This window comes from Apodemus sylvaticus, chromosome 13 (genome assembly GCF_947179515.1).
Source record: "Apodemus sylvaticus chromosome 13, mApoSyl1.1, whole genome shotgun sequence".
Lineage (NCBI taxonomy): Eukaryota > Metazoa > Chordata > Mammalia > Rodentia > Muridae > Apodemus > Apodemus sylvaticus.
In genome coordinates this window covers 81856477-82144834 of record NC_067484.1, presented here as the reverse complement: position 1 = coordinate 82144834, position 288358 = coordinate 81856477, and the positions used below count along the sequence as shown (strand labels likewise).

The 288358-nt window shown below is 44.3% G+C and overlaps 4 protein-coding genes and 1 pseudogene across 12 annotated transcripts; 4 read left to right on the top strand and 1 right to left on the bottom strand.

Annotated features, from left to right (window-relative positions):
- Positions 1-52244: 52244 nt before the first annotated feature.
- Mapre2 (microtubule associated protein RP/EB family member 2) lies at positions 52245-186283 on the top strand. Of its 2 annotated transcripts, XM_052201504.1 has the most exons (8): positions 52245-52293; positions 70939-71000; positions 126095-126222; positions 146106-146251; positions 150071-150284; positions 170704-170843; positions 176228-176386; positions 183287-186283. In XM_052201504.1, exons 3-8 carry the CDS (start codon positions 126102-126104, stop codon positions 183359-183361), a joined length of 855 nt encoding a protein of 284 aa, XP_052057464.1. In that variant the 5' UTR covers positions 52245-52293; positions 70939-71000; positions 126095-126101; the 3' UTR covers positions 183362-186283. The 2 variants fall into 2 exon arrangements, with proteins under 2 accessions (XP_052057464.1, XP_052057463.1); XM_052201503.1 differs by lacking the exons at positions 52245-52293; positions 70939-71000 and adding an exon at positions 97476-97722.
- Positions 186284-195165: 8882 nt separating this feature from the next.
- On the top strand, positions 195166-201424 carry LOC127663670 (heterogeneous nuclear ribonucleoproteins A2/B1-like; annotated as a pseudogene).
- A 40984-nt stretch (positions 201425-242408) lies between these two features.
- On the top strand, positions 242409-250692 carry Znf397 (zinc finger protein 397). Of its 4 annotated transcripts, none has more exons than XM_052155692.1 (4): positions 242409-242506; positions 244188-244682; positions 244879-245020; positions 247368-250692. In XM_052155692.1, the coding sequence occupies exons 2-4, from the start codon at positions 244269-244271 to the stop codon at positions 248384-248386; spliced, it is 1575 nt and encodes a 524-aa protein (XP_052011652.1). In that variant the 5' UTR covers positions 242409-242506; positions 244188-244268; the 3' UTR covers positions 248387-250692. The 4 variants fall into 4 exon arrangements, with proteins under 4 accessions (XP_052011652.1, XP_052011649.1, XP_052011650.1 ...); XM_052155689.1 differs by lacking the exon at positions 242409-242506 and adding an exon at positions 242719-242816; XM_052155690.1 differs by lacking the exon at positions 242409-242506 and adding an exon at positions 242796-242891.
- Positions 250693-253424: 2732 nt separating this feature from the next.
- Positions 253425-270987, bottom strand: Zscan30 (zinc finger and SCAN domain containing 30). Its single transcript, XM_052155700.1, is given in 5 exon segments — positions 253425-254512; positions 263228-263372; positions 263670-263694; positions 263696-264181; positions 270906-270987. Coding segments are annotated over 4 exon segments (1566 nt in total). The 5' UTR covers positions 264076-264181; positions 270906-270987; the 3' UTR covers positions 253425-253496.
- A 1838-nt stretch (positions 270988-272825) lies between these two features.
- LOC127663890 (zinc finger protein 271) lies at positions 272826-286684 on the top strand. 5 transcript variants are annotated; one of them, XM_052155687.1, is made up of 5 exons: positions 272826-272961; positions 274012-274224; positions 276489-276612; positions 282891-283039; positions 284616-286684. In XM_052155687.1, exon 5 carries the CDS (start codon positions 284663-284665, stop codon positions 286307-286309), a length of 1647 nt encoding a protein of 548 aa, XP_052011647.1. In that variant the 5' UTR covers positions 272826-272961; positions 274012-274224; positions 276489-276612; positions 282891-283039; positions 284616-284662; the 3' UTR covers positions 286310-286684. The 5 variants fall into 5 exon arrangements, with proteins under 5 accessions (XP_052011647.1, XP_052011646.1, XP_052011648.1 ...); XM_052155686.1 differs by lacking the exon at positions 276489-276612; XM_052155688.1 differs by lacking the exon at positions 282891-283039.
- The last annotated feature ends 1674 nt before the right edge of the window (positions 286685-288358 follow it).

The following is a 288358-nucleotide window of genomic DNA, read 5'->3' as shown; positions in this document are numbered from 1 at the left end:
GGGAATCTAGGCGACTCTTTTGGCCAATAATTTAGCAAGATGCAACCCATTCCTCATACTGAGATTTTGACTTGGTGGTATTAAATGTCTAGTTGGGGCATTGTGGTAGTCTTAATAAAAATGGCTACCATAGGTCCACAGGGAGTGGCACTATTAGGAGGAGGTGTGGCCTGGCTGGAGAAGGTGTGGCTTTGTTGGAGGAAATGTGTCTCAGTTCTCTTCCTGCTGCCTGTGGATCAGATGTGGAACTCTCAGCGCCATCCCCAGCACCACGTCAGTGTGCACGCCATGCTTCCTACAATGACAATAAAGGACACAACCTACGGAATGGAAGCCAGCCCGAGTTAAATGTTTCCCTTTTTAAGAGTTACCATAGTCATGATGTCTGTTCATAGCAATAAAAACCATAACTGAAACAGGCGTTTTCTACCCTATTATGGGGAAATTCCATTAAAATTCCTTTTACATGTTTTAGGCAACTTGTAAAGTAATAGGTTTCTCATTTCTCCACTGGAGAAAAACAAAAGCTGACACTTTCCATACCCTGTCCCCCTTTGCCAATGTCACTTCTGTCATCCTAACCACAGCTTTATACCATCAAAGCATCGCCTTCACTGACCAAGAAAACAATCCCTGAGCTGTTACTAGCATATCCTCTCAGTGATGCACAGGTCCTAACTCTAAAGCTCTAGAAATGGTACTCAACCAGAGCTCCCAGAAAACCCTGGTTGAAATATAGTCATTATTCTAATCCATTATTTATCAAATTGTAGTCCCAGATGAGTCACCAGCACCTCCACTGAAAAATAAGAAATGATTTAAAGTCCTAATGCAAAAGGATGTATTGATTTCAAAATTCCATCAAGAACACTTATCTCAGAAACATAATCAATTGTGCTGCTTGATGAACAGCTCAATCCAATAAAGTCTGCATGTTGCAATTACGTAAGGTCCTATGATGCCACTTTTATGGCTAACAGCAAATTTCTGATAACTCGTTATACTTTGGCATTTAGCACAGCCAGGGTCCTCTAGACCAGCAGTCATTAAGTATGTTACCAGAACAGGTCTATATTTAGTAAGTAAGTACGACTTGCTGCAGTGCTGCAGGCAGTAAAGTACCAGGGATATTTTTTTTAATTTGCTTACATTTTTTACAATAGAAAATGACTTCAAACATGTCCCAATATAATCTACATGAATTAGCTTTGGCTATGTGAGTCATTTATAGAAACACAACTTGTCCCAAATGCAGGCCATAGTGTGACACATCCACTACAATGTATAAAAATTCCTGAGAATCTTTCCAGCTTGAATTTTTCAATGAAAGCCTATCATGTATGTGAATGTAAGGGTTAGGAATCATTCCAGGGAAGCCTTATTTTCCACCCACTTTCTAGCACTTTCAGGCTAAGGCAAATATGTTTTCTGACTTACCTCCAGCCATATGTTATCCGTTTAGTTAATTTCTACTTCTGGAAATGTTTAATTCATATTAAAAGAAGTAGTAGTTCTTTAGGAAAAATATTTTTCCATTTAGAATATTTTCTCTTCTGCATTTCTAGGGCTTTGTCGTTATTAAGTTTGTGTTGTTTGTTTTCGTTTGTTCTAAAGACAAGGTCTCCTTCTGCAGTCCAACACTTAACTCACATCTGTAATGCCAAATTAATAAAGTGGTAGTTTGTCTTCTCTCCTGCTCCTAAAACCTACTTAAAATGATTTCCTTCACTAATCTTACATTCCATTCTCTTCATAAAACTATACAGCTCAATATTTTCAATCAACAATCCACACTGAAGAGCAAATGAAAAAATGGGGAAAAAAGGACAGCAATTCAGTTCAAATTATCAATCAAATGACTTTAAGAAATGTTATCCCAGATACCCATTTATGACAATATGAGGTATCTGTTTAGGCTGGGCCCTGCAGCAGCAGCAAAGAGACATTCTGACATAAATACATTTCTTAGGAAATCCAGCACTTGCTCATGTCATTAACACGTGCACACAGGTGCTCCTTTAGCCAATAACAGACCTTCAAAGACCATTCGTGTTGCACATTAGTCTTCAACAGGTCTGATGACATCATAATTAGACCATACATTTTCTATATTGTTTTCCCAGCAACATATTCCCATTCTATTAGAGTTAGAATATTAGAAATTATTAGAATTTTATAGAATTATATATTAGAATATTAGAAAATATTACAAATAGTAGAAGTATCAATTAAAATATTAGAACATGACTATTTTGTTTCACAACATACATCCACAGAGCTCAGGGGCATATCTCTCGAGACCCCACATTGCTTTTAAACAATAAGACCAGGTGTGGGAAATTTTAAAGGCATTTAGGCAATTGTAAACTGCCTTAGACAGATGAGTCTGGCAGCAAAGGCATGTTCTATAGGCAGTATTTTAACACAAGCCGAAGAAGAAGAAGAAAAAAATCCCAACACATCTGAAAGCATTTATACCTCCCACACCACAATCAAAAGACCAATGTAAAATTTACTTGAGTTGAAATACACGTTTCCAAAAAGAGCATTCATGAGGGAGTATTTATAGAAATGCACAAGCCCTCAAAAAATATCTGTGCTTGTAACATCAAACTTTGCCGGGCTCCTTAACATTGAGACTTGTCAGTTGACGGTTTGTCACAGCCTTCCTTGGGAGAGAAATATTGGCTTATAAAAAGTGCTCAAGGATACTAAAGACCACTTTGGAAAAGCTGGTTGGTAAGGAGGCCAAGGAAAGGGCTCACCTCAAATCCGTTCCATATGGCAGACAGATTCTCAAACCAGCTTTGTAAGGGAGTCTCAAACAGTGTGGTAATAGATGAATGAATGATAATGAAAAAGCATTCACAGCAAATGCTCGTTCCCTTTCTGTATAGCATCCATACATTTGTCATAGTCCATTATGATTTATAACCAATTTTTAAAAAATTACAATAAAGGGTAGGGAGATAATTCAGTGGGTACAAGAACTTGCTGCACAGACAGGAGGGCCTGATTTCAAATCCCCACCACACACATAAAAGCCAGGCAGAGTCATGTGACCACATGTGCTCCTGTAACCCCAGTGCTATACAAGGCAAAGGCAAGTTGCTGGCGGAGGCTGGCCAATGGATTAACTCTAGATTCGATGAAAGACCCTGCTTCAGAGGAATAAGGTAGAGAGTGACAGAGTCGCACACTGAACAACGCACACACAAAACACACAGGCCTCGTGCTCGCAAGAGAATGGATGGTACACATACAAATTAAGATAATAAAATGGGAGACTCTGTCAAGTTTAAAAGAGTAACAATGTCATTCCTAAGACATTATGATTAATACCCATGCAGTTCCCAAGAATTTTGTTCTGGTCGCCTACCCCTCATGCTCCCCTACAACCAGCCGGGGACCCAGGATATGCTGCCCCAAACTTCCTATATCAGCCTGTAAAAGCAGCTCTCAGAAAGTAGCCGTACCATCAAACTCAACTTTCAAGTGATATTTGACTTCTATGATTATAGAAAACTTGGAATGTTGCGAGTCCAGAGCCACATTATCTTGTGTCACCTTTAGCCCTAAGAACCACTTTTTGCCCTCCTCTATACCTGACTTGATAGTATTGTGGCCACCAGGTAAATCATCTGGAATGTCCAAACAGAGTACTTTGCTCACCCACACAGAGGCTAAAAATGTCATCGGACAGGGTCCGAGATTCACTAGTGCCTTGATTTATGATTTTCCTAGTTCTGCTACTATAAAACAACAACAACAACAGGGGTAACAGAAATTCCAGGACCACAGCCACACTTACTTGGTTCCAGAATAAAGTGCTTCTTATCACGTCTGAGGTGAGAGGTTTTGCCTCTCTGTGCCTCGCAGAAGAAAATGCACATCTCTATTTTACTAAGACGTAGTTCTTTCCTGAATGTGGCTAACATTTCCACTGAAAGAAGAAAGACAACTTGAACAAGAAAGAAAGCAACCATGGTCGGGAGTGGGGAGGGGGAGGGGAAGGGGTCAAGCTCAGTTAGCAAAGGGCAGCCCAGCATAGAAACAGGAAGAGCAGGAAAACCAGGACAGCATATGTCCTCCGCAAATCACTAATCCTGTAACAATGGCACCTAATGAAAATGACCTGGAAGAAGGACCAGACAAAGAGTGCACGAGAATGATCTGAAGTGTGTTCAAACAACTCCAAGAAGACAAAAGCAAGGAGAGGAATGAAATAAGGAAATCCACCCAGATGTGAAGCCAGAAGACACAGACAGAATGTCTGAAAAGAGCCAAATGCTGAAAATTGAAAACTCAATAAACCAAATAAAAAAGCAATATGACATAGGATAAAGCAGGTATTTCGACATTGGTTTAGACAGTTCTATATGGTTTGTGTCTTTGGATCATTGTTTCGGCCAGAACACTCTTCTTTCCCAACCTGTATCTCAGCTCAGAACTCTTATCTCTGAACTTCTAGCCTGAGTGTGGTCCACTTAACTGCCCTGTGCACCTGTGTCCATCCCAATGCAGCACACACCACTCTGAAACACAACTGTCCCCTCGGTAATATACTCCAGCAGCAGGAAGGCTCTTGACGGCTGAAGTTGTATCTCATAGGACCATTTCTCTGTATTCTTGGTCCTAGCCTCTTGTAGGTAGTCAATAAATGTCAATTACTATTCAATGGGAGCTGCCAAAAATCATTAAATTTCTATAACAGCATACGGGCTGGCACCTGAAAACACGTAACTTAATTTAGCATCAAGAGCATATACTTTTGACCTGAAAATTATAGTTCTGTCACTACTAATAAAATTTAGAAGCAGGTTAAAGGCTTGGGGAAAATGTCATTTCTGGTGTCTTAAGCACTCCACAAAGGTTTCCACAAATCTTGTTGACAAACTTTGCTTTTCTGCATTAGCATGGAGAAACCCAGCCAGAAGGAAAGCTGGTGTTTCTGACTCTTCCACAGTAGACACCTGTGGAAGCTTGGTTTTCAACCTGAGCTTTTCTGGGTGGCTCAGCTGCTTTCTGACTTCTTGTCATCCATCCTGTCACCCTCAGGAGGTGACCTCGGCTCCTTGAACGTGGCTTTGCTCGGCTATGCCATTCCCAGCTTGTCTTACCATGATACTCCCTTATTCCTTTCTCCACAATCTAAGGCAAAAAATGCGTCTGCCTTGCTAGTTTGTATTGTGTAAGTGACCGAGTATCCAACAGGAGGCATCTTAAAGGAGAAAAGGATGCTTTGGCTTGCAGTTTGAGGGCTTCCTGGAAGGGAGAGGGTGTGTTGGCAGGTGACTCCATAGCAGCCAAGCGTGCATCTTGGGCTCCTCACCTGCCACATCTTGGTAGAACAAAAAGCAAAGAGAAGCCAGGAACTGGGGCCATCTATAGAAGCTCAAAGTCCGCTCCAGTGACCCACTTCCTCCTGCAAGGCTTCCTGTCCTAAAGTCTTCACAGGCTTCTAAATAATGTCAGCGCCCAGAGGCCTATCAGGTACATTTCACATTCAGATCACAATACATCCCATCTCCTATATTTTGGACTGCTTTTTTATTTTATTTTCTGGCCCCTCTCCATCAGTTAATATGCCTGGTGTTACTCTTAATGGCTTACATGTGTTCTTAGTTATCTTTTCATTAAATCTTTATTTCCCCCTGAATTATGAATTCATGATAGAACACTGACTTAACCAACAAAGGACTGTTTCGCTTTGTGAAAAATGCGGGAGTCAGAGGCTGGAAGCTCTCAATCACATTTCTGTGAATGGATCAATACACTTGTCAGTTCCATGTGCATCTCTGTTTAAACACCCCCTTTAATGTATTTTGCTAAGTTACTTGTAAGGAGCTCAAGGCCAGTAGCAGTGACTCAAACCTGAACTAAGTTTGTCTAAGACATATGCTTTCTGCATAAGACACATTCATGCTTTCTTGAGTCTTGAGAACTCTTGCACTGTCTTGGTTGGCTCTTCTAAAAAGGAAACTGTGATGATTAATTGTCAACTTGATACAACCTAGAATTATCTGGGGAAAAGAACTTTTAATGAAGGATTGTATACATGGAGTTGGCTTGTGACTATGTCTGTGGGAGGTTATCTTAACTGGGTTAATTTATGTGAGAGAAACCAGCCTACTATGGGCAACACCATTCCCTAGTTAGGGCGTTCTATACTGTATAATAGAAGAGAACCAAGCTAAGCACAGGTAATACATGTGCATTAGCTCATCTACCTCTGTTCTTTACTGTGCATAGGATGAGACTAGTTGGCTAAAGTTTCTGCCTTGACTTTCTCACAACCATGGGCTGCAACCTGTAACTGTAAGTCAAAATAAATTCTATAAGTACATGTTTTTATTTTATCATAATAGGCATGAAACTAGGACAGGCACTTACCTACACTGTGACTGCTTAAAGAAAGAAGACAGGGATTTGCCTTGGTTGTTCCTCTGGGGACATCATGCCAAGTAACAGACTTTTCTATCAGTCAGCACATGTCCACAATGATGGTGAAAACACAAAAATTATTCACCTGAGGATTAAGAATAAAGTTTTAAAAGTCATACAACATTTTATCAATATTAAAAAATGTTGAGAATAGAGAAATGGCTCAATGGTTAATAGCATTTACTGCTTTGCAGAGGACCCTGGTTCAGTTCCCAGTACCCACATGCCAGTTCAAAACCGCCAGTTCCGGGAGATCTAGTGCCCTCTACTCTGCATGCTCCTCTGCACGCAGGTAGTACACATACTTCCACATAGGCACAAGCATACATATAAATCAAAAATAAATGTTTTTTATTACAGATGTCGATGACTAGCTAAAACACATGCTTATACATATAAATCAAAAATAAATCTTTTCTATTACAGATGTCAATGACTAGCTGAAACACATGCTTATAATAATAATAATAATAATAATAAAAAGTTCACCTGGATCTTGGATACTTGGAGTTTCTACTGAGATCAAGGAAGCTCAAGAATGCTGCAGATTGGGAAAGATATTAGGTTGACACTGAAGCTAGAAGTCTGGCATAAGCAGGTAAAAATCATGCCAACAGTAGTGATTGGACTGTTCGCCACATAAGTTCATTTGCACCCACAGACTAGTGATAGCTAGAAAAATCTAGTTCAGAAAGAAAAACATATATAAATAAAGAAGGAAACACACTTAGAATTTTACGTGCTTAACAGTAATTTTCTGAATGTTTTTTGTCATGAGCTATGAAGTTCGTATTTAAAATTGTGTCCTGTGCTTTTGCTTCCTAATAAAACTCAACATAGTATGTTCATTTGTGTGTGCATGTGTGTGTGTATGTGTACTGTATACATGTGTGGGTGGTGTATACACGTGTGTGGAGTGTACATGTGTGTGGAGATGTGTGCACCTAAGCATGCATGGAGGCAAGAGGAGGATGTTGAGAGACCTCTATCATTTTCGGCCCAATTCTCCTAAGTCTCTCATTGAACCTGACTGAGGCTGACAGCCAGCGAGCCCCAGCTATTCTCCTATGCCTCCCTCCCTTCCAACCTCCTGACCAGGGCTAGGGTTCCCTGCACAGGTGACTGTTCTTGAGGTTTTACATGGGCTCTAGGGATTTGAACTTGTGTCCTCATGCCTATGCAGCAAGAGCTATTACCCAGTCAGTTGTGTATCTCTGTTTTTAGGACTTAATAATATTTATAAGGCAGTGTTATGTCTTCATAGCCTAATCAGGTGGCTGACAGGTTCCAAGACACCTAGAGGAGGGTGTCACAGGCCTGTATGCAAGCTAAACCTAGAATTTCTATGAACCTTGCGAATTGGCTGTGGAGGACAAATTTAACTTGCTGGACAAAGACTTCCCAGCTCACTTACCTCCTCTTTTGACCTTAACATATCTCCAAACTCTTCAAAGTTGCCATAAAGAACAATTACATTTCCTTTCATGCATGCCAAATAATAGCTTACCTATGAAGAGACCAGAGAGAATAATGCCATCATTCCCACGAATTGCCTTCCCAAACATCTGTGGTGGATCCTGCTTAGTTTTACTGCTCTTGTGCACTTTTGGATAGTCAAGTTGCATCCACTCATCTCTGGGGTGTTGGGACACTAGGACTCTGACCTGACTCAGTAGTATTCAATAACAGAGACTCTAAATGTTTAGTCTCTTCAACTGAGAATAAATGCCTAAGAGGGTCTTATCCATTTTTAATTTATTTTATTTTATTTTATTTTATTTTATTTTATTTTATTTTATTTTATTGGAACATTGCACAGATGAGAATAGAATAGAACAGAACAGGAGAGAGAGAGAGAGAGAGAGAGAGAGAGAGAGAGAGAGAGAATCTCAAGTCTACACCTCACAGTCACCAATAATGTGTCAATGTGGCATTAAGGAAACTCACCCATGTGTTTCCCCTTGGTGTCATTTGTTCAACCTAGATGTGGCATCTCCATTTGCTCTCTCGTGTCATCTATTGTCCCACTCTGTCCCTTGTATAAGTGTGAATCATGCCTGTTGGGATGCTATGCTGTGTCTGTATGTCTAATGTGTCTGTCTGTGTTTGGGTATCTTACTGAACAGCACAAACATCATCACATGGGGAAGAGATGAGGGAAACTTTGCAGAAATCCTTTTTAAATTTTTTTTAAGATTTGTTTTAATGTATGTATGTGAGGATACTATAACTATCTTCAGACATGCCAGAAGAGGGCATCGGATCCCATTACAGATGGTTGTGAGCCACCATGTGGTTGCTGGGAATTGAACTCAGGACCTCTAGAAGAACATCCTGTGCTCTTAACCACTGAGCCATCTCTCTAGGCCCTGCAGAAATCCTTAACAGAGTTTTACAAGAGATCAGTTCATAGACTGCTGCTGACTCAACACAAACAGCAAGTACCATAGCTTATCAAGAAATACCCATGTGTCGTTTCCAATGTCCATGGTGGATACCCATAGAATCCAGAAATAGGGGTCAGATACTCCGGACCTGGAGTTACAGATGGTTGCAAGCAAGCTCAGGTCCTCTGCACGAGCAGCCAGTGCGCTGAACTGCTGAGCCACCTCTCCAGCAAAGTTACACAGAAATGATGCTCACAATTCCATCTTATATAACTTCCTTGCTTCATGAAAGACTTCCTAGATCTTTTCATGTAGACAAACATCTGTGATGAATTACTTTAGGTTTTCTATGTTTAACGTAATCATATATTTCAAAACTATTCTCACCAAATAAACAATCCAGTTTTACTTTTTTCCCATTTAACCCCATACATATTGCTTTTCTATATTTAGCGTTCATTGCAATCTTTTTTGGGTCTCACAGTTGCAAAAGCGTCAATTGTCTTATTGTTTTGGTTTTTAAAAATAATTCTAAGTTTCCATAAATTCAAAGTTAGTATGCTGGAGTTACGGATGTTCACGTGAACATTGTCATAGGGTATCATGCGATGTTTCTGTACATTTAGACCTTGTAGAATGTTCAAACCAAAATAGCACACAAAGAATTCAAAGAGTCACAAATAAATGCCTGGATGAAATTGAAGAGGAAAGGAATAAATGGAGTGGAGTCGAGAACAGGAACTGGATGGAGGAATGAAGCTGTGTGGGGCACGACATTTGGATTCAATAAAGAGGTGGAAATACTGAATAAACCCCAATAACTCAAAAATAAAAGCCTCACCAACAGAATGGCGCATAAGAGACAGAGAATCAAGGCTTGATGACAAAGGAGCGAATGGAATCGTGGAGTCAACACACATCGCCAATCTTTCACTCTTAGTAACTAGCAGCGTGCCTTCCACCCCCTGCCCCTGAACAATCTTTATGATTTAAAGTGACAGAGAATTAATCCAGTCTTCTCGCCAATAAATGCTTCGTGTTTTTCTCCTCTAGCACTGGCTGATGGGATTTATAGGAAGATGGAAGCTCTTACGCTTGGCAGGGATTGACCTCAGAGGAGAGAGAGCACACACTCTTCAACATTCACCATGGGCTGCATGAAAAAGGAAGCAGATGAGAGCCAAGGGAGAAATCATCCAAATTCAGGAAGTGCGTGATGTGAGCTTCTAACTTTTAGTTAATACAATGTTTTTATATTAACTAAAATAGACACACAGGGATGTCTAATCTATGTCTTATATTTATAAAGTACAGTTGTTTACTCAGCTGACATTAACAGCCATGAGTACATAGGTACCAGGTCACTATACAATATTTAAGTCTTTCTTTCTCCCCTCTTCAACTGAGAAGACAGCACATTCCATGTGACAATTTCATTGAAACACACAGAGCATGAAAAGATGGCATTGTGTTGTCGTGTTACACTTTGCCTGATAGCTGCTCCGAAGCAAAAATAGCCAGCTGTTACAAAACATGGTCTGGCTTTATAAAAAGACCTTTCATCACTTCCAAGAAGTCTGCCAATGAGCTCAGCTCCCGAGGCAAGCTACCACACACTGCAGCGGTGGGAGAGCTGGCCGTGCTAACAGGCCACCTTCTGAGGAATGTAAAAGCAGAGCTTGGATGATGGGTCTCAATTCCTTTATGAAAGTGACTTCACCATTTTCATAGTTCTGAGGGGCATTAGTAACCGGAAGGCCCACCACTGGTATCTGGCAAGCGAGTACAATGTATTAAAGAACGTCTAAATGTGTCTATCATCAGATTATCTTGTAAATCAATTGCTTTCCAACAAAAATATTGTGTTATTGGGACATGGAAAGTAAATCTGAGGTTGAGAACTGGCCTAGCATGTGCAAGGCCCTGGGTTTTATCCTAGCACCACTAAAAATATCTGTACATGTATGCATCTGTGTACATGTGTAAATGCATGTGTGTCTGTGTGTCTGTGTGATATGTATAGAAATGATGTGTGTGTGTCTGTGTGTTACATGTGTTTATACATATGTATGCACATGCACATATGTGTGCGTGTCTATGTGCGTATGTGTATGTGTGCACATGACTGTGCAGCATTGCTAGGTGAAAAAAATCCACAAGTTAAAGGCTTTTCTTTAAGAAACGCTCGTGTAGTTTATGAGCAACACAGACTTAAGCTGATAGTTTATTTTTAAAATAGGAAAGAATATATGAAAAAGTAGGAAGATAAAGGGGGTCTGGGAGGAACTTGAATGACTTTGATCAAAACAAATCAAATGAAATTCTCGAAGAATAAAAATATTTTAAAATTATATATTCAGCTAGGGTTGGAGAGATATAGCTCAGCACTTAAGAGCACTGATTGCTCTTCCAAAGGTCCTGAGTTCAATCCCCAGCAACCACGTGGTGGTTCGCAGCCATCTGTAATGGGATCGGATGCCCTCTTCCGACATGCGGGGTGGGGGTGGGGTGGGGGTGGTACATGCATCAGAACATTCATACATTAAATGAATAAAAGAAAAAGAAAGGTTTGTGTAAAATAAAATACTGTAAAAAATAAGCAATTGTATCAATCCTCTGTATGAGACCAACAGCTCTGCAGTTGGGCTTTCTTTAGCTGCCTGACATTTTCGGTGCTATGATATGGTCAGTGCCAAGACAGCCGAAACTACCACTATTTCCAATTGTTTGGTGAAAGTAAACTTTTGTAAATTTATTTCTTTTGCATGTGAGTGTTTCTTCTGCATGTATGTGTGTGCACCACATGCATTACTAGCGCCCATGGAAGTTAAAAGGTCCTGCCTGGAACTGTAGTCACGTGGTTGTGAAGTGGCATGTGGGTGCTAGGAGAAACCAAGGTCCTCTGCAAAAGTGGCAAGTGCCTTCAATCTGAGCTGTCTCTCTAGCTTCAAAATAACACTCCAGTCAATAGGTCTAAAAAGAGGACCATGGTCCTTTAAATTATACTGAAGTAAAAGTCAAATAATACTCAAAAGAAAACACAATTAAAATGTGGAGAAAAATATGATGTATATCCTTGTGCCAATACTTTGCCAAAGTTTTATGAAGTTTATGCATCCATTGGATGTCTCTTCAAATCAGATTCCAATGCTATAGGCTTAGTGTACTGCTTGAAAGCCTGTGTTCTCAGGAAACTCCCAATGGCAGTCAGAGGACATTGTTGGGGCAGTGATGTTTTATCGCGCTGAAAGCTGACTTTTCATGGTGAAAATAAAAATAAAATAAAATAAAATAAAATAAACAATCCATCTAGAAGAATCTTTTCTTCGAAGACGCCGCATACCTAACCCGTCTTGAAGGGGCTCTAACCAGCCCAAGCGTGGCAAACATGCCTGTGGCAGGCTTTGCCCTGCCCCTCCCCATTCCCTCTCCTTGCTAAAACCTGTTACCTTAGGATCCTAAACCTAGACACCAAGGTCCATTCCCTTTATTTGGCCACTTCTTCCTCCTGAGGCTGACTACCAAGGCCCAGCTATCAAAACATTGAAGTCCAACAATCAAAAATCCCCTTGTAAATGAACCACATTTTCTGTATCCATTCTTCAGTTAACAGACATCTGGGTTGCTTCTGTACCGGTAAATGATTCGCCAAAGAATGACACCCAACCCTAAACTAGTATGTAAAATGCAAGGAGTGCTTTATTCTGAGAAGTCCAGCATGCTGGGGGACTTCCTTTACTAAGATAGACCCTGAAGTGAGCTCACAGGGGAATCTCTGGGTAGGTGGGCTTTGTCTTACTCTGGGGTGTCAGAGCTGGCTGGAAACTGCTGGCCAATATTCCTTGCTTCAGTCCAGACGGTGGGGCAGTTTCTGATGGCGGGGCAGTTTCTGACTAGCTGTGGGAAGCCTGGGTCTGATCTCCTGAACTGCCCATTCAAAGCCTATCATGGAATCAGCCTGTCTCATCACTTCCATTACACAATGGAATATTATTCTGCAGTTAAAAACAAGGACATCATGAATTTTGCAGGCAAATGAATGGAGCTAGAAAATAGCATTCTGAGTGAGGTAACCCAGACCCAAAAGGACATGCATGACAGGAGCTGAGCATGGCTGTCCTCTGAGAGGCTTTACCAGCAGATGACTGAGACAGATGCAGATTTTCACAACCAAGCATTGGGTAGAAGTGAGGGACCTCTAGGGAAGAGTTAGGGGAAGGATTGAAGAAACAGAAGGGGATGGCAAACCCATAGGAAGACCAACAGTGTCAACTAATCTGGACTCCTGGGAGCTCCCAGAGACTGAGCCACAAACCAAAGAGCATAGGCAAGTTGCACCCCCCATCCCCACCCCACCCCCAATCCCATCCCACCCCCATCCCCCCACCCCCAATCCCATCCCCATCCCCCCACCCCACCCCCAACCCCACCCCCCAATCCCATCCTACCCCATCCCCCAAACAACCCCCCAATCCCATCCCCCCACCACTACCCCCACCCTCACCCCCACCCGCTACCCCCCAGCACATTTGTAGCAGAGAATTGCATTGTCTGGCCTCAGTGGGAGAAGATGCACCTAGTCCTGTAGAGACTTGATGCCCCACTCCAGTGAGGGGCAACATGGAGAGGGCTGTCCTCTCAGAGGTGAAGGGGAGGGGGAGGGGGGAAGAAGTCTCCAAGGGGGACCAAAGGAGAGGCAACATTTGGGATATAAGCAAACAAAATAATTAATTTTTTAAAAGTCCCCTTGTGGCTGCCCGAATTAGCATGCCCAATCAAAATTAAATACTTCATCCTAACACTGATTCCTCTTTACCTCTATAAATGGCCATTTGCCAAGGACTATGCCTCTTGCCTACTGATTCTCTATCCAGGGGGAGTCCTTTGTTGTAGTCATTGCGCGTGTCCTGTCACCCTCCCCCACACCTCCCCCTTCCCATGGGGTCCTTTGTGTTCCCATCCTTCCCCCCACCCCCAACCCAGACAAATATCCCTTCCCTGCCTCTCTTGTTTTTCCTTCTCCTCCTCCTCTATCCCTGCCTTTTGTCCCTCTCAGGCAAATCAATCTCCTTTGCCTGAGAACTTGGTCTTGGGGTGTTCTAAGCCTACACCACTGGTTCTTTCACATCTTCTAGTAATTTCTATAAACCTTCAGATGGATATCGCTACTTCTAAAGCAGCTGTTTCAACTTGTATAGATATCCTATATATCAGATATTTACAGTGCTACTTATAACAGTAGCCAAATTACACTTAGCAACAAAACTAATTTTATGGTTGGGAGTTACCACATGAGGTATATTAAAGGGCTGCAGCATTAGAAAGCTTAGGAGCCTCTGGAAAGGGAATCTCTACTCAGTAGAAACTGACGCTGAACAGTCATAGGCTGGAAGAGGAAGAGAAATTATGAGTATAAAAATCTAAATTAACATTTAGCATGTGGTATGAAAATAAGTTGTTTCCGGGAAGAAGGTGGTAAGGATAAAGTTTTTCACTTCTTAGCTTTTAAATGTGCAACATGGCTTATGTTGCCCAGAACACACTTTTAAATGGCAAATACAACCATCTTTTAAAGATTAATTAAAGCAGGACACAGCTGATTGCCAACTCATTTATTTAGTGGCATCTGTTACCATTCACTGAGCCAGGGAAATGTAATGACTGACCAGGTCCTTTCCACAGAGGGGAAGGAGTTTTGGTCAGAAGCCCCTTAAATGCACACACACACACACACACACATTTACTGACTTGAAATTAAAAGATGTGATGGCAACTTTCACCCTTGGCCCTTTTGGTAGAAAGGTAGCTTTGCCTTGCTTTCCTGGTGAGTATCCTTGTCTCTCTAGAAGTGTTCCTGGATTTCTCTGAAGATTCTTGACTACTGCTAGAATTATTTCTAGAAGTTCAGTCTCTGTTTCAGAAATGAATTTGTTTTCACTCTGAATTCTCCATGACCAGAATGTATATACTAAATACATCCAGTGCTACCAGTTGGTGGAAATGCTTAATCAAGACAAATATGAATATCATAGACTTGGGGACCTTTACACTGTTTCTGTGGACAATATCTATCATTCTAAAAGTTAAAAATGAAAAAAAAACCACTAAGTATCTATTTTAAAATTAAACTAATAAGTCCAAAATATATTAATCATATAACACTCAAATAATTATATTTTTAAAAATCAAAGAGGAGAGTAGCATTGTCCTATAATTTTGCAAACCTGCCTAAGGCCTAAGTTGACAGACGACGGCTGGACTCAGTTCTGGCCCCTTCTGCGATGTGCCTTTTCAGATATGTAGTCGGAATGTGGAAGGCTTCAAGAGTCTTCTCAGGTAATTGCGAGTATTCGTCGTGCTGTGCTTAAACTCAGAAAATGACTTGTTTCTTAAAGGTTAGTCACCATGTGGGATCTGAAATCCACCAGTGAATCTCCCCTTTAGTTAAGAAGAACCTGTCAAACTAGCCCATTGATTTAGAATAGAACTTCATGATCTCATGCACTTGGAGAATGTTGGTCATAAAATAACCAGACCTTCTGTAGTGGTTATTTTCTTATTGCTATGATAGGTGAGAAATGGGTGTATTCAGCTGACCATAGTTCAACACTGAGGGAATCCAAGGCAGAAATTGAAGCAGAGGTCACGAAGCGGCATCGCTTCCTGGCTTACTCCCCCCTCCCCGCCTTGTTCAGCCTGTGTCTTCATACCATCCAGAAAAACCTGCCCAGGGCAGGCACTAGCTGGGCCCTCCCAAATCAATTATTAATCAAGAGACTGCCCACAGGCTTGCCTGCAGGCCAACCTGACAGAGACAATTTCTCAGCTGAGGTTCCTCTTTCCAGATAACTCTAGCTTGTGTCTAATTGACAAACAAATCAAGTCACCTTCCAAATATCAATACATTTCTTACATGCTTTTAAGGTAGTGTTTATAAATATCGTTCTTATCAGAAAAGTATCAGAAAGCTGCATTTCATTTCATTTCCGCAAATTTAAGATTCCCGAAGTTCTAATTCACATCTGAAGTGTTTTTATTGTTGGTGCCTGTGCTGCTGGCTATTTCCTCAGAATACCCAGCACCATTCACTCATTTATTAAACATCCAAAGCCAAAGGCCCAAGGCTAAATCTTAATATTCCTCTCAGAGCATTCTTGAAGCAAAATAGTGTAGGTCACAGATAAAACTTCTACCTCAGCTCACAGTATAGCTCATAGAAGCATTCTTCACCTTAAGTCAACAAGCTGACCAACCCATAACTCCTGCATGTGGGAGGCTGAGGCAGGTGGATTGTCTTGAGTTTGAGGCAGGCCTAATAGTGAGTTGCAAGCCAGCCTCTGCTATAGAATGAAACCCTGTCTGACAAAGACAGCAGCAACCTCAGGATACAATAATGGTCCTCAGGAGGATTTCTCTTTTTGCCATGTTCTCATGGATCAACAGTTAATATCACAAAACTAATTAACTTTTGCTTTGGGCTAGTGGGAAGTAGATTACAGGTAAGGGATACCATGTCCAGGTTTATGTGGGTGCTGGAGATCTGAACTCAGGTCCCCAGGGTTAACACAGCAAGCAATTTACCAGCTGAGATATCTCTCCTGCCTCAATTCTATCAATGTTGGGCCCTCTATTTCTTGTGCAGTTATGTATACCAGCGGCTTGTGGCCTAAGACCTTTCAGGGATCTATGAAATCAACATTATTTTCACAATAATGTGAGACATTATTTGCTAATAATACTGTGTGGACATTTATGCTGATGATATAAAAAAAATGTCGTCAAAACAAAATATGTCCTTAATGAGCCAGGATATGTTGTCAGTAACAATCATCAAGCCCTTTATCCACTGTTCGCTGGCCGTCAAACAAATGGGCCACAACCGTTGACTGCAGTCGTGTCTAGTGGCTCCTGTACACAGCTTCACATATGCCAAGGACCCAGCAGAGACTCACCCATTTCATGGAGTTTATATTTGCTTAAAAAAAAAAAATGGGCCCAGTGCTACTAGAATTCGTAGGCATCACCGTGTACCGCTTCATGGTCCACTTAACACACATCTGTAGCCTCTCAGAGAGGCTACAAAGGTAAAACGAGCTTCTTCTCCTAATGGGAAGCACTGTCTGCCTAAGAGAATTTCCCTTAGGGGTGGATCTACCATACTTTAAAAGATAGTTCAGAAACTCTCAATCACTTCACTAACTATGCATGGCCAATCACTTTTTTCATAGCTGCCTGGGTATGTTAGACATACTAATTTTATGGCGGAGTCTCTGAGCCGTCCTGCAAAGTGAAATGTTGTATAGTTGCTGTTTCCTCCACAGTCAACTATTCTCTCGTGGAAGGAGGCTTCTAAAGTCTCCAGAAGTGAAGCAAACTAACAAGTCTTGAAGCTCGATTCTCAAAGACAGCTCCACAAAGCTATCTAGGCAGTAGGTAATTGCTAGAGTGAAAGGCTCCTGACTGGCCTGGCTGCCCGGAGGTCCTGTGGGGAGCTCCAGGGTGGGGGGTGAGGGGGAGCTATCATGGGTCATCACACATGATGTTGATGTAGTTGTCTTTGAGTTCCACTTGCTGCTGTAAGTCACCCCTCCCCTTACCCTCTTTTGTAACCCCAGTAAACACACAAACTCACTAAGGTAAGCATAAATGAAATTGCCTCTTTGGTCTGTAATCAGGGCCCTAGCTGGATGAGCAGAAATTTATTTCTATTTCTCCAGATAACAGCACACAATATAATAATTCTCTATAGAAGTCTGAGCCTCCTGTGTTTTCAATAACTAAGTTGGGATTTTCTCTCTTCTTGGTCACTAATTACCCACAAGCTTTCACCACTGAACTTGATTTTATATTCCATGGAGTCTAGTAGAACACTTGGCATATAAAACATTTTTAACAGCAGTATTGATTGCGATAAATAGAAACCAAATGTTTCATGTGTGAGGGCATAAGCCACCCAGTGTGTAGGAAATCAGAAAACTGATTCTACCATTGCGTACACACAACACAAATTATTTGTCACCACAACTTAGTCTATAGTTAGAGCACTTTTTTGTAAGGAGTTGTGCTTCCTCAGTATATCACGATGTGTGTTCTGGTCACTGAGCTCTGTCAGCCTAGGCAGCAAGCTTAACTCCTTTACCCAGTGAGCCATCTCTCCGGCCTTACAGTTTATGTTATGTGGGCTGTTTCAATGTGGCCATCACACTAATGTAAGCCCAACAGTTGCTCCTGTAGCATCAGTAACATCCCCCCAGATCTCTACCAAATCCTCTCCTTTCAACTATTTCTATCTAGGATATACTATATGAAAGAAGAATAAATATATGAATATTTTTAAAGAGAAAAAGAAAGATCCATGACATTAGGGAAACACATATTTGGGCAGTAAAGGGAAGACTCGTCCAGAGAGAATTAATGAATGGAAGATGATGTTTGCTAGATATGGAAGACCCACCCAACATGCTGGGTCTCAGACTGAATAAACAAAGCAAGGGGAAAAGCAACCAAAACATCAGTATGCCCCCGTCTCTGCCTCCTGATCTAATAAGATATTAAACAGCCTCCTGCCACCACACACAGGAGCTGGTCCTTGCACCGTGCCTTCCGAATACGGTGGACTGTATCTCCTAACCCGGGAGCCAAAATAAACCTTTCCTCCCTTAAAAAAAGGAGATATTTCCATTATGTTAAATATTAAAGTAAAGCATTTCTAATTTCTCTAATGTTGTCTTATGCTACCAAAGGGTTCTAGGCCCCAAGGCTGGTTTATTTATTTGTCCTAAAATAGATACATTTCTACTCAGCTGTACTAATGCCTCTCTAAACAAATCTCTGCCTGTCTACATAAGCGTGATTCATATTCTTTCCTTGTTCTAGTGAGCCAAGAAACATGTTTATTCTCCCTCACATCTACCTCTCTCAGGCAGGCTTATTTAGCAGAAGCAAACTAAATAACTTAGCTTAAATAGAGCAGCTGAACAAATCTGTTTTTCTTAACAAAGTCATCCTAGGTGTGAGCGTTTTGAAGATGCTTTTGTTTGAAGGGTTTTGACAATGTGGGGAATTCTAATTTACTAAGTTCCGTTTTAAGCATTTTCATTTTATCTAAACACCTACTGTTCTAGTAGAGTAAAACCCTCTAGGGCAGCCAAGTAAGCCTGTGGGCTTCTGAATATCCTCCCACTCCTAACATTTCAGTCCACCAGCGTCTGGCGTCCTACGTCTAGCACCTGAATTTCTTCTCCCTGAGAGATCTTTCTAGCTACTTCATTGCCGGTTCAGAGTAGATCTAAGTAGCATCCTTCCTGCCCATCAAAGCAGAAGGAAGTTAGTAAGTAAACATCTCTCTGTGTCTCTCTATCTCTGTCGCTCTGTCTCTGTCTCTCTCTCTCTCTCTCTCTCTGTCTCTCTCTCTCTCTCTGTCTCTGTCTCTCTCTCTCTCTCTCTCTCTCTCTCTCTCTCTTTCCCCTCTCTACCCCTCTCCTGGAGGCTGAAAATAAACAATGCAGTGTGCATATATAAGCTCCTGAGGACCCTACCCTCACTCTTACTATGTCTAGATCCCAACAGCTCACAGTGCTAACTGGTGAGATAATGCACCTCTGTATGAAACCCAGTTCTCCTCCAGATGTTTCTTTCATCTCCCATATTCCTTCTCCATACTTACATCTTTCTCCTAAGGGTGATATTAGGAAGGCTGGAAGATAGCAAGCCCTGAGAAGCAGATCCGGACTCTAGACCTGAAAGTGCAATTGTTAGAAAGAAGCAAACAACCAAGAGACTGGTGATCACAGCTCCACAGCTCCTTCCTTTCTTTGCCCCCGGCTGCCAAGTCCACTCTGCCCCCACCTCCGTGCAGTAGGTTGAAAGCACTGGGAGTTCAGGAGCTTCTGCATAAATAACCCTCAACCCTTGGATGACACTGAAACGTGTTCTACTCTGGCTCCAAGAATTTCCCCCTTGGTACTAATCTCCAATTCCCAATAATGACCTCGTAAACAATTACTGTCTAGCTTCTCCTGCCTCATTTCAATGTCTGTTTCCCACAAAAACCCCATTTCTGTCTTAGGGCCTTCTACTGGGGAACATGCAAATAATCAGATTGTCTTAGTTAACAATGTGTGCTAGTTAACAAAGTGGTTGGTAAAGAACGAGGCAGTTCCATAGTATTATGCAGAATCCAATCAGATGTTGTTTAAACATTTATAAGATTTGGACCCTATTATGTAAGAAAACTATGAAATTGATTTAAAATAGATAAACTAGGAATTAAGAAAATTAGAGTAAATAAATAATTTTCATGTTGTCAACTGTTAGAACGATTATAAGGAAGAAATGACTTTTGTATTAAAAGAATGTGTAAGTCTTGAGTTGTCTGTAAGACTCTTTGTAAATAGAAAAGGGCCCATTCATGGCACAGAAGGCTCACACTACTGAGGGACTCACCGGAGCTTAAAAACATGCTACTCTATGAGTCAAATATGTAACTCAGATATACAGACTCTCTATGTGGTCTTAATAGGGCACACTTACCCTGGGGATAGATCACCCCTTGCTGAGATTTGAATATGAAATGACTCCTATTGGTTCATGGTGTGATGACTTGATCCCTAGCTGGTGTTGCTGTTTGGAAGGTTGGGGACCCTGTACAAAGTGGGAAATGAGCCAGTGGTGACAGGTCTTGAGATTTTATGTCCTGTCCTCTTCCCAACTGTGGACACAGTGTAACCAGTCATCTCTGCCACCGTCTGAGGTCCTGGTAGACCACATAAGGGTCCATGTTGAAGGGGTGAGGAGATGAGAGACTGGTGCCTACGGTTAATGGCAGACACGGGAAGGATCAGGCTGCCATGCTGGCTGGCTTCCTCAGCCCCGAGATTTTGTCCCCTCTTGGTCAGGCTTATCGATGATGCCATTATCGTCAGGGGCATCCTTCCCCAAGCCTCCCTCGTGACATTCATCTCTGGGAATGCCCTTGCAAGCCATTGTTAAATATTTTATCAGAAAATGGAGAAAAGCTAATGCAACCCCCTTTTCCTCTACTCAAAGAAATTTCAATTTGAGAAATAATATGAAAATGTAAATACATGTTCCTTCTGTATTGCATGATAGAAAATATATCCTAGTTGGAACTGAGAGTAATAATCAAGGGACTAGTGGATCTGCTTGATAAATTTTGTGACTCAATATTAAATGTGAAATTGAGTAATTACTTCAGGCTTGTTATCTTTAAAAACTGCATAAACAATTTAAACAATTTTTAACTCACAAATAGAAAAACTTTAGAAAAACTAGAATTTACATATTCTTAGTGCTTATAAACATAACAGATTCCAGGAATGATGTAAATGCTTATGAAGGTACCGTTTGCTCAAATAAGGTTATTACTTTAAAATGTCTGATTTGGTACATTTATATTTGCCCTCATTAATTTTTTAAATATTAGATAGATATGTAAACTGAACAATTATATTTTTATGTCTGAATACTAAGCTCATGGAAAATTAGAGCTTAGATTCATAGCATTAATACAATTACTTTAAAAAAAAAAATGAGAACAATGGTAAGTAGCCTTATGGAAAATTTTGGTTTTAAGGGCAACGAAAAGACTCATCCTTAATTAGGCTGGGATACAGAGAGTCCATGCTTGTACCCATTTTGACTGCCATGTTTTATAGGGGGCAATCTCATCACCAAATATTGTCTTGGATTTCCAGTTCTCGTGGGTGTGTATTTTGAGTCCCTCAAAGATGTATCTGGGTCATTCATTGTCTATATGCCTTGTCTGACTCATTGGGAAATCATTTTCCTGTTTGTCCTGTAAGGGTAACTCCCTCAGAGATACTGAGATGAACCCTGCTGCATGTAGTTTTGTGCTCCCTGCCTTTGCTCTGGGAAGGCGCCACCCTACCAGCCCCCACCCAGCTTCCCTTGAATCCACAGATAAGAGACACACACAGTTATTCATTTTCAACTTGCCTTCTTGGCACAATTGCTGGGCATTACTATCTCCCACCTGGGAAAAGGGCCCTTATCATAACTCTTAACCCCTGCTTCTCCCACCTGCCCTTAGTTGCTCAGTTGAATCTAGTCCCTGGTAAACATCTCTGACTGCCTGCCTGGTCACAGCCACCTCTCTTCCTGAGGCCTCCCATGGTTGCTTGTTTCTCTTCTCTCCAAAGCACGGGGAACTCCCGTCTCTCCTTCCTTGCATCTCCCTTTTCTTCCAGGGACCCAGAAGACCCATCTGTAACATCAGCCCAACAATTAGCCCATGACTTTCTTTATTGACAGATCAAGAACAAATTGGAGAACAGGACTTTAACAGCACAGGATCGACGGAACCCAGTTGGACTTTGCAGCTGCAAGATATAATGTTACTAAACTTCAATGATTAAGTTGAGGTTGTATTAGTGAGACATACTTCTGACTGTGTCTACAAAAGCATTTCCAGAAATAAACGTCATGAGGGAGGGATGGGGAAAGATGTCCCTGAACATAGAGGCATCATCCGATATCTTGGCCCCTGTGTTTGTCATGGGCATCAGTCTCTCACCTCTTCACCTTTTCTGTGTGGGCTTGCACAGCGGCTCTCCCTGGAGATTCCGGGCTGTAAACCTCAAGCCTTTAAGCTGGTGTCACTGGTCCCTCTTGCATCCACGGCTTCCAGCTTCTTGAGCCTGTGGCTGTCCAACCTGCAGTCAGCCACCGAGGACTGCCCGGCCTCTAATCATGTAAGTCAACCCAACAAACTGTGTGTGTGTGTGTGTGTGTGTGTGTGTGTGTGTGTGTGTGTACATGTATACTATTGGCCTTTCTTCTAGAGAGTCTTGGACTAATACACCTATGCTGAGGGTCTTCTCTGTGTCTCCCCACACAGACTTTATAGTAGGAAAGACATTTCATATCTTCATTGCTTTTCTCCTGTCCCCAAACTCAGATTATCATCTCTCCGTCTCTCTGTTACCCCAATCAACTAAATCTTCATAACTGTAATCAGAGAAATATCGATATCTTTAAAGAGTAGAGTGACTTGATGCTTAGTATCTGGGGTGAACACAGGGATTTTTCTTTCTTTCTTTCTTTCTTTCTTTCTTTCTTTCTTTCTTTCTTTCCTTTTTCTTTTCTTTTCTTTTTTTTTTTTTACTTTACTTACCTACGACATTTTGTAACCTCATGAGATGAGTCTTTGTTTCTGTGAATCTTCTGGCTGACTGCAGCCAAGCTAATAAAGCAGGGCACAGCAGCTATCCTGTGCCTTAGTCACACTGAATAGTTATATTTAATTCACATAAATAGGTTTCTAAAGAAAATAAATAAAATGCCCAAACTTTTTTTTTTTTTTTGGATTTGATTTTTTTCAAGACAGGGTTTCTCTGTATAGCCCTGGCTGTCCTGGAACTCACTCTGTAGACCAGGTTGGCCTCGAACTCAGAAATCTGCCTGCCTCTGCCTCCCAGAGTACTGGGATTACAGGAGTGCACCACCACCGCCCGGCTAAATGCCCAAACTTTTAAAAGTTATTATACTGTTGACAGCAATAAGCCAGCAAGAAGTTTAAAAACAAATATATTTCATCTATCTAGTTCATTGACACTTTATGTAAATCAAAACACCAGACAGTTGGCTTTTCTGCTACATAGGATGCTAGGGTTCCCCCTTTGTAGACTTCGCTAGATTGGAACATTCTAGGCATCTGTTTCTATGTCTACTGTTTAGGGGGTGCTTGGGAGATGGTGTTCAATATGGAAATTGGAGAAGGTGACTCCCCAACATATTACAGATGTAACAAAATGATTACCAATTGCTTTCCTATTCTAGACACTGATTGAAATATTTATTATGCCACAATAGTCAAAATAGAAAAATCTTTATGTTTTGTGAGTTTGCTATGATCAGGAGAAACATAAACTATAAATAGTTACAAATACTCTGAAGAATGATATATAATATATAACATAAATAACAGACACTACAAAATGAGTGTGTCATGTGTAAAGAATGCTTCTTGGATTCATGAATGCATGATTATCTGTTTTTAAGTCTTTTTCAGAAAAGTAGCACTATTACCAAATTAAATAAAAATAAAAAAAAGTGAAGATAGCTCAGTGGCTTGGAGCACTTGCTGCCCTCGGAAAGGACCCGAGTTTAGTTCCCAGCATCCACATAGTGGCTCACAATTGCATGTAACTTCAGTTCCAGGAGATCTGAGGCCCTCCTCTGACCTCTGAAGAACCTTCTCTCACATGGTGCACACACATATGTGCGTAAACATAAAAATATAACTTAAAGACCAGGAAAACTATTTCACATTAACATCTTAATGCAATTAACACATTAGGCAACATATCTCAAAATGAAGTCTCTATGAACATAACAGTTCTTTTTAATTCACTGACTTGAGAATTGAAATTGACAATAACTATTAGAAAGGACAGATTTTATTACAGATGCTGGTTGAGTTTGTTGGCATAAAAATGCACATAAATCTTTGAAACAAATTTCATATATTATTATTTTTATATATTTTTATAATTTAAAATTATAAAATTATAATTTATAATGACAAAATAATATAATAGACATGGTTGATCAATTTTCATCAATGTAACATAGTCTTAACCATTTTAAAACCTAACTTAATCTAAAAATTTATAATAGCACTGAAGACCTCAGCTTTCATGGACTGGAGAGACAGCTCAATGGTAGAGCATTTGTCTAACAAGCTCCTAGATTCAATCAGTCCCCGGTACTGCAAAATAGAGAGACAGACACAGAGAGAGACTTTAGTTCTTGAAGTAGTACACCATTGAATTACTTATATTGTAGTGTGTACTGTCCGAAAATAAATGGGCCTTTAAAAATTAGGGAATCACAGTAACCTTAGCCCACCAATGGTCATTTTTAGTGGAAGGAACATATGTGTGAGCAAAAAGGCTGTCATGAATCAGTAATAGACATAACCTTGAACCAGGGTCAAAGACTCCAAAGCTGCGTTGAGTCTTTGCTGATGACACTTGTCCTAAATTCACACTACAAAGCTTCATTTGTCAGCAGTTCTTTCTAGTCCCACCTCCACTACTAACTACTCTAACCGTAGACAAGTCTCCTGAATACAAAAGGAGCATGGTAGCCTGCGTAACTCATGAATATCATGAGAATCAGCTTGAGTTCTTTAATATTAGGTATGTATCTATTCAATGTATGAATTGCCATTATTAATACTTTTTTATTCATTTTTATGTATATGAGTATACTGTTGCTGTCTTCAGACACACCAGAAGAGGGCATTGGATCCCATTACAGATGGTTGTGAACCACCATGTGGTTGCTGGGACTCGAACTCCAGACCTCTAGAAGAGCAATCAGGGTTCTCTCTCCAGCCCTCTCTCCAGCCCTCCCCCTTTTAAATAATTTTTATTATCATTATTAAATATTTGTGTATAAATTAAATAATTATGTATAAAACAACTTGAAATTATACTAGTAGGAGAGCTGATTTTGGAATCATTTGAATTCAAAGTACTACAAAACCATAAATCCAGGAAAAGAAAATAGATATTAAAAATACTACCACTTCTAAACTAGTTAAGCACTATTTTTATAAGGACACTATGAAAGATACTTCTATGAAATTAAGACAATGACATTGTCATTGACATGTCCAGACAATTGGCATTGTATGACATATAATTGCAAGGGTTTCTAGATGTAAAAAGTTCTTGACATTGACATGTCAAGACAATTGGCATTGTATGACATATAATTGCAAGGGTTTCTAGAGGTAAAAAGTTCTTGTTATAGGATCAATGCATATGCTAGCTATTTTCAAATTATAGTAATAAAATATATCTTTTAAAAATCTAGAAAATACTTGACATTTGCAGAAGTGTGGCAGCAAATAACAAAAAAGTAGATACACCGAAAGGAAGTTTGAGACTCAGGGTGCATGGCAGAAGAGTCGATGAGAAAAAGACAAGAGGGGAAGAGGGCAGCGGTGAAACATCTTCTCTGACTAGAACATGGACTCTGTGCCCTGGATTCACAGTATCTATGGCTGCCTGTACAAGAGCCTGTCAACATTCTAGCATGGGTAGTGGAGGGGCTCCTTAGACATGAGGAGCCCGGGTATTTAATGGCTGCTGGAGCAGGAGAGTATTTTTTCCTTACATGGTGTAGCCACTGGCACGGTGTTATTTATTCCACACCTATGCTCATGCAGGCAACTCTAATTCGATGCAGTGGTGCACACACAAAGAAAAAAATACAGGAAAGTAGGAGGGCAACCTGGTGGGAGGATAAGGGGTCCAGGGTCAACGGGAAGGGGCTAGAGAGGGTAACGGAGGAGACGCCATCTGAATACAATATTCACGAGAAGAATAAAAGGCATGTGTGAAACTGTCAAGAAGCAGAGAAGAAAGAAAAAGGAGTTTGCATAACTGAACATCGAGCTGTTAGAGTTGATTTTTAGGTGTCGTGCCTGCTCTGCGTGCACCTCACTACCACCTAGCCCCACATCAGTTACATTTCTCCTCTGCGGGGGGCTTTTCCTGTAACATTTCAAGCAGGAATTTAAAACTCATCTCCAAACCAAGTGTGACAAAGTTGCCTCAAGTAGGTGGCACAGAGGTCTTTGTGCTCACGGACATGCTGTAGGGGAATCTGGACTGTTAAACACACAGGGTTCTTCCCTCAAGGGAAGGAATGCAAAAGAAAGCTGGAGGGTATACGCTTCCTAGTCTGGTGACCTTTGCACAAGCTGTGTGGCCAAAGATTTCCGTCACTGAATCCTCCTCAGGCCTATCTCAAAATATTGTTTCTCTTAGTCAGTCTATTGAACCTATGTTTATGGAAGGTCTCATGTATATGTAAAGAATTTCAATGCAGTTACATCTAATCTGTATTTAGCTATTTCATTCTTTGAAGAGATTTAGGTATGCATGTGTGGTTGTGTTAATCAACACAAGAATAGTTTTCACCAGATTATAGCGCTTCTAGATATGTTTAAAATAAACAATTCTATGTCAAACTCCTAATAGTTTGACCCCACATTGGCCACTGAGTTACATAGCACAGACTGTCTTCTTCACTCCCTCTGCTAGTCACCTTACTGACCCTGTACATCACAAAGACTCCCGTGTTCACCTCTCACCTGAATTGTAACTGTTGGTGAGAAAATGAACAGTATGTACGAAAAGCACGCGGACCCCTGAGAGAACTGGGAGTGGTGGCTGAGAGAGACTACAAGCGGAATTAAAAGAAAGGGAGACTGAGTGCTTGAACCTTGTGACGCTTAGCCTTTCTTTAACAAAACAGGGAAAATAAACAACCAAAAATAAAGAAATAAAAAGACAAAGAATCAAAAAAGACAAATGATTTTTAAAATGAGAGACCAAAACAAAACAGAAAATGCACAAAAGGAAGGAAGGAAGGAAGGAAGGAAGGAAGGAAGGAGGATGGAAGGAAAGAAAAAAAGAAAGAAAGAAGGAAGGAAGGAAGGAAGGAAAGAGGGAGGGAGGGAAGGAAGGAAGGAAGGAAGGAAGGAAGGAAGGAAGGAAGGAAGGAAGGAAGGAAGGAAGGAAGGAAGGAAGGAAGGAGGGAAGAAGGGAAGGAAGGAAGGAAAGAAGCTAGCTGCAGGCTCTCCCCAGAGCTCCATTATCTGGCTGCTGCTCTGCTGGCCTCCATCAATCCTGCCAAACAAGGAACATCCAGGCCAGCAGAACAAAGAACTAACAGGTTCCTTTCACACACACACACACACACACAACCCTCCCACCACACCCACCCCCTACCCCCCCATCCCCCACCCCCCCACCAGATCCCTTGCCCATCCCCTGGGACAGGCCCAGCTGCCCTGAGATAGCTGAGGTCTCTCCCTGGAGCTCCATTATCTGGCCACTGCTCTGTCAGCCTCCATCAGGCCTGCTACACTGAGAACACCCAGTCCAAGACAGCCCACCGGAGACTTGCTGCACAGGAAACATTTATATTAGTCCTGCCTTTCTGAAATCTGCGACACCAGGAACATCCAGGGACAACCAGATAGCTAATGGCCCCAGTAAGAACACAAACAACAAGAGTCAGGTCAGCGTGGCATCTTCAGAGCAGGGATGTCCCACTGCAGCAAGCCTTGGTACCCTACACAAGTGAAGCCCAAGAAAATGGCCTTAAACCCAGCCTTACAAAGATAATAGATGCCTTTAAATGAGAAATGAATGAATCCCTCAAAGAATTACAAGAAAATACAATCAAACAAGTAGATGCCTTTAAAGAAGAAACTAATAATTCTTTAAATAAATACAGGAAAGTATAATTAAACAGGTAAAAGAAATGAATAAAGCTGTTCAAGACCTGAAAACGGAAATAGAATCAATAAAAACACACACACACACAATCTAAGGGAATCCTGGAGATAGAAAACCTAGAAAAGAGAACAGGAAAAACACACACATGTATCAGCAACAAAATACAAGAGACGAAAGAGAAAATTCTCAGGAGTAGAAGATAAGATAGAAGAAACTAATATATTAGTCAAAAAATGTAAATCTAAAAAAAAAATCCCTCTACAAAGCATTCAGGAAATCCGGGATACCATGAAGAGACCAAACCTAAGAATAATAGGAGTATAACAAAGTGAAGAGTCCCATCTCCAAGGACCAGAAAATATTTTCAACAAAATCATAGAAAAAATTTTCTCCCAATCTAAAGAGAGAGAGGGCTATAAACACACACGACGCTTACAGAACATCAGTCAGATTGGACCAGAAAATAAAATCCTTCTGCCACATAGTAATCAAAACACAAAATCTACAGAATGAAAGGGAAGCTTAGGGGTTCTTTAAGTTAAAAACTGGAAAGCATGAAATCCCAGCAATCCAGGAATGTTACCATTCTAAAATACTTTCTTCAATCTCATTTATCTAGTTACTTATTTCTTTATGCCTAGAATATAGAGGAACTTATTTTGCCCAAATTGTACCATGCCAGATATGCAAGGTTCAAAACTTCTGAATCTTGTTTATGTCCCTTATATAGTAATGTGTCTGTAAATATTAGCATGGTTCTTCAGAGCAGTCACACAATAGATGATACCGCTGAACTACAATCTGCCCAACTGTTGACTGTATCTGGGAGTTTTGATGGCTTCTCTCTAACCTTTAAATGCGTTGCCCTCTCTTGGGGTTGGAGAAGCCAAGCAGGCCCTGAGTCTATAATCTGAAGTCTCTAGAGGTCAGGTCATACATGCCATACTTGGTCCCACCTGTGCAGGCTGCAGCTCATTATTATTAAACAACATGTTGCCAACTTGGCCTTTGCCTAGAATAAGTCTGACCTGGCTTCAGAACTAACACTAAACCATGAAGATGAGCACCCGGCAGGACCGTCTTTGCGATAGTGATGCCCCTGAGTGGCTGCTGTGAACATGCGTCTCTCTTCAAGTAACAAATCAGTGTTGTGGCACGACCAAAATCTCTAACCTTAAGACAAAGAAAATCAGCATACGCAATAAGGAGTTCTAAATGAGACTTCGGGGAATCTCAATACAAACATTTTCCATGCATTCTGAAGTCACTTGTTTCCCTTCTTAATTAGGATACAAAATTGCATGTGCACTCATAAGCAATGAACAGAATAGACAGTCTGAAGGACAGGAAACACATGGCGGTGAGGCAATCAGGTTGGTGTACCTGTAATGTCAGGCCAGACTCCCACCACCACAGGGCTCACTCTCCAACCTTTGTTCCTATTTCAGGGAGCTCAGCCAAATCCCCAGAGCCATATGTAGCCTCTGGATTTCCCAGAAGGTCGGGGGCATTGTTTCTAATTACTCGTCTCAGACTTAGAGAGAGATAAACATTTTTTAAATGGTATTGGTAAAGGCAAGACTTTGTCTGAGGGTGTGGATTAGGTATGATTTAAGCAGTGCTTTAAGAGGAGCGTGAGTACTGTTTCTCTGGGATAGTCATGGTTTCCAGAAGCTTCCTTCAAGGCTGTCAGTTCGGGTATTCTCATATATGCTACATTTTTTTCTCTTATCACTTACATTCCATATTCTAAATAAAACTGTTACTTATTCATTCTGAATTATAATTTGGGGGTTAATCTTAATCTTCCTACCTCAATGCTGCAGTAGACACACTACTACATCTGTGGTCTCCAATGTGTTCATTAGCTGAAACAAAGTAAGTTTGTATTTTTAAAAACTCTTATCATAGACGTTGGCAGGGCGGCTCAGCTGGCAAAGTGCTTGCCGTGTAATCCCAGAACCTGAGTTTTTCTGAAGCCACATAAAGATGGAAGGCGAGAGCCAAATCCATAAAGCCTCTAGCTTCACCAGGAGCATCCAGCGCACACCAATCCATACCCACACACCACACACGCACGACCATGATAATTTTATTAAAGAAAATTACTATTTTAAACGTAAAGAAGACAAAGCAGTAGAAAGGGAGAAAGAAGAGAGGATAATGAAATCTATACATTATGAAAGTAGAGTGGGTGGGGCAGGAACTGTAGGACAAGAGGAAGGGAACCAGTAAAGGAGTCTTTTACACCATCAACCCCTCACACTTCTGGTGGTTAAGTTTAGTGGTGGGAGAGTTTCTGTGCATCAAGAAGACTACAATTGTGTGTCCTACAATCTAAGTCAGCTCAGCATATTTGAAGGTAGCAGTATCAGGTCCCACAGGTTAAAGGCAGAGTCTCAAAAGACTATCTCCTGCTTCAGATCCAACTGTGAATAAAAGCAAGTCTAATGATGTGTATAGAAATGTCACAATGAAGCCATTTCTTTATACGCTAACCAAAAATTACTTTTAAAATATGTGAGCAATGGTAGCTTGAAAACTTGATGACATACAAATGTCATGTCTATGTGCATCTAATAAGCCTACAAAAATTACTTTTAATAAGCTTATACTAAGGTCGTTTTAATAATTAAATGTAGCTGTTAAGTTATGAAATAAAATACATCAAAGAAGATTTGGTTAGAAAATGCATAGGATGCCCTCTCTCCCTGGTTTGATGTCTGAGAGCTAAGTTGTAGCCTGATAACTGGCCTGTGTCGTGGTCTCTGTCCATGTTCATGTCCGTGGGCCAGGCAGCCCCAGGGAGCAATACTATTGTGAGTGCCCTGCACTGTCACCTGAGACTGTAGTGGTAACCAGGGTCATGTCTGGGTCCATGGCCTTAAAGTGTCTGGGTCTGTGTTGATGGCCATGGCCTGAGCTACCATTGAGGGCCATACGGATGTCTGTGGTGCAACGTGTGGTGCAACTGTGCTGCAACGTGAATCCATGCTGGGTACCTCACGATGTGGGTGGCCTGCCCTGCCGCTTAGGTCCATGGTGATATCCTGGCCTGCCTGTGCTGCCTCTGAGGGACATGCCTGGGGCTGTGGTCTTATTCTGGCTGGATCTGTGTTGATATTTGTGGCCTACGTTGCTACTGAATGCCGGTTGGAGGTCCGTGGTTTATGCTGCTGCCGGAAGCTACATTGATGTCTGTGATCCCAGCTTCATCGGAAGCCCTTGACCCGGTCCTTGGCTCTACGGCAACCACAAGCCCTGTTTGTGATCTTGCTAGGGCCAGAAACCGTGTGAAAGTTCATAATCCACATTCCTCTGATGCATAAGGAGAAAATAAGCTACTTTCATGGTGATATCAATAACTGCAGATGCACAGTTGAGAAAGAGGAAGACGTCTGTAACAACCCGTACCTCCACCACCCCCCACCCCCAAAATAGTAACAGCATAGACAGGAAGCCACCAAAGAGAACTCCTTAAAACTAAGATAGGATACTGGAGTGCTGTCCTCCACGGTAGACTACTTCCAGGGGCAATGCGGGAGGGGAGGGACTCAGTTCTATTTAGGGAGCAGGCTGCCCCAGTGAGTGCACAGACAAAACACATTGGATGGTCCCCCACCCCCAGAGTTATTAAGCGTTTGGGGGTGGGGACATGAAAGAACTAGGAATTGAATGTGATAGGGGTAAATGCTATGGAATCCCCAAAAGAATCAATACAAATATTATGTTGGGGGGAGAGAGGCACAGAAAGGAAAATAATTCAAATCGAGACATTTATGTCCCCTTTTTATGGATTCGTCTGTTTATTCAAAAGTGCTTATTTGGCATCTGTCATACTCAGACAGAGCTCTGCACTCTATGATGGAGCAGGGGTCACAATCACAGAAATCCTTGTCCCTAGCAGCCTTGCACTCCAGGGCAGTCACGTGAGGCTCAATGAAATAAACTCCAATAAGGGAAAACTGCGTGAGGTAGTAAAGGACAGCTGGCCCCACACACGGCTTAAATACTTTTTTTTAAAGATCTACTGTATGTGCACTGGTTTTTTGCTTGCATGCATGTCTGTGTGAGGATACCAGATCCCCTGGAACTGGAGTTACAGGCAGCTGTGAGCTGCCATGTGGGTCCTGGGCATTGAACCTGGGTCCTCTGGAAGAGTAACCAGTGCTCTTATCCACTGGGCCATCTCTCCAGCTTGAAATCCCAAATTTTAAATAACCGCGTTTCTCATTACTTAATCACAAAACTGTATAAGTGGTTAAGAAAGGGATTGTATGAAACCTGAAAAACTCATCTGCAAGTTTCCTGCCTGGTTGGTGCCTAGTTAGCAGGAGGTGATGCAGGATCACAAGCCCTTCTCCTCCTTTACACAGTCAACACCCTCACACTTCTAGTCAGCTAAGTTCGAGAGTGGGAATTTCTACGTAAATCTCCAATGCTTCTGTCTCTCGACCTGGGGGAAGTCTTAGTTTATGTTCACGGCTCCATCTTTCTGTTCAGTCCTAAGCCATCCTCTAAGGAGATCAGCTCATGCCTCCCTCCCGTCAAAGTCAGTTCTTACCCGTTTGGAAACACCATCAAATCTCAGCACTAACTGTGCATCCTAGAAGACCCCTCCCACTTCAGACCCCAAACTCAAATCCAGGCTTCCAAACTGTCTGAACAACCATTACGAATCTGGAAAGTGAGTTCCTACCATCTCTTCCCTGGGTTTGACTAGGTTCTAAAATGGCTAACAGAGTTTAGGAAAAACAAAACAGTTTCCTTACAGTTACTAGTTCACTGCAAAGGCTACAGGCGGAAAGTCAGATAGATGGGCACAGATCAAAGAACAGCGGGAGGAGCTGAAGGTCCCCTGCTCTCCCTGGCTCGGCCACCATCTTGGCATTCCCGTCCACTCTGGTATCTTTATGGAGGCTCCATAACAAAGACAGAAACTTTTATGAACACAAGTCATAACCCTTCTCTCGCTCCTGAAGATGGGGATGTCGCTGAAAGCCGCCATTTACATTCATGGCTTGGTCTTTCTTTTCACCTGTGTCATCCAGGAGGCCACCTCACTAGAACAAGAGATGCTCCTGTCTTCAAGGGATAGACGCTCTGTTAATCAGTGTGTGTCAAAGAGTGACTATTAGGACAAGTGCAATTGGAGGCTTTGCCCACTCCAGTCACTGGGGAATTAGGAGGGTTTTAGGGGCTTTCTGCTGGGAGGCACGGGTAGAGAGAGACCAGATAGACATTTGCAATCATATCAAGTAAAGAACGGGAAAAGTGGCATAGTGTGGTGTCTTAGGGTTTCCATCACTATGGAGATATACCATGACCAAGGCAACTCTTGCGAAAGACAGCATTAAATTTAATTTGGAACTGTCTTACAGTTTCAGAGGTTTAGTCCATTATCATCACAGTGGAAAGCATAGCAGCTTGCAGACAGACATGTGGCTGGAGGAGACAGAGTTCTACATCTTGATCCAAAGGCAGCCAGGAAGAAACTGGCTTACACACTGAACGTAGCTTGACCATATATACATGAGACCTCAAAGTCCACTTCCACAATGGCATACTTCCTCCAATAAGGCCAGATCTACCCAACAAGGCCACACGGCCTAATGCTACTTCCTGTGGGCCAAGCATTCAAACGCAGGAGTTTATGGGGGCCATTCCTATTCAAAGAACCACACATGACATGGACTCGTAGTCACAACTTCTCAAGAACAAGTTCTCACGAGCAATGTGGAGAAGACTGTAGGTTAACGCAGACATCGTGGTGCTTTGGTTTTCTAACAGACTAGGAAAATGTCTGCAGTCTCTATAATTTCTACTTTATATTTGTTTAAAAGTTGACTTGAATAACAAGATTATAGTGGGGGGAAGGGAATAGGACAAAGTATGAGAGTCTATCTTGCAAAAACAGAAAAAACACCAGAGGAACAAGTAGTCACATGGACATGCAGCATTCCAGAGATGGGTCAACTGTAACCCGTCCCGCGGGTCAGTTATTCCAGGGTTCCGAAGGGGTGCTACCTGCGGGTCAAAAGGGGGGGAGAGAGACGGAGGCCAAGCACGAAGAATGACATGCCAATCTGAGTTGTGTCAAAGCCTCGTTTAATGTTCTGGGGTACCCACGTTATAAGGCTTTCAGGAGGGGCGTACCCCAAGGTAGGGACAAAGGAAGGAAGGGCAATTAGCAGTTTCAGCAGGAGGAGATAAGGGTCCTCCGGTGGAGACAACAGGTGTTTGCACAGGCCGGAGCCTGCCGCAGTTATCTCAGGACTTCCTTCCATCGCAATTACCGGAGTCGGTGGGTGATGGTGCAGGCAGGATCATTCTGTAGTTATCTTCGAGACAATGACTAAACCAATGCCCACGGGAGAGGCTCTAGTTAATTGTTCTTATATTTTAGCAGCCACCACCTTAGGGCCATGAGTAAGCAATAGTCCGAATAGCTCAGGATGGCTTCCCACAACTCCTCCTTTTTCCTTTCTTAAGTTGAGGGGTGGCTATGGAAAGAGGGTCGGTGGAGAGCCTGTCTTAGGCTATGTGGTTTTGCCCCCACGTCCAGCACCGCAGTAACTAGGCCTTTTTAGATCCTAGTAGGGCAGGGCCTCTGTCTTAGGCTATGTAAGTTGCATCCACTCCTGGCATCACATCCCACTCCAATGGCTTAATCAGGACCTTGGTGGGTGTGAAGGGGATCCAGGTAGCGGACTCACAATAATCCCGTCATGGAGTCACCCTGCAGCCAATAGGCGGTGTGCATCTGGCTTGTGGCACCACAATATTTCCCGTCATTGGCTACTCCACAGCTTATGGCCCTCAGCCACTATTAGGAGCCAGAGGTCAGCCTCTCTGGCATTGACGTTTCTACTGCTTAGGAACCAAGAAAGCTCTGTGCCTGCAGCAAGGGTAGAGAACTGAAGGCTGATGGTTGCTACCTCCACGTCTGTCAAGGCAGAATCAATCTGTGATTTAACAAAACTTGTTAATCTGTTAAAGGCCCAGGGGCCAAATGACAAAAGAAACAAAAGACCCAGGAGGGGCCCCAAAAGGCTGGAGAGCAAGGTGGAAAGCCAGGGTGAAATCTCAGCATCAGCATACTCTGGCAGCTGGCATGTTCCTTCAGCATCCTGTAGAAAGAACACAAACATACCTCTTCTCTACACTTAGAGTTCCCTAGCATTAAAATTTAAAATTTTTTATGGTATATAGAGATGTTATTCTCCCCTCTTTTATTATAAAAATATTGCAAAGTTCTATGGGCTTGTTCTATGATATCTTGTCTTTGCTAATTATGAGGAATCTCAGTAATATGACTAATATTAAATTGTTAATAAGACATCTCAAATGACTGATTATAATAATCAGTTATAATATTTGTCTTAATCTGATTTGGAACATTTAGTATTAATAAATAACATATGTAATGACTAATTTTATTTTTTATTTTGTTTCTTATGTTAAAACAGTTATAACTAGAAAGCTTGAAAAGCTGTCAATAGTTGTATGTATATTTTTGATTAATTTTTTGAATTGTATTTGTATAAACAATTGTAAAAGTTAAGAATTAGTATCATTAAAAAGAAACAACTTTAAGCAATTGCAAGCCATGAGCTATATATGTATATTATTAATAATAAAATCAAAAGTTTGATTTTTAACATTTTAAAAGAACAGCTACAGCACCTAGTTCAATTATCTGTGCTGAAGCAAGAGGACACTCAAAAGAATAAACATGTGATCTAATTATATGAGCTTTACTCCCATAGTAGATGCACTTTTATAGGATGCATGTATAAATCTATAACAATATAAAAACATGTATAGAGGCAAATTTTTAACAATTTATCTTTTAGATAACAATTATTAATTTTGTCAAAAAGGCTTGTCATGTAATAGATTAACAATTAATAATAATCAATTTGATTGTTGTTTAAAATAATGAACAAACATTTTATCACGCTCTTAAAACATTCTTTTTAAAAATATTTTTATGATTTTATTTTGTAACATTTTATTATTATATCAAATCTTTATTGGAGGATGTCAAAACCTTATTTGGAGAGATTTTATATTAATGTTCTCTTTGTTAAGGAATGGAAGTGAACATATATCATAAACTGTTGACAAATACTTATGGTAGCTTTCTCCAAGTTTTGTCTCTCAGTATTTGTTTTGTATCTATCTTGAGAACATCAGAAGCTTAAATGACAAACTTAAAGCAGTGTCTTAGGCAAAATATTTATCTTAACATCTTTTGAAAATCATTTTCTTAAAAATTTTAAAAGCCCAATGTTAAGAGCAAGCCATTTCTTGAGGAATAACTTTCTAACGAAATTATTTTATTGGTTTTTTAAAGTTAGCTTATGCTCCTTTAAAGTTAGAAGTGAATGTTTTTATAATTATCAGAATGTAAAGCAAAAAACTACCCTCTATACCTATAATAATTTTCTATGGAGTAGACAGGCCAAATTTTAATGCCTTTATAATTTCTACATAGCCTTATTATCTTTTACAGATCTAAGTGTGAACTTTATTTTGAACCATATCTGTATGAATCAGTTAAAAATGTTCTTTTGGCCAGAAACTCTCTAAGTGAGGCCTGCAAGACAAAACTGCATCTCTCAGTCCTCTGCAGCTTTGAGCGGCTTTGAGGAAGCTCTGAGCATTGTATTAACTCAAATGTAAATCTCCTGATCTGAGTTTGTTATCTCTAAGGCCAGACCTACACCTACCGGTCCTGTAAAGAGTAACCAGACCCCATTGTATGAAGGTCAAATAACAAAAGGAACCTGTAATATCAAAGCATAACTACAATTTGTTGAAAGCAAAACTCAGTTTTAAACAATCTTTTCTCCTTAAAATTAATGGTAAACACATTTTTACATTGTAAAGTTTGTCCATCATCTTGTGTTTGAATGTATGACTTTGTAACTTCTTGAAGAGACATTATTTTAAATCGTATTTCTTATAAATCCAATCTCCAGGCCAATATTCACACAAAATACCATGTCAATTTAAAAGCATCTTAGAGGCCTGTATTTCCTGGGTTGCGTCATGTCACGTGTAGCTAGTTAAGATGGCTCTGACACTAAATCACCAGTTTTAAACTAACCTTTTCTTAAAAACACTATACCTTTTAAATTATAACCAATTAATTTATAACTCTATAGCCAAGATATGTAAAACATTTATAACTTTAAGACTAATTAGAAATAAAAATGAAGCGATCATACAAATCTCATAAATTTAAACCAAATATATATTTTTTTCTAGCTGTAACTTCAGAGGAATAAAGCACTTTGAACCCAATCATCATCATGGTAGAAATTTTTCTAGGAGAATTAACCATTTCCACTTGTCCGGCACCTGGCCCTTTAAGAAGCAGCTTTTTTTTCCCAGCTGTCTTAGACTCTTACCTTAGAATGTGAGGCACCTCAAATTAGCCTCTTCTGTGTAAACCACAATTGGCAGGACTGCCAGCAAGATAAAGCCTTTTTACCTTTTTTTTTTTTTTTTTTTTACATAAAACATAAAAACAACCAATCATTCAGCCAAACAAAACAACAGACAACATGAATTGACACACATATAGACAAGTTTTGGTGCACCAAAGACGTACAATAGACAACGAGGGAACTTCATGTCCCAAAAGATCCAAATATCTTAACCTGAACTAAGGAGATCTCCAGTAGGTTTCAGAGAGAAAACAGGACGTCTCCCGTTTTCTTCTCCTTTCCAGGAGAGTTTTGAAATAGCTTCTAACCATTATTTATTTATTTATTTATTTATTTATTTATTTTTGATACCGTATCCTACACATGGAAAAACTGCTTTTCTGTAACCTGCTTTTTCTCTTGTTTAAGATTTAACAAGGGGGAAGGAGGATGCCTAGTCGAACACACACACCTGTGGAGAGGGGTGGGAGGAGAGCCCAGGAATTTCTCTGCAGTCCAGGTCTTACATGCTGCCCATGAGCAGTTTTTCTCTGGCTGCCTCAGCAGCAGTCTCTGACTTCTACCTGCATGGGTCTCCCCTGTCCATTTTTGCCTAGTCCCTGTCCAGGGAGATAGCCCTGGGAGAGCATTTGTTGAGCAATAACCTCATTGGGACCACACATAAGGACTTTCATTTGAGAGTGAATGTCTCTTCCCCAGAGGTTAACAGGCAGACCAGGAACCACGGAGGGCTGAGTAGAGCCAGTATTTCCCTCTGTCCTCCCAAGTCAGCAACTTTGAGCTCTGGAGAGTGTTTTTTTTTTTTTTTTTTTTTTTTTTTTTTTTTTTTTTTGATTGTCCAATCCCCTGCAGATGGGTCAGAGAGGCTTGCAATGGCCAAGCAGGGGGCCAAGCACATTGCGAGATCACAGTAGAATCGGCACCTGAGTCTAAGATGCCCTCAAAGCTTTTACCATTTATTTTAAGGCTGAGTATAGGACGATCTCTAGTGATTGCCTGGACCCAGTAAAGGTCCGAGGAATCTGGCTGAGAGGACCCGCGCTGCATGCCTATCGCCGGGTATAGGGTGATGGGCCACGTGGAGGGGCTTGTTTTGGCTCTGGCTTTTTCTAGGCATTTGACTTTGAAATAAATCTTGAAGTTAGAATGACCATTTGTCCTTCGTAGCTCCTTTAAGAGGACTGCTTGCTCTCTGCAACTTTTCTCCTCTAAGTTGGCTTTCTCCCCGGGGGTCTCTTAACTTAATGACATATCAGCAAGGAATGGGTCCCTCAGGAGCGGAGGATAAAGAGAAGTTACAGGAGCGGATGGCGGGGACTCAGACCTGTCTATAACGACCAAGGAAGGTTTTGGAGAGTTCTTTTTAGGGGAAAGTGAGGTCACAGAAGCTGCCCGCGACAAAGGGCGGAGGCAATATTCAGCAGGGTCCTCGTTCGCACTCTGAATGAGCCTCCAGTAACTAAAGAATGTATCAAACATTGGTTCACCTGTACCTGTTTTTAAAATCTTATTAATTTCTTTACCAACCTTATCTCAAGTTAGCGGGTGAATATCAGGTCCGCTTAAAATTAACCAAGAACATTTCTCATGACAAAACAAAAGAACTTAATTAAATCTTTTTCCTTAACTCTTACTCCTCTCTCCCTGAATGATTGCTTGATTTCTCCTATGAATCAAGCCTCTTTAGCCTCTTTTTTTTTTCTTTCCCCAATGACAATCAGACGACAATGTTTGGCCACTCACCTGCCCCTCCAGCGACGCACGAGCGATGCGGTCTGTGGGGTCCTTCATTCCTTTTCCCGGGATTTCTCCTCCGTCGTCCGGTAGTTGACCGTACTTCGGGTCCCTGTTCAGGCGCCACTGTAACCCGTCCCGCGGGTCAGTTATTCCAGGGTTCCGAAGGGGTGCTACCTGCGGGTCAAAAGGGGGGGAGAGAGACGGAGGCCAAGCACGAAGAATGACATGCCAATCTGAGTTGTGTCAAAGCCTCGTTTAATGTTCTGGGGTACCCATGTTATAAGGCTTTCAGGAGGGGCGTACCCCAAGGTAGGGACAAAGGAAGGAAGGGCAATTAGCAGTTTCAGCAGGAGGAGATAAGGGTCCTCCGGTGGAGACAACAGGTGTTTGCACAGGCCGGAGCCTGCCGCAGTTATCTCAGGACTTCCTTCCATCGCAATTACCGGAGTCGGTGGGTGATGGTGCAGGCAGGATCATTCTGTAGTTATCTTCGAGACAATGACTAAACCAATGCCCACGGGAGAGGCTCTAGTTAATTGTTCTTATATTTTAGCAGCCACCACCTTAGGGCCATGAGTAAGCAATAGTCCGAATAGCTCAGGATGGCTTCCCACAGTCAACTTCACCCAAGAGTCACTTGTTGGCAATGGGCTGTGACCAGTGGGGCAGTGGAGGCACTAGGAGTCCCCAAAATCATTGTCTCATTACAGATGGCAGTGAATGAACATAACATAAACTGTTATGTTCATTTAACTTTAAAGGAATAGGTTGTTTTAGTAAAAAAAAAAAATGTATATATTTTAACCATGTTTCCCTCCCCATTTCCTCTCAGCTCTTTCCCCACTTCCCTAGCCACCCAACTTTATGTCTTTTCACTTTCATCCTCAAAGAGTGAGAGAAACAGAGAGCTGTTTTGTCCCTCACCTATTCCCGGACACAGGGACTTCCTGGAACTGTGCTTAATCTACCCACTGAGACTTCATTGGAGAAAAGCTGACTCTCTTTGCCAGAGGGTCTGGGTTGAAGTCTACTATAGCTAGGATAGCTAGTTCTTGAGGCAGCTCTAATCTCATCTTCCTGAGGGACCGTCACAGCGATGTGCACAGCGGCTGCACAAGTTGGCAAGGTTGAACTCCAACCCCCAGCACCAGATTGGTGTTCCCTTTCCCCAGCATCCTTGCCAGCACGAACTGTCATTTGTGTTTGTTTGTTTGTTTGTTTGTTTGTTTAGGATCTTAGCCATTCTGATAGGTGTAAGGCAAATCTCAAAGTACTCTTTTATTTCCTACATGTATTCCATGTGAAATTCTTCAGTGAGTATGACAGGAACCACCGTGACCGTTTAAGGTTTTCCACATGATTACACAGGCAGAGCTTGTCTCCAGGGTGAGCGCTTTCTTGAACATCCTGGCGACTGGAAGTGGGGAAGGCTTCCGCACAATGCTAACACTGATAAGATTCCTCGCCAGTGTGAGATCTTTTATGCTTGATAAAATGACAAAAACAAAGAAAGTTGTCCAGTGTTTTCCAAAGGGAGGTGGGGGGAGTTCTGCAACAATGTAAATGTTCTCATCCCAATGTATTTTTATGAATTATCTAAGAATTTCATACAATGCACCGCGACCAGGGTTTCTCATTCCTCCAGTGTCCATCCTCTGACTCGTGTGCTCTCCCCCCTCAAAAAAACAAAACAAAACGAAACCAACAAAACCCATTAAGTACGATTTGTGTTGTCTATATACTTGCTGGAGCATGGTCAAACTCTCAGTGAGCAGACCTTAAAGAAAATTGAATCCTTCCCCCACACCCACACCCCACACCCCTTACCCCACACCCCACCAGAAGCCACCAACTATGAAGAGCTACACTTCAGCACCTTTATCACCGATTTTAAGGATGAATAGCTTCCTATCCTGATTCTTGGGGGGAGCAGGCAGGGCTGGGTGGGGATTGCAGTCACAGAAGCCTTCAACATCTCTCATTGCCAATTTTGAGTCTGGAGCCATCAATAACACTGCAAAAGAAGTTTCCTTGACCATAGCAAGCTGTGGCTGGATCGTGGACTTCTGCATGGTTTGGGGCAGCAGCATGGATTGCTGACTTCAACATGGTTTGTGATGGTAGTTTGGATCATGGACAGAGACATGGTCTCTGGAGGCAGCACTGATCACAGACATCAACACAGCCCCCAGCAGCCGCGCAAAGCACAGAAGTCTTTCAAGGAGACCTTTTTCTTTAGTTGTTCCAGTTTTACCATGCCTCTGCAGGACCATCCTCTGTTGCCGAGTCTCCCTGAGAAGCCTCATGTGTTTCCAAGGCTCCTTGGAGTGGCCCCACAATCCTAACAAGAGTGCTGGCGGCCGTTGCCATCTTGAATTTCTGAGAATGTTTTTATCGATCTTGTGCTAAGTGGAACTTTGTGGAAAGCTTGAAGCTACTGACTGGTGTGACACCTGCAACCAGCGGAGAGGCTGAAGGCTTTCGGCATGCTAACGTGCGTGAGGCACCCCTCCTGAGGGAACTTGTCCGTGCCTGGTAAGATCACTAGATGGAATGAACAGTTTCCCACACGATTTATACGCAAATCATTACTCTCCAGTATGAACTTTTTCATGAAAGATGTCACAGGGGAACTGGTGAGGCCTTTCCGAGACGTTTACATGCATGAGGCTTCTTTTAGCTGTTCCAATTTAGTGGAGTACGGATTTTTAAAGTATGTCCATATGATTCTCTGGATTTCCTTTACATCTAGTGTAATGTCCTCTATCCTTATTAGTTTGTCTAAGCATTTGTCAATCTTATTGATTTTCCCAAAGAACCATTCATTTCATTTATTCTTTCTATAGTTTTTCATTTGTTTCTATCTCTTTGCTTTTGGCTGAACTGGATTGCTTCTTACTATCTACTCGTTTAGTGGTGTTATTTCTTCTTGTGTCCTAGAGCTTTCAGGAGAGTCGCTCACTTATTAGGATGAGGTCTCTCCAATTTTATATGTAGGCAGTGAGAACTCCTTAACTGATTTGGGGATGATATGCTTTTATCTTCATCCAACTCTAAAATGGTTTTAATTTTCTGATTGAGCCATTTTTCGCGCAGTGGTAAATTGTTCGGTTTCCATGAGTTTCTTGTGTACTTTCTGTGGTTGCTGATAGCCAACTTTTTTTTTTAATTTTTTTGTTAGATATCTTCTTTATTTACATTTCAAATGTTATCCCTTTTCCTTGCTTCTCCTCCAAAAACTCCCTATTCCGTGCCCCCTCCCTCTGCCCACTCCCACTTCCCTGACCTGGCATTCCCCTACACTGGGGCATCAAGCCTTCACAGGACCCAGGGCCTCTCCTCCTGCTGATGTCCAACAAGGCCATCCTCTGCTACATATGTGGCTAGAGCCATAGGTCCCTCCATATGTACCCTTTGGTTGGCGGTTTAGTCCCTGGAAGTTCTGGGGGTACTGGTTGTGTCATATTGTTATTCCTCCTAAGGGGCTGCAAACCCCTTCAGCTCCTTGGTCCTTTCTCTAGCTCCTCCATTGGGGACCCTGTGCTCAGTCCAATGGTTGACTGTGAGCATCCACCTCTGTACTTGTCAGGCACTGGCAGAGCCTCTCAGGAGACAGCTATCAGTCTCCTGTCAGCAAGCACTTGTTGGCATCCACAATAGTATCTGGGTTTGGTAACTGCATATGGGATGGATTCCCAGGTGGGGCAGTCTCTTGATGGCCTCTCCTTCAGTCTCTGCTCCACATTTTGTCTTTGTATTTCTTCCCATAGGTATTTTGTTCCCACTTCTAAGAAGAACTGAAGTATCCACACTTTTGTCTTCCATCTTCTTGAGCTTCATGTGGCCTGCGCATTGTTTGGTTTCCATGAGTTTGTATACTTCCTGTGGTTGCTGATTGCCAGCTTTTTTAAAATTTCTTATTAGATATTTTCTTTATTTACATTTCAAATGTTATCCCCTTTCCTTGTTTCTCTTGGGTAATTCCAAGCTCCTGGGCTAATATCTACTTATGAGTGAGAGCATATCATCTGTGTTCTTTTGTTTATGACAGTCAGATAGGCTGTAGGGTGTTATTTCAATTGCCTTCTACCTCTTAAGAATTGATTTGTGGGGCTGGAGAGAAGACTCAGTGGTTAAGAGCACTGTCTTCTCTTCCAAATGTCCTGAGTTCAAATCCCAACAACCCCATGGTGGCTCACAACCATCTGAAATGAGATCTGATGTCCTCTTCTGTGGTGTCTGAAGACAGCTACAGTGTACTTACATATAATAAATAAATAAATCTTTTTTAAAAAAAAAAGAATTGCTTTGTGTCCTTATAAAATTGGTCTTTGTGGCTAATTTTGGAGAAATTTCCACTAGTTGCTGAGAAGAAAGTATATTTTTTTTCTGTGTTTGGGTGAAATATTCTCTGGATGTCTACTAGGTTTGTTTGATTAGTGATGTTATTTAACCCCAACATTTATCTGTTTAGTTTTTGTCTGAATGACCTGTCTGTTGGGGAGAGTGGGGTATTGAAGGTACCCATTATTGCTATGAGAAGATCAGTCAATATGTGAGTCTAGCTACAGTAGTGATTCTTTTATGAACTTGGATCACTTTGTATTTAGTACATATTTCTAGAACTGCAATATCCTCTTGGTGTATTTTTTCTTTAATGAGTGTATAGTATCTTTCCATATCTCCTCTGATTAGTTTGATTTGAAGTATATTTTGATATATATTAAAATGACCACACTTGCTTACTTCTTTGATCCATTTATTTGAACTATGTTTTTCCATCCTTTTACCCTGAGGTGATGTCTATTCTTGATGGTGGCATGTGTTTCTTGGATGCAGCAGAAAGATTAATCGTTTTCTAATCCTGCTAACCTGTGTCATTTCATTGGGGAATTGAGACCACTGATAATGAGAGTTATCAATAAACAGTATTTATTGATTCCTGGGGTTTTTATTATTATAGTGTGGATTTTTCCCCATCTTTCAATTTACTGGGCTAGAATTATCTATTCATTTAATTTTCTGGAGTGTGATTAGTCTCTTTAGACTGAAGTTCTTTCTAGTGCCTTCTATGGAGCTGGATTGGTAGATAGAAATGTCTTAAATTTGGTTTTATTATGGAATGTGTTTCTTCCTCTGTCAATTGTGATTGAATGATAGGTTCACAGACCTTAACAAAACTGACACCATGTTGGAGTCAGCGTTAAAACAGCGTAAAGGCCCCAACACCTAATAACATGGGAATAAATACTGTAGTAGTGCTTTGAATAAGAACAGCCCACATAGGCTCAGAGATTTGAATGCTTGGTCACCAGGGTGTGGCTCTATCAGAAAGGATTAGGAAGTGTGGCCTTGTTGGAGGAAGTGTGTACTGGGAGTGGGTTTTGAGGTTTCAAAATGCCAATCCCATACTCTCTCCCTTTCTCTCTCCCTCTCTCTCAACTTCCCTCCCTCCCCCATTCTTCCATCCCTCCCTCCCCATCCCTCCATCCTTCCCTCCCTCCTCCATCCCCCATGCCCCCCCCCAGCCTGGGGGTCCAGATATAGAACTCTCAGCTCCTTCTCCAGTTCCATGTCTGCTTGTGTGCCTCTCCCTATGGACTAAACCTCTGAAACTGTAGCAAACCTCCAACTAAATGCTTTCTTTCATAGGAGTTGCCTTGGTCATGGTGTTTGTTCCTACTAAGACAAAGATCTAATCCATCAAAGACTTCGTTGTTTTAAAATCCCGGAAAGATCCTAGATGTACAAATATTGATTTTTGGCTTCTGTAGTTTTGCTTCTCACTAACTGTTCTTGCTAACTGAAGTGCATCAACCAGGATGTAGCTTTTGGACATAAACGACAAAGAATCAGGCTTGGGGCTGCATGATTTGGGCAAGTACCCCATGCAACCAACAGCAGCAATACAGAATTTCTATTCCTCTATAAGAGTGTGTGTTTTCTGGTGGATTAACATAGCAACAGTTGATAGTTTTGCTTGGTATCGTAGTCTGGACTGATATCTGTGGTTTCTCAGAGTTTGTAGAACACCTATCTAGGCCCTTTTATCTTTTAGGGTCTCTATTAAGAAGTCAGGTGTAATTCTAATAGGTCTGCCTCCATATGTTACTTGGGCTTTTAATATTCTTTCTTCTGTACATTTAGTGTGTTGGGTTCCATAGCTGCCTGCAGCTATTACGAAGCGGGTAGCTGGAACAGAAGCTGAGGGATGAATAGAGAAGGGGTGAAAAGAATGGCTAAGACAATATTCACTGATCAAAGCCTGAAACTTTAATGGCGCCAGACCTTTTAACAGTTTGGGCAAACCCTTCCCCCCAGACTCCGGGCTGAGTTCCAGTGGAAGTTGTCTAGCTTCTCTTGGAGGTCCTCGTCTAGACTGCGCCCGGCAGCTGAGTGGGTCACCTGCTTAATTCATGAATTCCTAGACCTGGAGGAACATTGAACTTAACCTCCACCTCCAACTTAGCACTCCACCCTAGGTGGAGCAGGATCCTGGCTATCTGGGAGAAGTTAACCTTGACCATAGTCAAGTACACTCTTAGTTCTCCACCTAAGGATAAAAATTCCTGCTTTAACCTACTTCCCTATTATGTCCTAATGGCAGATTCCTGCCCGAAGCCAGGGATTGTCTTTGACCAAAGTCAAACTCTGACCTTGTGCATGACTGCCCCAATATGGCTCTGTACATTAATGTTTTGGTTATTTTGTGCAGAAGGGATGTTCTTTTCTGATTCAGCCTGTCTGCTGCTCTGTATACTTCATATTTCTAGATTTCTTCCTGGACTCCCTTAGGCACCTATGACTTAGCATGTCCTGAACTGAACTCTGATTCTTGCCTAATATCCCATTTCATCATCTCCATTTCCACTGCCCATTCAGATGAGCAGGTTGTAAACCTGCGAATAACTACACAGTCACACTCACACATACACACACGTGTATACACACATACACACACATGTATATACACATACAGACACATATACAGACACACATGCATACACACATACATATACACATGCACCCACATACACACACATACACACATGTGTGTATACACATACACATGTATACACACATACACACACATACATATACACATACAGACACATATACAGACACACATGCATACACACATACATATACACATACACACACATACACACATGTGTGTATACACATACGCATGTATACACACATACACACACATACATATACACATACAGACACATATACAGACACACATGCATACACACATACATATACACATGCACCCACATACACACACATACACACATGTGTATATATACACACATACACAGGACACACACACATAAACTGCAGACCTATGCTCTCATGGTGCCACGGTTTGAAGCCAGGTAATCGTGTAATCCTTAGGACTCTGCTCTTCCAGACTTCACTCCATACTGTTGAAGCCATCTTCCTGAAAGACCAGATCCAAGATGCCTTTCCTCTAATACTGTCTTTTCTTTCTTTTTTTGCCTACATATTCCTTAAGTAAAAATTTTTATCTCACACATATATATTCATTTGTAAATAATACAAACACGTAGAACAGTATAGTCACATATTAGGCACATAAAAATATTACAAAATGTAAAATTGGAAGCCTGGCATGAAAATGGAGCAAGTCCTATTTTGTATGCTTTTTCTTGGTATGAAGACAAAATCTGTTGCTATCACCTAAACATTGTTTGATGAGATTAATGTAGGTAAATAGGTTTCATAATCTTGGAAGTTTTTATTTCCTTGTTTGAGACAGTGTCTTCCTGAGCAGTCAGAGTTGTCATCAAATTCATTACATTGCCTCCAAGTTGAGATTCTCCAGCCTCAGGCTCCTGAGGACTGGGGTGACAGGCAGGCTTCACCGTGCCTAGCTAACTTGGGGAAATTGTACTGTGAGAAAGTCACTGAACAAATATGAGTTGAGTAAGTGTGCTTAATCTCAACGCTTAGCATGATGGCTCCAAGAACCTCTACATATGCGTCCCACGGAGCCACGGATGCAAAGGAAGGGAGGATGATATTGGATGAAATTATATTTTTTTCAATTTTCTAAGGCACTCCCCAGGTTCAAAGGTCTTTTGTGGGAATTTCCTAATGTTTATAATGTTTCCAGCTTCTTCAGTCAGTTTAAATTATCAATCTTTACAGGTTGAGTTGGTCAAACTAGACAATGTAACTCATAGCTCTTTTTAAGTACATTTACATAGCTGGTGAGTGGGAGTTTCCTTTAAGAATTAGCAGAGAACTGGGGACACTCCTTTGATACTGTGGGTCCCAATGTTCCCTTTGGAATTCCTTGAGCTTGCTAAGTTCCTCTGTGGAGCTGCACACCAACAAGTCGGGGTCAGTGTCAGTCTATGCTACTTACTTGTAAAGCTTAAGTTCTCTTAAAAAAATTAATGAATTAACTGAACCTCTGCCTTTAATGTGCACTATGATAAGACAGTTCTGGTCATTCAGGTCTGGGGTCCCTGCTGCTCCACAGGCTATGGCAGGAGGATGTTGAGTTCGAGGCCTGCTTAAGCTACACTGGGGACTTAAAGTCAAATCAAGTGACTTAGCAAGACCTGTCTCAAAACAAGACAAGCAAAAGGACAAGGACCAGGGCTGGAGTTAGGCGGTAGAACGCATGTGCAGGGTTCTGACTATTATTCTAGAACTGGAAACAAAATGGAGGCAGGGAAAGGTAAAAAGAAAAAAAAATCAAACAGGATCAATGGATTGCTTTTGGCTATATCTGTTCTATACAGCACTAAAAATTATGCACCACCTTAATTCTCTGTATGTGAATTATTTCCGGCGTGTCATGAAATGATGAACACTTCTGGCACAGAATGACTTTTGATCTGTTGGTATACTTTAAACAAAGCCCATGTTTCATAAACACATTATGTAATGAGCATATTCCTCTTCTACCGTTTCTTTATGGAGGCTGCACGGTTGGCTAATGAGGAAAGCTAGAAGCTGGGGAGACATTTAACCTGGACTTCACAACCCTCTTTGGGCAACTCACAAATATCGCTACCAGGGAGCCACATGTGTGTTGGAGTTGGTGGCTTTTATTGTAACTCGCAGGGACTAGGTGCTTCACACATCACCAGACAGTGATTCCTACAAGCTGTCATCCCTCTTGGCACTGTTACCATCCATCTTAATAAACACCATCAGAGCTTGGTAATGAGCCCTTCCATCTTGGGTTTACATGCTATTAGCCATGTATTTATAAGTGGTTCTCTGTGGCATTATCTCCTGAGGTTACAAATCATATCTAAGGCAACATTATAACTCAGCATAGACTGAAGAGGGTGAGGATTAGTCAGCCAGGGACTGGGAAAAAAGTTCACAACTTAATTAATAACTGTGTCTCCTTTAAAGTCCTGTGTGTGAGATATTTGTAGAAATATGCAGTAGAAACTGTCAATATCAGGGATGATTATTTTTTACAAAAACATTTGTAGGGAAATAGTTTTATAGAGTGCAGTCACTGACATATGTGTTTAGAGACATCACAAGATTGAAATAAAAACCGTGACTCAGTAACCAGCAGCATATATTATCTTATATCTGCACTGTTTTGTAGAGTTTATAGCAGACATTAGTGGTTATCTCTTATGATGTATGAAGTACAGAAAGATAAATGTGGCTAATGTAGCTGATTCAATCTTAGCCCTTTAGCAAAAACTCCAAAGCTTTCTGAACACCATTTCATTTCATTGTTACCAGAAATTTTCCTCATTTGTGAAAGGCTCTGGTATAATGTTCCCATGAACAAGAGCAAAAAGTCTTGATCAAAGGCCTAGTTCAAACAATCATATGGGTGACCTGGGATAATTTTATCCTGATTACCTCCCCCCTTTTTAAGACTTCATTCTTTACACACATACATTCATCCAAGTTTTTTAAAAAAAAATCACGAACATCATCAAAATTAGAGAACCGTCTGTGTTGCCGTAACCTGGAATGTTTACACAGTTGAGGTAGACATGCTATCTGGGGAACTACCATGACAGTATGTCACAGATGACCACATGACCAATGCCTGAAGTAGACAGATCTGACAGGCCTCCATTAGACTCACAGTGTTTTTCTTGCTAATGCTGTTTTTACAACAGCGCTTCATTAACAGACTCCCTGCCCTGCCCACCTCTGAAAAAAAAAGGGTACCCAGTACTACATTCATGCAACTGGTAATTTCTGTTAACCTCGGTCATCATAGTTAAACTATTTCCAGTTTAATTTTATCCCTAACTTTCTCTAAGTAGACCACTGTGGGTGATATTTTCACAAATCTTCTATGTTCCTATTCCTTCCGTGTGCATAGTTCCTTAAAGTTTGAACTTAAGATAACTTCCTTTAAGCAAAGAAACGTGAGAAAAGACTTGTATCGTTTAAAGGAAAGCCCTCGAGTCTGCTTCCTGCTCCCTTTCCTGTGGTGTGCTCGTGGAGATGGCGAAGGGACGAAGCAGGCTGGGAAGACGTGATTTTGTTACAGCAGCTGAGTCTGCCCTGTCCAGTTCTGTTCACCCTGACCAGACTTCACTTCAAAGCTGCTCATGGGGCTATGACACCTGTAAGTCACATTCACAAGGAAGTTGTTGGTGTCACTGTTGAAGACAAAGGCTAGAGGAAAGATCAAGGAACAGCTGGAAGATAATGGAGATAAATCATGCTGTCTGTTCCATAGGCTTGCCAGATCTCTAGCTCACTAGTGGAAGGTTGCCCAACACAGGCCGCCATCTTGATTCAAAACATGGAAGATATCTGTTCTATGAGAGGAAGGAAATGAATTTAGAGCACACTAAAGGCTCCTGGGAAACTCAGTGAAAATGCATAGCAAGTATTTGGAGAGGGGAAGAATTAATCTTAGAAACACCTACTTTTGATGCACAGAGAGGAGGACAGGCAAGGAATGGGAAGTCTGATGACATACCCATTCATCCTGAGAACTGAGAATATCGGATCTTCATTAATAAAGCCATTTACATTTAAATTTCAAGGTTTTTAATGAGGAGGGAAAATGTACATCTTCTTAACAATCCATTTATTTGCCCGGTATTAAAATAGATGACCCATCCAACAGGCAGCTGGGCATTATCTGTAATGAAAAGCAAAACGATTTTTTAATTCAATGTCTGAGAACCAATAAATCACAATTTAAAGCAGAAAATGAACTTTTGGAAGAAGTGTAATTTCCTCTGCCCTGTGGCCACTTTTTGTTCATTTCACTAACATCTACTCCCCTGCAAGTCTGGCGTACTGTGGGAATGGTCATTGTTTGTGGGGTGGTTGCCTTATTCTTACACCCCTTGTGATTCTACATTCCTTCTGAAAGTGTACTGGCTTTCATCTGCTATGATGACCCCACCAGTTAATTACTCATACTTTCTAAATTTTGGTATATCGGCCACTAGGATAGATCCTGGTTTGTTCTCACTGGACCTGCAATGAACTAGCTGACTGTGTATGCTGTGGTGATTAATATCGACTCGACAAGATCTAGAATCACCTAGGAGGCAAATCTCTGAGCATGTCTGTGGGGCTGAATTAACCCAGCTAGGAAGATCCACCCTTCACTTCACGTGGGTAGCACCATTCCGTGGCTGTGATTCCAGGAGGAGCAAGCGTCTGCCGGGCTCTGCCTCACCTCCAGCAGCCTCGCGCTCCTGTGCTCAGTCTTTCCCTGTCACTATGGAAAATAAGACCCCTCCCTTGAGTTGCCTTTGCTGGCATTTTCTCAACACAACATGGAGAATAATTAATGCCAGTCCCGTCTTATAGCTTGAGAGTTGGGCAGCAAAGACATAACAAAGGTTAGCCAGGGTCCAAGAGTGTGCTGTAAACCTTGTACTTAAAGCCTGAACCTCGAATAAGCATTTACATTACACAGGAGTTCACTAGACGCTCAGAATCTCAGTTCAGTGCTGGATCACCACTGAAAACAGCATTGGTTCCTAACAAGATCCCCAGAGAATCCTTCTGCGGAAGAAGCTGGATGGGTGTTGTGCAAAGTCAACTCCTACAAAGACTCCATTTGATGAACACTGGGGGAGATGCATCCCCCCCCCAAGTTAGCAGGAAAGGGTGGGGGTCACAGGATAACACTGACCCTGCTCTGGGGGGGGGGGGGGAACTAAAGGAAGGAGTCCCACAATTTGTTTCCATGTCAGACACTGGAGAGTATTGTGAACAGCAGGGGTCGGGACCACTTCCAAGAGCGGCGGATACTGAGCCCGGTATTGAGTCCAGAACATTTTCTCAGTTCTTTCATTAAAACCAGCTGCTGCTGTTCCAGATGGACAAGTGCCCGCACCAATCAGCGTCCAGAATGAGCTTCCCCAGTCCGGAATCTATTTTCCAGCTAGAACCCGAACATCAACAGAATCAGAAGGTAGATTTGGAACCTCCATGTAGTTATGTCATTAATCGCGCTATCGGACTAAGGGACGCTTCTTTTAATTAATATTCGTGGAAAAAAAACTAGTTTGTCTCTCGTTATCCACCAGATCCTAGGAATGAATGCAAATAGTTTCGGGGTGCTGTGCAGACCCCAGGCGGGGCACTTCAGGGTGGGGCATCACCTTTGAATGCTTTCTGCAAGCCTCGCCCTCCTTCTTGCCCCTGACTGGATACAGCCATCAGCCATCTCCATTTCCCTCCAGTCACTTTTCCTTCGGCCACTAGTTTAGAGGGTCTGACCCGGAGTTCCTCGACGAACCACCTGGTACCTGAGGGTCCCCTCCCCAACTGGGGTCTCTACGTGCACCCTGCACCCGGGGAAGAGGCGGCGCCAAGGGGGCTCTCCCTAGTGGACTCTGACGGTGGCAGACGGCGAGTCACGTGAGTCTGTGGAGGCGGAGCGTGGCCGGCTGAGGGGGTGGAGAAAACAAAGCCCCCAGCTGTCAGCAGAAGAAGGAGGCGACAACGCCGGAGCAGGTGAGTCAAGTACGTTCAAAGCTGTACAGCCCTGGCGTGCTCCTACACCCTTTGCCCTGGGTCGGTCCCTCCCAGGCGGGGCGTTGGCCGCGCCTCTCCCACCCACGCCTGGGTCTGCTGTCTGCAGATCGCGGAGCAAGCGGATCCCGGGGTCTCCAAGCCCATCAAGAAGTTATCCAGCCCAGGGTGTGCGCGCAGCCCCGCTCCTATGGGTCGCCCCTCTCTTTGGGTGGTGGGGGCTAGAGCGGTAAACCCGTGGAAGAGTGAGCAAGTGAGGGCTGCCACGCTGGCAGACACAGTGCCCTGGCCGAAGAGTGAAGGCTGGGGACACCTAGGAGAAGGGGACTTGGAGGTGGGCGCCTCCTGTGCTCGACCACTTCTGCTGAAGGACTGGGACACCACCCGGACTGAGAGCCTTCTGAGCTGCTAGAAGCTGCGCACTTTGGGGGACAGACCTAGAAGTGCCGCGAGCGCCCACCGTCTGGAGTGTATTCCCGAACCCCCAAACTCTGGGGCCGCCTCCGGTGTGCCCTGTGCAGAGACAGGGGTCTCACGACTGGGACCGATCACTCCTGGATCTGAGGCTTGGAATCCAGATGTGTGGCAAGGAAAAGTGGGTTGCTAGTCTGCTCCTGAGTTGTTTGGCAAGCAGCGCGTGCAGAACGATAGCTACTAGGAGACCACTTCACTGGTTTAGAGGCGCATTCTTCAGTCTACCCTTCCGAGTGCAGCGCCGAAGCCAGAAGTGATGCTACAAAGGCCTAGAAAGAGGGGTGGGCTCAAAAAGACCCTCCCTCTGAACCTGAGCCTTAGGCAACGCGGACTTCTGAAGGAGCGAAAGGGTCTGATTACCCCTAGAGTAACTTTCGCAAACCAGTGTCAAAGGCGCAGCTGCAGCCTTGGAGGAAAGGGACAGCAGCCATTGGACCAGGAGCCTTTGTCTTAACCTCCAGTCCCCTTCTGGTAGTCCTCCTTGGCCAATGGCCTGCTGAGTAATTAATATTCTGAACATTAGTTGTCCCTTCACCTCGGCACACAGACGGTCCTGCTGCCCCTCCCCTCCGCCCCCTCCTCCCCCTCCTCACAGCGGGTGTTTACCACCTCCTCACGTCCAAGCCTTCCCTGGAGGGGGTTGGGAGTGTATAATAAAAGAAAAGAAAGGAAGTGATCCTGACCCACTAAGCAAAAAGATAATGCCAAAAGTACTACAGAGGGGTCAGGGCAAAAATCAAGGGTTAAGTGAATGCTCACACAGCGCATGCCCGCGTGCAAGGAGGGAAGGAGTCGCTGGAACTTTCTTGATTAGCATAAGTATCTGCCCCGGGGCCGCGCGGTGCGAGGCGGAGGCTCTGCCCTAGCTTAGGTGCAAGAGAAGTCCAGTCTTGAGTGAGATCTGAAGGACCTGCTTCTAATCTGAGGGGACCGCGGGGGTGCGACTTGGCGGAACAGGACGCTAGGATGAAACAGATCAGAGATCTACGGGTAATCAGAAAGGTAAAGTGGGGTGCTTCTTTTGAACACTAGATTTTGGCAAGCAAAGATGGGGGGGGGGCGGTGCTCGCCCAGGCAGCGTCCCACTTGAAACGACTCGCTTCGCTGTCACTTTTGTCTACCAAGCTAAACATCCGTTGATCTCTGAAACAGGGTGGTCTTTGGGTAGGCTTCACAAGAAATTTTCCTTTACATGGGCAAAAGATGCTGCTTCGAAGCTCTGGTTTCCAAATTTGGCTTCGTCATGGAATCACCTGTGGAGATTTTGGGACTCCTGGTCTCTATATTCCATTTTAAACCATTTAAGCCGGATTGTTACTGGGGACTTGGGGGGAGGGGACTCAGCATTATTGATATTAAACAAAACTGCCAGGTGATTCCACTGCACAGCAGTTTAAGAAGCCACTTTACTTGAGTGGGTGGGAGAGAAAGAAGACACTGAAACTGGGGTGTCAGTGACTCACTCTGTAGGGCAGGTGACTGTCATCTGGAGGCCTGGCAAGTTGTGTCATCTCCCTGCAACAATATTTTCCCCTTCCCTGCCTTGGGTCTGGTTGTTGCTGGATATTTGTGAGTTCGCTGCCCATGCCTAGTGTGTGCACCGTTGTTAAGGGAGACGGATAGAAACTTTCATTCTGGCCACGGCGCGCGTGTGTAGCAGGCAGCAGGGAAACCCAGCAGAAATAAAACATGGGCAGCCTGGTGAGTCAGCCGGCTGCGCTCCAACGCCTGCCTGCCCAGTGAATAGGAAGTAATTATGGCCTGTCTTTATTGACTGGCGCACACTCCACTCCTTTGAAAGCACAGCTCAGTATCTGACCAGGATGTTTGCCTGTCACTGCCTCTCCCTCTTCCAGCCCTCCTCCCTACCTGCTTTGAATAGTGCTAGCTGCTGTGAACAGGAGCACTGAAGACTGCTAGGCAGCCTGGCCTTCCTTTCCTCTGTGGAGGGCACATTTTAAAAGGCTCTTGGGAAAGTGTTAAGTAGTTTGGGTTATCTCAGAAATAAGAAATCTAGAGGAGGAATTTGAAGTGTTTACAATTTTTTTTTAAAGTGCCCTACTATTTGACGCGTTCAGGGCTGAATTCAATAAGCTGTTTACATAGAGATGACTATCCCTAACATTTCATATGAAATTTTGCTTGCTTTTGATCAAACCTGTCTCCCTCTGTGTGTGTGTGTGTGTGTGTGTGTGTGTGTGACTCGAGTGCTCCTGTGTACATTGGGAGTTGAACCTAGAGTGTGCTGAGCCTCACACATTCCAACCTCACAGGCATTTAACCTATACAGTTCAGATTTAGAAAGCCAAAAAAAACAAAAAAAAACAAAAAAAAACGACGTTTCACATTTTTCTCTCATATGCAGATCCTAGACTTTAATTTTTATATGTTTGTAGGTATATGGGGGATCATCAAAATAGAAAGGTGACCATGAGAGTGTAAGAAGATATGTGAAGAGAGGAAGGGAAAGTTTAGCAGCCTACATGGGGCATGAGGACAGGGGTCTTCCCGGAGATGTAGAGGATGCTACGGGACGACGGGAGGGGGGGGGGGGAGGGGTTAGAGGAGCAGACAGAACGAGGTATGTATGAAAATGCCACAAAGGACCACGACTTTGTAGGCTAACTTTAATAAAAATTATACGCTAATTTTTTAAAAGATGGCAAAAAAAAAGTCATAAGCCAAGCTCACATCTGAAATTCATTTCACAGACATCCACTCTCACAGGAAGGGAGCAGGTCCACCTGTAAGTGCCGCAGGAATTCATTAATCAAGGAGTGGGTTCAGAATAGCTTAATAGTTAACCTGCTTCTATTCTCATCTGCCTACCGACCTTCTTAAAATAGAACATGAATGTAGCTTAGTGTGGAACACTGCTTAGCATATTCAAAGACCTACGTTCAATGACCAGTAAGTATATACGCACAAGAACAAGTGTGCTTCCATATATTTAAAAGTAGGAATTCCGTTTTATTTCGACTGGTACAACCCCTACCCTGAGTAAATAAAGGCTTATAGGATTTTCCAAAGGCTGATAGAGTGTAATAGATCCATTTGAACTTTCTGAAATTTTGACTGTCTTTTGGGGAGCTGTTAGAAATTAGGGGGTTGCAATGCTTAGGGATCTAATCAGAAGACGAGGTGGGAAGATTATAAGAGCTAGAAGTGGGGACTGTTTAAGGAAACAGCATCTTCCAGACACAAAAGGGTAGATGGACATATGAACTTACAGAGACTGTGACAGTGCCCACAAGACCACATAAGGTCCCACCAGACACGAATCCCAGCACCAAGGAGAGGGAGGGGACCTAAAGCCCCACCCCAGCCACAACGCATTTGGGAAGAAGTCAGTTTTTTTCAGGTGACACTGGTTGTACTAACCAGAGTCTAGGGCAGGCCTCATGCTCGGGAGCAGTTGGCCAACACAAAATAGTTCTAGTTGCTTTCTTCTTTTGAGTTCTGTTTGTTTGGTTAGTTTTTATTTTGGTTTGGTTTGGTTTTCAAAACAGGGTTTCTCTGTGTAGCCCTGACTGTCCTGGAACTCCATCTGTAGAGCAAGCTGACTTTGAACTCAGCCTGTCTCTGCCTCTGGGTTGGTGGAAATAAAGGAGTATGCCCCCACCCAGGCAGTTGTTTGTTTGTTTGTTTGTTTGTTTGTTTTTAAGAGCAAGAGATAACATGAAGTTCGATGGGGGCGATGAGGAAATCTAGGAGGAGATGGGAGAAGGGAAAGAATATGATAAAAACATTGTGTGAAACTCTCAAAGCACAAATTCTATTTAAAAAAAAATCACGTAATTACTGCTGGCCAACTCTATGCCTTGGCATAGAGATAGAAATAAACTTAAATTCACAGCTTCATATCATTCAGGGATCCACAGATTATGGCCCACCATCTGTTTTATAAGATTAATCTTTATAGCTTCTCATAATCAAAAAAAATCTAACAAAAAGAATCTAGAGACCCTTGAAAATACCATGAAACTCAAAATTTTGGATCCAAACTCAAGTTTCATTGGACTGTGTATTTCCATATTCCCAGCAGCTTCATTTCCACTGCTATGTATAGTGGGAGAGTGGTATGGAGGCTGTGTTATTTACAAAGCCCAGAACACTTACTGAACTTTAACATCAAAATTTTCAGGCAGGCATCTAGTTTGTTCCAACTCTGTCTTTTCCAATCGAAATAAGCACTTAACACATAAACCCTTGCTATTTAATTTTAAACAAAACCTACTAAACCCAGGTCAGATAATCACTAAAGGCAGAAGACAGTATTTTTTTCATGTTTTCTTGTATCTATATTTACTTTGTAAGAATGGTTTATTCTTGAATAATGTAGACTCTGCTAACACAGTTAAACACAGACACTCAAATAATACAAGCTAAGTAAGCCCAGATGATACAAAATTAACTTGTCATTGTTTTATAAAAGCAAGCTCCCTAGTAATCTCATGCTCTTTAGTAATGGGGACGTCCTCTCTCACAGTGCAGCTCCCTTCTGGTCTCTGCCTCCCAGCTCCTAGATTCCAGGCATGCACCTGGACATGTATACTTACTGCTCCAGCATATGAAGACCTAACTTTGAGATTCTTTTTTTTCAGCTATAGACATTTATGCAGCAGTAATTTATACACTTAAAGTGTAGAGGGGAAGCTTGGGGAAATGGCTTTTCTGAAGTCAAAAATAGAGAAAATAATATCTATATAGCATTATAACTCTGCTGAGGCTGACATTAAATACATCATTACATCATGCCATGTGCAATTGCTTTAGACTTTGCGAATTCAAAAATATAATAATATAATGATCCAGGAATTCCTATGAGTCCCTCCAATGGGGCTGGACTGATTACAGCTGACTAGGATTCTAGAAGGCATATTGAAAAGAGTAACTTCATTGATCAGAACTTGTCTTGGCATCTTGTTTCCTGATGTCCTTCTGTCAGGGGACTTCCTCCTCTGGATGACTTGTTACTGCCACAAATAAAGAGTTTACAAAATGAGTTTCACTTCAAATAGAGCCACCATCTGGATGGCTGGAGTCCTCCTCATCCCTTGCAGATCTGTCCACCTATGGTTTAGGAAACAGAGTGACCTTTCCTTCGCTAAATTCAACCAAGTGTTATGGTAAAAATTTGGGGTAACTGACATAAGTCCTTTTTTTTTTTTTTTTTTTTTGGATTTGGTTTTTTTGAGAGAGGGTTTCTCTGTATAGCCCTGGCTGTCCTGGAACTCACTCTGTAGACCGGGCTGGCCTTGAACTCAGAAATCCGCCTGCCTCTGCCTCCCAGAGTGCTGGGATTACAGGCGTAAGCCTGGCTGTAAAAACAAAACTCAAGGTCATAAATGCACTTACACGGTCTAGGATTGCTAATAGAGCTGCTGTGTGAACCACTGACTTCAAAGCAGATTTCCCCACTAGTCTTCCTGTGGTAACTGAGAATCTGTCCTTCAGTAACATTTGCGGTGGGCCATTAGAGACATAAACCTTTGTGGGATTGGGTTCCAAGAAGCACATTCGAGTCCCTAACCATTGCCTCCACCCACTGATCCTGACCCACCCATCACAACTTTCAAAGAGCCTCATGCTAGGTTGTCAGAACTAATTTTACACCAGTGTTTCTAAATATGCCTTAAATATATATAACTTGGTTTTTGGTTGTAGCATGAGTGCTCTGTGGACTTGGGGACAGACAATTTGATGGAGCCAGGGAAGATCAGCCCTTAGCCCCTGTTTTGAGCAGTGAGGGGCCAGTTAGGGCTCTGGACTCAGCGCCCCAAACAAGAGGCATCTGTTAGACAGCGCTATTGTTTATGTTATTTGAAAGGAACCCGAGCCTCCTGGTACTACTTACCAACTTCACTCACAATCAGCCACACAGACGGAAAAGTAGTGTAATGTATTCGAGTATCTGTGGCCTTTTCTCCTTCAGAGTCTATTGCTATCCCTGTCTATCACTATGAACACCAGCTGCTGCCCACTCTCGCCTCTGAGTCGGGCTCCGCAACCTCTGGAGAAGAGTGCTTTAGGGTTTTTTTCCTAGCTTCAACTTTATCCTATCAGTGTGTGTGGTGACACTCTAGAGGGTAATTCGCTCAGACCCGGAACTTTGGGTGGAGCTGGGAAGAGTCATCTTGACACCTTTTGAGTGTGGCATGTTAGGCAATCCGATGCAGGTGAGCCAGCCAGCAGCTGGAGTAGAACAATGATTGTGTTCTGTGTCTGGAAACAGCAAGCCCAGATCACCTGAGTCATATTTTCCCATGGGGTTAAGAGCCCATCCCAAGGGAAAGAAATTCTTAACTGGCCGCTTTGTGGGGGTTGGCTTTGTTGTGGAGTTTGCTGTTGGAATCTGAAAGCTCCTTGAATGTTTTCCCTTTTTGTTTATTTTTTTTTGTTGTTGTTTTTTTACATTTGGGGGGTTGGTTCCTTTTTAAATATAATAATGTTGGGGGTTTTGTCTCTAAGATGTTGATAGTAATTTTTTCTGCCTTTGCCTGAGACTTTGTACCTTCATTTCTCTGCAAATTATGTTTGTTGCCCTAAACGGAGGTGCTAGAGATTTTTAAAATTAAAACAACTACTGATGACAAAGAGAATTATAGAAGTGATTGGCAACGAGGCAAAGGGAGCATCTACTAACGTGCCCTAAGGAAAGCAGGAATTAGGATCAGAAAGGATCCTCTCTAACCCCCACCCCCACCCCCACCCCCACCCCACACCCTTTGCTCAAATGTTAGCTCAAAACAATGATCTTGATTCAGAACTTACTCAAGTCAGATAGACCATTCCATCTGTTTTTCTTAGTCAATGTAAGGCATTTTGACCTGGTGGTCAGGAGACATGGTTCTTGTTATAGCTGTGCATACCCTGCAACTCCAGACAGCTCAGTGCACCATTGTGGGTTCTAGTCTTATCAAGAAATGATAGCATCATGCCTTTACTGGTACTCTGTCCACAAAAAAAAAAAAAAAATCTCTGTGCTCTAAAACATGGTTAGTAATTCATTTTTATAGTAAAATATAATAAGTAATATATTCTTTCCTTTGAAGTGTCCATAAATTAATTTCTAAGCGCAAGGAAAACATGTAGCTTTAATAATCTGCCAGTGTGTTGAATTATTTAGTTATACTGGAATATGAAGCAGTAAGTTCAACTATCTAATAATTTAATAGATATACAGTGACTTACCAGCTTCTTAAAAGCTAAGGCAGTATGATTTCTAGCAGGGCATGTACATTAATACTAAAATCATCCACTTACAGGCAGATGTGGTAGCATACACCTTAACCCCAAGTGGGGAGGATGAAGGAATATTGTGGGTTCTCAGCCAGCCTTACTACATAGTAAATTCCAGGCCAACCTCGGTTATACAATGAGACTCCATTTAAAAAAATAATAATAATCAGCAATAAAGCAAAAACATCTTAGAAACTTCCCAGCTGTTCCCACATTCCTGCCCATGCAACGGGTTTCCATGAAAGGTCACCGCTGGCTCCTCCCTCATCAATCAACTGGGCCTAGAAATAAAGACGCCATGTTTAATAGCCCGCCGAGGGTGAGAGAAGATAAGGAAAAGTTGGAACTAGTGACCAGATCGAGCTCCGTGCCTTTCATCCCTCAAGATACAAAGAAAGCAAGCAGGGTTGCGTCTCTTGGTCTCCTGTTACTGCTGCGTTCCCAGATACTAATATGCCACCTGCCGCAAGGCACCAGTGCATGCAAGGACACGAAGAGACTTTAAACACAGGAGTAAACCAAGCTTGGTAAAGCATTTCCTTTAGCCTAATTTAAATTTTAAAAAAATAGAGGCCGGGAAGTGGTGGCGCACGCCTTTAATCCCAGCACTTGGGAGGCAGAGGCAGGCAGATTTCTGAGCTGGAGGCCAGCCAGGTCTACAACGTGAGTTCCAGGACAGCCAGGGCTACACAGAGAAACCCTGTCTTGAAAAAAACCAAAAAAAAAGAAAAGCAAAAAAATAGAGTTTCCTCTTTCGAAGGCTGGAATTGAGTTGTCCTGAGTATGTGGAAGTCCTGAATCAACAATTGTGACCAGACAGCTAAGTGGTTGCCTTTTCTGTGGTCCAGGAGCCTAGCCAGGGACACAGAACAAGCTATCCTCTCCTTTCCGGGGCCACGGTGTCTGCACTCTGTCAGCTTACCCGGGACATTTGCCACTTCTGCTGGGCTTGATCAGGTCTAGTTGTGATGCACCTGTCCCGGATGAACAGCATAATCAGAGTGCTAAGCAGAGGGTCTCAGGTCAGCACACAGCTCTTGGAATCATGGACCTGCATTGTTCACGCTAAGTTGAAGCGGTTGGTGACTTAGAGGATCATCTAGGTATCCTCGTCTTGTAGATAGAAACAGCCATGGAGAATTTTCTACTATAATCACCTAGAAGTTCCTGTGGTTTTGCACTTTTAGTTTATACCTTGCTGTTGAAGGTGCCTGGTAAGTCATCTTAGCTCCCATGCACCTTGAGAAAAGCCAGTAAGGATTCTTGTCCAGGAATTTATTAGGGCTCCTTCGGTCAAGCTGTCTTAGATCCCTTAAGAGTCGATGTTGTGGGGCTAGAGATATAGCTTAGCTTCCCTGGTCTGTGGGAAATTTGGGGTTTCCTCTGAAGGAAAAGTTTTTAAAGGGATTCCCTCTATCTGCTCTGGGCTTTTCTATAGGTGATTTTTATTGACTGCTTCTGACTCTACAACACTCTGATCCAGTGTTCAAGAACAGCGTTCCAATTCAGGAATTTTTATATGCAGCAGCAATTTTTTATGTGTGTGCACATACATGTGCATGCATGCTTGTGTGCATGCATGGTTTGTGTGTGTGTGTGTGTGTGTGTGTGTGTGTGTGTGTGTAGGTGCAATTATGATATGAGTTCATATTGAGGCCAAAAGACAACCTGTCATTCCTCAGGCGACATCCACTTTGCTTGTGGCTGTTGACTGGAGGGTTTGTTTGTTTGCTTGCTTGTTTGTTTGTTTGAAACAAGGTCTCTCTTGGTGGCCAAGAGGCTAGGCTCCAGCAAGCCTGGGGTCGTGACTGTCTCAACCCCTTCAGCACTGGGATTACAGGCACGCAGGAACACACCCAGCTTCCTCTGTGGGCTCTGCAGATGGTTCTCAGCTCTTCAGTCTTTCAAAGCAAGTACTCTACCAACTGAGCTATCTTTCCAGCATGCCAATTGTCTAATAATGATCATAGAGTTGTCTTCTCTACTTATGTAAATATTTATGGTAGCTCAGGAATTTTTATATACAGCAGCAATTTTTTATGTAGACAAATTTTATAGAAAATTATAAACACAAGAGCCCAGAACATAAATGGCATGCCTAAAGTCACATAATTGGGGAAAAGTTGAAGCCAAGGATCTTTACAGTGGTTCCAATGATTCTATCAGACAGGATTATTTACCATAGCTGGGTTCTCAGGGATTCAGAAGTCTTCTTAATCCATCAAGTTACTGAACTGTAGCAGTGACGCAACCTCCAATGACCTCATGTTTCTCTCAGAAAACTCCATAACATTTCACACTGAAGAGATGAAGATGATTTGAGTTTCCATAGGCAGGGCCCCGTAGCCTTCTGGAACTCATAGCTATTTCTTTGTTGCAAATTCCCAGTACATCCAGAGGGTGTGATCAGCAGTTCAGGAATCTGGCTGAAAGTGCAGCCCATCTCAGAAGGTGTTTGGAATCAGGTCTTTGGGGCAGACTGATGGTACAAGCGTGTCATCTCAGGGCGGGCACGAGGACAACCTCAGTACAACTGGTTTGGAAACAACAGTGAAAAGGTTTTAGTTTACTGCGTGCTTCTGACAGAGCATCAAAGCCCCTGATCCTGCTCCCATCTCTCAAATACAGTGAGTGTTTATGTGGTGGTTTACAGTCTCCACTGTCCACACAAATAAAAATAATAGGGCCAAAGAAATTACTCAGTGGCAAGTGTTTACCTCACAAGCATTAGGACCAGAGTTTAAATCCCCTTACCCTAAAAACAAAACAAAAACAAAAAACAGGACCCAAGACCCCACACACCTATAAGCCTAGCACTGGAGATGAGGTCAGGGAGGGGTGTCCCAGGGCTTATTGGCTAGCCAGTATAAATAAGTTAGTTCAATAATAAACCTTGTCTTAAGAATAAATAAATAAGGTAAAGCATGTAGGAAGGCACACATGACAGTCTCTACCCTCCGCAGATGCATGCACATGGGCATACATATGCATGCACACAGACATGCCCAAGGAAAATAGTTATTTCACTGAAGGTACTATAGTGAGATCCAGAGCTATCCATTCTGGTCAGCAGAAGAGAAACAATAGAAGTTAATTATAGACAATCTCTGTGTTTGCAGAATAATTAACTAATTGCGGTCGTATCATTAGAGAGTGGAGGACTTTCCCTGAGGACCTGCAAGCTGGACATACCCTGAAGGATCAGAGGTGCGGCAGAGCACTAATGCCCCAGGAAGGACTTTCCACCTTAGTTTTGCTTTGGTCCATTGCAGAGACTCAACTATGAATGGATGTGCTTGGCCAAGGACGTTAGGTTACCATAGTAGCAGGTTTTGGAACGAGCCCTGCGAGAAGTCATGTACCTTGCAGTTCAAGGGGTGGTCCTCAGGCCAACACATCAGAGTCACATGGAAGTGTTTTACAGGGGGGTAAATGCTAGCCTCCTCCACCCACCCATTGCTACTGACTCACAACCCGCATCTTTTAACAAGATTGCCCAGTGAATCATAAAGTCTGAAAAACACCGCCTTAGCCAACACTGAGAGGCAAGATGCTTACTTCCAGAGTGAAAAACACAAATGACTTACACACCCTACCCACGAGTCAAGACAGTAGCAGTCACACCCTGCACACTAGTCAAGACAGTAGCAATGATAAATCTTCCCCTTTAATGTGCCCACCCTCTCTGTCAGTAACAATGCATTCATAGGCCCTCAATTACAACTGTATATTTCTGTGTTTGCCACCTAACCAGCCTATAAGTCTTCTGGCCACGCCGTGTAGATCTTTGTCTAGCACAGTGCCTGGCATCTGACAGGTGTGTATGGTGGTAGAAAAACGTGCAATGTCATAGGCTGATAAACATTGGCTCGGGGTTCAACCCTGCCACAGCCTCAGTTCTTGCATGCATAAGGCATGGAGAAGCACACCCCTCTCCTGGGATTTGAAAAGAAAAGATCTTAATGATGCAGTGTACTAACACAGCACCCTGTGCGCTGAAGCTGTTCTTAAGTGGTACCGATTCATGTGTGCTCGGTGATTACTGGACAAATGGAAAACTAGGAACCTCGTATGAAAGTGCTAAAGCTGAGAAATTGGTGTCCTGTTAACTGCTACCATACGTAAAACTGAGTTTTAAATTATAACGGACAACGGAACTGTAACACAAGAAAGGTGAAGGGTAAGCAGGTTCAGGATGAACTTGTAGGAAGCATGTGTGTGCTTTGGAACCAGGAGACCAACCTTTGCACAGCCGCATCAGCATCAGCTGGTCCCTCTCTCTGGGTCTTGGTTTCTCCTCCTGAAGAGAAAAAAAATCAACAAAGCCCTCTTTCTGTTGCAGAAAGAAACATCCTGCAGCTTGCAGTGTAGGGAATCAGACCTTATTCGTGCCTGTATCCCTACCTACTTCTTAACGTAGTACCAAGCTCAGAGGAGATGGCCACAGTGCAGGATTGACCAGTGGGGCTCAAGCATGTGCTCTCTGTGGGGATGAAAATCTCACCCCAACAGACAAAATCTTATTCCTTAAAGCAGGGAGTTCTCAACCTCCCTGAAGCTGGAACCCTTTAATGCAGTTCCTCATGTCGTGGTGACCCCAACTATTTCATTGCTGCTTCATTACCATAATTTTATTACTGTTATGTATTGTAATGTAAATATCTTATATGCAGGATATCTGATATGTCTCCCCCCCCCCCCTCTCTCTCTCTCTCTCTCTCTCTCTCTCTCTCTCTCTCTCTCTCTCTCTCGCATGCACACACACACACACACACACACAAGGATTGAAACCCACTGTTTGAGAACCCCTAGCCTAACACAGTATCCTGGAGGTATGAAAGAAATGGCCAGAGGACTAGTGTCTAAAGGGGCTTCTTGAAAGTGGGGGCAGGGTGGGTGAGAGAGAAGATGATGACGAAAGTGAAGAAACACTGAGTCAGAAGTTTATTTCTACAAGTCAGAGCCCTAGAGAGTTCCCACAGGAATGCCATCAAGGAGAGAAAAACTCCTACCAAAAGACATCCCAGAGGACCTCCGAGAGAGGCAGTGGGGGAGCTATAATTTGGAAGTTGATATTTAACATTTTGCAAATGTTTTTCAGTAGCCAGATGTAGGAGCACTTGCCTATAATCCCAGCATTCAGGAGGCAGAGGCAGGAAGACCACTACAAGTTTGAAGGCAGCCTGGTCTAGGTATGGCAACTTCCAGGCCAACACAGGCTACACATCAACGCCCAGCCTCACAAAAGGTGACTGGCATCCGCCTTTTGGATCACAACACCTATAGCTCTAGTTCTAAAGATGCAGTAGTTGCTTCTGCCTCCGCAGGCATGCCAGGCACATGATAAGCATTTATGCATGCAGACAACATACTCATACACATAAAAATATGAAGGAAAAATTATAGAAAAATAAATATAATGGGAGAAAATTTCTTTAAAAAAAAACAAAAAACTCCAAGTAGGTCTGGTGAGATGCTCAATCCCATATAGACCTGGATTCAATCCCCAGAAACTACGTAAGAACCCCAAAAATGGTAATGTTCAGGTTTTCAAGAATCTACTAGATTCAACCTACTCAGTGACTTTCAGGCTAAAGAGAGCTGTCCCCATCTCAAAGAAATAAGAGAGATGGTACCTGAAATATGACAACACTTCAGGGTGACTTCTATGTTCCACATACACGTGAACATACAAGTGCACCCACGTGTGAACATACACGCAGATGCAAGTATTTCCACGCTAGACTTCCTCCTTTAAACAGCTTCTCCCTGGGAGTGTTATTGGCTTCACCTCTGGCACAGCCTGGAGTATTTCCTAGTCAGATGGAGTTCAGCATGCATCTTCCATTCTAGGACTTACTTATAGAACTCTCAAACGTTTGGAAGTGCATTCCTCTACAAGGGAAAGCCCACAGCAGAGGCTCCAAGAGCAGTCCCAGGCTCTTCACATGGGCTTGACGTGGACAAGAAACTTGTGTCTAGACCCTGTGCCAACATTTCCACAATTCCAGTCACTTACTAACATGTTTCACAGACTCTGAAAATATTATGGATTAAAATGAGAGTATTAAAAGATTTTCACAAAGCACAGAGTGGAAGGTGAAGGTCCATGTGTTAGGGGAGGTCATGCCCGCCTCAGCACCAGTGTCCTAAGATCTCTGTTACCCCGTCAAAGCCCTGGAATACTTTAAATATGCGGCTTCCTTGGTGGGCCAGGAGAATGACAGACTACAAAGACAGGACACGTGGAAAGCATGTCTTAAGTTTCTACCATGTCTCAAACACAGTTTGTATCATAAGCTCTGCTAGAAAACATGAAACTGAAGCTCTCCGGGTATCACTCCTGCTTTGCTCTACTTTGTTATCAGTCACACAGGGGGAAGGGCTATCCTCTACTTACTGTTTTTCCAGTGACATATGATTAAAAATGGATAAAGGCTTGGCTTCAATGGTGCAATTATAAAAAGCATTTTAGGGGGTTACATACACTGCATGCTATATTTCTTATGGGTGTAGTTTGCCTTGGTGTTTTGGGGGGGTTGTTTTTTGTTTTGGGGGAGTTTTTGTTGTTTTGTTTTAAGAATTTTACTTTCACAGTACCACTCTTTTAAAAAATATCTAAAACAGAAAGGGCAATCTTAAAAATTAGTTTTGTTCTAGTTCACATGGGAAGCAACAGATGGAGAAGTGAGGATTCCAAGAAGAGATGGTTACGCTGTGCTTGGAGGGGAAGGAGCCAATTTTGTAGCTATCACTTGGGATTGTCCTTTCAGTGTATGGAAACCAACGCATGTGACCCTGAGAAATTTATACCACCATTACCGCCTCCAGTGTATGCCACCCAAATCCCTTTATCATCAAGCAATACTTTTAAAGTCCTTAAATACACAGCATGGATCATTTGTCAATTTGTCTTTCTTAAGGAGCATGAGTCATACCAGACTTGATGTCCACGCCCCGTGTAACCTGACCTCCTTTGCCAGTACATACCCCCCTCCACCAATGGTTTTGGTTACTCTGGTGCGTGCTGAGCCCTGTGTTTCCCGGCAGTGAGCAGCCTTGGGCTGCCCCTGGAGAGGCCACAATCCCAGCTCAAGACCACTAATTGATGTGGTGCTTGCTGGAAGTTGGTATCAAGCAAGATCAGTCCCAGGATTAATAGCATGTGCCTCTCTGCTAATGTTTATAAGATACCCTGTTCCTAGAAAGCAATGGACCTCCCAGTGGATAGAACATGATCTGCAGCTGGAGCCACGCAGTATGTCAGAATGCAATAGAACGTTTGAAAATTCGGGCTACGACTCTTCCTGAAGACCTTGGAAGGCTGTGTCAAACCCTGGGAGGAAACCCAGCCTCAGGCCCCAGCCATGACACCTTCTTGAAAAAGCTGGGGGCAGCTGGGGAGGCCTGATGCTGTCTCTTAGAACAGAATGATCTGATCTGACCTTATGTAGGCCAGAAGCTATATTGGCCAGCTACAGAACAGAAACAGACAAATTGATATCTGGTGACATCCATGCTTGGAGATACTTTTAGATCCGTGCTTCCTCCTGATGTGCCTCTCATACTCCCACCGTTTTATGGCCAGGCATAAAGACAGCAGTTGTTTGAGTTCAGAGGTGGGAAATCTTCCCAGGTGAAATAGATATTCCGTAGGCATACCTTGGACATAAGATGCTGGAATTCTGAGTTTGTTGAAAAAAAAAGATTGGAAACTTCTAGAAAGTGGACTTCTATGAAACAGAAAATGTGATTTACTTGATCCTGCCATGATTTGTATCCTAACAAGTTTTTTTTTTAATTTAAAAAAAATCATAGAGAGCAGAGGTGGCTTGTTGCTGTTTGTTTCTGGAGAAGAGTTACCTGGTGCTTAAAATAACAGAAGACCACAGTCTGTATGATAGGATAAAATGAGGGACATAGTGTAGTCAAGTTTAGAAATAGACCACCTGCTTTGTCCACAAAATCCCGGCAAGAATGAAATTCTATTCTTCCGTAGATAGATGCGGAATGCAGAGGCAATACTGCTCCGTGTGAACTTCGGAGAATATAGATTCATTAAAATGCATGAAGTATCAAACTGGTGTTTAGAACAAACTTTCAGTCTTCACTGTATGCATTTGTGTCAATGTTTAGAAGAATTGGACAGACTGGAGGCTAGAGAGGAAACTCCAAGGTTAGGGCACTTGCTATTCTTGCAGAGGACCTGGGTCGGGTTCCCAGCACCCCACCCCTTTCCTGACCTTCATGGGAACCAGAGATTCCTATGCTGCCCAAACATGCCCGAGAGCAAAATATTCATACACATAAGAAGTGGAAAATGGAAATTTAGAAGGATTACATCAGAGAAAACCTTAAATTCTCTGTCAAGGAAATTCCTGCATGGTTCATGTAGGTCACCTTTATCAAAGGCTGTGCCTTTCAGACTGGAGAGAAGGCTCGGCAGTTAAGAGTACTGGGTGTTCTTCCAGGGGTTCTGAGTTTAATCCCCAGCACCCACATAGCAGCTCACGATATAACGGGGCCCAGTGCTCTCTTTTGGTGTGCATATGGACATGCAGTCAAAGCACTTATATATACATTAAATAAATAAAATTGTTAAAGGAAGGAAGGGAGGAAGGAAGGAGCTAAGAAATTAAAGTAAATTAGATAGTGAACTGTCTAGCACACACAGGGGTCCATAGATGAGCTCACGATTCTCCAATCTGCTCTGTCACAGCTTCTGAGAAATTAGCAACTGGCTGTTTTGAGTAAACAGAAAAAGGTCACATTGTATAGATGAGACAGAAACTTCTAAGGGCAAGCTACCTAGTTTGTAGATAAGCTTATGCTCCTGCCTCTGAGCTTAGTACCAAACCTCTTGTTTGGTAACAAAGCTACCAAGAAGTAGTTTAATAAAGAAGGTAAATGAAAATTTTATTCTGATGCTGTTAAGATTTCTGAAAAATTGGAAGACTTTAAGAATCAAAATTGATGAGAACTGGATTTTTAAATCTGAATTTTGGTTTACGAAACTAGTATTAAATTACAGAAACATGTAAAATACCCCCACAGATGAAAATTCTATTATAAAACATATATATACATTTCATTCCACTTGTTCTATATAAAATTATGTGTGTGTATAAAATAGTTTATTTGAATCTAATTCTTAAAAGCACTATTATGAAATTTTTTGCCTTTTAAATATGATGAAGATTAAGTTTTTATCTGAACTTTGAACCCTACAGGTAAGTTTTTCTTATCTGCTTGGCACCAGATATGAGATTTTAAACAGTTTTGAATATTTTTTAATATTTATATACACATAATGAGTTTTCTTAAGGCTAGGCCCCATGTTCAACACACAATTTATTGTGTTTCATATATGCCTTGGGCATATATCCCAGAGGCCATTTTATATTTTAAATAGTTGTCTACATAAAACAGTTTCAGGATGTGACATGCTGTGCTTGTGGCATCTTGTTGCCATTCAAAGGGTGTTCAGATTTGGGCCTTTTCAGCCTCCTAGACTGGGGGATGTGCTCCCTGTAACATTAACAATCTAACTCTGGCTCTGTGGTAATGGCCCACGCCTTCGATCTCTGCACTCCAGAGGCAGAGGTAGGCAGCGAATCTCTGAGTTCAAGGCTAGCCTGGTCCCCAGAGTGAGTTCTAGGACAGACAGGGAAAACAAAAGTGAACAAAACTCCAGTTGCATGTGTAGCAGAGGATGGCCTTATCTGGCATCAATGGGAGGGGAGGCCCTTGGTCCTGTGAAGACTCTATGCCCCAGTGGAGGGGAATGCTAGGGTGGTGAGGCAGGACTGGAGGGGGGTCCCTCATAGAAGCAGGGGAGGGGATAGGGGGTTTGCAGAGGGAAACAGAGAAGGGGATAACATTTGAAATGTAAATAAATAAAATAAACAAAACAACAACAACAAAACCAAACAATAACATCCAGCAGCTGTCTTTACCCATGCTTTTGTCATTCAGCTGTTAGCATTTTGTTCTTCTTTTTTACCACCCTTATATGAAAACTGTAAAATTCCTACCGAGTCCCCCTTTAAAACCCAGCAGTAGTAACTTTAGAACTTTGTCCAGGATCGACCACATCGTGTTAGATTTGCTGCAGATAAGTTGATTTTTGTGTGGTGGGTTCTAGATAAATATCAGAAGCATTTCTGAGTTGGCCAAGGAAACATAGCAGAGGATTGATCAGGGCATCCGGGTGGGTAGAAGGTAGGAAGGGTCTTCTCTCACTTGTTGCTGGGTGTGATGGGAAAGACATGCCTAGCAGGTCACCTGCAGCAGAATCTAGTGGGACCATTAGCAGTCTCCCCAATAGCCACAGATGTCCCCGTGGTGGGCCTCGAACCCAGAACCCCCCACATCACTCATTCTCTAGAACTGGCTACTCATCAACTGGTCAACCAGGTGGTGTTTTAGAGGGAATAGTGAACAGAAAGCAAATAAGTTTCTGTTTGTTGTATCACTTCAAGTTTGGCTTGACATTGCTTATAATGCTTATATTGTCCAAATTAGCCAAAATTGGTTTTCATACATTAAGCCCATATTGATACTAAGTTAAAACAAATATTTTTAAAATAAATTTGAAACCTGTGAATCACGCCAAGTTTGAGCAAGTCTGAACTCTGATACAGTCACATCATGCCCTGGAGGGGCTGCGTTTGGGTCATCTGATGTCACAGGACTGTTATCTCATTGCACAGTGCTAGGGAGGTTGCGAGATGAAAATAGTTCTTTTCATAGATCTGCCATTATACTAAAATTTCAAATACTCAAAGCAAAATCAGTCAGTTTGGGGTATTTGTGGAATGTGCTTTCTTTAAGTTGCTTTTCCATTGTTCTACAATGTTTCCATGACGCTACTTTGCTCATTTCTTTTCCTTGTTTTTGTCCCATTTCCAGGGTCCCATTTCCCAGAAGAACCATTCACTTCAACAGCCAGGGAGAGCGCCTGGATGTTCAAAGTAAGGTTTCACTGTGACCATCGGGTAGACTCCGTCTGTGAGTTACGTTGGACTGACTGATGTTACGGCCTAAATGGCCAGTGTGCTTTTAGAAACCATTGCGTGGTAAAGGCCAGTGTTTGAGTAAATGTTCTCCACAAAGGCACTGCTCTTGAAATGGTGCCCTCCTTCCCAAGTGTGACTGCTAACAAACAGTCCTCTGAAACATGGGCAAGTCAGTGAAAGTTTGATTTGGGAGACCTTATTAGTGGCCATTGGAGGGAGAAATATCAAGATATGGTCAAAATAATCCTGCAACATTTCTAGTTATTTTTAAATAAACGGGGTGTTATTTGTTATTGTTATGAATATGAGGTGAATCTTAGGGAGGGAGGGAGAGAGAAAGAGGAAGGGAGGGAGGGAAGGGGAGAGGGAGGAAAGAGGGAGAAAGAGAAGGGGAGGGAGAGAAGAGAGGAACATGGGATAAATGCACATATTAGGACACCGGCAAAGCCCCTGAAAGCCCCTCTGTGTTTTCAGATTCCGGTTTGTTTGGATCATGCTGATCTTTAGCTGTTTCCCACAGGTACCCTAAATCTCTGCCTGATAATGCCTTCAAAGCTTACCTCCAGGGGCTCCCTAGAACAAAGGAACAATTACCTAAAATTCCACCAGATGGCAATATTTGGAAAGCCATTCTGAGAAGCTTTCAGAGCTCTGTGCTGTAATTGTTCCTGTGGGGACAGGTCGCAGGAAGCACCCGCCCCAGATTTCATCAGAAGGGTTTGCGTCCATCATATTTTTTTTTTTTAAAAAGAAATGTATAGAAAAACGTGTGTGCAATTGTAGATGTTGCTTTCTCCTTTTCTCTTAACTTCTGGAATGCTAAAATCAGAAACCCCATCTTCAAATCGTCCTTGAAAAGGTATCAGCTTGGGTTAAACGCTCAGATTTGTGACTAATTCTCCCAGCAGGCATTGGTGCGCTTCCAAACTCTACTCTGTGGGTGTGGGGTGCTTGCTCTTTTCTGTCATTGTGAGAAATGCTAGGGGTGATGGATATTGTTAGGAGAAAAGGACCCTGAAGCTCCTCCCCGACGGAGACTTGTTAGCAAGCCACCTTGATATGAAAGCAAGAGAAACAAACGTGCGCATACGGAATTGTCATCTGAATTGGCTTGGTTATCCGAGGGAATGAACACAGCCTTCGCGTTCACTCTAGCCACGCAGACCACTGGACGCTGACGGTTATCCTGGGGTCCAGAGCAGGCTTTAGGACGAGTAGAATCAGAGAGAAGAAAGGCAGGTGTGGGCCAAGAGGAGAAACCCTGTGAATAGGACTTGCCCTGTAGCTGTTGGAAACCATTGCTAGGAAGGTATGGGAGCCTTGTGGAAATGAATCTCATGTTATTAGCCCCTCTGGTAGGACCCCATCCGCTGGTTTGTCTGGGATTATTCTGATTAACTGATTAATTTACCACCAACAGATGCAACAAAAATGCATCTGTTGGTGGTAAATCTTGTCATCACCCCACATCCCTAACTGGACGGTTGAAGAGGTAATAGAAACAGGTGAACCATTATCTAAGCAGACTGTATGGCTTGAACATCATCAATCTGTTTTAAAAAAATTAAGTGTAGTGGGCATGCTTGTTGTCCCAGCACTGAGGAGGCGGAGACAGTCTACTTGGCAAGCTCTGGACCAATGAGATAGCGTGTCTGGAAGATAGACAGAAGATGGACAGCTTCTGAGGAACACTTCTAAAGTTGACCTATGACCCCGCCAGATGCAGGCATCCCCTTGCACACAACATGTACGTGCTCCTGCTGCCGCCCCTGTCTCCCATCTCTCCTGTTGCTCTTTTTTGTTCCCTTAAGTTTCATTTCTGCTTTTTATGTCAGGCACACATAAATGGTTCAATGTGTCCATATAAAATCTAGGAAGCGCCAATGATGAAATGAAAAACATGGTATTTGGTTTTGGGCAATGGACCTAATTTGCTTAGTAAGATTACCTTCAGCCCCATTAATTTCCCCGCAAATGCCATAGCTTTGCCTTTCTTTATGGCTGAAAGAATTCCATTGTGTATATCAACCACATCTCCTTCCTCAGTTCTGCTGTCATTGGACAACTAGTTTAGTTCTGTAGCTTCACTGTGGTGGATCCTGCTGCAGCAAGCATTGGAGTGCAGGCATCCCTGTGCTCCGTGGACTTGAATCTTCTGGTAAATGCCCAGGAGTAAGAACAGCTCTGCCCATAGCAGGTTTAAGTTTTGGGAAGCCCCCAGCTTGTGTAGTAGTAGCTGCACGAGTTTACCATCCAACCAGCAGTGTGCTAAGGGTTCCCGGTCCACGTTCTCAGCAGCAGTATTCATTATCAGTGTTATTAGCGACTGGGCGTGCTGACTGGGGCGAGGTAGAATCTCCGGGTAGTTGCATTTGCATTTCTCTGATGGCTAGCTTTGTTGAAAGTGTTTTTCATATGCTTATCAGCTTATGGACTAAGCCTCTGAAAGTGTAAGTCAGTTTCAATTAACTGTTTGAAATACACATCTTGTATATGTGTCTTTCATCTTTTAGCAACTGCTTATTTTATTAGCTCATTATTGTCTGTGTCACCTGCTTTCTGGTTTTTTAGTTTTTCAGTCAGTGTGTGTGTGTGTGTGTGTGTGTGTGTGTGTGTGTGTTGTGTGTTGGTTTCCCTTTGTTTCTGAGATGATATTATCTCACTCACTCTTTCTGCATAGGCTAAGCTGGCCAGGAATTCACCTGTCTCCAAGACCTGAAATCATAAGCATGCATTGCCACAAGGCTTTAAGTGGGTTTTAGGGATCAAACTCAGGCCCTTATATTTCTGCAGCAAGAACCTTATTGACTAAGCTCCCTCTCTGAACACAGAAACAAGTTTAGGTAGGACTGGGATTTTGAATATGGATTGTCAATAGTGCCAACCCAAGCAGCTCAGTCTAGTGATGCCACACAAGTCTGGTCTGGTCCTACCATTAGCAAGAGACTGGTAGCAAAGGGATCCTGCTTGGTATAAAAGTGTGTGTCCGGGATAGAGATCTGAGATCTGGTAGCTACAGTGGGCACATCTTCATTTCTGCCAGAGTCTTTTGTACAAAGGGCAAAATATGGGAGAACAAATTTTATTTGATACCTACTGTGTACCAGCGTTCTGTTAGCGGCTGGACATATGCCGTCTCATTGGTTCATTAACCCGTATATATCCTATATGAAACTTATTTTAATACCTTTTAAGTACAGAAATTGATCTTCAAATGGGGTAGTGACTCTGCTGTTCATGACTGGTCATTTATATAGTATGTTCTATTTAAACCAAGACTAGACCCAAGCAGAGAGAAATCTATACCCTGTTGTCTCTAACACATACAGGCAGACAGCGTCCTCAGCATGATGCTCACGCTTAGAAATATGGCCTCTAGCCTGGGGCTGGAGCAGAGTAGAGTGCAATCCTGAGAGCCTTTGTTGACCTCTGATCTGCCTCTTCTGCCTCCAATCTCCCCTGGCTCCTGTTCTCACGCCTTTCTCTACCACTTCAGTTGTTACATGTTAGCAATTATTTGCTGTAATAGAGGATGCACAATTGATCATTTCATTGAGACTATTCAAGAAACAAAGTCATATTACATCACCGTAATTTACATCTAGCTGCCTACATGTACTTATATAATAAATATATAGTATCATCTGTAATCATTTAATTGTCACAAAGGATCTACTGGTTCCTGTGTGTCTTCTCAATGTCTCTTACATATTCTTCTTCTTTTGTAGTACCTTCAAAGTTTTTATTAATAAAAATAATATGGAAATGGAAGGTTGAAAAGATGCCTCAAAGGTTAAAAGCACTGGCTTCTCTCTTCCAGAGGACCTGAGTTCTAGTCCCAGCACCCTCATGGCAGCCCACAACATTCATATATATATATATGCAAAACACACAATAAAATAATGATAAAAGTCAAGAGTTTGGTGGTGGTGGTTGGTTTTTTGTTTGGTTGGTTTGGTAGGATTGCTTTTGGTTTGGTTTTGTTTTTATTGTGAGACAGGATTTTTGTATGTAGCCCTGGGTGTCCCAGAACTCACTCTTAAACCAGACTGGCTTCAAACTCATAGAGATCTGCCTGCCTCTGCCTCCCAAGTGCTAGGATTAAAGGTGTGTGCCACCACACCCAGTTAATGATAGTTTGGTTTGGTTTGGTTTGGTTTGGTTTTTTGTTTCTTGATTTTTTTTTTTAAGGACACATTCATTATGTTAAAATTGATCATTTGTTGCTCTTTTGTCAAAATAGCCATGAAAGTTTACTTAGTTACCATTACTTCCTACATAATACAATTGTAACCATGGACTCCTGTAATAAGCCACATTTCTAGAGCTTCTATCCCATGCTTCTGATATTGTTGTGCATGACCTGTCTTGAGCCCCCGCATCCCATTTGTCTACCTACTTGGCTGTATGTCTCTAGAGCTCTCCACCCCTGTATCTGCCCTCTATCTTCTACTGTCTAGAGCTGTCCCTCTAGTGTGTCTGCTACTGCTGCACATCACAGCTCTAGAGCTGTCCCTCCTGTGTGCCTGGCACTACTGTACAACACAGCTCTAGAGCTGTCCCTCCTGTGTGCCTGGCACTACTGTACAACACAGCTCAAGCGCTGTTGTCCCTCCTGTGTGCCTGGCACTACTGTACAACACAGCTCTAGAGTTATCCCTCTAGTGTGTCTGCTACTGCTGCACATCACAGCTCTAGCGCTGTCGCCCCTCCTGCCTGGCACTGTCTCATACATCCCAGCTCTTGAGCCACCCGTCCTGTGTCTCCTGCTTGTAGCCTCCATTCTGTTTGTCTTTTCCTTCCAGTCCTCGCTCAGCTGTTGTCAGACCTTGTGCACGTTTGTTTTCTGTTGTATCATGAGCAGTTTTGTGAGCTGTGGTGCACAGTGACAACTGTAGTTTTAATGTTTCCAACACAGTTTATAGTGTCACAAACCACCATTGAACCCTCCTAGCAGAGCCCATTTCAAAGTTAACATGTATGTATTGTAAGTGTATGGGTGTAAATAGTTATATAATACCCCTGAGTGGGTCCAGAACCATCTGTCCCCACATCCCCTGTAAATTCCCTGTTTATTATACTGTGGACTTCCTGATTGGATATTACCTCTGATTTTAGAAACTCTTTCAGATTCTCTGTTGTATTCTGTAGCTGCCTGCAGCTACTATGAACTGGGTTGCTGGAACAGAAGCTGAGGGATAGATGGGGAAGGGACGAAAAGAATGAAGCCAGGATGATACTTTACCGATCGAGGCCCCAACTTTAATGGCGGTCAGACCTTTTAACAATTTGGGACTTATGGGACTTTCGGGAGTGGGGAGCCAGAAAAGGGGAAATCATTTGAAATGTAAATAAAGAATATATCAAATAAAAAAATGTATACATCAAAAAAAAAAAAAAAAAAAAAAACCAGTTTGGGGAGGTCCCTCCTCCCAGACTCCTGGCTGAGTCTGGGGAAGTCTTCTGGCCATCCTTGGCTCTAATGCTCAGGCAGCTGGGTGGGTCACCTGCTTAATTCAGGAATTCATAGACCTGGGGGAACAATGAACTTAACCTTCACTCTGAGCTTCTCCACCCTCGGATAAAAATTCCTGCTGTAACCTACTTCCCTATTATGCCCTAACGTCAGATTCCTGCCCGAAGCCAGGAATTGTCCTTGGCCAATGTCAAGTTCCTACCTTGTGGCATGATACCCCAATATGGCTCTGTACAATTCTCCATAGTAACAGATGACACATGCTAATCATTCTGCAGACACTGGGCATTGACATTTGCTTTCTGTGTTCTGCAGTCTATACACGGGCTCATGTCAGGTTGCCTGGCTCTGTGTACTGTAGATGACACAGACTGTCAGCGTCCCTTACCTCATATCACTCAGCTTCGAACGAGCACATTCCTGTGTTTGTCTGTGCTCTGACATTAGCTGTGCCTCTGCGTTAAGACAGTACTTCCAAAGACTCCCAGACTGTCCGGTTAAGGTCCAGCTGCTCTAGAGGACTTAAACAGTAAATGTTAAAAAAGGAGGCTAGAGAGCACGCTGGGAGAGCCTTGATTCTCTCTCGGCAGTCAGGACTTGCTGTCAGCCAGCTGGATTCTTAACTCTGCTTTGCATGCTGACTTATTATTCTATTATGACTCCAACGGGGCTTGTTAACATTGTCTCATGAAATTCTGGTGTCTTTGTTGTTAGCTATATTCCAGGGGAGTGATACCTCTCAGGCCCATGTAGCATTTGGCTGATAAAGTAGACTGGGCTATTAATGTCCCCCTCTGTACTCAGTCTAATGACATGCTAACTTGGTTTGCATAAAATATGAGTTGAAGCCAGGCTGTGGTGGCGCACACCTTTAATCCCAGTACTTGGGAGGCAGAGGCAGGCAAATTTCTAAGTTCAAAGCCAGCCTGGTCTACAGAGTGAGTTCCAGGTCAGCCAGGCTACACAGAGAAACCCTGTCTCAAAAAACCAAAGAAAAAAGAAAAAGGGGGGGAGGGTCTTCCCACTTCAAAAACAATATGAGTTGAGTGCTCACAACATTCTGTAATGACAATTATAACTTCCAGTGAGGAACCACAAATGTTTCTAATGGGATCATGAGAAGAGACTGTGCAGTCACTTTGGGTTCCTTCTCAAGGCAACATAGTCCCTACATTAAAAAAAAAAAAAAAATACGGAGCTACACAGAGAAACCCTGTCTTGAAAAACAAAACAAAAAACAAAACAAACAAAAAAAAAGCCACTTACTGGATTTGATGACATTTATTTAAAAGAATTACCTCAAAAGTTGATATTTTCATTGTGCATTAAGATATCAAGATTTAAAACATTATTCTAAATTTTAATCCCATTAAGAAAGATTATTTTGGATTACATTGTCATAAAGAGAGAGAAGAAAATGGTGTTTGGGAAAACTGGTGTGACTCGAACGAAGAATGGAACCGTTTGCCTAACTGTTGCTTCACTGCATTTTTAACTGTTAGGGAATTGGGTTGTTTTATTATGGTCACAAAAAGCTCTGAGGATAGACTTGAGTTCAGGCTGCCTTTGTAAACTAGCAGGTAACAAGGAGAAATGGCATTCTAGTCATAAGTCATCTTATGAGGTTGGGAAAGTGTGTAAATAATGCAGGATTAAGAGAGATGAAGAGGGGCTGCAGAGATGGCTCAGTGGTTAAGAGCACTGACTGTTCTTCAAGAGGTCCTGAGTTCAATTCCCAGCAACCACATGGTGGCTCATAACTATCTGTAATGGGATTCTGTTGCCCTCTTCTGGTGTGTCTGAAGACAGTGTATAGTGTATTCACATATATAAAATAAATAAATCTTAAAAAACAAAAAAGGAATTATAAGAGAGATGGAGAAGCTGGGCCAGGTCTAAGTGTATAGAGTCCCATATATCAGACTTCTAATGATTTTATTTCAGGGCATGGAGTAAATATCAAACAAAAAGCAAGTGGCCCGCTAAAACTAACAGATCCTACCACAATCTAGCCAAGTGTGTTGACTCCTACATATAATCCCAACACTCAGGAGGCAGCAGCAGGCAGAGCCCTCCAAGTCTGAAGCCAGCCTGAGCTACAGTAAGACCCTGTCATAAAAGACCAAAGCAAAGCCAAAACTACAGATGCTCCATTCAAATACCAGTTTTGCTTCTGCCTTCTGTAGCTCTTCCGTGGGTTTGATCTTTCACAGGACTGTGTGGATGTATAGGAATGCCACGCTGATCCACATTAGTGGGTGTAGCTGGAACATGTTAATAAATGTAAGGTGGTTACTAAAAAATAATGGGGCCAGGCATCATGGTATACATCATACCAACTATAAAGACAAAGAAACATAAGGAGTATGAGACCAGTCACATACAAAAGCCTGTCTCAAAAGAACAACAAAAGCATCAAATAGAAACAGGAGCAAATCCATCATGGTTTTGAAACCATGGACAGTAGTTGGCAAAGTTCTCAAAGATGGAAAGGCTACTGCTTTGTATTTCTGGGTAAATAAAAAGAGCATAGAGTTAGGGAGATGCCTTAAGGAATAAGAACACTTGTACTCCTCTCTTGCATGGGACTGGAATGCAGTTCCTATAACCCACATCAGGTATAGTATTATATATATATATATTATAATTTACCGAGAACTTCCTGTAAATTCAGTTCCAGGAAATCTGTTGTTCTCTCTAGACTTCACAGGGTCCACACTCACCACAGTACACACATGCACACACAATAAAGCAGACACAAGATATCCAACACACACATACACACACACACACACATGAGCATGCACACATGCATGCATGCATGCACACACATGGCATAAAAACCACCAAGTGGGGGAAGAGAAGTAGAGACTGAAAAGAAGAAAGAAGGGACTTTAAATATGGCCGCAGTATATGATATGCTTGAACTAAATTGTCTGTACAAAGTCCAACGCTAGATCCAATGAATATATATTGATACTACTTAAACATTAAAAGTAATTCTAACAATAACATTGGAAAGACAGGCAAAAAGTGGTAGAAGCATATTGAATTTACTTCAAAAGAACATAAATATTCTGTTTAAGAAAACAGGAATACATGGTATATGAAATTTTAGAGAGGCAGTTTGGGGTATTTATTTGTTTCCAAGACAGGGTTTCTCTGTGTCTCCCTGGCCATCCTGGAACAATAGGCTGGCTTGACCTCATACTCTATCTATCTTGTTGATTTTCCCAAAGAACCAGCTCCTGGTTTTGTTGATTCTTTGTATAGATCTTTTTGTTTCTACTTGGTTGATTTCCACCCTGAGTCCATTGATGTTAAGAGATATCAAGGAAAAGTTATCATTGCTCCCTGCTAATGTTGATGTTATTTTTGTTTGTGTGGTTATCTTCTTTGAGGTTTGTTGAAAGATTACTTTCTTGCTTTTCTAGGGTAGTTTCCCTCCTTGTGTTGGTGTTTTCCATCTATTATCCTTTGTAGGGCTAGATTTGTGGAGAGATATTGTGTAAATTTGGTTTTGTTATGGAATATCTTGGTTTTGCCATCTATGTTACTTGAGAGCTTTGCTGGGTATAGTAGCCTGGGCTGGCATTTGTGTTCTCTTAGGGCCTGTATGACATCTACCCAGAATCTTCTAGCTTTCATAGTTTCTGGTGAGAAGTCTGGTGTAATTCTGATAGGTCTGTCTTTAAATGTTACTTGACTCTTTTCTTTTACTGTTTTTAATATTCTTTCTTTGTTTTGTGCATTTGGCATTTTAACTATTATGTGATAGGAGGAATTTCTTTTCTGGTCCAATCTATTTGGAGTTCTGAAGGCCTCTTATATGTTTATGGGTATCTCTTTCTTTAGGTTAGGGAACTTTTCTTCTATAATTTTGTTGAAGATATTTACTGGCCTTTTAAGTTGGGAATCTTCACTGTCTTCTATACCTGTTATCCTTAGGTGCGGTCTTCTCATTGTGCCCTGGAGTTTCTGGATATTTGAGTTAGGAGCTTTTTGCATTTTGCATTTTCTTTGACTATGGTATCTTCTGCACCTGAGATTCTCTCTTCTATCTCTTGTATTCTGTTGGTGATGCTTGCATCTATGACTCCTGATCTCTTTGCTAGGTTTTCTATCTCCAGAGTTGTCTCCCTTTGTGCTTCTTTATTATTTCTATTATCATTTTTAGATCCTGGATGGTTTTGTTCAATATCTGCACCTGTTGTGTTTTTCTGCAATTCTTTAAGGGATTTTTGTGTTTCTTCTTTAAGTGCTTTCAACTGCTACCTGTGTTCTTCTGTATTTCTTTCAGGGAATTATGCATGTCCTTCCTAAAGTCCTCTATCATCATCATGAGATATGATTTTTAAATCAGAGTCTTGCTGTTCTGGTATGCTGGGGTATTCAGGGCTCACTGTGTGAGAGAACTGGGTTCTGATGATACCAAGCAGCCTTGGTTTCTGTTGCTTATGTTCTTGCTCTTGCCTCTCACCATGGTTATCTCTGGTGTTAGCTGGTCTTGCTGTCTCTGACTGGTGCTTGTCCCTCCTGCAAGCCTGTGTTTCAAAACTCCTGGGAGACCAATTCTCTCCGGGAGGAATTTGGGTATGGAGAGCTATGGCATAGGGTCAGGTCTAGGGTGCAGATGGAAACTGGAAGGATCCTGTCCCTGACTGTTCCTTGGTTCCTGTATCCTGATGGCTCAGGGCGGGTCCCTCTTGGGCCAGGAATTTGAGCAGAAGTAGTGGTCTTACCTGTGCTCACAGGTGAGTCAGTACTCCTGGGAAACCAGGCCTCTCCAGACTGTATTTTGGTATGGAACCCTGTGGCACGGGATCAGTTCTGGGAGCAGACAGAAACAGAAGAAGCTTCTCCCAGGCTGCTCCTTGGTTCCTGTGACCTGAGGGCTCCAGTTGGGTCCCTCTGAGCAGAAGTGGTGGTCTTTCCTACGTTCACAGGTTCGTCTGCACTCCTGGGAGATCCACTCTCTCCGAGCAGTATTTGGGTAGGAAGTGCTATTGCACAGGATCTTAAAGAGGCAATTTTAACCACAAAATATTAAATCACAGAAAGAGTTAAAAGCTACGAGTTCTTGAAAATGGGTCCAGATAAGATGCAATAGTATGAGAGAAGTTTTCCATCATGTTTTAACGTGTGCATGTTACTTTTACAAGTCACGAAGACAAGGTTACTTACGAAAGGGAGCAGGTTGGAAAGAAGGGGCGCACACAGACTTTTCAGTTGTTTTACTTGTCTACATGTCAGACGTGAATGTAGGGGAAACCAAGAGACCATTGGGAAAGAACTTGATAGATTGGCCGGGTAGATCTCTAAACTGGATAATTTTCTAAGGAGGGAACAGAACTAAGATGCATAGTATCTTCAGTTACTGAGGACAAAACTGGAATCAAAGCTGTGGATAAAAAGATGCCACAGATAATAGACTTATTTTACAGTTTACTGATATCTCGCAGCTTCTTTACCAATAGTATTTTACTACGGCAACTGGAAAATCAAAATACAAACAATAATGACTTTGTTAGGTAATATTTGTAACATTGGCAAATGTTTATTACAGGAATGTGATAACCCAAATATGTCTTACTTAAGTTACATATTACACTACTGCATAACATAGTATCCATATCATATCAAAGGTCCACGGGAGGCCATAGTAAAGATTATATTAAATAATGTATTTGTTTTGGGACCAGTCTCATGCAGCCCAGGCTGGCCTTGAATTCACTTCTCTCCTAACTCTTTGGAATGCTAGGATTACAGAGGAGTACAGCCATGCAAGGGGTAACATCATTTTTAGTGAAAATCTTCCAGTAACAGAGCATTGGTTTTTCAGGTGGGCAACATTCATTACTCAATCAAGTGGCCTTCATAGACTTAACTTGTGATTTGGAATAGTAACCTGTATCCCTGGCACACAGGCTAGTGATAGCCCTCCTCCTCCTCCTCCCTGGAGCACAGGCTAGTGATAGCCCTCCTCTTCCTCCTCCCTGGAGCACAGGCTAGTGATAGCCCCCCTCCTCCTCCTCCCTGGAGCAGAGGCTAGTGATAGCCCTCCTCCTCCTCCTCCCTGGAGCACAGGCTAGTGATAGCCCTCCTCCTCTTCCTCCTCCTCCTCCCTGGAGCACAGGCTAGAGATAGCCTTCCCCCTCCTCCTCCTCCTCCTCCTGATCCTTCCTAAGATTGCAGAGATGTGTTTCCATCCCTGGCTCTGGCTGATTTTTGAACTTGGTTCATTGTTAGGTCTTCTTTCCATGTTATAATGAGTGAGATAGAATTGGAATGCAGAAGTGAATGACTCCTTCACTTGTAAGAAGGGAAGGGAAGCAGGGTGGTGGTAGAGCATGCCTCTAATCCCAGCACTCAGGAGGCAGAGACAGGCAGATGTGGGGCCAGCCTGGTCTGCAGAAAGAGTTCCAGGACAGCCAGGACTATTTAGAGAAACCCTGCCTCAAAAGAGGAGGAGGAGGAGGAAGAGGAGGAGGAGAAAGGGGAGGGGGCGACACTCGGACATTGGTCTTATATCTTTTTTAGGTACACTCAGCTTCTCACCTTGGTATTATTAGCAAAGCTGTTATTTCTTCTCACAACCGGAATGTATTCTCTGTGGAGTATTTGTACAGGGCATGGCATAAGCACGGATCTGCAGCTGTTTCGTAACCGCTGTGAAGTCGCTTGGCTGCGCCTCACAGCACCATGTCCAAACATCAGGAACAGTTTTCAAGGGAAGCAAATGGGGTGGAGCTGAGCCTGCTTTGCAGCCGCTGCTTCCCAGAGTTGAGCGTGTTCTGTACAGAATGTGAGGCTGCCGTTCTGTTTGTCTAAAGCGACCAGCCAAAGCAACTTGTCTCGTTTTCTGTTTAACTTTTCATCTAGCCTCAGCGCTTACTCTCTGTGGAACTCTAAGCGTTCCAGCCATCAGCAGGAAATAGCAACATTTTGAGTCCTTATGTCTCCCAATCATTAGTTCCCTGTGAATTTTAGAGCTGTGTTAGGCTGCTGAAAACATGGTGATTCTGCCTTTAATGATGCAATCTGATTATAGTCAAAGCATTTGTAAAGATGCAGCTATGGGGGCTGAAGAGTCCAGGTTCTCTCTACCTCTCTCTGGAGGAAACTGCTGCTGTACTGTTACTGTACATCACTGTAATTCATGTGATTAATTTACTGTCATCTCCTTTGCTTCTTAATGAAGCAACTAACGCTCTTTACAAATGGTACTTAGCAGACGGGGCCCAGCAGAGAAGTGAAGAACAATTTCTACCCAAACACTGGTGAAAGATTCAAACAGAAGAGCTTTGCTGACACTGATGATACCCAGAAGTAGATCTAATGGATGCTTCACACTCAGAGGTTACCAAGAGGAATGTCACTCTGCTCCTATATAGTTGGACAGGAATACATTCTAAGGCATGCTGCTTAAGGCCAGAAGTACTAAGTTAAGACTTGGAAAGATGATCTTGAAGTGACGGGAGACCGCAGAAGATTTCGTAAAAAGAAGAAGAGGCATGTGGTGGTGATGTGGAGTTTCATTGAGAAAAGAAAGGAAGAAACTCTCCAGAGACTCAGGAGCTGCGGGAGGTTGCAAAGTAGCCTGTGCCACCGGTGTGGGAGACAGAAGGTGACATGAAGAAACAGCTACAGTGGTGACTCAGAGAGACACAGGCAGTTGGGGGGGGGGGGTGGCACAAAGGGCCCAAGGGATCAAAACTGAGCACTGGTTGTGAGTCCAGCTCAGAACGTCTGGAAATAGCATTCTTGTTAACTGTGGTAGAAACCAGCATTTCTGAGCTAACTTGGCCTCTTCCCTCTGTCTTAGTAGGAGGTGAGACAGTGGTTAGGAATACAAAAGCTGTAGCACCGGCCCATGTTTGTACAAGGTGCCTCTGGAAAGGCCCGTGGAGCCATGATTTCCCCCTCGCTGTTGGGGTGAGTTTCTTCCTTGGACAATGCACAGAACCAGCAGAGGCCTGTTTTCTGCTGACTTTTCTGTCCTCACCACCAGAGCATTCGGCAGCACTGCAGAAAACCCGGCAGTGCCCGCAGCCCTTCCCCTGAACCTGGGCCCTCTCACCTCCTGAGGTGGCTCAGCAACCTCCCAGGGCTTTGGCATCCAGACAGTAAGCAGAAAACAGTGTCTCTCTGATCTTAGATTCCAGACCTGTGAGGTGCGGCTGGAGAGAAGGAGAGGCAGAGCCACGTTCTACCTCCTCGGGGGCACACACCACCTCAAATAGCAATCTTTGACCAGTCATGGAGTCTTGTGACTCATGCTGGGAACTTTCAGGTCTAAGTTATGTTAATGATTTTAAGCTTTGGATACTTGAAGCTGACCCTTCCACAGGTTATTCAGCCTAGTTTGAGCTTATACATCAGTCCCAGAACTCAATCCTCAAGTGTTTGATTTCTTTCCTCCTTGATAGTTCTACTTTAATAGTCCCATGTGCTGTGGACATAGAAATAGAAAAGGCAAGTCAGAGTGTGTGTGGTCTGTCAGAATGCTCTTCCAAAGATGGCCACCAGAGTTTCCTTCAACCCACGCTTCTCTTACAGTATGGGAATGGTATTCCTCCTCCTGAGGGTATCTAGGCCTTTCCTCTTAGGTCCAAGTAGACCTTGCTGACTGCCTGGACCAGGTGTTGTGGAAATGATGTATGTACTGTGATTTCTAGAATGCCCCTGCACCTGTTCTCTATCCCTTGGACCTCAATTACTGTGCTATGAGGGAGTTCATGCAACGTAGAAAGGCCTAACCTAGGTGTTCTCGCTGTAGCTACTGCTAAATTCCTAACTGGTCACACAACTGAGGAACGGTCAGCTGAGCTCAGCAGTCAGCTATCTTTTTTACTAGAGCTGGGTGAGGAACCACGACAACCTCCTCACTGAGCCCAGTCAACCTCAAAATTTACAGGCAACAACGAAAGCCTGGCTTTCTTTTAACCCAGTAAACGTGGAACTGGCTTGTTCTACTGTAGAGAACCAACAGGGTAGTTCTGCATGAGAGAACACCTCAAAATTTGCTAACTTGAAATAACCATTTTGTTATTCTCCTGGTTTGTAAATCATGTATTAAGGTAGGCCACTGCTAGGCAATTGTCCTATTTCATGTCCACATAGCTTAGACTTTGTGACAGCGTTCTTCTTCAGTCACAGCTTTGGATCCGTGCCACTCTGGGTAGCCTCTCCCCTCTTCTTATCTCCATCTCTTCATGGAGTCTCACCCTCAGGGCCCTGCACATAGCTTATAGTCTCACACCACGGTAATCTATGTACGTAATCTATCCTAGGCTATAGTATTATATTTTAATAAATCCTGGCACGGGGTTGCTTCCCGTCTCAGTGGTGTATGTTTCTGAATGAGACACACACACACAACCTTTGTTGTGGGAAATATTGAAAAGCAATCCATGCTACTGCCAGCATGGCACCAGCAGACAGGCCGACCTGCTCTGAGGCTAGCGGACTCTCTGACTCAGGGCACCCAAATCTCTCCACCCAACTCACCCATGGCAGGCTGCTGCCACGCACACCCCACGCTTCCAAATTCCCATGGCTGGAGTGCCCTGCCACCCTGGAACCCAGTTGAGATGCAGCGTGAAGGATAACACCACACAATCTTAGTTTACAATCAACAGGTAAAACAATCTCTGGGTGCATCAACTGGCATCCTAATTTGTAAGCTATTCTAAGTTATAAATCCTTCTGTAGCAGATCCCAGTGGGATCCACCACCTGAACTGGGGGGCTTCCCCCACCTACATTGTATCCTCCACGATCTCCAGTTGAAAAAGAAGTCTCCCTTCTCCTGCCTCCCTTTTCCTCTCTCCAACCCGGAAATCCTGCCTACTCCTCGCCAAGTGATTGGTCCCTTGAAATCTTTATTCATTAGGTGAATGTTCTGGCACAAGCCTTTACATTTTAATATGCCTTAAACAGCACAGTAACTAAATAACTGCCTAACCTCTGTGCGGTTAGCGTCTACCTCCCACTGATAACGCTGAGTTACTACTTTCTAATTTCTATAGTCCATCTTGGCTGCTCTTAACTCCAACTGAGCAGCCCTCTGCGCTGTACTCCCTTGGCCCTTTCACAAGTGGGCCCCACTCTGTCCTGCACACCTAAGGCACGGGCATCTCTCTCCTCCCTTCCTTCACAGTCCCAAGCCTGGCAACCCTAAATCCCACCTCTGTCTCTCCTCCCCAGCTACAGGCTGTTGGCATCTTTATTAACCAACCAGAATTAACTGGTGACAGGTTCCCAGAAGCTATGTGCAGACTCTCTTTTGCAAACAGTTTTGGGGGACCCAATTAACATTAGAATACAAGCGGCTACACTAGTTAATCTGGTTTCTTTTTTTTTTTTTAAGTATAGAATAGAGTTTATTCAGGGCATGGGGGAGGGGAGCTGAGAGGGTAGGAGAGAGAGAGAGAGAGAGAGAGCGAGCATGGGAAAGAGAGGGGGGAGGGAGGCAGGCCAGCCATAAGCACTTGGAGAGGGGTGGAGAATGGAGAGAGGGGGAAGAGAGGAGAGAGCTAGAGCAAGAAGACAAGAGCATAATCTGGCTTCTTGTGGAACCAATGACTGCCAAGATACTGAAGCAAAAGCTACCACCAGGTCTTGGTGTAGGCAAGTATAGGTTGGAATTATATCTACCAAATTCTATTGATCAAAACTGTGTAAGGCCCTTCCATAACCCAAGGAGAGAGAAATAAATCCAATCTTTTGAAGGGACAAGCGACAAGAATAAAACCAATTATGAACACAGAGGATAAAGTAGAAACTGAGCTTATATGTCGACACATCTCATTAGAAATCGATTTTATGACTGAGGATGCTAAAGCTAAGAGAAGTTAAATAATTTGTCCAGGGTTGCCTCACTTGCAAGCACCAGCACCTAAATTCAAATGCAAACCTGAAATTCAACCATGAATTCTTTCTACTTTGCTATTCTTTCCATCAGCAATGTGACAGACATAGGATTTACACTGGTTTTTAAATTCTGTAGTGCTGTCATTAATTAACACACACACACACACTACAGCTCTATACATCTTGGCCCATAGGTCTATCAACTCTGCTAAACCACCAGATTAGAAGAACTTTATTTCCCAGAAGAGTGCAGAGATAATATTCACTGCCTCTGCACACAGCTCCGTTTCTCATTTGTGCTGATTCTGTTGTGTCCTTGAACGCTGATGGGAGGACTCTGGACAGGCTGGAACTTAGTCTGGAGGGCACTGAGAAGCCGGCTGAGTACCAGAGTTAATCCTGAGAAGTGATTGTGGATGCTCAGCTAACTGATGAGTCACGGTATCTCCCTGTGAGTGGCTAAGACTGAAGAAGACTGAGATCCTGGGCTGGAGAGATTGCTCTGGGGTTAAGAGCACTGGCTGCTCTTCCAAAGGGCATGGGCTCTGTTTCTACCACACAGAGGGTGGCTCACAACCAACTGTAACTCCAGTTCCGGTGAGTCTGGCACCTGGTTTGACCTCTCTGGCACCAGGCATGCAGACAGACAATGCATAGGAAAGCATACAGGCCAAATACTCAGGTACACAGAATAAAAGAAAACAAAATTTTAAGTTAAAAAAAAAAACTGAGATCCTTTCAGATTTCTAGGTCTGATTCCTTTAGATCGATATTAAATGGAAGATTCTTTCGGTGACCCACCGTGCATCTGTGTGCTACCCTCTGTGAGGGACCCCTCACATCCAAGCTCACAATTCCCATTCGTGTTCTGCAGATGTTGAACCAATACAGAGTAAGAACGTGAAGATACTGGGTTCTCTACATTCTAATTAAAGCCATTTCTGATGAAATAAACTATGAATCCTAATTAAAACAGTTCTCTGGAAATTTAGTCTTAGTTCATAATTTCCAGTTGCATTCTCTCTCTTTTTTTTTTTCCATAATGAAATAAGCTGCTTTAATTTTCTTTTTGCAAATTTTATTTGGATGAGGTCAGAAATTGGGGATTCCTCTCCCATTACTCGTTTTCCAGCTGCTGGCCTCTTCTTCCCTTGACGCACTGTAGGGGAGACATTCCAGAGTCCCATCTCCGCAGTGGTGCACACCATGCTTGGCAGAGGAGCCCCAGACTCATAAAGACCCTCCCTCCTGTTTGCATTCTGTGGCCTAGGCTCTGAGTGACTGAAAGATACTCAGTACTAGTACTTGATAGAGCAATTGTCCCCCCACTTTTGTCTTTGAGGCTGTGGTAAGGAGTCTCTTTGCTTGGTTTCAGCTTTGCAGTGTCAGATTCTGCTACTAAAGCTCAATAGGTTGGCTGACATTTGAGAACCCCCGAGGAGATCTTCTCTTGAAAGCCCTGGAATCTTCTGGAAGGTTATTGATTTGTTGGAAGTACTTAGAGTCTCTTCTCTCCCTATCGAACTGAGCCCGCAAGCCTCCCACCCCTTTTAAGATGTCCCATCCAGTCACACCACGAGGGTATGTTCCTATTTTAGCATGGAAATAAAGCAGGGGAAGGAAATAAAGGAATTTCATAAATTCAGGCACAGGCACATTTCAGTGAAAGCATTCAAACAACCATGTCTGGAGCTGGATGGGTGAATTACAAAACGTTGAATGAAAACAGATTCTAGCTTTGAATACAAATACCAAAAAGTGCCTGTGGTCTCCTCTCCTTCCAGAAGGCATCCAAAAAATGGACACTGCTAGTTGAGGCTCATACAGAAATAAAATCACCAATTGCCATAAATCAGGATAGAAAATTCTCTCTTTTTCTGGTAACCCAAAATCTTAGTATGTCTTCCCCCACCCAACCCCTTAGTGTATTCTGAAGTTTCATTCCCATGAGCATGGGTCTCCTGCATAGCCTCTGATCTCACTCCCACCTCTCAGCCTGGGGCTCATTCCTGCTTCCGACATTCCTTTGACACTAAGCTGACTTCTTTTGCCTCTGACCTGCCTCCTCCCCAGCTCCTTTCAGTCCTGGATTCTGCATTCCTCTTCTCAGGTTAACCAGATCCCAGTGAAAGGTGAGCAGAAATGACATGCCTGTTACACATGACAGGCACCTTCGTGCCCAGCTCTGCCACGTCCTGGCTGTAGATCTCACAAAGTCATCTAGCTAGTCACCTCCTTGACAAATGGGACTTAAAATAGCCCCCTTCCTTGACATTTCTTTGAGGATTAAAATGCTGACACCTTGTAAAGCGTAACATTTGGCCCATAAAAGGCAATGAAATATTAGGTGCTGTTCTTACTACAATTAGGGCGCATTCCACATGTGTGCCCACGCTGCTAACACTACTGCCTATGAATGGTTTCTGACATTGGCTTCAAACCAAAGGCTTTTACAATGAATTTTCAAAGCCCTGCACATTCTTGCCTCTCTGTGATCCTTCTGCCCTCATTTCCAACAGCGCTCTCTCTCTCTCTCTCTCTCTCTCTCTCTCTCTCTCTCTCTCTCTGCAGTGCACATGCAGGCGCACACTCTGCTGCAGATACCTGCTTCTCCTGGTCATTAGCCCACCTCAGAGCCTTTGCCCTTGTCCATGCCCGTGACCCTTCCTTCCAAGATGCAGGGTAAATGCCGTCCTGACAGCAATGCTCACACTGGCCAGTCTGTTGAAAATTAAGCCATCCCTTTTCTGAACCCCTTTCCCCAGCTTTATTTTTTCCCGTGCAATTTACCACCATCTGACAGGCTGTCCATTGTCTCTCTTTATCCCCACCAAATGTGCATCTTCACACTTAGGTGTAGGCTTGTGAGGGAAAGGGATTTTGTCTGTAAATGTGTTTCATCAGTGCCTAAACTAGCCCTGGCACAAAGTAAATGCTCAACAAATACCCATCAAAGAGAGGCTAAACCCTAAGGCGAACATTGCTACCACAGTGGGCTCCCTTGGTTTCTGCAAGCACGGTTGCTTAGTTTCCTGTATTCATGTGATGCTAAAATTTTCATTATGTTTATTACTCTGTATTTCTCTGGAGAATGTGTTTAACACTCTGAGATTTAACCAGATGCTATAGTTCAAAAAACACATTTTATTTAATGGACTGGAACCTGACATTGTGGATTTGATTGAATGACTGCAAAAATCATAATGTTCTGTAAGTGTTTTAAAACTGCATCCACACCATATTCCATAAGTTATTCCAAAAAGTAAAACCTAAGCTTTTAAAAATTTAAGGAAAAGTAAATTAGATAAAGCTCAACACTGAACTCTTACTGTATATGGTAGACTGACTAGTCTAAGTTTTAGCATCATGCAAATCTTATTTTGCTGGCATACTAGGAGACCTGCCAAACCCTGCCTTCTGAACAAATCCACTATGCTATCAGCTTGTCTCATAAACAATATGCAATGACAAATGATCTCAAAAGCCAGCATTAGGGGCTGGAAAGATTACTCAGGTGTTAAGAGTGCTTGCTGCTCTTCCAGAAGACCCAGAGTTTGGGCTGAGAGAGAAGTATTTTGTATTGGTCTAAATAAATAAATAAATAAATAAATAAATAAATAAATAAATAAAATCCAGTACTCCAGTACTTGTGGGACAGAGGCAGTGGATCTCTGTGAGTTTGAGGCCAGACTGGTCTATATAGTGAGTTCTAGGATAGCTAGAGCTACAGAGTGAGACCCTGTCTCAAGCAAAACAAAACTCTGTAAGTTGATTCTACAGATACCTTTCTGAATCTGGGAGAGAACAGTTATCAGATTCAGATAACTGGTATTATCTAAAGCCCAGAGCCAAGCCTATATCACAAAATTCTTATCAGACCAGAGGAAACACTAATCAAATCCAAAGTCGTTTCTATATCCCTGATGTGATTTCAGGGACATCGCCACTAGCCAACAGACTGTACTTTCTATTCCCTGATGTAACGTGGGGTTTATAGAATATTTTAAGTCATTAGTAAACAGAACCTCCCATTTCCCATTCAAAAATACAATAGAGCACAAGCGCGTGAGAAATAGTCTGTCCTGGGGCAGCAGATGTGACTGCCAAGTGGAATCCCATCTGTATCTGGAGGTGATAATGATGCCGAGAAGCCCCCATCAGAGGTGGTGCAACAGCTGTGAATGCCTTTGACAGCGATGGAGATCAGCGTCCATAAACACATTTTAACCTGCGAAGGCCTGCCGATGACAAGGAGCTTCTGGGATGGAGTCAGATTCATACCCAGTCCTGGCCCATGAGTTGCTAGAGGCAGCTCTGCTCTTACATTTTGGCTCTGCCATGATATTTTTGTTATTTACCATATCTAAGGCAGGGCAGAGAGAGGAGAGGGAGAGCGGGGAGTTTCTGACAATATGCAACCATTGATGCTCTCTGTCCTACATCCTGAGAGAACGCTTATCTGTGCTTCATCCAGTCTTCTTTGCCAGGGCCTGGTTGGTGAAAAGACATCTGATGGTGTCCCCTCCCCTTTGGCTGTTATTATCCTGCCTCTGATTCTCTGTCCTCTGGGCATGCCCTAGAAACCCTGCTTGCCAAACATAAAATTCGAATACCTCCGTTTTACTTGTTGTTGTTTTTGCTCTTTTGTGTGTAGCACACAGACTCCATTAGAGTTGAGAAGGGGTGTCAATCCAGCTGTGTGCGGTATAGAAGGCATATTCATCAATTAGTGCATTGTTCTAAGATGGCAAGGAGTATTTTAGGGCAGATGCTCACAGAGCCCCATTAGTTATCATAATAATATCTTCCCTTTCCTTTACAATTGTGGTTTAGTTGGAAAACTCATGTCCTCGGCAAGAATTGCAGCTTTTCCTCCTCCTTGGAAGGTGCCTTTCTTTCTGTCAGCAATCATTGGCAGGTCTGATCTGAAATCTACCCCTTAAAAATAACTTGAGAACTTATCAAACTGAGTAAACGCTTCTGTTTCTTTCTTGGTTCTTGAATAAATGCTTCTCCCTCAGTTTTAGAGTAAATACTCCTTTTGGTTCTTATCTGATTCAGACTTTGATGACATTTGGCTGAGAGCCCTGCCCCTCCCTGGGAAGTCTCTCTCCTGAGACTTGGAGCCCTAGGCAAACTCCTTGTGCACATGTTGTTTTTCAGCCTCAGCCTTTACAGAATTCCTAAGGGTCTTATCTTGCTGCCTGGGTGAGAAAGAGCAGGGGGCCACAGCTTCAGCAATTGCTTGGGAGACAGTTATCCACTAATTAGTGTCTATCCACATCAAACACATCTGATAGGATTGAGACCCACAACAAATATTAAAGGACTATGTGTTGTATATGAAGCCCACTGTAGGTTTTCTCTATGACTAAAACACATTTTAAAAAAAACTTTCTTCCAAAAGAACAGTTTAATCTGTATTTCTAAGCTTGCTAACTTACATCATTATCTACTTGATCACCTGGCTGGTTCCAATCTTCTTCAATATAGAGTCATATGCTCTGCCCACCACAACGCGGTATGCAGATGTCATCCTTGGCAGCCCTTTCTGTACCCCCTGTTTGCGGATCACCTCAGATCCAGGCCAGGCTCTCCAGCATGGCCATAGGCCGCTCCTCACGCTGGCTCTGCTACTGTGCACTCTGCTTCCCTTCCATGCAAAAACAGTCTGCAGTGCTCTGCAGAGAGCACAGCCTTTCCTGTCTCTGCGAAGGCCTTCCTACTCCATCCTTGCTGTCCGTCCCATCCCTCTTTATAATGACAGCGCCTCCTACTGGATAAGCATCTCACCTGATGGGCAAGAAACGATATCCAACTACTAACAAATTGCTCCACTCCTAAATCATTCATTGAATGAATGAATGAATGAATGAATGACTACATTTATTTAGTGCCTACTGCCTACAGACACAGTGAACGCCACAGTGGAAGGCCCTTCCCTAAGAGAAGTGCCACACAGGAAGTGATCAAAAGAGGTTGCCGTTTCTCATCCTAGACAGATATCAGCTGCCCAGAGAACTCAGACCCTCCTTCCCAGTTCAACTGCATGAGTTTGGTACAGATCTTAGCATGTGTACTGCAACTACGTTATACCTCTCCCTTACCCTCAGCCTTAGAAATGTCTTGAGGTCAGAGGTGAGGGGATTTTCTTCTCTCTTCCTTTCTTTTCTTTTCTTTTCTTTCTTCTCTCTTGCTTTATCGACTGCTAGGACACAAGAAAGGAAATTGTGTTAGGTAAAAATAAAAATACTAATACTTCCTCTAGCACTTGATATATGCCTGTCTCAGTGGCAGGTGTTTCCAGGGCATTATGTAATTTAACCCCAGTATTATTGTGACTGCTTTATAGATCAGAGATCAAGATCTTAAAGATACGAAGCAAGTTATTAAAATTGCATAACAGTGAGTGGCCAAGCCAAGCCTAGCACCCACAGCTGCCTGAGTCCAGGAGCCCCAACTTTAATATACTGCTTGGTAAGAGGAATGGTGTATACCCCAAATGTGTGCATGTGTGCGCGCAGGCAGGCACACACACACACACACACACACACACACACACACACATAGGGTACCTAGAGCTACAGGACTGTGGTCTTCATTTTTAGGTCTGCAATTTTAGGTAACCCTCTGGGTGCAGAGCAAAAATGTCATCTGTAATCAGATGTACATAGGTCTCTCCTCTCTCCTCTCTTCTTTCTTTCATCTATGTGATTTCCCTTAGCCAGCTAGGCACTACAGAACCAGAAAGTTGCCAGGTGAGTTGCCAGCTCAGAGTACTACAGCACCTTCCAGTTGAGGCACCTTTGAGCCCCATCTCTCGGACAAATGATCAAATGTTAAGAGCCTCTACCCTTTCCCTGCTGTCTGGAGGACTGGATGGATGAGAAGGGCTTGTAGAAAGCCAGAATGTGAGGGCGGTGGGGCTCTGGGTCCCATGCCAGTCCTCGAGTTTGCAGTGCATTCTGGTCTGACACTGGGGCATTCTGGTCAGATGCATCCAGGCCTCCAGTTGGTGCTCCACGCTGAACTCTTAGCAGCACTTTCTCCCTACAGACTTGGCTCTGATATCGCGCCCCTCTTCTCTCAGCTAGTTATGTCTCCTATTTGAGTTCCTGTGAACTGTAATGTTCCTTTCCACCTGATGTGGTAACACCCTTGCCATCACCACTACCATAAACTCAGCTCCCTGAAGCATCCACCATTCACCCTCCGGCTTATTTCCTTGAGGGCAAATGGAAACTTCTAGAACTTTCTTCTCTTCTGGCATCTGATCAGACTTTGCCTTGATGGGGCTGTGGTAGGACATACCTTGTTGGGGAAGTGGATCCTACTGTGATGAAGCCATAGCTTGTGAAACAAAAGAGATCTTCACTGGAGTGATGGGCTGGATCATCGAGCAAGGAGGTCCTCACTGGGATGCACCTCCTTTTGGGATGGAAAGGATTGCTGAGACATTCTTTCAAGAGGAGCCCTTTTAGATTTTTCGGTGTGAAATGCGACAAAGAAGGTCTCCTAGTTTTGGCTGTGCCTTCAGCCTATTGGATGTCTGTCTTCTAGGACACAGACCTAGACACCAGTTGGCTGGTTTTTTATTGTTTTTGTTTGTTTTAATCTTCATTACATTCTACTGGGCCTTGAAAAGATGGCCCTTTCCACCTTTCTGGGTGGAAATCCCAGGACCAATTTCCCCAGCCTGTATTAGTCCCTCCCCAAAGTGGAATTTGCCTTCCTCTTTCCTCCAAGGCCAAATGGGAGAATAGGTGCCAGGTAACCTGATTTATGGGGAGAAGAATGAAAACACATCTGTTTAATGTTTTCAAATTATTACCCCTGTTACTCCTGCATCTTACAGGGTAATGGCTGGTCTCAGGGGCTCTCTGAGTCCCTTTATAGTAACATGGCTCAGAGAAGCCATAGAAGAAGATTTATAAGAGCTTGAGAGCCCCTCTCCTGCTGGACTCACTATCCCTCCCTTTTTAGCCTACCAACTAAATGTTTGGCCATTGTCCCCGCCTTGAGCAACTGGACAGGGCTGAGTGGGTAGAAGTGTTTACTCTGCAAACTACTGATGGAAAGGAGTTTAAATTAATGAACTATGCATTCAAGTTTTGACCAAGTTAGTCCTCACCGTAGCACCAATATGTCTAGCACATTTAAATAAGCAGAGGTGAGCTCCATCAAGAGCTCCCACTGAGAGAGCACAGTTGAGAACAGAACATTTGAGCTGTGGGTAGCGTCTCTCAAGTTTAGACTGGCTGCCTTTCCGGCAGGGAAAGCGGTCGTGAAAGGAAGCAACTCAGAGAAATAGACAAGTGGGTCAAGCAACAGAAATAGCAGGAGGAAGTGTGAACGGAATCGCCAGGCCCCTTGAGCTAGTTGCTGGATGTGAATGAAACCTGGTGTGTTTCTCAGACTTAAGCATCTCCTCGTGGGCCTTCGTGAGCCTCAGGTCAGACCTGGATCCCGACCGACCGGCTGAGAAATGCAATTGTCATAAGAGGGATTCAGATGAAGGGACCAGTTTTTGTCCTGTGGAAGTAACTGAATTAGCAGAAAAATAAAATTATTAAAATAACCAGCCAAAATGGAGTATGAAATAAAAAGGAAACGGAGAGGGGCTTGTTTGAGATTATCATTACCATCTGGCCTGTGAAACGTTTGATTCCAATCCCAGAAGCTTGACACAGAAATAACTTATAAGCGGGGACACATGCTGTTGAATTTTCAGGAATGACAGAATTTTTGTTATTAATATCTGTATCACAAAATGGGGAAGCTGACAGGCTATGTAGTGGCCAATGGCGGAATAGTCATAGCTGACCACTCTTTGCTATTTATTGTCATTCATGTGGTACCTTTACACCTCCGATGTTTCTTTCTCTCTCCTATGGGAGAGGCCAATGTTCTAAAGAGTAGAGAATCCTTTAGATCCTTTTCTCTCCGAAAGAGAAAATACTGATTTCATACAGGGACTGTTTGGAGTCTGTTACTGGATCCTCATAGGTTTTGCAATTCCGTACACAGCCATCTCTTCACACTATTTTGGACATGTACCTAAAATACCCACTTATTACTTAGGTTTATAATACCAAAGATCATAGTGTGTGGTCACACTGGTTAGAAATAACACGTCTTTTGCAAGCCTGGCTTTACCATTTCCTGTGTGATCTTCTCTAGTTTACTGGTTTTTAAATTGGGGACAATGGTTCCTGACTTACTGTCAAATTACTTGATAACAACAATTGCACTGCTGAAACAGCCTGAGTGTTGAGCTTCCCAGTGTTAAATGTGGTGGTCACTTGTTTAGTTCACATGGTAATAAAGGACAGAATCAGCGATACGAATCAGGGGGCAAAGAATTAAACGGCAGCTGAGCTTTGAGGCATGTATAATGCGAGCACTCTATGTTCAAGACCAGCCTAGAACCACTAAGAGCCTGCTTTAAAAAAAAAAAAAAAGATAAAAAGGTCTCCTGTAATGGTAATACTGTAAACCGGTGGTTACATAAATAATTTTTTAGGCCCTCTTGGGGAATTCTTTTGCACAGTCATTTAATTTGCAACGGTCGTCCTCACAGTATGGTCTCAGAAGATGCAGCTTCCTCACAGGTTTCATTTTTCTGCTCCTTTTAAGCAGAAGGCAGCTGCTTTGGAGCGTAGAGGACGCGGGAAAACTTAACCCCTTTAGTCCCCCACCTTTTTCTAGAAGCTAGCCACCAGGTCTTTGTGGGTTTGTCCTGCAACCTGACCACGTTTCCTGTCCGGGGCCTTGGAGCTTCCCCAGGCCTGGGTATGGGTCCTTTTGTGTGTTCAGCTGCAGGGACAGAGAGGTCCAAGAGGAAGCAGCTAGAGGAAGAGCCATTCGCATTCGGGCGCAGGGCGGGTCCATGCCAGATGCCGGCCAGCCCCTGGCTCTGCAGCCTGCAGCCCGGGGCGCTCGTGCTGCGCAGCTCTGCATGAACCTAGGCAAGCTGACGAGTTAGCGGGTTGCTATGGCGACAGATGGCCACGTGATCAGTCACAGCCGCTGCTGCAGGCGCCCTGACGTGGGAGGGCGTGGCCTTCGAGGGCGGGGCCTTTGGAGGGCGGGGCCGGGCGCGGAGCTGGAGCAGAGCGCGGCTGCAGGGTGAGCAGCAAGCAGCGGGGAGACACAGCCCTCCGCCCCAGTCAGCCTCCGCGTGTGTTCCCTCTGTCGGGAGAGCGCCAATGCCCGGGCCGACCCAAACCTTGTCCCCAAATGGCGAGAACAACAACGACATCATCCAGGATAACGGGACTATCATTCCTTTCCGGAAGCACACAGTGCGCGGGGAGCGGTCCTACAGGTACTGGCACGGGAGGCTGCGGACGGTCTGTCCCGTTACGTAACGCTGAGGCCGGGATTGCTTGGTTGCAGGGTCTCGTGTCGGTAGCGTGAGCATGGAGGCTTTAGCGGGTGGATAGGCTTGCTGCCTGCAAGGGGTCTCCCTCCGTCTCTTTCCTGCATGCCGTCTTCCCGCATCCTCGAAGGGACACAAGCTCTGCACTTCCTCCCCTCTTTCCCTTTTAGCATTTAAAGGAACCATTAGGTGGCGGGCACTAAAGGAGCAAACAAACGGGAGAATGGCGAGAAAGGGAGGATGGTGAGGAGCGCGCTTGCGCTTAACCTGGGGAGCATGCAGGAAAAGATGGAATCCTCTAGATGAAGCTGCAGTGTGTGATGTTAAACCGCCAGATTGATGGAGCTTTGTAAGAATTCTGCGCGCTGATTGGTGCAAGGATTGACAGCAGAGGTCACAGTGTCAGACATTCACCAAAATTCTCTCCATAGAAGCCTAGACTGATTAGAAAGAGACTGGACTGTTTCAGATCTAGAAGAAACAAAAAACAAAAACCTGGTGCCGCTACGCATTTTCTGAAGAGTTTTATGGCTCTGCATGGGTGGGGGAGCCCTTCTTTCTTATTTACTGTAGAAAGGTGATGCCTGATGTTTTGCTGAGGTCTAATTTGAGGATGAGAATACTATCTATCGGTCATTGTATTGTGAGCTTTTTGATTAATGAGTTGCCTGTGCTGTTGGCGTCTATTTTGCATTAACATATCTGGCAATATGTCCCCATAGATAAGCTCTTTAAAATTGTTTGCATTGTTTGATAAGGATAACAATGTGAAGCAGAACCTAGCGTGGGTCTTAGGCAGCTCAAGGCCAGACTTACAGGGAGACAGATAGCTTAGGTTGTATTTCCTCTCAAGTTCTTTTGTACTAAGGTGGCTATTTTTAAATGTAACCTTCATAGCCATCAACAATGCTTTTGCTTTGAAGTGAAGCACACATACCTGTAAGATGCATCCTCTCAGCCAGTGAGCAACAGGAAATAACTCTTTTTATAAAAAAAAAAAAAATTAAGTCTTCCATCTGAATTCCCAAATTGTATTATGGGCAGAATATTCTATGTTCAAATTCTATACATAGCATATCATAGAGTCCAAAGAACCCCACTTCCTTTTCTTTGAGCAGAGATGCCATTTGTTGACTCAAAAAGGGAGGGGGGAGTTAAAAGCGACCCTTTGCCCTGTCACTCTGGCAGTTATGTAAATACTTAGTGTTCATTTTGGCTGCACCCATTAGGTCACCAAATCTCATGTCTCATGGTGCCAATGAATAGAGTCACACAGCATCCTTACAGATTTCATGCGATTGTTTTTCTCCTAATGTAAGCCACGGTTCCTCCTCAACTTCTGAGACTCGCCCTTTTGGGGATCTTGCAGTTTGAAAGTCTGTCTCCTCCTTAACCTTCCTCCACTGGGAGCATCCACCTCAAAACCTAAAAAGAGAATTTGGAAATGAACAAAACAGGTCGCCGGGCTAACTCACTTAGAACTGTTCTGAGAGGCGATGTATCGGAGGCCGTCGTTTCCTAAGTGACTCAGTCCCTGCCCTGTCAGTCGCTGCTGCTCCTAGGATGGAGTACACACTGTACCACGTGGGCCACAGGAAGTTGCCTAGTTGGGTTTTATTACTCATGTGAACAACTCAGCGTGGTGATGGAAAACTATTTGACAGAAAGGTCGAATGGGCCTGCCTTGTGAAAGAAAAAGCAAAAAAAGGCATTGCTTTAAAATGAAACTGAATTTGTGTTTTTAATTCAAGTTATTCCTCCCAGTTAAGTGATTTTTGCTTTGCGTTTTGATTTCTTATAGAGGTGCCTGAAATTAAATAAAATTAAAAAGAGAAAAGTCTGAGCTTCAGTGCAGGTCTGACTAAGCAAGCGCTTTCTTGGCAGCATCCTTGTGTTTGGATTTTGTAGAGCAAGATTGCTGGGCACTGTAGGGAGAGACAGATGCCGTGGACCCAACCAAGAGAGCCGTCTTCACGGTTCCATTTGTGCCGAATGGTGGACAGGCCACGATCTTTAAAATGAATGAGCAGTAGAGTACAACTACTGCATGTTTTTTAGAGAGACCTGAGGGAAGGGAAGAATGTGACACATTTTTCTGCCCAGGACGCATTCCATCATTCTTTTGGCATCCTAAGACTGGAGTGATGTAGCCATCCAAAGGCCGAGGAAACTTGGAAGGCAGTTTGAAAGCCACAAAAGAGATTTGACCAAAGTAAAAGTTTGACCTTGGCTGTAGACAGCAAGATATGCCTGCTCGTTTTCTGTGCAGCCCCTGGGGATCCTTATGGACTGAAGGTCCTAGCAAGACCAGAAGCAGTTCTGTTCCCAGCCACATCCCTGGTACCTAGGGAGACTCCAGTGGCTCTTACTGCAAGCTTTCTGTCCTGACATTGCTTCTTACAATGAAGGATTTGTAGTCCTTTTTTTCTTCTTTTGTCCCCCCCCCCCCCCCCCGATTTTGTGTCTATTTTGCGTGCATGTATGTCTATGTACCACATTCATGAACACCCTCCAAGGCCAGAGGAGCTTGTCAGATTATAGGCAGTTATAGACAGTTGTGATTGCAGGGAATTGCACCTAGGTCCTCTGTAAGAGCAGCCAGTGCCCTTAACTGTTAAGCCACCACTCTGGATTATGTCACCTTATTTTTAAAGAGAAGTGAGGTTGGCTGCTAAAGCAGTGGCTTTCATCCTCAGCAGAGAACACATGCAGGCACGTGGGTTTGTAAACCAATGCTTTGTTACCAAAGAGGGTCCGCTCTCAGGAGTCTAGACTGGAACACACCTGACCTTTCTGGCCTTTCAGACAAGAGATGTGTGAGCACCTAGGAAGGACCATGGCTTCCCACACGACGTGAGGCTTGTATTCATTTAGGGTGGGTGAGTGCACACGCCATAGATGACACCCTTGCCTGAGTGTGTTCTCTCCATCCACTGTCTATACAGTATTCTAGGGATCGAACTCGGTCTCCAAGCTTGGAGGTTAGCACCTTTACCAACTGAGCCATCCCATCCCTCGGGGCCAAAATACCATGTGTTCACCATAAAATGGCATGATGTTCTGCTGTAGCCATCATAAGTCAGATATTGGTGCCTGGAGTCGAATAGGTAACAAATTGTTATCAAAACCCCCCCCCCCCCCCCCCCCGTGCACTTCAGTTACAACAGCAAGCTTCCCTTCCCCAAAAAAACCCAGCCTTGTGTTGGAAATTACATTAATTACATTTAAAGCAATGAAGTACCAAAGTGGCCCAGTAAAGCCAGCTGCACACATTTCTACAACTTATTATACAGGAGAGCATCTCCAGCCCCAGCCTCCCCCCCTCCCGCCCCCGCCCTGCAGTTACGGATCCATATATTTTAAGAGCTGCTTAAAAAATAAATGTGGCGAGGGCCATTGGGGGGTGACGCTCTTTAATTCAGAGAGCGAATGAGTCGTGGTCTGGGTCTCCCTGGAGAGGGTACTCCCTACAGCTCTGCTCTACACAGATGCCGGCCGGCCGGTCGGAAATGAGATTTATTAACTGGCCTTCTGCCCGACGCATCCTTGTTTGCACGGTCCAGGCTTTTGAGAAGGAGTGTATAGAGGGGACTTTCTGAGAACGGGTGTTCCGGCGTGCAGCTACGGGAGCACATGTGTTCTGAACGCTTTAAAACATTTAGCTCGGCCCCAGGAAGTGAACTGTGGAGAAAAGCAGAAGTATGGGCCCAAAATATTCACTTAGAAGAACATCCGGCTTTGGCCACTTTGTTTTGTTTTTCTAAAGCAAGCTGTTATTTAGGAACATAGAGAAGGATCCCCTGTGCACATCTAGAAAATATCCAACTGAAGTGTGTCCCAGTCAGCAGGAGCTATGGTAATATGCCTCACATTACCACCTCAGGTTGTACATTTCAGATGATACTTCTAGAACAGCACTTACAAACAGCGAAGGTCTCCCCATGGGTCTCCATTATCTGCCTGTTGATTAGTGTCAAAGGAGACTTTTACAAATACTGGTTTTTGTCTTTAATATTTGACTTAGGGGCTGGAGAGATGGCTCAGCCCAAGATCCTGAGTTCAAATCCCAGCAACCACATGGTGGCTCACAACCATTTGTAATAAGATCTGATGCCCTCTTCTTAAGACTTGGTTTGGGGGCCTTCCTCAGAGCCTCTATGAAAGGCATGTGGACGTTGTGCCTTCTGGGAGAAGCTGGCCTGCTCTGTGGTGGTGTTTGTGGTCCAGGATCTCAGCAGAGTGGGAGCATGAACTCCCCCTCTGGATTCAGGCCTATCTTCCAAAGGCAGCATCTTTTCTGTCCTTAGGGACCATGTGATACTGAAACAAATCATCCCTCAGATTCAACTACTGGGAAAGATCCAAATATCCCATTTGGGTGGGAAAATTCAGTCCATACTCTATTGTCCTCTCTGGTCAGCTTCTGAGCTAGATGCCCCTTGAAGAATCTTGAGTGCTCATTAAGCCAGGGATAGAAACAGCTCCCTCTGTATCAGATGGACTTGCTGTCAATATTTTGCTTAGTCGGCTAGCAGAAGTGGTTTGCATTTCCTGAGCCCACAGTGACTCAAAGTAAGAAAAGATATCTTCAGTTTACAGTGAGAAAACTCAAGACACAGTCAGCAGCGAGCAGGACAAGGGAAGGCCTTTGCCTGGCTCGGGGCATCTCTCCTGTGGAGGAGGGAGGGAAAGCAGCAAGCCTTGTAAAGGGACAGGAGCCGCGGTCTCTTCCTGGCTGGCAGACTGATGACAGAGCTAATGTACCTGAGCCCTTCTGTCTCCTTCAATTGTCAAAAACTTAGAACAGGGTCCCTGGTCTGTCATCAGTGTGAGAGATGTAGAAGGAGGGAGAGGTGTGGCCTGGGAAGGGTCTCAGGCAGCCCCAGCACACCATCTTGATGGAGGTCATAAAAGTGGCCTGAAAGTTTACCCTGTGTCATCTGATCACGGCTTACATCTTGTTGATTTCACTTTCAAGGACAAATAGATTTGCAACCCTTTTATGAAAAATAACAATTCCCACAATGGAGTATATTAGACTTTTCAGAAGCTGGATCTGGCTGCGTGGGCCTGTAATCCCAATACCCAAGACAGGAGGATCAGGAGTTCAAGACTGGCCTAGGCTATGTGAGCCCCTATCTCAACACAGAAAGAGAAGAAATTGCTTTTGGGCTGTCCTTCAGCTGTGTGACTATGAAACTCTAATGCGCTCAGTGGGTATGGGATGCTCTGACCTCTTACAACACTGCATACGTCCAACTGGCCCATGCTACATATTACTATTTGGAGAGAATTCTTCTCAAGAGGAAATACCCAATCCACATATGCAACGAGTAAATAAATGTCACACACAACTTTTACTTAATGAAACAAAATTTTTGCTAATTGCATCTCCAAAGATAGACTGTTGATTTTAATGAAAATAATCAGTAAGGTAAAACTGAGCAAGCTTTTATAGACCAGGGCAGAAGTATTCTTTTGATCAGTTACTAAAAAAAAAAAAAAAGAAAAGAAAAAAGAAAAAGATACATGTATATATCTTCCAAATCAAGTCGCCCCATGTTAGTTAGGATTTTACTCACTTGAACCAGGTTGGATTTTCTTAAAGGTCTTTTCTTTCTTCTGAAATAGGAGGAGCTGGCAACACAACAGATATATAGGGCGATCAAATTGATGGCAGCTTTTAGAGGTGGTGCCCCCTCAGTGTTAACTAGTTAAGAAAATAGGGTTCAAACTTAGTCTTCCTGATGTGTCTACATCTAGCATGGTTCCATCGGGCTCAGTAACTGTACCACAAAAATCTGATTTTGGTCATGACTTTGGAATAGAAAAGAGGGTTTCAAGGAGGAAAAATAATTTGTATGCACTGTGCACATTCATATGGGCATGTAGCACATGTACAGATACACCCTGGTGGAACTCTGTGTTTTCAGTTCTGAAGTCATTTTGGTATCTATGACATTCTATGGTACAGAACTTGTGGAAAGCTAAATTTTAATTGTGTACAGGGGTGGGGCATAGGAGGAAGTGTTGTCTGTAATCTTGGCACTAGGAATGCAGAGAAAAGAAGGTCTTAAATTTGAGGCCTGGGCGGTGGTGGCACACGCCTTTAATCCCTGCACTCTGGGAGGCAGAGGCAGGCGGATTTCTTAGTTCAAGGCCAGCCTGGTCTACAGAGTGAATTCCAGGACAGCCAGAGCTATACAGAGAAACCCTGTCTCAAAAAACCAAATCCAAAAAAACAAAACGAAACAAAAAAAAATTGAGGTCAGGCTGAGCAACATAGCTCTCTCTGTCACTGTCTGTCTGTCTGCCTCTCTCTCTCTCTCTCTCTCTCTCTCTCTCTCTAAAACACGGAATTGACTTTGATCCAGTCAATCAGTCGATGCTTGCTTTTGCCTGACCCCAACTGACAGAGCATCTCCTGAGATGCCTGGGATAGTCTGTGGTACTTCTTATTTTGAGTTGTTTCACTTTAAGGCTGTCTATTGCTTGTTCTTTATTTAGTGCCAGCCTGCCCTGGCAGAGCTCTGAGAGGCAGTTCTTCAGAGATGTCAGAGGCATTGCGAAGACTATCTTGGGCTCACTCTTCACTCTGAATATGAACGCCCGTGTCTTTTCTTACAAGCCCACCACAATAACTGCAAGGTTTTTAGTTGGTGCCGCACGAATCACAAGAGAGTGGTATCCCTGAAATCGGCTCCTCCCTGCTGCCGTCCTTGTCACCCTCCTCTCATCATTCTAGGGCGGCCAGATACGTTCCCAGCCTTAAGTTGCCCTCACTGAACTTTACACAGGTGCCATTGTGTTAATATTTAAGCCAAATTTTCCCTTTAGCAAACAAACTTCTTTCTATCTGCCAGTCTGCTTATGGGGTCCTTAGAATCCAGGGTCAGTGATGCCCGCCTCACTACAAGAGGGAGATCAAAAGCCTAGGCAGCAGCAGGGAACAGTCCTGGTGGGGAGACCCCCACACGTGGCCCCAGAGAAGGCCCGTGTGTCTGTTTCTTTCTGGGCTGTGGTTGACACTGGTTCACTGGATTCAACCAGACCTAGCCAGCAAGGCTAGGGAGCCTCCTGGTCTCCACTTCCTTAGCACAGAGGCTACCACACCCTACTTTTTTGTGGGGTACTGTAGATCAAACTCAGGTTTTTATCCTTTTGTGACAAGCACTTCACCAACTGAGCTGTTTCTTGGCCTCCCTGTCTCCCCCTCCCCCCCACTCCCCCTCCCATTTTGAACCAAGGTCTCATGTAGCCCAGGCTGGCCTGAAATTCTCCATATATCCAAGTCTGGTCTTGAATTCCTTGACTTTCTATTTCCCAAGCATGTTTCATTCTGGTCCAGCTGCAAGGTCCACTTAAAACACAATATTTGCTAGTTTGTTTTTTTTGTTTTTGTTATTTTTGAGATAGGGTTTCTCTGTGTAGCCCTGGCTGTCCTGAAATTCTCTGTGTAGACCAGGCTGGCCTGGAACTCAGAGACCTACCCGCCTCTGCCTCCTTAGTGTGAGGGTTAAAGGTATGGGCCACTATTGCCCAGCTAAGATTTAAAATTTGTTATTATGTGTCTAGTGTCTGTGTGTCTGTGTATGCATGTGCTTGTGTGTACACGCACACTTGTGGAAGTCAAAGGACCATTTTGTGTGGCCTGTTCTCTCTTTCCACCTTTAACTGGGTTGCAGGGATGAGCTTAGGATGCTTGGTTCGCACAGCTAGTATTTCCCCAACCAAGCCATCACACCAGCTGCATAAGTACTGTTCTATGTTAGAGCACCCTAAGTCACAGATGTGCAGTGTCCCACCCCTCTGCCTTGAGGTCTGAGACTGAGGGAGCCACCATCGTCCTGACTTCATTTGGCTTTCTCTGGGGCACACTGCTGTGTTTAGGGGTGAGTCCAGCCTGCTTAGTATGCTCAGTGAATCTCAGCCTAACTGCACAGTAATCCTCCGTGAGGATTATTTTTCAATATCCTCTTTGCAGTTTCATTTTCTTCTTGTTTATTGAGCACCTGCTGTTTGTCGGGTGTGGGGGGTCCTGACATTGTTCAAGGACAAGGAACTGCTATGTTCCTGTCACTCTGACTTCTCATCCACCTAATCTCCCACTTTAGGGCAGTTACACTCACACACACACACACACACACACACACACAGAATGAGAGAGAATCTCAGTATCTGACCTTAGAGTCACCCGTAGATCCCGTGATGATGATGGCCAGCCGGCCAGCCATCCACCCAGCCTGCCTTCCCACACAGGCAGCCTCCTCACCCAGCAGGCTGAAGTCTGAGAGCATCCCCAGGGACACTGCCAGTTAAGAAACAAAGGACGGCTTTGCGTGCAATGACTGCGCTGTGGACCTGCCCACTGTCTGTATTGAAATCAACAGACCTTGGAGCGAGTAACCAGAAGAGCTCTGCTGGAAAGGAGGAAGCGGACAGATGTAGGGGGTGGGGGAATCCTGGGAAGGCCGGGTTTCCAGAGGTGGGGTGAGGTGTGAAGAGGACTGAGGGTTTCTAGGTGAGTGTGTCCGGCTTCCCTCACTGCTCCTGCACTCTCTCTCTCTCTCTCTCTCTCTCTCTCTCTCTCTCTCTCTCTCTCTCACACACACACACACATACACACACTCACACACATACACACACACTCTGGGGCAGAATGAATCTGCTCCTCCAGCAGTTCTAGAGTGGTGAGCAGTATGTGACCTAGGCCGGCATGGCCCAGGCCGGGGAGACCAATGGGCCTCCCCCGTTGTCATATGAGGGCCTGGAACGCATGATAAATCCACACATATTTGTATTGGGGGAACTGATTTCCTCTCCCTGGAATTTTTGAAAGGCACATAGCAATGACTTCAAGCTGCCCCACGGGCAGCACTGACCGCTTCTGCTTCCTCAGCTCCTGTGCATTTTCTGTCGAGGCCTGGCACGTCCTTCCTACCGAATATTGAGGTCTGATGGGCCACTTCAGGATGCCCAGCCAGCCAGCTACCAGCACTCGAGTGGGCAAAGCTTGGCTCTGGCATAAGACATGTCCTCTGTCACAGCCTCATCCAGGGCCGCGCCGCATCCGGGACAAAGGCCATCTGCCTCTTTAAGCATCATTTTCCTCCAGGTACCTAAGGAGCTAACAGCACCAACCTCATAGGGTTGCCTTGCAGACTCAATGCTAGGAACATAAAAAACACTGCAGTTGCCTGGGGCAAAGTCAGTCGTGTAGAGAATGCTAGTTACTAGTCCGGGTCTGTGACTTTCTACCTGCCTTTACAGTCTGTGATCTTTGTGTCCTAAATACCTGGCACAATACTTGATACACAACAGATGTTCTTTAAAAAAAAAAAAATCCCTCTGTCGACCTCATTAAGACTTCATGAAGAGACAATAAGCTGTATCTATTTTAAGTTCAATGGGTTTGAATATCCATCACTGCTCCCAAATTCTTTGTGCCCTCTACAGCCTGTGTTTTCACTCCCCACAGCCCCAGGAACTGCCTGAGCCACTTTCTGTCAACTTGTATGAAATAGAATCAGATGTCGTGCTCAGCTTCTGGCTGTTTTGACTCCTTGTCACGAGTTTGAGATCCAACCATATTGTCTGCATCTACAATTGTATAGCTCCTTCCTCTTTCCCAGTGAGTAGTACTCCATCACTTGACACACCCTATTTTGTTTATCCACTCACCCAGTTGCTAAACATTAGCATTTCCAGTTTGGGGTGGTTACGGCTAAAGCCTCTGTGAATATTCATGTAGAAATCTTTGTGGGGACTTGTTTTCCTGTCTCCGGTAAATGCCTGGGAATGATGTGATTGTAAGGGGTGGGGATGGAGAAAGAGTTCACCGGAGAACCTCAAGTGTTTCCTAGGCACTCTCTTTGTTATTTAAAGATAGGGTCTCACTAGCCCTGAAACTCACCTAGAGGGCCATGAGGGCTAACCAGTGAGTGCCAGAGATCCACCTGCCTCCACCTCCCCAGCTCTGGGATTAAATGTGCACCATGTGCCATGCCAGTACGCCTGGTCCTCAGTGTGGGTATTGAGAAGGCTGATGTTCATTCTTGCTGAGCAAGAGCTTTTAACCAACCGAGCCCCTCGCCCAGGGTTTAATCTGAGAGCAGTTACTCCAGAGTGGTTGTGCCATCTCCCACTCTATCAGAGCTTTGGCTGACGTGTCCTGTCACTCTGTCAGATTTAGGGCATCCTTTATGGGGGTGTAGAGGTTGTCTTTATGGGTGTCTGGTTGATGACCTGTGTTGAGATTCTTTCTGATTGTATATTGACTGAGTACATTCTTTAGTGACATGTCCAACTCTTTCGCCCATTTTTAGAAGTCATTATACAAGAGGGTGAATGGTGGCACACACCTTTAGTCCCAGCACTGAGGACACCAGGGCAGGTGGATCTCTGAGTTTGAGGCCAGTCTAGACTACAGAGGGAGATCCAGGACAGCCAGGGCAACACAGAGAAACCCTGTCTTGAAACAACAAAATGCAAAGTATATTTTAAATACTTTAATGTAGTCTCAGTTTAGATTTTAATATGGATGGGTTTTGTGGTTTACACCTGCACATACAGCAGTCAAGAAGAAAGAAAGGCTGCTTCTGGCCTCTGCCCACAGGCTGCAGCAGTACCACCTGTCAGCTTTTAAACGCAGGCTAAAACACCCTGGTGCAGAATCTCTGGCTCTGTAACCGCTTCCCGTTTCCCATATATTCGAGTCTGGGGGTGCCTCTAGAGCCCGCTGCTAGAACATCCCCACCTCGAGACTCAGACACCCTGTCAGCGCCCCAAAATGTTAGGTTCTGGAGCATTTGAGATCTCAGATTTAGGGATCAGGGATGCTCAGTCTGTATATCTCCAAAGGTACTATGAATAGGCAGGAAATTATAACAGAATAATTATGGTAATGTAGAAAAACTACTAAATCCACCTTTTCAGAGCTGTGTGAAGGCATTAGGTTTGGGAGCTCGGTTTTCTTTACTATCCTGACAGACATGGCCTGCCCTTTTTCCTCTGTGAAGGATACTGTAATTATGTAGATAATCTCTCCTTTAAAGAATAAAATGTGGGTAGAAACGGCGTCTATTTCCTTTAAAGCCAACTAGAGACCATTGGCCTGTTTTCAAAATCTGCCTGGAGAACTGAACGGTGGCTGCCCCCTCACTTGGGGTTCTCCAGCCGGCACCCACCCCTTGCGGGATCGCTTCTTTGTACTGTTAGGGCTTGAGCTCTTTCCCTGCGTTTACAGTCGGCTTGAACCCAGTCCCTCCGTGTCTGCTGCCCTTCCCTCTCACCCCGCCTCACCTGTGAGTCTCCCTTCTCCCCTAGACCAGCGGTTCTCAACCTGTAGGTTGCAACCCCTGCAGCAAAGCCTCCCTCTCCAAAACTATTCCCATTAAGAATTATAACAGTAGCAAAATTGTAGTTATGAAGTAGCAACAAAAATAATTTTATGCTTGGGGGTCACCACAACATGAGGAACTGTAGTAAAGGGTCCCGGCATGAGAAAGCCACTGAGCTAGACAGTTGGCTTGTATTTCCCTGTCATCTGGACACATCTGATTTTTGCCTGACTGGCTTAATTCACTTACTTTGTTATCTCTAGTTACATCCATTCTCTTTCAAATGATGCAACGTCCTTCTTCTTTATGGCTGAAGATAATTCTGTTGTGTTTATAGACAGTTTCTTTATCCAGTTGTTGTTGTTGTAGTTGTTGAGGGGTACCTAGGTTGGTTCTGTCGTTTAACCCGTGTGCTTACTGCACACTGATCTGCTAATGTCCCTGTTGACTTAGAGTCTTTAGGGTGAACACTCAGGCCTGATATTTTTAGCCCTTGAGACATGAACTCCGTAAGTAGCTCAGCCTGGCTTTGAACTTGAGTAGCCTTGAACTTGGCTCCGAGTAGCTGGAACTTTTTGGAAGCTCTGTTTGTCGCCTGTTTGGCTCTCAACTTAGTCCTAAGCCCCTGGGGAAAGCTGCCTCTCCTTGACGCTGGAGGCCAAGCAGTGAGCGGTGGCCTGTGTGTGCCGCCTGGAGAGGGTACGCAAGGCTCCTGTCAGAACCTGTTCACACCCCGTTATGTTCCCACATCCGCTTCAGAGTCCAGTGAGACGGCAGCACAGAAGTTCACTGTGACTTCACAAATGCCCCAGGCCTACTAAGGAGATGTTGTGATTACAACTTATTTCCTTAGTGAGTTATCCTTTTACTGCCAAACCTTTAAGGCCAAATGTCTGCAGCCTTCCTGGAGGTGAGTGGTCTCACGCACCCGTGTGGTGTGCAGAAGGTGGTTCTCTTTGTTCTAGTTTGGACTGAGCCGGCCTCAGCCAGTAAACAAGGAGTGCAGAGTAGAGGCGTCCTTTGGCTGTAACAGCATCTGTTCTATGAGAGGAAGTGGAGTACTATCAGACAGGACATCCTGTGATCCTCTAGTTTACTATGGTGCGGACTGGCTTTTTATGTAAGTGCTAGGATGGTCTCCTGTTTCCTTTCCTGCTAAGTAGGGAGCTCACTGTGACAATTCCTTTCACTTTGAATCTCCAACAAACAACACGCTCCCAGAAAATCAGGACTCATTTTCTCCTCCTTCTCCATCTGTGTGTTTTTCTTGGACCATCGTTGAAAACATTTACGGCTTTTTATGTGAACGGCCATGATTTAACCACCTTCCGTTTTTGTTGCCTTGAAATAATTAACTGAACTACAGGAGCAATGAATAGACATTTTTGTTGTTGTTCTTAAGACTTATTTATTATTTGATGTTTTTAATGTGCATTGGCGGTTTCCTGCATGTGTGTCTGTGTGAGGGTGCTAGGTCCCCCACAACTGGGGTTACAGATAGTCGTGCGCTGCCATGTGGGTGCTGGGAATTGAACTTGGGTCCTTTGGAAAAGCAGGTAAATACTCTTGACCACTGAGTCCTCTCTCCAGCCCCCAGACTGCTCTTTAAATTAAACATTAATGTATGGTTCTGGAATTGGGTCTATTGTGATATACCTACATACTTAAATATAAAAATGATCTGTGAAGATATGAAATGTGTTCACAAGGAACTTTGTTCACACATTTCATATCTTCACAGATCCTCCCTTCCTCCCTTCCTCAAGCATGGCTCCTCCCACTCAAGTGCTCAGAGTTAGGTCTTCCCTCTGAAAATTTCAGTGCTAAACACCCTTGTTGGATATGGTGTAATTCACACCTGTGACTAAAAAGAGAAGGAGAGAAGAGAGTGATGAAACATTGCAACACTGCCACTGCATGTGTGTGCATGCGTGTGTGTGTGTGTGTGTGTGTGTGTGTGTGTGTGTGTTGTGTGTGTCTGTGTCTGTGTGTATACATGTGTGTATATGTGTGTGTGTATACATGTGTGTATATGTGTGTATGTGTGTGTGTGTATACATGTGTGTATATGTGTGTGCGTGTGTATGCATGTGTGTATGTGTGTATATATGTATGTGTGTATCTATGTGTGTGTACTCATGCAAGAGCATATAAATGCTGTAACTTTTGACCTGTAACAAGACTGAAGAGAGTAAAGCAAAGAAATACCGCTGATCTCCTTCCTTCCCCCACCCCCACCCCCCACCTCCACTTCGCACCTCTGATATAGGTGAATTGGTATTTCCCTAGATAATTCTGATATAAAAAGACTGTTAGTGTCTTCATTCTGGTAATGAGGTAATGGTAAATGAGTTTGTTGATTTAAAAACAAAAACACTTTTCAAATATACAAGACAGTAGTTTTGTACACAAGAATACTTAGTTGGCTGAGATGTGGCTTTGTGGTAAGGCTCTGGTCTGCGTGTCTGAGGCCTTTGGTTCAATTCCCAGAACGGCAAAACAAATTGGAGCGTATTCTTAGTTTACTCTTTATTGTCAACTTGGCTACGAGAAGAATTACCAATGAGCAGCTCCTCTAGGTATATGGGTGGGGGGTCCCAGAGTGGATTATCTGAAGAGGGAAGACCAACCCTGAATGTGGATAGAACCATCCCATGGCCTAGACTCCCCAGATTGAATTAAAAGGGGGGGGGGGAGGAGCCCATAAGTTCCTGCATCTCTGCGGCTCCTAGGACCCCTCACACCCGCTGAGAGGACAGTTAGTTTGGGGGAAGGTGCTGTGTGAGCTGGCAGAGGAAGGGTGCCCCTGGCTTCAGTACTGTCGCCTGCCAACAGCCCTGTGCCGAAATCACTTGCCTTACCTCAGCCGCTGCGGTGGCCGGCATGTCCATTTGTTGGCATATTCAGGAATGATGTCTTTTCTTCAAATATGGACTGTGGTCTCTGGGGCTTGTGTCATGAGTCTGATACAGATTATCATGTAAAGATGTTCAACCTGCTGCCTGCTGGTAACGCGTGGCCTGGGATAGCAAGAACGTGGCCCAGCGCAAAATCGCGACCTTACTTAGAGCATCGTGGGATGGTTTCATTTTATTTATTTAATTATTTATTTATTTGGTAACTTGATTGGATAATTGTTGACCCCAAACTTTGTAGAAGATGGGGTGACTGAGACGCCAGAGGGAAGCTTTGTCACTCCAGTTTCGTGGCCTTCTGTTTCCCAGATTGAAGCCCCTTTTGACCGAGCCTGTTTTGGAAAGAATTGCGAGAGGATGGACAGAAAAAGGACTCGGGGGTGAGAGTCTGTTACTCAACTTAGCCTTGAGTTTACTGGAATCTCTTTAAATGTAGCCTGCGCTCTCCCGTCTCATTAATAGTCTGTTCTGTGGCACTTCCTCTCCATTTCAGAATGTTCTCACGGGCTTAAAAATCATTGAAGTGAGATCTAAGTGCAGGCATTTAGATAAGTCTTGGAGAGTGAGGTACCAAGATTATATTTTTAAGGGTATGTTATTCTAAACACATTGTCAAGATACCAATCAAAAGTCTTTTATTAGCTTAGGAAAAAAAACTATAAGCAGTAATATCCATCTTTGCTAATCTACCACAAAGCGTAAATTGAGAGTCTTGACTCCAAAATACAAAGGAACTAGAAATGAAAAAACGTGGTGGATCCTAAAATACTAGTGAGGCTTATGTGTCCCAGCTGCTAGGTGCTCTCCCCAGAAAGCATTCCTTCCCTTTAATACATGGGGGAGATCTCCCCAAATCTCTGCTGTCCAGGACTCTCTTCATGGGCACATACGTATAAAAAAAAATCACTGGGGTTTAAGTCCCAGGGCAAGGAACTGGGTTTAGTCCCTGCCTGGCAGATAGGAGTTCAAGGCTGTCCTGGAGATTGTAGCTGAGTCCCCAGCCCCAGCAGAAGATTAGAAGGCTGCGAGCTAGTGTAGCTCAGAGCTATAGAAGGTCAGAGCTCACTTCTGGGCATACCCCAGGCCCTGGGTTGGGTCCCCTATACAAAATGAGGACTTGATACAATTACAAAACAACTTTACCAGAGCCACAGCTGTGGCTTCACTGCAGCTCTTTCTCTTGCTCCCCTCCCCCCCACCGCAGTCTTCGTGCGGGTCTGGAGGGGAGGGGCTCACTTGACCACAGCCACTACCCGCATCAGGCCATAAAAGCAGATGTAAGGCCTTGCTGAGAGAACAGAACCCGTGCTGGTGTTTTTCTCCTACAGTAGAAATAGGTAATCACTCGCTAAGTACTGTCCTGTGTCACCTCATTGGCCCTCTGTTCTTCACCATCGAAGGAGGTCTCCTGTGGGGTCACACAGATGACCAAGTTTACCCAATTGAGTGTTTGGGTCTAGCTCTGGCTCTCGAAGCTGGTTCCCTTGACTCCTGTCTGGTCAGAACCCTGTTGAGTCTACCGATCAGCTAGAGAGCATCTCATAGCAGCCGTGGAGAATGCCCATTACCCACCCCCAGCCCCCACCGCCCCCACCTTTAGTCCTCTCAGCCCTTCTTTGGTCCCTGCAAGCTGCCCATAGCACATGGGTGTACCAGAACAGAACGGTATGACTTTGAGTGTCCTGCAGCTTTCTCTTCCCCTTAAAACTCTCCCAAACACTCATTCATTTAGCATGGACTTAGTTTCCTGCATACCCTGGAGATACAGCAGTGCACAAGACATACACTGTAAAGTTTCTGCCAGCACAGATCTTGCATGGGGGGGGGGGGCGGGGAGGCGGGAGGGCTTGCTGAGGGGTTGACTTTGAAACTAATCCCAGATTGCATAATATCCAGGAGTCGGGAACAGAATGATGTCAGAGTAATTGGAGAGGCCACTTGGAGAGTAGCTGGGGTGGGCAGGGAGGGTGCACTGAGGAGCTGGCATGGAAGCTGGACCTGAGACCCGAGGTGCAGGTGATAATGCCAAGTTCTGGAAAGAGCCTCAGTTCCTTTGCTAAGCCTGTGCCCCTGTCGTCCCATCGTGATTAGCTGGGAGCTGCTATCCATCACTTGTTCCTCGTTACCAGAAGGCTCAGAGAAGGCAAACGGAAGATGCTGACAGAGGAGACACAGCAGCACCTGAGCCCCGGTCCGTTGCCACGCGCTCCTCTGCCTGGTCTTCTGTACAGTGTGGTGAGCGGCTGAGCGTGACTACACAGTGGTGCCCAGTGTGCCCGCTTCCTGAAAGGTTAACCAGGGGCCGTGCTGGGTGGGGTGACTTGGGTCCTGACTTAAAATTACTTGGGATCCTGGGAGAGAGGGAAGGTCAGAGCTACAGGGAACAAGGCCAAGCAAGGCTGGGAAAGTAAACAGAAGGCATATGGAGAAGAGGAAGATAGAGCCAAGAGGGGTAGGCGGGGCTGCTGGGCAGAAGTCGGTGCCCTAAGGAGACCAGCCAAATCCTGTGGCATGGGAACAAGCCCTGGGCTATTGGGATTATTTTCAGAACTTGGACAAAGCCACCCACTGCTTGGACCAGATGGGTATTTAGGCAAATACAATCAGCTGCATTTCTGACCATATGAAGAGGCATGCGTCCACTATGACTGCATGAATGTGCGCACAGAGTTTGCATCTGAGAGACCGGAGCCACTTCCTCTCTATATGAAATTAGCTTCCATTCATACCCATGGACAAAAAGCCTGTTTAGAATTCTAAAATTTTCTTATTTCTTAGAAAAGAGTCAAGCTTCTGATTCATTCCAGCGTCATAGATATCAACTTAATTCTCAGTTAGAAATCAAAAAATAACAAAAAATGTCTACCTGTATTTGACATCTAAAGGTTTCTTTCTTCTTGATCAGTAACACATGCTCAGGAAACTCTGGATGAGAGCGCCCAATGACGTGGCAGACAGCAGCTGCCTGCTAAAGGTGGAAGGGTTTGTGTGCCTCACAAGTTAAGGGGCCTCCTTTTGCAGACAGCTACAGAGATCTGTGCGTTGTCGTCACATTCTAAAAGTGCATTTTGAAGGGGGTGGGGCTGGAGAGATGCTTCAGCAGGTCAAAGTGCTTGCTGCACAAACACAAAGACCTAAGTTCAAATCCCAAGCACCTTTGTAAAAAATGCCAGACCTTGTAGGGGATGGAGAAAGAGACAGGAGGATTATTGGGGCTCGCTGGCTGCTGGATGATCCATGCTCAGAGGGAGACCATGTCTTTCTTCTCTGGCTTTCTCATGCTTGTAGGCACATCCACAGGTGCATACAGTGTAAACACACGCACACAAATAGAATAAAAAAGCTAAAAGTAATGATTAATTATCAGAGGGGCAGGCACCCTTACATTATTTTTCTATTCACTCTCTCCAGGAAGTGGCGGTTATTAGCAGGCGCTACAAGTTTACTTGACCAAGCTAATCAGAACCCTATGCTCGAATTGATAGCATCAAGCAGTAGATGATAAACACCACAGCCGAGAAAGGCCTGGAGTGCAGCCGGCAGTCCAGCCCTCTTCTGAAACTCAGTTTCCTCTAAACCTTTGTCCTCAGAGCACCTTCCCGTGAAGGCCTTTTCACTGGTTTCCTTTGCTAGTTTTGAACCGCTGGTGCCTAATTTGAGGGGGAAAGTGTGTGTTTTAGTGCCTGTGGTCTAGTAGTGTGCTTGGTGCCCGACTCTTCCTTCCCGTCCTGTGTGAGCTCAGCTCTGGGCTCAGACCTCTGCCGCCTCAGAGGCCTCTCCTTCCCAAGGAGTTTGGCTTTTCTTGTCTATCTCATCCCATCACAAGAGATAAAACATAAAGTACGTGAGTCTGCCCACAGCTGTGTAGCTACTACATGGAGACAGGGTGAAGTCTTTAATTTCCTTCCTCCTCATACATCAAAAGATACGCAGAAACCTCAGTACACTATCTTCACCGAAGTGTCCTCTTAGGGATGATTGGGTCTTGTCAAGGTTTTTCTATTGGTGACACCCTCTGGATCCCTCTACTTAGACTTAATCTTCACCTTGGACAAATCTTCCCTCCCCTCTCCCCATATCTAAGTCATGAATGAATGAAGAGAAAGGAATGAATGAATGAATGAATGAATGATGCGTGGGCATGGTGCAGAGCTGTTCTTCCCTTGGTGAAGCAGCGCCTCAGTCCTGCCCCTCACAGCTCCTCATTTGGGGAGTGAATTATACACAGATGAAAAATGGAACTTTCTGGCTCGAGGCACACTTTTATGCCGGGTTTCTATGGAAACCCCCAGTTCATCATGAGCCATGTTCTGGGGGTTTTCGTTCTGGAGGAGCTGGGACCTGTGTGCGTGCGTGTGTGTGTGTGTGTGTGTGTGTGTGTGTGTGTGTGTGTGTGTTTTGTCACGGGACTTCCCACCCACCTTCAGAGAAGCAGGCCAGACTGGAGGAGAGCAGTGAGGGGCTTCCCGCCTTTGACTCCTCCTCCTTTTTTGTTATTATTTGAGGAGTTTTGGTTTTGTTTTTGAGACAGCATTCCTCTGTGTAACCCTGTTTGGACCGGAACATACTATGTAGCCTAGGTTTTCTTAGAACTCCCGGATCCACATACACTTCAGTCCAAGTGCTGATCTTAAAGCCATATGCCACCACACCCAGCTGATTAATCTGTGTATCTTAATCTGTGGACATAGATGTACTTTTTAAGAAAAAATATTTATGATTGAAGTTATACTAGAAACTATAACTGGTAAGCTTAAGGTCATTATTATATCATCAACTTGATAAATCTCTTTTATTTTAAACATCTTTGTACATACTAAGTCTATTCATAAAAGATCTACTTTTTTGGAACAACCCTAAAAGATCTTTCTGAGGAAAGAGTTCAGTTACAAGTTTGAAACACAGCCCCTCTCCTTACCTTATTTGTGGATGCTCTAATCCTAAATCTCTGCCCAGAGAACAGTCTGGGATCCGAGTGAGCCAGGCGTGAGTCCCGTGGCTGATAGAGAAAAGGTGTGCTTAGGGACCACGGGCACTTCTCTCCCTCAGAGCTGTCGCTGGGTTAGCCTGGTTCCAGACCTTTATAAGGCCTTTACAAACCACTGTATACATAAACTCATATATAAGTTGCTCACGTGAAAGAAAAATAAGTCATTCTCTTATTTGTCTTTTCAAATCCGCTTTGTTTCTTTTCTGTGAAGTGGAGTGAAACTGTATTTTTCTTAGACTCTTGGTGGTAAATCACTTCTCCCAGTGATGAGAGGATTGCTGAAAACAAAGATTCTTTAGAGAGAAGAAAGATAGTCATAGGTACTGAGACTGTCTGCATAAACCATGTGAGTGGAATGTACCGGCGTGGCGGGTCAAACCTTCTCAGCATTTTAGAGCAAAACACAAAGATTCCAATTGAGTATAGGCTCCTTAAGGGAGTGAGCCGGGAGGGTAACTGAAGTGCTTCTTGCCGTTAAGAAGCTGTCTCTGGGGGCGGGGGCGGGGGCGGTGGTGTCACATGCCTTTAATCCCAGCACTTGGGAGGCAGAGGCAGGTGGATTTTTGAATTTGAGGCCAGCCTGGTCTACAAAGTGAGTTCCAGGACAGCCAGGGCTACACAGAGAAACCCTATCTCGGAAAAAAAAAAAAAAAAAAAAAAGACTTGTCAACTTCTGTGTGTGTGTGTGTGTGTGTGTGTGTGTGTGTGTGTGTGTGTGTGCGTGCTGAGTTTTTGTGAACTGTGTGCACACAGGTGGTACCTTTGGATTCCAGAAGGGGGCATCAGAGGCCCTGGGGCTGGAGTTCAAGAGGGCTGTGGATCGCCCGAAAAGGGTGCTGGGAACTGAACCCAGGGCCTCTGCAGCAATGGTATGCACTCTGAACTAATGAGCAGTCCCCATTATGACTTTTAAAGGCTTAGCTGCAACACGGGCTTGGATTGGAGCAAATGCAAGCTAAACCACTGCACTGAGCAGCAGGCAGGGCGACTGCATACAGAGGGCTGGCTGCCCTGCAGATGGCCTTGTCTAAACTCGGGATGATCGTGAACACCTGTGAACACCGGGGCTAGTTGTTAAGGATCAAAATAGATTCCACACGCCTCATTCCTCAAATTAATTTCTTTTTCTTTTTTCACTTTTTTATTTATTCTTGGTGAGTTTCCCATTAAGTACCCCAGTCTCCTAATCTCCCGTCCCCTCATATCCACACATGCCCCTTGCAGCCTCACACCCCAAATAAAACACACAACACACACACACACACACACACTGCAACAACAAAGCAAAAAAAAAAATCTCATTGTGGAAGATGTGATATGTATGTCAGTGTGTCCGGCAGCACATCCCTCTGTTTGCACACTCGCAGATGTGTGTTGCTGTGAGTCACGGGTCTGGCTCGAGGTCTCTGGCTTCTGTGACATCCTTCTTGGGAGTCCTCGTGTTGTTGTTCGATGTCATGGAGACCCTGCAGCTTTGGCACAGCAGGGCTGGCCCTTTCGTGTGTCTCAACTTTGGGTAGCTGGTACAGATTTTGGGGTGGGCCAAATCAGAGCTGTGGTTCTGGCACTGGGTGGTAGCTGAACTGGTCAGCCCCCACCCTCATCTGGAGACCAGTGCAAGCTCTCCAGCACTGTTGTGGCTAGGTCTCCCAGTGCCACCGTCCGTCCGTCCGCCCGTCCGCCCGCAAGGTTTGGGGTGGATGGGGACACTCTCCCAAGTGCCAGCTCCTCTGCTCTCACACCCTGGGTCTGGCTCACCCATGCCTTCCCCATCAGGGTCAGCTCTACTGTGCCGCCCAGGTGAGGTGCAGGGCCTGCCCTCTGGAGTGCCACAGCTGGGCAGGGCCAGTTCTCCTGACTGCCCCAGGTGGGGAGGAGCAAGGGAGACAAGGCATCACCCCTGCACCCTCCCCCCGCACCCACACTCACCCTCGGTGCTGGCTCACCTGACCCCCTTGCCACCAGGGCCAGCTCTGCTGTACTGTCAGGTGAGGTGCAGGGCCTGCCCTCCCACGTGCTGCAGCCGCTGAGGGGCACAGCTAGCTCTCCCAAGCTCATGATCTCCCAACTGCTAGAGGCTGTGAAGGGTTGGCGTGGGGACATCACCTCTCTGCCTGTGCTGTCCCACGGCGGATGAGTGACAGGCTCAGCTCTCCCACACTCACACCCTGGGCCTGGCTCACCCACACCTCTGTCATCAGGGCCAAGTCCTCTGGGCTGTCAGGGCAAGGCACAGGACCTGCTCTCCAGAGCGCAGCATCCAGTGAGAGGTGGGGCCAGTTATGTACAACGCTTGGATAGCCATGTGGTCCTGGGCAGCTGCCCCAACTAGGGACATTGACCCCTGCCATTATATAGCTGGGGACTCATACGTGGCCCTCTGCAGCAGCTCGGGCCGGACCTCGTCATAGCCCCAGGTGGCGGGGCTGACACACAAGAGACTAACTATCCTCTCTACCCTGAGTCTTCACTTTAATCTCTCTCCACACTGTTCAAGCTGCCCCACCTCTCTTTCTCTCCCACCTGACCACCATACACTTGCACATTGTGATGGCTCCTGAAGGCCCCTGGGTGACAGTGTCCGTCCGTGGTGTATGGCGTGGCAGCAAACGGGTGTCTGTGGCCCATCTGCGCCATGCACTGAAGGGCGGGTCTCTGAGCCATGGCAGTCCACAGGTCACCCCAAAGCAAGAGCTATATCCTGGCACACCTGATCTATCATGACCCCACTTTAGAGGAGCTGTGAAAGGGTTGACTGAGAGTGTGGGGGAGAAAATGGGAACAGTGTGGTTGTGGGGGTCCATTTGGTAGGGTCTGGTGGGGCAAAGAGACGGGGCAGGTGACCTAAGAAATCATTTCTGTTAGCAGACAATGCTGACAGACATTTTACGTATTTGTTTACTTTTGAAGAATGCTTCCCCTGAAGTAATTCTTAAACCTTGCCAAATTGGTTCTTGGACAAACCTGCGGGTTACTTTGTAATTGGGTTTCAGGACCCATGACTAGTAAGATGGTAGAATTCCTATTTTGATTTCTCCATGTTTGGGGCTTGCCAAACCTTAATCCAAGCTAACTTGTCTCATTGACTCCCAGAAAATTCCATTTGTTTTAGCAAGCAGAAATGCAGTGTCTAATTTTATGTGGTTCAATAATTGCGGCAAAGCATAAGCCCTCTGTGCCTCTCTGTCCTGGCTGCCACCAAACGTCGAATGCAGAAGCGGTACAAGCCACCAGGGCTCTGGGTCCCGGGCTGGGCTTGCTTGCTCTAAAGTCAATGTCCACAAAGAAGCCAGAATCGCAACTTGGCTTTCTGAGGATAGGGGTTTCTGGGGATTTGTTTGGTTTAGTTTGGTTTTTGGTTTTTAAAGACAGGGATTCTCTGTGTAGCTCTGGCTGTCCTGAAACTCACTCTATAGACTGAGGAAGCTGCCCTCGAACTCACAGAGATCCCCCTGCCTGAGTGCTGGAATTAAAGGCATGTGCCTCCATGCCCAGCTCCTTTGGGCTTACTAGGCTCCACTGACTGGCCAGTAGACCTAGTGGCCCCACCTCCCCTGTCCTGGTTTTTTATGTGGGTTTTGGGATCTGATTTGGAGCCTCGTGTTTACTCCACAAGCGTTGTACCAACCAGACTATGACCCCAATCTCCCAGGATTGAATTTAGCCAAGTCTTTAAGTCATACTGTGGACATACTGCTTTGGACTTTTGTTTGTAAGTTTAGCAAAGAGGTAGTTCTGTCCCAGAGGCCACATGGCTGCCACCTGATAACCAATCAGCTGCCATTTCTGTCCAGAAGACCCACGGGAATTCCAACCTGAGCCCCAGCCCCAGCTGGTTCTCTGCTCCACGCGTTCACGGTGACCTCGCTTCTGATAGTTTGACATTTATCTTGATAAGAATATGTTAGTCCGTGAAAAAACTGATATCTTAGGGCTGAAGAGATGGCTCAGCAGTTTAGAGCATGTGAGTCTGGATTTAGTTCCCAGCATCCACATGGTGCCTCACAGCCTTTTTTTTTTTCAATATTTTCTTTTATATTCCATTAATTAATTAACATATATCCCAATCTCTGTCCCCACCTCACACAGTCACTCTCCCCATACCCCCCTTCCCCTCTCCTGTGAGAAGGTGAGCCCCTTCCCCCCAGTCAAGAGGATGGACAGGAGCAAGCCTTAGCAATGATTGGAGGGCGGAGCTCAGTAGTGGTCGGAGTATAAAGTAGTACAAACATGGAAATTAGTGTGGATGTTTCTCAAAGAATTAAAATTGGATTTCAGATGACTCAGCTATACCAGTCCTTGACTCATGCCCAAAGAACTCTGCATCTACTGCAGAGGCACTTGTTCATCCATGTTTATTGCTGTTCTACTCAAAACAGCAAGAAACTGGAACCAACCTGGATGTCCGTCATCAGCTGAGCGGATGATGAAAATGAACACGCACAGGAATTTTATGCAGCTATCAAGAAAGATGAAATGCAGGAAAACGAAATGAATAGATCTGGGAAATAGTGCACTAAGCCAGGTGGCACAGACTTGCACAGACAAATGTCCTCTCTCATGCAGATCCTAACTTTCAGTCTTTCCATGCATGTGTGTGTGTCTATGCAACAGAGCGTGTGACATGAGAACAGAGAGGAGGCACTGTGGGTAGAAGGGCAGCAGGAAGGGCGGGGTGCAGGGAGAAGACTCAGGAGAAGAATCAGCAGAAACAAATCTTGCTTGAAAACACTGTTGTGAAATCCAATACTTTGTATGGTCGCTAATAAATAACACTTTTCTGAAGTTTGGAAGAATATAGATTACAAGAATGCTCCTCCAGTCTGCATAGAGTGTTCATAGACATTTCTATTGATCCTGTTGCTGTTGATTGAAATACCCTGTTGAAATGTGTCGGCAGCGGTTTAGTAAAATAGCACGTTCCTGCCTTCCATTCAGTGGGTTCTCCTGCCTTCTGCTTTGTCCACTTTCCTAGTTTTCCCATAAGACCCTCCCGATGCAGCATTTCCAGGGGCTGCAGGCGTGTTGGAGGGCGTGGCTGATAACTAACTGGGCTTCTAAAGCACAGCGCTGCTGCTGTTTGTCTTTGCTCCTTGTCTTAATGAGCTCTGTAGAGTGCCTTATATTTGTGGGGGAATAAATACAAGAGCAGCTGTCCTCGGGATAATGTTATCATCAATGACGCGGAGGGAAGCGCTGCTTCGCGGCTGGGCTGCAGCAGTCCACACGTGGGTTTTGGGGGTTGTGTTTTGTTTCAGTCTCATCTTCCTGCCCTATTGGGTATTTCTTCATCTTCTGTAACTACGGACTATTTTTCATACAGATCAGTTTGAGTCTTCCCACTCGGTTTAATTTTTAAATCACCTGGGGCTAAACTTTCATCACCCTTGGTTGGATGCCACCTGGCACTTGACGGTTTGCCTTCCGCCTAGCCACTTCTGGGAAATGTAAAGACTTTTTATTACCACTAGAAAATCATTAGGAAAGTACATCGACTGCCAGAGGTTACGTCGGTATATTGAAATCCTTTCAAATGGTCCAAAAATACGTTTTAAGTTTTGAATTATTTATCCTTACTGAGGCTTTATAGAATTTATAAAGGTGGCGAAAGGTGATTACATTGTAAAAGTAAATGGTTTCACTTAGTAAAACATCCTCTAAAGCAAACAGTGAAAGCTGTTGACTAGAAAGCAGTACACGCTTTAACGGACGTGTAGAAAAGTCGTGTTCACGGTCACACACCTAGGGTTCTATGCTCACAGACTTTCCGGTCTTTTGGGGAAAGAGAATGTAGAGCAATGGTTCTCAGCCTGGGGTTCAGGACCCCGTGGGGGGTTCACATATTAGATATCTTATATATGAGACAGTTATATTCCGATTCACAGCAGTAAGCAGAATTAGTTAGGAAGTAGCAATGGAACTGTTTTATGGCTGTGGGTCAGCACATGAGGAACTGTATTAAAAGGCTGTAGCATTAGGAAGGTGAGAACCAATGACTTAGAGGGCGTGTGGGTGCAGTTTTCGTGTTTACAAACTCCACATTTAATATCTTGGAGTAGGAAGCACACTGGTATCACCTTGAGAAGAACAAATGACTCTGCGTTTAGTGTAATTGTTTAGGCCTCTTCTATAAAGCCTAAAACCTCTAGATTTTGTTATTTTATCTAGTCATGTTTAAAACATTTACTTCTTCTGTGACATCAAATACTGTCTGTTACAGAAAGAAGTCGGGACCCTTGGAGAAATGACTGGTGTTAGGTCAGAAAGTTACTAGTTGAGCCTGGAACATCTTGTCACACAAGAACACAAGGAAGACTTTCAAAAGTTCTTTCAAAAGATCTGAAAAGCCAGCCCGACTAAGCACCCAGTCGATCAGCTATGCCTTTTATCGGTCAAGATGTAAATTGCAATGGACTAAGGCAGATCAAGTTTGCTAAACTCTGACCTCATGGTTATGCTTCACAAAATAAAAATGAATAAAAATCCTGTTGACTACAGAATATTCAGGACACGCCCATTACCCTGCAAATGTAAAGAAGTAGTGAGGACCGCCTCTGGGTTGGGTCAGCAATCCGACCTCGGGCTCCCTTAGCAGGGACTCCCTTCATAGGATCATCAGAGGTGATACATCAAGAACAACCTACAGACAATAACTTAGAAGCTATTGAGTGAGGCAAATATCCCAGTGTTTAACAGCATGGCAGAAGGAGCAGACACTCCCTGATATCTAGTGAAAGCTCCGTCACTGCATGAAGGAGTCTTTCACCTTGTCCCCAGATTAGGGCCTGAGCAAGACAAAGCCTGTCGATTACGTCATAGGGTCCAGGGGAGCAAAGGCCAAGGCAGCACCAAACCACACCCAGAATAATGGATGGGACGCATCCAGATTTAGAAGTCTCCAAAACAGGTCTTCCTTTCAGTAGTAATTACAAAGTCTACATGAAAGATCTGACTAGAAGACTAACTAGCCTGCAGTTAACAGGAGAGAAACGAGCTCACCACAGAAGCGTAAATCTATATGTAGACTGAGACAGATAACCGGCCAACGGAACACCTGCCGCCATAAGACACAACACGTTTCAGTGTGTTGCTTGATATTTTTCTGATGTCTTTGTCTATAACTGAAAAGGCTCAATACTCGGCATTTACTCTAAAATGATCTGGGCTGTGGGGCCAGAAATGGGATTAGCAGAGGGGAGTTATGGGGCTATAATTAAAACAAGCTTGGAGTCCATTGTTGAGTTGACTGTTGCTGAAACCAAGAAGGAGATGTGACTGGTTTGTTATTCTGCTTTGTTCTGTTTTAGCGTATATTTGACTGTTGCTCAAATAACACTTAATCTATGTCTGTCATTATATATGCATATAAACATTCTATGAAATTCATAAAATTGCAAAATTCCTATCCATGTTTAAATGTTACAAAAATCCTTTATTATTACACAGCTGTTAGAAGGGGCAGCCTCTGAGACACTGACATTTTGCATACTTGTAATAAAGGTTCTGTGAGGCTAATGTGTAAAATATGAGATTCCCCGGGCTGGAAGGAGTGCTCAGTGGTTAGGAGCACTAGTAGCTCATGCAGGGGATCCACGTTAGTTCCCAGCACCCACACTGAGCACTCAGCCACCTGTAATTCCTGCTCCGCATGATCCAGCCTCCTCTTCTACCCTCTATGAGCTAGCACTCACACACACACACACACACACACACACACACTCACAATTAAAAATAAATCTTATTTGGAAAGAAACAAGATTGTCCTGGTGTACAGTGTTGTAAGCCTGGTAACTTAATGTCTCACGTAGACTTGAGGTCAAAACTGAGATTCTACTTTCTATTACAAATTAAGAATCTCAGAGCCTGAAGAGTCTAGATAGGGAGCTATACAGTACCCCCCCCCCCAGGAGAAATACATGAAATGTGATCCAAATAGGCAGTGAGAAGGAACTGGGGGAAAGGGCAGCAAATGGCTGTGGTGGAGTCAGGCTGGCTGCACTCTGGAGCTGGTGAACCTTCCCACTCCAAACTCCTTTCCACCTGCAAATGCTTACCTGAGCTAAGCCCGCTCGGTAAGCCAGGTAGGTGCACAGATCAAACATTTATGACAGTGAACCATATAGAACTTTAAAACAGTCTGCGGCGACACATGATCTTTACCATGAGGCTAGGCACAGTGACTCATTCCAGTGATCTTAGCAATGGGAAACAGAGGCAGGTCACTGCAAGTTCCAGAGTGCAGGGCAGCCAGAGATAGAGACCCTGTCTCAGAAAAGATGAGACAACCTGGGTGTGGCAGTGTACGCCTTTAATCCCAGCACTCGGGAGGCAGAGGTAGAAGGTGGGAAGGTGAGTTTGAGCCTGGTGTGCAAATTGAGTTCCGGGGCAGACAGGGCTGTTACACAGAGAAACCCTGTCTCAAAATAACAAAAACAAAACAACAAAAACAAACAAACAAAAAACCAACACACACAAAGGAAATTTACAGTTAATGAGATGGATGTGCCTGTTTGAGCACAGTATAGTCCAAAGATACATTGTTTGATACTTCCATGCTAAGGACCAACAGCGGGAAAATATTAAAAGCCTTGTTTTCTGTAATGAAGCCAGCGTGTTTCTGTAAAAGCAGAAAGCTTTGTATATACATCAAAAATAACTGCACTTAACGAAATACAGTAGTCTCAGAATCTGAGGCAGGGGGCTTTAGGCAGTGATCTTGGCATTGTGAGGTGTCACCAACCTCAGGGGGAGGTGTGTTTCACATCCACAGAAAAAGCTGCAGTGAAGTCTCCTGACACAGCATGGTCAAACACTGCCAGGAACACGTTGGATTCTTTGCACATCTGATTGTGAGCTAATTGTGGGCTGCTGTACGATCAAAAACTATTTACCGATGCCCGATCTCTCACCACCTCCCTCTGCCATCCCACCACCCACATGGGGTCAGGACCCACGTTTAAGAAGCTTGGTTGTAATCTCCACCATGTCCTCCTTGGTTAAGTGTCTCCAATAGTCCTATGCTAGTTTGTTTTTTTTCTCGTGAGTAAACTTAATTTCATCTGTTTTTATCCTAGTTGGGGAATGGCGGTCAATGTGTATTCTACCTCGATAACCCAGGAGACTATGAGCAGGCATGACATCATTGCATGGGTTAATGACATCGTGTCTCTAAACTACACAAAAGTGGAGCAGCTCTGTTCAGGTAAGAGATGATCCTTATAGTATTTTCTCGATGTGTTTCCTGGCAATTGAGTGTGATTTTTCTAAACCACACATGACATATTTGGGGTAAGACAAAGACGTGTATGTATAGCTACATAAATAAAAGGGGAAACTTGGCTGGAAGTGAGGGACATACAGGAGAGGAAATGTCTGAGAACGTCTGAGAGTACACAGCCAACCAGATGAGTGTACAAACTGCTTCTGCCTTGCCGTCTGCCACACCCCTCTGTGATGCTGGCTCCTAGCCTCTGCTTCACCATCCTAGTGTCACTGTACATAGGTGTCAAACACCGTAGAGCTTGGCCTGGTGGTTCAGGACCCTGTCCCGGCTGTTCAGGAGGCCAAGACAAGGGTATCATAAACACAAGGCCTGCCTGGACCACATGGGTAACCAAGTGGGACATTGCTCCAAAATAAAAAGCTCTGAGGTATGACCCCAGGATGGCACGTGTCTGTAGCACCAAGCAATTGACACCACCCACAGTGGGCCTTGAAGCTCTGGGCTCCCTCCATATTGCCCCTCTCAGACCCATCCCATGCATTGCTCTCCTCAGAGCCCTCGGAGCCCTCACTCCACAAAACACTCTTGGTTCTCTGCAGACACGCTCCCTTTGGCCCCGAATAGTTTTGTCAGTAATGCCCTCTTTACAGTTTAATCTGCCTCACCTACTGTCAGCTCTGGGAAGACTTCCCCAGGCTCTGTGGTTTTCCCCAAACCCTGACCACACCCATCCAGGATAAAACCTGTCATGCCTTGTGATCTGAGGAGGTACCAGGAGTTCTTAAGGACTGACCTCTAGTTTACATTTTGTCTAATGCCTGACGTGCCACAGTACCTGATACCCAGTAATTTGGTAGGGAATGCATATTGGGTTAATTAACCTCTTTGAAAAAAAAAAGGTGAATTTCAAAAGCAAAGTCGGAGTGTGTTAATCTGCCTTTAGTACTCTGACTGGAAAACAAGCGTGCTGTGGAAAGACAGGCATCGGTTCTCCAAATGGAAACTGCACCAGAGTTTGTCTACTCTGCGAGCTGCTGAAGGAGCTTCGTTGGCCCTCTCAGTCAGTACACCTGGCCCCGAGCCCCTGTGCTTGAGCCTTCCTGGGTGGATCTGCCAGCAGTCTGCCACTTGCCTGCACTTGTGAGAAACCTCAGAGCACTAACAGGGCACTTGAGGTGTCCCAGACCCGTCCTGCACTGGTCCCATGCTCTTAGTTTAATTTTGTGTTTAGCAATAGCACTTGGCAAGAGGAAGGAGTCTTAATATTTACTTATTTATGAATTCATTTTTGTTCTTGTCCTAGAAGACTTGGAGGGCAGGTAAGATGGTGCCACTCGGGTAAGAACAAATCCAAATACGGTTCACCTAAGTCATGTGTCCTTACCACACTTAGGAATGCTCAGATTTAGGGAAGAAATGTGTCTTGGGTATTTGTTTTTAGTTTCTTATAGCTTATCGTGTGGTGTTTGATTTTGGTGGCCTACTCTGGGAAGACACACAGATCACCTGCAGAGTTTCTGCACTTTCCTTACACTTTCTGCCAGTCTGTAGAGACTTACTCCACACCTGATGGGCCTCCAGATGTCTCTCCCGTGGCATCTCTCTCTCCTCATTTTATTCCCGGCTAGCAGTCTCCGTCAAAGCCAGTGTTAAAACAAACATTAATTAGAATGTATGGAATTCCAACTGGGTAGGAGTTCATTGTGACACATAGATTTGTGTGTGTGTGTGTGTGTGTGTGTGTTTAATTTGGAAGCTCTTTACAATGAAGTTTTAATGGTTTTCTTTTTAAAATATAAGGCAAGGTGAGAAAAATGAGCATCAGCTTTTCTTCAATTTGTGAAAAATACTGAAATATAACTATGATGCTGTACTTGCTTCTGGATTTTTTTTTTTTTTTTTGCCCTTTTCTGACATCTCTTTCTTCCACATAAACATTTTTCAGTTCTCTCTAAAGTAAAAGTAGTGGGCTGGGTTGGCCGTAGCTCAGTGGTCGAACACTCATCGCATGTATACAAGGCTCTAGGTTCAATCCCCAGCATCATAAGTAAATAAATAAATAGGTCACATGGAAATACCTTGTAATATACATTGCAGAATAATGAAGATTACTCATTTCTTATTATTTTATCCCAAGGATGTTTCTTCACGACCACTTTCTTTGAACATTAAATCTGGGTCACGGATCTGTCATGGGTCATGCATATTTGGACAGCATCTATTTCTCAGAAAAGCAGTCCGTTTCAAGGACAGCAGAGGGCTGTGTCCATTGTACTGCTGGTTACCTAAATCCGCTTTGAGCTCTCGTCACGTTGAGTTACCCTTGTGGATCGGGAGGTTCTAGTTGTGTGCGCCACTACACCATTCCAGTGTAGAAATGGTTCCTGTTGCTTGGTAAATTCTATAGGGGAGAGGGCAGAGGATGGTGTTTTGTGTTTTGTTCAAGCCAGTGTAGTAGCTGTTTCCAAGGTAGCAGAGATGGAGAAAGGCCAGTATAGTGCTAAACGTTCCTAAAAGCGGCTTCCTCAGCTCGAGGCACCTTGTTGAAGGTGACAGGAAGGAAGGGGCCGTGTGGGAAGGAGTGGGGAAAGGAACAGGAAGGAGTTTGACCCAAGGCAGAAGATAGTGTCTCCTGCTCACCCTTCTCACCTCCCCCTGACACCCTCAGCCTCCTTTCTGCACCCCATCCCCACCCCCATTTTGCTATGTCAGGCTCTTCACCCCTAGGCCGGGTGTGGCTGTGAAGCCAGCTTCCCCAGCTGACCTTTTTCTACAGTCTGTGCATCTTCTGCCTCTCCACCCCACTCGGTCCCAGGACAGGAAGCCCCGACAGCAGATACCAGCAGGCGTTCCACACTGCCGGGAGGGACCGGAGCCAGGATTGTGGCTCAGCCCGTGCTGGCACCGTGGTCGGTGGACGGCTGAGCAGCTGACTATTTAAATAAAATGTCATTTAAATGAAAGCATTTTTGAAATTTTTAAATATTTTTCTTGATTGACTTTTTTTTAATAAGGTAAAAAATAAAATGATACAAGTCTGATTCACGTTCAATATGTGATTCTCCAGATTGGTTCAAGCTCTGGGTTGGATCAGGTTCCTGGTATTTTCTTATTCTGGGTGCTGTTGGATTTGGCTGATGAAATTGTAGTTGCATTTACAACTCTTGAGACATGAACAGTGGAAGGGAATACAATTTGGAGGACGTGCGGGGCTTTGCAGAGGTGTGGCCATCGGGCGTGGAGTCTGAAGGGTGGCCCTCTGCTTTACCCTGGCGGTGTCATTCCTGTGCACGGTAGCAAGTTCTTGGTGACCATTTTTGGCTGCAGATCTGTGCTTGTTAAATCTGTTGGTTCCTGCCTAGCACTGTGTCCCCTGTGCCTGCTCTCTTGTGTCAGCAGAGAAGACAGGTTAGGGATGAAATCAGCTCAGAGGCTAAATTTAGTAGGGCTGATCTGGCTGACTCTCTTATTGAAACCAAGTAAGGACAGCCCTCAGTGTCAGCAGGCCCAGCAGTTCCATAGCTTTATAAAATCAGAGCTTTATTGTTTTCTCTGAGAAAGCAAGCCGTTTCAACATGGGACTATGGTTAGGCCATAGTATACTAATGGAATATTATCTGTACTTAGAGGCGTTGTGTAGAGATTTTGTCTAGACCGGATTTTTTTTTTCTCCCTAATTTTATTTGACCAGAAAAATCTGTTTACTTGGTCTCAGAATACCAAATAGTTGGAGAAAGACAGATGACAAGTGAGATGGACCGTGTCCAGGCGTGGTCCGGCTGGAGGGCGGCTTGCTAGGCTGGGTAGCATACTGAAGTCTCCACCAGTTTACTGGCCCAGTGCAGCTTATCTTTTGAGTAGAGACTAGAATATGAGGGTTTTTTCTTCCCTTATAATTTGTATATTTCCATTATCTTGATACTTTTGTTATAAAGATAAAATGAATTGGTGGGATTGCAGAGTTTTGGTTTGGTTTGGTATTTTACCCTGAAGTGTGTGTGTGTGTGTGTGTGTGTGTGTGTGTGTGTGTGTGTGTGTCTGTGTGTTTTCACTCGAGCACATGTAGGTAACATATTAAAAAGCCAAATACCAGTATGCATGCATTCACCTTCACTAGTACTAGGAGTTTTGAATTTTTTGCACAATGGGATGTTTGATCTCGGACACAGTCAACACATCTCCGTCTAACTTCTTGCAGTGCGTGCTGTTCTGACCATTAGCAGAGCTTTATTCAACAAACACATTTTGAGCTCTGGGATAAATAGGGAAAGATTATTGTCCTTGAAGCCCTGTGCATAGAAGGCGAAACCACAGCAGTAAGTACCTCTGAAGAGAGAGGGACGTGTGCAAAGGAGAATGTTAAATAAAAAAAAAGGGGGGGGGTCAAAGGGAGTCGGCGGAAAAGACACTCACGTTCTTGGGTGTGGCAGGGAACTCCTGAGTCACAGAGTGGTCAATGCTCAGGGAACACCCTGAAAGGCTGGGGGTGCCTGGCATATAGGAGCCCATGGAGGGGGCTGCGTTCTCCAGTAGACAGCCTCCCCAAACCAGGGTAGCCCGTGTCCCTGCCTTCAGAATGTGCTTGGTCACACTCCCATCCATGAAGTGTAGGGCTGAGTGAACATTGGTTTGAAGCCACCGTGTATGCGTGAGATATCTCAGGGAACCTAATTTCTTTGGAGGAACAAAACCAGGCACACCTAGGTTTCAGAAAACTGGGTTGGTGTCAAGTGACTGTTGGCTCTGATGTCCATTCCTGCATCCCATTTTCAGCTTCTTCTGGTCGTCATGGTGATAAGCACCGTTAGTGAAGATAAATTGAAACCCAACAGCTAGGAGGAGATGGATGACCTGAAATGTATAATGTATATGTAGTTCATTGTGAGGTGTGTGTGTTTGTGTGTGCACGCGCGTGGGGGAGTGCACATGGGTGTGTGCACATGTGGGTGTGGGTGCATGGGTGTAGGTGTGCACATGTGGGTGTGTGCACGTATGTGTGTGTATGTGTGTATGAGAGTGTGTGTGTGTGTATTGTACATACATATTTAGTGACAAGTCAAAGGACAGACATCCATGTTAAACTTGTAAACATCTTATAGCTAACAGGAATTGATGACATTATTAGAAACATGAGCCAATAAATTGTAAATTCTTGATAAGATCACAAAAATAATTATAGGAAGCTATACAAAGCAATATCCTTAGTTATACCCTGTGTCTTGATCTCATTATTTTCTGTGACCTGGCAATATTGCTGCATGTGGTAGATGTATAAGCTTCACAGTTATGGTTAAAGGTTTTACAGATTCGCAACTGGCCTGAATCCATGCTGTCCCTAAGCCACCACCCTGGATGTGTGTGCTTAGAGAGGAGAGATGTGTTCATCAAAAGAACACTATGGACCCTGGAGCTAATGGAGCCCCTGCATAAACTCCATTAACTTTTAGGCCTGAGGCTCTGACTGCAGGTCAGAGTGGGCCTCCTAAAGGCATGGGGAGCCTCAAAGTGCCTGTGGTTTTGAGACTCATCGAGTAGATCTTAGCATGGCAACCTTACAGCCACTCCCTTGTGACTTTGTCTCTGATTTGTAACATGCGCACTTTTACTTGGTTGTGTCTTGTTTGAGACTGTCTCCCTAGTTTCCTTAGGCTGGCCTCCAACTTTCAATCCGTCTGCCTCATCTTCCCAAGTGTCCCTGGTGATCTAGTGGATAGGATTTGGTAATCCCAGATACTTCCATTATGGGCACACAAGACCACACATGACCTAAATACTGAAATACTATCTGTATCTTGCTTTGTCTTTTGATTTGAGTTTTGGATATTTTGGTTGGTTGTTTGGTTCTTTGGTTGATTGGAGCTTATACTTGCTATGGTGGTGATAGATGGTGTTTTATTGAAACAAATTTTATTCAATACACTAGGTTGGCCTTAAACTTTGGATTCTCCCTCTGCCTCCTACGTGCTGAAATTATAAGTATACGTCATCATGCCTGGCCTACAATCCTTGCCTCTGAATCATATGAAGACATTGCCCATTTTGAAATCATTCACTGGGTTTATAAAAACCTACAAGAGAAAAGTATGTTCCAATATACTGAGTTATTTTTTATTTTTTTTTCTCAAGATGTCAGTTATGTGACATAATGGATATGCTCGTTATAAAACATTATCTTGAATTCTTGTTTCCCTTTTTTCCCCCCTTTTTCTTTCAGTTTAAAACCTCTAAAGAGTCACAGGAAGAATATATATTTGAGGGAAAATATTTCTTAGTCATTTCTTTTTACAAATGAGTATACTGCCATGTTTCCCAGCAGATGAGCTAGAGTGTCCCGGGAACATGTGCTTACCCATTCTGTTCATGGCAGAAGCCACAGATCTCATTCTGTCCTTGAGATCTAACACTCATTTTCATATTTCATATCTGAAATAGTCTATCCTTTCCTCATATTGGCCTCACGTGAGCAAGTTATTCCTAAGAGAATTTCACAGCCTTGTTTTAACCATTTTATGGCTTTGAGGAAAGTAGAATATCTAGACTAATTATGTTGCAAGCTTGGATCCTGCACACATATATGCACATATAATTATACATATGTATACACTGGACTCACACATGTGTGCATACATGCATATTTACATACATATGCATGTATAACTGCATTTATATACATACACATGTGCACACATACACATTCACACACATATAAATATACATATCTCATACTGTATTCAACATAATGCAGACATGTGTGCACTCGTACATACACACATATACACTTACACACATGCATTCACACACAGAGACACACATCTGTGTATGTATACACGTACGCACACACAAAAGGACTTATTCACACATACCAAAGAACTTACTTATTCACTGGGGCATGCCTGTTTCTTTATGTTTGATTCAGTCCCATGCACCTGTATTGAGTGGCTGCCCTGACACTCCTTCAAAACTTCTCTGGCCCCTTCTTGAACGTGAAAAGTTGATCCTTTTTGAGTTGTATATAAAGAACCTCTGTTGTTTCAACATTCTAAGAGAATTACTCCTTTAACACCCATTTTTCCCATTTAATTTCCTGTTTGTTTTACTAGTTTCACCCAGGCTATAGGACCTAAACCCTTTCTATATTCAGATTCCAGAGATGCCAGCCACTGTTAGCACAGTAGAATAATGAACCCAACATCATTCCTCTCATCACTAAAACAGAATACCTGAGGTAACCAACCCACTTTTTTAAGGTATAATCCAGCTCACAGTTTTGATGGTTCCAGTATATATCTGATTAGCTCATTTCTGTGGGTCAGGGCAAGGTAACATAGCATAGATACAGTAGGAGATGGACCAGGTATATTGATCTTATGGCCAGGAAACTAGAGAGGGGGAGGAGAGGCCCAAGATTCCCAAATCTCTTCAGAGTTATGTCCCTGGTGACCAAAGGAACTCCCACAAGGACACACTCCTCAGGGTTCTGCTATCCCCCTCCCCTACCCCCATAGCACTACCCTCAAGACTGAGCCTTTAACATGTGTGTCTTTCAGGGTCAATCAAGGTCCAAACGATAGCCTCGGTCTTAAAGACTGTTCACCTGCCAGCCAGGCAGCACAACTAACTAGGCCGCACAACCGTCTGCCACTAGTCCAGTGAGAGTCCTGTGTGGAGAACAGATAAAGCATCTGTGAAAGGCAGCCTTGGACTAAGCTTTGAAGAAAAAGAGATTGTGTCCAAGTGTTATAAAGAGACTTTTAGGTTGGAAAGTTTGAGGCAGGGAGGCAGTGTGGTGTCTTGCCTGTGCCTGGTGCACGTCTGTAGTGTGCTGTACACTTGAGGCAGTACGCACAGTATTAACTCCAGGTAGTGATTGCTAATGGGAAGTGGAGCTCAAATGTTAAGATGGGGCCTCCTAACGTGGGCACAGCCCAAGCTGAGGAAAGGCGGATGCTTTGAGTACAGGTACCATTTCAGTCTTCCGAGGCTCTGAACTGTCCTCTTTACTCCTGGAGTCAGCAGGAGTTGACTCAGTACCAACTGAGCATGACCAGCATCTGAGGTCCCAGCAAAAGCAGCAGGATCCGCCCCAGCCAGGGCCCGTCCCTCAGCTTACAGTCTCCCTGCCACGTTTCTGTCCAGAGCTCTTGTCAGTTCTGTCAGCTTCTCCACAGACAAAGCAGAGGGAGGGCGAGATCCCTGGCCAACACGAGGTGCCCGGCCTTTCTTGCTGTCAGCCGGTTCTCAGCACTGATGAGCAGGGCACACCTGGTGACGTGTGAATCACCAGTGTCTGCACATTGTAACGATCAAGTCAGGCATGTCCACATCCTACAGGTCTTCAGACACATTACCTGTTTTCTGTGACTTACATTTTTGATTTATAGGTTTTCATAAGTGACATCGGCAAAAGAAAAGAGGTATGGGATATAACAGCCAAATGTTTGGGCATTTTAGAATTGCATACCAGGGAACAGGAGATTTGCCTAAGATAACCATTGCTCTACAGGCTGAGTTTCTTTCCACCCTGAAACTATTATGTAAGTGTGACAGACAGCATGTCACCTCTCTCTGTTGCCTCCTTTCCAGGGGTGTGGTTCTTCCTTGGGTTTTAATACACATACATTTTTATGGCCATATGCTGTAACTGTGAGAAGCGTATTACTGTGATATTAGCCCAGCATAGTTTCCTGAAGTTTCTCTTCTGTCACTGTCAGGAAGGTTGGTCTCTATCCCTATGTCTTCTGAATGACATTTTGGGACACTTCATAGAAGAACTTGAAAAAAAAATAAAGGCGCCAAGTTTTAGAGAAGGTGCATATGTCAACTTTAAATATAATGTTAGAATCCACATTTAAAAAAAAAAAAAAAGCACTCTTTTCCTGCTTCTTCCCTACCCCATGTCCCACTTTAACTCTTCTGTTTTTTTTTTTATACTTTGACCTTCTGACTAAATCCCTAAAGTAAATACCATGAGGTCTTCCTGCTAATTTGACTTCCTTGTAATACTGGAATTATGCGTAGATAACAAAATGTCCTGGGACGCACCTGGGCTATGTCAATAAATTGGCTTATTATACAGCAGTTTTCTGTCACACAGCACAGTGTGCGCAGAGGCTGCGTGGTAGCTGCTCTCTGTTCTCTGGGCTGCTGGTGACCTCCTCCCATGCCAAGCTGGCTCTACTGAACCTCCGGCCTTCAGGGGAGCTGTGGGGGAAGGTGCATCCTTCTGTAGGAAGTGGCTGTTAGGATGCTGTTGATGGTGTGACAGCTAGTGCGCTTGTCTGGGGTGGGTGGCAGGAGTGAGGAGCTGTGACCTGAGAGAGAAGGGCAAACGTTCCCATCTGAAGAGGGACAGCAAGGCACCTAACCCAGGGTCGGGAACCTCTAAGCAAAAGAAGGTTGTGTGGGCGTGAGCTGCAGGCTCTCGCTGGTCCTCACATCACTCCATCGTGCATGCGCACAGAGTTCCACTTTGAGGGCTCCCATGAGCCCCCTTTCTCATCGCTTCCTGACTGCCCTCAGCAAAGACCCTCAAAGACTAAAGGACAGTGCTCTGAGTTATACTTGACCCTGTGTGTGGGACGACGGCCAGTCTCTCTTAGACTTCTCCCCGACTCACTTAGCACATCTGCATCCGTGTCTGCACATCTGCATCTTTGCATTTATTTTGTACTTGCAGTTCCTTTGTGGGTTTGCTAGTTTTTCTGTTCTATTTTCTGTTGTTGTTTTTTTAATTCTGTGTTTCAGTGTTTTTCTGGCCTTTCAAACCTCAGAATGTTTTAGGGGACTCACTATGTAACTCTGGCTGTCCTGAAACTCACTGTGTAAACCAGACTGGCCTCAAACTCATGGAAGTGCTGGGATTAAAGGCCTGTGCCACCATAGCCAGTAGATTTTTGGTTTCTCACTCACCCATAAGCAGAGGGGCACCCCACATGCCACCTACAGATGGGCATTTGGTCAGAGGTGACCTGTCATCACAGAAGTCAAATATGGACACCATGTCTTTTCAGATTCCTGCCTCTAAGTCAGACTTACCTTATCTCAGCCTGTCTTGTAGTCTGGAAGCAACAAACAAACAAAAATAGACAAGTAGACCAAGCAAAGCCATGTCTGTGGAGGTGTAGAGGCGATACTAGGAGCACGGGTGTAGAGACCCGTGCAAATGCAGGTGGGAAGACAGCCGTGGGGGCACAGCTTTCTAGAACTTTCTTTCTTCAGGACTCCAATAAGAAAACTGAATTTGTTCCCAGTAGGTTTTGTATAGACCTTCCTAACTTGTTTTTCATTTGTGATAAAGACTGGATTTAAGGTCTCCCAACCCTCTGCTCAGTCTGGAATGTTAAATTCTAACTTTAGCTGTGGTCTCAGCCCCGGACCTCTGCTTCTATGGAAGCCAGTGACATTTTGTACTGAGCACCCCTCTCCGCCTCCCTCTCCTCCCCACTCTCTGGACTCTGCTGAGAAAGCCAAGTGTCACTGCATGAGGCGGGGCATGTTTAGTAAGATGAACATGTTGCCTGAACGGAAATCGCCCGCTGGGAACTGGGCGTGAAACTAGGCACCTAGACTGGCTCGGTCCTTAGCAGGTAAAAATTTTGCTAAGGTTTCCAACCAGCAGGCTTACTGCCGTGGTATGGTGGTTGGATAAACCACTGCAAATAGACGGGTGACCCTAGTGCTGGGGTTAGTGCTGGCGCGGATGCTCTGGCTTTCAATACACCGTTTTATTGGTGAGTTTCTGGGAAAGTTGCTTTTCCAAGTAACATTTAAACAGCAGTCCTTGTTCATATTGTACGCCTCCAGCTGTTGTGCGCTCTCTGTGTCTCTCCAAAGTTCACCTTTTAATAAAAATATCCATCCTGCATCTCAGCCAAGGACTCTTTGGAGTTTCATGTCTACTGCCCTGAAATTTCCGTTTGGAAGAGCGAGGCAGTGTTCTGTCTCCCATGACACAGGCAGCACTTTAATCCTCTCAGAACGTCCCCTGATTGCCTCACGTCATCAGGTTCTCTACAGCCAGGCTAGCTGGGAGTGGTGCTCTGGGCCTCTGTGTTGGGGAAGGGTGGGCCGGTATGTGTGTATATGTTTGTGTGAAAGTGTGCATGCATACTCAGGGATGCACATTCACATGTTTGTGTGTGCACAGGTCAGAGGTCCTCTGTTTTTTCCTGGTGATATTTTTTGATGCTCAGTCTCTTACTGAACCTGGAGCTCACTGATTGGCTAGACCGGCTGGCCAGTGAGCTTCATCCGCTTTCCTGTTTGAGACGGGGTCTTTCACTAGGACTGGAACTCACCACTTCAGCTAGGCTAGCTGGTCAGCGAGTTCCAGGGTTGTGCCCCTGCTGCCTCCCAGCACTGAGAGGACAGTCTCATGTCACTGTTCCCTGGTTTTTACATGGGTTCTAGGGATTAAACTCTGGTCCTTGTGGTTGGTACTTACTGACCGGGCTGTCTCCCCAGCCTCACAACTGAACTCTTAAAGTGTGTGTGTGTGTGTGTGTGTGTGTGTGTGTGTGTGTGTGTATGTGTGTGTGTGTGTGTGTGTGTGTCTATCTGTCTGTCCGTCTGTATATGTGTGTAGAGGTTTCTGCTGACTGCTAGAAACAGAACCCATGTTTTGCAGTATCACTTTCCTCTTTAGTAAGCCCTGATTTCCCATAGGACACTCCCTCCAATAGGAGGTTTTGGGCTTAGGTGACTGATGTGGTCCTGCAGAAGCATCGGTTCAAAGAGTGACCAGGCAGACATAAAGAGACAGTAGGCCTCTGCGCTTGTAGTGTATCAAGTCTCAAATCCATCATGCTCTATTAGGAAAGGTGACTCCATTGTCAATATGTGACTGTCAAGGTGGCAGAAAGCAGTTGCATTGTTATGAGACCATCAGGAGCTCAGAGAAGAGTGTGTGGAAAGAAGCCACCGGAGAGGAGAGGAGCTGGCACTGCGGCTGGCAGCACACGAGGGGCCTGGAGCTGGCACTGCCGCTGGCAGCACACGAGGGGCCTCTCTGACATAAAGCACAGCAAAACACGGGGAGGCCAGAAGCAGGCATGCTGGCGAGAGTCTGAGACTCTCAGGTGAAGACGGCAGGTGAAGGGCCATCTTCTAGTTAGCAGAGAACTTCAAGTAGCCTTGCCTTAAACGAGAAGTTGGTGGCAGTCCGAGAATCAGATCTTCATCTAAGTTTAGAGCTGAGCCAACCCTGACGTTTTGCACATAAGAACATTGTTGGCTCAGGGTGTGATGGCATGTCCAACCTGTTCAAAATGGGGCCGGCCCCGGAGCCAGGGCTGGTACTCCGCTTCTCCTCCTCCCTCACCCACATCTTCCAGGAGAGATGCTTAAGAAAATGTGGCGGGATAGTTTCCTTTATTTCTAGCTGTTTCTAGACCCTTGTTGCCTTTCCTAACTTGAGGAGCACATTGTGCTGATGGCTTCCGAGGGCAGTACATTATAACCAGTCTCTTGGTGGATATAGCATCCTCCCTTTGATTGCATTGATTCATCTCGCATTTATTCTTTCAAAGTGTATCTTTTATGTTCTCTGAAGGCTTGGTCTCATACTTGTTTAGTCTTTAAAAAAGAAAAACACCAAACCTTAAAAAGAATATCTAGCAGCTCTTGTACCGCCTCACTGGGGATTTTGATAACATTTCCACTTGCTGTTTCCCAGCCCTCGCTGCCACTCAGCCTGACCTTCATTCATTAACCAAATAGTTCCTGGAATCCTCTGATTTCAAATACTGTGTTAAACGCATGCTTGGGTGTAAAAGGAACAAGGGCTGGGTCAAGTGTGCTCCAACACTGTCCCTTAGAAGGTGACACACAAACAAGCACAAACTAACAGAGATACAGAACACGAGATGTAGAACCAGAGCAAGGTCATAAGGAGAGAGGGAGGGCCACCTCCGATGGCGGAGGCGAAAGAGGACCTCTCTGAAGACGGAGCCTTCTACACTTTGGTCTGAAGGAAGAAGAGATTCTAGGTGGCCCCAGGGTGTGCAGGTTCTATTGCAGTGCCAGATGACGTGTTCCAGGAACAGCAGAGAAGCCTACAGTGAAAGGAGTTTCCTAGCTCAGCGGTGGTGTGAAACGGAGAAAGTTGTCTTTGCTTTAGTTTGTCAAAGTCCCAAAGTACCAGAGCGCACTTGGGTGTTTCGTAGAAGATCTCTGCGGAGGGGAATTGGCGTCGCGAGTGAGGCTGAGGGGTGTTGGTGGAGCCACTCAGTGAGAAGGCAAGGAGATGAGACCCAGAGCACAGGTGGACAGCTGCCAGGAGGAACCTTGTGCGAGTTCCACTGTGGTAAAGCTCCTGTCCCCGTGAGTACCTGGGATGATGCTCCTGGGGGGTCAAGTGACTTCACGATTCCCTTTTTACGATGTGTAAGCAGCATGCCCTTAAAACACACAGGGGAGCAAGACCTGAAAGTGGCCTAGTGCACACACCCCGATGGGCCAGTCACATGACCTCTGCACAGTCACATGACCTCTGCACAGCTCCACAAGGCCCGCTCAGGATCTCCTGAGTCATGTGTCATGACTCTAAATGTCCACATAGTGTGACCTTGCTGGAGGCACTCACTCCTTCCTATATCAGTTCCTACAGGGCAGTTACTCTTCTGCGCCAATGCCCCTATGGCCAGAAAGGCAGGAAACTACACAGTCAGGATTCCAACCACACCATTGATTTGTAGCCTCCGTGCTTAAGGTTTTCAAAATGATGAAATTCATCCCAGCTTAACTTCCCAGTGTAAAGGACCCATGGTGAGAGTCGTACACAGCACTGCACACAGCTCCCTTGAAAACATGCACATCAGATCCTGACTGTTTGTGAATATAACCCCGCGTCACAGTGAAGGCTCAGCAGGTGGGGATTATTCCAGAAGTGCAAAGAGTTCAGACCTAGAAAATCAATGGATGTGATTGATCATATTAACAAACTAAAGGAACAAGATTTTTACCTATTTGTAAAAATAGTAGTTGATAATTTCAGTGAAACTTAATTGCTAGTAAAATTTAAGAGTATTTCCTTGGTATTCAGCATCTGTGGCTAGTAACAGATTTGGGAGAACACAGTGTGTGTGTGTGTGTGTGTGTGTGTGTGTGTGTGTGTGTGTGTGTGTGTTTGTTGTTGGGTGGTAGCTGTGGCGTGTGTTTTTTTTCCTTGTCTTTTCTTTCTTTTTTTTTCTTTTTTCTTTTTCCTTTTTCTTTCTTTTTGACAATGTTTCTCTGTATAGCCCTGGTTATCCTGGAACTCACTTTGTGGACCAGGCTGGACTCATCTCAGAGATCTGCCTGCCTCTGCCTCCTAAATAGCTGGCATTAAAGTCGTGTGCCACCAGTACCTGGTCAGATTGCAGACTATTCTGATTAAGTTTCAAGCCTACGTCTCCACCAGCAGTGTATAAGAGTTCTCTTCTGGGCACCTTCTTCTGCATTTGTTACTATTTATTTGCTTAATGATTATATATTTTTTAATCTTCATGTGGTTTAATTTGCGTTTCTCTGGTGGCTATTGGAGTTGAACATTTTTCACACATTTATCGTCCATTTGAACTTTATTTGTGAGAATTGGCTGCTTATTTCACTGGCCCATGAGCTGGTTGGGCTGCTCATTCAGTGCTGCAGAACGTCTACCCACTGAAGAGAGAAATAGCATATCCAAGAGGTGATAGGAAAGGACAGGCCATGCTAGAACAGTTGCTAAGCAAATGAGGACTAGCTCATCACCAATCAGATGCCAGGAATTAACGCCCACTTTTCACAGATTACTGAATGTTAATGGTTTCACCTCTCCCATCAGAATACAGACTGGCAAATGACTAAGAACCGGGTTCTCAAGAAGTGCACCCCACCTTCACAGACAAACAACTTTGTGATGAGGGACAGATAAAGGACATATAACTAGAAAGAATGTGAGTGTCATTGTCCAATACCTAAAAAATAGGCTTCAAATAAAATTTAGCCAAGTATATTTTTTAAAAGAGCTTACTAGTAAGGAAACCACATAGCAAAAATAATTTTAAGCATGGACACCAAACATAGTGAATAAAATAAACTGCAGATGTGAACACATAAATTAATGCCAACACAGTAACAGAGGCATACTCTATGGGAGGGATTGTGGGGGTTGGGGGAGCACTAGGGATTCAGCCCCACAGCCTTGTGGGTAATCAGCAGAGGCTGCATTGCCCAGCTACATCCCAGCCCCAGGGGATTTACTTCTGATTCCAAAACTTACTACCGTAATCAAGATAATGTGTCTTACTGACTTAAGGCTAGACATGTAGATAGAGTAGCCCTGAATGTCTAGAAGAAAAAGAGTTAAGTAAACATGAGCTAATTAATTTTCAGTAAGAGAGCCAGCACAGAGGTTGATTGAGTAATTTCTACAAAACTGGATGGGAGGAGGCTGGAGATGAGGCTCAGTGGTTAGAGTATCTGTTGTTTGTAAAGGACTTTGACTCGTCTTACCCATGAGGTGACTCACGCTAGCGAGTTGATCCAGGGCCCTCTTCTGACCCACATGGACAGACGTAAGTTCAAGCAAAACACTCATACCCTCCCCCAAATAAATAAGTCACTTTTTAAATTTATGAATGGTCCTGGGATATAATATTCACATGCAGAACAGTGGAACGTTCACCTCACCCTATCTATAAGAGTCAGCTCAAACACTGATCATAAACCTGGACATAAGAACTAAAATCATGAAGCCTTTGGAAGGTACAGCATTGGGCGCAGATGTCCCTTGAGTTGGACAGTGTAAGTGTGGACCTTCTCCCAGCTTGGGGCAGGCTGCTGTTTCTTAACCATGGCAAAAAAAAAAAAAAAAAACACGTGATAGGTAAAGGGTTAAATTGGATTAGCTCAAAAGCGAAAGCACGCACTTCAGGTGTTGCTGTCTGAAAAAGTCCGCACTGCAAGGCTGGAAGAATTTGCAAACCACGAGTCTGATAAGGGGAACTGCCTCTGGAACATAGAATTCCCACAACTCAACAAAGCATACCTCAGTTTAAACCCAGTCAAAGGATTTGCACAGAAGCCTCCAAAGACAGTCTACAGTGGCCCAGAAGCACTTTAGGAAGACATTCAGCACCATTAGTAATTAGTGAAATCCACCTGAGGCACTGGCCACACCCACTAGGATCTAACAGCAGCCAGGACGCACTATGACTTTGAGTTCTACAAACTGTGTTGGTGGGAAAGTAGGATGGCGTGCCTGCCTTGGAAAACAGATGGGCAAGTCTTCAGGATGTTTATCACAGACACACCACATGACTCAGCAGAGACTCCGCCTTACAGCCAATGAGAGCATGTGCCCCAGAAGAACTTACCATGTTCTTAGCAGCTTGACTCAGTAGGCCCCACGTGGCCCAGATGCCACTCACTGGCGGATGGTCCACAGAAAGGGTTAGAGGTCCAGTGAGCTTTGGAAGGTTTTTTTGGAGCTCGGGGGTCACGAAGCCTGATTCCCTTTAAGTGAGATCTGGGGAAAAGGCAGACACTAGGAAGTTAGAGGAACAGTTGCAGTGCACAGGGGATGGAGGACAGAGAGAGTGGCTGTGAAGTCTCTGTGTGGTGTTAGAAATCTGAATTAGTGACCTGGTATCAGATTTACACTCCTGTGAACGTGTAATAATGTTGAAACCCCCTGACTAAACTGCACATCTTTAAAGGTTGAGTATATGAATTATATACAATGTTTTTAAAAGGCTATTTTCTGTATGCCTTTTAAATTCAAAACTACAATGGGAAGTATAAATGCACAGTTCCCTCTTTTAATCTTTGGAAGAGGGGAAGCTGCTGTTCATTCCGCTTGTTTCGTTCCTTCATTTTGTGGGGCTTGTTCTGTTTTGTGTTTTTCAAGACAGGGTTTCTCTGTGTAGCACTGGCTGTCCTTGAACTTGTTCTGTAGACCAGGCTGGCCTTGAACCCAGAGACCCACCTGCTACTGCCTCCCAAAGCTAAGGTGCTAGGATTAAAGGTGTGCACCACGACCACCCAGTGAGGGAGAGAGGAGAAGTTGTAAAACACAGGATCTATTAAATAGATAACAAAGAAAGTAAGACTATCATGGGGCACATTTAATCCACACAATCCACAGTTTAAAACTACACCTTTAAAAATATGATAAGTGAGGATGAATACAAATATACAAAAAGTACAGCTATACTAAAAAACATTCACTCTTAATTTATTTTTAATTTTTGCCACAAAATATTTTAATATTTATAGCAATAATATTAATAACAGCAATACAACTTTCTAATTGTATATACAGATTGCTTGTATGTTACATGTTGTGACAAAGAAAAATTACTTCCATAGATTAAAAAAAAAAAGCACATGCATTAGGAAAGTAACCATAGTAAAGGCGGAGTTCTTCACCCACTGGGGACCAAGTATAGGATAGCCCATCCCAGGTGATGTCAAGACCTGGCTGACATCAGTTGACAGTTTGGAACGAGCATTACAGAAAGTAATCTTGGCAAGCTTATCAAGAAAAGAATTTCTAGGGAAGACGTTGGGTGTCTCAGCACCCTTGGAAAGCCAGGGTCAGAGTTGGAGGAACCTCCTTGTACCTGGGGAAGAGGATAGTTAGACCAGGATACCCCATTCTGCACTTCACGGTGTCCTAGGCATGCTGCTGCCACAGTGATAAACCCCCTGTCTCTGCCTTCTCTTACTCCCTCCATTGGATGGGGGCAGAAATGTGCACAGCAGAGCCCCGGTCATGGGCCTTCAATGTTAGTGTGGAGGCAGGAAAAGGAGGCTCGCCTATATTCTACTTCTAGGGGAGTCAGAAAAAAAAATGACAGATTCCCACTAACATTTGGAATGACTAAAATTAGAACCATACTTTCTATCACAAACCAAAATAAATTCCACATGGATCCAGAATTCGAATGTAAAACTGGAGATCGTAAAAGCACTTACAGAAACTGTGCATGAATATTTATGGGATGTTGGTTGGGGGAAGTTGCTAAGCATGATGTAAATACCAGAATGCCGTTAAAACGTTGGCTAGAGAGAATCGAGCGACCCGGACAGTGGCTGCAGTAGATAGAGCGCTTGCATAGCATACACAGGTCCTGGGTTTGATTCCTAGCACCACAGAAACAAATGAGTATGTAAAAATAGATATGATTGCATTTTAAAAGCATTATCACATTTTAGTAAAAATAAATAAATGTATAACCTTACCTCCGAAAAATTCAGAATGGCCTATGTCAGAATACAAGGACGAGTTCCTGACCACTTGGTGGCGTTTATTAGAGATGGTGACAAGGGTTTTTTCTAACTTTCCTCACCCCCACCCTCTAAAATTATTGCTAATTTTTAAATTTGGAAAGTGAAGGATTCAGATGGTTGGCTGAGAATATGTAGCGTCTGGGTCTCCAGAGGCAGATTTAATGCTAACCTCCAGCAAAAGGAGGCTAACTTTGCAGATGGGTCAGAGACAGTGCTTCCCACGCCCACCTGCGTGATCACACTGCAGGGTGTCGGACTGTGTTCCATCTGGTGGCACTTTTAAAAGGAGGATTACCTAACTGAACCCCTCTCCCGTCTTACCTCCCCAGCACAGTGTTTTGGGTTTGGATTTGCTGTGCCTTCCATGTCTTGTTTTGAAGAGAAGCCATCTGCTTCAGAAGAAATGCTTAATTCATGGCGTTGGCATCTAAAGCAAAGCCAGATGCCTCTGTTTCATTTCTTTGTGGCCTTACCTACAAAGAACAAACGACCCCAGCATTTCTGGTTCCACAACCTTTCCATTCCTAGTGTTTTGTCTCTTCTCCCGGAACTTTGCCTCAGCTGAGGATTTGGTGTAAGGCACCCTGGTGCCCTAGCCAAAGGGGAGTCTCCCTCTAGGAAGACAGGGCCTCCAGAAGCCTCGATGGGAAATATGAGGGAGGTCCTTCGTGGTCTAGAAAGACTAATCGGCAGCACGTCATAGAACGAGCGATCTGTAGATGGCAGAGAAAGGAGACTGTGCCATTCCACTTGATCCTGCGCTTGGCATGCAGTTGTTCTTCCTGTGAGGCAGGGGACTTGTGACAGTTTGTGTTAAATGTCCTTAGTCTTCCCCCATTCAGATAAGGGCCAAGTAAATGCCCCCCTGATGGGGGTTTTTCTAGCTGAGACTGGCGCATTTCAATAGTCCTTCATGTTTGAAAGTGAAGACTTTGCTAAACAGACTCTCCTTGGGGTCCCTTGAACATTGCTGCACACTTTTCCTCACAGTTGTGAACAGCACAACTCTGAACATCTGTGGTTTTCAGGAGATCGCTGCCTTCCTCCTGTCTGCTCATGAGGGAAGCCTGTTGCTCTTGGACTGGAAGGAGGTTGGCATGCAGCTGGCTCCTGGTGTTAGAAGGCTTAGGATACAGTTTCCAGCAGAGTTACTTCGCAGGATGGCCATGAAACAGCCTGTGTGTATATGTGGGCATCATATCCCGTAAGAGCCTGTGCACCGCCCTCGTGGTTACAGGCTCTGTGCTTTTTCTTCTTAAGTTGACTCTGATGACAGAGAGTAGGACACTAGCTAGATAGAAGGTCAAGGACGTGTCCCTTTCCTCTGACAGAAGGAACAAGGATTGTTCTTAACACAGAGGATGCCACATGTCGGTCATGGGAACTGAAGACATGGTGGCTGACAGGAGTGATGGATGCTGTGCTGTTGAGACATGGCCTCTTCTCTCTGGTCCCCAAGCCCTGCTGTCCAGAGGGTGTCATGGTGGAAGGGACATGTGTGCAGGCAGCTGTGCTCTGTGTCACTCATGGTGCTCGTACTCATGGCCACCGTCACATCTGAGTACAGCCAGACTTACCGGCCCCTGTCTGTCTTTACCTCTTTCTAGGAGCAGCCTACTGCCAGTTCATGGACATGCTGTTCCCGGGCTGTATTAGTTTGAAGAAAGTAAAATTCCAAGCAAAGTTGGAGCACGAGTATATTCACAACTTCAAACTTCTGCAAGCGTCCTTTAAACGGATGAATGTTGATAAGGTAAGAGGTCTGTTAATAGCCCTGTCAGGCACTCTTAAAAATTGCCTTTAATATTTTATTATTTTTTGAGCTGTGTGTATGTGCATTCCTATGTGGGTCTGTGTGTGCAAGTGCAGTGCCTACAAAGCCCTTAAGAGAGTGTGGGAATCCCCAGGAGTCAGAGTTACATGTGACTGATGTGGGTGCTGGGAACTGAACTCCAGTCCTCTGAAAGGGCACTTTACATACCTTAGCCATCTATTCAGCACCCTTAAATACTTTGTAATCAAAAATGAACACGTCTGAGAACACATCCATGAGGGATATACTTAGATAACTCCCCTTGGGGGAGGGGAGGCTGCACAGACCTGAACAACAGTGTACATGTGAGGTTTTCATTTTAAGAAATCCTTAAATCCTGCAGCCGTTAGACAAACCTCTTAGCAGGGGTCCTAAATGTTATAGTCCGTCGTTAGCTTCTCAGTGTTGCAAATGAGAAGCTTTTATGGTTACCAGATGCTTCTGGAGTGCTTTGGGTATTTTGTTCCTTTGGAAAAACAACTTGTTAACATGGGGACCCATCATGGGTTTGAGTTCCAAGGCTGAAGAAAGTCATTGACATTTTCTAACGATCTAAACGGGCTCCTCTGGAGAAGAGGACTAGGACCCTCCTTCCCCGTGGTTAAGGTACCGAGGAGATGCAGGCTAAGACCCACTGGTCTCTCCAGGAGTGCTGGCTGCTGTCCAGATAATTCACTTACTAATATGTGTTCATTACTTAGGGTCTCTCCTCTCATAATGAGTATGACTGGCTGTATCTCTTAGAATGAATTAGCATTAACAAGGCAGGAATTGTAAACAAGGAACTATAAACAAGGGGAAGAGACAAACTAGCAGAAGAAACATAACTCTTTGAAAAACACATTAATAAAAGGAATAAATAGGCTACAGGACAAAAACAAACAGATACTAGGTTATAAGAGCTAAAGGCTAGAGGAAAGTTTAATCATTCAATACAATTCACTGCTTCACTAAAAGCATTCTTACCGGAATGTCGAGAAAAATCTGGCTTCTTTTCTCAGAATTTGTATTTTATATTGTATGTTCTTAGCCAGCCAAGGTAGTTCCAGCTGCTTTGAAGTCTGAGGCAGAAGGATTGCTCAGGCCTAAGAGTTTGAGAACATCCTGGACAACACATGCAAAACCGGTATTTCAAATCAAAAAGAAAAAAAGCAGAAAATATGTTTCTCTGAAAAATCTTAACTTTTATTTCTTTCCCCTTTAAGTCTACCCTTGTACATTCGAAAGGAGAAAAGCTGGTTCTAGGTTTTTGCCTGGAACTTGCTGTAAATCAAATCAGAGATCTTTCTATAAGTGGACACACAGAGAACTGAAGAGCTAAGAATGTTGAAAAACAAGTTTGCAGAGGGTGGATACTGACCTCCCAGCTAACAAGATGCTGCTAGCACAGGATTGTCAGATCCCTGGAGAGGCAGGCACAGTACCACGTACCTATCATGTCTGCCGCAGGGCTTGGTTCAGCCTTATTTCCTGAGACCAGGAATGCAGAATTAAGTCGAGAAGGAAGATTCTCGACTTGCTGCCTACCGCCATCGTGTAAAGGTGGTGATACCATTCCCACACTTAGGCAGCAGATGACTTCAGTTCATGAAGGGCTACAGTCACCAGCTACCAGTCAGACTCTTAGGAAGCAAGCAGTAAAACTCTGGAAAGCATCAGCTGTAATAAAATACACAGGGAAGTGGGAATGGGGCGGGAATCTTTCCAGCGAGGGTTCTAGGGAAGTGGGGGGAGGGGGGGACGACTCAGCAGCTGATGACTTTGCTAAACATGCCGTCTGGGGGCTTCCCTTGATTTTTTTTTTCCTGAGTTATGGTTGATTCTGTTCTTTTAGTTTAGTTTTGTTTTGTTTTTCAGTTCTTTCTTTTACCTTCAAGATTATACTATAATTGTATCATTTCTCCATTCCCTTTATTCCAAACCCTCCCGTATGTAACCCTCCTTGCTCTCTTTCAAATTTCTGGCCTTTTTCTTTTTCGTTAATTGTTGTTCATGGTACCGGAAAGGACCATGCCAGCTTCCAGAGGGGGAAAAAGGGGCACCAGCACAGCACGATAACCCTAAGACTATAGTAGTGGCACCATGCTTGGAGGGAATCACAGCTCTCTAATTGGAGTTAAGACCCTCTCCACAAGAGGAAAATCATACCTGGTACAGAAAACCTAGCTAACTACGCAGAGCTAGTAAAGTCGTGGATCATGGAGGGGCATCCCAAGACTGTGTTCTGCTCTCTTTAAAGTGGCCCCGTTGGCATTTATGAGCATCCTTGGCATATGGTTTCCAAGGTGGCCAAGGCTTGCTGCAAGGGTTAGTGTCTTCTGCTTCCATTCCTGCTGTCCATCTGCGCAGCTTTGCGTCCTGTGCACGGGGCTTCTGTCTGAATCACGCGCAAGTACGTGTGCACCCTGAGTCACAACTCAGTTCATCCCTCTCTCATAGTTCCCATACAGTAGTCAGCCAGTGATAGAGGAAGCAGAATCCAGTAATTGTTCAATGTGGGAAGCATGGTACAGCTCCATTTCCTTTAATAAGAGAAATAGCAACTCACTGAATTACAGCTCAGCAATCAAGTCCCTCCTAGGTCCTTTGTCATAATTCCAGAGGTTCCTGTGGGAGTTAGCAGGCAGTCCTGGCTGACTCTGGGTTCTAGTGGAAAGCTAACTCTGAGAAGCTGATCTTTGTGTCTCTGAGGCTGATGTGCACGCCACGTATCTTCTTTGTGAGCTTCCGTGACCCTCTTAATGAGCATCTTCCTCTCTGTCTCTGCACTCCCACGGAGCCCGAGCTGTGCTCCTGCGTTGCTCATTCCCTGGCCCTGTACTGTGCTAGTTGGGATGCTTGTCCACGTTTTAATGAGCTCTGCTGCCTGTGTCCCATTATCTCTTTCCACTGAGCGGCCCCTGGTCCGTGTGCTCTATATCTGGTAGCTATATTCCTTATGAGTTTATCTCAATACAACTGGACCCGTTTATCGCAATACAACTGGGCCAGGAAATAGGAACACACTTCAACTTGGAAGCAGTACAACATCGCAGGCCTGGTATTTTATGGGGAGACTACATAACTATATACATATCCTATACATGAGATAAGTCCCTCTGTTTGTGGTTTGTCGTTTTCTGGTTTTGTTTGTTGGCTTTTTTGAGGTGACTCCTAACTATGGACCTCAGCTTGCTCTCACACTCATAATCTTGAGTCTCCCAAGTGGATTACAGGCATGTGCTACCCCGCCAGACCTGGCAGGTCACCCCCATCTTGACAGCGAAGGACAGTCCTTTTTCAGTTGTTCAGGGGATATTCAGTTTTACAGATAATCCACTCTGGGGCTTTTTGGCTGGTGATGGTTGTAGTAGGCTTTTATTTGTTTGTTTGTTGTTGTTTTGTTTTTACCAAGTCTTTAAAGAGTTTAAAAGTTGTGTTAATTGTAGAATACAGCTGAGAAGACAGGGAGACAACAAGTCGTCAGTAATTGCAGGCAATGGGGTCCAAAAAAACGCTTAGTGCTTAGGAGCACCTGCTACTCTCCCAAAGGACTCTGGTTCCATTCCCAGCCCCAATATTTGATGGTTACAGTGACCCCTTCTGGCCGCAACAGGCACAGCACACACATTGTGCATATACATGCCCGTAAATTGAAATAAATAAAACTTTAAATTTTCTGCTTACAAAAGTTGCAAGCAAGGAATTCTTGGGATACAATTGCAAAATACTCCAAGCTAACCTGAGGCTTGTGACTCACCTGGTGACCTGATGTTGCAGGTAATTCCAGTGGAGAAGCTGGTGAAGGGGCGTTTCCAAGACAACCTGGATTTTATTCAGTGGTTTAAGAAATTCTACGATGCTAACTATGACGGGAAGGAGTACGATCCTGTTGAGGCCCGACAAGGGCAAGATGCGATTCCTCCCCCTGACCCTGGTGAACAGATCTTCAACCTGCCCAAGAAGTCACACCATGCAAACTCCCCCACAGCAGGTATGTCACGAGGACATCTGTCCTTCTCATAGGAAATGGCTCCGACTCTACAATGCTTCAGTCTGTGCTTGTGTCCAACAGTACTTCCATGCGTTTGGATGGTTTTCAGTATTGTCTGTGTGACCATGCTGATCTTTCTATGACCCATTTGTCATGAGTCTAATGGTCTGGATTTCACATATTAAAAAGGCACAGCCGTACATGCTGTGTCTCTGTAGCTGCCTGTTAAGATAATACCCCGAGGACAGATTTCTTTTTCCTCTCTTAATTTTTCTGAAAATTTTTGAGTAGTTTGTTTAGATTTAGATCAAAATATTTTAGTCCTTAAATGCCAGCAAGGCAAATCATAATATGAATTGACATACTGTTAGGTGTGGGTCATTTTATAGAGATGTTCAAGGGAAATCAGTGAGTGGTTTGCATGTTACTACGGACACTTCATTTTTCATGAGTTCTTGTCCTCAAAATTGAAATTATTGAGAATACATACCTAGAATTTTTAGGAATAGTTTTAACTTTTGTGGATTAAAAAAAAAAAAACTCTAAAATATCTTAGAAATATCCTTGCCATAAATAACCAACTCTACTAGATGACATATGTTGTTATGAAGTGAGGTCATTATTATACACACTAGTTGTGTGCTAGGTTGTTAACAATGAAACACTTGAAACTTTCTTTGTCACAAATGCAGAGCCCACTGTTCAGACCTATCATGATACAGATTTTTATTTCTGCCCACCCTACTACAGTCAATATGGATTAGGTATGATTAAGAGTAGGTATTAGTAGCTTTATTATCATTCTTTAGCTTCCTACTTAGAAACCTTTTCCCCTTTTTTCTATCTGAATTCATAGCTATATCCCAGGTAAGCTGTATCTCTTGGAAATCTGACATCTTCAAAATATTTTTGACAGAATTTGTTTTTTTTAAAAAAAATAGTTAGAGGTGACAAGGTCAGTGTATATACTCGCCCAGTCTGTTAGAGGATGTCTTCTTCATGTGGAAGCAGAAGAAAAAGAATACATGATCTCTGAGAGATATTTGGGGAGTAACTGGGTTGGGCTGTGGTAATGGGTGGATCCTGGAGTGAGCAAGCGGCTGCCAACTGTGACGTCCTGGCTAGTCTCCCACACTTGGAAGGATGAGGTTATCCTTTAGTAAGTGCTGAAAGAGCTAGAATTGAGAAGGCACGGTGTTTGTTTTAACATACTGAGTTTCGGGTTTCTTTGCAGCATTCAAAGATGATCTGAATAACCAGTGTGTGTGTGTGTGTGTGTGTGTGTGTGTGTGCGCACGTGCGTGTGTGTGTGTGTGTGTGCGTGTATGCATGTGTGTGTGTGCACACGCGTGCATGCGATACAAGCAGGAGCTACACATTTGTGAGTCTTGTGTACAGAGAAACTGGAGGTGACTAGAGAATGAGAAGGGAGGGTGCCTTCAGGAATGCCTAACAATTGCTGAGTAAAAAAGAAACGTCCCTGGAATGCAGAGAAGATGCCAAAAAGATTGGAAGAAGCTAAGGAGTGGCTTTCAGGGAAGCAGAAGGGGGGAGACAGAGTGACCCACCGTTTGGTTTCTAACTCCACTGAGGAGTCAGTAAAGCGAGGCCTGGAGAGGTTCGCTGGATCGCTCAGGATCGCTCATGAGACGAGGCCTGGGTTGGGGAATGAGTTGGACAGAGGACTCTGCGTCAGAATCAAGTCCGTGTTTGGAAGGAATGAGCCTCACCACTGCAGAGCACTGAGCTCTGACCTTTGGGAGTCAGACACATGTAAAGGGAAAAAGCTTTTAAAAGGATGAACATAGACAAGAAAGTCAAGAGAATGCAAGTCACTGGCAGTGTGTGAGACGGACAGACCTCGAGCATGCTTCCTTTTTCCACAGTCATACTGTGACCTTAATTCTTTTGCCTCCGCTCCAGCACTTGCCTTCCAAGCAGAACTGCAGTCTGTTGCCTTGTCCCCATTTTCCAAGAATTCCCTCATCTGTGTCTCACAGAACAAACAGTAGGAAGTTTCTAGAAAGAGGGTCATGAATATCAAATTGTGGAAATACAACGTACAGTAAAACTTGAAAATAGTATGTGGAGAGCTGCCTCCCTACGGCATGATTAATAATCTCTCAGAGAACTGGGGCCCTGAGATTCTGGGCCCTGGAGTTGGCAGGGCAGCCATTGGGCAAGGCCAGGAGGGGTGTGGAGCAGAAGCCAAGGGAGAGGCTGGGGGAAAAGACCCATGGGGAGATTGGGAGCAAAATGTCACGCAGGTCCAGCTGGACACCTGCTTCTGTCAGCATCCTCCAGAGCCGGAGCGAGCCGGTGCTGACCACAGATCCTCCCTGTGAAGTAGCAGGAACTCGGCAAGAGCCCAAGGCAGGCTGCTCTTTCCCGCCTTAATGTTGGCTTCTGTGGCTGTTACTGGTGGACAAGTTGGCTCTGAAACCAACTGCACTTTTCTTTAATTCTAATAATAAGCCTCAGGATGTTTTTCTTCCACAACTGTAATTCTTCCTTATCTTCTTTGTTTTGTTTTTTTTTTCACCCTCTAACATTTCCACTCTTTCACCCAGAACTAGACTACACTACCATCCCTCTCACAGAAGTCACAATGGAATGTGTCCTTTTTGATGAAATACCATGAACCTGAGAAAGAAGTATGTGTTTTCGAGAACTTATCTCCTTGAGGGATAAAATGTACGAAACATATTGAAATCAACAGTTGATAAATTCGATTTTATGTCCCAGAAGGCAGTGGGTTCTGACACTGCTCCCATACCTTGTACCTGCTTGGTGTTGCTCTTACTGGGAGAGGAAAGGTGTTTGCAGGAATGCAACCTAATCACCCCTCTCTAATCCAATGTGTCCTGAGTATTAGACATTGTAAAGCAGTAAAGCTTTACTGGAGAAAAATGCCGCAAGGCATGCATCGCATGCGGACACAGTTTCTAAGGACCACAGTTGGAGAAAGGCCCCTGGAAATGCACAAGGGCCTGACTCTTCAAAGTCCTACATTCAGACATTTGGAACAAGGTCAAGAAAATGTGAATCAAAATGCTTCCCGAAAGGCATAAGAGGTGCAGGAAACATGTGAGTGGATCCTGTGCTTGAGTCAAGGTTTCTAGGGACTTTTTCAGAATCTGTTCCTCTTTGACATGTGTAGTATAGGAAATAAAATGATGGTATTGAGAGCATCATTCTATTACAGAGACAAGGATATCCGTTTCTGGCACTTGACCTATTACAGGATATGTAGGTACAAAGCACAGACAGCAGTGATAAATTTAAGAGTCTTAAGTTGGGAAGTTTATCAGAGTCTGCTGGCCTGGCCTCATGTTTCAGATCCAGCTGTGCACAAGTCACACATGTGTGAGTTTGAATGTGATGTAGTAGGTCAGTAGGTCTCAGGTGACCCGTCCAGCAGGTCCAGTTATTCCAGGGTCTCGAAGAGGCACTACCTGAGGGTCAAAAATGGGGGGGAGAGAAAAGGGAAGCCAAGCATGCTAAGAAAGACAAGTCAGTCTGGGTTATGTTAAGGCTTCATTTAATGTCGGGGAGGTAAGTGGGTTTTAAGGCTTACCAAGAAGGAATTGACCTTCACACCAGACAAAGGAGGGAAGGGCAGAGACACCCCTAGCGATGGAAGCAGGAAGCGAGGAGGTCATCCAGGTGGGGACACCCAGAGTTAACGCCAGCAGGTACATTCCGCGGTTAGGGCAGGAACATCTTGTGGTATTCTCGGGAATCATGGGGAAGTCTCTAGTTAATTGTTCTCATATTTTAGCAGCCACCACCTTAGGGCCATGAGTAAGCGTAAGTCCGAATAGCTCAGGATGGCGTCCCACACTCAGGTTTTCTCAGAATTCTCTATTCAGAACACTGACCCAGAATCTCTATAATGTGGTCTTTTTAAAAAAATAATATAGTTATTGATTTTATTGTATGTGAGAACACCTAGTTGTCTTCAGACACGCCAGAAAAGGGCATCAGATCCCATTACAGATGGTTGTGAGCTACCATGTGGTTGCTGGGAATTGAACTCAGGACCTCTGGAAGAGCAGTCAGTGCTCCTAACCGCTGAGCTGTCTCTCCAGCCCCATAATGAGGTCTTGATGTGTGTAGTGTGAGTTGTCCTTCACCCAAGACCACAAATGGGTACAGACCATCAAAAAGAGAGCAAGGTTTCAATAGCAAAGCAGAATGATAGCTAGGTATTACGGACCTAGAACCAGATTTTTCATTATTCCTATTTATGGAAACATGGAATATGAAAACCGGTTGGGGATAGCGTTTTGGAATACTTGATTAATTTTGCACTGGATGAATCTCTCCTCACAGATATGCCTTGAGCTGATTTAAGTTGCATGCTTGGCAGCTTCAAAGCGTCTTTTGAGTGACAAAGGGACCAGATTAGAGTAGGAAGGGGATGCGCGGAACGGAACGTCTATTTAATAATAGAGAGGACCCTGTCTGTGCCTACAAGGAAGGGAAATCCTGCTTCTGAAGCGTCTGAGCTGTGTGGACCAGAGAAGGCTTCCTGTATAAAACCGACGCTATCCGCACATTTGGTACGTTCTCTGCCATTCCAATGCAGACAAAAGCATTTCTCTTATGGCCTCAGAGCAGCATAAAGTTGCTTGGAATCTGTGTACAGGGCAACTTACCTCCACTGTAATCAACTTGGATATAAACAGGCTTCACATCAGGGTGAATAGCTGCCCAGTGACACCAATTCTGACTGAATTCTGAGGGACCGTTGTCACCGTTTTTAACCTGCCACCTGCAGCCGTGCGTTTAAGTGCACATGTCCCAGTGATAGCTGTCTGTTAGGTGTCTACACCCTCGTGAATCCTGATGTTTTTAAGTGTAGTTGCTCTGATCCAACCTGCAACTCCATAGCTGTCTGGACATCCAGCATTATGGTTTCGATAGCAACAGCAGCTCAGACACATTGCAGATTCATATACGCTAATGTATTTAAATCAGACTCCCAAATGTAAATATAGTTAGATTTAGAGTTGCTATGGTAACTGAGCTCTCTCTCTTCCTCCCAAAACCAGACGTGTCAACTGGGTGTCTAAATAATCTTCATTGAATCCCTAAATGTAGATCTTAGTAAATCCTAATAGTATTTTTTTAAAAACTGTATTGAACATTGACTATCCCCACTAGTTGCTCTATGCTGTTGGTTCTCGTTTAAACTGCGACTGTGTTTTTCCATCTGTTTGCTGAGCATTGCTTAAACATCTAAAGTCTAGGTAAACATCATCTCTCGGCTGCTTTTAGGGAAAGAAAAGTTGCTGTACTTCTTTGTGGACACCCTTTCCCCAAGCTTTTCTCTTTCCCTTTGGTTTTCTCTTTTAACCGTGATGCCTGGCCACAATTAATTTGGAGTTCTTTACCTTTCCTCACTCTCCAAGTCAGGAAAGCACCATAAACATCTTGTCAAGTGATAGTGTTGCACTCAGCCTCTGCCCCTCCCCCTACCATTCTGTTCCATGGCCAGCACATGTTAAGACACAGCTAAATTGCTAAGCTGCACATGGCTATCCCTTAGCTATGTAAATGCCTAGAGAAAAACTTAAGGAGATTCTCTAATGGCTCAGATAATTAAATTCCTGGAGGGAATCCCCTACTCTCTATTAGGAAAGAAGGATTAGCAAAGTTTCGCATGAGATAAATAAGGGATACCACTAACTATTGGGATACTGTCTTAAAAACTAATCAAACCTGTATCTTTCTACAGATGTTTGAGTTGCTACAGTCACATAGCATAAATTCATCTTATAAGCAACAGAAATGTACTTCTTGCAAAGAAGGCCAGCAAGTTCAAAATCGAAGTGCTAGGAGATCCAGTGTCTGATGAGGGCCTGTTTCCCATAGCCACTGTTCACAGACGATGCCTTCTGCTGTGTCCTGACACGAGTCAGTGGTTCTCAAGACAAACTCTCTTGAGCCCTCTTTCTGAGCTTGCATTCCTTTTGTCCTCATGACTTCCTCTGGAAAGTCTCACATTGTAAGACTATCATATCAAGGGGGACTTTAAATATATCTTGGTGCAGGGATGGGTAACAAGGTCTTACAATATGGCGCTTACCTATAATGATCACTAAACTACAGCATAGAATATAAGAAGAACTCTACCAGATCACACTTTCAGGGCATCTGTGACTTTAGAATATCAAACATAAGCAAAGAAGCAGGAAGAATTCAGGAATGTCTAATCAGAGCCTCCAGCCATGTCTTGTCTTTTCTCTCTGCATTTGACCACTGGGATGGCATTTGAGAAAGACGATATGAATTCAATTCGTGGTTTTTGTTAATTATTTGCTTTCTTGAGCCAAAGTCACACACATAGTTTTCTTTAAAATTAGATTTTTGGAAATCCCGGAGATCAGGAGCTATAAAATGCTCTAGTTTTGTTGTCCTGTAACTCATAAAAATCTCACTTCCTCCCCCCTCCCCAAATCAAACTTTTTCATGAACTTTAGGAGTTATTTAAAATAGTTATTCTTGGTAGATTTTTCCTTTGGGGCGTATAAAGTGTCCTTCTGTGTCTTTTTTGATGACTTTTGGTTGAAAGTCTATTTTATTGGATATTAGAATGGCTACTCCAGCTTGTTTCCTGGGACCATTTGCTTGGAAAATTGTTTTCCAGTCTTTTACTCTGAGGTACTGTTTGTCTTTGACACTGAGATGCGTTTCCTGTATGCAGCAAAATGTTGGGTCTTGTTTACATATCCAATCTGTTGTCTATGTCTTTTTATTGGGGAATTGAGTCCATTGATGTTAAAAGACATTAAGGAATAGCGATTATTGCTTCCTGTTATTTTTGATGTAATTTTTGTGTGGTTATCTTCGTTTGGAAAGAAGATTAATTTCTTGCTTTTTCTAGTGTGTAGTTTCCCTCCTTTTGTTGGTGTTTTCCATTTATTATCTTTGAAGGGCTGGATTTGTGGAAAGATATTGTATAAATTTGTTTTTGTCATGGAATATCTTGGTTTCTCCATCCATGGTAATTGAGAGTTTTGCTGGGTATAGCAGTCTGGGTTGGCATTTGTGTTCCCTTAGGGTCTGTATGACATCTGCCCAGGCTCTTCTGGCTTTCATAGTCTCTGGTGAGAAATCTAGTGTAATTCTGATAGGTCTACCTTTATATGTTACTAGACCTTTTTCCCTTTCTGCTTTTAATAATCAAAGTGGAGCAGAGTCTGAGGAAAAGACCATCCAGAGACTACCCCACCTAGGGATCCATCCCATATAGTTACAAAACCCAAACACTATTATTGATGCCCACAAGTACTTGCTGTCTGGAGCCAGATATAGCTGTCACCTGGGAGGCTCTGCTAGTGCATGACAAAGACAGAGGGGGACACTCAGTCAGCTGTTGAACTGAACACAGGGTCCCCAATGGAGGAGCTAGAGAAAGGATCCAAAAAGCTGAAGGGGTTTGCAGTGCCATAGGAGGAACAGTACTCCCAGAGCTCCCAGGGACAAAAACATCAACCAGATCGTACACATGGTGATACAATAGGCAGCAGAGGATGGCCTTGTTGGACATCAAAGGGAGGGAGAGGCCACTGGTCCTGGAAAGGCTTGATGCAACAGTGAAGGGGGGGTGGGGGGAAATACCAGGACAGGGAACTGGGAGGGGATTGATTGGGGAACAGGGGGAGGGGAGATGGCTTATGGGACTTTAGGAGGGCAAGGGTCCAGAAAAGGGGAAATGTAAATAAAGAATATATCTAATAAAAAAATTAAAGAAAAAGAAAAAATAGAGGAGGAATGGGTCCTGTCCGTGGGTGCTTGTGCAGTGTGCAGTAAGCACCACCTGCTGTAAGCCTTCCTTTCAGTCAGCCTCACTCCCAGCAGCCCTGACAGGTGGCTGCTAACATCAGCCTCCTTTTAGCATCCAGGGCTCTGGAGCCAGAACGTCAGTAACTTGCCTGAGTGAGAGACATGGGATCTGAGATGTGACGCTGATTCTAGAACCCTTGCTCCTCACCGGGCCTCCTCTCAGATTTCACAGACACACACACACACACACACACACACACACACACACACAGTTTATCAGTAAACTACAGGAGATCACGTGGTGAGGTTCAACGGGGTGAGGCTGTGGGTGTCCTATGAGAGACTCTTGGAGTGGCATTCTTGCTTTTGACGTCTACAGCATCCTCATTCTTGTCTGCAGTCGTGTTGAGTGAGAAGACATGTACTGTATGTATCTTAGCATATTCACAAATGCAGGAAATATGAAGTCACTCGTTCCTGGGTGTTTATCTCGGTTTCCAGATTTTCCCATCCAGATATCTCTGAACAAATGGTGTGAGAGATGTTAATGCAGAGAAGAAGGCTCTCAAACAAAACTGACATATTTCCACCCAAGAAGGTGGGTGCTGGCCCTTCCTGCATCCTTGGCTCCTCTTATAGCCGGCACGGGTTGTTCCCGCATAGACACTCTCTGTATATGCTGAAATGTGTCTTCCTCCTCATGGGCGACTCTTTCTCTCTGAATACATACCGTAAAGTGGAATCTTGGTTTTCAGCTTACAGTGAACGTCATCAGTTCTCAAAGGGAATGGCATCACAGTCGCCTTTGGAGTTACTCCTGTAATTCCACAAGCAGGCTATGACGTGCCTGGGAACCCACTTTCATTATATTTTTAATAAATAAAAAATATGTTTATTGTTTTGTTATTATAATTTATTATAAAATGTTATTTATTATTTTATTATAATTTCTTAATTTCATTTAGTATGCTCCGCAAAGTAAAAAGGGGGGGGGGTCTATGTGTATGAACATATATCGTGTGTATGCAAATGTGTATGTGAATGTACATGTGTGTATTGAAAAATATAATGTGTATATGTGTGTATGTGAATATATATTGTGTGCATGTAAGTGTGTATATAAATATGTATTGTGTATAGGTGTCTGAACACGTGCATGTGTACACATGTATGAAAAATATATTTGTGTGTGTGCGCATGTACATGTGAGTCACAGCATTATGAAAAGGCCAGAGGACAATTTGTAGGAGTTCTCACTTCCCACCCTGTTGAGGAGGACTCTCATTGTTTCTGCACTGCCCTCTGCCGCTGGCAGTGAGCTTCCTGTCACTGCTGAGTCAGCAGTCACCTCTCTCACTGCAGGAATGAATGCTGAGATTACAGGTGCGCGTGCGTGCATGCTGAGCCTGGCTCTTACAGGTGCGTGCGCGTGCGTGCGTGCTGAGCCTGGCTCTTACAGGTGTGCGTGCATCCGTGCGTGCGTGCTGAACCTGGCTCTTACAGGTGCGCGTGCATCCGTGCGTGCGTGCTGAACCTGGCTCTTACAGGTGCGCGTGCGTGCTGAGCCTGGCTCTTACCGGTGCGCGTGCGTGCTGAGCCTGGCTCTTACAGGTGTGTGCGCGTGCGTGCGTGCATGCGTGCTGAGCCTAGCTCTTACAGGTGCGCGTGCGTGCTGAGCCTGGCTCTACATGGCTTACCATGATCAGGGTCCTCAGGCAGCCAAGCGTTTTCCCCACTGAGCCAGCTTCCCAGCCTGAAAAGGCCGCGTGTGGCACTTCGCATAGTCCCTTTGAAGAAACAACCTGAACCACAAGCCACTTCTGCCCTTTAGTCGCCGTTTGCCCACAGGCTGGCACAGGGAGCCCCTCTGTCTGTTGAACTTGAGTCACTGCAGGATTCATTCATGTCGAGGAGAACTCAGTGCATTTCCAAGTCTGTCCAGCCGATTCCATTGTCTGCAACACACCTCAATGATATTCAGTCAGGTGGCCCTGAGGTATTGCTGAGACACTGTAAGGGATTCTGAGGGTCACAGTGATCCCAACAAGACCCATATGTTTGGAGGAGCTGCTCTCATGGGAGGAAACTGAGGAAAGTGTGCTCAGGGGCGTATTGAGGAGCCTACCTGATCTGGCCTTGCAGCTTCTACAAAGGTTGTCTGGGAAAAGAAAACCTCAGTCCAGCCGAGACTTAAGGATGAGTAGAGGTTAGGCAGATGAGAGGCATGGCCAAGAACATTCCAGACAGAGCAGAATGTTGAGGCCCCAAGAGAATGCGTTCAGTTCAGTGACGTGCATGTTGTTTGGCTTGGACGTTTTGAGCCGTGAGGCTATAGAGGTAAACAGGTCCCTTGTTACTGCTTTCAAAAATAAATAAATATGTCAAAGTTGGCACCTTAAAACAGCAAAGATGGTATCTCACAGTGCAGCACAGCTCAGCTGGCTTCTCTGATCTGGAACCCACAAGCAGTCTCATCAGTGGCTCACCTGCAGTCATGTGCTGTTCTTTCTTGGACGTATGGGGCTGAGTCTCTCTGGGTTCTCTCCCCTGGTTCCTGGAAGTCACTTGAACCACTCCTGTGTAGGCCGCCTTTCCAACAAAATGCTACAGCAGCTGCCATTTCATAAGCAAAGTGCCCGGTGTGTGTGCTAGGCAGAGTCCTAAACACAATGGCAGAATAATGAGTGCCTTCCCATCACCTTTGTTGAAGTCTCTTGGTCCCACCACCACCAACACGTTTAGAATGTATGAACACCAGCGGACAAGAGACCACTGGAATGGGTGTCATGTTCAAGACTGTCGCCGAGGATTATAGAGCTCGGACTTTTATAATGGGGTCTGTTGGGAGCCATTGGAAGGCTAAAGCAGTATTTGCTCTGCCTTATGAGAGCAGACACAGAAGAGACATGCTCACACACATGCTCACGCACATGCTCACACACAAGCTTACATCCTCAATACCAGCTCTAACTGCGGAGAGGAGAAGAATATTGATGGTGGCTGCAATGTGTGCTGTGAAGACTTCAGGGAGGTATGGTCAACACAGCGCAATGATGACTGGGATATGGGAAGTGAGGGGGAAAGGCTGTGTTGGGAACCGTTAATGCGCATGTGTGGTTGGCTTGGTAGGTGGTTGGTCGAAGCAGCAAACCCTGGTACGGTGAGTAAAGGAGGAGGGGTACCTGAAGTCCGTTCTGCTCGTCCTCTCACTTCCTGAGCTCTGACACTTTTCTGGGAAGTCCAGACAAGACTGTGTGATTGGCTTGCCACCGGCAGAGAAGGGACCTTGCGTGTCAGCAGGCACTCGGACTGAAACTGAAGACAGCACATCTAAAGTCATTAAGTACAGAGGTACCCCATAACTGGCCACGTGACTTCATAAGCTTCCTAAGTGAGTACTGCGTGCCAGAAGTACAGTGGTGCCCGTGATGGTGTTGCCATGGCAACGCCTGTGTGTCTTTATTCTCTGTGGACCCGCCTGTTCTGCTGGCTCCTTCAGCCACTCCCTTCCCCGTTACTGCAGAAAACAGGCAAGGAGCCGCTGCTGTCAGAGTCCTGAGATAGGATGCGGAAACCATTCACCGGGGTGAAAGGATCGTCATTGCTTTTATCTCTCTGAGGGCAACTGAAAAAATACACATTTAACCAACGCGGTGATTGGTTTTGGCGTGTAATATGTTTGAAAGCCGGATTAATCTTCCAGCGAGGTGTGAAAAGCGTGGAAAGCCAGCCGTTTATTGCAAAACGTACATTCCGCGTTGAAATATCTATTTAAGAGTTATGATTTCAAAACCCTGAGCCATTTCAAGACATGAAACACTTCCCTGCATTTTCCCCTCTTGTGAGAAATTCTCTGAAACCAAAGTGACTCAAGCAGAGTCTGGAGAATCACATGATACCTAAAAATAATCGCATCATGGCCGGCGGGGACCGTGAGCAGGGCGGCAGCTGAGGCAGTGTCAGGCCTCCCACTCTGCCATGCTCCGTGAGCTCAGCCTCTACCCTTCCATCCCAGGGGCTGCCTTTGTGCTGGCTGGTCAGCTGAGGGACGGGGGAGGGGTCCTCCGGGGTTCTCCGGTCTGCTTACTCTTCTGTGACAGCCACACCCTCTGTAGTGTGGATGTCTGCCTTTCGGGCCTCTGTAGTAGGTTCTCCCAGGGCAGAGCTGTTTGCCATATTGTGTAATGACCCCAGAGCAGTGGCTGGGTGTGGCTGACTCCCCCCTGTCTGCCTCTGCCTGGCTTCCCTTTGGCTCTCCCTATGGAATCAATAGCATGTGGTATCCATCTGAGAGTGTTTCCTTTCTTTTTCTCCTGTTAACATTAACATTACGCAAAATATAGATTGTGTAAAAAAATGGGCATCTGGTGTACCGCAGCTGTGGTAAATGGTGTAGAATAAGGTTTTTAAACTGCAGCATCTCAAACACTGTCCAAAACAAAACAAAATCTGTGGTGAATGTGCCGAGAAGAGTGACTGGCGTGCTCCTGGCTGGCCTCTTGTGGGTCTGCCCTCACAGTCTGTTCTGAGAGCGAGAAGTGGTCTTGGGAAGCCAGCTTTAGGGCGTGCCCCTCCGCCCAGGATCCTGGCTCCTGGTGGAAGCCTGGGAGGACCTGGGCATCCACCTGCCAGGTGTCTCTGTATCTCTGCCCTGTGCACTCTCTACCACAGCAACCTGAGCTGGCCCCTGAGCTGGTGAGACAGAACCCAAACACATCAGGCTCCACACAGCCTGTTTCTCTCCCTACTTGGTCAGATGGCCACATTGCTGGCTTCTGTCACATCTTCATCTTGGTTTAAATCTTACCAATGAGAGCATTGAGGTCTTGAGGACCAGAGGATGACCCTTACCTCTTCTGTGTCCTTTGCAGGGATACCAGAGGACGTTCTAAGAGCCATTACCCTCTGTGAGGAATAAAACTGTTAAAACAAGGTGGCCAGCTCCCCCCTTCCAATAAACACACACACACACACACACACACCTGCCTGATGGCTTTTGCTACCCTGTTGATCCACACAGTTCCTGGGCAGACTGTGGGAACCCTGAAGGTCTAAGAGAATAGCTGAAACTAGAGAAGACCAAGAGCCTACATAAAATCACTTAGCCACCCAGCCCAAGCCTCCTCACACATGCACCGGGGTCTCCTTGTCCCTCCTGCTCTGTTATGCAACTGTTTAGTGCCGTGTTCCCAGGTGAAAAGGAAACTACAGACAGGCATCGTTTGTGTTTCATTCACTATTTGATACCAGTGTCATTTAGTTTGCAAGCTACATGGTAATTGATTAATTAATTAATGGAGAGAGATCATAAAAGAACATGCTTGCACTCTCTCACTCTGAGCCTCATTGCAATTTCCTGAGTGTTCCTCCTTCACTGCAGGAGGCACATCCTATGCCTCAGAGCTCACAGTGGGCTTCGGAGGTTCCGGTAGGAAGGAGCCTCTTCTTTGAGCACTGCTGTTTCATTTTCTAGTGTCTGAAACAGGAAGCCAGTGTGTTTGAATGCTTTGTTAAGCTAGATCTCATTTGCTGAGGAATGACATTAATAATAAAGTCAGCGCTGTGTACTAGACTTTGGGATAAAAGTTTTAAGACAGATGTAGTGACACACAACTTTAATCCCAGCACTTCAGAGGCAGAGAGCAGTGGATCGATCTGTGAGTCTGAGGCTAGCCTGGTCTATAAAGTCAGTTCCAGGATATCCATTGGTACTCAGAGAAACCCTGTCTTAAAAAGTCAGAAAGGGGGTGGGAGGTTTCCATGTTTTAAAGATTGTTTGTTTAGTGTGATTGTGGTTGTATGAGTTTAAGTGTACCACATGCATGCAGCACCCTTGGGGACCAGAACAGGAAGTCATATCCCCTAGAACTGGAGTTACAAGTGGGCATGAGCCCCTCGATGTGGGTGTCGGGAGCCTCCAGCATTTCTAACTGCTGAGCCAGCTCTCTCCCTCCCCAAGCATTCTGTAGTTTTACTCCAGTGATCCTCCCAACTCTGGAAAGCAACTTCCTATCTTAAACTTAAAACCGGTAGGGCAGCAGTGAGTGGGCCCACTTAGCTAGCAGCAGGCCAGGGCCCTCAGGACCCATAAGTGCCACATCCCATGGTCACCCCAAGATGAGCTGACGCGTGGCCAGTGCCATGCCAGGTCTTCGTTCCCACAGGATCAGTGTGGTTCGTGCTCTGCACAGCCCTGAGTGCTCCGAGAGGAGCAGCTCCTGTTAGCAGCTGATATTGACTTGTGAAGAGCAGCAGCCTGACTTTGCCACGCTGTCTCAGTGAAGGCAGAGCCAGAAGGGCTCTGAATTTGAAAACCGGGGACCCTAGAACCCTGTTAAAATTCCCTTGGGACTGAACCCTGACCACCTATGAGACTGATTTTTGTCCGCTTGCAGAGTAAAATTAATGGCAGTCTACAAGGTGAAGGGATTGCGCCAATTGTGAGGCAGAAGACAGTCTATTCTTTGAATTTGTAGAAATCAGTATTGTATGGAGATTGAACGGGAGTGCACTGTCTCCTCCGTCTGATGGCTCTGGTGTCAACTAATCAGAGAGGAAGGCCTTCCTGTGCCCATGGGGCCTCTCCTCGCAATCAGCCCAGCCCAGCTGCTTTCCAGCAGTCCTAGCCTTTTGTTTGATTTTAAAGCAAGTTCATTATCGCAATTAAAAGACAAAATATGTGTGCCAAGGTGAAGGGGACCAGGAAGTGATGTCAGATTCATCCACGAGTGATTAATCAATGCATTTGTGAGGTATTGTCTGCCTGCTGTGTTTCAGCTGTCCTATGGGGTTTTAATGGGGAAGCTTGTGGGGGTGGAACAGGAGAGGAACAGTCTCAAAGTAAGGGAGAGGTCAGAGGCTTTGTGTTGGGACCAATGTCCTTGTCGTGAGGACTGATGTCATGTAATTAGCTACTTTCCATTTATGGTTTTGGTAAAAAGGAGTCCAGCAGATTATGAGGGGAGTTTCTAAAGTCTTAGGTGAACTGGCCGAGAGGAGAGAGACAGCGACACTCCTTTATTTGCCCCTTTCTCCCTTCTGAACTGAACCAGCCTCCTTTCTCCAAAACGCCACATTTTCCATGCACATCAAGCAAGCTACTAATTACAGACATTAGACAGCGATGCTCTGACTCCATCAAGACACTGAATCAAGCCACTCACTCCTTTTTTACAACCCTGGTTAAAATATGTTAGGATCATATTTATGCCCCAAATCCTAAAAGCATTCATTAAGAGGGGACTGCTCAAAGACAGGCATTGTGAATCATGTCCATCTCCAGTGGGGAAATGTTTGAGAATTACAGGGACTTGGGCAGAGTTTACGTCCATTTCCCACTGCTTCTGAACCCCCTTTTTATTTTGAAAGGGAAAATGAAGGGGGAGAAGCAAAGCCTGAGGGCAGAACGATCGCATCTGAAACAGAGCTACTGCTAATTATGGTCTCAGGACAGAATCCAGTGCAGCTTGAAAGAAACAAGTGTTTGATAGCTGTAAGAAAGAAAAAAATAAAAACCTCTGTGTCTGAACTGTAGTTAGATGACTGCATGGCCTTTAAAAGTCATGATGTTTTCCACGTGTGCACCCTTGAAGCACACAAGATGTGGGAAGACACAGCAGCAGCACCTCTAGTCAGGATGAGCATTTGGGCTGCGAGGAAGGCAGCCACCATTGCAGACCTCGGCCTCCAAATCTGGGAGTGGACACTAGACAAGCTGACCAGGTCACACGAGAAGATGGAAAAACAAATATCAGCTTACATAACCGAATCATACCAACACTAGCTTTACAGAGACTGATAGCTGCATTTCCTTGATAATATCCTTAGGATGGTTGGTCCCAGCAAATGAGAAAAAAAATACCTGGCCCTGGAAGCCAGACACACTTCAGAGTGTGGCTGTTTAAAGTAGAAGAGAATGAAGGTGTGACTAATAAAGAAGCAGGGAATTCTGGGCTGGGCTGAGCTGACCTGAGGTTGAAGGCACTACGTAGTCCTACCTACTGTAGTCCTACCTACCTACTGTAGTCCTACCTACCTACTGTAGTCCTACCTACCTACTGTAGTCCTACCTACCTACTGTAGTCCTACCTATTGTAGTCCTTGGAAAAGAATGATGTCAGTGAACGAGAGGAAGCCAGAGATCACAGTTGTCTTCCTTTACATGTGGTGACTCTCTGGGTGTGTGAGTTACATGAAGGTCCTTTACGTGTGGTGGTGGGGGGGTGTGCGCATGCGCGCGCGTGCGTGCGTGTGTGTGTGTGTGTGTGTGTGTGTGTGTGTGTGTGTGTGTGTATGTTACATGAGGGTCCTTTACATGTGGTGACTCTCTGGGTGTGTGAGTTACTGAGGGTCCTTTACTTGTGGTGACTCTCTGGGTGTGTGTGTTACTGAGGGTCCTTTATTTGTGGTGACTCTGTGTATGTGAGTTACTGAGGGTCCTTTATTTGTGGTGACTCTGTGTATGTTTGTGTGTGTGTATTTGTTACATGAGGGTCCTTTACATGTGGTGTGGTGACTCTCTGGGTGTGTGAGTTACTGAGGGTGAGTCTGTCCCTATTTGTCGCAGCACGTGATGTTTCAAGCACCCACTCTTCATCCTCCTCAAGAGGAGCTGACGTGTGGTTGTCCGACTTGTACGTGATGCGATGCTGAGATGTCCTTATTCTGTACGTAGGGGCGACATCCTCAGTTGTCAGTGATTTCTCTCTATCTGCTTCTCTCCAATCTAGTCAGGATTGCAAAGCCTCCCTCATTTGAAATACCCAATGCAAAGTCCTTTACTAGGTTTTTCACATGTGTGCTCCTCTCCCTGTCGTCCATGTGGGAGCTGTGCTTCTGCCTCTTCCTGTGTGTGTGTGTGTGTGTGTGTGAGAGAGAGAGAGAGAGAGAGAGTGTGTGTGTATGTGTAAATGAGTGTGTGAGAGAATGTGTGGGAATGAGTGAGAGAATATGTGTGTCTGTGAGTATGAGAAAGGGAAAGTGTGTATGTGTGAAAGTGTGTGATAGATAGAGTGTGTGTATGAGAGTGAGATAGTAGTGTGTGTGAGTGTGTGTGTGAATAAGTGTGTGAATGAGTGTGGCAGAGTATGTCAGAGAGAGTATATGTGTGAGAGAGATATAAAGTGTGAGTGTGTGTGAGAAAGTGTGTATGTGTGCGAAGGTGAGTGTATATGTGTGGTGTGTGAATAAGTATGACAGAGTAGTGAGAGAGTGTGTCTATGTGTGAGAGTATGTATGTGTGTGAGTAAGTGTGTACGTGTGGCATGTGTGAATAAGTGTGTGTGTGTATATGTGAGAGAGTATATGTGCGTGTGTATATAGGGGGTGGAGCAGTTGACAACCCCAAGTCTGACTCGCATGCCTTCCTCTTTCTCATTTTGGGGATCCCTGAGGGATACTGATGTAGCCCAGCGTGAAAGACCTGGTTCCTGGGTCCCAGCTGGCCTTTACAGGAGCCAAGAAGCCAGTGCTGTGTTAAGGCTGAGCCCACGGGCTTGGAGAACCAGAACCACAGAGAGGTTCTGCTGAGCTCTGGACAACCACCTTCTCCCTCTGCCCTGCTCTTTTCTCTTGGAACTAATGTCAAATGTGAGGCATGACTTCCTGGTAACGTGAGCTTAGTCACTGTCACCAGCCACATATTTTGATGACCTACTTAGAAGAACTGCCTGGAGTGAGAAGTATATATACACTCTTAGGAAGGCCTTCTGTGAGCAGAGGCCAGTTACAGAGATATGGCAGCCCGGCACCAACCACCTGGCTCCTAACCCAGACATCAGCTGACTGCACTCACTCCGACAGGGGCCTGGCCAGATTCCACATGGAAAGGACCCCACATCGTACCTTACAAAAGGGGCCTGGAAAGAAACAGAGGAAGGACCCAGCTGTGAGGCTGACCCCCAAATGGTCTCTTTCTCGTTGGCTCTTCGAGTCAGTGTCTTTGATGCTGGCATCAGTACCTGTCATCACTGATTCACTGCCTCTGCTGGGTGTTCAGACGACTTCTGGCAGTGCACAGAAGGCACCCAGGTCAGGCCTGATGGAATTCTGTCCAGTACAGGTCGAGGCATTTGGGTGTCACCACAATGGTGCAGTTCGTACAGCCTCTCAGGAAACAGTTCAAGGCACCGTGCCCTCCAGGGCACTCGGCAGCACAAGCTAAGACCTGACGGGAGGATGCAAGTCCTAGGTACTCAAAGGAGATGACAGTCAGACATGGGGGGAAGAGGGGCGCTGCGTGCAGAGGAGATAGAGCCCAGTGTGACAGGCATGGCATCCTGGAACACTGGCCTGTTCCCAAGAGGACCATGCCTGGGGAATCTTCGGTGACAGTCAAGCTAGGAGAGGCCGCATCTCTTTCATTTTGGCAGCCCTTGTGCGTAGCAGTGGCAGGCACTTAATATGGATTTTTAGAAAGAAGCACTCTGTACCCTTTCCTTTAGACTTCCTATCTATTAAAATGCCAATCTTGTTAAAAACTGGAAGGGCTTTATTGCAAACGTGGTCTTCCCCGCTACTAGGCTGGTGGTGGCTGTCTGCAAAGGGCTTGTGTTTCCTGCCTGCTCCTCCAAAGTCTGTTCTACAGCCGAAGGAGCTGTGCAGCAGAACTGAAAAGTCGGGTTCTAGAATTCTGTGTGGGCCTCTCCAGGGAGAAAGGTTCTTCCGGCCAGTTTGTCTATTCGAAGCAAACCATAGTTCTCTGGTGCCTCTAGTCCACTTTGTCCATAGTGAGGTCTCTGGACCCACTGAGTGACCTTTTCAGGATGCACACTGACTCAAGTCATTCACATCTAACCATCTCAAATCTGTTGGCCCTTTCCCTGTGCTTTCAAAGAAGATTCCTCTCCCCCTGTTGTAACAAAACGGGCATATTTCTTAAAGGCTGTGACATTGTTAAGACTTCTCAAAGGTGTGGATGACTCCCATCTGTAACCGGTGACTCCAGGCACCTGAAGACACATCCTATAAATTTTACAGCTTTTCTGTTGGCTATGTTATAATTAAGGTGTTGGTTGAGACTTGCAGCCGCTGTTACAGGCCTGCCTTTGTAATCCCTGGCCTCTGTCAGAAAGACTGAAAACTGCAGTTGGAAACCACAAACCAAATTTTAATTGCCTGTTTATCTATTGATCTAAAGTTGTTCCTTTACCAAAATGTATTTAGCCTGACATTTTACAAGGCACTGGGGTTGCTGACATGAGTAAGACACATTCTTTGCCCTCTAAGAACATTCTAGAAGGGGAGATAATGAGAGAGGTGGTGGAAATTTTAATTGGGTAGAGGGAACACACAGGAGATCTGCGTGTGGATAGGAGAATCAGAACTGTTGCCTGTCTGGGATTATTACAACAGCAAAGGGGTGAGGGAGGCCGCATCCCAAGAGAGAGTCCCAGCTCTTACTCTGAAGCACACCAATTTCTTTGTACATACCTAGTTGCTTCTGTTTTGGCTCCAGAAGCCATTCCTATGCCTTTGCTGTGTTCTAGACAGTAATTGCACTCTAGGTTGAGAGCCCAGTGGGTGAAGGCTTACTGAAATGACTGTGTGCCGTTATTAGGAACTGGGCAAACTTCCGGCTATGAAGGCCCTCTCTCAGCACCTATTCAGGAACAGCTCCCGGGTTGTCTCTTTACTAGGATCCCACACATCTGTCTTCTAGCAATTCCTCGGCTTTCCATGGTGGCCAGTTTCTCAGCTCTTTACAGTCCTCTCCTTCCTCCCCTCCAAGCTGGTCTTTGCCCCTTGCCCTGAGCGTCTTCGAGTCTTGCCACAAGCTATCCTGAGCTCACCTTTCCAGTTCTGCACCATCAGCAGCGTTGCAAGAAGCCCTTTTGTTGAAAAAATGACATTTAGAAACCAAGAGTGGACCTTGGTGCGTATTACCATATAGAAGTCACCGTCCCTGTCCTTCCCTTATTGAAGCCAAGGGAAGTTTTATACTAAACAAGACAGCACATACCCGTGTGCCAGTGTTTCTCCTAAAGTATGAACCTTTGCGCTTAGAAAAATTATTTGTGGTGACTAAAGAACGTTTCCTGTCATCTACTTTTAACCATACGTATGTATGCAATATATGTTTTTACATGGTCATGTGTGGGGTGCATGCATACATGCGCCATAGGTAAAGGACAGACTATAACTTGGGGTGTTGGTTATCGAATTCTCCCTTGCTTGCGATGGGGCTCTCCATGTCTGTCACAGAGTGACCCTGTCTCTACCTCCTGTCTTACAGCAGGAGTCCTGGGCTATCACCTCTGGCTTCAGAGAGGTTCTTGGGATTTGAACTCAGCCCCTCGGGCTTGGACAATAAGGATTGACTCACTGTGCCATCTCCTCAGCACCCAAAGTCTCTTTCCTCTTCCTCAGGTTCACTGCAGCTGTGCTCTGAGGCCGGGAGGGAAAGGGTTAAGCTGCTCACTGGCGCAGCTGCTCTCCAGGCTCAGTGCACTGCTGCCCCAGGACACTGTGGCTTTCGCTGAAACTGATCGCCCTGACTGTATCTAGGAGGGGTTGCCACATTGCTTGTGGTTTTTAGGAAGCTCATTTTTATATCATGCATTTGCAGCGTATCTGAAAAGCGCCTGTAATGCAGGCTGCACTCATAATGTGTTCTGCTTGCTTCTAGGCGCGGCTAAGTCAAGTCCCGCTTCTAAGCCCGGATCCACGCCTTCTCGCCCATCGTCTGCCAAAAGGGCCTCATCCAGTGGCTCAGCGTCCAGATCTGACAAAGACTTAGAAACGCAGGTCATACAGCTCAACGAGCAGGTAACTCATCGCCTCCACCCTCGTCTCTGGGAACTATGTGAGGAGGTCACGCCCGCAGGCCTGGGGTAAAGGAGAGAAGGCAAGACAGCCAGTGAGACTAGGAGGGCCGGTTCCAGATCTAGTGACGAGCAGTGTTAGTCACAAAGCCCGACGCCCAGCGTGAGGATGTGGGAGATGACACAGCCTGACGCAGGTCACTCTCCTCACTCCCTGGTCCTCAGGGACTGTCCTCAACTCCAGGCCTAGCCTGCCCACTCCTGGCCAGTCTAAAAAGTGTTATGACTGTCTTAGAGTTCAGCTGGCTCCCACTCCATCCCTTCCGTTCTTTCAGCATCTAGTGGTTGGGCCTGTTTTATGTGATGGAAACCATGCATAATTCCCATGGTATAACAATAGCAAAATGGGTGACGCCATGGCCTCATTTAAAGCCACTGACAGCAGTTACACACCAGAGCTTAGCACTAAAATTAAATAAAACGCCACTCCTCAACAGTGGCAGGAGTAGGGTGGCCAGGAGCCCTGGATGACGACAGCTGTGTATTAAGTAGATAGACATTCCCTCTGACCTAATAGCCCCTTACAATTATGGTACACCTAGCTATACCAACTGACATTTCCAACTCGAAGTCTTAAGTACAGGAGTGGGGTGTGGCTTTGTGGTAGAACACAGATCTGGCAAACAAGAGGGTTTGATCCAGAGGCATACGTATGTTTTCTAACTTGTAATGCCTAATTTTTTAATACAGCTTAAGAATAATAAATCACTGCGCAGTGCTGTGCCCACTGGTGTCTGCTTCCTGCCCCAGGGCCCTGTGATTGTAACAGAGCCTGTGACTGCAGATTCTTAGGCCGTACCCAGATGCTGGCTGAGTCTGTCCTAGTTAAGGCGGGAGTCTGAAGTGTGTGTTTGCATCAGGAGTTCCGTTCATCAGACAGCTGCCTAACATGGGTGCTGCGGGTTAGTCACATTAGCACTTAGGTAAACTCCTAAGCCACCTTTGCACTCTGATTGGAATGTTCTGTTACCTGCTCATCTCCCTTTGGAGCCTCGGGCCACAAGATTAAGACTCCACACAAGCTGGAGTGGACCTGGTAGAAATCAGGCCTCAGTTCATCATCCTCTGGACCTGTGCCCCTTCCCAAGGCAAACTTTCTGCAGTCATTAGAAGCTCTGCTCAGGCTTCCTGTCACCGCCCCCACTCCCTCTCCTCCACACACTTAGTGCCCAAATTCAAACCACGTGGAAACTTCCAGTCCCTTAGTTGTCCCCTGTGCCCTGTGGCACTTCCTCTCCTTGGGGCTGGCCCTGAGCTCCATAAACTGTCAAATCACATGCAGAGGGTCTATTTCCAAAAGGCCTTGTCAGTTTTTAGGGCCACTCAGGAGAGGACAGAGGGACAGGAGAGGGGACTAGTCTACCTGTTGTCCTTCCCAAAGTGCTTCTGAGAGAGGCCTCGCCCCACTTCCTGTCCCAACACCTTGATGTTGAGAAGGACATGTATGCCTTCCTCCTTCTCCAGAGGACAGGTGAGCCACAACCTAAACTGGGCAGACACAAGTTTGTTTTCCTGGTGGCCTGAGTCTGGGCGCCTGCCTTTGGAGCCTCCAGGAGAAAGGCCCTGAGGCTAGTGGGTGGCCAGACAAGTGCCCCAGGGTTGGACCTGAGAACATAGGGGGAGGAAAGAACAAGTGGAAATGCAGAGGCAGGACCATGACTTACAGTGGTAATAGAGAAATTGACAGCTGCCATAAACTTGAGGCGTTTTCATCTGCTTGGCCGGGTTCCTTGGCTCAGGAAGTCTCCCGTGATATACTGCAAAAGCACACAGCACTGCACCGTTCCAGCGATTGCCATGAATCAGAAGTGGAGTCAGGAAGAGGCGTGAGCAAAAGGTTAGGGACTCTCTCTGGTGAGGGGCTTAGCCAGCAGGAAGCGGATGGGAGTCACTGCTGCCACGGCGCCTCCCCGGAGGACACTCAGTCTGTGGACACGCCTGCGAAGAGGAAGAAGCTGTGAAAGGAAGCGTCTCCTATAGGGCTTTGGAACTTGGCTTTTCCCCATCTCTGTCACCTGCCTAGCTGCTGCCACCTGTGAGGAGAGAGGCTGGCACTGCCTGTAATTCCATCCAAATGGAGTTGAATTTACCACCTGGTCTCTGATCGTTTAAAGTGGCTACTGGCATTTATTTATTTATTTATTTATTTATTTATTTATTTAACCTGGTCTCTGATCTTTAAAGTGACTTCTGGCATTTGTTTGTTTGTTTGTTTGTTTGTTTGTTTGTTTGTTTGCTTTGTTGCCCAAACTGGTATTGAACTCACATCAATTCTCCTGCCTCAGCCTCTTGAGTACCAGAATTACTGGTGTGCACCATCATGCCCAGCTGCTGTCAGTGTTTATGAGGGGTGTTGACAGGTCCTCCTCTAATACATCAGCAATGCCGGCCTGGCCCGGCTGAGACTGAGCACTTCCACAAAAGTCACAGTGTGCTGTGGAAACCACTGACCAGAGGCAAAGCCTGGGTTCGGAGGTTAACCGTGTGTCTGCTGTGATTTGAATGTAAACACCACCCCAGCCCAGGTTTTAACACTTGGTTCCCAGCTGGCTGTGCTGCTAGGGGAGGTCGTGGGAACTTGGAGCTGAGGCCTGTTGGAGGAGGTAGAGGGGTGGGGTGGGGCCTTGACAGGTTTGGCCCAACCCCACTTCTGGGCTGGGATGCTACTGCCTGGCCAGCACCGAGTAACAAGCAGCAGTTGCTGTCTCCTACTGGCTTCTGCTGTCACAAGCCGTGTCCTCTGCTACGCCACGCGTGCCAGGATGCCCTCTGACTCCCGAACTGCAGGTCACAACTCCTTCATTTAAGTCGTGTCTGTGGAGAGGAGCTAATGTAATGCCTCTGCTCGGTTTGGGGGATCTGCACACTGATCCTTCAGCCTGCCTCAGCGCAGGGCTGGGCGGGACTTTATGGCTGAGCTCAGAGGCAGGGCCTCGAATTTGGGGAGTGTTTTTCTATCTGAAGAGCAAGCTTGGTCACCTTGTATTTCTGCAGATGTGTATAGCCTTAAAGGGAATAAAAATTCAGGGCTAACAACTAAATCTGCTCACCTTCAAGAGTGGCTATGTGAGGGCATCCGTGAGGTCTACATAGATCCCTGCATAGATAGATCCCTGCATTCCTGAGGTCTACATAAATCCCTGCATAGATCTGTTTGCCAGATGCGGGTTGAAGGAATGTCTTCGTGTTCTTGTATGTGTTTGAATGTCAGTAACTGCAGGGATAATGTACCAAAGGCCCAACATTTTAAAACACACAGAGGAATTTAGATTTTGTACCTCAAAAGTAATCATTAAAAATAATGTATAGAAATATATATACGTGTGTGTGTGCGTGTGAGTGTGTGTGTGTGAGTGTTTTCAAACTTCACCTAAAGAAAACCATGAGACTTCATTTCTTCCCCAGTCTGCAGTGCCATTCACTCCAGAAATCTCATGTGACCCTAGGTTTATAGGACCGTAGATGGGTACGCAAAGCAAATTAACTGATAATAAATCATAACAAATTTTTATTTTAAGATAGTCCTTTGGAGTTAGCATGGTGGCACACACTTTTAATTTCAGGACTCAAAAGGCAGAGGTAGGCAGACCTCCGTGGGTTCCAAGCCAGGCAGGAAAAGCAAAATCTGTCTCAAAAGCAAAAGCAAGCAAATTTGCACACTAAATACGCGGTGCTTCTTCATCTAACAGTACCACACAGGTAAACTAGTTTGCTAAGAAGTGAGTGTTCGTCTTCTGTAATTAGAGCATCATGTTTCTGTCAGAACGGTGTGTGCAGTGACTGAGTTGAAGCATCTCGTGTTGGCTAGCAATGTGTGTAGCATGACAGCATGCTCGTGCAAAGGGTCAAAGTTCAAAACCAAAGCTTCCAGGAAGGTATGTGGTGCAGCACAGGAGAGCTCTACCAGAAACACCTCACATCTACTCTGCATTTGCTTTCTAATTAATTTTAGTTGTTGAGCACCACAGACTTTTACTATTTTTTTACTATTGCCAGATACTTTTTGTAAGACACACACACACACACACTCACACACACACACACACACACACATTCAGTTTCACAACCCACTGTAGGGTTATGACCCACCATTTAGAATTTTTGCTCCACACAGATCTAAACAAAGTATTACAAAAGAGATTCTCGGCGACCAGAAACAGGGCATAGTTTGGGCCTGTGCGTGGCTGTCAGAGAGTTGCATCCTAAGATTTAAAAGGCATCAGCACCCCCTCCGCCTTCTTCAGAACTGACACCACCTCAGTGTGCTCCTGCCATGGTTGTTGGCCCAGAATTTCCACTGACCTACAAGCCAGAAACTTCACAACTCCAGAAGGTCCCTAAACCCACCCCACCCTTCCAGCGAGACCACTGAGCCAGAGCTAGACAGACAAGGCAGATCGGCACAGCCAGCCTTCAACCCCTGCCCCATCTGTGTGCACCAAGATCTACCTACCCTCACCATGACAGCGTGTGTCTGCTCTGACTCGGCATCTGAGGAGTGGCTTTTAATACCAGTGATCTTAAAGAAAGAACGGGTCATTTAAAAAACACAACTCTCTTACCTCCCTTCTCATACACGCTGAGTGAGTGTTTGAGTCTGTTTGGGATGCTATAACAAAATACCCTAAGCTGGGTGTCTTGTGAGCAATAGAAGTTTCTTTCCTACCATTGGAGGCTGTGAGGTTAGATATCAAGATGTCAGCACATCAGTTGTCTGGCCTCGGTGGGAGAGGATGCACCTAGCCTCACAGACTTGATGTGCCAGGGTCAGGGGATACCCAGGGGGATCCTCACCCACTCATCGGAGAAGGGAGGGGGCTTAGGGGGAAGGATTACGGGAGGGGGTGGCCAGGAGCGGGACCGTGTGCGGAGTGTAAAGTGAGTAAGTCAAACATTTTTTTAAATGTCAACTGATCAGTTGTCTAGCCAGACCCCAGTCCTCGTGGTCTCCCCATGCTGAGAAGGATCCCTAGGATCTTTTATACACTGATCTCACTCACCTCCCAAAGGCCCTGCCCCGTGATACCATCACATCGTAGGGAGAGACAGACATCCTGGATCATAGCAACAAGACGTGGTCCAGAACTTGTTACCAAGAGAGGCAAGGCTTTCTCAGTGCAGGTATAGCTATGCAGGTGACTGGAACACCCTGACTACCTAATAAACACTCTAGCGAGCTCGAGCGAGCTCGAGGCTGGCGGCCAGGCCTGTTGCATCTCACTTGTGTTTCCTTTCCCGTCCGTGTCCGGCTCCTCGTGTCTTCTGTCATACACAGACGTAGCTGGTTACGGAGTTCTTACTCTACTTCTCTACCCCACTCTTCTGCAGGTCCATTCATTGAAACTTGCCCTGGAAGGTGTGGAGAAGGAGAGGGATTTCTACTTCGGGAAATTGAGAGAAATCGAGCTACTGTGCCAAGAGCACGGGCAGGAGAACGATGACCTGGTGCAGCGGCTGATGGAGGTGCTCTACGCGTCCGACGAGCAGGTGCGTGTGCGGGGGTCCCAGCGCCGCCCGTCCAGCCATCTTAAATACGTCCCTGGGGTCTGGGTGATGTTACAGCTCAGCTGGCAGCCTTGGTGGCCCCAGAGAAATAAATATGCTTGTCATCAAGATCTATTCTGCCACGCCCGTGGGATGGGCATCCCCCAGTTAATCTGGGAGGAGGTGGGCAGAGACGGCAACTGGAACTGAAGCACACAGAGCACTTCAGCTTTGAGCAAATGGACAGTAAGAGTTGTATGAAGGTCTGTTTTCTGAGGATGGTTAAGTGAGGAAACAATTCTTCCCATCCCTGTGAGCCCCACGGCCATCTATTTTTACTACATACAGGCTTCTTTGTGGGCAAGACCTGTCACTGAGCAACTGTGCAGGGGAAGACCCAGGGCGTAGCTTTGGGAAGGTGTGCTGGGCGTGGTGGGCCAGGCAGGAGTGTCAAGAACACAAAGTGAATCCAGGGCTATCCTGGGCTACACGAGACCGATTTGTTTTTAAAAAATGGAAACCAGACTTGGTGTCATGTGCCTTTAATCCTAGAACCCGGGAGGCTGAGGCAAGTAGATCTCTGTGGGTTCAAGGCCAGCCTGGTCTATATAGCAAGTTCCAGGCCAGCCAGGGCTATATAGAGAGACCCTGTCTCAAAAAGACAACACAATAAAAGGAAAAGAGAGGAGAGGGGAAGGAAGAGGAAGAGAAAGGGGTGAATCGAGGAGTGGAGGATTGGGGAGAACAGGCTGGGATCAGGAAGACACTATGACCAGGAGTTGACAGGCAGGAAACAGAAACTCTGCCTAGTCAGTGCAGTCTGTGTGCAGAGGGCAGAGCTGGGCACACACTGCCAAGGCAGAGAGAGACCTCCTGAAGCTTCCCTTCTTCAGCGCTGGGCTGGGGCCAGTGTCAGGCCTCTCCTTAGCCTAGGTCACAGCTGGTGAAGTATTGGGCGTTCAGAGGGGACTGTGGAGAGCCACGTGTGCTCGCGCTCCCACAGAGCACTAGTTTATGTTCTTATTCCAGACCCACGGGTGCCTTAAAATCCTAGCACTGAAACTTCCATCCGCTGCAGGAGCTGTCCCACTCTTGGGAACTTCCGTCAGCTCCAGGGAACGGTGCCGGTGCCGCTCTTGGGAACTCCCCACCACTGCTTTCTTTTCTCTCAAATGGTTGTTGGTAACTTCTTTCTTGATTACTAGTAGCTCAAAGTGTGGATTTCGAAACCTTGGGATTCTGCCTCGTTAAGTCCCGAGGCCATGAGGATCTCACCAAACGTGGCTGTCAGCACTGAGGCTGTTTGCAGTGTGCCCATGACCACTGTGGATGTACTGAGGTATACCTCAGTTGCAGTGGCTGCCTCTAAAGCTTGCCTGAGGTGACATCAGATGAGCACACCACATGAGGCTGAGCTGTGGCCACCATCTGTGCTGTGGGCACGGTCAACACCTTGCTTAGATCTTCCCAGCAGCGCCTCAGGGCAGGAAGGAAACCTTCCTCAGAGCCAGAACTGATCCCAAGAGGGAGGAGACCTGGTGCTGAAATATGGCCTGGGGAATTGTGTGACACCATTGAATTGCCGGCTAAGGACTGGCATGTGTGCCTGGGGAATTGTGTGACACCATTGAATTGCCGGCTAAGGACTGGCATGTGTGCCTGGGGCAGGAGCTCCATTCTCCCCCAGGGAGTGGTTTAAGGAGGCCCTTCCTGGGTGTCTATACTCGGTTTCTTTCTGCAATTCCAGTTCCACACACACTAGTGTACCTTGCCATCCACTAGACCCACAGAAAATTCTAGTACTGTGGGTGTGGTCACAGAGAACATGGCCCAGGAGCGCTGGTACATAGAACTCCATCAACAAGTAAAGCCAAGGGTTCCTTAGACCCTGTCTCTGACCCCTGGGCCTTGTGCTTTCTGTACAGTACTTTAGCAGACACTTTAATTCTCTTGAGAATCTTATCAAGTACATATTGTCCTGTTTTCTAGATAAAGGGAAAGAGAGAGAAAAGAGCTTTGGTACTTTGTAAGCAACTAGCGTCTGACTCCCGAGCTCTCTCTCCCATCTGTGTTTTGGGGGAGTTTGGTACTGAAGATTAAACTCAGCCTTGTGCATGCGAGGAACAGGCTCTACCACTGCGCAGCACCTTAGCCCTCGGATTATCATCAACTGAAGAGAAATGCGTTAAGGAAGAGAGACGTAGACATGGGCACACCCACTTAACTATCCCACAGCCAGGAAGAGAGTTAGAGGAGCCAAGTATTATCCAGAAGGGACGTAGACTTCAACCCTATGTGTAGCTGAAGCTGTGTCTTCACCATGCAGCCCATGGCTTAGTGTTTCCAGTTCAGGATACATTACATTGTAACTCTGTGTCTGGAAAATTCCTAGGAGATCTCAGGCTACAGTGAGCTTCCCATGGGGAATTAGGCATTTGATCCACAGTATACCAAGAGTCCTTGCTGCATGTGTGACAAGACCTAAGACCAAGGTTTCTACAAGACCTCCTTTCTACAGTAAGATAGGGAAGCTGTGTGTACAGACCCCACGCCGGACGGCTGTGCACCATGCTGTGCACAAGCACGAGTGTGCACGCTGGCCCGCTCTCTGTTCTTCTTCCCTGCTAAAGGCTCAAGGAGTCGCCCAAGAAACCTTGGAGTCTTCAAGCATCTGGTTCGTCTCTGAGGAGCATGGGACCTGCTTCCTTCCGTGGCAGCCGCCCTGAAGCACGGCCGGCACTAGGAGTGGGTCTAAGAAAGAGGCTGCCGACCTCTGGGGCTCCCCTCTGGAAATGCGTGCTCAGGGCCTCTGTGCCATCGCACGCTCCCACCCACAACCCTCGGATCCTCCTTTTGTCCTAAGGCTGTGTCCTGTGTCTAGGCCATTGCCATACCTGGGAGGCGGGCAGGTTTGTGCTCCTCCTGTGTGGGTCTGAAGAGTATGGAGTCCAGAAAGAAACATCTCTATATTGCTTAAGGCTCTTAGCGTGAGGATGTGGAAGCACCTGAGATGGCAGAGATGTGCGGCTGTCTGGCTTTCCCAGAGAGGGAAGATGGGCCGAGGAATCAGAGGCTGGATTGCACGTGTGCTCTTCAACCAAACTGTCTGAGCATGGTTTCATTTCCCAGGAGGAGTATCTACTGGGAGATCTTCCATTTTCCTCTTTGCCGGTGACTGGTCACTGCCTCTTAGAGTCAAGCAATCCCAGAATATGACGTATGATGTAAAACTTCAGCTTAGAGCAATGATCAGGTTATTCAACTCTGAAGCGTAGAAGCCTAGTGGAAGTTTCTAGAACTGGTTGCCAGTCAGGAGTACAGGGCCTCTTTACTTTCCTCAGTACGTTTCTCCTTAAGTAACTTGGGCCACAGGTGTCTTGCCTTAATCACTGCCTGCCTGTTACCTCGTGGGTCCTCTCAGCAGAGGTATGCCTGCTAGCACAGTTGACAAACAGTTGCTCATTTTCTGAGGTCCTGTCATGGAAGAAGCCACTGTTAAAATGAACTGAAGGCTGCCTTTCTCCTCAGCACCTTTCTGAAACAGTCTGTGCACTCCAGTGGCCTTGAAATTCTACTTATCCAGAGATAGATACAGCTGCAACCTCAGAGGAGCTCACAGACCCAAGGAGGGAGACAGCCAGGGACTCAGCTGACTGGAAAATGTGGCAGATTGTGATAAATGTGACAACGGTGACATAAATAACTCGTGTGGGACACACACCGCCTGGAGATCCCAGCAGACGTCACAGTGAAGATGGCGTTTGGATTGGAGGTTGAACCGTGACTAGGGACACTAGCAGCCACAGAGCCAAGATGGGAGAGAAGAGAGCAGCCAAGTGTGGCTGGCACCAAGTGGGGCGTGAGGGTATGCGTCTCCCGTTTAGGATCCAGAACGTCAGCTTCTGGTGACCTCTGACCTCATTTTCCATCCACCAAGGCCAAGATCATCCTTTGACACTCTCTCCCTCTCTGCCTCGCTTTCTGATGGGTAGAGTAAAAGTAAAAAATAGAAACGTTGCTCACAGCTAAGCATTTGGAGAAGTGCAGGGGTTGCCATGGAAATGTTAGTATTCATCTGGGTGATACACCAGTGTATCAGTCCCGTGTTCAGCGTAGGTTTTACCTAGCTGCCGCTGCGGAGCCTGTAGTGGCATCGTGAGGGTCCGAAGCAGGAGCAGAGCAGCCAAACGGGCGTGTATGCTGTTTACGACAGTATTGTCCAGTAAGCATGTCCTGGAGATGAGCAGTCTCCATAGGCGTGTGTCATCGCCAACAGTTTCCCATGGTTGACAGTTCAGCCTGGTGTATGTGGGGAACTGCTTTCTCCAGCTGGAGACTGCAAAAGGCCACCTCCTTGTTCAACCCGGACCTGAGGAGAGAGAGAGGCCTTGACTAGTGGTGAGGAACAAGGCCCTGCAGCTTGCTCCTGGCTCTGTGCTTCGTGGAGTCTGGTCCTCCTGCTTTCAGGCCTGGACTGTTAACCCACAGTCAACGCCCAGCGGTGATGAGATTCTCTGTAAAATGCAACACACACTCCATGCCCAAGGCCACACATAACAACAGTTATGTTAGAAAAGTTTGCTTCAAGCAGCGGAGGGCTGAGGGCACAGTATGAAAGACAGTGTGGCAGACTGGGGGCTTAGGATGAGGAAGTCAGCATCCCCAGCATGGGGCGGGGGTTGGGGGGCTAGAGCGTGGCTGCAGCGGAAGCTGGGTAGTGGTTACCAGCACAATACACACAGAAGCAAGCAAGAAAGACGGACGCTTAGCCAGAGGAGCAGGAGCCATTGATCGGAAGGAAGCAAGGTTAGAGAGAGAGACTTCCAGAAGTATCTTTTCATGTGGGGAATGGACCCTGAACCCTCCCACGGTCCCCTAGAGCAGAGGACTCCTGCACTGACTGAGGCCAGCACCTGCTTTCTGATCTGTGACTACCCGCACTGCCAGTTCCCCCTGACAGTGCCACCATTGGCCAAGGCCCTGACCCCATCAGCTAAGAGGCTTGCCCATACCTTCCAAAGACGGGACAGTTCTAGGAGGCAACGGTGATCTGCTCATAGGCAGAGTCAGAGCTCACATTGACCAAACCATGCGGCCGTTGACCAAGAGCGAGTAAGGGACAATGCTAGGATCAGTCTCAGGTCTCCAGTATGATGTCACTTTGCACTTTCGGCTGCTGTAGAAAGGGTAACTGTCTATTAATTATTTGCACATTTGAAATATATCCCAAAATATTCTCACACCAAGAAATTACAGTCACAGCTCACGTTTACCATATGGACATGAAAAAAACATGCAGCTGGGCAAGTTACCTGTTTTATCTTACCTGTGCCTCTGTTAGATGAAATGAGTGCAGTGTTCAATTGATCCATGTAACACAATCTAAACTTGCTACGTGTGTAGAGCAGTTGCACTGTAAGCCCAGAGCCTCACAGGTCACAGATTGCAGAACTGGGCAGAGAACTCCACAGTCAGTGCACACAGCCTTAACACTATATGGTCTCAGAAAATGCTATGTAGCCTTGGCTGGTAGTCTGTCTTGGTCATCCTTTCTGGAGTCCGATTTCTCCCACTTGACGTGGCATATGTCAAGCGTAGTGAATGAGATGCAATTCAGTCGCACAAAGCTCCCCATCTCAAGAACCTCAGGCTCCGCTAGAAAAGGGCTCTGGACGTCAAGATGCCAGGCGAGCTTCCTTGGGGAGTTGAGAGACGCTTGGGTTTTGTTTCCCCCATATTGGGGATCAAACCTTGTGAACGGTGAGCATGCGCTCTCCCACATACCACAGCTCCAAGTGCGCCTTACAGATGCAGAAAGCACACGGAAGATGCAGCTCTGACACCGGGAGACGGGGACGTCCTGTCTGAGTTGGATCTTAACGGGCTTGCCTTGGCCTACAGGAAATAGCCGGGTAGGAAGAGAAGATAGGCCTGGCAGATCCAGGGTCAGTATGTCACATATCTGAATGTGCCAGCATGCATGCATCTTGAAGTCCCGTGCCATTCCTGAGGGGCAGTTGGCTACTCTCGGTTTGCCTCACCCTTTCTGCTTCAGGGGTAAAGGACTAATTATTCTTTGTGACAGAAGCTGAGGCTGAGGCAATACCTGTGATCTGCTTCACTGAGTAAATAGGACAAGCAGGGCCGAGAGAAGGAAAACTGACCCATCTTCCTCCCAGTCAGGAGCAGAGAGTAAGCGGATAGCGCCTCACACACCCTAAGGATGTGCAGCAAGGCAAGGCCCTGGAGCCAGAGCCCCTGGTGTAGGGCTGAAGGGGGCTCTGCTAGCAGCTTGTGAAATGTGTTCTCTCTCCTTTCCTTCCCCTCAGAAACTAACAAGTTACTTCTCTGGTGTCTTCCATCTCCCTCATATTGGTGTTAGGTAGCAGAAAGCATCTCCTTCACAAAAGCACTCCCTAGTCGTGGTGAATAACAGCATCAGAGGGAACAGGAAGTAGGTCAGAAGCAATGCATGATGGGCTGTTGGGGAGGCACAAGCATCCTACAAATCTGCAGAGGCCTGAGGTGCTTTGTTAACTGTTTGAGGCTTCTTTGTGGTTACAAGGCTGTGGAGTGGCTGTGTCTGGCTTATCATATCAACTCTTACTGAGGAGAGGAAAGTGTACAGCTTTTACTGTGAAGAGTTCCTGGGAAAACAGTTGGAAGAAGAGATGAGTTCATAACACCTGGTGCTTTGCTTTGCAGAGGGGTCCTCCTTGGATGGCACTGGGATGTGTCTGGGGATGACACCAGGAATCTGGGAAGCATTTGCGTGTTGTGTTATGCCTGAGGCTGGGGTACTCCAGACCCTGGTGTTTAAGTGATTCGTGCTGATTAGGCCTGACCCCTCACAGGGCCCTGAAAGTAAACCAGTTTAGCTAAAACTCCTCCCCTGTCCCACAGGAGGGCCAAACAGAAGAGCCGGAAGCGGAGGAGCAAGCCCATGAGCAGCAGCCCCAGCAGCAGGAAGAGTACTGAACCGTCTCCACGGCTCCTGACACGTCCATCGTACGTGTGTGTGGGGACTTTTCTTCCAGAGAATTGGAACGTGTGTGGCCTGGAGCGCGGTAGAAACCAGCTGTTCCCAACCTGTTCCCATCGACAGTGATCTTGCATCCGCCAGCCATCGCTCTTGGTTCCCACTTTCTTTGCCAAGATGCATTAGCAGATGGCCCTTGTGGTCAGCTCCCTGCCAGATCATAGGGCCACAAACCTTCAACTTCACCACCTGACTGCTTGAGACTGGTTCAGCTCCTCCCTCATAACTCTGTCCCACCCCAACACCACCACCATCACCACCACCACCACCACCACCCCTTTTTATCCTGGTGTGAAACAATGGTAATTTGATATATGGTATTTATATTGGCATTTTTCAACCCAGTGTCAGTAGATGTCACGCGCATTTGTGGTGCTTTGATGTTTGCGAGTCTAACCTCCTCTCATAAATTTGGTCAGATAATTAATTCATTGGAACAAAGGGAAACAGATATTTGATATGAAAGCCATATGACAGTAGCCTGTGTCATGGGGAAAACCGTCTCTCCCTCTACTCACAACACTAAAGGGAAACAAAATGGATTCAGAGCTATGACTTCAGGGCCCAGCAGTGTTGATAGAGCAGCGTACTAGGCAACCACACCGTCGTTAGTTTTCAGACATCCGCTCACGGACAAAACCATCTCAGCCTTGCCCTTGCTCCGTGTGCCCCCGCCCCCGCCCCCAGGTTCTCCTGTTGTTTTCTTTCTCAGGGTCCTTTCCTTGTTGGGGGTCCACTCCCCGAAAGATGTTGTCATTGGCAGTCTGCAGTTGCAAAGGGGGAGCGTGGTCTCAGAAGGCACGAGGCTTCTGCCTCATCACTCTTCCTCCTCCTAAGAGCTTCAACCCAAGTCCTCCAATTCACATTAAAGAATCCATACTACGGGGGGACTCAAGGGTGCATCCCCTACACGCCAGTGTCATGTCGGTGCTGGCTGCCCAGGTTGGAAGCAAAGACTTGATTGATAGCGCATGATTTCAAGGGAGAAGTGGGGCCACACACAGAAACGCCGGTGAGTGTTTCTCACAGGCCACACACACTCTGGTGAGAGGGTACCAGGGAGTCAGGATCTTCTTCTCCCAATGCCTCTTGACGGGAATACTCTGTTCCTCCCGTCGCCTTCTGGAGTGAGGCCTCCACCCTCCCTGACATCTGCTAAGCCATGGCAATTCATAAACGGGAGACATTAGTGAATTGAAGGCATTCCTTGTTTTTAACTAATATTTGCACATTTTCTTAGTTCCTTCCTCATGGCCGCCTGTCCTCCCCTTTTGACAGATGGTATTCTTTCCTAACTCCCTCCGTTTCGTTTGATTTTAGCTTTAGGTTTGCTGTCACTGGTCACATGGCCAGCAAGTGCAGAGAAACAAGAAAAAAGTGTGCCCACCCCACCTTCCACTCTAAAAAAAAAAATCTCAAAATAAATTTCTGAATTATGCATCATAAAGTTTTGAAATTTCTTTATTAATTGATGGGATGCTAACCTTAAATTCTAGCATTGACGCTTTGCACCTAGAGAAAGCTTTCCGGAAATAAACCTTCACAGCAGCGGTGTGTGTAACTGAGGCCCGTGTGGGAAAGATGGCTTGTATTTTTGAACTGATCACAACACACTGTGCAGAAGCAGACAGATGTTCCATGGCATCTGGTTCTCCTTCCTTCTCTCTCCTGCTCACTCAGCCCTACAGTGCAGCGCATCTCTCTGAGGCTGGAAAGCCCCACCCCTCGCAGTGACGTCCTCCCAAGCCCGGCCGGTAGTGGCTGCTCTCCTCACAGCACCAGGCCTCAAGGCAGGTTGTTCTCCTGAGCCTTTCTTATTCATTCGCTTTGGTTTTGCTTTTTTAATAGCTGTTATAAAGAGGTACAATAAGCAGCTACTCACAGACACCTGGGAGGTTCCTGTACCTGCCGGGGACATCTTAACCACACCCAGGACTGGGGAATCCATGACCGCACTCCTGTGAGTGGGTACCGGGGAGTCAGGATTTTTCTTCTCCCAATGCCTCTTGCTAGAAACACTCTATTCCTCTCCACCTCCCTGGACTGCTAAGCTGGAGACCTACTGGCCACATGTCTGAAAATAATTTTCCCTGGCTAGTGTACTCTGTTCTCTTCCCTAGTGGCTCAGGCCAGACTACCATCCATTTAGGGAGAAGCCCTACCTCCTTTTCGTGCGCCCATCTTAAATATGTGTGACGCCCTATGTCCCAGATGGTGCGATGGATGCTTTAGGGACTCCTTCACAGCTGTTTGCACCCCTGCCTCTGGGCACCCTCCACTCATGGATGACAGATCCCATTCAGTCTTTTATCTTGGCACTCAGGGCACACAGCCCAGCCACAGAACATCACATTGGGTCCAGAGGCATCCCAACATGGGTTCCTGCTCCTCCCCTCTCAACAAGTTGATTATTTTTTTCCCTCGGTTTCCCCACACCCACTGCTGGCTGGAAGTGCTCCCATTACCACTGTCAGATTGGAAGTGACTGAAGCAAGGGATGAAGAGAGAGAGAGCTCACATTCTAAGTAGAGAAGCAGGAAAAAAGTGTTCAAAAAACAAACACCCTGTTGAACTGAGAGAAGTAAACTCCAGAAGGGGACCAGGATTTCCCCCCTTTCCTGGTGAGTGTTTCCATTATTCCGTTAAGGTTTAATATGCATTCAGATTACTTTTACTAAATAGTACACCATAAAGCTTTTGTTATATATTAAATGTAAACTGAAAGGAATGTAAACATATGTATTGTTAATTATAAATATCGATAAGTAATGGCATAATAGATGAAGAGGTCTTATTCAGATGCATCACGTTCATTTTGCATTACCCACCTATTGTCGCATGGTAGGATAGCTTTTTGTCTCTGAATATGTGAATAACTTGACTTGCGTTGATCTTTTTACATATTTAATAAAAAAAAATATATGTTAAAATCTGTCTGGACTTACAGATTCTTACATCCTTATCGGAATAGTTATCTTTCCAGTGAGCACTTGTCTGTGTAACGGGCTGTCTGTGTAGATTCACAGATCAACCCATACTCTTGCTAACTTACCCAGGAAAGGGAGGGCTTCTTCCTAAGTGTTGATGGATAAGTGCTTTAAAAGGAAGTACAGATTCTTACTTGAAATCAAATGTAATAACTGTAATATCTTAGAATTTACGGTTGTTACCATTTTACCGAGTATCATAGCTAAGGTTACTGTTACAGTGATGAAACACAATGACCAAAAGCAACTTGGGGAGGAAGGGCTTTCTTTGGTTTACAAATCTTCGATCATATTCATTGACAGAAGCCAAGACAGGAACTCAACTAGGGCAGGAACCTGGAGGCAGAAGCTGATGCAGAGGCCACGGAGGGGTGCTGCTTACTGCATGGCTTCACATGGTTTCCCTGCTTTCTTAGAGAATCAGGACTACCAGCCTACAGATGGCACACCACCCACAATGGGCTGGGCCCGCCCCCATCAGTCACTAGTTACAAAAATGTCCTATAGACAGTGAGGGTGCTTTGGTTTTTCTGAGAAAGGGAACAAAATACAGGAGCAATTATGGAGACAGTGTGGAGCAGAGGCTGAAGGAAAGGCTGCCCAGAGACTCCTACCTGGGGATTCATCCTATAAGAGGTCACCAAACCTCGACACTATTATGGATGACAAAGTACAGGCTGAAAGGAGCCTGTTATGGTCGTCTCTGGAGGGGCCCTGCCAGAGCCTTACACGATACAGAGGCAGATGCTAGCAGCCAACCATTGGACTGAGCGTGGGGTCCACAATGGAGGAGCTGGAGGGAGGACTGGAGGAGCTGGAGGGGTTTGCAGCCCCATGGGAAGAAAGACGTTGTTGCCAACCAGACACCCTAGGGCTCCCAGGGACTAAGCCATCAATTCATGGCCACAAGTGTGGCAGAGGAATGCCTTGTTGGTCATCAGTGGGAGGAGAGGTCCTTGATCCTATGAAGGCTTGATAGATACCCCAGCATGGGGAAATTGAGTGGGGGTGGGTAGGAGTGGGTAGGGTGGAGGGGCATCTTGGAGCTAGGGGGTGGGAGGATGGGTTGGGGGTTTCCTGGGAGGGGGGAAACTGGGAAAGGGTATAACATTTGAAATGTAAATGAAGAATATATTCAATAAAAAAAAAGAAAAGAAAAGGTCCTACAGACTTGCCTACATGAAGCATTTTCACAATTGAAGTTCCCTTTTCTCAGATGACTATAACTTGTGTCAAGTTGGCATTATAGGTCTAATTCCTCTAGAGAACACTCACTAATACTGTAATAATAATTCCCACCAGAAGCACCCAGTTGGAATAAAGCTCCTTGAATGCTGTGGCTCTGTCACTCCCAACGATGGCTGAGTCTCAACAGCGATGTAGCAACATAAGCTGTAGGCGGAATACAGAACTTAAAGCTATTGAAATGAATGGAAAAGAAACATACTAAAATTGGGCCAGCAGAGAAGGAAGTTTATGAGATACCAAGGTCAAAATATGTAAGAAACCAACAACAGAGAAGCCCCTCTGACCTCAGCTTACCCACAGCAAAACAGAGTGTGCGTGGGATGGGGGTCAGGAGGGGTCAAGATCGACTGAGTGTCAGAGAATGCAGATGCAGTGTGAATGAGCAATAAGGAACTCTTTGGGCCCAGAGCCTCAGACCTCAGACAACTTCAGTCCTTAAGAGTGCCTTTGCCTTTCTTAAACTATATAATGTGATGGTGGTGGTGGTGGTGATGATGATGATGATGATGATGATGATGATGATAGTGATAGGGAGAGAGGAGGGAGGGAGGAAGGGAAGGAAGGAGGGAGGGAGGGAGAGAGCTGGAGAGATGACTCAGTGGTTAAGAGCTCATATTGTCTTTCAGAAGACCCAGGTTCTGTTCCCATCATCCACATGGTAATTAACAACCATCTTTAACTACAGGGCCAGAGAATCCAGTGCCCTCCTCTGGCCTCCACTGGTACTACACACTCATGGCACACATGCACGGAGGAAAAACACCTATACATATAAAATGAATCTTTAGAAGATATATATAAATATGTGATAAATACAAGTGTGTGTATTTTTTTAAACTGGCCCAGATGACACTTTAGGACAAGTGATTGTCCCTTGCAGACTTGAACTACAGGTGGCTGAGGTGAGCCTCTGCCGTCCTTCCCAGCCTGAAGGAGTTGGCTTCCCTGCTTTCAGTCGCCAACTGGAGGTACCTGCACACGCTCCACTCTTTGACAAGATTCTCTCTCTCTCTCTCTCCCTCTCTCTCCCTCTCTCTCTCTCTCTCTCTCTCTCTCTCTCCCTCTCCCTCTCCCTCTCCCTCTCCCTCGCTCCCTCCCTCTCCCTCTCTCTCTCCCTCTCTCTCTCTCTCTCTCTCTCTCTCTCTCTCTCTCTCTCTCTCTCTCTCTCAGAAGTAGGAACATAACTACAAACTACCATTCTCGCCCACCAGTCCTTCCCAGGCCATATGGGTGGCAGGGGTCTTCAAGCCAGGAGTCATGAGATCTGTGCTTGAAGCACTGGTCTGCCTTCTTTAATTCGCCAACTCCGGAGCTTTGAACACTTTGGGATCCCAGCCTTTGATCCCAGGCTTTGGTGTGAGTGTAAACGGTGATATATGTGATTCAGCCTTAAAGGGCACTTGAACTCGAGGAAGTCTGTCAGTCATAGTCCAAGCGTGAGCTAGCTTGCTCCTTAAGTCCATTTGTCTAGGAACGGAGCACATGGCCATCGGTAGGAGGGAGCTCCTGAGTCCACAGACAGAATAAAGGAATTAGTAGAATCCCACTGCTTGCCCTATGGCGATGTCCACCAGATTGGGTGATGGCTGTTCTTGGTTGTCAACTTGACCACATCTGAGAGTTACAAGAAGCTAAAAGCAGAGGACACACCTGTGAAGGATTCCTGCTTAATTTAAAAGGGGAAGTCTTACTTCTGACCTGGGTCTTTGAGGCAAACCTTTAATCCAGATCTAATCTGGGCCATGCTTTCTGCTGGAGGCCTATATTTAAGACTGGAAGAAGGAAGCTTTTGTTCTTGGCCAGCTTGCTTTTGTCTCGCTAGCAAGTCCATTCCTTCGCCTGCCTTAGAGCCTGCTTGCTCCAGATCCCAGCGTCTATCAAGGACCCGCTGAGCCTTGTGCACTGAAGGACTTTTGGGTTCTTGGAACTTCCCTTCATAAGCAGCTATTGTTAGATTAGCTGGGCCACAGCCTAAGCCATTCTACTAATTTGGCTTTAAGCCCTGGATCTCATGACTTGATACCAGTGCAAATGTGCATATATATGATATGTGTTAGAATATATAAAGGATATATGTGCGAGTATACATCTCGTGTATATATACACATATGTATATATATACATATATATGTATATATATATGAGAGAGAGATTCATTTTTTTCTATAAGTTCTGCTCCTCTAGAGAACCCTGACTAATACAGTACTCTAAATTTAAATCAACAGCCTCCTCACGCTGAACATAAAGGCTGTCACCAGTAAACATTAGTAATGCTTTCCCGGGCTAAGGCAGTGCCAGAGGGCCTCTCTGGGCCTCTGTGAGCCTCTCAGTTCCTGTTTTGTTGAACTGGGAACTCACAGTTTTATAGTGTATGCCTGAAGGGAAGCTGAACTGAAAGAGAAAAACTACAGATGCCCCAAGGACCTTCGAGGGTCCAGGGTGGGGCTCTCCATACAGGCCAGGACTCTGACACACCCCTTATCAGCATCATGGCACGCCCAGCTGAAGCTAATAGCCTGGCTGACTGGCTTTTTATTTCCTAAGAAGGAAGATGTGATGCCTGTTCAGGTTGCCAAATTGTAATCTCGTAATCAGGTTTCTTGTAATTTTTTGAACTCCTTTATCAAGACCGGGTATAAATTCTGTGTTTCTGAAAAGTAATGGCACATTGATATACCTTTAAGTGTATGGATTATCAATAGGAACCAGCTCTGGCCCTATGTCTTCTCCCAGAGAATTATAAGCTAAGTGTACACTTCCTCCTGAACAGTAAGGAACCTCCTCACATCCTCACATCCTCACATCCTCACACTGTAGCCTTGCTTCAGGGCTGGAAGGTCATCTATACAAAGCGAAGGGTTTTAAAGGTAGGTTTCCAAGGCCGAGTACACAGCTCATCTCTACAACACTTACTTAGAGGGTGTGAGGACCCAGGTTCAATCCCCAGGAGCAGATTTCTCTTGGCAAAAGATTTGCAACTCTAATCACTAAGTGAACCTATAGGAATTAGGAAGTATAGGAAAATCCACCTTTATATGTGAAGAATTTCCCTTGATCTCTTCCAGTGTGATATAGACAAATTCACTATGACATCCACAAATGGCAACCCCCCAAAAAATACAAAATAAAGTGAGTTATGTTCGGTTTTTTTTCCAATTTTCTTGTAATAATAACATAAATAAGGTTTCATAATTATTATTGTTGTTTTTGAGACAGGATCTTGCTGTATAGCCTTAGCTGGCCTGAAACTCACTATATAACCAGACTTCATAGAGATCCACCTGCCTCTGCCTCCTGAGTGCTGGAATTATAGGCTGTGCCAGCATGTCTGACCTTATATATCATCATCTTCGGTGGGGGGGGGGGCACACACAGCATACATGGAGGTCAAAGGACAACTGTCAAAAGTCAGGTTGTCTCTGTCTACTGTGGCTCTGGGGATCACATTCAGGCTATCAAGCTGCCACAGCAAATATCGTTATCTTCGGAGGCATATCGCCAGCCCCTTGTTAGTTTCTTATGGATTAAAGTATGTTGTAACTTTAAGTTTTTCAAATCCTATTTTTAATGATGGTTCTTAAACACTTTAACCTCCCTTCAAACCCGCCACCCACCAGAGGTAGTGGAAAAGAAAGGATGGTGGGGGCAGGGATTGGGGGAGTGGACCTGTTTGGAAAGGTTCTTTGGAGCAGCTCCCGTCTGTGTTGTCTGGGAATCAGCAGTTCAGTTCACAGGTTGGCAGTGGCAGCTCAATCCACTCTCAAGTACTTCACATATACACCAGAAGTCCAGTTCCATAGAGTCAGGTTAGCAAGTGGTGACATGACCTAGCAGAGAGCCAGGCCTCAGCCTTGGCTCAAGTCAGCAGGAGGGACCTGGAGGGACTCCAAGAGAAGTTCTCCGCTGTGCCTCTCTCAGGGAAGTGAAGATCAATGAAGACTCAAGACCCACAAGTGTTGTACAGCTAGCTGCACCAGCCAGCCAAGCTCTGTCTCCGTCACTCCATGGAGTCCTCTTTATACCCTCCAGACATCACGTGTCCTCCATGTGCCTGCCACAGCGTGAGTATCCAAACAGCCCGAGTCCGAGGAGTCCCAACAGATGGAACTCAACGATGCAGTGTAAGGCGGACCAATACATGCATGTTGTTAGCAAAGAATCCTTCATCCCATGTCCTTCACGTGCTTGCTTTAGCAGAACATCCTCTCTCCTGTGTCTGCTTCAGTGAAACCTTCCTTTACCAGTCTGCCTTGTCTTTCACCTTCGTCCACTTCAGGAAAACACTCCTTCACATGTTTGCCCCAGCAAAACACCATCCAACACAACTGACTCTCCAAAGAACCCTATGTTTCCACTTCAGTATGTCAAGACAGACTCATAGATGTCATAGACATAGACACTGTCCAGGCACACTAACCTGAAGAGTGTGTGAAAGAGAATGCTAATACAATTTTACCTGGGAACTTTTTCTTTCAATTTTCTTGAGAGATTAGTTCTGAAGTGAGACAGGATGCTTCCCTGCTGCGGCTTCTACCTGAGATGCTGCAGCATCCTGTTTGCCTGAGCATCTGAGGACACGCTGAGAGGCTGTGCTTCCAGCCCATGTAGATCTAAAGGGCTCTGCCTTATTTGACAGCACAAGGAAGGAAATCAGGCAGTGTGGTCTAGCAGCATAATTTCTAGTAAGCAAAGACCACACTGCAGGTAACTCCTACTTAGAACAGTTTGTGTTACTTTATAGATGGTTTATAAGTAGCCTCACAAGTTCACCTCCAACTATAAGTGGTACTTTACATTTGTCAGATGTCATTATGAAGTGACATCATTGACAGCTAAGAAGCCAGCGGTGTGGCAATCTCCCATGCCTATTCCCTACCTGGCATACAGGCTGCTATGAAATCCTCCCCTGTCATATTCCAGTGTGGCTGCCCTCTGTGCCACATTCCACAAAGCAGTAAGTGTGTGTGTGTGGGGGGGTGGTAAATGCATACACAGGAGCAGCCCCAAGTCTAACTGGGTGTCTGGTAACATTTTACTGCAGACTTTATGAAATCTATTCTAGGGTTCAAAGCTGTGTCTTTGAGGTTTGCTGGCCAAACCCCCATTTATTAGGAGCCACACAGCACAGTTTTTCTGTTTGAAAGAGTGAGAGTAGAAATGGACAGCAGGATGAGAGATGCCCCCTTTCTCCATCAGTTGTCCCCCCCCCCATTTTTTAAACTATCAGCTATATTTGGCCCAACAAAACCAGCCCTCAAAAGTGAGGTTAGCCGAGGCTGGACCTGCCTGCATAGGACAGGCAAGGTGAGAAGCCAGAGGATGAAAGGTAACGGTCCACAGGGCCAGGGTGGGAGTGAAGGCTTTGGAAGCATCAGCGCACGAAGACTGCACCATCCATAGAGAAGAGGCAGCCTTGCAGAGCTCCTTCCCTGTCAGCTGACTGCTCTAGAGAGCCTATGTCCTACAAATCAAAGGAGAAGCTGGAGGCTATGTCACAGATAGTGCCTGTTGGCAGGCACAGTTCTTGGAGGAAAAAGACATACAGCCTCGTGTGTTGACTAAGCTGTAATGGGGATAGCTTGGGGATCTACCCAAGAAAGCACAGGGGCTGAAAAGCATTATGTCCAAAGAAACCTATCTGCTCTCTTTGATTTTGCTTTATATGGCAGGCAGCTGTAGCCCATGCTGCCCTGGAACTGACTGTGAGACCAGGATGGACAAGATCTTACAACAATCCTCCTGCCTCAACCTCCCACGGGCTGAGATTACAGCATGAGCAATCACGCCCAGCTTTCCAATTTGTTCTTAAAAACTGAATGCCAAGGATGAAGACAGAGCAGCAGACAGAAGCAATCTTTTTCTCTTAAAACTGTGTCACTGCTTCCTGTGCCCAGGTGGTACCTACAGGAAGGGAGTCTGGACCTATCGAGGTCAGGTTACCTGCCTCAGGTAGGAGTGAGAGCAAGCCCTTTACACTATTTTTGTTGTTTGTTTTTAAGCAGCATATTATACACAGTTAAAGCAGAGAGAAGAGAATGGAAGAAAAGAGGGTTGAGACAAAACCAGAAGTGAGGTTTGTAGTTCTATGCACACCCCATCCCCTAGACTCTCCCAGGACTGACGGGAACAATCCCGAGTTTCTAAGTAGCCAACACAGCCAAGGATGAAATCATCACTTAATAAAGTATCCATCAGAGCTGGGGAGATAGCTCCATTGGTAAAATGGCTGCCTTGCAAGTTGGGCATAGTTGCACAAGCTAGTAATCTCATGGAGATAGAGATGGGCAACTCCCTGGAGCTGATGAGCTCGCCAGCCTAGCATATGTGACAAGTCCCAAGCCATGAGAAACCATGTCTCAAAAAAAAAAAAAAAAAGAAAAAGAAAAGAAAAGAATAAAGAAAAAGAAAAAAGTGGTTGGCTCCTAAGGAACACCACCCAAGGTTGTCCTCTGCCCCCACCCCACCCCACCCACACCTTCACCAACCCATGTATTTATCAGGAAGGGCACTGATGCTAAGGCCTGAGGGATTTCTGCATAGTTCCTGCTGTGCACATACACACATTGCACTCACACGTACACACATGCAAACATACACACATATGCACACAAAGAGACACACATGCACACACACCACAAAGAGACACACATGCATACATACGTATATACATGCACACATACACCTGAGTATACACACACACACACACACACACACACACACACACACACACACTACCCATGAGATAAGCATATATCGCTGAGCACAATGATTCTAAGGGATTTCTGCATAGCTCCTGCTGGATGCCATCCCAAGGTGACGTAGGGAGCCCGACTTTCAGAACAGAAAGTGACTGTCCCAGCTGATCCTGGTGGCGCAATGATAAGGTGCACTTCAGTGGGGTGCAGTCCTTGAGGGACCAACTGGGCATGTAAGAGCTCCTGAGAATTGGCGTGCATCCCAGGACAAAGAAGTAGTCAAAGGTGGGGAGAGGACCCGCCTGCCTGCTGCTTGCTGTGTCAATGCAGCTACGTACTGAATGGCAGGGCGTGACCTCATGTGGTCTAACCAGAGGGCAGACGCTGAATGCTGCTGATTAAGGGACCTGTCTTCCCCAGAAGCCAACAGACAAAGGGGTGGAGTGGCTCTCAGAGTGATCCTGGGGATCCTGGCCAGACAGGCCACCTCCCCATCCTGGGGATGAGGGACGCAAGCTTACCAGAAGTATGGCATGGGTGAGGCTTCTGGAAGTTTGTTTCTGTTTGTTTGGTATTTCAGTGTAGAGCAATTGGCTTTTAATTATGCTGGAGAAGCCCCGGGGTAGAACTCAGTGAGAGAACTCAGTGAGAGAGCATTGGCTTGGCCAAGTCCTGAGCTAGCCACTGCCCTCAGCAGCAAACGGGAACGTTAAAGAAACCCCGAAAGCCTGTCCTGGAGGACATTCTCTGACATCCGGTGAGTCTCTCACGTCTAAATGTGAAAGGAGATTGGGGGGGGGGGGACAACAAGTCATGCAGTATCTTCAAAACCACTCCATCGTGCAAAATGGCTTCCCTCGTGCTGCCTGTGCGGAGGAGGAAGAGGACCTCAGAAGTGTGTGAATGGGCTCCTCCCAGCCACACCACTTCTAGCTGTAGAAATTTCAGCAATTTGCAGTCCGTTCTTCCTTTCTTCTTTTTTAATTTTTATTACATTTATTTATCCTGGGAGAGGGCATGCATGCCACGGGATGCACATGGAGGGAGGCCCAAGGGTAGCTTTCCAAGAGTCACCTTTCTTTTCCCATGTGGGTCCCCTACAAATCAAACTTGGGTCCTTGTGCCTGGTGGCGAGCGCCGTTACCCACTGATCTATCTTGAAGGCCCTATTAATTTAACTACATATGGTATACCTATCTTGAAAAACTAGGTGTACCTACTTTGAAAAACAAACTAAAATGACAGCTATAGAGTACTTTGCATGGAGTAGATAATTAGTGATAGCTTTCTTCAGTAATCTTTGCTGCAATAGGAGCCCCCTAAGGGAGGTAATATATAGCATTGTTACATTACTATAATATATAAATATCACATGTGTGTCAATAGTGCTATATTACCCATGTGCCAAGCATTTCGGCACTGTTCCAGTCTGCGGGTGGCACAGCTCCAGGCAGGTGTGGTAGTCACATGATCCTGTGAAAGGCTCTTGCACCCAAGAGTAGTCTCGGGAGCCCAGAAATCGCATGGTTTGAGCCTCTAAGCTAAGTGATTAGATGCTCTCCTCTTCCTGTGTATGAGCATCAGGGACCTTCACGGCGGGAACTTAAGCCTGAAGGCTGGAAGGGCTGGCAGCCTCGAGGAAGGCTGTGGTGCTCAGGAGTCAAATATAAACCTATTCTGAAACAGAAAGACAAAAACCGGCCAACGACGAAAAGAGCAGACCCTCGGAAAGAGCCCAAGGAGCACTTCAGCTAAGACTTTCTGAGTCCCGTCAAGCCCCTGGCTAACAGCCAGCCCACCTGCCGGTTCCATGCCCAGCTCCACCAGGCTGCCACAGAGTGAGCACCCAGCCATGTGACGGCACTTCAGTAGGGACTCCGGAGTCGGCACAGCTAGGCATGGGGCTATGGGAAACCGTAGGCAACCACAGGCAATTATGGAAGCACGATGATTATGAAGGGCAGACTGTGTTTTGATGCTTGTACAGACATCATGCAAAAGGAATGCGGTTGCTATAATAGATGTCAAATGATTCGAGCGTATTGCTTTAGTAAGCTTCACAGAATATAAATGTGAAAGGAGAGAATTAGACTCATATGATTTCTGAGTTACCCTCAAGGTCTAAAGAAATTCTCATTCCTAAAAAAAATGGCTTTGAGCTACGTGCCCCTTTCCATCGACTCCCAGTCCACATTAAAAGACCCTGTGTTGACCATGTAGACTCTGTCTTGGCTGTGACACCAGTTTTGAAGCAGTGATGCCCTTCCCCCACCCTTTCCAGTGGCTTCACATGAGTAGGACTGAGGAGCCAGGACAACACTGAACCAGAGACGGGACTCTGAGGTCAAACTCAGATGGCCACCGTCCTTCTGCACGTGAGCTACTGTGTGTCAGGTGGCAGGGAGGTGTCACAGGCTAAAGAAAGCCATTGTCTACACAAGCTTCCCCTTCCAGCCCTGCTATCTTCCCCAAACTTCCTCCTGAGAACGCCTTCCTTGTCTTGAGGGCTGGGAAACCTGGGCTCCATCCAATGAAGAGGTTATAGGAAATATGTCCTTGGAATGGATGTCCTTCATTTGTTGTAATTTAAAAACCAGCTTTGGGTCATTTAAAGCACATATTTTTCCAGAACACTATTCACTGTTAACACAGAAATCACACTCCCTCCCTCCCTCCCTACTCCCAACTTGTAAACATTGGAGAAGACAGACCAGCCATTGACTCATTCATCAGGATAGCGGCTCTCTCTCCGTAGCCTGGTGAGACCCCACGGCACACCGCTGTAGACATTTGTGATGACACAGTGGGAATCTGGTGACTGTTACAGGTTCAGTGTGTCCTCCCAAAGTGTGTGTTACCAACTCAGTCCCAACTCAGGAGTGATGGCGGGCAGGGAGGGGAGGGAGTCCTCAGCACTCTCTTCTCGTGAGGGATTCAGTGCCCAGGTACATATGTAACAGCTTACACTGTTTTAATCATGAGATGATGCAGCCCTCTCACCTTTAGGCTCCACAGCCTCCAAAACTATAAGAAATAAATACCCAGGATCCCCAAGAGAGCCCAGAGGATAAAGGTGCTTTCTGCTAAGTTTGCCAACCTGAGTTCAACACAGGGACCCACAGGGTAGAAATAGAGAGCCGACTCTTGCAAGCTGTCCGTTGACCTCCACATGCGCACACACACACACACACACACACATGCACACACACTAATTAATTAATTAATTATCATTTTTAAAGGAAAAAGAAAAGAAATATCTGGTTTTTGTCATATGTCCTATCTCGGTCATTTCTCAGCCTTTCAGCTGAGGCCACGTTTAGTAAGACACCCAGTTCTGGGTGTTATCTAAAGGCAGAAGACAGGCGTGCTCTCTCTCCAACACTCCACCTTTCCTCAGTGACCCTCCTGGTAGCATCTCTGCAGTGTCTGCTTTCTGTGCACACTCCTCACTGAAACACAGGGATTACATAGTATCCCTAACATGTGCCCAAAGCCTGGCTCACAATGAGTGCTCCATAAGAGATCTCTGTATGCGTCAGGTGTGGCAGAGCACGCCTGTAATAATCCCAGTTCCCCAGAGGCGGACATAGGTGGGTCTCTGTACATTCAAGGCCTGCTTGGTCTACAGAGTGCGTTCCAGGCCAGGCAGGGCTGCACAATGAGACCCTATCTAAGAAACAAACAAACAAAAATAAAAGTTATACACAGGAACACACACAGTGTACAGTTATGCATTTTTGTGAGATCATTCCTTTAATTATTCTACTAAACTTTTTTGCTTCCAAACACCCATCTACACTACATCAGTGTGGCTGAGCAACTAAACCTTAGAGCCCAGCACACATTTAACACAATAAAGGCATACAAGACCCTGGTGACTGAAAAGAACCCAGGTGTACCCTGTCAGGGGGTGGGGTTAATAAACAGTGGCTGGGGAGTTTAGCAATTCTCTTACAATGTAGCTAGTACTTGCTACGTCTGTCACTAGTAAGTAGCAGCTGTGACTGATTAGTGGCAGCAATGGGGACCTGGTACTGTTTCTCTCCATCCGCAGCTAAACAGAAGTGTGGTGTGAGAAGGAGCACCATTCCGTGAGCACCTGCACCACTGCTCCCCTTCACATCCCTCCCACCACCATTTGCTATTCTCACCACCTCCTCTCCTGATAACTATGCGCCTTCCACACACCCAGACTTCTCTGGCTTACGTTTAACTCCCAGAAGAACAAAGATGCCTGATTCACTGAGAAGTGATGAGCTATGATCTCAGTGTTGAGTAAAGGAAATCTCTGGATCCACACATGCTACCTAAATGGTTTCTTCTGAGACAACCAGGACTGAAGACCCTGGTCACCTTCTTCTGTCTAAGAAGGAAAGGAAGTTGGTGGGAGGGTCCATCCGGTAAAAAGCACTTGCTGCATGAGCCCGATAGTCTGAGGGTTGGAGTTTAATCCCTGCAGCCACCACAGAAAGAGAGCTGTGATTCCCAAAGCTGTCCTCTGATCTCCACAGGTATGGCGCCATGGTACACCCACACCTGCCCTCACACAAATCATGCATATCACACACACATGCACATACACACATCTGCACTCACATATCATACATATCACACACACATACACCCACACCTGCCCTCACACAAATCATGCATATCACACACACATGCACATACACACATCTGAACTCACATATCATACATATCAAACACACATACACCCACACCTGCCCTCACACATATCATGCATATCACACACACATGCACATACACACATCTGAACTCACATATCATACATATCAAACACACATACACCCACACCTGCCCTCACACATATCATGCATATCACACACACATGCACATACACACATCTGTACTCACATATTATACATATCACACACACACACACCTACCCTCACACATATCATGCATATCACACACACATGCACATACACACATCTGTACTCACATATTATACATATCACACACACACACCTACCCTCACACATATCATGCATATCACACACACATGCACATACACCTGCACTCATATATCATACATATCACACACACATACACCCCCACACCTGCCCTCACACATATCATACATATCACACACACATGCACATACACATACCAGCACTCACATACATATCACATACATACACATATATACCCACACCTGCCCTCACACATATCATACATATCACACACACACATGCACATACACACACCTGCACTCACATATGATACATATCACACACATACACACAATGAGACTGGAGGAAGGAGAGGGAGGGAACTGCAGCAATATAAGAGAGATGAATAAATAAAGGGAAAAACAGAGAATCCATGACTCTGAGGGAGAGCTGGGAGAGATATATGTGAGAGTCTGGAAGGAGGACAGGGAAGAACGAGATATTGTATGATAATCTCAGAAATTAAATGTGTATGAAAGACAGAAGGGTGGGTATAATCTGGCTCACAGGTTCATGGGATGTTGGTGGAAAGAACATGCTAGAAGGAGCAGCTCAGTTCATGTGGGCAGAAGTGCAGGTCCCGTGTGCAGGGTCCTGGCGGCCGCAATTTCTTAGCCATTGCCTGCTCTCACTCCAGAGTCAAGACTTCCGTGCGTGCGTGCGTGCGTGCGTGCGTGTGTGTGTGTGTGTATGTGTGTCCTTCCGCGTGTATGTGTGTCCTTCCGCGTGTGTGTCCTTCCGTGTGTGTGTGTGTGTGTGTGTGTGTGTGTGTGTGTCCTTCCGCGCGTGTGTGTGTCCTTCCGCGTGTGTGTGTCCTTCCGCGTGTGTGTGTGTGTGTCCTTCCGCGTGTGTGTGTCCTTCCGTGTGTGTGTGTGTGTGTGTGTGTGTGTATGTGTGTCCTTCCGCGTGTGTGTGTGTCCTTCCGCGTGTGTGTGTGTCCTTCCGCGTGTGTGTGTCCTTCCGCGTGTGTGTGTCCTTCCACGTGTGTGTGTGTCCTTCCGCGTGTGTGTGTGCCCTTCCGCGTGTGTGTGTCCTTCCGCGTGTGTGTGTCCTTCCGTGTGTGTGTGTGTCCTTCCGTGTGTGTGTGTGTGTGTGTGTGTGTGTGTGTGTGTGTGTGTCCTTCCGCGGAGGCCTTTCTCATCTGGCTCTGCGGGAAATCGGGCTGAAGTGACTGAGTCCGCGACGGAGAGGGAAAAGGAACAGTTCCGTAAGCTCTTTGTTCTGTAGCTTTGAAACTACAGAATAAAGTTTGAGAAACTACTACGAGCAATGGGGAAAGCTCACAGTCTGGGTTATGAGGGATCCCGCAAGCAAAAGACCGAGAGGATTTGGCTTTGTAACTTTCTCATCCATGGCCGAGGCGGATGCTGCCATGGCTGCAAGGCCTCATTCCGTCGATGGCGGGGCAGTTGAGCCAAAACGTGCTGTAGCCAGGGAGGATTCTGGAAACCCAGGAGCCCACGTGACTGTGAAGAAGCTGTTTGTTGGTGGAATTAAGGAAGATACTGAGGAATACCACCTTAGAGATTACTTTGAAGAATATGGAAAATTTGATATCATTGAAATAATTACCAGTAGGCAGTCTGGAAAGAAAAGAGGCTTTGGCTTTGGTACTTTTGATGACCATGATCCCGTGGATAAAATTGTCTTGCAAAAATATCACACCATAAATGGTCACAATGCAGAAGTTAGAAAGGCATTGTCTAGACGAGAAATGCAAGAAGTCCAAAGTTCTAGGAGCGGAAGAGGAGGAAACTTTGGTTTTGGGGATTCTCGTGGTGGTGGTGACAATTTTGAAAGCAACTTTAGAGGGGGATCTGATGGATATGGACGTGGACGCAGATTTGGGGATGGCTATAATGGGTATGGAGGAGGACCTGGAGGGTATTATGGAAGTGGAAATTAAAATGATTTTGGAAATTATAACCAGCAACCTTCTGGCTATGATCCAATGAAGAGTGGAAACTTTGGTGGTAGCAGGAACATGGGAGGACCATTATGGTGGAGGGAACCATGGTCCTGGAGGAAGCAGAGGAAGTGGGGGCTGTGGTGGAAGTGAGCTGCTTCCTACTTACCATGGGAGAGCCCAGAGCTAACAGAACAGCTTCAGGTTATCCAAATAGCAATGTTAAGGAAACTCTTATCTCAGTCATGCATAAATATGCAGTGATACGGCAGAAGACACCAGAGCAGATGCAGAGAGCCATTTTGTGAATGGATCGGATTATTTAATAACATTATCTTACTGTAGAGGAAGGATTGTAAAAAAAATTTTTCCTTTGAGACAGTTTCTTAGCTTTTTAATTGTTCCTTTTTTTGTAAGAGTGTAGAAGCATCCCTTCTTCAATAATGTTAAATTTGTAAGTTTCAGATGACTTGCAAAACCTTTTTTAAGATTTTTCTCAAAAGTTTTGAAAAGCTATTAGCCAAGATCATGATGTAATAAGACAGAATATTTTTCCTTTAAAAATTTAAGTGTGTGTGTAGAGTTAAGAAGCTGTTGTACATTTATAATTTAATAAAATAATCCTAAATGAAAAAGAAGAAAAAATAAAGAAAGAAAGTGAAACCAGAAGCAGGCCCAGTTAAAACCTTCCAAGGTCTCCCTTTCTGACATACTTCTGCCAGCCAGAACCTACATCACAGATTCCACAACTCTTAAAACAGCACCACCTGCTGGAAACCAGGTATTCGAATACATGATCCTGTGGGGAATGGTTCACAATGAAACTATAAGAACCTTCTGAATTCCCACAACTTTAAGTTTAAATAAGACCCCAAAACCATAACACATCCTAAGACAATTATAACTACCTCAGCCCTGTGGGGCATGGCCTGCTGTTGCCAAAGACAGATAGATAGCTACGGAATGTGCAGTGTCAGAGATGGCCAAGCTGGTCAGAGCAATCTTGGTTCAAGGACTCAGACTATCACTTTGGAAGAGCATGCATGGGAAATATGAGTCTTGTGGACTTTTTCACACTAGAGAAAGCATGTCAGATATGAATATAAACCTACCAAATTGCCTGACCAACATGCCACGAGGGATAAAGCCACCAAGAGAGGGAACAAGGTATGCCACATTGAGGGGAGCAAAGTTTTCTACAGCCTCTTTAGGGTCATCTTTCATCAGCATTACACACACACATACACACACACACATACATACACACTTTCTCACACATTAATACACACTCTCTCACACACTCATACACTCACACACTACTACTACATACCCTCACACACTCATACACACACACACACACACTCACACACACCATATTTCCTACTAATTCTTAAAAGTCTGCTACACTTTCATCTTGGCTACACAAATGTCTCTGAGCTAAACCTGACCTGAGAAAACCATCACAGTCCTTGCGGTTGACAACATCCTGCTCTCCCTGTTCACTGTTACTTCCTCTCTCACCTCTGACCTCCCACCACCCACTGGACAAGGGTGAAAGTCCATAACACACATGAGAAAAGAGAATGCAGAGGCTTGGTGTCGCCTTGATCCCATGTTCCCTGCCCCTGTTCTACAAATCCTCTAAGCCCAGCTAGGAGCAAACATCCTTCTCTGGGCAGAGGACCCACGTCAAGCAGAACTTCAGAGATCCACAGTGCCTGTGAGTTTCCCATGGGCCACTGTAGTTGAGACTGTTCTCAACAGCAGCCTCGCACTTTCCTCATCAGTGCATTGTTTACCTTGTTATGTCTACCCTGCCATAAAAATGATGTGTAGAGTCTGACCAGAGGCAAGGCTGCTTAGAGACGTGGGCATGACAATCAGGAGTCAGGGAGGAATGAATTACAAACTGCTCCAAAGTAAAACTTATAGAAATAATAAAGTTCTTTACCAGATACACCAAGTTGCTGTCTACAGTGACAAGAACATCATTAACACAGTCAATGCTGTCATTAGTATAGTTCACATTTAAAGGACCAGCTGATATGGGTTGTTTGAGTTTTTTAAAATCAGATGTCTATCATTCCTAAAGAGCACATGATAGAAACTTTAGATTTCAAAGAAAATCTCAATACCAAAACAATAAATGATGTTAAATGTTGTTTGCCAGAGATTGTTGATTCTACACACCATACGTACCACATGTAACGTTGGCACATTCGCTGGTACACAACAGAGGAGATGTTGACAGAACTTTAAACTGCTTATTAAATAGTCAAGTTCTACAAATACTGCCACTCCTGAGAGTACTGAGTTAAATGCTACTCAGGCCTATGGAAGTCATATAGACAGCCATCCATTCAAGTTACTAATGCCTTGACTAAAAAAAGCCCAGTTGTGGAGTGCAGTCCTCAGGGCAGAACATGGTCCTTACCCTCTCCAACTTTAAGCAGCTGTGATTACTTGTATGAGACCTGAAGAAAACTGGACACATTAATTTGGCACCATAGAATAGAGGAGGGGAGCACAAGACCTTGCTCCTCCCAGAGGGCGTCTAGGCAGTTCACAATTGTTAGTATGGAGAAACTCATGAGCCCCTCCCCTTCCTGATATATAGGCAGTTAAGTGATGGTTCGGATATGCTTGGCCCATAGGAAGTGGCACTATTAGGAGGTGTGGCCTTGTTGGAGTAGGTGCAGCCTTGTTGGAGGAAGTGTGTCACCGTGGGGGTGCAGTTTGACAGTCTATGCTCAAGCTCCACCCAGTGTGGAGGAGACCTCCCTCCTGGCTGCCTGAGAAAAACAGTCCCCTCCTGACTGCCTTTGGATCAAAATGTAGAACTCTTGGCTACTCCATCACCCAGTAAGCCTGCAAGCTGCCATGCTTCCCACCATGATGATAATGGACTAAACTTCTGAGTCTGTAAGCCAGCCCCAATTAAATGTTTTCATTTATAACAGTTGCCTTGGTCATGGCGTCTCTTCAGAGTAATAAAACCACGCTGAGGAAAAGAGGTAATTTTTTTCATTCAATAACATAACTGCCTGTAAGTTGTCCATGTTCCTCCTTATTGTTTCACCAAACCACACTTGGGTAGAATCATTTGTCATGGGTGCTCTATCTAGGATGAGAGAGCGTTTGTCTCCACAGGAAAAGTTCACATAACACATGCAGTTGCCTAGGATGGCGCCAGTCATCCGGCTGCGGTGACCAATGGCTACTACATCCCCGAAGAAGCACCAGTCCATCTCTGGACATCTCTGACCCTGTCATGATTAGTCATAATTACAAGAGCACAAAAACCAGTGCTGCCGGAGGACATGTGTATGTGTTTAGTTTCTTCAGTAACACAAATAAACAAAAATGGTCTGCAGTCACATAAATCTGAAGGGAGCAGACTTTGTAACAGGTGGTTTTTTTAGTGCATAAATCAGAAACAGAAATAGATCACTAGGGCAGTAAAGAATCAATACATAAACCACATACGAAGACTCACACAATGTACCCACATTATACAGTGGATGTTTTTCATCTCTTCAAAAAACTTGCTACTAAGCTGAAATAAAAACTCAGATAGTTGGTTAACCAATAAGTAGATATGGCTGGGTTCACTATGTTAGAGTCGAGGGCCATCTGCTACTTTCCTCTGACAAGCAGAACCTGGAGACTGGGACAGTCGCTGAGCTACCCAGATGATTTGTGACAACCTGCGAAACAGTGCGATTTGAAGGGGAAAGCCCAGCAGTGTGAACTCAGCATGTGCTACAAAGTTATCTCTCAGCTGCACTACAGACCATCCAGGTAAGGAACTGACTCAGCTCGAGGACACTCAGCAAGGGCACTTGGCCAACACTTTGTTTTTCTATCTCTGTTTACTTTTCTGTGTCTCCCCCACCCTGATCTCCCAGAGGAGATGTTTTCTCTCAGACACTGCAACAGTTTAAGGGTTTGTCCTCTGGGTAAATAGCCTAAATATATCCCCTCTTCATGAATATGCTCAAGCTTACAACTTGTAGTTTCTGAGTTTAATGAACGCTGAAGTTAGACTGTTTCCCATTACAAAGAGAAGAAGAGCAGAGCAAAGTCAATGAGTGTTCAAATCAAATAAAGCCATCCTAACATCTGGGTTACATTAGAAGAGACACCAGACAAAACACTGACTCTTGCGATTAAATCTAAATTTCCTGCCGGAATTCTGAAAGAGCTTGAGAGACTCAGTCCTCAAAGCAACAAGGAAAAGTGATCCAAAAGTGTCCTCAGCCCGAGATTCAAAAGATACTTTGCTGTTTCTCTAAAGCACAGGTTTAGTCAGCAATTACCCAATAGCCAGACAAACAAAACTCAGTGAGAATTCTGCTTTATGATCAAGCCTCCCTCCACACTACAGGATATACACCTGGAGTCTGTGTGTCACGGGAGATGGCAAGGCTCCTCTCCAAGTCCGCTCCTCCAAGATGTTCCAAATGGCTATGTCTTCCTCTCCAAAAAATACTGGCAACACACTTAGATTTCTAAAGATGTTATTTCAGTCTTCTTTTGGAGCTGGGAGGGCTTTACAGAACATATACTTCTAGAAGAAAGCCCAAACTGCTTACCAATCAAACCAACAAGCAAAACAGCAAAAATACAAAACCAAAACCAAAAACAAACAAAAAATCCATGCAGCCAGAACTCATATTAAATATAAAGCTTAGTCTATCTACAGTTGCAAGTCTACAACGGCTTCCTTGACCAGCCTTAAAGAAAGAAATGCTGACCTATTTATTGTGTGATTACACAGATGCTTCTGTAAAATGCTATCGTTGCACACACGAGCACACATGCATGAGCATGAACACATACACACAAATTCAAACTTTCCAAGGTTAGTAATTTCATTGTGGTTGTGTTTACTGGTGGAATGACTGTCTTAGATACTTTTCTATTGCTGTTAAGAGACACCATGAACAGCGGTTCCTAAGAAAACTGGGTATGATACTACCGGAGGACCCTGCTATACCACTCCTGGGCATATACCCAGAGGAGTCCCCAGCATGTTCTAGTATGTTCATCGCAGCCCAATTTATAATAGCCAGACACTAGAAAGAACCCAGATGTCCTTCAATAGAGGAATGGATACAGAAAATGTGGTATATATACACAATGGAGTACTATTCAGCCATTAAAAACAATGAATTCATGAAATTCTTAGACAAATAGATGGAACTGGAGAATATCATCCTAAGTGAGGTAACCCAATCACAAAAGAACACTCATGGTATGCACTCACTGATAAACAGATATTAGCCTAGAAGCTTGGAATACCCAAGACACAATTCACATATCAAATAAAGCCCAAGAAGAAGAAAGGAGAGACCCCTGGTCCTGAAAAGGCTCAGTGCAGCAGTGTAGGACAATACCAGAACAGGGAAGTGGGAAGGGGTGGATTGCGGAACAGGGGGAGGGAAGAGGGCTTATGAGACGTTCGGGAAAAGAGGATCCAGGAAAGGGGAAATCATTTGAAATGTAAATAAAGAATATATTGAATAAGAGAGAGAGAGAGAGAGAGAGAGAGAGAGAGAGACTACGACCAAAGAAACTTATAAAAGAAAGCATTTGATTTGGTGGAGTGGGTCATGATTCCAGAAAATACTGGATCCATAAGCACCCTGGGGAAGCACAAGGCAGCAGGCAGCAGGCAGGCAGCAGCAGGCAGCAGGCAGGCAGGCAGGCAGGCAGGCAGCAGCAGGCAGGCAGCAGGCAGGCAGGCACAGTGCTGAAGCAATGGCTGAGAGCTTACATCTGGTCCACACAGCATGAGCAGACAGAGAGAGCCTGGGAATGCAGTTGACTTTGGAAACCTCAAATCCTAGCCCCAGCGACACTTCCTCCAATGAGATCATACGTCCTAATCCTTCCCAAAGAGTTCTTCTATCTGGGCAGCAAGGATTTAAACATATGACCCTACCAAGGCCATTTTTTGTTCTAACCACCATAATGGTTAATCCTCACTTTCACCTTGACTATACGTAGAATAATCATGGATGCACACATCTGGGCATATCTATGAGGGTGTTCCCAGAAGGGCTTTAACCGAGTTACCCAGGTCAACTCTCTACAGTCCCTTGCTTTTTTTTTTTTTATGGTTTTATTATTTATTTATGTTGAGGGTGAGATGGGTAGCAAAGACAATCTTAGGTTTTGAGGGGGACATAGCAGGAAGTCTCATTATTATTTTTTTATTTACATTTCAAATGATTTCCCCTTTTCTAGCCCCCCACTCCCCGAAAGTCCCATAAGCCCCCTCTCTCCCCCTGTCCTCCCTCCCACCCCTTCCCCACTTTCCCGTTCTGGTTTTGCCGAATACTGCTTCACTGAGTCTTTCCAGAACAAGGGGCCACTCCTCCTTTCTTCTTGTACTTCATTTGATGTGTGGATTATGTTTTGGGTATTCCAGTTTTCTAGGTTAATATCCACTTATTAGTGAGTGCATACCATGATTCACCTTTTGAGTCTGGGTTACCTCACTTAGTATGATGTTCTCTAGCTCCATCCATTTGCCTAAGAATTTCATGAATTCATTGTTTCTAATGGCTGAATAGTACTCCATTGTGTAGATATACCACATTTTTTGTATCCACTCTTCTATTGAGGGATACCTGGGTTCTTTCCGGCTTCTGGCAATTATAAATAGGGCTGCTATGAACATAGTAGAGCATGTATCCTTATTACATGCTGGGGAATCCTCTGGGTATATGCCCAGGAGTGGTATAGCAGGATCTTCTGAAAGTGAGGTGCCCAGTTTTCGGAGGAACCGCCAGACTGATTTCCAGAGTGGTTGTACCAATTTGCAACCCCACCAGCAGTGGAGGAGTGTTCCTCTTTCTCCACACCCTCTCCAACACCTGTTGTCTCCTGAATTTTTAATCTTAGCCATTCTGACTGGTGTAAGGTGAAATCTCAGGGTTGTTTTGATTTGCATTTCCCTAATGACTAATGAAGTTGAGCATTTTTTAAGATGCTTCTCCGCCATTCGAAGTTCTTCAGGTGAGAATTCTTTGTTTAACTCTGCACCCCATTTTTTAATAGGGTTGTTTGGTTTTCTGGAGTCTAACTTCTTGAGTTCTTTATATATATATTTGATATTAGCCCTCTATCTGATGTAGGATTCGTGAAGATCTTTTCCCAATTTGTTGGTTGCTGATTTGTCCTTTTGATGGTGTCCTTTGCCTTACAGAAACTTTGTAATTTTATGAGGTCCCATTTGTCAAGTCCCTTGCTTTTTGAGTCAACAAGCAGTTGAGGATTTGGGGGCTTCAGCTGCGTCATTCAGACCATTTTCTAAAAGGGGGGAAATACAAGCTATTGCTTTAAAATGTTTATTTCATCTGTAAACCGAGCCCAGTTCTGTTGGTGGCTGCCATAGGCGAGTTACTGGATTTTTCCTACACACGAGAATGAGAATAAATTTCCACCCAGGCATGAAAAACTTCATATTGTTTCCTCTCCTACTGAGTCCTCAGTTCCCACGGCATCTACCCAGCCTCGTTTCTCCCTGGAGGTAAATGTGAAGAACTCGTTTTCCCCATTACTCAATATGCACAGGTCTAAATGAGTAATTAAAGCTTAAGTATACCTGTCAGATATTGACTACTTTCCAGTGAATGAAGAACCACAATTAGTATATTCAGATATGCAAATAAATTGCTGGTACTGAAAATTACAATAATAATTCTAGCATGTGCTGGGCTGATTTATTAAAGTACCAGGCATTTTCTATATATTATCTCTAATTGTCATGAAAACTATGCAGGAAAGATGTTACCTTCTATTTTATGACATGGAAAATGAAATCCAAGAAGACAAAGTGGAGGCTGGGGAGTACTCCTGTCAGCAAACTGTTTGCCATGCAAGTGTGGAGACTCTTGTGTTCACTCCTTAGACCCCGCATAAAGAGCTAGCATGGTGGTATATGCTTTATAATGGTTTGAGTAAGAATGTCCCCCACAGGCTCAGATTTTTGAACACTTGGTCTCCAGTTGGTGGCGCTGTCTGTAGAGGTTCAGGAGATCCAGCCTTACTGCAGGAGGCATGCCACAGGGACAGGCTTTGAGAATGAAAAACTTCACCTGCTCCTAGTTTTCTGTCTCTGCTTCACGGCCGTGGTTGAGCTGTGAGGTCTTTCGGCTCCCACTGCTCCTGCTCTGGCCCCCATCACGACGGATCCACAAACCGCAACTCTTCCTTATAGGCGTTGCTGCGTCATGGTGTTTCCTCATCCTGCCAGAAAAAGTAACTCATGCATCCTTGTAATCCCAGCACTGGGGGCATAGAGAAAAGAAGTTCCCTGGGGCTCACCAACCGTCAGCCGTCCCTAACCAGCAGCTGCAGGCCAGTGAGAGACCTAGTCTATAAATAAATACATACATAAAGTACAGACGAAGCTTTTCATTCTCAAAGCCTGTCCCAGGGGCATGCCTCCTGCAGTAAGTCTGGGTCTCCTGAACTCTACAGACAGCGCCTCCAACTGGAGACCAAGTGTTCAAAAATCTGAGCCTGTGGGGGAACATTCTTACTCAAACCATTTATTAAATTACTCCTGGATAGCAATACTGGAAATAATAAAAAACAAAAGCCGACCTGAACAAACTTGGCTTTTTTTCTTTTTTCTCTTTCTCTCTTCCTTTCTTTCTGTGGGGTGGCTCTGTGTGCCCATGAGAGCATGTGTGGAGAGAAGTTGACATCAGGATTTCTTCCTCAATCATTTCTCCACCTTATTGTATTTTAAGACTTATATATTTATTTTATGTGTGTGAGTACACTGTAGCTGTCTTCAGATACATCAGAAGAGGGCATTGGATGCCATGACTGGTGGTTGTGAGCCACCATGTGGTTGCTGGGAACTGAACTTAGGACCTCTGGAAGAGCAGTCAGTGCTCTTAACTGCTGAGCCATCTCTCCAGCCCCGCTCCACCTTATTTTTTGAGACAGGGTCTCTCACTGAACCCGGAGCTTGCCATTTTGGCTAACAAGGCTGGCCAGCAAGCCCTCCCTCCATCTGTCTCTTCTTCCTAGCACCAGGGCGTATAGAGAGGAGAACAAAAGCCAAGCAAACTAAGTAAGTAAATGACGCTGCTAGAGTTCACGGGAAGGAGTGAGTCCAAACACCACCGGACACCGAGTCCTGGCGAGTACAGTATCACAGCTGGAGCCTGGGAAGATAGAGGGAAGACATTTCAGGACAAACCTGCCAGATAATAACCATGATGTGGTCAAAACAACACCGATCAGTGAGAACATTTCTTTTTAAATGCATGTGAATTCTTGCTCCAAAGCAAGACGGATTAATAAGAACCACATATTGTACCAGCTTACTCAAAAGTACTGGGGTGGGAGAACTACAGATATGAAACAGCGGTGAGCTCTGAGGAAGGGCTCTGCACTGGGAGATAAACACTGCTGCTTCAAATTCCAGCCTAAGTTTGAAGCGCTCGGTATTTATGAACACCAATATTCTATGTCCAAAATACAGATAGGAATCAGGTGTGTTCCAGTGCGGTTGAAACAGAGAGAAAAGAAAAGAAACGGAAGAAAGATACATTGAAATATTTAGCAAAAGAGCAGTAGAGGTAACTGTTCGGCTCGAACCCCTGCTCGCCCCTGCTCGCCCCTGCTCACCCCTGCTCGCCCCTGCTCGCCCCTGCTCGCCCCTGCTCGCCCCTGCTCGCCCCTGCTCGCCCCTGCTCAAGCTGGGAAACCCTGTCTGCCCTCCTGGCAGAAAAATGCCCCCACCTACAAAGAGAAACTCTGGAATGAATCTGTCATCACTCCTCCCCTCTGTGTTTCTGGCAATTCACCCAAGAGTGCCCGCCCAGGAGCTCAGTTTTTGGTTGTGGATGGATCTAGTCCCAGCTCCTAGCTGACACGTCATCATGCCTCGCCGAAGGTCTATAAAACCCGTTGCTTTAGCCTGGATGCATGGCTCCACTGACCTCCTGTGAGATCAGTGAACTGCCAGGGAGCTGCCTCCTAATAAACCCGCCTATATCTGCTTTTAGTCTGGTCTAATCTGGCCTGCATCTGCATCACCGACGGGGAGAAAAGGCCTATCCATAACAGACAAAATACAGTAGTTAAACTCCGCAAAGAATATTTAAAGTCCTTGTGGATAAGTATCAAGAAAGAAGAACGGAAAATAGAAGAAGTCAGGCCAGCAGCCACCAACGTGCAAGTTTCGCAGTGCATTAGCATGGGAGACTGAGGCCTGGCTGGGTTTTGGCACCCTGTCCCTAGGCAAGCTTGTGTTTCCTTTTACAATTCAAATAAATTTTCTGTGTTTGTGTGTGTGTGTGTGTGTGTGTGTGTGTGTGTGAGAGAGAGAGAGAGAGAGAGAGAGAGAGAGAGAGAGAGAGAGAGAGAGAGAGAGAGAACTTAGGTTGTCAGGCTTGGATGTGGAATGCTCTACCCACTGTGCCGTCTCACCAGCCACAGTTCTGAGGTACTGAGTGTATCTGGTCACAGGTTTGCTCTGCCTGAGCTGCACGTCTCCCCTAAAGCCTTAAAGGTTGGGAATTCCCACAGGAAGGGGCCAAGCAGCCAGGATAAGAAGCGATGCTAGCTCCGTGTGCTCCAGGCTCACAGGATACTCATTATTTGTTCCCTGGACCGTGTATTAGGGGAGCTGCGACAGTAGCTACCAGAAGCAGCCTTTCTCATCTTAGCATCTGGAAATCTCACTTAGAGAGCATTTCAGACCTTACGTGCCAGGAATGGAAACCTTTTAAATTTAGTGACTAGAGTATGTTATTTTTAAAAACACATCTACTGAGAAGGAACCACTTAGTACTTGAAGTTTCTCATGTTTGTCAAAATCCGAGACCTAGAAAATTTAGTTCCAAGAATTGTTAGGTTTTGGATTATGTTACTAAAACAGTGGTTGTGAAATCAAATTTATTACCTAGACTAACAAAAGCATCTTTTAGTTATCAAAATTATGTTCTGTTAGGTTTTAAAATTTCATCAAAGTTCCCAAAGTCCACTAAAATAATTTGTTCATGATGTCATTCTTAAAAAGAAAATCAGGGACCAGGGAGATTGTTCAGCAGTCGACGCACTGGCCTCTTAAGCACAAGGACCTGTGCTGGGATCCCCAGAAACAGGGCTCATGTGGCAGCCTGTCTTGTAATTCCAGCCTCGGAAAGCAGATCCCTGGAGCAAGCCAGCTAGCAAGACCAGCCACATCGGTGAGCTCTAGGCTTGACTGATCGGCCCTGATCCAGTGAAAAAGGTGGACTATCAGAGCGATGGGGGAAGATTCCAGAAACCGATCCCAAGGTTCCATGTGCACACACACACATACACACACACACACACACATGTGAAAATGGAGGAAGGAAATCAGGAAGGGAATAAACTGACTTTTATAAGTACGTCCCAGATGGCAGACACTGTAGATTTGTTATAGCCCTGAGATACGGGTGTAACCATACCCATTTCCAAAGAAATTGCAGACCAAACAAAAAAGAACTCTGAAGGTCACAGGGCAGAAGGGAGAGTCAGACAGTGAGAAACAGTGAGTGTGTGGGTGACCCTGTGTGGTTTGCTGTGAGCCCGGGATACTGAGAAAAACAGATCAATAGCTGGTGGCCAGAGGCTCCCCGTAATACAGCGCTAACTAGGGACAGCCTTGGCCCGTGTTTGCATCTGTCTGACCTAAAAGTTCATGGGTTTTCCCCTCCACAGTGTTGTGTTATGTCCTTCAAAGGGATAGTTTGAGAATTCCTTGCAAGCCCATAACCAGTAAAAAGACCTACCAGAGGAGTAGCTCATCACTGAAGGGACTCTTGGCAGTTCTGGTGAACAGATCTGACAAATACTTTAGGCTTAACCTTCTTTCCAATGTTTTTTTTTTCCCAGTTAAAATATACCTACATCATTTACACCTCTCTTCCCTCCCACCAAACCCTGCCGTGCCCCCCTCCTGGCTCCCTTTCAGACTCACGACCTCTTTTTCTTTAATTGTTATTAATACATATGCACATATCCATATGTGTATAAACCTGCTTGGTCCAGTTAGTGTCACATGTCTGCACATGATTTCAGCGCCGAGAATCTGGATGGCCGCTTAGGAAGCAAGCTCACATCTGGGGAAGACCGCCTCTCCTGTTCTCACGGTCCTTGCTTGTTTACTGGCAAAGCTGTCCCTCACTCCTAACAAGCATTTTGGGTTATAGTGTATGAGCTTAGAAGTAGCCTCTCTTTTTCAGAATCCAAGGAGGAATTTAAATCAAATAGTATCCGTGCAGCTGCGGAGAGCACGGTAAGTGCCTGCGGGCTGAGCATAAAGGTCCGATACAGATCCCAGCACCCATGTGAAAAGTGAGGTGTAGTGACCCGTATCACTGTCACCCACCACGGAGGTGTGGCGGAGACAAGAGGACTCACGGACTCACTGGCTGGCCAGCCTAGCCAAATTGATAAATTCCAGGTCCAGTGAGAGACTCTGTCTCAAAACATAAGGTATAGGAAGGCATCCATTCCTGCCAAGGGTCCTGCAGAAGGAATGACAAACGGCTTTAGAACCCACGGAATGCAACTCAGGGTTACTACAGACACACGGGTGGGCCTCTGTGTGGCACAGTCCAGACTGTGGCCTGAGGACTTCATGCTGGTGCTGAGTTCTCCCTGCTCTCTGCCATCACATCTCTCTTAATCTAAGAATTAGATAAAAACTTTAAGGGGGCTTCCAATCCCTCACTGGGCAGTATCTCTTGCATTCACAATATTAATGCTTGATCTCTATAGGCATTGCTCCTGGAGCAGATTAATGATTCAATCGCCACCCTAGGAAAGAACTTAAGAGATGAAGACTGTCAGCTGTGACCACCACCCTTAGAAAACATTTGGAAAACGAAAGTTGCTAGTGAGGCTAGGTGGAGATGTTTTTACCACTGCCTCTGATGTAAAAGCTCTTAGTGAACAATTTGAGAGTCAGAAAGGCACGTGCTCTTATTAGTTAAGCTAGGGACCTTTATGGCCAGGGAAGAACACTGGCTGATGCGACTCTCACTGAGGCTGGACTGGCACTCAATGATTTCCTGTACCCATTTTTGCCCTCAACTTCCTGATATGATTTATTTTTTTTTATTTTTTTAAAGATATTTATTTATTTATCATATGTAAGTACACTGTAGCTGTCTTCAGACACCGGAAGAGGACGTCAGATCTCTTTACAGATGGTTGTGAGCCACCATGTGGGTGCTGGGATTTGAACTCATGACCTTTGGAAGAGCAGTCGGTGCTCTTAACCCGCTGAGCCATCTCTCCAGCCCCCCTGATATGATTTATTAACAACTGCTGATGAGTAGATATGCATTTTGAGGATTTCAGGTAGATATGACTGATTTTTATAGAAAAGTTTAGATTTGTGATTCTTTTAAGATTCTTACAAGATTACTTTTAAAGATAAAGAATAAACTAATTACTTCTTTCTTTGTACCTGCAAATTGCTGCCTACTAGTAAGAGAAACTGAGAAAACTGCCTTGCTTGCTTACACTGTTTTAATCGATAGCAAGTTGCTTGGTTATGAATGTACGTGGGTTTTTTTAGAATAATTTGTTTATGCAATGCTGTTTCTTGTAAGGGTATTGGAAAACACACTGTTTTTTTTCATAATCATTTACTAGAAGAAAACTAAAATGTAATCACATTGCAATTGTACATTACTTAAAAGATTTTGCTGGGATATATAAGCTATGGAAGAAAGACTAAAAGATGAAAGATGGTTGCTGTGGCTGGAACAATGTTTCTCCCATCCATCAACTGTGTGTGTGTGTGTGTGTGTGTGTGTTCTCTTTCTCTTTCTCGCCAGCCCCAAGGAGTTAAAGGCGTTCATAGTTTTTCTGCTGGCCACAAAGAGAGCCAACCCAGTAAATTTAGCTTTGTTCCCTCAGAAAAACTTCTCTGAGTAGCTCCTCTAATTGCTTGGCTGCTTTAGCTACAGCCTTTGTTGGTATTTGGATCTACCCCCATCAGTGGCTCTGATTCCCAATGGCTGCCTGCCTCAGTTTACCCACCAGGTGAATGCCAAAGCCAGTCATTGGCACAATACTGACCTCTGACCTCCATATGTAGACACACACACACACACACACATACATACACATACACACATCCATGTGCGTGCGCACATGCATAACACACATACACAGAGAGGGAAGGAGAGAAAGAGAGACAGACAGACGGACAGACGACAGAGATAGAGACAGGCCAAATTCAATAAATACTGAGAAGGAAGAAGAGATGACAGCAAAGACTGAGCGGGAGGAGCCGCTGAGCAAGCCTGGAAGAGGAGCTTGAGAGATTTCTAAGAGCTAAAAAGAGAAGACAGGACAAAAATGATTATATAAGGAGAAGCATAAAAATATGCAAGATGGGGCGGGCTTTGGAAACAAAGAGACGAGCCTCAGAAAATGAAAGCAATATAGGATGAGAAAAGATATAAATCACTGAAAAGAGGGGTGGGGGAGGCAAGATGACTGACAGAAAAGTCAGGGAACAAGGCTCCAGTCGCTTCACAGAACAGTTCTGGGCCTTGCCAGGGGGTTCCCCTCCCTTCCCTGACAATAACAGGGCCCGCGACTTTGAGTGATACATTTTGCAATAGCAGGGTAATAAATTGAAAGCATCAGTGAGCAGACAGACCCTCACAATAAAAATTAAGCTCCGAGGAATGCAAATTAAGCTCACATATGACATAATGCTTCAAAATGTGGCACATGGTGCTGAAACAGGGCCACGTTCTGAAATCATTTCATTGCAAAGAGAGCCTCCACACCACAGGCTCTGCACAGACTTTATTTCTACCTTTGTTATTCCTTTGTCCACCAAGCTGTAGCTTGGAATCTACTCCGTCTTGACTGCTGAGCCAGCAGAGGGACCCGACATAAGCATCCTTGAAGCCCATACACGTTCCTACCAGCATCCCTAACCACATGTTGTCAGGACCGTCGCATCCACCGCAATGAGCTTCCATACTCATTCCAAAGGTTTTTATCTCTCTGATTCGGGAGCTTATATTCACAGTGTGCAGATCCTTACCATGCCTGCAGTTGAAATAGGTGCTTCTTCCACACTTACTAGTCTCCTTTTGAAGATACGTGTTTCTTCCTTCAAAGGTAGAAATTAAGATGCATAAGGCAGGGGCTGGAACTGTGGCTCAGAGAGACACTTACCTAGGGTTCCTAAAGCTCAGGTCCAACTGCCTGCACTGCAAAAGCAAATAAACTAAACTCGTGTGTGTGTGTGTGTGTGTGTGTGTGTGTGTGTGTGTCTGTGTGTCTGTGTGTCTATGTGTCTGTGTGTCTCTGTGTGTCTATGTGTCTGTGTATGCCTGTATGTGTCTGTATGTATATCTATGTCTGTGTGTGTCTGTGTGTCTGTGAGTGTGACTGTGTTTATGTGAGCATGTGTGTGTATATATCTGTGTCTCTGTGTGTATATCTGTATCTTTGTGTGTGTTGGAGGAAAATTTAGTCAATATATTAGTTCTTCAAATGGGGATACATTTTTTAAAAAGAGAAAAAGTAGGCTTAAAGATACAGCTTAGGAACACAATACTTGTCTAGTTTGCTTGGGCACTGGACTGGATCCCCAACACTGACTGAGGAAGGAATGGAGACTGGGGGTGGGGAAGGAAAGGAAAAGAGAGGGAGTAAAGGAACCAGGGGCGGTGCCTATGGCTCTTGTTTTTAAGAGAGGTGTTTTATTAAACCCAGAAGTATTTTATTAAGGAATTCAAGTTAGATACTTAACAAGTGCAGCTTCTAACAAGACAGGGACCTGAATTACACAAGATTCAAATGAAAGCACCAGCTGTGTGCTAGATAATCTACTGAAGTGGCAGGCACTGCTGTGAGCAGAAAACCAGCGAGCATAGCTTGCCCAGGTGGCCACTACTTGCCATCACTGAGAGCTGCAGCTGCCCCCAGGACAACGGGTGACTCAGCTCCAATCCACAGAGCCCTGGGTCCTCTCTGCAAGCCCTGCTCCTCCTTGGCTGTCAATCAACACTGCAATCTTCTTTAGCAGATTCCACCCATCTCCACGATGGGCCCAGCCTTTCTCCTACCTGCATAGCTGTATGCTTCCTGAATGGATACCCTCATGCAGAAACCACAGACTGCATTCTTTCCTAAAGTCAGTGGAGGAACAGCCATCGGCCTCCAACCAAGACAGGCTGAGCTCTGGCCCCCAGCCCTCCACTCACTTACTGTGAGTGCATCACTGGAGAGTTTATTGAATCTCCAAGAGCTTTGCCCTTTTCTCCACGGGATTGCTATGACAATGTTATAAGCCTGAGATGTGGGAAGACATTTCCCAAGGCCTAAAGCGATATTTACTTATTCAGAAGTAATCATTTCCAGAGCTATAGCATGGTAAGAAGTGGTCTGATCTTATAGATTACATTATAATGGGAAAGTAGCTGGCCTTAAAAAGTCAGGAGTTGTAGTTGCAGCCCTCCTGGCTCTGCTGGATAGCACTAACCAAGTCACTTAGCCTTCCTCTGTGGCCTGCTGCACAACCAAGTGGTTTTACTAACTGGAAGGTCCCTGAAGAGCCTTCAAGTACTAGTAAACTTGGTTTATAGCCACTTTGCTTGGTACATTTATGTTTAAAGGGTTTTAAGAACAAGCCTTGGAAGGGACTAACAATATAGAATCGGTTACACAGGAATAAGTTCTGGGTTCTGACAACTTTTAAGTGAACTTTTGGAAGAAAATCAATTCTCAATGTGGAGACTGCTTGAGCCACTGTGATAGATTTCCATAAAACTGCAAAAATCAGAGAACTTTGGTGAAGTTAGGAAGTCTCTCCCATGCTCCTCTGGGGTGGATCTCCCACATCTGTCTTTCCTGCTGGATGAGATCAGGTTGTACTCAAGTTTTTTGTTAGCTACCAAACACTACTGACTCTGAGGACAAAACTGATTTCCCTTTGGCACACAGTAGGTTCATGCACATGACGTGTGTTTACATGAGTGTATGCATGCACATGAATGTGTGTTTACATGAATGTATACATGCGCATGCATGTGTTTGTACATATGCATGTACATGTGTTTGCATGTTTACATGTATGTGTGCATGAACATGTATGTGTGTTTGCATATGTTTGCATGTATGTATGCATGCACATGCATATCTGTTTGCATGTATGTGTGCATGCACATGTATGTGTGTTTGCATATGTTTGCATGTATGTATGCATGCACGTGCATATCTGTTTGCATGTATGTGTGCATGCCCCCATCTAACTTCCTAATTTCAGCTCATACACAGCACCCATCCTACCAGAAGACTTGGTTAATTCAAGATGCAGTTCAAAGCTCCATGAGTCCCTCCTCCCAAAATCAAGAATCCAATGAGCGATGACAGTGTCACAGAAGCAAAACAAAGAGACCTCATTGGAAAATAATTCACCCTCACCATGCTGCTCCATCAAGGCCCTGTGCTCGTCCTGCTGCCCAAAGTCATCATAAACAGGAGCCACACTGAGTCCAGGCCCCACACTCATGGCTTCTTTTAACGTAATTGCCCCTTTGCCGGTCTTACCTCTGAATACATTTTAAAACACCACAGTAAACACGCTAAGGTGATAGGGGTGTTAGGACATCAACACGTGGCTTTGGAAGAACACAGTTCGACCCATCATAGATGTGTTACAGATCTGTTCCAGCTTTTTGCTATTGTAACAGTGCTGCCATAAATACTGTCGTATGTGCATTTTGCACATGTGTGTGAGTGTGTCAGTAGAATTAACTCCTTGAAGTAGAACTGCTGAGCCGAAGGAATGCATTCATCTGTCTATTGTTACATTGTCCCCCAAATTTCTGTGTGATTGGAACTTCCTCTAGCCATGAACAAGCACCGTCACTTCCCATCATTCACAGCACGTGGCCTGCATCACATCCGTCCAGCTCTCCATCCTGCCAGTGTTACGGTGTCTCATTCTGATCTGCTCATTTTAACTCTAGGTGAAGTTTATTCTGTGCATAAAATGAAACTTCATATGGTGTATGTCGTATGATAAGATGCCATGAGATGCCACAGTAATTAAACGCTCATGTTCTAGATGTTAAGTTCATGAATCAAAAAACATTAAGTGTCTGTAATAGTTGACCTTGCCAAGCTGACAGGATTTAGAATTTCCCAGGAGACAAAGCTCTGAGCATATGCATGAGGATGTTTCCAGAGTGTTAACTGAAAAGGGAAGACCTGCCCAACTGTGGGCGGTATCATCCCATAGGCTGGAGTTCCAGACGGACGAAAGAAGAGAGATGAGGACTCCGCTAGCATCCATCTCTCTCTGCTCCCAGATTGTGAATGTACTGCAACCAACTAAGGAGCCTCAAGCCCCTGTCACCATGCCTTCCCTTCCATGGGGGTCTGTACCCTTAAACTGTGACCCAAAACAAGCCCTCTTTCCTTAAGGTGTTCTTGCATAGCATTTTGATGTGGCAATGAGAAAATAACCAAACCAGCATCCTTACTGAAGTTTACAGGCAGGACAGAGCCATAATTCCAGGACAGTCCGACGAAGCATGGCCTGTTCGACATAAAGGGTGTGCTGAGTAGTACTAGCCGAGTGAAACTGGTCCCAGGGCAACCCGCTGGTCTTCAGTCCTTGCAGTACAAACCCCTAACTAGCTGTGTCTGACTGAATGGCTGCATTCATGACTTTAGTAACTTTAAATTAATTAAGGTTTTTCCTTCTACTGATTTTCCCCCAGTTAATAAGTTCACCATGATTTGACCTGATATTTACAAACCACACTGAAAGAAACAGTTGGTTTTGATTTGAAGCTTCTCTGGGAAAGTTTGGCAAATAAGTGAAATTTAATTTTTTAGTCTCTGACTAGAATAAACCTCACTGTTTTTGCATACTACCACATTTTTAGAAACTGTAAAACAGGGCCCCACAAGCGGGAGCTAGTATCAGAAACAGACACATTTAGGGAATGAAGAAAGTTTCAAGTAAATAGACAAGAGGCTGGAAAGATAGGAGTGTCTTTGCTATAGGACATTCAATTTTTTAAGGGAAAAAAGGCCTGCAGGTCTTTGGTATGCATGTACTTATTCAGATGAGGACCCCTGCAATGGGGTTAGAAGGTCTTTCCATATCTGAGAACTGTCTGTGTTCCCTGAGAGTCTTCTAACGGCAGCGACAATGTTTGTGAACATTAACGGATTCTGCCGGCCACATGTAAATCTGAAGCACACATTAAGGTTTCCATGCCTCAGGATTCCGTCATGCTTTTGGCAGGGGTCTGTACACATAAGGAGACCTTTTGTCAAGCCACATAACTCTGGCTTGTTTATGAGCTCTAAAATTAAATTATCTTGCATAAATGCTCTGAAGGTAATCTTCATATTAGTGTCAACAGTCCACAGTGCCACCACAAAAGACACAGTCACAATTCATTCTGTGACACTGGGCAGCCCTTCAGCTTCCTTGGTGGTACAATGTGCTGTTTCGTGGGAGTTTCGTGACCTACAGACTCTCACGAGTCCGGGGAAGGAAACTGTAGCTGGAAATGCTTCTGCCAGATCTGTAGCAAAAGCATGCACTATTGAACAATAGAAATACATGAATGTAAAAGAACAAAAACACTACTTCAGAGCCTACAAACATTTTTCTGTGTGGGACCAAATAGTAAACATTTTACATTTTCCGAGCCATACAGTCTTGGTTTATGGGCAGCTACTAAATTTTGCTGTTGTGTTATATGAAAAATCACCAAAGATAATGCACAAATGGGAGTGTTCTAATTAAACTTTATTTAAATAAAATGGACAGTCACAGAGACTTGACTTGCGGGCCATACACTCTATATAAACATACATACTGCTCTGGACTGTGTTTCTCTCCCTGTCTCTGCACTCTGCTTTTTGTAGATATATATGGTTAATATGGACCAGACCCTGCTATACATTTAAAAAAAAATTAATGCCTGATGTAGTGGCACAAGACTGAAACCCCAGTGCTCAGGAGGTAAAGGCAGAAGCATGAGTAGTTTGAGATAGGCTTGTCACATAGAACATTCAAGGACAGAGGGCCACATGAGGCTGTATCAAAATAATAATTGTTACTGGGGCTAGGTAACCAGCTCCTTGGGTAAAGTTCTTGCTGTGCAGGCTGAGACACCCTCACCCCACCCCCGGGGCCAGGTATAAAAGTCGGAAGTAGTTATGCACATCAGTGACCCCAGTGTTGGTAGCTCGGGGACAAGTGGCTCCCTGGAGATCTCTGATTAGACAATCTTACCAATATTTTTTCCTAAGAAGTAATCTTGCTACCAAAATGTGCTGTTTTTAAAAACAAGAGTATAGCTGGGCAGTGGTGGCACATGCCTTTAATCCCAGCACTTGGGAGGCAGAGGCAGGCGGATTTCTGAGTTCGAGGCCAGCCTGGTGTACAGAGTGAGTTCCAAGACAGCCAGGGCTACAAAGAGAAACCCTGACTTAAAAAAAGAAAACAAAAAAAAAACCCCAAACAAACAAATAAAAACAAGAGTATACACTAGAAAACTGTCATATCTTGAGTGGAATTCATGAGTACAGTCACAAAAATGTAGAACCTTACATCATGTGAGGTCTTATGTATACACCAAACAGTGGCCTCCACCAGATTCCATATCTGCCACCATCTTGACCATGAACTTTCTTTCCAGGGCTGTTAAATACAATTTTTATTATTTTTAAACCAAAAGAAAGAAACACAAATGCTACCCAATGAACAATAAAATTATGAGTAATAAGGATGGGGGGGCCCTCTCCTCACCATAAGTGGTAGACACCCTGTGCTGCGGAATTTGTCCGAGCTGTGATGAGAGCCATTATGGCCACGGGTATACTGATGTCACTAGGGCTGACTGTTGACTTGTATTGAATTGTAAGTTGTCACTTGCCTAACCTTCTGCATGGTCTCGACTTCTCTTGGTAGGCATGCCATCATGCCATCTGGAGTTTTCTTTTAATCAAAACTTACCTCCTCTAGCAGGATTAAAGCCATCGCTATCCCGTGTAATTACAGACTTGAAAGAAAGCTGAGCATTTGCCTTGGGAACGTGGCCATTTTTTACAGATGCCAAAAACAATTAGAAATACTCGAATATTGAGATCATACATTCAATCAAATAGCAACTACCAATTTCCAGCTTTGTGCAAAGCCAAAGCCAAATTAAAGCTACAGAAGAGGTTGTGGAGGCAGCTCATGCTCACCAAACCAGCGTCTCCCGGCAGAGTCAGTGGGACCGAGAACTAGTCCAGGTGATAAGAACTTATGCTCTTATCAGAAACAAAATATAATGGCAGTTGCCAGGAAGGATACGATTGTAGTTGCTGGATACAGTGGCATTTGCAAGCTATTCAGAGTACACAAAATTAAGATCTAAGACTAATTGTCCAACCGAGCTTCTATATGCTTCACCGACTAGGGAGTGCAGAGATACACAGGTGGCTGGAGCGCTCCGCTGCCTCAGGGGTGCCTCAGTTTCTCAAGAACTGAGAGGTGTCAGCTCACGCCTTTAGCAGATCTCTGAGTTTGAGGCCAGCCTGGTCTATATAGTGAGTTCCAGGGCAGCTAGGGCAACACAGAGAAAAGAAAACAAGAGAGAGAGAGAGAGAGAGAGAGAGAGAGAGAGAGAGAGAGAGAGAGAGAGAGAGAGAGAACCAAAAGGTACACAGTGCCTGTGCCCCAGGAATCATGAACTCTAACCTGCAAAACCTCTCAAGGCAGCTAAACCAGGCCAACCCCATGATTCATTGCAAAAGGTTATTCTTTGTCAAGGCCTCTGGGAAAGGAAAATGAATGTTTTCATATCCTACTCATAAAATCTAAGTGCAAATCCATAAGCTAGCCTACGGCCTTTACTACAGGAAAAGAAAAACAACAAACCCTTGCTTCTATTTTTTAGAATGTGTCAACATGCACATCTTGTGAGAACAGAAGAGACTCAACCCTAAAGGATTCCACAAATCTTATACAGATCATGATTTGTCCTTGTTGTTTAAATCTTTTTTAAATTTTTTTATGTAGATGAGTACACTGTAGCTGTTTTCATACACACCAGAAGAGGGCATCAGATCCCATTACATATGGTTGTGAGCTACCCTGTGGTTGCTAGGAATTGAACTCAGGACCTCTGGAAGAGCAGCCAGTGCTCTTAACCACTGAGCCCTCTCTCCAGCCCCAGGTCATGTTTTGTAAAGTTAAACAATTTTTTTTTTGTCAGAGCTGGAAAGATGGCTCAGCAGTTAGAGCAGCTGCTGCCCTTGTAGAGGACCCAGACTAGATTTCCAGCACCCACACAGTAGCTCATGGTCAACTCCAGTTCCAGGGGATCCAGCATCCTTTTCTCCTGCATGATCATCAGGCACTCATGCAGTGCACATACATACATACATGCAGGCAGTGCACATAAAATGAAAATAATTTTTAAGTAGATTTTTGTTATATAAATATGTTTTGTCATTCAATAGAAATCAAAACTCTACTGTGGTACTCAGCTACTGAGACATTGAAGATTTGGGCATTTGTTTCTTTGTTTAAGTATATTTTTATTAATCCTTTGAGAATTGCATACATGTATAGAATGCATTTTGATAATATTTAGTCCCCACTTCTTCCTCTTTCTCTACCAGGTCCACCCTAGTAATGATATATGTAGTCTTTTCTTGTTATAACTCAACAAATGCAATTTGTGCTGCCACATACACATGGACGTCGGGCCGTCTACTGGAGCGTGATCAACCTACCGGTGGCCATACCCTTAAAGAAAACCTGCTCTCTTATCCCCACCCCCACCACCGAAGCCATCAACTCTCTATAGCTCCTCAACTGGGAGTGGGGGCTCATATATCTCTTCCTATTCCATGCTGGAATGGTGACCAACTTGACCTTGCATACGCCTTGCACAGGCAACCACAGCCGATGTGAGTTCATACTAGAGCCCTGTCATATCCAGAAAACAATGTTTCCCTCTAGTCCTCCCTGACCACTGGCACTTACAATTGTTCTGTCCCCTCTTCTGCAGTGTCCACTGAGGCTCCTTGGGGGAAAGGTGTGACATAAATGACCCATTTGCAGCTGAGCATTCCAATGACACTTATTCTATGTGCTTTAGTTAGGTGTGAGTTTCTCCATAAATCACCATTCACTGCACAAAACCCCTTCTCCGATGAGGTCTGAGAACTGCGCCAATCTATCAGCACAGAGATGCAAACTATAGAGAAGTTTACTACTATGCCCTTTTAGGAAAGTACCAGCAAGAGGTTTACCCTTGGGGCCAATGAGCTGTCCATGGGTTTATGGCCAGATTTATAGTAATATTTCCTCCTGTGGTATGAATCTTGAATCAAATTTGTAAAAGTAGTGTGCTACTCTCATAGCATTTATGTCACTATTCTTGACATACTACATATCTTGACCTAACAGTCATTATTGTGGCTCACAATACACAGATAGTCCTGTTGAACAAAGAGACGGAGGCAGAGAGAGAGAGACAGAGAGGCTACACAGCACATCAAGGAGGAAGATTTCTGGTCAGAACCAACTTGATTTCTCCATGTTCTGGGACCACGGTGTGTAGTCTTCAGCAGTCTTCAGTCTTCAGCTCTACAGTGTTTGTTGAATGATAAAAGCATGAAACAATTGAAAAGATGTGAGCCCTCCTGTATGTTTGACTCTGCTAGGAAATATAACTTTCACCAAGAAAACAAGTAACTTATATTATTTTTTGATTCAGGTTTTAGAGACTGATGATTATTGTTGGAATATTTTCTCATTTTAGTCTCCACTTGGGAAACTTTGGGAAAACTTTCTTTTGACTAACACCAACTCTTCTGTTTGAGGTCGAGCCTTGTGTCTGCTGTCTAACTGCCACATGACAGATGGGGACTCTCCATTATTTTCAATTGTCCCTCCCTGCCGCCGCCTGCTACTCTCTGTCACAGGCTAACACATCATACAAGGACCTTTGTGTACTCATGACTGATAATTGAGCAAGGCTAAAGTGGCCTAGTGTGGCCATTGGGGGTTCCCGGTAGAAATGGTTCTGGGAACTTAGAGTTTTACTGCTGTGAACAGACACCCTGGCCAAGGCAACTCTTATAAGGACAACATTTAATTGGGGCTAGCTTACAGGTTCAGTCCATTATCATCAAGGCAGGAACATTGCAGCATTAGGCAGACACAGTGCAGGAGTAGCTGAGAGTTCCTCATCTTCATCTGAAGGCTGCTAGGAGAAGACTGGCTCCCACATGGCTAGGAGGAGGCTCTTAAAGCCCACCCCCACTGTGACACACTCCCTCCAACAGGGCCACACCCACTGCAGCAAGGCCACACCTCCAAATAGTCACACTCCTTGAGCCAAGCATCTTCAAACCACCTCAGAACTAGAGGCTGATACAAAGGAATGGAGATGACTTAATAAAGAAGACTGAGAGGGTTAGCAGGGAAGGGCTAAGCCAAGGCCTCACTAAGAGGCAGAGTCCCCCAGAGGGTGGGGGGGGGGGAGATCCTGAAGCGGCTGCTTCAGGACTGAAACAGAATGCAAACTCTGCTGGAGGTAACTGTGGCCTCAAGTGTGGCCTGTGCTGTTTATTTCCTGTGTGGTCTAAAATGACTTCTCTCCCTTCTTCACCCCTTCTGAGTTCCTTAGTCTACAAAATGGAGATAATATTACACATTCTGCATGATGCGTGCTCATGCTGAAATGAGATCAGATGAAAAAGTCACAGATTGACACTAGATAATGCATGATAGCTTCTATAATTTTCAGTGTTCTGGCTCCCTGGAATAATTATACAGAAAGGATGTCCGCGTCATTGGTACATAGACCGATTTGCCATTGTTAAAAGCACCCTGTAGGGGGCTGGAGAGATGGCTCAGTGGTTAAGAGCTCTTCTTGTTTCAGAGGACTGGAGTCAGTTCCTCCCACCCACATCGGGCGGCTCACAGCAGCCTACAACTCTACCTCTGGAGATCTGACGCTTTTCCAAGGATGTCCACATGCATATGCACATAAACATGTACACACACACACACACACACACTAACATGTAGTATTAAATTATGAAACTTTTGTTTACTCCCAGAAGGAAACCCAATCAATTGATTAGAGAATTTTATTGTGATTTTGGACTTCTGATTTGTAGGCAGTTCTGAAAATACTTGGCCAGAGAGATATTTCAATACATGTCAGGTAAGCATCACAACCTGGGATCCATTTCTGAAATCCAATAAAGGTGGAAGGAGAGGACCAGCTACGCACAGTCATCCTCTGACCGCAGCCACACCCATGCCATAGCACACATGTGTCTCCACACATATCAGACACTTTATAACAATAATAATAGTGATCATACTAAAAACACTTAATAACGATAACACTTAGGGATGAAATCACATAACTTATATTATCTTTAATCATTTGTAAAGATCCTTGTGGTTAGGATACACTAATAAATATCCACCATTGTTACTATACAGTAGCCATGTAGATGTACAGAGAAAGAGAATTTGTCACCATAAAATATCAATTGTCCTTGACTGTAGTCAACCATTCTGTGACATATGCTTTTGTTTATATAATATTTTTATTTATTCTTTGAAAGCTTCATACATGGTGCCTTTGTTAGGCTTTCTATTGCTGCGATGAAACACCATGATCATGAAGCAAGTTGGGAAGGAAAGGGATTATTGGACTTACACTTCCACATTGTATCTCATCACTGAAAGAAACTGGGACTCAAACAGGGCGGGACGCTGGAGGCCTGCAGGAGCTGACGCAGAGGCCATGGAGGGGTGGGTGCTGCTTACTGGTTTGCTCTTCATGGCTTGGTCAGCCTGCTATGGTCTAGAACCTAGGGCCACCAGGCCAGAGATGGCACCGTAGGAAATGCCCTACAGCCGGATATTATGGAGGCATTTTCTCAATGGAGGATCCCTCTTTTCCAATGATTCTAGCTTGTAAAGCCAGCCAGGACGCGTGGCTGCAGTGCGTATTGATTATCATAGCCACAACTTCCTCACGGACCCCATATGCATTCATTAAGAAGTCATCTGTCGTCGGGTGTGGTGGCTCACGCCTGTAACCCCAGCACTAGGGAGGTGCAAGCAAGAGGACACGAGGTTTAAAGCCATCCCCATCTATATAGCAAGTTCAAGGCCGGCCTGAGCTTCATGAGACTGCACTGAACAACAACGGAATGGAAAGAAGTTACGTGCAGAATGTGATTTTGAGTGATGCTGGGACAGCGTTGAGTATTCAGTGTCAAGTCCCACAAGGGCCACACTGGAAAGCCGCGACGCCAGTTACTGCCCAAATCCTGTAGGTATCTGTTCTTATCATTTCTCCTACTCTGCAGTAGGCTAGTTATACCTACTTTACAGGCGAGCCGACTGCCTGCTAGAAACTGTAATGTCCAGGATACACACCTAGTAAGTCACATAAAGTAACTGCTAATTAGAGCATCCACATTCTGAGTCTGGCCCAACTCCAAAAAAAAACAGGTTGTTCATATCCTCCTCTGCCGCTTGCCAAACTCTACAGAGAAAGATAAACAATTTTTAAACCAATCAAATGTCCCGCCTACAAAATATCTACACCCACCCCCCACACACAGCCCTCACTCAGCCTCAATCTGATAACTTCTGGTGGGGGGGGGATGGTGGCAAAATTCAAGAGAGAGAGATGCAGAATCTGGTCCTCTAGAGTAAACAGGGAGACTTCAAATTCCAAAAAGCAGAAGGTTAAAAAATTCAGTAGCTCTCAGCTGAGACAACCATTTAATTAAAAATTACAACACTACTTTTGGCTTGTGAGGCGGCATCACATAAATGAGCCACATCCTAAGCTAATTAGAACTCCAAGTTATATAAACATAACTTGGCAATTTGATTACTTACTAATTTGAATAAGGCATTGCAAAGGGCACATGAAAACTCTATGCGTAAATCAAGGGAATTTCTCCAGTTCCAAGGAATCTTATTTTCAGGAGTGAAGTCACCATTAAAAGTGGGTTTAGATGACAATTAGGGAAGCCTTACAACTCGCCTGAGCCTGGAGTGAGATGCAACAAATCTAGGATCGTTTCTTTTTCATCTGGGATAGCAATTTGTTTGTGTGATTATACGCAAAAGATTGGGGAAAAAATAAAGTATCAGAATCTAAGTAACAGAACAGAAGTCATCAGGCTCACTGCTGCGAACAGACACTCGGCGCTTCGGAAGTGTCATTTTAAGAAACGGCCACCAGTTGTACAACCGGTTTATAACCTTCTCTGGGAGTCTGAGTTTTTAGACCCAGTAGGACTACGTTAAAGACAAATTTCTTGCTCTTACTTAAAGTACTGCTCAAGGAGGACTTCACAGTGGCATCGTGGCCGCCTTCTTTCTTCTGTGAAGGATGCAGCATTTCGCCACGTGAACACACCATGATTTGTTTACCCAGTCCCTACAGAAAGCTGAGTCGTTTCTACGGCTTTAAACAGTGCTGCAGCAACATCGCACAAGCTGTGCGGTAGTGCTTGTGTGTCAGTTCATTAGCAGATGAAGCCCTTGGCACAGACCCGAGGTTTCTGTTCAGTTCGGCAGCCTGATTATGTCACGGAGGACGCTGCACACGTTAAACATTTCCATATTGCTCTAGAACAGCGGTTCTCAACCAGGAGGTCGAAAGACCCTTTTACAGAGGTCGCCTAAGAAACGGATGCTTAATTATGATTCGTGACAGTAGCAAAATGACAGTTTTGAAGTAGCAATGAAAAGAAGATTAAGGTTGGGGTCACCACAACACAAGGATCTGTGTGAAGCCGCAGCCTTAGGAAGGGGGGAGCCTCCAGGACGGATGTGTTATTTTATTACGACTTAAGCAGGGACGTGCTCAGTCTCCCTTCTGCTGTGTTACGTCATTCCAATTACCTGTCTTTATACCAAATACAGAGGCTGTCCTAGGGGCCTTGAGTCTGTCCTTCCTGTCCCAGCATTCCTCTTCACGGTTAGTGGCACCTCTATTCTAGAACGTGCTCCGGTCCTAGTGGTCTTAGAATTCTCAGTGCAGCCCCAAGTCCAGTTTCTGGACATGTCTTTCTCCCTGGTGTCAAGGCCACAGAGGTATCGTGGAGGGATTGCAGGTGGGGCCTACACACGACCCGCACACGTCCTTGCCTGCAGGACTGAACCAGGGAGCAGTTCCTAGGCTTCTGTTAATTCTGTCTCACGCCAGGCTCCCTGAATGTTGGAGTGGTTGTCATGATACACAGTATCCTATTCTCGGGCTCCATAGAGCTCCCTGAGTGGAGTCAGTAGCCTAAAAGTAGAAGAAACACATAAAATAAAGAATTTCCTCTTCTAAATGATATGTAACCTTACTTATGCACCTCAGCTGCCAAAACATTTGATTTGACATATTTAACCGTCTTTAGCTTTGAGAGGCTGAAGTTGTGTAGGAGTGGGGTGGAAACAGGCTGGCTTTCTGATTCTGTGATACCCAGAGACAAGAAATCAGGGTTCTGTCGACCCGAGACGAGCCCCCTCCCTGTGCTGGTGCTGCACCCCACCCCATTCCAGAGGTACCCCCTGCATTTGCTTCCTCTAACCCTGAGTCCACACTACACTTAGTCCTGCACAACAGACTGACAACATCGGTATCTAAATGTCTTCTTGTCCTGTTGCTGGATCCATTACAACATATACATATTGCTTAATAAAGAAAGAATACTGACAGGCTCTAAAATTAAACAGTGAATTGTAAATACCCCCACCCCCTCTGCGAAGCTAAGACAAGAAAAAAGCATAAAACAGTTCATCTAGGAGTGCTCAAAGGTTCTCAGCAAAAGTCAAATGTCAACCCAGATTCTAAATAGCCTATCTTTGTCAAATGTAAAATGATACCAAATTTGGTTTATTCCCTCACAGATTGTTTAACCAAACGGAATAACCCATACACGCATCCAGATAAAATTAGCCTTTATTTAACCTAAAGTTCAAGCGTAAAGAGGTGTCTAGACAGTGATAACCAGCCTAATGGAAAGAGACACGTGATTAACCAAGCAGATGGCCCCTTTCAGTTTAATGAACAGACGGGTTTTTATTTAGATTGATGACTCAACTAGGGAAGGTATTTAGTTTGAGCTGTTCCCTTGAGAACTCTAGATGGCTGAACCCCAATGATTAGTTCAGATTGGAGCCTTCCTCCTACCAGAAGTGGCTTCCATAATTCATAAAGCCTCAGGTCTACACCAAGCAAGCCCAGAGCAGATGTACACACCCTACCAGATGGCATGCTAACGTACTCTGCTTCCGGTCTCGGAAGAGCAGAGTAGAAGTGGAAAAGCCTTTTCCATTTTCCAAAGGTGACGTCAAAATGAAAGAAAGAGAGAAAGAAAGAAAGAAAAAGAAAGAAAGAGAGAGAGAGAGAGAGAGAAAGAGGGAAGGAGGGAGGGAGGAAGGAAGAAAAGGAGGGAAGAAAGTGATGAGGGAGGAAGAGGGAATATTTAAATCATTTTCCATGAGTAACTTAAATTGATGCTCATACAAATCTGTCAAAGGTAAATGGCCACAGAAGTGGGCCACGGGGCAGGATGCAGCAGTGGACGCGGGGCACTGACTGAAGGTTGCTTGTACATACTTCTCAATTTTACACCTTGTGCTCTCATGACCAACTTTTTTTCTATATTCTTTGTTTACATTCCGAATGCTTTCCCCTTTCCCGGTTCCCCCTCCCCATCGGTCTCCTAAGCCCTCTTCCCTTAGCCCATTTCCCAATCATCCCCCTCCTATTTCCCTGTCCTGGTACTCCCCTACAATGTTGGATCAACTCTTTTCAGAACCAGGGCCCTCTCTTTCCCTCTTTTTGGGTATCATTTGATATGCTAACTGTGTCTTGAGAATTCAGAGCTTCTGGGCTAATTAATATCCACTTATCAGTGATTGCATTCCATGTGTGTTCTTTTGTGATTGGGTTACCTCACTTAGGATGATATTTTCCAGTTCCAACCATTTGCCTAAGAATTTCATGAATTCATTGTTTTTAATTGCTGAGTAGTACTCCAAGAAGCCTTATTTATAAAGCCAGAAGCTGGAAAGAACTCATGACCAACTTGTAAAGCTTTTCCCTAGAAAGCATCACAAGTCGAAAAGCGTTGCCAAGCCTGACAGCTTGAACTAGATCTCTGCGACCTACCTATATGGCGACTCCTACAAGTTGTCCTCTGACATTCACGAACACACAAATGCCATGGCTTCCTTTTTTAAAGAAGAAGCTGAGCTGTATTTGGTTTCTTTGCCAGCTTTGGGATGGCTGGAGTCTGCCGTGATTGAACACTAACAAAGGCAGTTGCGATGCCGGCTGTAATGCCCAGGTTAATGTACGCCACACAACTTGAATGGAACTATGATTGTGTGTTTCTCTGAAATTCCACATGTGCAAATTGGAGGTGGGGGAGACCCCAAATAGATGGGCTATGAGGTCCTATCCTTTCACAAAGGGATGTTTTGTTATTAAGCATCCAGAAATGAATCCTACCTAAGGGGAGTGGGTGGCTAATGTCTCTCTATGTGGCTCAGGCCAGCCTTGATCCTGATCCTCCTGCCTCAGCCTCCCCGGCTGTGGCTGTGGGTGTGAGCCACTCGGAATGGCCGTGGCTAAGCCACTCGGAATGGCCGTGGCTGACTTTGCTTATGAACTATGGTTTTTCCTTTGAGCAAATGAGGCACTTTATGTTGCCTGCAAGTGCGCTTAGACTTTGCACGTGATATCTTAATCTTTGTCCTTGACATTTCCTCAAGACTTCAGAACACACGAGAATGGTAGATATCAGCTGGCGATAGAATGTTTCAGAAAAAGCAAAACCAAAGTTAGCTGTAGGTTGGCAGCTCTTTGAGTCCCTGTTTTCTAAGTCTAAACACAAATACGACAACAGATCCCAGAACAAAGTGAGGTAAATGACTTCTTCCTGAAAAGTAAGCCAAAGTGTGTGTGTGTGTGTGTCTGTGTGTGTATGTGTGTGTATGTGTGTGTCTGTGTGTGCACATATGCATATGTGATATATATATAAAGCAAAAGGCAGACTGGCTGGAGACCTTAGGTGGTGAGTTCTTGATATTCATAGATACCAGACTTGGGAGCCAAAAAGCATCAACTCAGAAGTATCAATGAACCCATAAATAAATAAATAAATAAATAAATAAATAAATAAATAAATGAATAAATAAGGCAGGAGGATCTTATGTTCACTAGCCATATAGTTCACATAGTTGGGGGGCTATCATGGACTACATGAGACCCTGTCTTAAGAAACAACAAAAAAGTTGCCTTAAGAAAATATACACACACAAAAAAGAAAGAAAATATACACAATTGCCTAACACAGGGCTAAAGGCAGAGGATAGGTAACTGCTACTGTTTTAAGAGATGAACCTTTCAAAATATCCAAGATTTACCTCTCTACACAATCCTCAGGCACATGAAAACCTTCACTAAACTCCAAGTTCCAAAATAGTTACATCAGACAGGGTCTGCCAAAATGTGCTTGTCTAGTGGGGAGGCTGAGTCTCAGCTCAGCCTCATCCCAGAACTCTTGAGTCCATGTTCCCGACCTTTTCATTATTGTGACTCTTAAGTGCATCTCTCCCAGTACTTAGATCCATCTGATCTAACCTTTGGGGACAAAGGACAAGGGTACACACAACCTCTGGCATAATAGAGAGCTACAAAAATGGTAGAGAGAGGTTGTATGTTAAGATGTTTTCTTCCTAAGAGATGAAAGAGGCAAAATCGATACTGGATAACACGTAGGACATTAGTTTACGTCTCTGTCTGCTGAAGACCAGTCTTCTTCATCCTCCACAGCCCTAGGTTGGGTTGAGAGTCTCCCATTCATACCTACAATGTTCTCTGTATTCTGTGCCTTCTCCTGTGTGTTAGAACTCTGCCAGTGCCTCTGTCTCACCTGCTAATGGGTTTCTATACATGTCTTTGATTTACTCTAATGTCACATAATTAAGTAGTATGTCTGGCTCACTTGTGCTCAGTACATTTTTTAGTTAATGAAGTATCAAAATGTTTAAGGTTACAGCACATATTTTATAGATCAGTGACTCTTTAAATATCCCACAACTCCATTTAGTCCAAATTTATTTTGCTATCATATATTCTGTCGGTTATAGATTCAGTTTACAAGCCGATGACATACACCTTAAATCCCTGGGATAGGGAGACAGAGGAAGAAGGATCTCTGAGTTTTGAGGCCAGCCTGGTCTATATAGAAAATTCCAGGACAGCCAGGGCTGCATAGAAAGACCCTGTGTTGGAGGGGAAAAGATGAAAAAAGTCTGTTTAGGAAGCTAATAAGGAGAACGGAATCCTAAGAGCATCACTGCCATCCTTTGTGTGTATATTGTGGTTTCTATTTTTGTGTTCTTATGGGACTCCTGTGGGTGTGACCTGTGTGTCTGTGTCTATATGTGCTTCTTGTGCTTTTTCTTTGGACCTTTCCCTTCTGTTTGTTTGTTTTATACTATTCTGGTTGATTGTTTTTTGTTTTATCTTACTCTATTTTATTTCATTTTTATCCCGTAGATGGATGGCTATTTGTTTTCCGATGAGAGACAGAAAAGGGGGAGGGTTCGTGGGAAGGGAAACTAGGACATATTTAGTTTATAATTAGAATATATTAGGGGAAATCTGTTTTTAATGAAAACTTGAAGAGTGTCCCTGTAACATCATAGTGAAATTCTCCAAGGCTAGTTTTGTTCAAGAGGTAACTTTTTCCATCATCTCTGTATCGTTATAGAAATTACTGCAAATGATTTGTTTCCTTCGAATGTTACATGTTGTTTCTTTATGGTTTGACTATTGTGTGACACCTGTAGGCATAAAAAAAATCTAACTTTCTGTGTTCACAAAGTATTTTCCGTTAGTGGATTAGTGGATATGATGAGACACTACTTAGGCGGTAGGCTCTACCAGCATCTTCTGAAGAGGTCTGCTGCCGCGTGTGGCCAGGAGGTGGCAGCATGCTCCAGAGAAATGTCACCAGATGGCTGCGCTCCGCCTTGGCCATTTTCAGAAAGGCCCCTTAATTCCCTGCCTCTGAAAAGTTTGGTAAACAAAGAGCCAGCTCCAACAGCTGTTTTCAAAGCAGCAGAGCTGGGAATTGGATTCAGCCAATCAACAGCCGGATCCACTGCTACCAATTATGGCCTGTTTGCTAATTCATCATGATGAGTGATACAGCAACATCCTCACTCAGCAGGGAGGATGAGAGGAAAGAACAAGGGGACCTGGGGGTGGGGTGGGGAGGATGTTCAAGAAACCTGGAACACTTCACATCTACACAATGACCTTTCAACCCAATTATACATGCTTAGCATGAGGTGTACTTCAAGGCTAACCCTACTAACATAGATAACTACTGAATGAAATCAAACAGCTACAAAAACTAATGGGTATATTTAAGTTGTTTAACTTAATGATTCTGTGACTATGTAAATCCTCCATTTTTGCCAAAGAATTTATAACCTTTAAGATATTACTAGAATGTAATCTTTTAGCACATTAAGGAAACAGTAATTTTAGGCAAATAGATTTTAGGACAGATATACAATTAGTTGTCTATTTGGTTGAATTTGAGTTGATCAACAGCAAAACATATTGATAAGTATATCTCCTTATTTGTTTTATTCTACCAAGATGGCATACTTATCTATAAACCATCAGTTAATGGCATCCTCGAATTAAACCTAAGGAGTTCCTGGCATGCTTTTTAAACCATTTTCATTTGAGTTCTTACTTCCTGTACAGTTTCCCTGGAAACAGAAAGATCAGTTACTATTTAAAACACAAAATAAACTGACTTGACTTGTCATCTTAGTATTTTTTTTTTCAAGAATAAAGAGCAAAAAGGTTTTTAAAGACAATCGGGGCTGGAGAGACAGCTTGGTGTTTAAACACTGATCAGGGGACATTAGCTCAGTTCACAGGCCCCACAGCAGGCAACTCACCACCAACTGTAACCCCAACTCCAGGCCATCTGATGCCCTCTTCTGGTTTCCAAGGGCTTCCTGAAAATATGGTGTATATATACGCAGACATGCAAAGAGACATAAGTTTAAATAAAATAAAATCTTGTTTTAAAGATATTCTCCAGAATGAAGGCAAAGGAAAGGATAGAGCGGCATGAGAGAATTAAGCCCAAAATGAGTAAATTAGCTGAGCATAGGGCTCGTTAATTCCTAATTGCAATGTCATTAATAGCACCTTTGCAGCTGCATAAAGAAAGCTAGAGGGTTTTTTTCTTTTTTCAAGACTATTATCAACAGAAAATAATAAATCACTAATCAGTCTTGTTATCAATTTGCTACTTATTTAGGACTAAGTTTACAAATCTAGAATTTAATTTAGAAAAGGACTGTGCAGGTTCCTGGGTGTGTCAGGCCTTATCTAGAGCTACAGAGGTTACATGCATTCAGAACTACCTCACGAACACTCTTCCCAAAAAAAATGCACCTGAAAGGTACGTTCCCCCTGATTCAGATGCCAAGGGAAATATTAACTGAAACACAGGTTTCCCTTTTATTTTATTTAGGTTTGCCCTTTATGAAAGCTTTTAAATAAGTAATTGAGTACTTTCTTCTAAGTGCTTTAGAAGGTCCTGGGGAAGGGAATGTAAGTCAAGTGTTGACAGAGAAGTGGAAGGCAGCAACTGCGATCTACTGAAACTGTGACAGTTTCAATCTACTGTGAGAACTTCATAATGAATCTCATTGCTACATATAATTAATACATGCTATAAAAACCTTTTTAATTAGAAGATTGTCAAGAACGGCCAGCAGTTAAGAACATTTGCCACTCTGGGACCCCAAGTGTGGGTCCCAATACCCACATTGCTCACAAACTTCTCTAACTCCATCTGCAAGGGATCCAACACCCTCTTCCGGCCTTCCTGGACCCCCCCCCCCCCACACACACACACACAAGCACACTGACATGCACAAGCAGAATACTTAAAGGGTCGAAAAATTTTGGTATGGTAGACAAGTCAAGGATAGAATATGAAATTTATATCAGTAAGAGATTGAATTCTTCAGAGAAGGAATGCAAACAGATAAGCAGGCTAAAGCCCTGCTGCACAGAAGCCCAGGTAAAAAGCAGGTCCTGTGGTTGAACTAGCTGGAGGCAAGGGACAAAAGGAGACAGAGAAAATGCATGTCAAATGGCTGTCACCTGCAGAAAGTGCTAGAGTCTGGGAAGGGTAGATCTTGAAAGGTCATGTGTTCAAGAGTACAACTCAGGGAAGAAGAAAGAATCGCATCAGGCTGACAGTAAAATAAGTGGGTATTCTGATCAGTATGCTTTCATCATTTCCAAAAATCATCAGAGTAAAACCAGAGCCTTAGAGGAATCCAGTACACCAATATACTTTTTTTTTCCAAAAAAAAATTAAATTAAAAAGATTTTAAATGTGCAGCATATTTAGAAGGAGCAAAAATGCGGCCATTTTGGCTTTTGAGGTAATAACCATCAGTGGTATAAAATGTCACTTAAACAAAGCATCATGGCTAGTACAGCTTGCTTGGCAGGATGCATGCACAAAGCCCTGGGGTCAGCCCCTAGCAGCTCTGGGAACAACCTGGGGAAGCACTCTCATGATCCCGGTGGAGGGGTCAAGGTTATCCTCCAAGCCAACCTGTGGGCCTGAGTCAGAAACACTAAGATGCAAAGAAAACTGTGTTACCAGCTGAGGCCTAAAGACAACTGAATCTGGTCACCTTTATTTGGTTAATGGGTTCAACTTCTCATTTAAAAAAAGTTTAAGGCCAGTCTCAACTATATAGTAAGTGATGGGCCACCCAGAGACACACAGCAAGACCCTGATTTTAAAAAACCAAGAATGCAGTATTTTAATACCTCTTTTAAAGTACAAGGTTAAACTGCATTCTTACCTCAACCTTGAAAACGTTTGTTCTTTAATTTATTGCTAAAAATCAAACATAGTTACAACTCCCAGTTTGACCTAAGAAGTCAATGGCCCCTATTATTTTTAACTTAGTTCAAAGAACAGTCACATCCTCTTGGTCCAGGGACAGCAGAGAAACAAATTCTTTTCCAATGCTACAATTGTCTTTTTAAAGAAGCCATAAAAGTTGAAAATATCTGTGTGTGATCATACCATGGGGGCGGGGGAGGCAGCTGGAATCTACAATTTAATCCCCTACTCCTATCACGATCCCTTTTGAAGGGGACTTTGAAGACATATGTCAAACTAATCTATGAAACCTGACAACAGTCAATGAGAGAAAAAAATACAGAAACTCCAAACTTATTTATTTACTTATTTGTTTATTTATTGGTTTTTCAAGACAGAGTTTCTCTGTGTAGCCCAGACTGTCCTGGAACTCACTCTGTAGACCAGGCTGGCCTCGAACTCAGAAATCTGCCTGCCTCTGCCTCCCAAGTGCTCGGATTAAAGGTGTGCACCACCACTGCCCAGCCAGAAATTCCAAATTTAAGTAAGCAAAGCCTGGTTGCTTTTGAGTGGTCAGGGGTTTCTATTTCTCACTTAAATGTAAACACCATGTAAATGAGTCCCCCTGGCCACCATCAAGCCACCAAACCAAATTGTCACTTTTTTTTCCCAATGTTGAATTCTTCACTCTGTGGAAACAACAGGTTCTTTCTGGCTACAGATACCCAATCCCCCCTCACGCACGTGTGTGTGTGTGTGTGTGTGTGTGTGTGTGTGTTTCCTGTATGATGCTTTGGGCTACAGCTTCATTGCTCAGAAATTCTGAGTGAAACAGATGATGAGATCTCTAAGGACAAAGGGGGGAGAGAGAGACTTTCTCAGTTTCAATTCTGCCATTATCTCCCACACTTAAACAATCTAGGCATTATTGTTTAGTGAATAGATAAAACTTCTGAGCAAAACTGTGTGACCCAGAGGTCAAGACTCCAACTACCACATCACAGTTTCTGTGGTGGTTTGAATAGGAATGTCCCCATAGACTCTGTGTTTGAATGCATGGCTCATGGGGAGTGGCGCTACTAGGAAGTGTGGCCTTGTGGGAGGAAGTATGTCACTGTGAGGGCGGGCTTAGAGGTCGATGCTGAAGCTATGCTGAGTATGACACACTCCTTCTGCTGCCTGTGGATCAAAGATGTAGAACTGTCAGCTCCTTCTCTAGTACCATATCTGCCTGGACACTGCCATGCTTCCTACCATGACTAAACTGCTGAAACTGTAAGTCAGCCCCAGTGAAATGTTTTCTTTTATAAGAGTTGGCTTGGTTATGGTGTCTCGTCACAGCAATCTAATCCTAACTAAGACGGTTCCTAAACTAACTGATAATAAGAATTATCTTGTGGACTGGTGGGATCGCTCAGTGGATAAAGGCAGCTGAGGGTTGTTAGCCAAGAGCTCTATTCCAGCCATTCTCTGCTTCCTGATCTACAGAGATGTCAACAGCTGCTGCTTTGCTCTCCCCATCGGCCACAGATGAAGACATTCCACTATGCCTTTCCCACTTCTGCCGACTGAAAGTCGTCTGCAACTGTGAGGCGGAATAAACCCTTCCTCCTTTAAGTTGTTTCTATGAGCATTTCTGATCATAATGACACCAGAGTAACTGAAACAGGACACCAAAATAGTTATGTTTTATTCTCTTACCCTGTGTTCAATAATTTATGAGATTTCACAGTAAAGCAGCCCCCATGTATATAAGATAAGGAAAGGGCCTTTGAAGGCACTAGCATAATTGAAAACAGTAATGACTAAATAAGATATATGTAAGGGGGTATTTTTGAAAAGGGCTTCAAGTGTCAGTTTAGCTGATATCCCAAATCTGGATATTATATCTCTTGAAACTAAGTAATTGTTGTATATTTTTAAGATATTCTATTGTCTTTTTTCTCTTATCATATGATTTCATCCAAGTACCACACAAACAATGCTTATGACTTAACACCAGCGGAAGAAATAAACAGAAAATTTAGCAGCCAGGTGGTGGTGGCACATGCCTGTAATCCCAGCACTTTGGGAGGCAGAAGCAGGCGGGATTTCTGAGTTCGAGGCCATCCTGGTCTACAGAGTGAGTTCCATGGCAGCCAGGGCTATACAGAGAAACCCTGTCTCGAAAAAACCAAATCCAAAAAACAAACAAACAAACAAACAAAAAAAACAGAAAATTGAAAAAAAAATTGAAGGGATGTTGAATGGTCAAAAATCAAGGAAGTCATTTCCATGTGAAAGAGACAGAGTTTGGTTCTGTCTGCTCTTTTCCAGATATCCTTTTGTGTCTAGCCTACATCCCCTAGTCTACAGAGTCACTGTGCAGGGAGCGTGAGGAGTCCTTCCTTGCCTGCTTCACTCCAACGGGACACACCGATGACTGTGAGGTTCCCGGCGCACACAACACTTCCATTTCAGTGGGACTTCGATGGCTTTCTCCTTTCCTCTTTTTTGTGTTTTTTTAAAGCACTTCCTATAATTCCAGTCAGGATTCTCCTCAGAAATACAGCAGGCTTCTAAGAGTTCAATCCATCATGATGGGGAAGGTGTGGCAGAACAGCCCACTACATGGCAGGCAAGAAACAGATGGCCTGGAAACCATCATGTAAGAAATGGTGAGCCTGGCTTTTTTCTTAGTGTTTCATTTATACCCTCAGGAATGGGATGACCCACTGGGAAGGATGCTACTGTTGCATACACAGTATCCATCCATTCATGGCCTACTGGGAAGGATGCTTCTGTTGCATACACAGTATCCATCCACTCATCCCACTCTTCTACCTTCTACACATCATCCTAATCTCGGGCACCACAATAAGATGTGTGTCCTTCAGAAGAGGACAGCTCCCTCCTCAGCGCAGCTGTATGAATCTGAATTGGCAGACTCCTATACCTATCGCCTAAGCATAAGCCATTACAGCAGCTTTAGCTAATGAAACACAAGGAGAAACTCTGTTTGGCAAGAGGGTTTCCTTAGTCTTAAAACAGAGAAGGCCGTGGGCCTAAGAACACCACACTCACTTGCCAGAAAAGGAAACCAGAGTCGAGGAAACCAGTGGAGAGAGGCAGACCTGAGGCATGCAGACCTCTTGGGCCGTCACAACACTGTGAGGATGCTGAGTTCCAGCATACGGCTATCTAGACCAAAGGCAGAGGATAAACATATGGACATTCAGTGAGGATCCATTGCAACAACTCAAAGCTTTGGGGCAGATGATGTAGTCTTTCCTCTCAGCTGTCCCATTCCTAAACAATAGCTTCTCAATATAAGAGTATACAATAGGCTTGATGCAAAAGTAACTGCCAAATATTCCTCTTACACTCAAGCTGCTTCTCCAGGACAAAGGAGGGGGTCTAGAACCACTCACCATGAATCTAGTTGTCCTCAAACATAATCCAGCACACGTGATGTAATGCTGGTCCCAGATCTAGGTTTTTCTCTTTCACTCTTGTAAAAACCTGCTACCATGGAAGAATATGCTGGCTGACCATCTAGATGATAGATGAGAGGCTAAATACATGGTGAGATTCCTAGGTGGGGAACAGCAGATTGCTCTGCAAGAAAGGAAGCACCAAGTCCAGGAGCACAAGAGAAGCCCTTAGACCCTCCAGTCCTGGTTGAAGCACTGGAGCTGATATCGTAAAGCAAGGCCTGGCGGTCTTTGCCAAATAGTGCTTAAACTCCTCACCGTGGCATTGCAGTAAAACATTTGCTACATATCTAGGTCTTTAGAGTGGTATGTCACCCAACAATAGACAACAAATACCAAGTCTTGGTTGGACACAAAGGGCATAAGAAGCAGTTAAATTGGAGACAAATATGAGTGGTCGTGGTCAGGCAGCAGCTGGTAGGCTACCCCAAATTTGATGCTACAATGTGGAAGCAGCTTTTCACGAGGTTTCTACAGTAACAGAAAGTTGTGAAAATCAAGACATTTTCAAAATATATTGGTAGAGATATCTCTGTGAGTTGTAGCCAAGAGGCGAAATCTCACTAATCTCCAGAGAGGCTGTGGACACTAACAACAGTCAGCTTCGGGCGAGTGGTCTGCTAAGTTAACACATGTTGAAGGAAAAGCAGTGCTCTGGACATTCCGAATGCTTTACCTAACGGCCACAGAGCTACCAGGTCAGAGCCACAGCAGAGGACTAAATGGCTCCTCAGAAGGCGAGAGACAACTTGGCTCTGGACCCTCAAAATCTCAAACTCTGTTATTGCAGTTCTGATCAGTCAGCCTTGCAAAGGTCAAGCTTCTTTGAAGATTTGCCCACACTTATCTATTTGATATTTTAAAATTGCTATTACTTCACAATGCCTATGATTCTTGACAGTTCTAGAGGCTAATGGGTATTGTTTCCAAATATCCGATTTACATGTTAGCTAACAAAAGAGAATTTAGTTGTTTCTATGCTATCACCTTGTTACCCTTTTATTGAATTTTGGAAACAGTTACAATTAAATGTAAAACTATTCATAAGAAATAACTTAGTGTCCTTAACAAAGACAATCTCTCACAAAGAAAGTAAAGTATCTTAGCTTTTTAAAGGGGAAAAGCTGGGGCTGGAGAAATGACTCACCAGTTAAGAACATTTGCTGTCCTTCCAGAGAAGCACTCACATATACCTAAAACTAACTACAGTTCCAAGGGACTCATCTCCGTAAGCGCTGCACACTCATACCATATAAACAAAGGTATAAATACACATAAACAAAATAATAAAAGGAAATATTTTAAAATGGAGACGACGGAACCTAGAAAGATGGTTCAGAGGTGAAGAGCATTTGGTGCTTTTGTAGAGGACCAAGGTTTGGTTCTCAGTAGGTACAAGGCGGTTTACAACCATTGTCACTGGATTCGACGCCCTCTTCTAGCCCCTGCCAGCAGTGAGTAGTGTACGTACACGTAGGCAAATTATTTATACACAGAAACAGTAAATATTTTTAATAGAAAAACCGGACTTTAAAGTCGTGTCTGGAATCCGATCTGAGGCGGAGCAGCTGGGTTTTGTGCAATGACAGGACTGCAGAGGGCGCGGCGGCTGCCGCGCAGAGCGTGAGCAGCAGCGGTCGGACCGTTCCTCCGTCCGTTCGCCCACAGCTTCACGCTTATCAGAGCCCACGACACACAGCTGTTAAGACTGGGAAATCTGATTATGGAACGATGCGTGAGAAGCGAGAGACGTGACAATGGAGCACAGCCGGCGGCAAACCCGAGGGGTAGGGTGGGGCGAGACCTTGGTGCGCGTGCGCGTGGAAGGGGCGGGACCGACGGAAGGTGGGCCGCAGGCGAGCGGAAGGGGCGGGGACGCGCCCCGGGTCTTTGTAGCTGATGTCCGCCACCCGGGCCGCTCCTTCGCGGTAGCTGGGGCTCCGTTCGGCGGGAAGGCGTGTGGCACATCCCGAAGAGACCCTCAACCGCCGCTTTCGGCTGGACAGCCCCGTGGTGCCCCCTCGGGCACGCGCCTACGCTGGGCTTTAACCCGGAAGCTGAAACTAGGGTGGTGCAGCGAGCTGCGGAGCGAGACAGGTGTGAGCCGCTGTCGTGTTGGCGGGAGTCGCGTTGGCGCGTACGCGTAGCCCGGACCTTCCCCTCCGGACTGAGGTGCAGGGACAGAGCCGCTGGCCCGGTCGGCGCCGGGGCGAGAGCCGCGAGAACGCCGCGCCAGGCGGCACGGGGCTCCGGAAGTCCGGCGTGCGAGGTCGCAGGCTTAGTGAGCGGGACCCGCGCCGGTTGGCTGTAGTTCCGGGGACTTCGCGCTGCCTGACGCGGGTCGCGGTTCTCTGGTAGGGGAGCGGGGCTGCGTTCATGTGTCAGCCGAGAGACGACGGCGTTACGGTGTCGCGCTGGCGGGCGGTGGGAGGGCTGTGAGCCTGGGGCCGGGATTTAACGTAACCTGAAGGAGCATACAAGTCTATACGTCAGGTCGTGTTCTTTATCTCCAGATCTAGTAAATGATAACTACCATATTTTGTTTGGACTTAGAATACTCAAAGCTTTTGAGAGCCGAAGTTGACTTTTTGCGTCCATAATAGCATGTGTTTAATCCAAGCTAAGCATTTTACAGTTACCGAATCCCTCACTAAATTCATTCATAAGCCAATCCTTTTCTTAATACTGGCCCAGAACAAAGCCCACCCAAAGTAAGGACCTCCATGTTTGATGAAATTTTCAGTAAATGAATAGGACCAATTGGCAAATACACACTATTTTAAACAAATTTATGTTTAGTGCGGATTTTAAAATGTTACTACCTTAAATGCAGACCAACACTACATGCTATAAACAGTAACTAATGAAAAAAATTAAAATTAACATTAAATTCTGCCAAAACCTGGGTTTGGTGCTGTATGCCTTTAATCAAAGAACTGCAGGGGCCGGAAAGCTCTGAGTTCAAGATCAGCCTCGTCTACATAACAGGTTCCAGTACTACATAGAGACCCTGTCTTAAAAACAAACAGGAAAACTGTGCAGCCTGTATTTTATTACAGTTTTCTGTGGAAGGGATGCAGCCCCGTGGTGGAATGCTTGTATAGCTGGCTGAGAAGTGAGTTCACTGTCAAGAGGGGTGAGGGTGTAGCTTACTAGTAACGTAAAAGTGTTTGCCTACCATTCCTAAGGCCCTGAATTAATTCCCAGCATGGAGAAAAGTTCTGGTTTACAGAGTCATAAATTTCATCAGGACTGAAAGACAACTGAAAAAGAAATAATGTCACCATGTAATCAAGTTAATATTGCATCCTTACACTTCTAAATTTTTCTGTCAGTAGTAGTTCTACACAGGAGGAGGTATGACTGTTAATACTTCATCAATATATTTAGTCTTGAACCTGTTTGCTTTCAGTGTTTATAGAGGTTTTTTTCTATGCTGTGAGTTAAAATGCTTTTCATGTATTGTAGGAACGAAGAGATTCTTAGGAAACTCCTCCCCAAGCACAAAACCCACTGTACTAAGCTTTTTGTAAGTTATTTCAGCCCAGAATGGCTGTGGAATCCAGAGCAATTTCAACTTTAAAACCTCAGGAACATCAAGAAGAATTAATACTAGTCAAAATAGAAGATAGTAGCTTCTCCTGGAGTCAGAAATGTAAACAGAATGGGAGTGCCCAATCTTGCCAAGAACTGTTTCGCCAGCAATTCAGGAAGTTTTGCTATCATGAAACTCCTGGGCCCCGAGAGGCTCTGGGACGACTCCAGGAACTCTGCCATCAGTGGCTAATGCCAGAGTTGCACACGAAGGAGCAGATCCTGGAACTGCTAGTGCTGGAGCAGTTCCTGAGCATCCTACCTGAGGAGCTGAAGATATGGGTTCAACAACACGGTCCAAAGAGTGGGGAAGAGGCTGTGACTCTGCTGGAGGATTTGGAGAAAGAGTTTGATGATCCAGGGCAGCAGGTGGGAACAGAGATATGATATGCTTTGGGGAAAAACTGCAGCTCTAGATGTAGTATGCTCTCTGAGGAACGCTGACCTTGATGTCCTAATAGCACATCCTTACCTTCTCTACCCTTTTTCTCCCCTATCCTTCATCTGTGGCAGGGGCCTTACTAACCATGTAAGATTCTTACTAATTATATTGTACTGGTTTCAGGTCCCAGATACTCTACAAGGACCATCAGTGTCATGGAAAGATTTGACGTATCTCAAAACATCCCAAGATTCAACAAGCATCCAAGTCCGGCCTTTGAAGACACAGCTGAAATCCTGGAATCCTTGTCTTTCCTCTAAAAGTGGTAGGAATTGAAACTTATTTTCAAATGTATGGAAGTTAGGCCTCTGGCTTTGAAGATGCAGACTTGCATTTATAAACTTGTTACATGTGAACACTGTATCAATCAAACCAGAAGTGCCCAATCGGGCAGCGACCCTTGTAGGAATTGCAGTAGTCCTTCCTCTATGAGTTTTTCTGCCAGTGGTGCACTTAGCCAGTTTATACCTTTGTAGAGTGCTAAAAATGTCTAAGGGTGTGTTAGATACTGTGTTTCCATCTTCAAGTAATTTTCAGAGCTTCCTTCTGGTTCATAGAAAAGCAGATACATCCTATTGCAGTGAATTACGGATGGAAGTAGGCCGACCGGGTGCTGGGGCAGCAGATAGTGACCCCAGTGCGAGCATCACGGAGGATGAGAAAGTTAACTCAGCGCCAAGAGCACATGTGGTTAAGATCATGTGTGGTTAAGAGCATATGTGGCTCTTGCAGTGCACCAGGTTCAATTCTTAGCACTCATGGCAGCTTGCAACCATCTGTAACTCTAGATCTGGCACCATTTACTGACCACCTCTTGTCCCATGTATGCACATGATCCATAACATACATGCAGATAAAATACCTGTACAAATGAAATAAGTCTAAAAATAAATAAAGACATGAAATTTAAGGAAATATTAAGGAATACTTCCTGGAGGAAGAAATACCTAAGCTATAATTTGAATTATGAGCAGGAGAAAGCCAGGTAAATAGGTAGTACAAAGCCATTAAAGTAAAAGAATACAGCCCATTATGGAAATTATAGGTACTTCAGTTTGACTTGAGAACCAATAAGGAATAATGAAAGAGAAACTAAAGGAGGAAATGAGGTACAAGTTGCTAAAGACTGGCACACTGTTCATATCCTACCTGTAAAGGTGCAGTTGACGGAATAGATAAGGAAATGGCATTATTAGAACTCAGCTCTGCCAGGCAGTGGTGGTGCACACCTGTAATCCCAGCATTCTGGGAGGCAGAGGCAGGCAGATTTCTGAGTTTGAGGCCAGCCTGGTCTACAGAGTGAGTTCCAGGACAGCCAGGGCTATACAGAGAAACCCTATCTCAAAAAAAAAACAAATCCAAAAAAACCAAAAAAAAAAAAAAAAACAAAAAAACTCATCTCTATAGATATGATTCGAGAAAGGCAACATTAGAGGTGTATTAAGAGACTTGGAATCCAAGAAGCCACAGTAAATGAGTAAACCTGTGTTACTCTGGGGCACAGAAAAGACTGAAGCTAAAATCGATTCCTCAGCATTGAAAGTAAATTGCAGTAGTTAGTCATCATTAAAAGCAAATCATGAGAGAGCAAAACATGATCAAGTTTTAGTCTTAAACAACTTGATTAGTAATGATATTGTTCGTGGAAAAGAAAAACATCTGATGTTTGGTACAAGACATTTGAGTCCAAATACAAGCAGAGATCCAGTGTGAGACATCTTTAGCACTCTACAAAGTTATAAAATGTCTAAGTGAATCAATGGCAGTTGAGGTAGAATCAGACATCTGAGGAGATGTAAGCTTAAATATAAGTAGTGACTGACATAGGCTAGAGTTCCAACAGCAAGGATACATGGAACCCAGAGTACATGCAGAGGGAACACAGTGTTTGAGTTACCAGCTCTAAAATCAAAAAGGGAAAGCTAAGGGGAGAAAAAAAACCCAGAGGAAATTCACATCTAGTATCTCACGTTTTTAATCCTACCTTTGGGTGGCTGTAGGGTTGCCCTAAGTTTAAGGCCGGTCTGGGCTGCAGAGTGAAACCCTGTCTCGGAAAAAAAAAAAAAAATTTCCATTCCCCTCCACACCAGACACACCACCACCACCACCAGCAGCCCTCAAGACATCCACACAAGCCAACCTGATCTAGATAGTCTGAAACATTCCTTCTAGATGATCCCAGATTGTGTCAGGTTGATAACTAAAAACTAACCATTATAGGAAGTCAATTTAGAAAGAGATTGAAAATAATAGTAGTGCTCAGTTGAAGCCTTAAAGGGAAGAAAAGATGAAAGTCAAAGGAAGGTGTAGACTTTAGCAGATTTAGAGAAAGATCCTAGAGAACAGTGACATCTTTGTAAATAGACCCTTCTAGTTTCTCTTCTAGAAAAAGAGACTAAGCTAGCCAGAGTGGGGATGACTATATCCCAACTACTTGGAAAGCTGGGTAGAAGAATCCCTTGAGGCCAGAAGTATCAGACTAACCTGTGGAACATAGCAAAAATCCTTTTTTTTTATTAACCAAAAAAAAAAAAAAAGGCAGTGACTTCAGAATAACTGAAGAAATGTAAATTCCAAGGTTTTACTAATTTTGTTTTGCTTTACCATTTCAGATTCTAAGAATAATGAAACAGCAAAAGAGGACATTTCAGAAGAGAAAGCACCAGAACTCTCTTGGGATCCTTCATTTAGAGGTGTCAGGGAGCACAAAAGCAATTTAGAATGGCAGCAAAGAAGTTCCCCTCTCCACAGGGGCAGTTTTAGTCAAGTGATTTTCACACACAAATCCTTAGCAAAGAGAGACCATGATGATGAACCTGAAAGATGCTTGATTCTAAGTACAAACTCTGTAACATGTCAGAAAGTTTCTACAGATGACAGGCCTTACAGATGTGATGTATGTGGGCATAGATTTAAACAACATTTCTCTCTAACACAACATCAGAGAATACATACTGGAGAAAAGCCCTATAAATGTAATCAGTGTGGGAAGGCCTTTAGTTTGAGGTCATATCTTATTATTCATCAGAAAATCCATAGTGGTGAAAAAGCCTATGAATGCAATGAATGTGGAAAAGCCTTCAATCAGAGCTCAGCTCTCACTAGACACCGGAAAATTCATACAGGTGAGAAAGCTTGTAAATGTAATGAGTGTGGAAAAGCATTCAGTCAAAGTTCTTACTTAATTATACATCAGAGAATTCACACTGGTGAGAAACCCTACGGGTGTAATGAATGTGGGAAAACCTTTAGCCAGAGCTCAAAGCTTATTAGACATCAGCGAATTCATACAGGAGAGAGACCGTATGAATGTAATGAATGTGGAAAAGCTTTCAAACAGAGCTCAGAGCTGATTACCCATCAGAGGATACATAGTGGAGAGAAACCTTATGAATGTAATGAGTGTGGAAAAGCCTTCAGTCTGAATTCAAACCTCATAAGACATCAGAGAATCCACAGTGGAGAGGAGCCTTATCAGTGTAATGACTGTGGCAAAACCTTCAAAAGGAGCTCAGCACTTGTTCAACACCACAGAATCCACTCTGGGGATGAAGCATATATATGTAATGAATGTGGGAAGGCTTTTAGGCACCGGTCAGTGTTGATGCGCCATCAGAGAGTCCACACTTAAGTAACAATGACTCATGAATACATCCATATATTTATCTCTATCAGTCAAAAGGTTGACTTTGGAGCAAGATTCCATAAAGATTCCAACAAGTCTTTAGTCAATCTAACTTGCTTTGTGCAGCACTTCCCAAATGCTAATGAAATTTTCTTTGAAATTTCCTGTGACTTACTGGAAAAAGATGTAAGACCATTACTTTGAGCTTTGCTCTTAACATTAGGAATACTCAGGAAAACAAAAAGAAGTAATGCAATATTGAGACCGTCATTCTGCCACTACATCTGATTGTCAGTGTACCAGGTTTGTGAGGCAGTATAGTTGGCTTTAAGAGACTGCTTGAGGAACTCAGATTTTACTCAACAGTCAACAAGACAAGTGAGAAAACAGTTTGATTGATGATTTGTTGATCCGAAGACAAGCCAAAATGAAATGAGCTTGAAAAGTAAAAGATACAAGTGAAGAGTCCCATCTGTTCCCACTGCCATGCTGGAACTAATTTAGGGCTTCACATGCTAGGCAAGTGGGCAGTCCTGTTAGTAATATTTGTTTTGTGTCAGGAACTAAAAATATAAAGGGGAAGGGATGATTTCTACAGTCTAATAAGGACAGTGTCAGTTTATTATGACGTTTAGGAGTGCTGCTTATGTATTGTTCCCATTTCCTTGTCCAAGAACTTGGAGAAAGGAAACTGAAATGATATGGAGATTAAGGAGTTAACCAGGAAGGAAAGCCAGGTAACAAGAAAGGAAGAGATCTTTTTGTTTAATGGCAGAACAAAACATGGAACGTTGCCTACTGAGTTCAGAATTGGCATCATGTCTTTGAGAAGTATGACTGCAGGCAGACTCTCAAGCACTGCACATGAGCCTATGAAGATAAAGACCTCAAGTCCTTAGTCACAGCACCATAAGGAGTTTTGTCTTGGTCAGTGTGGCCTAATGGAGAAGGCTAATAAGTGGTTTCCTGGCCCAAACTGAGACAACAGAGTTCTTTAGAATATTGGAGTTGATGTGTTAGAAGATGTCATGGCAACTGTATCTAAAACTGCTTCATCATTTCTCCATCTTAGCATGACTGCCTGCACTCAGGTGCTCAAAAATTGTCAGTTTCTGGGTCTTTGGCTTTTTCTCCTGATATCTCACACATGTCTTATGTTAGCAATATTTAGCAGTATCGTGAAAAAATGTAAGCACCATGCTAGAGAAGGGACAACAAAAGTGGTAATTACTGTTAGTCAGGAATCCATCAGAAGAGTACCGTAAAGCTAGTGCACAGTGCAAGGGAGAAGTTGATGGACTCAAGCCTCCTTATCCTTGTACTCTGTCTGGACAGTTGAGACAAAGGTTGATGCATTCCTGGCCAATTTAAGCTACATAATAGGACCTAGGACCCCATCTCAAAATACTGGGAATAGTTTGGAGAAATAACATACCAAACTCAAATCTATGTAGAAACAGAAAAATAATTTTTATGAGGATACAAAAGTAATATTGTCTTGGACATTTATAGGTGAGTATGTACTGACCAATAAAAATAATGAGCCAAATGCCTAATGTAGATGTTAAGTAGAATAATGTTTACAAAAGGGAAATACTCTGGAGCCCTTAGATCAGAAGAAAATATAACAGGTGTTTGCCAAGGGCTTTGTGTGTGTGTTAGTCATTAGTACAAATCATTTTGTACATAGGAAATAGACACCAGTAGCTACAAGGTCAGAATTTGGAATCAGAACCCTATTCAGGGAACATGTTACACTATCCATGAAAAAGACTCATAACATTTAAACAGATCACAAAAGTGCCAGTGATTTGTATATGTCCAGTCTTACAACTTACAATCATTGGAGTAAGAATGAAAGTTATACTTGTTTTTCATATAAAATTAACAAGGATTCAAGTATATCAGGACTCTCTTGCTGATGGGTGTGAATACATCTCTGGCAATCAATACCAGAAGCCTTAAGCACTGCCTTTGACTTTGACTACCCAGAAATATACTTAAATCATGAATATGTAGTCTTACAAGCTGTTAAAATGTGTTAAAGAGTCGTAATATATTAAATATACAATCTATACAACATGATACCATGTAAAACATGTGCATTAAAATAATAGAAATATGGGGGAAGGGGGATGGAGAGGGCTGAGTGGTTAGAGCACTGTTTGTTCTTCCAGAGGTCCCGAATTCAATTTCCCAGCAACCACATGGTGGCTCACAACTATCTGTAATGAGATGCCCTCTTCTGGTGTGTCTGAAGACGGTGACAGTGTACTCACATAAAATAAATAAATCTTTTTTAAAAATAGAAATATACAGTGGTAAGATGTTACACTGGTTACTTCTGGGTTGTAAAGTTACAGATAATGTGCTTTTTTTATATTTCAAGTTTTACTACAAAATCTAATTCTGCTTATAGAGCAAGGGGCTAGAGAATATAATTCGGTTGCAAATCATAAGCTTACTATGTTTAAGACCCCAGGCTTAATTTCTAGATGCCCAGCCCTTGGTGAGGCTGGTAAGGAACAAAAGCCCAAAATAGTCATGAAAATAAGTACTTGTTTTCTATAACATCCCTGTCTCAAGTCTAACAAACTTAACTCTGATCTTTCACTGTTGATAATTCAGTGCAGTTACCTGCTTCATAATACTAGAATCTCCTTCAAATCTCCTGTGCAAGTAACTTACATGCTTAAAGATTTATGGCTGAGAAAAGTGTGTCTTGTAAGTGATTAAGAGCTTTGGTCATTAGTGCTTTTCCATGAATTCAGCAGGCAGATACAAGTTATCTTGATTATATTCTTAAAGAGCTGAAGATGAAGATCTTAAGTTTCAATCTTTATGAAATGGAGCACACACCAACATCAGCTGAAAGAAAAAGTTGTTTTGTCTTTCAACAGCCTTTTCTGAAAGAAAATAACTAATGCCCTTCTCTCTGCTCCATGCTCTTGCTCCCTGACTATCTAAAAAGTCTGTAAAGCAGCACTTGCCTTAACATGGATCTGAAATCAGTTCCATCCTTTTTCTTCCTCATTTCCACTGCCTGCAACCAAAACTGAAAGACTTGAACTTTTAAGCATTTTGACAATGGCCTAGTAACCTACCTTTGTGAACTGCCTAGAGAAAGTCATATGTCTTGGGCCAGTCCCATTCCCAGGACCACATTGGGTGGTGTGTACCCCCTGTAACTCCAGGGAATCCAGTGTCCTCTTCTGGCTTCTGCGGGCATTTCCATTCACATGCACATAATTTTAAAGTAGTCATTCCAAAGGTCTTAGCTCTTAGAATTGGAGGAGGAGGATATCTAAGTGAATTTAGTATGTGTGAGAAAATTAAAAGTTCTTGTTCTCATTCCCTTCCTCCAACAACCTTAAAATCTGAGCTTCCTGGTGCTGTTTATTTAACCCAGGAAATGGAAACTAAGTGTGCTACTTCTCTTTTCTACCCTTACCACCCTCCAGCCTAACTCCATTCACATTGTTCTGTTCTTTACCTGAATGATTTAAAAACAAAACTTTAAAATTTCAGTTTTATTACAATACATTCCCATTACATGCTGATATTACTAAGCAGTTAGAGTGTAAATTGAATATATAAATGTTAAAGTTAACAAAATTATACTAAAGATTCTTACCAAAAATATTAGAATTGGGGAAAACTCTAATAGGAAGTAGTTCCAAAGTTAATGTTGCTATGGGTAATGGGGTCATGGATGACTTATCAACACTCACAATTAGAAATGGATTAAATGATATTTAAAACATTGAATCATTCGATTGTCACCTGTATTTAAAAAAAAGGCAATTCACAGTTCATTTGAATGATCCCTTTATGGTAGATCTTAAATGGTTACTGCACAACCTTTGGAAGTAGGAACCATATTCAGTGTTGCCTCCCCTACTCACAGTACTTATTATTACCAAGCTTTCAAAAAAAAAGAAAGAAAGGGTACACTCTGCTGGTAGAAATTATCAGCAATTGTGGATTAATTAAAACTGCCAAATTAAAATCAAGGAAGAATTTTGTAGAAGCTGAAGGACTAACTCTATTTCCCTCACGTGGCTTATCATCTGCAAACCTAATGCTGAGGGACTGACTCTCCAGGCTCCAGTGTCCTTCAGCTTCCAGTGCATGCTGTTTCCTTGGTATACATGCATGACTTTAGAAACACCAGTTTTATTATTTATCATGCTAATTCTGAATACTCCTAGATCATGTAGGTCACTTATGTTGTGAAACATTTCATGTTATCCAACTCAATCTATTAAAAACAGGAAAAGAAAACAGCCTGGCTTCTGAACTAGGGTCAAAAACAACTCCAGCAGGAACTAGAGCAGCCAATTTGCTGCTTCTACATTTTTGGTCTCAATATCATATCCAAGAAATTTTTAGTTTACTCAGAGATCAGATTAAAATCCCTGGAATGTCTTCCAACAGAACATTGAATTTATCTGCATAGTTATTGCCACACGCTGACCGTAATAATTGATTTGATTAAATATGTATATTCTATTAGCCCTTAATTTGGAGAGGGCAATGACCAAGCCTGTTCTCCCAATGGCTAAGACGAGCAGATCCCAAATAAGGAAGTACACTGTAACAGGAAGCTCTAGGTGAAAGGCACTAGCAAGGGGCAAAATGATCTTCCATTCCTCAGATATTAAACTAATCCAGGATATGACATTTCATAGCCTCAGTTCAACATTTCAGGGTTCAGTAACTCAAAACATGCCTACTCCTGTCAGGCCCAAACTCTAGCTAGACAGATCTTATAAAGAGGGCTTATAGGAGCTGTGCCTCAATCATGGACTTAAATGAAGGTGTTCAACGGCAGTTCTATCTGAAGTAGAGCATGGGATGAAGAGCTGATTGGTAAGAGACCTTATCCAGAAATGGGTCAGTCTTTTTCCCCACTTAGAAAATATCATTCTTTGTAGACAAGTTCTGGATAAAATTCTTCTTTCAATATGCAAGCATTTTGTGTGGATCTCTTTTTACAAAACAGAATTTGGATGGAAAGACAAAAGTCGTACTATTAGGAAACTTCTCTATCTTCTGTGGAGTCTCACTTTCAAAGTGAATTCCTTGCATTTGACATTTGTACAACCACTTACCCTTAGAGTTTAACTCTGGTATGTGCTCTCTGATGCTGCACAAGGCCTGACCTATGCCTAAATATTTTCCTACATTCATTACATTCATAAGGTTTCTCCCCAGAGTGAGTTCTCTGGTGCACAGTGAGTGCTGAGCTTCTATTAAAGGATTTTCCACATTCATTACATTTATAAGGCTTTTCACCAGTGTGGATTCTTTGATGTTCCCTAAGAACATAACTTGTCCAAAAAGCCTTACCACATTCAGTACATTCGTAGCCTTTGTCTCCACTGTGAATCTTCTTATGCTGAATAAGGGCAGAGCTCTGGATGAAGGCTTTCCCACATTCATCACAACTATAAGGTTTTTCTCCACTGTGAATCTTCTTATGCTGAATGAGGGTAGAACACTGGCTGAAGGCTCTCCCACATTCATCACAGCCATAAGGTTTCTCTCCAGTATGAATTCTCCTATGCCTAATGAGCCCTGTGTTGCTCCTAAAAGCTTTTCCACAGTCGCAACATTTAAAGGGTTTTTCACCACTGTGAATTCTCTGATGTCTAACAAGGTCTGCTCTGAAACCAAAGGCCTTTCCACATTCTTTACATGCATAAGGCCTCTCTCCAGTATGACTTCTCTGGTGTCTAATCAGCTTTGACCTATTGCAAAAAGCTTTCCCACAATCCACACATGTATAGAACAGTTTCCCTGTGTGAGTCCTGGGCTGTGTAGTACCATGCAAATTTTGACTAAGGATCCCATCACCTTCATTACACTCAAAGATGTTCTGTTTTGTAAAGGTTTTCTTGTTAAAGGTTGCCAAACTGAAATAGCCTTCCTGAGAAGAAAGCTGACTTGTTTTGTTGTTTATATCATCACTTCCTCTTTGCTTCTCATTGTTGACCATATATCCCATAGTTTCAACTATCTGTACTGGAGAAGTTTCCCTAGGAAGTCTTCCTGGAGATGCCTTGGCCACTGATGCAACACACTCAATTTCTTGCTTTGCTGTCAGTACTTTCCCAGTCGCCATCTTGCTATCTAAAAATGTGAATAGGATATATCTCTTTTTTTTCATGTTAAAAAAAAATGTTAGCAAAGAAACAACAAATAAACCAAAGGAAAAAGTAAGTGCTGGGTCAAGTGAGGTAGCTCAGTGATTTAAGAGTGCATATTTGCCTTGCAGAGGACCCACTTCAGTTTCCAGCACCCGCATGGTAGCTCAACCATCCCTAACTTCAGCTCCAGGAGCTCCAACACCCTCTTGTTGCCTCTGTGGGACAAGGCATGCAGGTGGTGCATGTATACACATACAGGCAAACATGCAAACTTGTTTTCAAACAAAACAGGGATAGTTATACAGCCAAATGACAGGGTGCTTGCAAATACAAAGCCCTGGGTTTGATCTTCAGGATTAGGGAAACAATATGGCTGGGGAAATGACAATTAGCTTCCCAATATAGAAGCATTCAAGAGAATAAAATGGACAAAGAACATAGGTCAGTACTGGAGATGTTGAGTAGTGAACAAGAAAACAACACTTAGAGGTGACGAACAGTTCAGACCAGCCATAAACCAGAAAGGGAAGAGACTATTCCAGATTAGCTAATGTGGGAGGAGAGGTGATACAAGATAACGACAAATGAAATGTCTTAAAAGTTGTACATCAGCGCAACAAAATCTAGCAAAGTAGGAAAGCACATGATACTATAAAATGTTTGGGGAAGAAGACTTGGACAAAGGAGGTGGGCAGGGCATAGACAACAAGAAGGCATGTGCAAATTCTCACAGGTTCCAAATAGGGCAAATATAAGCAGTATATTTATATATAATATATATTTTATATTTATATAAAATGTTACAAAGTTTATATGTTCATATACAATTATGTGATATTTCTATATTTGAATATATTATTTTTATATAAACATAAGCTATATATATGCAAATGTAAGTGTTAGTAAAAAAGGGAAAAAGCATTTAAAAAGAAATACTCCTTCCTCATTTTAGGTCAAATAAGAGTATTACTAATTCATCTCATAAGTATAAATGGCAAAAAAAAAAGGTGCCAACAGTTGCCCAAGGGCCTGATCAATCCAGCCGTCTTACAGCAAGGCCTTTTATTTCAAAATGTCCAGTGTCTCCAAAGAAGAACTACTAGATAGTTAATAAAAACTGAGTTCTTTTAAGGGTTTTTATTCCATCAAAAATCCTCTAAAATTATACGTTTTACAAACCAGAAAACTAAAGCTTTCAAGGGTTATGGGAAGCTATAAGATTACTAATTGATAGTCAAGATTAAAGACAGCTAACTTCAAAATTTAAAGTCTTTCTCCCAAGTCATCTGCCTGTCTTTTAGGAAACAGAGTTGTAGTTGCAATGAAACAAAAAATAATTTAAAACTCATTTAAATTCATCTGTTGAAAAGGGATAGTTTTACATGAAAATAAGTATTTCTGATATTCAAGTTTCATGACACCTTGAAAACAATATAGCATTACAGTTAATGCCTAGCAAAGCTGAGAGCAAGCTGCCTTCCTTTTCTATCATTCCTCATGAAAAATCGGAAAACAAAATCTGAAATGAAATTTGTACTGTACTTGGATTTCAGAAATTTAAATCATTAATGATATCGACGACTTAGTCAAGGTTGTGTTATTTTAAAAGTTATGAAGAAAGGCTAGATGTTGGCACACACCTTAAATCCCAACACTCAGGAGACAGGCAGATAGATTTTTGAGTATGAGACCAGCCTCATCTACATCCAGAGTTCCAAGACAGCCAGGGTTATAACCCATATCTCAAATGAAAAGAATAAAATACTCAACAAACACCGGGTGGTGGTAGCACACGCCTGTAATCCCAGCACTCTGGGAGGCAGAGGCAGGTGGGTTTCTGAGTTCGAGGCCAGCCTGGTCTACAGAGTGAGCTCCAGGACAGCCAGGGCTATACAGAGAAACCCTGTCTCGAAAAAACCAAATCCAAACAAACTAGTTTAATACTATTAATACTAGTTTAATAAAGACATAAAAATAGTGTCTTTGTCAGACATAGTGGTGCACACCTCAAATCCTAATACTTGGGAAGCAGAGGCAAGTGGATTCCTGTGGGTTCCTGGCCAGTCTGGTCTGCATAGTCTCAAAAACAAAACATATAGTAAGTGCATGAAGTGAAAGGATGTAACCAAAGAAAGGTTAACCTTGGATGCATAAATCAGAAAAACAAGATTTCTTTCCTGTTCCCCAAAAAACAGCAGGCATAATGGAGACAGTAGCTCACATTTAATCTCATGTCCAGAAAGTACAGTCACACCCTAAGGTACTAAGAGCTTCAACCCATGATGTAGTATCTAAAGGAAATTAGAGCAGAATCTGTAAAGATCTTAATGAAACCAAGTAAGGGCCAGGTGTGGTGGCACACAACTTTTAACCCAAGCACTCAGAAGGCAGAAGAGCATGGCTGGTCTATTTATTGAGTATCAGGTTCAGGACAAACAAGCAAAACAAAACAAAACAAAGCCAGAGAGAGAAAGGGGGACTAGATATATCTGCCCTAGGAGAGTTTGAGATTGTTATGGTTTAGATGCTATTCTCTAAGGCCTGTCTGTTGAAAACAAAAAGAACTATACAAAGAATCAACAAAACAAGGAGCTGGTTCTCTGAAAAAAAAAAAAATCAACAAGATAGATAAACCCTTAGCCAGACTAACCAGAGGGCACAGAGACAATATCCAAATTAATAAAATCAGAAATGAAAAAGGAGACATAATAACAGAAACTGTGGAAATTCAAAAAATCATCAGATCATACTACAAGAGTTTATACTCAACAAGGTTTGAAAACCTGGATGAAATGGACAACTTTCTAGATACATACCAGGTGCCAACGTTAAAACAGGATCAGATAAATCATCTAGTCTCATAAATCCTAAGGAAATAGAAGCAGTCATTAATAGTCTCCCATCAGAAAAAAAAAAAAAATCCCAGGACCAGATGGGTTTAGCAGGGAATTCTATCAGATCTTCAAAGAAGAGTTAATACCAATACTCTTCAAACTTTTCCACGAAATAGAAACTCAAGGAACACTACCCAACTCATTTTATGAAGCCACAATAATGCTTATACCTAAACCAAACAAGGAGAACTTCAGACCAATCTCCCTCATGAACATAGATGCAAAAATAATGAACAAAATCCTGGCCAACCGAATCCAAGAATGCATCAAAACTATAATTCACCACGATCAGGTAGGCTTCATCCCAGGAATGCAGGGATGGTTCAATATACGGAAATCTATCAATGTAATCCAGCACATAAACAAACCAAAGGAAAAAGCCACATGGTCATTTCATTAGATGCTGAAAAGGCTTTTAACAAAATCCAGCAGCCCTTCATGATAAAAGTCTTGAGGAGATCGGGAATCCAAGGCCCATACCTAAACATAGTGAAAGCAATATACTGCAAACCGGTAGCCAACATCAAGTTAAACGGAGAGAAACTTGAAGCAATCCCACTAAAATCGGGGACCAGACAAGGCTGCCCACTCTCTCCCTATCTATTCAATATAGTACTTGAAGTCCTAGCCAGAGCAATCAGGCAGCAAAAGGAGGTCAAAAGTATACAAATTAGAAAGGAAGAAGTCAAAATATCACTATTTGTAGATGATATGATAGTATACTTAACTGACCCCAAGACTTCCACCAGAGAACTCCTAAAGCTGATAAACAACTTCAGCAAAATGGCTGGATATAAAATTAACTCAAGCAAATCAGTAGCCTTCCTCTACTCAAAGGATAAACAAAAGGGGAAAGAAATTAGGGAAATGACACCCTTCACAATAGTCCCAAATAATATTTCATACCTAGGTGTGACCCTAACGAAGCAAGTGAAAGATCTATATGACAAGAACTTTAAGCCTCTGAAGAAAGAAATCGAAGGAAGTCTCAGAAGGTGGAAAGATCTCCCATGTTCATGGATTGGCAGGATCAATATAGTAAAAATGGCCATCTTGCCGAAAGCAATCTACAGATTCAATGCAATCCTCATCAAAATCCCAAATCAATTCTTCTTAGATCTAGAAAGAGCAATTCTCAAGTTCATCTGTAATAACAAAAACCCAGGATAGCAAAAACTGTTCTCCACAACAAAAGATCTTCTGGGGGAATCACCATCCCTGACCTCAAGCTCTACTACAAAGCAATAGTCATTAAAAAACTGTTTGGTACTAGTATTCAGACAGGCAGGAAGATCAATGGAATAGAATTGAAGACCCAGAAAAGAACCCACACATATTCAGTCACTTGATATTTGACAAAGGAGCTAAAAACATCCAGTGGAAAAAAGATAGCATTTTTAACAAATGGTGCTGGATCAACTGGAGATCTGCATGCAGAAAAATGCAAATCGAGCCATTCTTATCTCCTTGTACAAAGCTCAAGTCCAAGTGGATCAAGGATCTACACATAAAACCAGACACACTGAAGCTTATAGAAGAGAAAGTGGGGACAAATCTTGAACACAAGGGCACATGGGAAAAGTTCCTGAACAGAACACCAATAATGGCTTATGCTCTAAGAACGAGAATCAACAAATGGGACCTCATAAAACTGCAAAGCTTCTATAAGGCAAAGAACACAGTCAATAGGACAAAACAGCAACCAACAAATTGGGAAAAGATCTTTATCAACCCTACATCCAATAGAGGGCTAATATCCAATGTATACAAAGAACTCAAGAAGTTAGTCTCCAGAGAGTCAAATAACCCTATTAAAAATTGGGGTACAGAGCTGAACAGGGAATTCTCAACTGAGGAAACTCGAATGGCTCTAAAGCACCTAAAGAAATGTTCAGCATCCTTAGTTATCAGGGAAATACAAATCAAAACAACACTGAGATTCCACATTACCAGTCAGAATGGCTAAGATGAAAAACTCAGGGGACAGCAGATGCTGGAGAGGATGTGGGGAGGAAACAACACTTCTCCAATGTTGGTGGGATTGCAAGCTGGTAAAACCACTGTGGAAATCAGTTTGGCGATTCCTCAGAAAATTAGACATAGTATTACCTGTGGACCCAGCTATACCACTTCTAGGCATATACTCAGAAAATGTTCCTGCTGTAATAAGGACACATGCTCCACTATGTTCATAGCTGCCTTATTTATAATAGCCAGAAGATGGAAAGAACCCAGATGTCCCTCAACAGAGGAATGGATACAGAAACTATGGTATATATACATAGAGGAGTACTATTCAGCTATTAAAAACAATGAATTCATGAAATTCTTAGGCAAATGGATGGAGCTAGAAAGTGTCATCCTGAGCGAGGCAACCCAATCACAAAAGAACACATATGGTATGCACTCACTAACAAGCAGATGTTAGCCCAGAAGCTCAAATTGAACAAGTTACAATTCACCCAGCACAGGAAGCTCAAGAAGAAGGAGGACTTAAGTAAGGGTGCTTTGGTTCCTCTGAGAAAGGGAACAAAATACTCACAGGAGCAATAAGGGAGACAATGTGTGGAACAGAGACTGAAGTAAACACCACCCAGAGACTGCCCTACCTGGGGATTCATCCTATAAACAGTCAACAAACCCCAACACTTTTATGGATGACAAGAAGCATATACCAAAAGAAGCATGCCATGGTTGTCTCTGGAGGGGCCCTGCCAGAGCCTTACATATACAGAGGCAGACGCTAACAACCAAATTATTGAACTGCGCATGGGGTCCCCAATGGAGGAGCTGAAGGGTGGTCCTGAGGAGCTGAAGGGATTTACAGCCTCATGGGAAGAACAATGATTTCGGCCACCCAGATGCCCCAAAACTCCCAGGGACTGAACCATCAACCAAGGGGCACACATGGTTCCAGCCAAAAATGTGGCAGAGGAAGGCCTTGATGGGCATCAGTGGGAGGAATGGTCCTTGGTCAGGTAAAGGCTCAAAAGAGGCCCCAACAAAGGGAAACAAGGGGGGTGGGGAGATGGGAGTGTGTTGGGTGGAGGCAGGGGGAAGGAGGAGGAGGTGTTGGGGGTGTTAGGGGAGGGGAGATTTCGGGAAAGGTTTTACCATTGGCAATGTAAATAAAGACGCTACTCAATTAAAAAAGAAAAAGAGGTGAATCCATTCCTCTAGGGCATGGTATGCACATGAAGGCGAAGGAGTATAGAAAGCTGAGAATGAGACTTATGGATTCCAAATGCACAGTGACAGCCATAGGAAAGGGAAGCTATGTGGAAGGAGGTAGAGGGAGTGGCCCTACACTGTAAGCGTGTGACTGGACAGCATGGTCTGGCCTAACACCAGTGTTCATTCATTTGGCTCATTTGTTTAGAGGGAGGAATTAAATGTGTTCATTGAGATGGAAGAGGACGTAGGACCAGACACTGGGAGCCTATTGGAGCATCTGTTCTCAAGGAAGAGGGACAGACTAGGTTTTTTTCAAGAGAAGATTGAGGGTTGGTAATAAATATTCTAAGGAGTTGGGGGGTGGGGGGGGAAAGGCCTATCTGTTGAGAGCTTAGTCACCCATATAGTGATGTCAACTAATGGAGCCTTTAAGGGGCAGCCCTGTTAGGAGACCCCAAGGTCAACTGTAATACCCTCAAAAAGGATTAAGGCATTTCTCAGAGGATTCTGGTTAGTTCTTGCAAGAACTGATCCCAGAGTTGCAGTCTCTGCTTCCTACTTCCTGCTTCTATATAACTCTGTCTATTTTCTCATAACCAACATCATGATATAATGTTGTAGAAAGAGCCCAAACCAGAAATGAGCGAATGAAGGGAACAGAGCCTTAAACCTCTGAATGCATGAGTTAATAAACCCGCTTTTTTCTTTATGTTAGTTGCTTCAGATATCTCATTATACTTATTGAAAAACTAATACAGACATTTAAGTATTATTTTCTATTAGATAGTTTCCTGTAAGGCAAGGTATACAAGATCATTTTTCAATATTCATTTTAATGTGCCTACTGCTTAATCCATGGGGTATTTAAGAGGGCAGTATCAGAGTGGATAACTGGAGGAAAGTTGAGAGGGTATTTCTAAAGAGACCTCAGTAGATAACTGATAGGATTCCTTTGGTGAACTTCCAAGGTCAGGGCCTCAGGCGTCTGTCCTCTTATTCCTACTTCTATCAACATACAGTGAATAGATTTACATCTTAGGGTAGATTCATACTAACCAAGCACTTGTAACTGCAGTATAACTATAATAACAATAAGTAATGTAAATTACATAGTCTTGAATGGACTGAGTCATTCTTTTACTATAGATAGATTTCATGGGAAGGTAACAAGATTGCTTTGTGAAAATGAAATCAGAAGCACAATCAGATATAAAGGCTAATACACCTGATGTGGCTAACTGTCTATATCAATGTTGCCAATAACTTAAAATCCTTTTGGATCTAATTCTTGGCACCTATGATATTTTCAATTTATTGCCCCCTTGTTTCAAATTTACCATTGTCCTATCTATAATACTGGCATCATGCTAGCACATCATTTTATCAGTTGTAGGAGAGTTGGAAGGACAGTGGAAGAGACTTCTGTTAATTTCTTAGAGCATGTAGTACACCCAACAATATACCCCCAATAAATCTCAGAGAAACTGTCCTGCTTAACAACTTCCCAGCAAATTTCATGTTAAGTCACACTTCCTGGCAGGCTTTTGGCACCCTAACGGTGGCTCCTACCGAATCTAGCCTGCTGAGCATTTCAGAGAAATCTCTACTCCATCTGTGACTCTACCCTCTAACAAGGTTAGATCTCAGGCCTAGAAGGGGAAGACAAATGGCACCCTCTTGCATCTGTGTTCTTGTGAGGACTTTCTACCTTAGCCCTGTACATTCTAGAGTTTGGCTTTTAGTTATACTACACAGTGCTCAATGCCTTGCTACTTTTCTTCTTCTTTGAGACTATTTCATGTAGTCCAGTCTAGCCTGTAACAACTCTCCTACCTCTCAGCCTTTCAAGTCAGTACTGGTATTATAAGTGTATGCCACCACATCTGGCTTGAAGCTGACGATTTTAATATTAAGTTTTTCCTTTTCCAAGGTATTATGAGACTTTAGCTTCAGACAGTATTCTTATCACTCTTAGAAATGTACTTGTTAATGTGACAAAAATATTGTTAAACCGGTATTAGAGGGCTGGAGAGATAGCTCAGTGGTTAAGAGCACTGACTGCTCTTCTACAGGTCCTGAGTTCAAGTCCCAGCAATCACATGGTGACTCACAACCATCTGTAATGGGATCTGATGCCCTTTTCTGGTGTGTCTGAAGACAGCTACGGTGTACTCATATACATAAAATAAATAAATAAATAAATCTTTTTTAAAAACAGTATTAGTATTAAATATGGCATGAGGAAATCTTATTAAAGACATTTTTAATCCAAGTTAAAATTATATTAAAATTTCAGATTCTAGGCTGAGCCAATTGATGACTATTTTAAGGCCAGCAGGACTTTCCAACAATACCTTTTTTTTTTTTTTTTTTTTTTTTTGGATTTGGTTTTTTCGAGACAGGGTTTCTCTGTATAGCTCTGGCTGTCCTGGAACTTACTCTGTAGTCCAGGCTAGCCTTGAACTCAGAAATCCACCTGCCTCTGCCTCCCAGAGTGCTGGGATTACAGGCGTGCGCCACCACTGCCCAGCTTTCCAACAATACTTAATGACAGTCATTAAGAAAGTAAGCCTTGGCACATCGATAACCCTCACCTTCATCCTCAACCCTAAATGGTAGGGTGGCCTCTTCTCTCTCGTGGGAAATCTGGGACTCCTGGGGTTCACTCTTGCAGTGGTTCTCCAAGGACTGCCGCGGACTACTCAGAGCCGCCTGCGTTCCCATGAGTGTCACTCCTTTGCATTTCGTTTCTTGACGACCATGAGCTGTGTCCTAGAGTAACAAGTATCAGTAGTGTGACTGAGGGCAGAGAAGAGAAAAACCCAACAGCAACAGGGCAAGACAGAAGAAGCAGAAAACTTTCAGATGACCAGAAAAAACAAAAACAAGACAACAACAAAAAACTACTGTTTTGAACTACAAATCCCCATGATTTGAACTAATGGGCAAATGACTAATTAATGTCCCAAGGGACGTACACTGATTAAGTCCCTGGAGCTGAGTCATTGCTACTTATCCTGGCTTCTCTGTTGAACACAAGAGATCAAAACCAGCAAAAAGGAATCCTACCTGTTGCTTGGGTTCATCAAACTCTCTCCAGCTCCTCCAGCAGGGTCACAGCCTCCTCTCCATTTCGGGGCCTGTGTTCAAGCACCCAGGCCTTCAGCTCCATAGGCCAGATGGTCAGGAACTGCTCCAGCACCAGCAGCTCTATGATCTGATCCCTGGAGTTCTCCTCTGGCCTCAGCCACTGCTGGCAAAGCGTCTGCAGTTGGTTCAGAGCCTCCCGGGGCCCAGTGAAATCGGAGTAGCCAAACTGTCTGAACTGCTGACGGAAAACCTCCTGGCTCTGGAGGTTTCCCTGAAGACTGAAGTCCTGCTTCCAAACGCCATTTTTTTCTTCAACTTTCACAAAGTTGAGCCTAGTTTGTCCTTCTGGAGCATGACAGGCCAACGCTGTTGTGTCTCTGAACATCCTGGACAGAATAAGCCAAAAGGCTACCTAGCTGAGTCAGAGAGGAGGTGGATCCTAAGAACCCCTGAGGTGGACCACATTCATGTTACACAGGGAAAGCATGTACCTGCAATGTAAATACAAGTTTATGAAGGACAGCCACTTGGGTATGTATACCACTGTTAAAAAAACAAAACAAAACAAAACAAAACACCTGCAGAGTTACGGAATGAAGCTCAGTGATCACAGTGCCTGTGTAGAAAACTGACAAAAGGCCACTTCCATACAAATGACAATCTAAAAATTATTCAAGATCGTTTTCAGGATGTGAGACAGAAATTTTAATATGGCCTAAATCATGTGGCCTTTAGTAATATTCGACAGCGTTAAGGATAGAGCAGTGCTCTATACGAACCACCATGTGTCTGTCCGTTCTCCAAATGAGCTTCCGAGGATCAGAAGCTGACCAAAGGCACACGCCAGTAAACAGCAGAGCTGAACTTTGCAAGCAAAGCATTTAGCTCTACTATGCCATCGAGTATCCCAAAAGACAAGACTCAAAATCTAACACGTGCTATGGACAGTTTACAAGAGCTACTTAATTGGGTCTCTCAACAATACCACTATGCAGTAAATATCCCCCATGTTTTACAGATGGAAAAGCCAAGCATCTTGAATTTTCGCAAGTCACCAAACTGGTTAGGACATTAACCTAGTCTGACTCTTGATCACTAGCTGGTTTTATTCCAGAATGGATTGCCCAGACCAATCTTGGTCATTCTTGCAAATTAGGAATGATGGCAAGACTATAAGGATTAGGGTCGTGGATAATGCCCAAGAGCGCATAAAGAAGGAAAGCCAGAGCACCAGAGTCATGGATTCCCTTCGTTATTTCACAAATACTTTAAAATTTACTATGTACTATACAAACTGCTAAGCAGAAGTCTCATATTACGTTCTCTTCCAAAGGACTCTGAGTTCAGTTTGGGAAAACAGGCAAGCAGTATGATAGATCAAAGGAATCCCAGGACAATCAAAGGACAGTGAGCACGAAGAAAGAACCAATGACTAAGAGCAGAGAGGGCCAAAGGAGCCAGAGAGAGTTGCCTGCAAGAGAAAAAATAGTCTGGTCTGAGTGACACAGATGGGTGTGAGAGGACATGGCCCACTGAAGAAACTAATGGGAGTTTAGGAATAGCAGAGGAATGGCTGTCACTTCCAGTTATAACTCAATTGTCAGCCATGGAAGATGGGCCCTAAGACAGGTTCAGTCGGAGTCCCCAGGAATATGGCTTTAGTAAATGTCCCAGGTATGTCTATGTACCCAGGTTTAAAAGTCTGTGCCAGACTCTGGAACACTAATGTACAGTAAGAGAAAATACACCTATAGTAGAACAGCCAAGCCATCCACGGTGAGAGGGGGAGCCCCAAGGCCACAAGCATGGCTGGAAGGTCTGAGTCCCATGCAGAGTCGTGTGCAGAAGGGATGGGCTACAGCCATTCAGGTGTGAGGCCATCATAGCTTGAATGATAGAAGACAAAGATACAGAAACTGAGCATGTCTTTGAGTCCTACTTGAAGGGTTTGGAAGACAAAAATAGTGTTTCAAGCCTATACTCCAACATTTACTAGGTTGAAGAAAGACTGTGAATTCCAGGCAGCTCAGGTTACACAGTGAGTTCTTACCTATACACTGAGACCCTGTCTCTAATGAAAGAACGATGAATTCAGTTTTCTGGGTAACTCTAATGACTAGAAGTTGATTGTGCAATTATCTGAACTACTCATTAATAAAGTTAGGTCTGAGATACCTATAATGTAGCATTTCCTCTGTGCTTTGAGAGATATTAACAGATGTTTCATAAATAGACAAACATAAATCCATGCATAAACAACATGGACACTATATGTATGTTTTGAGACAGGGTCTTGCTATGCAGCTAGGACAATCACAATCGTCTTACTTCTTCCTCCTAAATACCTCCCAAACCCTGTTAAATTGTAGAATAAAATAATAATTTCTTTTTTTTCTTACTAAGTAAGTCAGTATTTAAGAAACTTCAGGGCTACATAGTGATACCTATCTGGGGGTTGTGGACTATGTGGAAGGACAGGATGGGACAGTACACATTTGCCACCAAACCTTCTGACCTGAGGTTGAAACCTGAAACGCAAGGATAAAAGGAGAATCTCTGAATGTGTTCCTCTGATCTACATGTGCATGCACGCGCGCCCACACACACACAGGCACATACACACACATCAAATAAAATATAAACAAAGAGGAAAACAAAGAAATGATGTGTGCCATGCTGTTAGACATTTATGGTCTTTCCAGATGTCTATGGCGAACAGTGTCTGCCAGGATTGCACACCGATGTGTGTTCTTCACTTAGTGATCAGAATTCTGTTACATCTCTAGCCTTTCAATCCCAGCATTTGTGATATTACTCATTTTTAAAATTTTATTTTTAATTATACGTAGGTGTGTGTTGATGTATGGGTTGTGCTCATGTATGCAGGACCAACTGAGGCTAGAAAAGGCCATTGGATTGCCTGGAGCTTGAGTTACGGGTGGTTGTGAGCCAGTCAGCATGGATGCTGGAAACCGAACTGAGGTCCTCTGCCAAGAGCAGTCAGCATAAACCTGAGCTGCCTCACCGGCCCTTACTCAATTTTTATTATAAATACTATGCCTCAAGAGCATGTTCTTCAGGCATGTGTGACTGAGAAGTTTATACCAATAAGTTTTTGTTTCTGTTCCTCCAATCCTTCCCAGTGCACCCATAAAGTTAGTCCTAAGCATTTCCCCTTACAGTCCCTCTCCATGTCTCCCTCACTTCCAGTTAATACCCATCACCTAGTCTAGAATGCCCACCTCCAGACCTCGTTACCCCCAGCTGCTCAATCTCACCATGAGTTTCTTGAATAGCTTAAAAGAACTTCAAATGCTGCATAGGAAAACCACCTCATGAACCTTTTCAGTTTGAACCTGTGGTCGACAGAATAGCCATCTGTGTAGCCAGTAACCAATACATCTAACAGTTCTCTCTAACCCCTTCCTTCTATTTAAATTAAGCCCTACTGGTTTTATTTCTTCTCTCTAGAGTCTACATTCCTCTTCCAGCCATCATCTAAAAGTCTCCTGTGTGTCAAACCACACAACTTACCACTTGGCTTTCCTCTGACCAACTTTTGTTCACAGTGTGTTTACTGATCAGGGTTAGCTGTTGGTTTTGACTTTTGATACCTAATGTGATTGTAATGTACTATCAAGACTGTTATTGGGAGGTTCAGGAGTTCAGAGCACTGGCTGCTCTTGCAAGAATCTGGGACAGAGTCCAGCACATACACAGCAGCCAACAGCAGACAGTAACTTGAGTTCCAGAGGACCCAGTGCCCCCTTCTGGCCTCTAAGGGCACTGCGGAACATTCAGTACACAGTACATGTACATAAATGAATCTTAAAAGAGAGAGAAAGAGAGAGAGAGAGAGAGAGAGAGAGAGAGAGAGAGAGAGAGTGAGTGTGTCTAAAATATATGGGCCAGGCTAGATTTCCACAGTGCAGTGCTCACTAGCTAGCAATTGATTCCGGCTGTCAGCTGGGCATGTTATTGATTAGAATGCTATATATGTGCCCTTCACGTGCCTCCGGCTATTTCTTTAGAAACACAAACCTTTTAGGGTGAAGCTTCTTTAATGTACTCATCTCATTCACTTGGGCTGTGTTCTAGCTTAATCAGACGCTCCTAAGTCAGATCCCAGTAACTACATCTGTAGCACGGTCTACAGATGATCCTGAGATGTCAATGGCTGAGAACCCTGACTTAGTCAAGAAAGCGCAAACGACAAGGGTAAAGGGAACTGCATTTCTCTCAAAGCACTTGACTTTTTGTCAAGAAACACGGTGAACTGGTGTGGGGAAGGTGAAGCGAGATGGTTCAGGGGTTAAGCACACTTAGGGATCTTACAGAGAACCCAGGCTCAGTTCCGAGCACCCACACAGGGGCTTACAGCCATCTGTTAGTTCCAAGGAGTCCCATGCACACGATCCACATAAGCTCACACAGGCTCACACATAAATAAAATACATAAATTAATTCACGCACCTTAATGGGACTTCTGGACTTGTCTATGACTACACAGTCTACATTGTTTTGGCTCACTACTGTCTTTCTATCACTCAACCCAATGAATCACATGACACTGTACATTATATACAGGATTATAATACTGAACATATATATGTGCATATGTGTATATACATCTGTGTGCATATAATACACACCTATATACATATATATTTATATGTGTCATAATCAAAAAATAATTTCAAAGATGCACTAGTCAACACTGTCAGGTACCCAATACAAACTGAGAAACAATCCCACAGCAGTTAGCAGGTTACAAGTAGTGATGTAGCTCCCCAAAAAATGCACTAGCGTTCAAGTCAGACAATCCTAGTCAGTCAGTCAGGTGATCATGGTGAGATTCTGGAATTCCATTCCCTCCCCTGGGAAGAGCTAATACCATAACTACAGTAGCTAGTGATGCACAGTATGTTCAGACATCTTTCTATGTTGACGCTTTCACACACACACACACACACAGACACACACACAGACACACACACACACAGTCACAGGACTCGCCAGTTCCCACAGTAGTCAGCAATTCAGTGTGGACCTTCCCTTCCCTGGAAACCTGCAGACCCAGAATCCCATCCTCCCAAGTTTTCGGTGAGGCTCTCACCCTTAAGACCATCAATTTCCTATACTATTCTCTTCAAGGTCAGCACCAAACAATCAGGGAAATCCTCATCTCCCAGAGTGCTTCACCTGATCCTTCTTAGAGCAACCGCGGGAAGATTCTTCCCATTTCCCCTTGCGCTTTCTGCCCTCTGACTCTGAGGCTTTCCTATCAAGGCACGAGAACTGCAGGAGCAAACTCCCTTCCCAACCCAAATCATTTCCTTTTAGAAACACATGTCAAAACTGTCCCAGAAAGACAGTCAAGGTAAGAAGCAAATCCCACTCTTCAAGAGGTGGGCTACAGAATAGGCATCGCTGTGGGAAATGTACCAACAGAACAGTCACTGATGCGAGCCCAGCGCCGACTGCTGTCCTCACAGAAGACTGCAGAGCCACTCCAGTGTTTCAGAGGCACTCACGCTTCTCAGGGTACAAGTCTGAGGAAGCAAACTTGTCTGCAAGGGTAGGAAGTGACTGACTCTGACCAGAAAAGCTGCATTTAGGTGTCAGCCAGCAAATGGTGAAAGGGAGTGGAGTGGGAGGCACTGAGCCTGGGAGCAAGCAGGCCCCCACCTCTGGGAGGTGGAGCCCTGACCCCTAACCAGCCATCCACCCGACCAAGAGGAAACCTCCGGGCACGTCTGGGTAACCAACCCTCTACTGGCTGAGGAAGGCTGTTATTATTAATGTATCTGCACTGAAATGTAATGTCACTGCTTGATCATTTAATAAGTAACAATACACTGCACCTTTATAGTAGATCCTAGCATTGCCAAGCTCGCCTTCACAACACGCTATAGCATAAATTCCCACTGTTTCAATATATGCAAGTTGTCCCATCTTGTGTGGCTTGTGGAGTCGGCTGGGCTGTGGGTTTTGTTGTTGGTTTGGTGTTTTGTTTTGTTTTGTTTTGAGCCAAGAGCTCATACTTGAGCTGGTCTTTAACGAGTTGATCCTCCTGCCTCCACCACCTGAGTGCTGAAATTATGGCTCCGACTCCAGGGGCCACAATCTCAGATGACTCCTCTGCCGAAATGCCGGCTCACATCTGCTTCACTCACAAGTTCAAAGTGCTCCTTAGAGGAGGACCTCGCTTGTTACAAAATTGATAATATGTAGTGCATACAGGCATGAAGGGCTGGGCAGTTATCAAGACATTGCCCCGAGCTGGGCAGTGGTGGTGCATGCCTGTAATCCCAGCACTTGGGAGGCAGAGGCAGGCGGATTTCTGAGTTTGAGGCCAGCCTGGTCTACAGAGTGAGTTCCAGGACAACCAGGGCTATACAGAGAAACCCTGTCTCAGAAAAACCAAAAAATCCAAAAACAAAACAAAACAAAACATTGCCCCAGCCGTTACTGACCGGAACAGCAGGGAGAGGTATGTATTAAACTGTGAATACAAATTACAAAAAGCCAGACCTCAGGGCGCAGGACGGACTGGTCTAGCTACTTGAGAGGCTGAGGCAGAAGTTCTCCAAACTCAAGGTCAGCCTGGGCAAAAGCGAGCTCTGGGCCATCCTGGATAATCAGGGATACTGTAGCTGGGCAGTGGTGGCGCACACCTGTAATCACAGCACTTGGGAGGCAGAGGCAAGCAGATTTCTGAGTTCGAGGCCAGCCTGGTCTACAGAGTGAGTTCCAGGACAGCCAGGGCTACACAGAGAAACCCTGTCTCGAAAAAAAATCAGTGATATTGTGTCTCAGATTTTAAAACACTAATACATTTTAAAAACTACAGATAACTTGATGCTTTCAAAGTGTCAAATAAAGGAAAAGCCAAGACCATGGTGAGAGCTGGCCCTGGAACCGGCTTTGTCCACAGCAAGGAGCCTGCCAGCACCAGCACACAGGAGGCGCGGCTAAGTGGAAGAGGAATCCGCTAAGTGCAGAAGAGTCTCAGGAAGACGCGAGCCGGGCGAGCCGAGGCATCCATAGAGGGCTAAGCGACCCGAGAACCACCCAAGTGGCCTAGACACAGCTCCAGGCTCTGCCCAAGCGGACCCCGAGCGAGGGGTAGAGGGGAGGGTGTACGGAAGGACTGCGCCCCACCAGAGGGGCCTGGAGGGCATCGAAGGCCAATGGCTACACCCTCTCACTCACCTCGCGCCGCAGATGAGCTGCACAGCCCTGAGAGCCCGAAAGGTACGGTGCTCGCGAGCCGGAAGTGGGAACAACTGTGCCCCTCTAGGAAACCCAAAGGACTGCTTTTTCTATGGCTGCATGTGCCCTTTTGGAGGTGTCTGTGACTGAACAAATGATACAATTGCAATGTAAGAGTACAGTGAGCCAGATCTTGAGAGTTAAATCAAGTCAGTGCGTGAAAGAGACTATTAGGTTTTCAAGGTGTGTTCAAATGACTTAAAATACATGTGTACTTTTCTCTCAAATTGATCTGGCCATAAAGGACCCTCTGTTGGCGATCCTTTCTCAACTTTACAAAGATCATTGTTTTGAGAGAGAGAGTTTTCCTGACTGTCAGAAAAGGATTAAATCAAAATACTGGTATTGAGCCTGATAAAATACATAACTAAATTAAAATGGTTCTGAAATGCCTTTCAGGAACCAACACTCATGTTCTTTCGAGGACTCAGATTGTGAAGTAAATACAATCAAGTCTGCTCAGTTTTATGCATTACTTATTTTTCTTCAAACCATGACTACAAACAACACAAAGGATAATGTTCTTGTTGTTTTCTCTGTTCTTCCCTGAGCTTTGACCACGGCATCGATTTGTAGTCATGACTTAGATTCTCCTTACTTCCCCACAAATCTCCAGGCTGAAAGGGCTCACGCTCAGGATTGTGAGGACCATCCTAAATCCAGCATGTATGTTGTGGTGCAGTGTCTAATATAGGAATACTTGTTGGATGAATAAATTCACATAGTCCTAAAAAAAACTCTATTGTTAGTGAGGCACATATATACCGCTAATCTCAGAATTTAGGAGGCAGAGACAGATGGATCTCTATGAGAGACCCTGGTTTACAGGCCTGCCTGGTTTACAAAACGTGTTCCAGAAAAGCCAGAGCTTCATAATAGAGACCCTGTCTCAAAACAATCAAACAAACAAAAAGCAATAATACTGTTAACCTGAGGTTTCATTGTGTGATTGTGTGGTTCAACCTACACTTGTGGCTCCTGCCTGACTGCTTTGCTCCTCTGTATTTCTGTCTTCCTCTCTGTCTTGTCAAGGTCCAGCACGACACTCACTGACAGGAGCTCTACAAGACCCCCTGACCCGGTCCTAGAAGCAGATCTCCATGTGTAAACATGTACAACACATCCATACAGCTACTACTGTGCTTCTCTGGTTGAACAATGGTGCTATACAAGTGAAGAACATAATTTCATGACCACAACACAGGGGGTTGTAATAGTGCACACCTACTCATCACTTGGGACCTGTGGCAGGAAGATTGCCAGGAGTTCGAAGCCAGCCTAGGTTGCAGAGTAAGTTCCAGGTCAGTCAGAGCTATACAGCTAGATCTGGTCACAAAAAACCAACAACACAACCAACCACCGCCACAAACAACATCCAAAAAACCCACCACACGAAGGACTGCAAGATGGCTCAGTGGATAAAAGAACGTGATGCCACGTTAATGGCCTGAATCTGTTTCCTGAGACTCAACAAAATGGAGGAAGACAAAGGACTACAATGCAGTCTTGCCTCTGACCTCCATACCATGTTATGGCATGTGCAAAGACACGCACACATTAAATAAATACTGTAATTTTCAAGAATGGTGTCAGAATAAGAAATAAACCAGATCTAGTGACACCTGCCTGTAATCCCAGCAACTCCGGAGACTCAGGCAGAAGGACTGAAAATGCAGGACCTGAGCCTTGGCTTAGTGAGGTGGTGGTGTAGTCGCTGGTTTGTGTCAACTTGACACAGCTAAAGTTATCTGAATGGAGGGAACCTTAGTGAGAAAATGCCTGCATAAGATCTGGCTGTTATGGGGGAGGGCCCAGGGAGGGCCCAGCCCATTGTGGGAGGTACTATCCCTGGACTAGTCGCGGGTCAGGAGCCTACAGAAAGCTGAGTAAGCAAGCCAGTAGTGTACCCTCCTTGGCAGCTGCGTCAGCCTCGGGTTCCTGTCCTGCTTGAGTTCCTGGCCTGACGTCCTTGGATAATGAACAGCGAAGTGGTAGTGTAAGACGAACCCTTTCCTCCCCAACTTGCTTTCTGGTCTTGGTGTTTCGTTTCTTTTCAGCCATAGAAACCGTAACTAAGACTAGTGGGATGCGGGAGGTTGTATGTCAAAGATAGTTGGGGTAGAAAGTTTAATTAGCATGTTTAGTCCCCTGGTGGGATGGATGGTGGATGGATGACCGGGAAGAAGGGAGAGGGAGGGAGGAAAAAAATAGGAATAAGCTTAGACAGTTCACTTAGGAAAGGGATTAAGTTTTGGGAAAGAGTGTAAAGAGAAACTGAAAGAGAGAAGTAACGGGTCACAAAGAGTCAGTAACTGGCCCTAGTAAGTTTTTCCAGATGATGGGTTTTGACATCTCAAGAACGACAGCAAAGCATGAGCTTTGAGTCAAGCGGGTCCCCTATGCTGAAGCTGGGAGTCGCTTTAGGAAACTTCAGGTTGCTGATTCACCGAGCCCACACTTGTGAGGGTGCACCATAGAGCTGTGGTCCTCCTACATTCCTAGAGCGGCCAAGCGAGGTCGCCAGGCATCCGAACGGAAGTTGGCGGAATTGTGGGTGGCGGCATTTGACCAGTAGTTTCTTCAGCTCCAGAGAGTCCGGGAGGCTTCTTGGGTATGGGGAGCAGGTGGGTTCTTGGCCTAGGGTTCTGTGGACAGCGAGTCCGTGCTCGCTGGGCCTTCCACTCAGCTGCATGAACGTCCGAAATGTTGGAGCCCGTGGGATGACGGAGTGGGTGAGCCCACGCTAGTCAGCCTGCAGAGCTGGAAGTACCTGGCTTGTGAGTGTTAGAATCGAAGCAAAGAGAGAGAATAACATAATCATAATTTCTAAAGCAAATATGAGCATTCCCCCCCCCGGATTATCGTTACAGTTTCGCCTCTACTAGTTCATTTCCAGTCTTGGTTTGAACATCTCTTCCCTTGTAAGAGGAATTGTGTCACAGACGGTTAATGTCACCTCCTAGGTGATCGGCAGGGGAGCTGTCACTGGGAGGAAGTGCACATGGAAGTTACATATATTTGTCTCCTTTACGGTTTTCTTATCTAGAACCGCTAGTCTCAGAAATGGCATCTCTCCTCAGTTCAATGGTTCTCATCTGAGCTCAGGGCTGCCAAGTTGCCTGCTGACTTCCGACCATTATGTGGACAAGAGCATCCTACAGAAGAAATGGTAATTCTCCAGTTGCTTGCTGAGGTGTCCAGTGGTACCCTATGGAGATCCAAGTCAGTTACGAATCTCAAGACCCTCACTTTCTGTCAGGTGAGCCTCGGTGCATTTCGGGTTTCGTGGGTGATACCAGTATTAGTCACTGTCTACTCTCTGTTAAGCGATATCATATTTGTAGTGCTCCAAGCAAAGTCTTACGGTTTTGTTTTGAGTTTTAGTAATCTGGGTATTTATTCAGTTGCCTCTTCTTCTTTTTTTTTTTTTTTTTTTTTTTTTTTTTTCCCTTCAGGGTTTCTCTGAGTAGCCGTGGCTGTCCTGGAACTCACTTTGTAGACCAGGCTGGTCTCGAACTCAGAAATCAGCCTGCCTCTGCCTCCCACATGCTGGGATTAAAAGCGTGCACCACCACTGCCCAGCCTGGTGCCTCTTCTTTTTAAAAACGGATTATCTTTTATTCTTTGACAATTTCATACATGTAAACAATGCATTTTGATCGCATTCATCCTTGACACCTGTCTTAGGGTTTCTATTCCTGCACAAACATCATGACCAAGAAGCAAGTTGGGGAGGAAGGGGTTTATTCAGCTTACACTTCCACACTGCTGTTCATCACTGAAGGAAGTCAGGACAGGAACTCAAGCAGGTCAGGAAGCAGGAGCTGATGCAGAGGCCATGGAGGGATGTTTCTTACTGGCTTGATTCCCCTGGCTTGCCCAGCCTGCTCTCTTATAGAACCCAGGACTACCAGCCCAGGGATGGCACCACCCACAAGGGGCCCTCCCTCCTTGATCACTAATTGAGAAAATGCCCCACAGCTGGATCTCATGGAGGCATTTCTTCTCCTGAAGCTCCTTTCTCTGTGATAACTCCAGCCTGTGTCAAGTTGACACAAAAGCAGCCAGTACAACGCTGCCCCCAGACACGCCCCCCCTTCGCATCATCTTTTTCCTAAGCTGCCTGTAGGAATGTTGACATACTTTGTTGGCTTGCTCTTGTATACATAATTGGGGCTTTGATGAGGACAATGACAACATCATGTCTAAAAGATATCATTTCATAGCACTCATCATCATCTTCCAACATATTCAGTCTTTCTGCGCTCTCTTCTGGAATGTTCCCAGAGCCTAGGGAGTTATAGGTTATAATATATATAGGTTATAATAGATGTCCCGTTTAGGACTGTTCTCAGTGCTTTGACCAGTTGTAAGTCTCTGCATTCACTGCTGGCCCCTGCAGAGACACATCTCTGGCCATGGTTGAGGACAGCACTGACCTATGTGCGTAAACGTGGACACACCCCAGCGACACTACAGCAAGGCCATACCTCCTGATTTCATGTGTTCATTTAGCATGGCAACAGTAGTGGGCTCTCCTCTAGGGCCTGTGTTTTTTAAGCCGAATTACAGTGCTAGGCATGAATTCTCCTGTGGAGCAGGTTCAAATCCAACCCAAAAATATTTTTTACCCCTTGTGGTGGTTTGAATGAGGATGGGCCCCTAGAGGCCAATATATATATGACTGCTTTGTCATCACAAAGTGCCACTACTTGAGAGCCGTTAGGAGGTGTGGCCTCGCGGAGGAATTATCCTAATGGGACTGGACTCGGAGGTTTCAAATACCCAAGCTGGGCCCAAGGTCTCTCTCTTCCTGCTGCCTGTGGATCCAGATGTTGAACTCTCAGCTACCTCTCCGGCACCGTGCTTCCCACATGCCCTGCGGTGGTCATGGTGTCTCTTCCCAGCAGGAGAACATGTAAACGAGACACCCCCATGACCTTTGTGTCATTAGCATCCTAGTAGACACATCTTGCCTAGTGTGTGGTGACCTAGTTGTCTGTTGCTGTGCTAAGATATCATAAACAAGGCAATATAGAGGAGGGTTTATTGGAGGCTTACTTACAGTTTCAGAGTTAATGTCCATAACTATCAAGTTAAAGAGTATGGCTGCAGGCAGGCAGGCAGGCAGGCAGGCATGGTGCTGAAGCAATATCAGAGAGTTCACATCTTAAGACACAACCACAAGGCAGAGAGAGCTAACTTGGAATGGTGTGGGCTTTTAAAACCTCAAAAAAGCCCACCCCCGGCCACACTACCTACAGCAAGGCCATACCTCCTGATTCTTCCCTAACAGTCCCACCAACCTGGGACAAGCATTCAAGTATCTGAGCCTAGAGGAGCCATTCTCATTCAGACTATCGCAGTCAGACATCCCTCCATGGCCTCTGCATCAGCTCCTGCTTCCTGACCTGCTTGAGTTCCAGTCCTGACTTCCATTGGGGATGAACAGCAGTGTGGAAGTGTAAGCTGAATAAACCCTTTCCTCCCCAACTTGCTTCTTGGTCATGATGTTTTGTGCAGGAATAGAAACCCTAAGACATGCAGTGTTTGCAGTGAGGTAATATCATGGATGGGTTTTCTCTCTCCGTGGCTGGCAGAGCACTGTCAAGCACTGAAATCTAGCCTGCCGGGAGAAAATTTTCAGGTCAGTTCCAGCTTGATTTCTCTATGTCTTGCAACAAGAATGTGTTGTATGTAATAGAATCTTATAAGCTTATCCTGTTTCTCCCAGAATCCTTGTTTCTTTCTAGTCTTCCAATCTTGCTGTTTTCATATTCTTGATAACTGATTTGTCTCTAGCCATGAGTCAATCTAGGCTTATATCCTAGACTATTTCCTTTCATAAATGGTTTTCACTTTCTAAAGTTTTGTCTGGAAGAATTTGATTTCAGCAGTGTGTCTGAGGCCATCCCTGGCTAGGAATGTGAGTGAAAGCTTGCAGGCCTGTTCTGAAACCACTTGTGTGTGGAATTTAGTTACCAGGTGAACTTGGTTTTCCAATGGAATGCTGGTTAGGGTTTCCAACTTTAGATTTAGTAGGTCAAAAGCATCTAGTATATAACAAGCAATTTAGTATCCTGCGATCAAGAAGTTCCCATCAGTGCCTAATAAACAGTAACCCGGGATTTGTTTTTTACTTAGGGATTTGTTTCTCACTTAGGAAACTAATATTGGTAAAAGCATATATAACAGTAATCCACTGAATTTCTCTTCCAGATCCTCCATGTAGTATCTCTAGCAATCACCTCTAATGCCTCTAGTTGTCCTTGGGATGAGATCAAATCTCACTCAGAAGTAGCAACCCTGGCCAGGTATGGTAGCATACATCTGTAATCCCAGCACTGGTGAGCCTTCGGCGGGAGGACTGCCATGAGTTCAGCTATCTTGGGCTATAAAGTGATCTCAAAGCCAGCCAAGGCTATACCACAAGACCAAGTCTCAAACAAAAATGGAGGTGTTGAGGCAGGAGAGTTGCCATCAGTTCCAGGACAACTTGGACTATAGAGCATCTGAAAGAACAACAAACATAGCAAGCCAACAATGTATTTAGTCATTCTAAGGGACAGTGAGTTGGACTAGAGCTGCACTTAGCACCCAGACTACCAACCTGGGTTTGAGGCACAGGACCCACATGGTACAGGAGAGAGCCAGCTAACGGCTACAGTTGATCCTCTGACTTGTCCACACGTGTCCTTCTGTGTGTGTTCATCCTGGGTTTCTCAGCCTTTTGTATATACACCTGTTCTGTTGGATTAGGACTCTACCTCGTGATCTTATTTGACCTCCTTAAGGGCCTTATCTCTAAATGCCAGTCACTTTGAGAGTTAAGATTTCAACATATGAATGATAGTAAAGAGAGGCACAGTTCACATCATAACATATGGAAAATCAAACAATATTTTCTTTAAAATACCAACATTCGGGGGCTAGAGAGATGGTTCAGTGGTTAAGAGCACTGACTGCTCTTCTGAAGGTCCTGAGTTCAAATCCCAGCAACCACATGGTGGCTCACAACCATCTGTAATGGGCCTCCAAGGCCACCTTCTGGTGTGTCTGAAGACAGCGACAGTGTACTTAGATATAATAGTAAATAAATCTTTTTTTTAAAAAACCAACATTTGTTAAATATCTCAACAAAAGCTCAGTGTTCAGCTTACATATTACTAGAATAGGTAGAGAAAGAAGTTAAAATGTCACAGGAACAGGAAACATGCTGGGAATTCTAAGAACATTTCTGGCAATTTTGCTATCTTAAACTAAAAAAGTTTAGTTTCATTTTTTTCATTTTTTGGGGTGGGGGTTGTTTGTTTTTGTTTTTTTATTTTGTTTTTTGTATTTTGAGACAGGATTTCTCTGTATAGCCCTGGCTGTTCTGAAACTTGCTTTGTAGATCAGGCTGGTCTTGAACTTGAAGATTCACCTGCCCCTGCCTCCCAAGAGCTGGGATTAGAGACCTGTGCCACCACTGCCCTGCTTGTTTCATTTCTTTGAATTGTCTATATCTGTAGATATATAAGTATATATACTTTTCTTTATATAAAATACTAAGAAGCTTAATTTTAAAACATTAATATTTTCAAGAAAATTATTTTTTGTTTTGTTTTTTTAATTGGGTATTTTATTTGTTTACTTTTCAAATGTTATCCTTTTCCCCCGGTTCCCCTCTGCAGACCCCCATCCCATCCTCCCCTATGAGGGTGCTTCCCCACCCACCCACTCCTGCCTCACCGCCCTAGCACTCCTCTACACTGGGACATCAAGCCTTCACGGGACCAAGGGCCTTCCCTCCCATTGATGCCAGATAAGGCCCCTTCAGCTCCTTCAGTCCTTCCCCTGACTCCCCCATTGGGATCCCTGTACTCAGTTCAATGGTTGGCTGCGAGCATCCACATCTGAACTGGTCAGGCTCTGACAGAGCCTCTCCGGGCAGCTCTATCAGGCTCCTGTGAGCAAGCACTTCTTGGCATCAGCAATAGTGTCTGGATTTGGTGTATATATATGGGATGGATCCCCAGGTGGAGCAGTCTCTGTTCCACTCTTTGTCCCTGTATTTCCTTTAGACAGGAATAATTCTGGATTAAAAGTTTGGAGATGGGTGGGTGGCCCCATCCCTCAACCGGTGAGCCATGCCTAGCCTCTGGATATAGTCTCAACAGGTTCTCCCTCCCTTTGTGGGGTATTCTGGCTAATGTCATTCCTGTGAGGTCCTGGAAACTCTTGCTTTCCTGGCATCTAGGACTTTGTGGTTGTTTCCCCAGTTCCCCATCCCCCATTGCCACACACCTCTGTTCAATTTCCTGACCCCTTTGTACATGTCCTCCATCTCCTCCCATACCTAATTCTGCCCCCTTTTCTCCTCCCCCTCCTCTCTGCTGCCCACATTCCTCCCACCCTCTACTTCCCTTGATTATATTGTTCCCCCTTCTAAGTAAGACTGAAGCATCCACTCTTTAGTCTTCCTTCCTCTTGAGCTTCATGTGGTCTATGAGTTGTATTGTGGGTATTCAACACTCTTTGCCTAATATCCACTTACCAGTGAATACATACCATGTATGTTCTTTTGTGACTGAGTTAACTCACTCAGTATAATATTTTCTAGATCTATCCATTTGCCTGCGAATTTCATGAAGTCATTGTTTTTAATAGCTGAGTAGTACTCCACTGTGCAAATGTACCACATTTTTTGTATCCTCTGTTGAGGAACATCTGGGTTCTTTCCAGCTTCTGGCTATTATAAATATGGTTGCTATGAACGTAGTAGAGCATGTGTCCTTATTACATTTTGGAGCATCTTCTGGATATATGCCCAGGAGTGGCATAGCTGAGTCCTCAGGTAGTACTATGTCCAATTTTCTGAGGAACAGCCAAACTGATTTCCAGAGTGGTTGTACCAGCTTGCAGTGCCACCAGCAATGGAGGAGTGTTCCTCTTTCTCCACATCCTCTCCAGCATCTGCTGTCACCTGAGTTTTTGTTTTAGCCATTCTGACTGGTGTGAGATGGAATCTCAGGGTCATTTTGATTTACATTTCCCTGATGACTGAGGATTTTGAACATGTCATTAGGTGCTTTTTGGCCATTCTGAGTTTCCTCAGTTGAAAATTCTCTGTTTAGCTCTGTTCCCCATTTTTTGGTAAGGTTATTTGATTCCTTGGAGTCTCCAGTCTGTTAAGTCTATGTCTTTTTATTGGGGAATTGAGTTCATTGATGTTAAGAGATATTAAGGAATAGTGATTGTTGTTTCCAGTTATTTTTGTTATTAGAGGTAGAATTATGTTTGTGTGGCTATCCTCTTTTGGGTTTGTTGAAAGAAGATTACTTTCTTGCTTTTTCTAGGGTGTAGTTTCCCTCCTTGTGTTGGAGTTTTCTGTTATCCTTTGTAGGGCAGTATTTGTGGAAAATTATTGTGTAAATTTGGTTTTGTCATGGAATATCTTGGTGTCTCTGTCTATGTAAATTGAAGAGTTTTCTGGGTATAGCAGCCTGGGCTGGCATCTGTGTTCTCTTAGTGTCTGTATGACATCTGCACAGGATCTTCTGGCTTTTATAGTCTTTGGTGAGATGTCTGGTGTAATTCTGATAGGTCTGCCTTTATATGTTACTTGACCTTTTCCCCTTACTGCTTTTAATATTCTTTCTTTGTTTTGTGCATTTAGTGTTTTTGATTATTATGTGACGAGAGGTTTCTTTTCTGGTCCAGTCTATTTGGAGTTCTTTAGGCTTCTTGTATGTTCGTGGGCATCTCTTTCTTTAGGTTAAGGAAGTTTTCTTCTATGATTTTGTTTAAGATATTTACTGGCCCTTTAAGTTGGGAACTTCATTCTCTTCTATACCTCTTATTCTTAGGTTTTATCTTCCCAGTGTGTCCTGGATTTCCTAGATGTTTTGGGTTAGCAGCTTTTTGCATTTTCTTTGACTGTTGTGTCAATGTTTTCTATGGTATCTTCAGCCCTTGAGATTCTCTCTTCTATCTCTTGTATTCTGTTGGTAATGTTTGCATCTATGACTCCTGATCTCTTTCCTCGGTTTTCTATCTCCAGGCTTGTCTCCCTTTGTGATTTCTTTATTGTTTCTATTTCCATTTTTAGATCCTGAATGGTTTTGTTCAATTCCTTCACCTGTTTGGTTGTGTTTTCCTATAGTTCTTTAAGGGATTTTTGTGTTTCCTCTTTAAATGCTTCAAGCTGTTTACCTGTGTTCTTCTGTATTTCTTTAAGGGAGTTATTTATGTCCTTCTTAAAGTCTCTATCATCATGAGTTGTGATTAAATCAGAGTCTTGTTTTTCCGGTGTGATGGGATATCCAGGACTTGCTGTGGTGGGAGAACTGGGTTCTGATGATGCCAAGTATTCTTGGATTCTGTTGCTTGTGTTCTTGCACTTGCCTCTCGCCATCTGGTTTCCTGGTGTTAGCTGATCTTGCTGTCTCTGACTCTGGCTTACCCCTCCTGCAAGACTGTGTGTCAGTACTTCTAGGAGAACAGATCTCTCTGGGAGGAATTTGGGTGTCGATAGCTGTGGCACAGGGTCAGGTCCGGGACACAGAAGGAAACCGGAAGGATCCTGTCCCAGGCTGCTCCTCAGTTCCTGTGTCCTGAGGTTTCCAGGTGGGTTCCTTGGAGTAGAAGTGGTGGTATTAACACTCCTAGGGACCAGCTCTCTCAGGCAGGATTTGGGTATGGAGCGCTTGAGTTCCAGGTGTAGATGGAAACCGTTAGTGCAAGAAAAAAAATTTTTTAAAGATGTATTTGTTTGTTTGTTTGTTTATTTATTTATTTATTTATGTATTATATGTAAATACACTGTAGCTGTCTTCCGACACACCAGAAGAGGGCATCAGATCTCATTACGGATGGTTGTGAGCCACCATGTGGTTGCTGGGACTTAAACTCAGGACTTCTGGAAGAGCAGACAGTGCTCTTAACCGCTGAGCCATCTATCTCTCCAGCCCAAGAAAATTATTTTTATTGGAGTAGTTTACCTATAACATAATCGATATGTTTAGATTTAAATATATATGCATGTTTTGTTTTCTTTGATTTTTTTCATCATTTATGTATAGTTTTCCATTATAAGACTTTTTGGCGTTTTTTTTCATTCTCTATGATCATGGTCTGTCTTAGATGTGTTTCTATAAATTATTCAAGCCCCAGTGCTTCAGCCATTGCAAGTAATGTCTATTATTGCTCATATATATCATGTACAAAATAATTTTAAATCAATCATTTATTCATTTTTGTGTGTATATATGTTTTATCACAGCATCCCTAGCAACAGAAAGCTAATTTCTGCAGAAATTGTACCAGGCATAAGGTATTGCTGTGATAAACTCAAGAAAATACAGATTTTTCTGCGTACACATGATAGAAGCATTTTTATTCTCAATTTAGGTTTCTTCATCCTAGATGACCCTAGCTTGTGTCAAGTTGACAGAAAAAAAAATCAGCACAAGTGGTCTAGATGAAATACAGACAAGGCCTTTTAGAAAGAGTGTTAGAGGCTGCAGAGTTCAAGATAATTAATATGCAAGTACATGGTCAACTGTGCAGTAGTCCTTCTCTTCTTTTTACCTGTTAGTGAATCAATAGTGGGAAGGTAATCCCAGGTCAATTTAGGAATCATGTTTGTGAAGGTTAGCTTTCTGTGCCAACTTGATACAACCTACATTAACTGAGAACAGAGTTTCAGTTATGGTTTGGGGGTTGTGTAGGTTGGGTTTGCCTGTGGGCATGACTCTTGGAATTGTCTTAGTTAATCTCAGTACTGGGGAAGCAGAGGCAGGTGGATCTCTTGGGTTCGAGGCCAGCCTGGTTTATAGAGTTCTAAGGCAACCAGGACTACACAGTGAAACTCTGTCTCAAAAAAAAACAAAAAATAAAAAAAAATAAAAAAAGTATTTCCCACCGCTTGTCCCTCTCTTCCAGCTCCTGCATTCTTTCCACTCTTCCATGGTGTCCCCCAGGTTTTAAAGGGAGTGGCACAGATGTCCTGGTTAAGACTAAATATCCTGAACAGCTGTAAGTCTGTGTTCTCTGGCTAAGGAGGAGAGTAGTTGCAAGAAAGTCAGCTGAGGGTAAGCTGAAGCTTCCTTCTTCACTACTGCCTACCTGAAATACTTAATACCTGAAGGTACTGTGTAAGCTACTTGATAAGGCCTCAATATTCTTACTTTGCTGTGAATCCCACAAACTACAGTGCTAATTTCCCAGGTAAGATGGGGTCACCAGAACAACAGCAGCACAGCTGTTCTGAAGGTAAACAACCACTGTTGGGTTAAATTGAAGCCTGCTGGAGAGAAGAAAATGCATGCTAGATACTAGCTGGCCCAGTCAAACCCACAGCTGGGGAATAGACCCTAGTGAGTATTGTTTTGTTTTTCAAGACAGGGTTTCTCTGTGTAGCCCTCGCTGTCCTGGAACTCACTCTGTAGACCAGGTTGGCCTCAAACTCAGAAATCTGCCTGCTTCTGCCTCGCAAGTGCTGGGATTACAGGCGTGCGCCACCACTGCCCGGCTCCTAGTAAGTACTTTATTACTGTGGTTTAACTAAATCGGCATGGCACCAGACTTCAGTCTAAATGTTTATGTTTATGCCCTTAATTTTATAAGTCTGTCTTTGGAGGGTAGAGAGATGGCTCAGTGATTAAGAGTCCTTGCTGTTCTTCTAGAGGACCCAACCAGCAGCCATATGGAACAGTTCACAACTGCCAGGAGATCTGACACCCTCTTCTGACTGCTAAGGACACACACATATGTATATACACGTGGCACAAGCACATACACACAAATACACACAATTCTCTTAAGTGTACTGGCACCCATGTAAAACCATGAAACCAGTCTTCTTTGTGTCAACATTGATTTCTTGTTATTCTCATTAAAGCATGCAGTTTGAGAAAGTAGAAACAACTTGGCCATCTTACTACTCTGACCCCCTTGTTTGTAAAACCAAATTCAGTTCCATCTGGAGAAGAGAATAAGTAATATCGGAGTTCTTTTGCATTAGATGGATATTGTTACCTGGAAATTCAATTTTAAAGTGATTGCTGTACTGGAAATGCTCTGATTCTTTTTTTTTTTTTTTTTTTTTTTTTTTTTTTTGTATAAGTTGTTTCGAACACAGTACATATTCTATGGATATAATAACAATTTTATACTGTTTGTTAGAGGCAGATGCAAAGGAATTGAAAGGTTTTTATTTCCCTTTCATTATTTTTCTTTAGCATCTTACTTTTAGCCCAAGTATCTGAGCATTGCTATATAAAATCAAACCATCTTCCTTTTCCTACATTTTTGTGCTGTTTAAGTCTATTAATAAGTTATCAGCTTTAATCACACTTTTATTATCATAGTGACTCAATCTCATTATTCCCAGGCCTCCTGTGAAAATCATACCTTTGCATCTGATAAGTGCCTTCTACAAATGTGTGATCCATATTTGTAGAATCTTCCCCGTTTTCCTCAGTATTTTTCAATGTTGAGAAGGCCCTTATTTCATTTGAGTCACCACCTTGCAGTCTGTCAACCATGTGGGGGCCCCTGCTACCACAGCCTCCCTTACTCTAACATGTGCAGGTAAATACTGATTTCTTCACCTGCAACTTCCTTACAGCATGGAGCACATTTTCCATTTAGATTTTATTATTCCAGATGGTGAGACCAAGATCAAGATTGGAGAGCCGACTGCAGAGGAGAAAATGACAGGGAAGATTGAAGCATTGACTGGAGAGTCTGTCGGCCTCCAAGAAGATGGTCTCCACGATTCCGAAGGCAAAGAACCCTGTGGCTTTGGGGATGAATTGAATGATGAGATGCTCTTCCAAAGAAGACAGTATGACTGTGATGAGTGTGAGCAGAGCTTTGCTTGGAGTACAGGTCTCATTAGGCACCAAAGAGCTCATTGGAAACCTTATGAGTGTGAAGACTGTGGAAAGGCCTTTCGGATGAGCTCAGCCCTGGTTCTCCATCAGAGAATTCACACTGGAGAGAAGCCCTATCCTTGTAGTTGGTGTATTAAAAGTTTTAGTCGGAGCTCAGACCTTATTAAACATCAAAGAGTCCACACTGGGGAGAAACCTTACAAGTGTGATATGTGTGGGAAGGCCTTCAGTCAGAGCTCAGACCTTATGATACACCAGAGAATCCACACAGGAGAAAAACCCTACCAATGTAGTCATTGTAGTAAACGCTTTAGCCAGCACTCGGGCATGGTTAAACATCTGAGAATCCACACTGGAGAGAAGCCTTATATGTGTAACCATTGTTGCAAACATTTCAGTCAGAGCTCTGATCTCATAAAACATCAAAGAGTCCACACTGGGGAGAAACCATACAAGTGTGATGTGTGTGGGAAGGCCTTCAGTCAGAGCTCAGATCGCATTCTCCATCAGAGAATCCACACTGGGGAGAAGCCATATCCATGTAGTCAGTGTAACAAAAGTTTTAGTCAGAATTCAGACCTTATTAAACACAGAAGGATTCACACTGGAGAGAAGCCGTATAAATGTAGTGAATGTGGGAAGGCTTTTAACCAGAGCTCAGTCCTTATTCTGCATCAGAGAATTCATACTGGAGAGAAGCCCTATCCATGTAATCAGTGTGCCAAAAGCTTCAGTAGGCTTTCAGATCTTATTAATCATCAGCGTGTTCACACCGGAGAGAAGCCTTACCCGTGTAGTCAGTGCAGTAAAATGTTTAGTAGAAGGTCAGATCTTGTTAAACATTATAGAATCCACACTGGGGAGAAGCCCTATGAGTGTGATAAATGTGGCAAAACTTTCAGTCAGAGTTCCAACCTTATTCTCCACCAGAGAATCCACACTGGAGAAAAGCCATACCCTTGCAACAGCTGTTCTAAAAGTTTTAGTCGTGGTTCAGATCTCATAAAGCATCAAAGAGTACATACTGGAGAAAAACCGTATTCCTGTAATCTGTGCAATAAGAGTTTTAGTCAAAGTTCAGACCTCACTAAGCATCAGAGAGTGCATTCTGGTGAGAAGCCTTACCACTGTAGTAGCTGTAACAAAGCCTTCCGTCAGAGTTCTGACCTTATTCTCCACCATAGAGTTCACACGGGAGAGAGGCCATATGCATGTACACAGTGCACCAGAAGTTTCAGTCAAAAGTCAGACCTGATCAAGCACCAGAGAATTCACACTGGAGAGAAGCCATATGTGTGTGTGTGTGGGAAGGCTTTCAGCCAGTGCTCAGCCTTTACCCTTCATCAGAGAATCCACACTGGAGAGAGACCATTTCCATGTGCTCAGTGTGGCAAAAGCTTTAGTCAGCGCTCGGATCTAGTTAACCATCAAAGAACCCACACTGGTCAGAAACTCCAGATGTGATGCCTGGGTGAAACCTTCAGCACTGTGACCAATCTTACTGGATAGCAGAGGATCTGCCAGGAGCCATTGCAGCTTCTCTGAAACAGAAAAAGAGCAAAGTCCACCTGCCAGACATAGTCAAGGCAGGTCAGAGTGTGCTGGCGATTTCCCAGCTTGCTGGTGCATGGAAGATAGAAGGTGTGCTTGAGGCGCAAGGCGAGGAGCTGAAGATTGTGTTGACCTTGGTGGAAGGAATAGGGGGGTTATTGGATGGGAACAGATGTCTTATGTATATATTTCAGCAAATTGTTAATGTTGGCTTGTGGTTTTGCTTCCCACAGTACTGTAGTATAAAGAAGGCTCTGAGAAATACATTTACTGCTAGTGTGATCATGACTTGCAGCCCTCCCGTGTCTCTCTTGCATCCTTTTTCTGTCTTTCCTATAGATACTCACTCCCTGCTCAGAGGCTGTTTTACTTCATGCCTGTCAGACAAGTACAAAGATATACATAGAAGAGCAACTTCTGACCTGGTGTTTAGGGTGATTTTAAGTAAACCCATTCTAGGCAGGCATGCCTTTAATCTCAGCACTTGGGAGGCAGAGGCAGGGGATCTTTATGTTCGAGGCCATCTAGGGCTACACAGAAAAATCTGCCTTGGGGTAAAAATAAAACAAATGGGGGTGTGGTGAGAAGAAGAGATTCATTCTGAGGAAGACTGCATTAAGTGTGGGAAAACCTGAGTGTACAAATCCACAGACCAAACGAGAACAGAATCTTAACAGTGCTATAATGACCATGAAATAGGTTTTAATCAATGTTCAACCTATGCTCCACTTAAAAAACACTGAAAGACTAATTTTATAACAATTTACCTTAGAGCCAAGAACTTTTGGTATTAAGGAAATCCTAAGGTGCTCTGGGAATTGTATGAAAATCTTCATTGCTTTTAATTTTTTAAAAAATGAATCAAAAGGCCAAAATAGAAAATCTTACCTTTCTCAGAAAACTGGGAATGACACCTCTGGAGGACCCTGCTATACCACTCCTGGGCATATACCCAGAGGATTCCCCAGCATGTAATAAGGACACATGCTCCACTATGTTCATAGCAGCCCTATTTGTAGTAGCCAGAAGCTGGAAAGAACCAGATGTCCCTCAACGGAGGAATGGATACAGAAAATGTGGTATATATACACAATGGAGTACTATTCAGCTATTAGAAACAATAAATTCATGAAATTCTTAGACAAATAGATGGAACTGGAGAACATCATCCTAAGTGAGGTAACCCAGTCTCAAAAGAACACTCATGGTATGCACTCACTGATAAGCGGATATTAGCCTAGAAGCTTGGAATACCCAAGACACAATTCACATATCAAATGATGCCCAAGAAGAAGGAAAGAGTGGCCCCTGGTCCTAGAAAGGCTCAGTGCAGCAATGTAGGGAAATACCAGTACAGGGAAGTGGGAAGGGGTGGATTGGGGAATGGGGAAGGAAGGTTTGTGGGACTTTTGGGGAGTGGGGATCCAGGAAAAGGAAAATCACTTGAAGTGTAAATAAAGAATATATCGAATAAAAAAAAAAATCTTACCTTTGCTGTGATCTAAGAAAATCTCTTACTGGGACACAGTTCATGGAGATTTACATTATAAAAATGTGTAAAATTAATACAGAATTTATCAACTTTAAGTATCAATGTGGAAGATCTCAAAACTCAGAGGGAAATACATTCAACTTAGAAGTTCAACCTTTACTTGGTCTAAATTACCAATTGCCAATCAGAATTACCAATCTAAATTACCAAACTACCAATCAGAAGTTATTTTAGAGGATGTAGAGAAGAAACCTTAAGTCCTGTAACTAAAATGGTATTAATGTTGACATCACACTTGTGTTCTATGCTCATGCTGAATATCTATAAATTCTCTGTGTAACACCAAGCCACTTTGTCTCTGGAATTTAATGGTAGAGGTCTAGTTTGGGTTTTCCTAATGAGCATGAGTCCAATGGTACACACAGCAATATTAGTTCAGCTTTATTTACTGCATTAACAGTAATGCAGAC

Bases quoted from the DNA above. Each gene is read 5' to 3' on its own strand.
- Mapre2 (XM_052201503.1), top strand. From the start codon at position 97,604: ATGCCCGGGCCGACCCAAACCTTGTCCCCAAATGGCGAGAACAACAAC. The intron at 146,252-150,070 runs GTAAGAGGTCTG...CTGATGTTGCAG, and splicing joins AACGGATGAATGTTGATAAG to GTAATTCCAGTGGAGAAGCT. The intron at 170,844-176,227 runs GTAACTCATCGC...ACTCTTCTGCAG, and splicing joins TCATACAGCTCAACGAGCAG to GTCCATTCATTGAAACTTGC.
- Znf397 (XM_052155692.1), top strand. From the start codon at position 244,269: ATGGCTGTGGAATCCAGAGCAATTTCAACTTTAAAACCTCAGGAACAT. The intron at 244,683-244,878 runs GTGGGAACAGAG...TACTGGTTTCAG, and splicing joins TTGATGATCCAGGGCAGCAG to GTCCCAGATACTCTACAAGG. The intron at 245,021-247,367 runs GTAGGAATTGAA...TTACCATTTCAG, and splicing joins TTGTCTTTCCTCTAAAAGTG to ATTCTAAGAATAATGAAACA.
- LOC127663890 (XM_052155684.1), top strand. From the start codon at position 274,176: ATGGAGATCCAAGTCAGTTACGAATCTCAAGACCCTCACTTTCTGTCA. The intron at 274,225-284,615 runs GTGAGCCTCGGT...TTATTATTCCAG, and splicing joins AGACCCTCACTTTCTGTCAG to ATGGTGAGACCAAGATCAAG.